Below are 254424 nucleotides of genomic sequence, written 5' to 3' on the forward strand. Positions count from 1 at the left end.
GGGGACAGTCAATGGTATCAATGCCTTCATCCTCCAGGAACTGCCTGCACACTCTCGCCACATGTGGCCGGCCATTGTTGTGCACCAGGGGGAACCCAGGGGCCTCTGCACCAGTACAGGGTCAGACAATGGGTCTGAAGATTCATCCCGATACCTAAGAGCAGTGAGGGTGCCGTTGTCTTGCCCATACAGGTCTGTGCGTCCCTCCAAGGGTATGTCTCCCCAGACCATCACTGACCCACCACCAAATCGGTCATGCTGAATGATAATGCAGGCAGCATAACGTTCTCCACATGTCCAGACCCTTTCACGTCTGTCACATGTGCTCAGGGTGAACCTGCTCTCATTTGTGAAAAGCACAGGGCGCCAATGGCGGACCTGCCAATTTTGTATTCTATGGCAAATGGCAATTGAGCTCCACAGTGCTGGGCAGTGAGCACAGATCCCTCCAGAGGCTAACGGGCCCCTTAGGCCATCCTCATGAAGTCTGTTTCTGACAGTGTGGTTCACAGAAATTGACACCAGCGGCCTGCTGGAGGTCATTTTGTAGGGCTCCTACTGTTTCTCCTTGCACAAAGGAGCTGGTTCTGCTGCTGGGTAAAGGTCTTCTACCACACTGCCCAGCTCTCTTAGAGCAACTGCCTGTCTCCAGGAATCTCCTTTTGAAACTGCGCTGGGAGACACAGAGGTCCTGGCAATGGAACGTATTGGTGTGCCATTCTGGAAGAGTTGGACTACCTGTGCAACTTTTGTAGGCTCCAGGTACTGGCTTATGCTACCAGTAGTGACACTGACCCTAGCCAAATGCGAAAATTATCAGTTGCCACCACCTGTAAAACCATTCCTGTTTTGGGGGTCGTCTCATTGTTGCCCCTCTAGTGCACCTGTTGTGCACCAGAGCCTCCTCCCAATCCTTTTCTTTTCCGAGGATGAGCTCTTGCTCTCACTCAAAGCAAAATAAAGGGCTACCACTTTCATTATACCAGCCTGGAGGGTCTTCAATTCTTTCAACCCTTATCAATTTACATTACATTTACATTTATTTATTTAGCAGACACTTTTCATCCAAAGTGACTTACATGTCAATTGTAGGCTATTACAAGGGACTTCCGGAACCACTTGGTGTTAAGTGCCTTGCTCAAGAGCACAACGGTGGGAGCTGGGAATTGAACCCACAACTTTTCAGTCTACTGCTGCTAGCCCAGCTCCTTAACCAATACACTACCTTCTTTGTCTTCAGGACTGGCTAAAACTGACAGGTCAGCATCATTCTGTCTGCAGTACTGTATCTGACCAAGATATCTGCATGTCGACAAAGATTTTTTTTTTTTGTCCGGTAATTAACACCACCCACATTTGCATTCTCAATGTGTTTAAAACCTGTATTCAAGTTTATCCACAGTTGAAAGAATCACTAAAAATCTCAGTTAAATAGAATATTTCTCTGTAGGGAACCATTTTCATTTGAGAGGAAAAGAAACATTAGTTTATATTAACGTTTTTAATGGAATTCTCAAGTGTGATGCACATCTGATTTTGATGAACTCAAGCATAATACAAGACGAAAAGGTTGACCTAAAATAAATAAAACATTGTTTATGTAAATGGAACACAGAGTCTGTAAATGTCATCAAGTTTAAGTTACAATATCATGTTCAGCCCAAGACAAACTATACAAAACTGTATAATATAAATATATAAATCTGCTAAAACACATACCAATTACTGGACCTTTATCAAGTTATTTTTCATACATTCAAACTCCCTTTAATCCAAACCTCAACATGATTAATAACCATTTTTGGTGCATGTATGGAGTCAGGCCTAGTTATGACACAGACATGGTCTAGTCTTGCTCTAGTCATGGTCTAGTCACGCTCTATCAATGTGTATATGGTGAAACATTGAAGATTACATAGAATACACATTTTATGTACTCTATGTAAACAGAAACAATCACATTACCAGAGTCAACATGCAGATTATCAGATACTGAGTCATTACAAAAGGTCCCAGATGCAAATTACTGACTTGTTACAAGCAATGTAATGCCAGAAACAGTGAGTAATACACAGTATTATTGTAGAACAAAAACATACTCAATGTCATTAAAAACACACATTTGTAATGGCCTTTGACTCGGTGGCCTTTGACACGGTGTAACTAGCCGCTTTATTGTCACTGCCTTTGTATTAGAGGTAGGAGAAAGTTCACTTTTTGCTCTCAGCACTGCATAACAATTCAACCATTCTGGACCATTTTTTTGGAGGGAGGTCATATTGATTTGAAGAATCCCTTGACCTGAAAAAAAAAAATCTGTCAGTATACAACAGGGGTGGCTAACCAGACCAGCATGAAGAGGCAAAAATAAATTCCACACCACTCAAAAGAGCCGCACAACAAAAAAGATGCCAACACTACAACAGCAACAGTGACTTATAGACCTACGCCTAATGAGACACAGGGTTACAGTTTAAATAGCTCTTCTCCTTTTCATTTAAAGTGAGACACTTAGCAGATGCTACAAATATTCATTTTCAGGAATGAGTAGCAAGCAACAAAAATATCTGAGACACATCACAAACTCCCTCTAACTGAATGACATTAGCATGAGCAATGCTTCAATTTACGACTGATATGATGCCAATGTAACCCGTGTTCCGTTAATTTTTGAATGTCCTGTGTTCCTCGATTTGTGCTTAGCTTTAGGCTACGTTTTCCTGATTGTAACAGTAGCAGCCGCGAGCCGCACAAGAGGAGGCAAAGAGCTGCCACAGTTGAAAGACCCCTTCAGACAATCATCTCAAACGACACAGATGAGGAAACAAATCATACGAATTTTAAAATGCTAATCGTATGAATAATAAAATGCTAATGACTAATAATGGAATTAAATGTGTGTGTGTGTGTGTGTGTGTGTGTGTGTTCGCACCTGTGTGATAAGCATTTCCTGGACTTTTGGGTCCTTCTCAAACTCCACCCCTGCATCAAGCACCAACACAGGAAGCTGCTTCAGCTTCTCTGAATGAAGCCTGAAAAACAACACAACAGAACAGAACATTGTGACTTTGCAGAAGAACATATTTAGTATTCTAACTGTCAAAAAGGAAGAAAACCTCTGGCCTTCCTCTGTACACACAGTACTGAGGGCTGTCCTATTAGGTGAGTCCAACCCACTCACTAACTCAGGGTTATCAAGGAAAATCTAGATTGATAAACTCTGATTGCCCAATGTAGTACTATGACTTGGTTTCACCTAACTTGTGTTTGTGCATGTTCCCCAGTGGATGCTGCGGTTATGACAATAGTTTGCATACTAGCAAAATGCATTATGGTCATTCATGGATTTAAATAAACACCATAACACCAAAAAAGGCCAGTGACGTTTGATGGCAGTGCATTGACATCAACGAAGTTGATAAGTTTTCCTGTTGTAGGCTAGGCTATATGATCTATTTAGTCAGTTTTGTCTATATTTCACACTCTCATACAACAATGTATCTATGGTCTCATCTGACAGCGTTCCAATGGTGATATGTGTGTAGTCGATCACACCAATTACCCTAGGGATTCCTAAGGCAAATGTGGAGCGGTATAGGCTTACCCCATACAAAAAATGGCTGGAACTGTATAGGCGTTGCCTATGCATATCAGACTGAGTATTTTTATGTTGTGAATTACCTGTGATTGGATTAAAAACGTTTTTATCTTTTGAATGCTCAAATGACCAGGGAAAACAACGAATACATCCAAAACTTCAATGAGAACCTTGTATCACCTTATGAACTGAAAAGCACTTTGTGTTCTTGCGTAGCTGTGAGTGGATCATTGCAGCCAGTGGCACTGGGGGTATGTGCCCCTAGCAGTGGCAAAGAAATTAAATTCTCGAGAATTCTCAGATAGTATAGTATATATACTCTTTTGATCCCGTGAGGGAAATTTGGTCTCTGCATTTATCCCACTCTGTGAATTAGTGAAACACACTCAGCACACAGTGAACACACAGGGCCAGATGTACGTACATTTGCGAACGTAGCGTTATCAGCTCCATGGACACACCGCAGATTGCGAACGCTGTCAGATCCAAGTTTCCGTCGTATTTATCATTCGTCCAATCCTTAGTGTAAACTGCGCCTTTCTCTGCCCTTCTCCGCCCATAAACGCAATTTACGAACATCCACAACTGAATGGCAGCGCCTACAAGCGCAGTTGAATGAAGTTAACTGATGACAACATTAAAAAGAATCAAATGTTTAGCGATCATGAACTAATACCATACATGATAAGATGTCAACAAGCAGGGAGATAATGAAGATCAGTAGTTCTACTCAAACTACTTGTGCACGTAGGCTATGGAAGATTGGTCAAATCTAGCAAGTAGGAAAGTTTAAGTGAATGACGTGAAAGTGAAAGTAAGACATGCGAAAGGCCAACGAAAGTTAAGGTTGCTTTTGGTAGTACAAATACTTTCACCACAAAAACTGGTGTTCTAAATAACGATTCTGTTGTCTTTGAAAGGTTCTCTTATTGACGCATTGAACTGCAATGTGGATTAACACCTGCTTTTACAAGGCGGAAGTATTTAGGCGCAGAATAGACGTGCGCTTTCAGGAGCAGTCTTTGTACATACCGCGGAATACATAACTAGGCGCTCTTTACTCTTCCCCTCCCATCTTTTTACGCTAAAATCCCACTTTCCCCTGGATCCTCCCATGAATGCATATGCATGACATGACAATCGCAATCTGCCACTTTCAGCTCCCGCGACAGGCAGTTTGCACTTTTACATCATTGTGGCCTGTTTGTACATACCTCGCAATGATTTTACACGCACATTGCGAAACAAATACGCCTGAAATGGGCGCAAAAGCGTTAGTACATCTGGCCCACAGTGAGGTGAAGTACACACTAATCCCGACGCAGTGAGCTGCCTGCTACAACAGGCGCTCGGGGAGCAGTGAGGGGTTGGGTGCCTTGCTCAAGGGCACTTCAGCCGTACCTACTGGTCGGGGTTACAAGTCCGAAGCGCTAACCAGTAGGCCACGGCTGCCCCCAAGATTACAATTGATATCCTTCATTGAGAACACCATTGGGATAAGCTAAAGGATTTTGATGAAGTCCAAAACACCCTCGCCTTGCTGAGTGGGCCTGTTATAATCTAATCATCAATGTCAATTAGGTCTGTAAGACTGTGGTCAAAAGTGTAATTATATATCATTAATAATCTGCTAGATTGATAATCTGATAATCTGCTAGAGCTTTTAAACAAGCTGTGTAAATCGCCATGATGGCATACATCTGGTAAACCTTTTTGTATTATTGAATTAATCAGGAAGTTACATACGACGTCACAAATTTTATCCAAAAGTTACCTGGAAAAGGCAGTTACCTTGCTTCGTACAACAGCCCTATGACTCTGTAAATGGGAACCATAGTGGCTCAGACCAGATTGGACAGCAGGTTTTAAGTAAGTTTCAGTGTGCACACATGAAACATGTTTCATTGGTGTTGTGTTTCATTTCTGTGCACACAAAACTTAACAAAACAAAAGAAACTAATGCAAATCTAGAGGGCTGAACTACCTATCAGGTTTTACCCTGGTTTTTCAGTAATACAAAGGAGGTTCTCTTTTAATCTCTGGAGCAGGTTATGCTCAATAAAGAGACCAAAACATAAAGCATAATTTCCAAGGAAAACAGTGTCTTCTTAAAACTACATGCTTAGAAGATCCGGTGGCCCACTGTGTGGAGATTGTGGGAGGGTGTCTTTAGAAGACAGGAAAGACACAGCCCATGGCCAACTTTCTCCTCTGACTTTGAATTGCAACACTGTAGTGCTCTCAGCCTGAACTACCAATTTAAATTCCTATTTTTTTAAGTAATTTGTCGTTTGTTTTTCTGTTGTGAAATAGACCTCTCTTATTCGCGATTAGCCATCTGGTTTCAACAAAATCTAACACTGTACCTTTTAAGTGAACACGCTCACAACCAGCTCAGGAAAACCTGGGTTGACTTGCAACTGCAGTTGTTATGTTTTGTTCAACTAGCTAATGAGAAGAATAATGAACTTGCTTCATAGTACAGGCCCCAGTTGTGCATGTACAATGAATAACATACGCAAAGACACACTATAAGCACGCACATACTCACACAGTAGTCTTGTCTATTAGCCAGCTCTCATGCTGCGAGTGGAGTTTCTGTAAGTAGTCCAGCTTGACCCCTTTTTCCTCCTCTCTCCCCCTCATCCCTAACCGTGTCATACAGGTCTGGAACAGACAAAGCACACATTAGTAGGTGCACACGTGGATGTGTTTCAGTATGTAGTAGTGTTTCCAGTTACACACCAACAAGTCTTTGTGTATTTCCGTAGTATGTGTGTTCCTGTGTGTTTTGAACGCACCTCTGGTGGAGCTCTGAGGTAGATGATGCCCTCTAGCTGTACAAGCCTGCCAAACTGCTCTAAAAGGAAAGAGTGCCAGTCCTGGTAAACCGCCCACTCTGTAGCATTGATGCAGCCCAACTGGAACATGGTGAGCGCAAAAATGTACCTGCCGGGATACAGACCCACAAGTACACACAAAGTTACGTCCACTCAATACCATCCGACATAACTTAGATGTAAAGTGTGCCTATAAAAAGGATTTGCTGCAACAAGCTAAGTGCAATAGACACTCACAGACATACACAGACCTTAAAGGCATCCTAATGCAAGTTTTTTTTTAATATAACAGTTTAAAAGCCATTTTGATGGTAAATTAACCTGAAATAGCAAGAATGGTACGCTTTCCCAGCGATACAGTCTACAGAGAACCAATTTAATTAATTAACAGCAGAAATCTGCTTTCACTTTTGACTGTTTTCATTGAAAATGATTTTATTAAATTAAATTGACCAAGATTCCATTTATAAAAGCAAAAAAGGGGAAAATATCCAACGGGGTGAATACTTTTTATAGGCTCTTCACAGTGGCGTGTCCAGGGGGAAGGTGCTTAAGGAGTGAAGAATATCATACAAATTACATATAAAGACTACTCTTCACATAAAATATAATTTGGGTGTGTGCAATCTACATGAGTTTTTTTTAAATTATTATTTGGACATGGTTCAGCCCTTTAAACAAAGACAATTTCAGAGCCTGAATTATCAGCCATTTTGAAAGATGTCATAGGCCTTAGGGACACTTATTAGCAAAGCCTACTAGAGTAAGCATGATAAGATACAAATAATTTGTTTGAACAAATAAGATAACAAATAAACTTGCTGAGACACCTTTTAAGGCTAACATTATACAAACTAGATGTACCAAACTAGATGTACCGTCTCTCCGCAAAAATAAATCACATGTCAATTTGTCTCCATCTCCTACGCTTGCAATTTTTGTGTATTAAAATTAGTGTGTGCATGTGTGCATTTGCTTTTGTGTAGGTGTGCTTCTCTGTGTGTGCGTTTTCACTTGTGAGTGTGTGAGTTAATGGGGTGTGTGTGTGTTCGTGTGTGTGTCTGCATGCCTGCATGTGTGTGTGTGCTTTATGTGTCTGTGTGTGTATGTATGTGTGTGCCTGTTTGCCTGCATGTGTGTGTTTGTGTGCATGTTTGCCTGTGTGTGTGTGTGTGTGTATGCATGTGTGTGCCTGTTTGCCTGCATGTGTGTGCTTTTATGTGTGTGTGTGTGCACATGTGCCTGTTTGCCTGCATGTGTGTGTTTTTATGTGTGTGTGCGCGTGTGTGTCAGCGTGTGTGGGTGTGTTTGTGCATGCATGCGTGTACATGTTTGTGTTTATGTGTGTGTGCGTGGCGTGTGCTTATGTACGGGCCTGTGTGTATGTGTGTGTGAGAGTCTGTGCGTGTGTGTCCTTATGTACGGGCCTGTGTGTATGTGTGTGTGTGAGAGTCTGTGCATTAGAGTGCGGATCGGGCCGCAAATTTCTGTCCGAACCCGGCCCGCGTCCGACAGAGTTGCGTCCGAACCCGACAGGCATTTTCATTTTTATGTCCGAACCCGACGCAGATGATGCCTCAGTTATTCCCATGCTAGTGATTAAACGTTCACGTTTGTGGATAGCCTGTCCTTTTAGCCCATTAACAACACAACACAACAAATTGTCTACAGAATCAGATGAGCGTGCACGCACGCAGGTCACACACAGCGCACATTAACACAAGAGGCCCAAGCAAGCATAGAAATAGAATTCTTGTCTTACCATTGACGAAAAGTCGTGAAATGAACTGCTACAGTTTTTGAAACTACAGTGCCTCTGTCACTAATATGCAGCATTAATTGGTGCAACTCGAGGAAATACTCATCCAGTTGAACGAGACGACCTTAGCCTACCGGTAGCCCATGTCTTTACCACAGTATGCAACGCAAATAATCTTAAAATCTCCTGATAGGCTAACAACTTTTTTTTAACGTCACCTAAGACTGTGCTGCATGCCTGAAATGCGTTGTCACGATAAACAAATCTTGCACACAGGAAGAAAGCTATTAGGTCTTTTTTACATTTTACTTTATTCTCAAAAAACAAACGTTTGCATCATGTAAAGCAGACCTGTTGGTTACCCAACATAATAAGGAATTTTAAATGTAAAGCTTCCAATGCATATCGCCCCCATGTGTCCGAACCCGGACCGAACCCGACAATTTCTAAATATTTGTCCGGTAGCCACACTCTACTGTGCAAATTGAAATAAATGCGAATTTATGATAAGCCTGTCAGTTCGACTGGCGACCCACAGTTGGATAGTAGGTCCCCCGAACAGTCTGCATTGCTACACTGAGGGCTTCTCTGTCTGCTGATGTTTTGCTCAAAGGTCCAGGCGGTCCACATATAGCCTTCATGCCATTTCAGCTGAAAACACTTTTCATTTGTTAGCCTATTATAAACGTATCTTTATTAGTGTCAACATTACAGTATTTAGGCTATGTTAATCTCAAGCCACTCTAAGAAATGGCCGTAGGTCTACTTTTAGAGTAAAGCACAGCAAAATCTATTCAAATTGCAGTCCGAGGGCTAGTCCGAGGGATATTGTCCATAAAACGTTGTTAAACTTAGCCTATAGGCTAGGATACATAATCACATATTTGGAGATTTGAAGTGGGCTCATATGCTTCCATAACGTATTGATGTAAGAAAGAGAAAATGTGGTAAGGCCAGCCTATGGCATTTCTCATATCTCGCAGATAATTGGTTGTCCTGTTTTGCCGATGGTTATAACGCATAATAGTTTGAGCAACAATAGCAATAGCTTGTCACTAATAACGACACAAATAGACTAATGAATGTTCATTTAATGAAGTTTCAACATTGTGCAGTGTTCCTACATGTATTCATGTTCCAACACAAGCCTACATGTATCCATCATGTTCCAACAGAATAAGTACATGTTGCAACAATTCTGGGCACATGTTGGATACGTGTAAGTTCATGTAGGCTGCTTATAAAAAGGAAATTATTCTGATACATGTAAGTAAGGCGGGTGGTATGACGTTCGGCTGGTCGTTCGGTTGGTTGATCAGATGGACGGTCGGAAGGTTTTAGGCACGATTCCCGCGCCATAGTGTGTATGTGTGTGTGAGAGTCTGTGCGCGTGTGTCTGTGTGCTTATGTACGGGCCTGTGTGTATGTGTGTTTGAGAGTCTGTGCGTGTGTCTGTGTGTGTGCATGTGTACGTATGCCTGCATGTCTATTGTGTGTATGTGTATTGAGTCATTCTGTGTCAAATTAGACAAAATCCAGGAAAATGGTTGCAGCACCGACTCCGATTTTTCTTAAAGTTTGTCTGCACAATGTTTAGGTTCCATAACTAAAACCTGCAAAATATTTTTGTTCAATTCTATTGTTTTCATAGACTTTTTGCCCTTGATTGTTTACACTCTCTAAAAGGCCTTATTTTGGAGGCCATGTTTGGACATTCATATCTTAAAACGTATTATCCCTAGCCTCAACAAACTTTGTAGAATGGAAGACAAACATGTTCTCAATACGATTCAATCATTAAAAGTTTGTACCACAGTCTCATTGGTTTTATAAAAGTCCCTAGTTTCAGAAAAAAAACATGCAACAAAAAGTAATATTGAGGGTCTCAAAATATTGTGACTCGCATTGACAGACTTCATTGATGTCAGAGACTTCATTCTCTGTATTATATGTCAGTGTACCATGAGTTTGAAGCTGTTATTTTAAGGTAATAGAACTGCATTGGGTTGCTTTAAGTCCATATTCTGTGGCTCTCACTAGATTCGGTGGTTAGTCTGTGCCACTTGACAAGTTCAGTTGTGACTTCTTGAGTACATCTCTAATACAGTAGGAAGGCTTTAACAGGCAGGTCAGCATACTTGATCTGTTGACTGTTTGCAGATTTAGGGCATTTCTCATAGGCAGAGAAAAGAAGTTGCACTCAAACACTGCCCACTTTATCAACAGAGTCAGTGCAGTGATGAAGGAACAGATTAAATAGACAGATATACAAGGTCAAAGTGATTCCATGCTCCCTTTAAGAGTAGCCTATTTTTTTAGTATTTTCAAAATACAAAATTACAGTATTTTATTTTGATACATGGCGTGGCTACTGTAGTTGTACAGTTGTAGTTTAATTTCATACACTTAAAATTAGGGTATTTTATATTTTATTTGAAAATAAATGTTCATGTATTTCTGCCCATCCCTGTTTACTCCTATGTTTTGATGTTCAAGGATTTCAATGACACCACATACACAACATCATAAACACCTCAAGAATCACCATAACCAAATTATGCTTTTTACACTACATATTTTGAACCAAACATGAAAACACTGAAACAGTGTATTGAATTGCACTGTATCGGCCCACATCAATACACAGATTATGAGCCAATGGGGCCCAGGGCACAGACGTGAAAAGGCGGTACACAGGTTGAGCTAAATAGGGCCCCATATCACTGACAGCGTAACCTCTTCCACTGTAGGAACTGTAGGAGCCCAGTACCAAAAAAAACTGCATTGGATACCTCTAATGTGTATACAGAGCGTGGTAATTCTATGAGCAAAACAAAACACAGTCACACATGAAAGTTGGTGCTGACCGGTCACTGTAAACGGAGCGCTCATACACCTGCACAGGTGTGTCTGAGGAGTGCAGCAGCTGTGCAGGGGGTGGCTGTAGCTGAGTGCGCAGGCGGCTCAGGAGGCTGAACGTCTGGAATGTGTAGGACCAACGTGGTGTGTCCGCATACATCATGTCCAGCAGGTTACTCGCTGAAGTCTGCTTGGACAAACAGGGGAGGCAAGACTCAAAGATCAATCAGGGTTTTTTTCAGGGACCTTCAGATCACACTTACAAAAGAGCAAACTAAAGACTAAGCAATTGTAGTTATCTAAAGATGATAGTCGCAAACTCTTCCTTTGGAAAATGCATAGAAAAAGTCCATTACAACTAGCCTGGGAATAGCCTACCCATACGAACCTTTGGCAAATTTGGGATTTGCTCTGCAGGTTCGTCTGGCCAAGAATTCATCAACAACTGGGTTTAAAACCTTTGTTTACAAGACTGCTGCACTTTCGAAATGAGAGTTTAATCACTGCTAATTACGCCCCTGCTGGAAGTCGTATGTCAATGAACCTCTGCAAGACCCACTCTCAATCTCAATTGAGAAGGGTCTGGTGTCAACGAGGCTACAGTACAACAGCACTGCACACTAACAGAGTAAAGAAGCAGATTCACCACACAACAAGCCAGGGTTAAAAAAGGAGGAGAAATTCAGCAGAGGAACAGCTTTAATGACAGAGGTGTTTAAGTCACGGTGAGGGAGAGGGCAGGCACCCTATGGGAGCTTGGAACATATCATATAATAATAATAATAATAATAATAATAATTTCAATTTATATAGCCCCTTTCAAGATACCCAAGGTCGCTTTACAATGAGGGGGGGGGTAAGGGGTCCTCACTAGTAACCACCACCAATGTGTAGCACCCACCTGGGTGATGCACGGCAGCCATTATGCGCCAGAACGCTCACCACACACCAGCTTGAGGTGGAGAGTGAGGGAGTGAATGAGCCAATTACAGTGGGGGATGATTAGGGGGCCAGATTGAATGAGCCAGATTGGGAATTTAGCCAGGACACCGGGGAACCCCCTACTCTTTACGATAAGTGCCATGGGATCTTTAATGACCACAGTGAGTCAGGACCTCGGTTTAACGTCTCATCCGAAGGATAACATAATAAGATCTTTGCAACTAAGCCACTTCCCATTGTAACAAAAAGCATCCATGTGTGTTTCCACAGTGTTGCTGCATTTAATCAAACATTTCAAAATGTTCAAGGAGTTCAGGTCATATTGTGCAATTTGACACTTAGGCATAAAAAAAAAAAAAGGTTTGGTTCCTGTTGGTTGTCAGTTGAGGCCATGGGTCGGTAGGGAATTTTTTTTTCTTTTTTTTTTCCCAGTGGCAGTAAGGGATAGGTAGAAAATCAGTCCCTCCAGGATTTCACGAGGTTCTTTGAGACTGTTTCGACCTAAAATGCCTGGATGGAAGTTGCAGTGTTTTTAGCTGTTTCTTGTGGAGAAATTGCAGGAGGAAGTGAAAATTGCAAAAATAGTTGCGATTTTTTTTTTCTTTTTAATTTAGGGCAATTGACCAAAATCACACTGATAATCTTGATGCTTATTAAAAAAGGATAATCAAAGGTAAACAGTAAGGATTACAGAAAATCAAAGTAGGCCTACTTTATTTGTGAAAATGCTTTGACTGAGGTAATTCACAAAGCAGTATAACCTTTCGTAGAACTGTCCAAAAAAGACAGTCACCTAAAGAGATGGCATCATGTCATATGTTTCAATACATTCATATATTTTGTAATTCATATTAGGTTCATATCTTTTTAATAATTCATAGTCTGTGGCCTGCATAATTACTAATAGCCAAGTAAGTATCTAGTAATTTCATATTGATGTAAACTATTTGACTACACTTCTGTTTAATGTCATTACATTGGTGGTGTACGTCTAATTGACTGCCTGCCCCTTTAAGGACGTGAGAGTAGCCTAATTACATTTCTGAGTGGATTGGAAGGCTTGCATCTCACTGTGTTCGGCTACGAGTGTAAATCACTTTTTGCATAGTGCATTACGATATGTGGATGCAATTGGGAATGTCTTCTAGGTCATTAGTTAAAATAAATGTTAAAAAAAACAACTCGAATGAAATCATTCTTGGATCATAGAGGTACTGTAAATGTCTTGCAATTTTATTAATTTCTATGATTTTGGTAGCACTACTCAAACTAAGCCCACAAGCTAGCAAACATGACATAAGCTAAAATGACATATCCAGGTAAACGTTTGCCAATGGGTTGCATAGCCTACTCAAATGTCAGTAAACCAAGTAGGCCTTAATTAACTTACTTTCATAGCCTAGGTAGGTTAGCAACAGCAGGTTGAGAGATGCAAGTAAGCAGATCATTAACGTTAGCCTTCTATTTATTGTCATCAAAACTGCAGAGGAACGAACACGTTAGGGCAGTCTTTGGTGTCATATGCAGAAGGTGCAGAAGTAAGTGTGCCATCTGGCTCAATATTCTGCGCAAGGGACTGTTGTGGTAGGTGAAATTTCACGGTGAAACTACGATGATTGGTCAAATTTGCGAAAAAGTTGCGGTGATTGGACAAAATTGCGAGTGCCTTGGTAAGTGACGAAAACAATCGTCTTCGTGAACAGCTGTGCATAGGCTACTTTGTAAAAGAGAGAATACGCTCATCCCTATACATAACGCAAGGGGTAATTAATGTAATTATAGTTCGCCTTTTATTTGTGGATTTATTTAATGTAGCCTAGACTATTTAGTGTTATTTCTTCCCCAAGCTCATAAAATAAATTTGGGTCGCACATAAATTGACAGGGTCGGTCGGAAACAGGTGTTGCACCAAATTCTGTGACCTGTCGAATTTTGTGACTCTAGAGGGCGCTGTTTTATTGGAGTCTATGAATGTACTGAGCTGTACTGAGCGGTACTGACACACTGATGAGGCAATTCTGTTATTTGTATAATTCTTCTAATAAACTTTGTACATTTTTGAAACATGGAACATTGTCTGGGTGTGGGTGTATTACTCCACAGGCCTGCATGTGTATCTTCCTCTCTATACTATCTCTATAGAGTACAGCTAAAGCCTACCCCACCACTCAAGCGAAGAGGTGGACTTCAGCTGGACAGGTCACATATGTTGATAAGCCTACTGTCAAATTATGTTTGACAGTAGCCCACTATATTTACTATTACCCCACTATAACTCTGCAGAAATGGACTGATGTTGTACATTGTCATTGACATCAGCAAACACTTTATTTACATTATTGACAAACTCCTTGTCATTGTCCGTTAATTTACTTTTTGGCACCTCAAACTGATAAACAAACTTAAGGAGGCAGTTAGTGACCTCCACAGCATTTTTTTCTGCAGTTACAGTGACATAATTTGACAGTAGCCTATCAAAATATGTAATCTGTCCTGCTGAAGTCCATCTGTTCACAGGAGTGGTGAGGGGTAGGCTTTAGCTCTACTCTATAATAATACACCCACACCCAGTCAATGTTCCATGTTTCAAAAATGTACAAAGTTTATTAGAAGAATTATACACATAACAGAATTGCCAGTTATGTGCCAGAATTGTCAGTGTGTCAGTACAGCTCAGTACATTCATAGACTCTAATAAAACAGCGCCCTCTAGAGTCACAAAATTCGACAGGTCACAGCATTTGGTGCAACACCTGAACCCAAGAATTTTTTTTTTATGCCTTGTAAACATGCACTGTTTATGTACAACTGCATTTTAAACTAAACTTAGCCTAAACGTTTGGCAGAAATCATATGGCTCACCTGTGACGTGCCCTCAACATTCTGCCATTTGCTGACTGGTTCAGGGATCACCTCCCAGTCCTGGCCTGCCTTTTGTAGAAGCCGTGCAAACGTGGATTTCCCCACTGCTTTAGAAAAAATCAGTCACAAGTACTAAATGGGTGTACCGGTAAAAATGTGGCACTTACAATTTCACAAGATGACGTTGCGCTGTCAATATACAATATACTTATACAATCACATAAGAGCAGGAAGTAGAACTTTATTTACCAATGTTTCCCTCTATGGACACACGCTTGATCCGGCTACCCACGTCCATTTGGCCGACGCTAGGCTCACGGATGGGCGAAGTCGAGAGGCAACGCTTGGTTGCCCTTGTTGCCATTGTTGCGTTATCAAACTGCGAGTAGGTTAGAGGCCAGCGTCTACAATTTCCCAACAAAATGTAATACAGATAACGATGAGAGCGCATGTGTTTCAGATATCTCTGCGTGGAGAGAGCGGTGAACATGACCAACACTGAACAGTTGCCGAATGACTTGAGTTGATACGTTCAGGAAATAAAAGCTAATTGCTACTGCCTATCCCATCTGACAGGACAGCAGTCATCTTAAAGAGCAGTCTGTGGAGAGTAGGCATAGTAAAAGCATAATTCCGTGAGTTTATTTCGTCAGTCAGCCTACTCCTTTATGCCTCTACTGCTGTTCAAATTACTATCATAACATATCGAATCCAACACATGTGTGACTTACATTAATGTTTCCGGGGGAAATCCTCGCTAATTCAAAGTAAAAGTTCTAGGTGCAGAAAGTGGACAAAGATGTGTTTTCGTTGGACACGTGTCAGCTACTGCCATCAGAGGCAATGGCATGAGAAATTCTCCAACTGTAGAAATTTTGGGCAACAAATTGACACTTTAATTTTTGAGAGAGAATCAAAAGAATAATGTCTTTTACTTTTTTACAACTTCATTAATTCTTAAGATTTATGCTTTGTATACTTATAGTAGACTACTTGTTCATACAGTCTTTGACTTGTTTACTTTCATTATTGATCGCCGACACTGTACTCACATTATTATAACAAATTACAGGCGATGTTCCATCTTGCTGGCAATAGGCCTAAAGCATTGACTAGGCTTAATGTAGGCTTTAGTTTTTACAACAGTTTACCAGAGAATTAGGGATCTTTTAGTAGGGGGGCCTGTGTCTAATTTGGGGGCTTGTGGGATTCGCATGTTAATTTTTGGAGAGTATTATATCTTTGTTCTAGGGGTTCTTAAGAGTAAAAAAAAACATGTCTCCATTTTTTTTGAAGGACCCAAATCAAAGGTCAAATTCAGAATAGGTCAAATTTGGTGTTTTGTCCATAAACCTCACATTGCTGGTATTATAGCATAGGGTTTGGTGCCAAAAAGCAAAGATATTCTACAAGGTAGTGTGCAAAAGTGGGCCACATAAACAATTTTTTAGGCTGATGATTGATCTCTTTAACAAAAAATTGTGCCTAAAATTCTCAAAATTGTCCGCTTAAAAAAATAATACTTCAATATCAATACTATCAATTCATGGCTATTAGTGTGCTTGAGTGTAGGCCTAGCCTGCTCTGCCAGAACTTGTCTACACCCATTCAGAGCATTAAGTGCAGAGATCTCTGTTGAATCAAGTTTAATAGACTTTTACATAGCTAGTACCAGCTGAAGTCTGTAAGGCCTTCTGTAGCCTATGTAAGAGTGAAGAAAAGAAAGGGTAAAGGATCAGATAGACAGACAGGTGTGTGTTTGTGTGTGTGTGTAAGAGAAAGAGAGACACTACCAGCATGGACAGATTATGAACTTTCAGGCCCCTGGGCCCAGATGTATTAAGCCCCCCCCCCCCCCCCCCCCTAATTGTTGCAGGGGACATTTAAAAAATATATATTTTATGTGATTTCCTGTATTCTGGTGCATTTTGGGGATGGCCAATACTTTAATTCAACCAGATTCATAGCCTATGTGTTGATATGATGTGTTGATATTGAGGCAATGATTCCATGCAATGGCTTGGGCCCCTGACTCCTTGGGCCCGGTAGGCCCGTGTAGTAATCCATCCCTGACCAGTGACAGTTGGCTGATGATAGCTGGCAGTGATAGAATTTAGAATATCGAATAACTTGAAGCACATAGTGCTCTGTTCTTCATGGTTGGTGATATTAGTGACCTTCTAGCCTTCTACATTTGAGCAAGCACATTTTCATAGTTCATGGTGGCACAGTCTAGTTAGGTTATATTCTGAGGTGTGTCTTTCTGTTAGTCAGGTGATGGCACACATATTCTAAAAGAAACAGATTTTGGGCTATGTATCCAGTGGCAGATATGTGTGGACTGGTGAATGACCCATCACTAGAGACATATGCCAAATGTTTTGTTTTTGTCCATGAGAGAGTATGGCGATGGGGATCACAGATCAGCTAACGATTACATTGTTACAGTGCAGTTATTTTACAACAGAACAAAGCAGTTTGGCACAGGAACTGCTACAAATCCACCTGTAACAGTGAGCATCTACAGCATGCTAAGATTCGCTACTAGAAATCATGTGAAGCAGGCAGGACTCAGTGTCTTCAGAAAAGACGTGGTAGACCATCTTCTGAACCTGCAGCAACACCTGCAACTGCATCAAGTCCATCTAGAGGGACTTTGTACACTGGTTCAGCAGCAGCTGCTGCCAGCATAGATAAGTGCTTCTTCTGTCAGAAGCAGACAAAAGAGCATCTTCATGAGGTGTCCTCTTTCAATGCAGGCAACCAACTAAGAACTATAAGTAATATTTTGAAGTCGATGACTTTTAACAGGTAGCCAGTGTAAAGATGCCAGGATGGGGGAAATATGTTCATATTTTTTGTGTGTGTGAGCAGCTGCATTTTGAATAAGCCGTAAGCTCTTTAGACAGGTATTATTACAGCCAGCATAATAGCATTGCAATAGCATTGCAATAGTCTATCCAGTCTATCCTTGAGATGACAAAACATTAATTTCTCGGCATCTGGTAAGGATAAGGACTTCCTTATCTTTGAAATGTTCCTTAAATGGTAAAATTAAGTTTTGGTGATCTGTTTTATGTGATTACTTAGTGCTAGGTCCTAGTCGATTATAACTCCCAGGTTTTTAACACTTGTGGATGAGGTCAGTGGAAGATCACTATATGTAGCCTGTGATGTGGATAGGATATCCCTCATCTTTTTAGAACCTAAAACCATGACTTCTCTTTTATCTGAGTTCAAAAGCAGGAAATTATTCATCATCCATGTCTTTATATCTCTTATACATGTGTCAAGTTTGGCTAATGGGGTTAATTCATCAGGTTTTATGGAGAGGTATAGTTAAGCATCATCTGCTAAACAACAGGGGCCCCAGTACTGAGTCTTAAGAAGGTGAGTACAAATAGGGTTTAGTAGACTAGTTGTGGATTTTGATGAGGAAATTGTGGAGGTGAGATCTAATGTTTTGTATACAGTATGTAAATGAATTAAATGTTGTTTGAGGTCTCATCTATGATTCTGTGATTTTGCTATCTTTCAGCAATGGAGTATGTGTATTTGGTGAAACTGATTGGTTATTGATCTTATCTCTAATAGTTTGACATACAATCATACTGTTGAAAATAAGAAAATAACTGTTTTGTGAACTTTATTCAATATAGCTAGTGATTTAGGTGAAATTTATGGTGTTAATTATAGTGAAATATACAATTTAACAAAAATAGGGTTAAAACAGGTCAATCAGGAGACATTGTTTTTCTCCATGTTCAATGACCTCTAAAGACAGTCCAACCACTCTCCAAAAATTAACATTTCAATCCCACAGAAACCACATAAGCCCCCTGACTATTTGTGTTTACTGTTCATTTTAACTATTGTATTTAATATTCTTTGTAAGTCGCTTTGGATTTCCATAAACATAAGCATAATAACTCTGAGTATGGTGAGCAGGCAAATATCCACATCTAGACTCTGACCGGGTGTTTTTCATATCACAGCAGTAGATTATTAACAATCCAATAACCACAAAACATGTAAAGGATTTGATCTGACTTTATTTAAAATTACACTATGCCACAAATGACAAAAAACCTATATCACAATCATATCAGTCAATATATGGTCTCTTTAAGGCACGGTTTTAGTTCAGGTCACAGACCATGAAGTCACTTTCCGCCAGGATGCAAGTGAGCAACAGACTCAGAAATTGACGCTTTCAATAATTGTTTTACCATCAGTGTTCAACCCTTACGGCCTATTCCTTCCCTATGGCTGATTGTGGGCACCAGGATAGCATAGATAATCTAAGGCAAAAAGCATTCAAGTGTCTGTTAGCTCATTTGGACTTAAAAAAATTACTTCTCACCAGTCTGGCTTCAAGGTGAACACGGAGCACCAAATTCAGCAATAAAACATAAGGCACATTAAGTGACCTTAGATGCCAACTGGTAGTTCCCATGAAAGCGGACTCTTACTAGAGGACTCATGGTGTCTTGACTCTTGACGCCTCGTTAGTCATCTTGCAGAATGACCAATTCACTTTTGCTTAAGTTCAAGGTTTATGTGCTATTCCAGGCACAAAAAAAGCAACAACAAAAAAAAACTCTTTTAGGGATAAGACAGTCTTAGATAACAGTATACACAACAGACTGGCTTTAACAGTATGGATGAATACTATTTCAGAATTATTGCATTGAGAGAGCTGAGGTAAGATGAGAGGAATGAAAACCATGAAGTGATTGGAAGGACACTCTGAGTCTGTAATGATGACATTGATGCTCGGGCCAGTCTGCAGGTTTCAACCACCCTACAGGCTGCAGCACACTTGATCTGAGTATCTAGAATCCATCTGACAGTGGTAAAAGATCTCAGAATAAAACAGAGACAGACTTCTAAACAATGCCTACAATGCCGAAGTCGAAGGTGACTTAATTGTAAGTGCATTTAGGTCCCTTATAATACCGTGCCACAGCCCTGCGCTATGAACAGGTCATGATCAATTCTAACGCTGAAAAACACAAATAAAATGTGAATGCTGATATTTTCATTGTGTGCCAGCACGAATAAAAAGCATTAAAATAATAAAACGGCATCATGTGGACCCTTTGCACAAATTGATTGAAATGACAAAGAACAATGTCACATTTAAAAATACTTAAAATATAAACCTAAAACACTTTCATGATAACAAATAACCATTTTAAACACAACTGTCTTGCCAAAACTTCCTCTAAACTTTAAATTAAAAGCTATGAAACTACTCCTACACTCTACATGCTTTTAACATTTTCCCCATTTCTTAGAGAACAAACTTTACAAAACAAGGTAATCAGTGACATTTTACAGGTGTGCAATTAAAAAGCAAGATCTAATAACAAGGCCTCAAGCTGCAGCATTAAACGCAATCAATCTATCAAAAACAATGCATCAATTATGTAAGTATATATAGGTAAGTGTGGATAAAACTGAGTGAAGTAAAAATAATGATAAAACACTGGTGTGAGGCTTTCATTCTAAGATTCACATTAGGTCCCAATTTCATGATTCACTGATCATCTCAGGATATAGAAACCTTGAGACTGTGACTAACTCAGACTTACTAAGAGAGAGAGAGAGAGAGAGAGAGAGAGAGAGAGAGAGAGAGAGAGAGAGAGAGAGAGAGAGAGAGAAAGCAAGCAAGAAAGAAAGAAATGACAAAGATTAGAGACTAAGGAGATGGGTACACCTGGAAGAGATTCTGTTCCATTCTGGAGAACACTGAAAATGTAATATCTGATTTTTCTTCTGGTATCTTATCTGTCTTTGGTGCACAGCTTCTCAATGAGATCCTGCAGCGGAGCCAACTCCCTGCGGTCTATCAGGGTGAACTCCTGCAAAACACATAAACACGTACAAACTTAGCCGCTAAACAAACATATAAAAGAGTCTGTTTTCTTTGCATTTCTAATATATGTTTTTTTCTTTCCTGTTCAGTGCAATTCAGGTTGTGCTGTTGTAAAAATTATGTTTTATGTTGTTGTACCCTGCCATGTCAACTTAATCTGAATCTCTCTGATGCTGTGCATCTTAGGTATTGCTAACTTGTACTAACACAAGGGAGATACTGTAATGTGTATGGTCTTGCCCTCACCTGCACAAAGAAGATGAAGTGCTTGAAGGAGGTGTTCAGGTGAGCCTCCTCCTGTAGCTGCATGACGGAGTCAAAGTGCTGGTGATAGATATGGGCATACACGCGGAACAAGCGCTTCAGGATGGTCTTTGCCACCGACATGAAGTTCTTGGGGAATGGAACACCTACAGGGTGGCGACAACAGACAACAGGCTGAGACTGGAACAGCGCACAATGGAATGAAAATCAAGATTATTTTGGGCTATGGGTCCCAGACAGGTGGGCTAGGGGTTGCAGAACTATTCTAAATAGGAGTGTCTGGTCCAAATTTTACTTAAAATGTTGAACTATCTTATGTGGAACTTGGGTTCAAAATGTTTATAATTATAGTTTTTTTTTTTTTATCTGATCTCTAAGTCTATGGGTATATACCAGGGGTGTCCAAACTACGGCCCGCCGAGCATTTATTAGTTTATCATAGATCCGGCCCGCCACGCACTTTAATCTGGCCTGCCGAGCATTTAATTAGGTTATCATAGGTCTCTCGCTATTTTTTTCAAGCGATAGATGACGTTGTGAGTAACTTCAGGCTACTGCAAACTGCTTTACACTCTTCTTAGAGAGTGATTACAATGGCAATGTCAAAACAGCTTGTTACATCGAGATACCTAGTTATCTCCTTTGCAGCAGATCTAACTACGTTATGCTACTCCATTTAATTGGGAACGCATTTGAGCGTGCATGCACGAGATGGAGAGGGCGGCAGGTTCCAGCTGGCTTGTCATTGTTGGCTTGTCTACTTTTTAAATAAGAAACTTTTAAAACGAAATTGCGATGGCAACAGTAGTTCCCACTACTGACCACTTATAAACTGTGAGAGGGCACGAGCCATAGGCAAAGCACTAGGCCTAGCCATAGGCTATTTGAGTGGAGCTGGCAAAAGAATCTTAAAGTGACAGTGCACCATTTATAAATGAATCAAACAACATCAAAGGAACAGTATTTCTTTAGAAATTAATTTTCTACAACAAATACATTATTTATTTATATATATATATATATATATATATATATATATATATATATATATATATATATATATATATATATATACACATATACATACATATACACACACACACACACACGTTGCCCGCCGGCCAATTTTCAAAACCCAATGTGGCCCTTGAGCCAAAAAGTTGTGGACACCCCTGGTATATACTATAACATTTCTCAGAAATTAATTTGCTTACTTTAAATTCTATACATTTGGGCCAACATAATGACTTGAAAAGGGGTCTTTGTAGGTCCAGTTGAGAATCATTGGACTGACATATGGGCTACCAGAAGAGAAAGTTAGCTAGCTTTATGACAGAGAAACTTCAGTTTATCACATTTTCATGTGACCGAAAGGATCCCTCCAATGCAACCAAAAAAATCTTACTGTACAAATCTCTGTAACAGTGACTAGTGCACTACTGTTGACTACAGGAAATACTGAACAAAATGTTACACTTGCTTTGCTTCCCAAAAGGAGAACAAAATCCAACTTATTATTATGGCACAGCTTTTAAAGTCATAACTCCATGTTTTTTGATCCAGTGCCATTATTGGCTTCAACAGTTTCACTTCCTTCTAGCAATAGGCCTCGTTACACTTTGTTTTAAGACCACCTGTTGTTATGATAGCTTGTGAAATAAAACTGAATGAGTTATTTATTTTATACTAACCTCAGGATGGAGCAATAGAGAATCACTGTTTTAGGAGACCTTCATTTGAATTAGTCTGCTTTTGCATTACAGTTCCGTGGCTGAATCTCTCTTGTTTGAATGTTGCATAAAGGTCCCTTTAGGATGAGAGACCATTAAAAAAAACCACAAACAGGTACTGACCAATCTTCGAAGGGAAGAGGGTCTCATCATCCAGCTGGTCTTGCACCCACGTCATCAGGTAATCAATGTATTTAGGAGCTGAACACTTAATCGGCTTCTTAATGTTGGTTCCATCAGCCCAGTGGTATTCATATCTGAGAGAGAATGTGATTTCTGTAAATTACACTGCTGTGCATTACATTATATTGCCAAACTTTATGGGTATTATGCTGGGTCACACACGGAGAGAAATGACAACACACTCCAGATTTGTCAGTACAACCGAAATTATATGTTTGTCTCACCTTGGTCCAGCGGACATAACTGAGCAGCTAGTCTCAGTGCAGAACTCAGTGATGGTGCCATACAACATGTTAATCTGGTTAAAGAAGTCCACCGCTGCAACAATGCACAAATATGTATGCTATATTACAAGTCAGGCCAACAGTCATGGACACACAAGGACATGCTGTAGTGATGTCCACAGGCTGCTAGCCCAATATCAATGCATAGACACAGGCAAAAGACAAATTCTGATCACACACACACACACACACACTCACTATTGACAGCAATCCACTCGTTGAGGTCCTCTCCCTCAGGAAGCATGACAGCCTGTCGTAAGTTGCCACTCCCAAGCGTGGCCTCAGCATGTTTCAGAAGTTCATACTGATGTGAGCCTTCTGGGATGTTCTTCTTTGGTTTAAAAGTCTTTGATGAGCGACTGCCACTGAAACCACAAAAGATTAGATTGATTACAAAGTAATTACCATTTCTTTTCTGTATTATGTAACTGAATGTATTCCATCAAATAAGTGCATACATTTTAAGCAAATGAGTGCATACTCTTCCATATTAGGTCTTTATTTATCAATATTATCAATATTTTTGCAGAAAAGTGTTTACTCAATCTAGAGCTATATGGTAGCTATATGGCCAGTGATGTAGGAGACATCTTCATACCAATTTTTTTTGGATAATGCTCCCTGTGCAATGCAAAAAAGAGAAACGCTTCGCAAATATCAATTATATTTAACATCAGTGCATATGGCAGGATGTGTCAGTGTATAGATGTCAATAATGCTGTTGGCGTTTTGGTGTGAGACTCACGCATAGATTTGCTCATTTTGATAATTTACAGGCCTGCATTCTGTTGAACACCCCTTTATTTAGAATGCGCAAATTAAAAGCATGATGTAATTCAACATTTGTTATCCAAACAGCCAGTTACCTAACAAAAGCAACACAAACAGGAAACACCACAACAAGCCATACTCTCTCATCTAGAAGCCAACGCGGTCAATTTTGCTTGTGGACTAGAAAAGTGGTTTATTGTACGATAAATATAGAAGTTGTTGTGCACCTCTTGGAGATTAGGAGAACTCAATTAAGGAAGAGGTTGAAGCTGTGTTCAGTGCATTTCCGTTCATTGTAGGCAGACGACTTCGAAAATACGGAAACAGTCGACTGCAGCAAGGGTTGGCCCATCCGCAGCAGCACAACAGCTGCTGCGCTAATGTTAGCTTGCAATTACAGATTTTGCTCTGCGAATGGTTTCATGCTGCAATTTAGCAAGTAGGCTAGTTAGCTGATAACATTACACTACGAATGCGCTAAATATAGAAGTTCAACATAATATCCACTAATAAAGTGATAAAACCATGCGGCAATGTTTTACTGTAATACATCAACTTATTATAAGATATCTTCCGCTAACGAGCTTGGTAAACTAGCCATTACAATTAACACAAACATTAACATTAGAAAACATGCTAACAGACTAGCTAGCGAGTTAGCAGGAACACTTACAATAAGAAGCTCATCTTGATACACTTCGATTAGAAAAGGTGAGAGAACAGGAAAACAGGTCAAGCCGACGCAACCGTGACTGACGAAAAGTATCTTTAAGACGGCAGTGCTCAACCAAAGTAATGACTTCCAAATGATCAAAAGATAGCTACAATTGTACGAAGTTTCGAAACTTCTCTTGCTGATGACAAATGTGACGGTAGACTCACGACAAGAGGAAACGTATGGAGTTCAGTGTGATTGGCACTTCACCAGCAATCACGACCAATCAGAATGCAGTAAACGCAACTCAGTGTTTACCGAGTTTTAATTGGCTTCTAACAACACTCGTCACGCCCCTGATTGCTCATCTCATAGACTATATATCTCATCTGGCTTGCTCTTCACCAGCGATACAATGTTTTTTCTTTTTTAAAATAATATTATTATTGACCATGTGGTAGCCTAAAAACAAGTTTGGAGTTGTAGATCTAGTCTGGGTGTTAATATTGGATCAATAGGCCTATATCCAACATATATGGTGACATGTGTGGGCTTAATCTCTTCACTGAAACACTTTTCAGTAGTGAAATACAAATAGCCAGTTACGCATTTTGGAAAACTATTGCTGCTTGCAGATGTTTAATCATTCATGTCATGTTACAAAATGCAGATATACTGGTAGTATTGTTTTCAAAACGGTTCCTTCAACTAATATTCCTTGGCCTACATTTTCTATACAGGGCCTTTTCTCAAAAACATTAATATTGGGTATTCACAACACCACAGACCTGGTGACAAAATTTTAACAGAAAGTAAGACTATTTCTTAAGAAAAGTGAAGAGATGTGTCATGCAAATCAAAATCGTCATTAGATTTTATAAATGTGCAATCAAGAACATCCTCGCCAGTTCCATCACAGTTTGGTTTGCAGTTGTACATCACACAAGGGTGGCGAGAGCAACCCAAACCATCACTGTACAGTGCTGGAGAACATCTACAAGATGTCATCAGGAGGACCTGCAGAACATTGCTATCCAAAGCATTTTTTTAAAGAATATCTTTAAAATAATAGTTTAACATCATTTTTGTAAGGTATAGCCTATATTAAATTCCTTGTACTGTTGGGGATATCTATTTGTAACACATAAGGGTGTGTGCCTAATACTTAACAACAGCAGATGATACACAAGGAATGAGCAATGTTCCTATATAATTCCCATTGATCTTTGGAATCATTTCTTTATGGAGAATTTAAAAAGCTGATGATACACAAGGCAACTTAATAAGCAATTATGCTGAACAATGTTCCTGTAGGCTATAATTCCATGAGTAGGCCATGATTCCAGAGAATAATGAAGTGGTAGAAGCACAGATCTAAGTATAAGTATACTCTTTTGATCCCGTGAGGGAAATTTGGTCTCTGCATTTATCCCAATCCGTGAATTTGTGAAACACATACAGCACACAGTGAAAACACAGTGAGGTGAAGCACAACCCAGAGCAGTGAGCTGCCTGCTACAGCGGCGCTTGGGGAGCAGTGAGGGGTTAGGTGCCTTGCTCAAGGGCACTTCAGCCGTGGATGTGGGCATGGGAGAGCAGTGTTCAAACACTTCCCCCGCCCACATTTGTCCTACTGGTCGGGGATCAAACCGGCAACCCTTCGGTTACAAGCCCGAAGCCCTAACCAGTAGTCCATGGCTGCCCCACTCTGAATGAGAGTAGGCTATGGGCAGGTGTCGAATCAGTGGCTGTTCCCGATGGCTGATCTTTCTATGAAAATAGATCATCAGAAAACTGAGTAACTAAACATATTGACAAGGAAGGAATATAGGACTACCTAATTGAGGACATACAAGTGGTAAAAGATGATAGGCTCTGAGATTATAGACCATGGTTTATTTTTTGTTTGGCAGTATTATTTCATTTAGGTCTAGGAATCTGCATTTTATTGTCAAATAGCCTACCATATGTACATAATAAATAGGCATATAGTAGCAAAGTAACCTAATTTATTTCAAAGAATTTGCAATGCAACCCACAATTTTAATGGAATTTGAATGAAAGAGTTTTGTTGAATAAACTCATCCTAATGAATTTTCCTAAATATTTTGTTTATGTCGCCTTAATTGTGAATTTCAAAAAATAGCAATATGAAAATTGAATTGGGGCTGTTTGGACTGGTTTTAGGCTAGGCCTACTTAATCTTCAAATAGGCCAACCCAAAATGCAGTTTGACAATGGCCAGGGGGGTATTCCAAGTACTGGTTTAGTGATAAACCTGGGTAACTCAGTAAATTATATGACGCACAAATAGTTTCAGATTACAATCAGAGAATGTCTAATAAGGGCTACAATGAACAGTGAATGCTGATTATTTCTGTAAACTGCTTCAGTAGAGGGCAGGGCAGCATTGCACCACGCACTCATGAAGAGCGGAGCCGTACACTTTTGAACGCTGTTTGAGTGTCTGGTGCACGTGCCTCTGAGGGAATCTAAAGGGTTGATTACAGTTTGTTTTACTTCGATAACGTTACCTAAACCAGTCCGGATAAGTGTTCGTCATTTCACCATCTGATTCACTCGCTCTCCCTCTCAAGAAAACCCAGGTCGCTGAATTTTTACTTGGACTTTTGCGCTGACGTTGCTGTTCCGGGTTAAAACTAGACGTCGTTGTATGTTGAGCGGTGGTTGGAAATTCATGCGGTAAGATTCCACTATGTATGTCTAAATACAGAGTTATCGCTATTATTTCCAAAATGCTAACGTTAGCCAAGTAGTTTTTTATAAGTAATTGTCTACTCTCTTCATGTAATTTCTTTTACGACTCGTAACGTTAACGTTAGCCAACAACAAACAACGACTTGTTGAATGACAGGACCATTTACTAGCACTAGTTAGACAAACATCGCTAGCATCGCTGTCTAAGTTAACATTCTAGACATTCTCTGGTAGAAGGTTAACATCAAATAAATTTAGACTAAGTTAACGTAGCAGTCCAGTTTGTGTGTTTGTGTTCATTCGACTTGAAAGTAACGATAACGTAAACTTAAACGTAACGTTAAAGCTATGTTGACAAAACAGCCAGTTATCTCTCTTGCTTCAAGAAGCCCTAGCCTAAGTTATATTTATGTTAACGTGAACGTTATGTTTGCGCTCTCATTTGTCACATTCTAAACGTAAAGTAACGTTAGCCTACGTTCATAGCAGGTTCATTTTAGCGTTAAACAATCAGAACAGTTAGCTGCTACTTAAATGGCATTGGATGGAACTTAGACTTGTAATATTGTTTGCCATTGATTCCCATAGATAATATCAAGTGACTACTGAGGACTCCTTACTTGACATCATTTCTGGAGGAAAGCCTCAAGCTACTTCAGTCGAAAGCGGTCACGAGTTAAGTCATATTGAGCGGATTTTCAACTGGGGGCGCCACGTGAGTACCCTCAGAGCGTACCCTACACGAGCTTGGATCAGACTCTGCTGTGCCAGTGAACTCACAACCTAATTCTTGCGAAAAGTCGGGCGAAGTCTGGGTGTTCTACGTGACTAGTGCCTACTGAGTCCTTGCCATGTTATTATTGATGGTCAGACTGAAGTGGGAAGGTTTTAGTAGTATGGTGAACGATTTTCTTGTATGCATTTCAAGATTCTGTGATCTGGTGCATATTCTACAGACTCACTGAATGTTTAAGACGTTATCTTGACTTATCCTTGCAGTATCCTTGCAGTAGCACAATATGTCATCAAATACATATTTTTTGCTTTGTGCCCCTGGTTTCATTTGAACCATGCAGGTAGTACAACCCCTGGCAAAAATTATGGAATCACCACTCTTGGAGGATGTTCATTCAGCTGTTTTATTGTTTAGAAAAAAGACAAATCACAGATGTGCCTCAAAAATATTTTATGTATAACAGATTAACATTCTGCTTTGTGAAACAGCTCCAAAAAATATGAAATCACTCAATCCTGAGGAAAAAAAATATTGAATCACAAACCTAAAACATCATAAGTAGCCTACTTTGTTGTACCTCTTCTGGCTTTCATTATTGTTTGAATTCTCTGAAGCATAGTCTTCACTAATGTAGTGTTCTTCATCAATCAGATTTTAACTTTGTCAAAGAGCAGTTGACGGATCAGCTTTGCTAGTCTGAGTGTCATATGTACAATGTAGAAATCTAGGGTGGGGGTGCAGGGTGGGTTGGCAGTGGTAGTGGTGAGATGATTGACTTCACTTTAGGTGTTGTATATTTTTGTTGGGCAGCTTGGAGCAGGTGTGACCTCAGCATGTGGGAGGAGCAGCAGCGTGGGATCCGGGTCACGCAGGCCGAGCTTCTCTGCAAGGATGGCTGCGGTTTCTACGGCAACTCTGCCTGGCAGGGCTACTGCTCTAAGTGCTGGCGGGAGAAGACCCGCAAACCTGAAGTGGACGGAAGACAGGATCATGGGTAAGAGAGGCAACCAAGCAGGATACAAGCTCCGAGGCTGTGTCTCGACTTTTCAACAAACACATACACACAGTATTATGGTGATCAACTTAGTTTTCACTAATAGATGATTGACAGAAAGTTTTCCTGCCTTCAAATTACTAATTTATGCATGTGTACAGAAACAAACTAAGTTGATCACCATAATACTGTGTGTGTGTGTCAGCTCCCAAAGCATTTCAGGCTCTCCTATCACATTCTCCAAGTTTGAGGATAAGAAAAGTGCAGAGGCCAGCCGACGGACCAGCACCATGAAGAGGCTCTTCTGGGGGACTCCGTCTCCTCCCAAACGCCCAGGTGATCTCGCACTCCTTTTCTGATGTTCTCTACAGTTGGCATTTTGCTGTAAACAACCTCAATAAGAAACACAAGACAGGATCTCCTGTGGTCATAAAGGAGGAAATGTAGAATACTCTAAGTAAGTGTGTACTCAAACCCTCACACCCTTTGAAATTCGACATTGGGACAGCCCTAAGCCCTTACCAATTTCTGTGAGTCCGGACGTTGGGGTTGGCCCATTATAATCTGTAAGTGTTCACACAGCACGTGGAAGAGTAACAATATATGACAACTCGCTGGCCTCTGGCCTAGTGCTGACGGCTAAATCACAGCAGTGGATATGTCCCTTACCAACCCCACCATCACTCATACCATATTTCTTAAACATATAAATTAGGGTCTTACAAAGATTATACACATACTTAAATAATTTATCCCACAACAGTCAGATGGTTGACATTTGACCTTTTGACCTGCAGAGGGGTCAGAGGGCCAGCTGGAGGCGCTGCAGGGCTTTGAGACTCTGGAGCCTGGAGATTTCACCAGCTTCCTGAAGCTGCTGCGGAGCCCCTCTTCCCAGCGTCTACAGTCCAGATGCTCTGCCTTCCTCAACACGATGGAGGCCTACCATGTAAGACCGCCATTCTTCATTGATCTGGGGGGTATTCAAGAAAGGAGGTTTAACAAACTCTTTCAATCTACACAGAGTTCACTCCGATTTCAGCATGTGCCCGATGACTTTGAAAAGCCATCATCAATGGAGCTCAGAAATGACAAGTCACCATGGCAACTAGTTAGAAAACTTACCCCACTTCCGATGTCAATCCATTAAAAAACTTATCCCTATGAGCACAGAGTGCACATTTTTGAAGTAAAATGCAACACATTAGTAGAATTAGGTTAAACTGGTGTTTGCACGTCATCAGAAAATTATTAAAATTGTTTGTTGAGTGCTATATTTCCTGACCACTGACTTAAAAATGACCTAAAAACCTTAATAGCTTATAATCTAAGTGGGAAAAAGTGGTGACGGGCTGCTTGGCAACTGAATAAAATCTAGGCTATTTTAATTTAAAATTGATAACATTAGATTAAGGTTGATATTGGGGATCTCAAAATCCTCCCTGGGCATAGCCCTGCCAAGGCTATGAAAATGAATTCGCCCTTGCGTCAGACTGATAGAGGTGACAACCCTTGTGTTCAACAGCTCAGTAGGAAGGAGGAGATATGGAGAAACACTGGTTTGTTAAAGAAAACCTGCTAGGGAGCTCGAGTTATGTTTCTTACTGGAATGGGAAAACCCGGAGTTTGCCCTCAACTCAGGATTATCAAACTCAGATTTTTAACAAAACCTGCTTTCTTGAATAGGCCCCTGTTCTCCTACGTTTGCATCTATCTGACATTGAGGTTGTTTAACAGTATCAGTACTATATACTTCTTTAATACTCTGTTTGTTGTTGTGCAGGACTTGCACGTGGAGAAACAGTCAGACCTGGTTCAGGAGTTTTATCAGAACATCACTCTTCACTTCAGCAGTGGGTGTCATTACTCTCAGTAAACTGTATGAGTGCATCTACTCCTGGAGAATAGTCTGTGTGAGATTTCCAGAAGATAAATACATGGTGTTGTTTACATTATCTCTATGTCTCCTGATGACTATTAGGGAGGAGGTTATTAATATCTTGATTGTTTTGTCTGTGCATGTTAGGTTTTGCAGAACACAGATGTATCAAAGTGTGTCTGTGTGTGTGTCTGACAGGTCTGTCTGAAGCACAGATAGCTCATGTGATGGAGCACATGGAGAAGCTGATCATGACACGACTACATAAATGGGTCTTCTGCCATGACAGCAGTGATGATGAGCAGAGAGACCTGGCACTACAGAGAAGGATAAAGTAAGCTCCTTTGTAATCAGTCATATTATGCACAGCCAAGTCCTCATAAACACATGTGCATTCCCACACTTGTTTATGCTCATTGTTATATGTTCCCTGATATGTCCCAGGGACATCCTTGTTGTGTAGGTTCCATAGCTCTTTAATGTTGAATTGGCGTCAACTTGTTTAGCTTTGAATACCCTATCTTTACCAACCAGTGTTAGTTTGGAAATACTTATGAACTTTTGGCAAATTTGGGATTTGCTCTGCAGGTCTGTCTGGCCAAGAGGCCATTGGAGCCCATTTCCAATGTCCCTAAAACATGGTCACGCAAATACAATTGCTAATCCGGCATGGATCTGTATTTCTTTGGAATTGAGTAAACAACTGCATTTAAAACATTTGTTTACATGTTTGCTACACTTTTGAAACAATTTGGTAAGAATTGAATGTACCAATTTAAGTTTAATTTTACTGCTAGTTACGCCCCTGCTGAAAGTTGTAAGTAAATGAACCCTTTCCAGACACACTCCTAATTGTACAATTGGGAAGGTCTGGGTGTTCCCAGGCTAAAGCTATGTCCAACCCGTATACAAACTCTGATCCTGACAGGTCGCTGAATTGGGTAACCCCTCAGATGCTGCGCGTTCCATTCCCTGATGAAGGCCCTGATGTCAGTGACCCTTACCTGCATGCCATTACAGGTGTGTAGTTCTGGTTACAGCCTCACCTCGATCATTCCTGATAAGTCCTCATCAGTCAGCACCCTGTTAATTTATTGACTGATTTAGTGATTGATTGAATTAAATACTATATTTTTATCTGTATTGATGGGTTGTAGTTGGATGTACTACATCTGCATTGTGCGTGGTTTTCCTGCAACCAGAATGAATTAATACTCAGGACTTATATGTTTGTCTGTGGTGTATGTCTGTAGCCATCATTGAAATGGATGCCAAGCGTGCGCCTCAGGACAAGCTCACCTGTGTCTCCAGATGCTCCCAGAATGTCTTCCAGGTGCTGGCCTCGTCCAGCAGCAAGCCAGCATGCGCAGACGACTTCCTGTCGGCCTTGATCTATGTAGTGCTGAGTGCCAACCCGCCGCGGCTGCACTCCAACATGCAGTACATCATCCGCTTCGGCCTGCCTCACAGCATCAGGAGTGGCGAGACAGGCTACTACTTCACCAATCTGGTGAGGGCGTCACATGCCGATGTATACACTACTGTTCAAAAGTTTGGAATCACAGACAAATGTACTTTTTCCTGAAAGTGAATCCCAGTTTCTCAGTCTACAGTATTAATGTTGTTGAATGACTATTCCTGGAATATATGGGGCTGTAGCCTATGCACATTTTGGGAAATGCTTTTAGCAAATGCTTTCCAAAATTGCAACTACAATGCCAAAGGTCACCAAGCACTTAAACAAACCCTTGGCAGTATACTCACACATTCACTTGCCTCCTCTGTTTCAGTCGTGCTCAGTGGCCTTCATAGAGAAGCTGGATGCAGCGGCATTGAACCTGAGCCCAGAGGAATTCCAGCACTTTATGCAGGGTCGCCAACAACACGCCCGCAACTACGCTGCCATACCAGCCGTCTGCAGCGAGGCCCCCCAGCCGCCAGGAGACAACAGCGGGGCCCAGCAACGGGGGCAGGAGGTCCGGGCCCGGCTGGAGGAGCTGAAGGGCCGGCAGGAGCACGTGCAGCAGGGGGCGCTCTCCCTTCAGGAGCAGCTGCAGCGCTGGGTGCGGGACGTCCACCTGCAGCTGGACCGGGTCTGCACGGCGCAGCGGGATGACCTCACGGCTACCGAAGTGCTCGCTGACGATGACGCCGAGGAAAAGGACATCCCAGGCTATCGAGAGGTGCTGGTATTTCAGGAGGAGGGGGCAGATGACGCATGCAGAAAGGAGACTGACTGTTGAAATGAGAAGTAGGGGGTGTGTTTAGAGAAAGGGGTGAAATCTCTCAACCCTAGTTTGGACAGGACAGATGGATATGGCCTGAGACAGAGGTTTGACTTTTTTTTTTCCCCTGTAGGATGGTCCAGAACAGGTGTCTTGAGATACTTTACAGACAGATAATTATGAAGTGATGGTACACTCGGAGACAAACAGAAACCACTCTCTTCAGTCAGGTGTAAGTTGTAGCCTTTGTTTTTCAGCCTGTGCCATTGTGCATCAGACCATACTGTTTACGTTCTCCAAATTATGGTTATTTTTCAGTCAGTCAGTGGAGATAATTTCTTGTAGACATATTTTCCCACTACTACGCACACGATGAGAAGGATGACTGAGCTTTCTCGCACTTTAAGTCTGTTTAAAAAAAAAACTTCACTTCACCTGTTGACATTCCTGGTCTATGCTGCGGTGGAAGCTATTATCCCAAGATGTATGCCTTACAATAATTTTGAATTTAATTTTGAATTCCTATTGTTTATAAATAACCTTGATAGGCCATTGTTCTGTATAATATGTATACCAAAACATTATTTTTAGGGAGACTATTTAAAGTATTTAAGCAAAGGTTTACATGTTGATTTGCTGGTGATTGTCATTGCCTCACCCTGGTAGGTTCCCTTCTTGTAAAGGCACTAACTTAACATATTAGTTTTTACAGGTTTACATATTTTAAATCAAGGAATGGAAGATCAACACATGGGGTCGGAAATGTGAATGTGAATAATGTTATAAGTGAATAAAATGAAATTGTCAAATCTTTTTGTGTGTGTGTGGTATTTCAGATCACACCAAAATATGTTTGTTTCAATGTGTGCGTATTTGCTTTTATTGAAAATCTGTAAAACTGATAAATCCTTAAAATAACACAGCAGTAGTAGTTCTAACCATATACATAGTTCTAACGCTGACAGGTCACGTGTTTAGCGACAACGAATTTGTCCCCTTACACTTGCCGTACTCTGCATCAGTCGCCAGTCGACATGAAGATGACTGAGGAAAACAAGAAGTCCACAATAACAATGGAGGTCGTCCAGAACCTCATTAAAAAGAAAGATGAAATCGAGGAACAAATTAAAGCATACTACGATGTTCTTGAAGACGTGAGTTGGTTGTAAAGTTTACACCTTTACCTTGTTTCGTTAGTGACGTTACTTCTGCTAACGTTAGCTGGCAAGCAAGCATGGCTAATCGTAACGTAATCAGTATTGCGAACTGCTTCCATTTCAACTCCTATTGCGTTAGACAGACAGTGATTCTTATTCCCTCATAATATTTACAGTATTAATAGTTGGGTTAACTTAAGTGGAGTATCAAAGGCGGCGAAGTATAAGTAACAACAGCGTTAACAACCGCCTATACGTCTAAGCATTGATGACAAGTCTGCAGTTTTACAGACGGGGTCCACTCCGAAAAATCAATCTGGTACTGTAGATAGTTAACTTGATTGGTTTTTATGGTTAGACACTGAAATGTACTCGTTTTTCCTCAGCAGGGAGGCGTCGGCATGGAGGGTTCTTTGGTTGACGTGGAGGGGTACCCGAGGGCAGATTTGGATTTGTACCAGGTCAGAACAGCCAGGCACAGCATTTCATGTAAGTGTTGTTCATTCCAGATAGCGCTTATCTGGACTTTCTTATGAGGAGACACAGCACTCAAAAAAATCCTCCATAGAAATGCATGGGGTTAGTTTGTAACGCCAATATGGCAGTGGTCTACACCAGAGAATGTCTAATAAGGGGAGAACTGCCACTTTCGGAAAACTTCCGGTTTCTGAACTGGTTGCAGTTCCTTTTGTGGTTCCACATGAGGGCGCTCGTCCACGAGTGCAGAATGCATGGAGGTCTATGGAGCTATACCCCTCAAAATCCACTTTTCTCGGGAAATATTTTTTTTCAAGTAATTTGAATATTGTATTCGAAAGGGGAGGCAAAGAAAATACACTTGGTGGAGTATTATATTTTTTAAAGTCACTTAATTGTTCTAAAAAGCCTTTCAAACGTGTCAATGATGTCACTCATTAGCACAATGCTAGCGTGTTATGGGCAACAATGACCCAAACTGTAAGAAATCAAAAGGACATAAGTACTCGTTCATTCAACTTTTGACCTATAACCCATGTTGAAGTTATACAAACTACAATCAAATCTGAGATGTGTCAACGACAATCAGGTGAAAGACACAAATTTAGCCGTCTAGCTCCATTGACTCCCATTCATTCTGCACTCATGGCAATCGCCCCCAGTGGAAATCTGGTGGAAATACGGAGTGGCCAGGCTCTCCGTAGACGGGCTCTGTCTACACCGCCTCTTCAACGGTAAAAAAAAGTCGACATGTGATTACATTTTGCCAATCTTGTGGTGTGTTGTGAATTAGTGTTGTCATAATACCAAAATTATGACTTCGATACAATACCTGCCATAAATATCACGATGCTCGATACTGAAACGATATTACGGCGAAATCCTAAGATATCTGGAAAAGAAAGGACTCATACCTCCTCCAAGTGTATCGAGTCATTTGTGTTGAATTCGGTGCAATTTTGTAGTGTGCAGGTCAATTCTGGGTTCTAAACTAACTACATTATTATTTTTATAGTCAGTAAAATAGTAGGCCTACTTTGTGTGATTAAGTCCTTTATTTTTTGTTATAGTTCATTTACATTGTGTTGTGTTTTGCCAATAAAGTAGCTTTAAATAGCCAAACTAGGCTAGATCAAGGTCAGTGTTGAAATTACTGCATGCAAATCACTGAATGCTATGCAGAGGGGCCTAATCTTTAGGCCATCTGATGTACAGTATAGGCTTCCCTAGGCCTTCCCGTGTTCATGGGATTTCTTTGACAGTTGCAAAGGGAAAAATGTGAGGATAGTCTTCTTTGCGCCCAGTGTACAAGTACAACGTTCCAACCACTCAGGTCTTCGTCAGATAGGCCTACCATTACCTGTTGCAATATGTCTGTGTGCATTCCTACATTAGCCTACGTCTATTTCTTTGATAACATGATTTGCTACCACGTAACAATAAGCCGCTATTATTATTACAGTGCATGAAAATGCACTGTACTGTTCTTCCTAGGCTTCTTATTATTATTCCGCTTACCACTTTTTCCATACGCAATTTCTTTTGAACAGTTTAACTTAGAAACTTCATTCAAACTTTGTAACGTAGGTCTTCAAACAGATCGGGTTGCTATGTCTTTTCAACTTTGAAACTTTTATACTTTTTAAACTATTAAAGAAAAACTTTAAAAATCCCCATAGACTTAAAGGCTGTGTTGCAGGGTTCATTTTCCAACGAATTTGCACAATTTGCTTGTTGATAATAAACATTTAAACTGTTATCCATTGTATTTGATGTTGTTGGGTATCACAAAACGGAATATAATACGAAAAAGCAGGTAATATTTCACAGCATTTGAAGTGATTCTCCTTTCCCCCACAATGCATTGCATTACGTCACCTTGGGGAGACTACAGACCAAAGCCCACCTTGTGACCCTTGAGAATAACGAGAGAGGAGTAGAGAGACGAGTAAGGTATTGTTCAGCAGTAGATAGCGCAGATTATAGATAGCCTAGATATGTATATAGACAGATAGATAGCTAGATAGATCATGTCATTATGCTGGTCACAGGGGAGCTCCTCGACCAGCGGCCAAAATGCACTCGCTTCCCTAGTTACTGCAACTCTCCACCACAGTTTCCATCGGGACGGCACAGCCCACACAAGCACCTGCAAAACTGCGACTTGCCCATATTATCTCCCTCTTTGGTAAGCCGTACCCTGACGATGTCAATGGCAATCAATCACGAGCAGTAGTTATCGAAAATATTCATGCTGAAGACACGACTAGCCTAATCGGCGGCGGCTAGAAGCTAAGTAACTGGGGTGGCTCACAGGTGGGACTAAAAAGTTAGCCCAGCTAGCTATCATGATGCTTCATATTCTGATCTTCTGACTAAGTTTGCCCGGTAGCCTACTTATCTGAACTAACGACATGATCACTATCACTAGATATAAAGAACATGTTGACTTTCATTCGGTGCTGTTCACTGACAGTAACAAAAAAAGTGTCGTAATGTTATAAGCATAATACATTGAACTGAATAGGTGCATTATAGCCTCATAACGAGGCCTCTCAAATTCAGAAAATTGCATTAAACTAAAATCGGAAGACATTGTTATCTTTGTTAGACCATAGGGTCGTTGTCATATAAATGCTGTGACGAAATTCGAAGTGTAAATATACAAACTTTATGTTGAAAGTGTAACCGCGATGTCCATTGAAATGCATTGAAATGAATGAAGCGCAGATCAAGTAGTCCCCAAAGTGACGTCATCACCGAATTGCGTACAAAAAACCCGCTAATGCTAAAAACAACAAAAACTGGCATTTAACACCATTTGGAGACATTTTTAAAATGATATACATATATTGAGTGCTTTATGTACCCATTAATCAACAGTGGTGTTTAACCTGCAACACAGGCTTTAACATTGCCGATTATGACATCATAATACGGCCATTAAGCAATTAGAATCCTATGGCAGGTGTTCAGGCCACCTGCAGCCTCAGGCTTTAAGCATACAATCTGGGTCAATTAAGACTACACATCCCATTCAACTGTTTCCTCTGCCCAAAACTGTTTCAAAATAAAAGTCCTCACTACAATAATCCACTGTTAAACAATGTAACCCATTAAACTACTGAACTTTTTACATTCAACTTTTAAATGGTCTACTTTTAAACTATCATTAAACTATCTATCTATTAAACTAGCTGTCTATCAACAACTTTTAAACTATCTACATTCAACTTTTAAACTTTTAAACTATATACATTCAACTTTTAAACAGTCTACTTTTAAACTATTATTAAACTATCTATTAAACTAGCTGTCTATCAACAACTTTTAACTTGTCATCAACTATGTCAACACTTGTTATCAACTATGACTCCTACCCACTGTAGCTAGTTAGCATGGTTAGCATGGTTAGCATTGCTAGCATTGTTAGCATTTTTAGCAAAACTGATAAAAATTATTAGCTAGGTTAGCTAAGTCACATGGTTAGCATAGTTAGCATGTTAGCACGGTTAACATGCTAGTTAGCATAGTTAGCATAACAACTAAAAATGATTAGCTAGGTTAGCTAAGTCACATGGTTAGCATCGTTAGCATTGTTAACATGTTAATTAGCATAGTTAGCATAATGACTAAAAATGATTAGCTAGGTTAGCTAAGTCACATGGTTAGCATAGTTAGCATGCTAGTTAGCATAGTTAGCATAACTACTAAAATGATAAGCTAGGTTAGCTAAGTCACATGGTTAACATAGTTAGCATGTTAGCATTGCTAACATAGTTAACATGTTTAACAAAACTGCTACAAAACATTAGTTAAGTTAGCTAAGTAGCATGGTTAGCATAGTTACTATTGTTAGCATGTTTACAAAACTGCTAGAAAACATTAGCTAAGTTAGCTAAGTAACATGGTTAGCATGTTAGCATTGCTAGCACTGCTATAAAACATTACCTAAGTAGCATGGTTAGCATAGTTAAAAATCTTAGCATAACTGCTAGCAAACATTAGAGCCATTCCAACTTTCAGTTATCGTCAAATATCTACCTATACACAGCCATTAAACTATTTGAATATCAACATTCATTAAACTTCCAGTCTGTCAACAACTTTTAAACTATTTATCTTCAACTTTTAAACGGTCTACTTTTAAACTATCTATTAAACTAGCTGTCTATCAACAACTTTTAAACTATCTACATTCAGCTTTTAAACAGTCTACTTTTAAACTATCAACTTTTATTAAGCTATGCAACCACCATGTCTATCCTAGCATCACCGTAGTAACCATCTCTATTATCTGTTTTAACTATACATGATATTTTACATCACAACTTTAGCATTTTCATGCACTGGTAATTCCTTGGAATTGCATTTCTAGTTAGGACTCAACACGCTTTGGTGGTATTATATGCTGTGGGCTTTAATTAGCGCATTTCGGGTATCCTATATCTGGGCAATACTTATTGAACAAATTGCAGTCTACATGCCATGACAAATATTACCAGTAGTACTGACCGAACATGAAATAGATTGTTTACAAGTTATGGTAATGTTATTCTGGCGTGAACATTGCGCTTTCATCACGTTAGCACCCTATGATTACAGCTCGTTATGTCTCGTCAAAATGATTACAGCTCGTTATGTCTCCTCAAAATTCATTGATGAAGGAAGGTTCGCTTTATCCCAGAGAACCATACTCGTTTCACTTAGGCTAGACTAAAACAGAAGAGAAGAACTTGCCACTAACCATGTAGTCGTGTTTTCTATAGCATATTCGTTAACCTGTCGTTCTTTGAACAAAAATGTTGGGATATGTCTGCGAGGTGTTTAGCCAAGTTCCATGCGTAGCCTACTGCTTTTAAATGACTTTGAAACATATTTCACAAACGGGCCTCTGTGTACCTGATGGCTTGCCTTCACTATTCGCGATGTATCCGAAATAGTTGCAGATTTCACTTCACCTTTTGTTTTATCCACAAGGCCGAGGACGGTCGGCAAAGAACTACTGTATGTTGATGTTGGCTGCGCACTCACTCACTCACTCAGAGCTGCCTGCTTGACACGCCCACTTGCCTAGATGCGTGCAAGGAGCAGTGAGAACAGCAGTTCACGCAGACACAGAACGTTAATTTGAATAAAGTATCGATTCTAAAAACGTCGAAAATCGTATTGTTTTTTGCGTGAAGGCATCGTGATACCTTTTTAGTATCGATACACCGTGCAACACTATTGTGAATACATCGTGCCAATCATGTGTTGCCGCTGAAGCAAGGTTGGTGTCGTGAATCCTTGCGCACGCGCCTTTCTTCCCGAATAGACGCCCGAAAAGGGCCCAAAAAGCGTTGCAATGTGGCCGCCGAGTATAAGTATATATACTCTTTTGATCCCGTGAGGGAAATTTGGTCTCTGCATTTATCCCAATCCGTGAAATAGTGAAACACACTCTGCACACAGTGAACACACAGTGAGGTGAAGCACACACTAATCCCGGCGCAGTGAGCTGCCTGCAACAACAGCGGCGCTCGGGGAGCAGTGAAGGGTTAGGTGCCTTGCTCAAGGACACTTCAGCCGTGCCTACTGGTCGGGGTTCGAACCGGCAACCTTCTGGTAACAAGTCCTAAGCGCTAACCAGTAGGCCACGGCTGCTCCACAATGAGTGGATGGACTTGCCTAAAATAACTTTATCACTTAGTTGAAGGGTTTTCTTGAGTAGGCTGTACATGTCCAGCAGAGGCAGACATCCCGGGTTCAGAAAGGAAAAGTCCTGCCAAATGTTTGATCCAACCATTAAAGCTGCAGTTGGCAATATTTTTTTTCATCATATTCACTGAAACCGACACAATGCTCTGACAGAACAACATAAATCAGCCGGTTTTAGAAAAAAACCTGCACTTCTACCTCCACCTAGAGCCTGTTATTTGTTTTGCAAAAATCCACAGCTCCCGGTTCTTTTGGTCCAATCAGAGCAGGGCTGTGTAAGATCTGACTGTCAATCACAGTTGGGTAGTGGGGAGGGGACATGAGGGGTAGTGGGGGAGGGACATGAGAGTTGTAAACATTCAACATTTTGGCTAAGTCCCCTCAATCTGTCAGACTTGCCAACTGCAGCTTTAAGTAAACCAGCTGATCCAATTAGCAGCCAGGTAGGTTAGCTAAATAGTGAATCATCTACGTTAAGTGTGCAGACAGAAGGAATACATGGCAGGACTTTTACTTTCTGAACCTCTGGTGCATCTATGGATAAATACTATTTAAATATGTGCAGAATTAATGTTGGCATTGTTTTCCTGACATTGCCTGGATGGCAGTATATGTTGCTCAAAACCTGTACATCATTCAGAGTTTATTGTGCTTTGCCAAATGTGCAAGATGCCCATGCTGTAGGCACTAATGCTCCTCCACACAGTCATAGATGTTGGGTTTCGAACTAAGCACTAAAACAAGTTGGATAGGTTGGATACTTGGATAGGCCCTCTCCTCTTTAGCCCTCACAATTATTGGCACCCCTGCTTGTAATACCTTCTTAAGCCTCCCTTTCCCAATAAAACAGCTTGTAATATTCTCCTATGACACCCCATAAAGTTGGAGAATACAAAGCAAGGGATTTAAGACCGTTCGTCTTTACAAAATCTTCCCAGGTCGTCCAGATTCCTAGGTCCACACTTCTGCATTCTCCTCTTTCACTCACCCCACTCTTTTCCTATGGAGTTTAGATCAGGGGACTGAGGTGGCAATGGCCAAAGCTTGATTTTGTGTTCAGCACACCATGTTTGTTTTGATTTGGACATTTGTTTTGGTTCATTGTCCTGATGAATGATCCAATCAAGATCAACTTTTAGTGTCTTGGCAGAGATTGATTTCCTTTTCCATAATAGCACAGCCCCTCCACCATAGTTCTCATTAGGCATGGGGTTCTTTTCAGTATAGCCATTCTTCTATGTGCTCCAAACACACCTAAAGTGTTCCTAACCAAAGAGCGCAATTTTAATTTCATCTGACAATAGTATAAGTATACAGTACTCTTTTGATCCCATGAAGGAAATTTGGTCTCTGCATTTATCCCAATCCGTGAATTAGTGAAACACTCAGTTAGGTGAAGCACACACTAATCCTGACTCAGTGAGCTGCCTGCTACAGCGGCGCTCGGGGAGCAGTGAGGGCTTAGGTGCCTTGCTCAAGGGCACTTCAGCCGTTTCTACTGGTCAGGGTTTGAACCGGCAACCCTCTGGTCACAAGTCCGAAAGCCCTAATCAGTAGGCCACGACTGCCCCATAACAATTAAGTAATACATATCCATGGAACCTCCACTTTCTTATTAGGCATGGGATTCTTTTCTTTTCAGTATAGTCATTCTTCTATTTATGCCAAACACACCTAACGTATTTCTAGTCAAAGAGCGCAATTTTCATTTCATCTGACAATAGACCACACTTCCAGACAAAGTCACTGTACCATTCAGTAACTCCTGCTGTTTACATTGGTAATTAAATGACTGGACAGGCTTTTACCTAACCTGACTCTCGCCAGATGAATTTCGTTCCGCCTAGCTCCACTCATCCATCTGGGACCAATCCATTGGAGTGTTGCTTCAGAAGGCTGGGCCTAATCAAAAAATGCTTGCATATGATTGAATAAGCCACTTGTCCGTCATCTATTGACGTGCTACTTCAACCACTCACATCAAAGCCAATCCGTGACTCTGATAACAGTCTCACAGTCGCTTCTACACTATGTCACATCTATGAAACTGCCGCCCTTCATCCTGATTGGCTGTACCATAAAATCGGGTGCAGAAATCACTCTCAATGGAAGACGTCCCAGATGGATGTGAGTGAAGCTAGGCGGAGCTAACCGGAACGAAATTCATCTGGCGAGAGTCAGGTTAGCTTTTACCTGGCATGCCCTCTAAATAATTTATTAGCTGTGAGGTCACTTTTGAAGATTTTTTTGGGGACTTGGTGACCCCAAGATGATACCTTTGTCCATAACTCTCCAACACTGGTTCTTTCGGAATTTTTTGCCTGTCTTACCATCCTCCATACTGTACGTGGGGGCAAGATAACCATTTCCAGATGATTAGAGCCTTTTAATCATTGTTTTAACTAAATATAGGCATTTCAACAAAGTACCTAGTTGTCATAGACATTCTCTGACTTACAAATGTCAAAACACTTTCTTTTTATTTAAATTTAGTGTATTCCCGTCCGATGTTGAAAAATTACTAGAGGATGTAGCCTCTGTGTGACTTTATTTTCAAAATAAAGTCAAGAACTACTTCTGAAAGTTCACAGACACTCTGATAAATTGAAATTAGATAGGAAAATGCTTCTGTTAGGTTTTTTATATAAGATTTTTCAGGGGTGCAAATAATTGTGAGCAACGTGTTTTAGTTAAAAATATTTATTTCTTTATAAGATTTTCCTTTTTCTCAAAATAAATGTCCTTCCCTTCAAGGTTGGATTTGTTCCATTCTGAGTTTACAATAAATCACCAAAAGATTATTTTTTATACCGGTTTTTAGTCAACTTTAGCAGAGGTGCCAATAATTCTGGAGGGTACTGTAAGAAGGTGGTGTTTTCTGTGTCATGTTTCAATACAATTTTAGCTACAATTTTGGTTGCAGTTTTTGGATTGAGTATCAAACTGTGCACATAGACAATGGTTATCAGAGGTTTCCTGAGCCCATACAATGACAGGTCTGGTGTTGATGCAGTGCCATCTGAGGTCCAAAAGACCACTGCCATCCAATTTGTTTTTCAGTTTTTTCCCTTGTTTGCAAATATTTCTCTGGATTCTCTGAATGTTTTAATAATATTATGTCCTGTAGATAGTGAATTTCCCAAAAACTTCACAATTTCATGTGAAGTTTTTGGGAAATTCACGGGTTTACACAGTGTGATGAATACCCCTACATCTTTACTTCTAAGAGACCTTGCCTCTCTGGGACGCTCTTTTTCAAACCCAATTGTGTTGTCAGTTACCCTAATTAGTTGTGAAACATTCTTCCTTTTGTTTTCTTTATCATTACACAAGTTTTCTAGCATTTTGTTACCCCCGTCCCAACTTTTTTTAAAACATGTATTTTCCATGAAATAGTAAATTTTTAAATTTTCATTTCGTTTTGTGTCTGTGTTCTTTTTGCAACTAAATATGAGTTTAAAAGATTTGCAGATTATTACATTCTCTTTTTATTCACATTTTACACAACGTCCCAACTTTTTCTGTTTTACGGTTGTAAATATGGGATGGGATGGGATTACATGTTTGTAACAGGAAACATTTAACATTGGCTCACTTGTAGAGATGCCACTCAATGAAATGACCTTTGACTGCTACATGAGTGGATTTGCTAGCCCCCAGAGGATGTATGGTTTCTACAACCTAAAAGATAGTAAATGTAGATGCACCGCACCTATGTGTTCAGGTCTGCAGAACGACCACAAGGATCTGATGCTGGAGATTGAGGCTGCCTTGCACCAGCTGCATGCGCACGAGCGTGCAAAGCGGCAGCATGACCAGCAGGAGGCGCAGGAGGAGGCCATGGAGCAGGAGAGGACACTGCCTCCGGCTTTCGCACAAGTCGACCATGTAACGCAAGGCTCACCAGCCAGCCAAGCTGTGAGTCTCAGGCCAACACACAAACTGTGTGTAAAGAGTTATTTACATGGTCAACACAGAGAGTATACAACAGTCTCACTTTTTTTTGTAGTTTGAAGGAGCTATGTGACATTCTGTGGGATTTTATCTTGAATGCAGCCATGCAGCACTGTGGGTAATTCAGCAGCCATACATGGTACAACGTACAACAAGACCGCTGGCCCAATGCTAGCTGGTTTTCATGTTAATTTTCAGTGGACCTGAACAAGAGAGCATAAGGCATTTTTGACATTATATCAAAATGGTTGTTTCTTCATTATGCTGCTATTTTAGTGTGTCCTAAAAGTGGAAATAAGGAAAGTACTATAGTTTGATTGAGATCAGCATCTGAATGTTTTCAATCAATAATCAAGTACAAACTTTTGCAGGGATTACGAGTTGGAGATGAAATCATTGAGTTCGGCTCAGTCAACCCAGGAAACTTCCAGAATCTCCAGAACATTGCCTCGGTGGTACAGCACAGCGAGGGGGTAAGGCAATCTCAAAGTGCACATGATGGGATGTTTGCTGTGATGCTAGTAAAACATCATCATATAGGCTTAGATGGGAATAAGCTTATCAAAATGTGCACATATGAGCTTAGGTTTGCCCTGGCCATGACTTTCACATATAAGGCCACCTTGGCTACCACTATCCCTAAACACTAGCTGTTACAGCTGCCACACTGTTGGAAGAAAGAATGCTGGTGTATGGCAGGCTTGTGCAAAATTCCAGAATTGAATTGAAACTGGCTCTTAAATTCCAATTCAATTCTTGAATTTCACTTGCATTTCAATTGAGGTAGCAAACAGGAAGCAGAATTACAATTCGAATTGTGCACAACTCTGGTGTATGGAATGTGAAAATCCAGCGTTTACCTCAGAATAAAGGATTGAGTGTCGTGTGCTCTGCATATATTTCAGAAGTCCCTTAGTGTTGCTGTGGTCAGAGATGGACAGCGGGTCCAGATAAGCCTGGTACCCCAGCGTTGGTCGGGACGAGGACTTCTGGGGTGAGAATTTCTCTCTCGTTCTCTCTCTCCCCCAGCCCCCAAAACACACACACAAACAAAGCACTTGAAATACTCATGTTAATTAATGGTCCACACATCTGATAGTCACCCCCCCAATAGCCTCTCAGTCCCTCTGTCCCTTTCCATATTCCTCTTCCTGTGCCCACAGATGCAACATTCAGCCACTTCGTAGATGACACAAAGGAGTCACAAGGTGATGGAGACCTGAAACCTGGCAACTTCAACAACCTCAGTTCAGTTGCATCACTGTGTACATATTTTCTTTCTTTTCAAGTCTTTCTGAAAAATATTGTTACTCCATTTGCCCAATATGGGTTTGCTGGCAACTGTCAAGTATAACAAATAACAAGGACTAAATTGCAGCTTTTGTAATAATGTAAAGATTGGTGAATTGGTGATTAAAGGTTTTTCATTCACATTGCAGACATTTGTTTCCTTTCTATGAGAAACTCTTAGCCATGTGTGCTCTGCCCAGGCCTCAGGTAATCAGAAGTATATATTACAACCCCCTCTCCAAAAAACACTGTAAAATGTGAATGAAAACAGAATGGAATGATTTACTGACCCCCACCCCCTGTCAAGGTATGCACTTTCATTGTCACCCCAGGGCCGCGAACCGTACCTTAATAAATTAGTCTTAGCTAATGGCGATTGTCTGCCTGATCCTGAGCTAATAACAGAATGGGTAGAGATGTATTGGCCCGCCATATACTGTACGACTATCTGGGTGACAAGCCCAGTGTGTATACACGTGAAACGTCAGGGGCCCTTGTAGCCTAAATCATTCCATTCTGTTTTCATTCACATTTTACAGTGTTTTTTGGAGAGGGGGTTGTAATATATATTGGTTATGGTACAGTATGTTTCCATTATGTGACAGCCTACAAAACAGCAGACTAAATTATAAGTGTGATATGTAATGTAGGCTACTCGGCCTATCCTGTTTCTTTTAGGATAGGCTAAGTTTTAACTTAGCTGGTCATTCTTCATTCATTCTGGATCCAAGCTGTTATACAGTTATGTGCAAAATAGGATCCAAGTCAGGATCCAAGCTGTTATACAGTTATGTGCAAAATAATAGCAGTGTGTTTAAAACAACAGAGAAAAAGTTCCATGTTCCTAATACCATTTATTTCCATACATACAAAGGCACTAGGAGCAACACGCATTCAATTCCAAATGGAAAAAATGAACATTTTTTTTTTTATGACAATGAAGAAAAAGAATATAAGGTTGTTCAAATAACAGGATCTGCATTTTCATTTACAAACTGGAATATTTACTGTATAAACTGAATTTAGTTGTATAACCATTATTTCTGATCACTGCTTTACATCTGTGTGGCATAGAGTCAACTAACATTTGACACCTGCAAACAGAAATTGCAGCCCATGCTGACTGGACTACATTCCACAGATCTTCTTCATTCTTGGGTTTTGCATCAAAAATGTATGGAGGTCACTCCATAAATTCTCAATCAGATTGAAGTCCGGGGATTGCGCTGGCCACTTCATGACATCAATTTTGTTGGTCTGCAACCAGCATGTTGCCCGCTTGCTGGTGTGTTTTGGGTCGGTGTCCTGCTGAAAGCCCCATATTAAGGGCATTTCTTCCTCAGCATAAGGGCCCGTCCACACGGAGACGCTTTTTAGGTTAAACGCAGAGGTTTTGCTTCGTCTTGGCCGAGCGTCCAAACGAATCCTGTAAACGCACTGCCCGAAACCGCACTTTTCTGAAACCTGGTCCCAGAGTGGAGAAATCTGAAACCGTAGCCCGTTTGAATTCGTTTAGACAGCGAAACCGCACATCCTGCTTGCGTATCGATGATGTCATCACCTCAGCTGCCCTGGACTCAATACTAGTTTTCATACATGACATTACTGTTATGTCTCCACGACATGGTTTTATGAGATGTCAGTGTTTTATATGGTGCCTTTATTTTGATATGACCGCTGCTGGTTTCCAGTATCGTTTCCTGTTCGTTGATACTAGTGAAAGTAAACAGCTGAACATGCCGCGGCTCTCCCAATTCTTTTAGTGTTTTGCACACACACTACATTGGCGACGAGGATGGGATTTGCACTCCCACCACCTACACCTTTCCTGGCATTACCGGGCGAGCCTCCGGTACCGTGGATCCGTTGGCTGGAGTCGTTTGAAACTTATCTCGCAGCTCTCGGCCTGGAGGAGGCTAGTGACCCGCGACGGAGAGCACTTCTCGTGCATTGTCTCGGTACCGAGGGACAGCGCCTTTTTAGAACCCTGGGACAAGGGAAAAAGTATAAGGAGGCTACTAAACTACTCGAAGCACACTTTGCTGCTCCACAGACTGTCATTCTCCGCCGAATTGTCTTCCGGCAGCGCAAGCAAAAAGTGGGTGAGTCAGTTCAGCATTATGTAGCCGACCTCCGCAGTTTAGCTGTTTTCTGCAAGTTCGGTGATATGGAGGAAGAAATGATAAGGGACCAGCTTGCAGAGCATGCAACCCACCCCAAAATTCGCGAGAAGCTCATCATTGTCACCGGATGATCTGACTCTTAAAGCGCTGGAAATAGCCTTGCAAATAGAAAAAGCTACCGAGCTGACATCACAGCTAGCTTCCCGCGCACCTCCTCAGCCCGCCTTAACTCAGCATGTAGGATCCTGAGTGCTCACCTAGCCCCGCATCATCAGACACGGACACAGTGATAAATTACACAGCCCGCACACGTAGCCAGCCACGTCGCAGCTGTGGCAACTGTGGCTACTCTTCTCACATGAGCAGAGCCCCAACATGCCCTGCCAGAGGACAAGCATGCCAGCGCTGTGGGAAAGACAACCACTTTGCCAAAGTCTGTCGTTCTGCACCGGCTGGGGTCGGCCCACGGTCAGCCCCAACACCAATACACTCAGTCAGCTCTGCCCGTGTGTCCTTCAAGACGTGCACGGTGGAATTAGATGGGGTCTGTGTACCGTTGCTGCTGGATACCGGAGTGGCTATATCTCTTCTCAACTGGACCACAGTCAAGCGCTTCCTGCCCCACGTCATGCTGCAGACACCTTCGGCTGTTCTCCATGGATATGGCAATGCACAGATCGACTTAGTGGGCTCCCTCAGCTGTTCAGTGCGACACGGCAACAAATCCATGGCTTCCTTCACCTTTCAGGTGGCGCGGCATGGAGCTAACCTCATGGGCTTGGACCTCATCACCAGCTTGGGCTTCACGTTCATGGACAGCTGTGGGGCTAAGATTCTCCAGGTCAGCACACCATGGGAACAGCGATGGCCAGCACTCTTTTCAGGCCTTGGCTGTATCTCGGCTTTCACCCATCAGCCTCTACTCCACGTGGACATACACCCGGTCATACAGCCTCTCCGCCGCATTCCCCTGGCACTACGAGATGACATCACAGCAGAGCTGACAAAGCTGTTGGACATCGGCACCATCGAGCAAGTCAACGCCTCGCCCTGGATCTCTAACCTGGTCATTGCGAAGAAGAAGTCCGGGGGTTTGCGTGTGTGTGTGTGTGTGGACCTGAGGGCGGTGAACAAGGCCATTGTACCCGACAAGTACCCGCTGCCCACAGCAGAGGAACTGACTTCTCAGTTTTACGGCTCCACAATGTTTTCAAAGCTGGACCTCCGCCAAGGCTACCTGCAGGTACCTCTGCACCCGGACAGTCGTAACCTCACCGCTTTCGTCACACACACAGGCGACTTCTGTTACACGAGGGTCCCTTTTGGCCTATGCTCCGCCCCTAGCTGTTCCCAGAAAATAATGTCCACCATCTTCGCTGGTATCCCAGGGGTGGTGATATTTCTGGACGACATAGTAGTACATGGACCAACACCAGTCATCCATGACCAGCGACTCACACGGGTGCTCGACACACTGGCCTGCCATACTCTCACGCTAAATGGGGAGAAATGTATTTTTTCTGCGTCTGAAGTGGAGTTTGTGGGGTTTCGTCTGAGCTCAGAAGGCCTCAGCCCACTTCATTCTAATGTGGAGGCCATTCAACGGCTGCCCATGCCCTCCAGCCCGGCCCAAATTGCCTCTTTCCTTGGCATGACAGCCTACTACTTGCGCTTTCTTCCCCAGTACTCCTCCACCACCACCCCTCTACGGCAGCTCCTCAAAAAGGACGCCCAATGGGTTTGGACCCCTGCCTGCAATGATGCTGTCATACAGCTGAAGGCCCAGCTCATCGCACCACCAGTACTCGCACACTTCGACCCGTCCAGCCCAATGTTTCTCACCTGTGATGCCTCCAACTACGCAGTGGGGGCTGTGCTGTCTCAGTTCCACAGCGGCACGGAGCGACCTGTTGCGTTCGCCTCCCGAGCCCTCAGTTCTGCAGAACAGAAGTATTCCGTTGGGGAGAGAGAGGCCCCTGGCCTGTGTCTGGGCTTGTGAGCGGTGGCATATGTACGTGTATGGCTGTTCATTCACATTACGGACGGACCACCAAGCACTTACAGCCTTGCTGGCGACGTCTGGTTCTGGGCACAGGCCTCTGCGCATCCACCGATGGTACGAGAGACTTCACCAGTACAATTTCACGCTACAGTTCACACCGGGGCGAGAGAATGTGGTGGCGGACTTACTTTCACGCTCCACGCCACCTTTAGCTGTGGACCCGAATCCAGACAACAGCGACCTGGACCTCATCCAGCTCCTCCACTCCCCTCTGGAGGCGACAGTGTCACTCCAGGAGCTCCAACAGGCCTCTGAACAGGACCCAGTGCTCTCACAACTCCGCACTTTCATCCACTCTGGGTGGCCTCCAGCCTCCAGCCTACCAGAGAGTCTGGCGCCATTCCGCCGCTTTAAAGATGAACTTTTTTGCTGGAACGACCACTGCGTTGCAAGGGGCCATCGCACAGTCGTACCCTCCGCCTTACGGGCACGCGTCCTGTCCATGGCTCACGAAGGCCACCTCGGCATTGTCAAGGTGAAGCAGCGCTGCCGAGAAGTGGTCTGGTGGCCAGGCATAGATGGTGATGTTGAGGCTATGGTGAGAGACTGCACAGCCTGCTTGGTGAGTGGAAAGACTGGCCCCCCACCAGCTCCTCCCCTTCAGCCACTGCCGTGGCCAGCTGGGCCTTGGGAGCACATCCAAATGGACATTTGCGGTGAGCTCCGCGGCGTCCCCCATCACCAACGGTTCCTCATCGTAGCCTATGACCTGTACTCCAAGTGGCCGGAGGCAGTCTCTACCGGGTCGGTCACCACACAGGCGGTCATTGACTTTCTGGAGGTGCTTTTCGCTCGTTGGGGCATGCCCAAGACAGTCACCACAGACAATGGGCCGCAATTCATCTCTGCGGAGTTCACAACTTTTCTGGGTGAGCGGGGAATCAGACACTTACGTACAGCTTTCTATAACCCTCAGGCGAATGGGGGTGTGGAACGCATGAATCAGACGCTGAAGAACGGTATTAGAGCTCACTTAGCAGAGGGATTTCAGTTCTCAGCAGCACTTCTGCGGACCCTGCTGCACTACAGAGCGACTCAACATACCACAACGGACAGCTCACCAGCACTCCTGATGTTAGGGCGTGAGCTACCACTGCCCCTGGATCGCCTGCGTGTTCCTGCTCACCTGTCATCACAGGAGGCCCAGCGGGAACCAGCTGGCCAGCTACGCGACCGGGTCTCAGCACGACAGCAGGCAACTAAACAACGCTTTGACCGGTCCCACAGGGTCAAACACCCAAATTTCACCATTCTGGACTGGGTCAGGGTCCGAAGGCCCACACGGGGCCATAAGCTCCTGTCATTTTGGTCAGCGCCTTACCAGGTGACTGAGCAACTGGGCCCTGCCACCTTTCGCCTTTCAGACGGAACGCGGTGGCATGCACGCCGTCTCCACAAAGTGGCCCCACCTACCGCAACAGACCTGGAGGTCAGCCGAGATCCTGATCCGGACTCTGGAGGCCCAGTTAACCCCGCAGCACGACCAGTCCGTGCCCGCACCAAACCGGGCTACCTTGAGGACTATGTTGCAGATTTTTAATATTACTGCTGTTGACTATGCGTTGCAAGTACCAGCTCATCCAGACTGTTCCAGTTACTGAGTCTGGTGTTTTAAGGCACTTTAGGCCAAGTTCGAAATAGCCTTGTAATGATTAGTTCAAGTTGGACTGTCACAGTAGTCATGCACAAATGGATGGATCCGTTTGGACGCAAATATTCTTGATGCGGTTTCAGGGAAGACGGAGGAAAAAAAGATCGGTTTCGTATGTGTGGACTAGCCCTAAGGCAACATGACCTCTTCCAGTATTTTGAGGTACTGAAATGGGTCCATGGTCCCTGTTATGCGATAAATGGCCCACTCCAAAGTATGAGAAACATCCCCAAACCATTATGCTTGCACCTCCATGTTGTACTGTCTTCACAGTGTACTGTGGCATGTATTCAGTGTTTGGGGGTTGTCTCACAAACTGTCTGTGGCCTTTAGACCCAATAAGAAGAATCTTGCTCTCATCTGTCCATTGGATGCTTCTTTGCCATTCTTGTTATTCTATGATCTATGTGGATGGTAGTATTCCTTTTTCTACCACGTCTTACGGGTTTTCTTTGCCATTTCAATGCATTGGAGATCACCAATTATTTTCTGCACTTATTTGTATGTTTTCCCCTCTTCAATCAACTTTTTGATCCAAGTTCTTTCTCCTTCATCGCAATGTCTAGAACGACCCATTTTACTCTCACTGAGCAAGGGTTAAAACCAGCAGGTACAACATCTGCTGCCATTATTGACACCCATTTCTTCACAAACTGAATGACCTCCCTTAATTGAACTCCACACTGCTATTAATTTGAACACACCCCTTTCATTAAATGAGTCAATTACCCCCAATCAGCAGCATGCATGTCATGTCTGTTAAGTCATGGCCATTGCTCTGCTGCACCTAGTCATGAATTTGTTCCCATGTTGTAACATTATTTCTGCCAAAATCAGTAGGCTACTTAAACATTTTATTTGCCTATTGTCCTTTATAATTTGCTTTAGGCCTACCTTTATCTATCTTTATATTTTAGCCTACATTATTCAAATCACATATTAATTGTCATATGATGGGCACTGCCACCAGTCATAAAGCAAACAGGTGCGCTCTGTAACTCCTTGTGCAACTTTAAACATGAAGATGCGAGGCCCTGCGTTCAGAGGACAACAACTGTCCCTTGGTAGGCCTAGTGTATAGATGATATAAAAACAGCTGGCCATGTATAGTCTACATTCAAATATGACCTTTCTGTTGCGGAGCATCATGAGTGTTAATGTCATTTACCTCTCCTAAACGAGCACTATTGAACATTTTACGGTCTTTACATTAATACACAGGATTAGATGTTAAAATCCCTTGTGCCAAAATCCAAGGTAAAAACACATTCAGAAGCCCCTGCACAACTTTAACTTTAAAAAGCACACCACCCACAAATCCGCCAAACAAATGGTCACAAGCACAATACAAATGGCCCATCCAACAGCAGTATAGTATGCGGCATGTCATTGGGGTTATCAAGTGGGCACCCTCATTCACCGATGTTTCGTTAAGTTAGGCCCACGACACCTCATGAAGGCTTAACAGTGAAACCACCGTCCTGGAGACACTCCCCTCCATGCTGCCACCATATTACCACATTGAAATATCCAGTACCCAAAATACTCTTGACGCATGGTCAAGGTTGGCTAGGTTGGTCCGTCCCGTTGATGTGGACTGAACCATCGCCATAGAAACCCTGGCCAACCAACCATCAACCTAGGCACAGCCCATCACAAACACAAAACAAATTAGCCAGTTAGCTTAGGCCCCATCACAAACACAAAACAATATTAGCCTGATTGGAACACAAAATACTAGATCAGCTGTAAGAATTTTTCAATCACTCTATGGTAGGCCTTCGTTTTGTTTTTTTAGGAATAAGTAAGCTATAGGCCCATGTTCTTTTTACTTTCTTAAGTAGACTAGTTCTCATTAGCAGTTTCATGTCAAACCAGGAATAAGTAAGCTATAGGCCCATGTTCTAGTCTACTTAAGAAAGTAAAAAGTTCTCATTAGCAGTTTCATGTCATCCAGTCTTTAAAAACTACTGCTGATATTGATCATGCATATGATTTAGTGAAGAAAGACATGAGATCGTTGGTCTTGGAATTTTGAAAATTCAGACCTCAAATTACTGGCATTACCACATGGACATGGTCGTACGTCAGGTTGGAACCTGACGTGGAGATAAGCACTGTTGCACGTCAAAGTCGGGGTGCACGAAACTTGGTGGGCATGGAACCATTATTTTTCGTTCTGATCCGTCGTCCCCCACCGGACTGGACCCCCCGAAAGGAGGGTAGGGCAGACACAGTTTTCTGTGAATATCTCGAGAATTGTAGGGCCTAGGAGGACCACTTTTTTTGTATGTTGGTCTTAAAGGGCCATGTCAACCCATCCCATAACCACTCATTTCATGAATTGCGCCACCTAGTTAAAAATGAAAAAGCAAAAATGAGATGTTGTAATCGCAGGTATCTCTGACCTGACTTGGTCAAAACTGCACGAAATTGGAAGTGTAGGATCATTATGACACCCTCTAAATGCACACCAAGTTTTTTAGAATTCTGTTCATGGAGGGCCATACAATAAATTAATTTGTTACTGTGTGTACACCAAGTGGCCTGTAGGTGGCCGGACACATTTTTCTGTGAATATCTCGAGAACCGTAGGGCCTAGGACAGGGATGCAAGGGTGAAATTGGACAGAGGGCCAGATTTTTTTCAAGTGAGACCTCAGGGAGGGTTGCCGGTTTGAACCCCGGCCAGTAGGCACAGCTGAAGTGCCCTTGAGCAAGGCACCTAACCTTTCACTGCTCCCCGAGCGCCGCTGTTGTTGCAGGCAGCTCACTGTGCCGGGATTAGTGTGTGCTTCACCTCACTGGGTGTTCACTGTGTGCTGAGTGTGTTTCACTAATTCACTGATTGGGATAAATGCAGAGACCAAATTTCCCCTCACGGGATCAAAAGAGTATATATACTTATACTTATGTTTACTTACTCACATGTTAGGCTACTTGTATCGTCTACATTTTAACAACATGACAGAAAAACAAACTTTTGATTAAAGAACACAGTGTCATCCATTATCACTTATCATGAACATATCAAAAGCGGTCATGGTAGAACTGTTAATAAATACTTAATTGAACTGTAAAAGATCCATAAGTTGACAGTGTTACTATGAACTATCATAGTGAATTTTACAGTAAAACCATCAAATTACCACAAATAAATTAATGAGAATAGCAGCACTCTTTTTATGGAAGCCTTAGCTATGTAGCTATGACACCATGTGTGCAGGAAGGTCATCTTACTCAATGTAGCTCTAATATTCTCAGGGTCCTTGACTCTATATAGTATAATAGCACCTGCCAAGGTTAGAAAGACTTCAGTAAACCTAAAACACCATGGAGGAATATCACAACAGAACTCTGAACTCACACTATACTGACTTTGCACTCATTCACTCCTCAGCACTCATGACCCCCCCCCCCCCCACACACACACACACACACCTACATGACTTTTAGCACTTTTACATCTCTCTCCCTATGCTACCGACCTTTAATTTATTTTCTCCAACTTTTTCACGTCTCCATAGAACTTTTTATTTATTATTTTTGATATCTCCTCCATCTATCTACCCATGTCTTTGATTGCCTAGCCTTTTTGCCCCCCCCCCCCATCCCCACCCCCATCCCCAACACACACACTTACATAATCACTGTCATCACCTCACATACATACAGCACACTGCTAGCTACAGTAAGCCTCCTCTACATACGTAGGTGGGGGCAGCACACTGCCCCCACCTACCCACACACTCACTACACACACACACACACTACACACACACACACACACAGTCACTGCTCCACTCCCTTCCCGCCCACACACACATCTTCACTGTCATCACTCACATACATCATACATACAGTACTCTGCTTGCAATAGTAAGTCCCTTCACCATACTTGCAGTACACTGCCCCCCCCCCCCCCCCCCTCTCCCCTACCTACACAGCACATTATTTCATCAGGAAGCTTCTCCAACACACATATTGCACACTGCCCTCTCCCCACATACACAGCACACTATCCCATCTTCCCTGTCATCCCCCAACACACACACCAAGACCCCTGGCAGTTGGGTTAGCCCCTTGAGCCGTGGATCTGCCCAAGGTTTCTTCCTTGGTAAGGGAGTTTTTCCTTGCCCCTGTTGCTCTTGGGTGCTCCTTGTTGGTGCCCCCAATCCCAATCCTCCCCCACCTTTCTTATGCAGCCCTTGCCACTTAATCTACTAAACCCCTCTTCTACTGCACTCCCCCCATTAATGCATAAATAGGCTGACACCAGACATAATTTCACTGCATTTCTTACTTCCAGTAACTATATGCATGTGACAATAAACTTCCTTGTATCCTTGTATGTACCATTGCCATTCAGTCAAAATGCAATTCCCTGTGCTACTTTCAGACTGTTCTTTCTTTTTCATATATAAAATAAATCGTTTGGCCTAATTGACACAATACTTTGCAGATTCATCACTTAAACTAGCCTAGAAATCTAAACGCGCCCCTAGCGGCAGCTGCCAGGGCTAGTCTAGCAACTCTCCGTTGGCTTGTGAGCTCCAGAAATCGAAACTAAATCAGGGCATTGAAATCGTGTATAGAGTCGTTTGGTGGGCTTAACATAATGATTGATGTCAGAGTTGCAACGGTTTGGCTTGAATTCCCTGCTACTTGAAAACAAATATCCTATTGCGTCCTATTGCGTGCAGAGGGAATTTGAAAGACAACTGATTATCCCGCCCCTCGGACTGAGCACTGCGAACGGTGAGTGCCCAGACCCTACATTTTAATGTGAGTCTGGCTCGCCAGGCTAACAATAACCCATATCAACATTCAAAAACGTGTTAAAATTGCTGTAGTCTTCTAGCTTCTTTACCAACATTTTCAGTTCCATTTGAGTCACGCTTCATGAATGCTCTCTAGGCACACAACCTCCGTTTAAATATTCATGTCCAATGAGTTTCGAGGTTTGGTCATGCATGCTTGCCTACACAAACATGTTAGCCTAGTTTGACAAATTTACTTGTGCTGCATTACAATGCCCAGCTACCTCTGTTGCCAAAACAGATCATTAAGGCATGCTTTATTGGACATTCTGATATCTTGGAGTATTGTGAAATAATAAAACTTGTTTTATACAATAATGTTGTTATTGTACCATTAGGGAAGCAGGGCATCGATATGGGCAGAGAATGTCTAATTAGGGGTTTGCACGGCGTGTCATCAGATCTGGACATCGCCATATTGGAGATACTCGCCTCATTAGAAAGCATTAGGCACTGAAGTAAATCCCTAACATCGTCAAGGAAAATGGTTAATTATTGCCGTGTTTTAGGTTGTACCAATAGGTCAGACTGAGAAAAACATCTGGTGTAGGTATCGACTTCCAAAAGTTATTAAAAAACCAGGGAGAAGGGACAATAATGCCAGAAGTTATCAGAGGAAGGGGGGCGCTTGTGGTTGAACTTGGTACCGCTGTCTCGCTATCCGGCAAAAGATTCTTTGGACGCCGCCATTGGCATTGGCATTAATGGCATTTCCCCTTGTCCATGAGTCACGTATAACAGGTCACGTCAGTGGCCGTTATCCCTCACATGTCAGAGTAATGACATTCAAAAACGTACCTTTATATTACATTACAATTTATAAAGGAACGAAATGTCAAAAGAATTAAGCAATATGTTAGCTGGATGACACGAATATTAGTAAGGAAAAACAAGATTTTTACCGTAATGTCCAGTGAAATACATATGTTGTGGCGCTATTGCGCGGCACGGCCAGCAGATGACATCATTGCACTACAGCAACCAGGAACCAGCAATAAACCTCGACACTCGAGATTTTAGGGCCGTTGTCAGCCACAACGCACCATCTGAAAATCTGAATTGTGAAGTAGACCTACTCCATAGTCACGTGTGCCTGTTCATTCATTCCATGTCAATAGAACAAACCAAATTAAAATAGGCTAGTAATGCAATACTACATACAATACATATGTATAGATGCATGGATATACTGTATGTGTGTGTGTGTGTGTGTGTGTGTGTGTGTGTATATACACACACACACACACACATTCATACACATATATACAGAGAGAGAGCAATACAGAACAGGTTGTCGGTCTGAACTGAAGTTAGTGCTGCATGTAAACACACACTTGTCACGCTACATTTATATGTGTATGTAATGTATGTGTGTGTGTGTGTGTATATGTGTATATATATATTTATACAGAGAGAGAGAGGGCAATACAGAAGAGTTTTTGCTGTATGTAAACACACTTGTCACGCTACATTTATATAAATGCACAAATAGGCTGACACCAGACATAATTTCACTGCATTTCTTACTTCCAGTAACTATATGCATATGACAATAAACTCCCTTGTATCCATGTAACAGCTGTGCTGCTACAACCTTGTTACTCTTTGATACAGCGGAATAAACCTATTAAGTGTACCAGTTAATTACTTACATGTACATATGACATGTATGTTGTGTATTCGATGTCTTGGAACAGGTCTACTAATTCACTACATCAACTGTGTTGGTACACACTTATTGCTCTTTGATACAGTGGCATAAGTACTAAGTACTTGGGCAATTCCATGGAAAATTATGTTTTTTCTAACATCCATAACGCCAATAAAATGTGATGGTATGGTATGATGTGAATGATTACATGAAATTTGAGCATTTGCTATTTTTGGCTGAAGAATGTACATGAGAAAAAATGCACAAAAAATGAATAGTAACATTCACATCATACAAATGCCAAGGCATTTTACTGGCGTTATGGATTTGACAAAAAGTCAAAGTCAAGTGGAATTGCCCACTTACAATTACATATTATATTACATTACATGTTGTGTCATTGGTGTCTTGGAACATGTCTGCCATTACCCTACATACTGTAGTACATGTATCAACTGTGTTATTTATTACTCTTTTGATACAGTGGAATAAACCCATTCAAATAAAGTGTACCAGTTAAGTACTTACATGTACATATTATATACATCCTGTCAATGATGTCATGCATCCTGTAATTGATGTGTTGAAACGTGTCTGCTGTTACACCATACAGTACATGTGAATTAGTAGACCTGTTCCAAGACATCGAATACACAACATACATGTCATATGTACATGTACAGTAAGTAATTAACTGGTACACTTAATAGGTTTATTCCACTGTATCAAAGAGTAACAAGGTTGTAGAAGCACAGCTGTTACATGTACACTGAAGACAATGAGGCCTTGACTGGAGCTAAGAATGATTTGTATATTAAATCTTTCATGACCAGATTTACCCCATCCAGCAGGTCTCAGGTCAGCTCTTTGCCTCTGATGAAAATATAGGCAAATTGGCAACGTTTTGTAAAAGCACTCAGTATTACAATGTAACAACTATAGCCTATGTAGGTACCCACAAATACATAATGCAAGTACAATGATAGTACAGTACCTGATAGTACATGTTGTTACACAGGTTGTACCACTGTACCTAATTAGGTAGGTACACTGTAACAGCGACACATTAAAATAAAGTGTTGCCGATGAATTTCCCCAGTAGTGGACAATAAAGACTTCTCTTCTAGCCTACACGTCACATGTAGCCTACTAGAAGTGATGTTTCAGCTAGAAGTCATGGTTCATAAATTAACCCTCCAACTTTGCTAATGCACAGAACAAGTGTGCTGAGCTTTGTTTTTGGTTCTTCAAAGTGTTGTAAGTAAGGTGGTGTAAGTAGCCTATAGGCAGGCGGTGAGACAGGTCAAGAAATATGGTGCAGTGAAACACTATACAGTTGATTTTCAGAAGGTGGTTTAGAGTAGTATAAATGAAAAATAAATATGTGCACTGTATTACTGTAAGGGTCCTGTCCGTGCTCCTTTGTTTGTTCCCCATGTGCTTTGTGTTTACCTACCTGTCACCTGTCTTTGTCTCCGCCCCATCTCCTTATTTGGTCTGTGCTTCCTGTCTTGTTAGTTTTCCCTCCGTTTCTGTTTCCACACCTGTTCCCCGTTATTGTCTTGTTGGTCTCGTCCAGTCCTCTGTCTTTCTGTTAGTTTAATATTGGTTTCCACCTGTCTCTTGTTTTACCTTGATCATTGTCCACCTGTTCCCTGTTACCCATTGTGTATGTAAACCCTCTGTCTCCTCTCTGTCCTTGTCGGTTATTAGTCTATGTGGGTTGTGTTCTTGAATAAAGATTCTTGTAGTTCAACGATTCCCTTGCCATACTTTGCCCGTGCAGCCGTGACAATTACCTTATAAGAGCAGAATAAATATGGCTATGAATAACAATGTCAGTTGATATTATTTTATATGTTGGTGACACTACATTAATAAGGAGAATACCAATAATAAACAATAATGTGAATGCAATATCAATGGGAATAAATGCAAATCAACAAATACTATAACATACAAACAATTACTCAGAACAGCCTAAGTGCATGGTGAACAAATATGTCTTTATACCCCTGTTGACAGGTGCATGCAAAAACACAGAAAGCAGACAAGGATGTTGTTTTTATAACACATGTAATAAGCAATGAACATTTGAAGATGTATTGTTTTGTTCTTCTAACATCAATAGTAGTTGTTCAGAGGTTGTAACATAATGATAAATACATGCTGCCTGTCACATTATGAATATATACCCTGTCTTGTCTTGCACATCAGACCCAGCACCGTCTGCCTTGACATCAGGTACCCACCGCCACCCACGTAGGGCGGCCTTAAGGGCTTGAAACGTTACCAATACAAAATTACTTAAATGGTAGCTCTCCGGTGTGCAATTCCATCCTTACCATGGGGATTTTATTGTTTGTAACTGATCTGATTGAATTTGATGGAAAATTACTCTTTTTACATCATAAATGTGCAACCATTCAGAAGCAACGCCAACATTTTCCCTAATGCATACAAAAATGACGCATAGTTTCAAAAACAGTTTTTGTAGAAAACCTGTAATCCCTCATAAAAGTGTGTCTATTTCATGTCACGTCCATAACACTGATGAAATAGATTGTAAATGATGGAATAGAAAGTAGACGGGCTCTGGTGCAAACCCCTAATAAGGGGAGAACCATAGACATAATATACATAGACGCCGCATTGGCTGCTGGAAACGAGAAATGCGGCCGCCATCTTGGACCGGTCATACTCCTCGTTGCGTTGCAGCAGAAGACACAAGATGCCAGTACTGTGCAGCATGTTCCTGCTCAAATCGACGAACCATCGCAAACAGGGCTCGGGGGATTTACTTTTCTCAAGTAAGATTTAACATTACCGTACTAATGGTTGTATTTTGTGAATAGAATATTACCAGAGAGTTGAGAAGGAGCAAGGATCTTTGATATTACTGTATGAGAATCGTAGCCAGCTAGCTAGGCTGTTTACTCAGTGTTCACCTGGCTATGAACTGAGACTTAATAAGTCATATTACACTGACTTAGATTACAACTGACACAAAAAGGCTATTGTAGAAATAAATCATACTAGATTTGGCTGGCGAATTTTACACAAGTGGCACAGACTGTAGCCTATATTATTGGGCAATCGCTAGCTGCTACTTGTAGCCTAAGCGTGTTGGTAGCTTCACTATTTTCTGAATAAAGTAACTTTTCAATAGCTTAACTTCTTTATTTATCAAGTGGCTTAGCCACACAAGCTACACTTTTCTTGTCATGTGTAATTGGCACAATTTAAAGTAGCTTCCTATGTAGAGAACTAGCCTACTGCTGTGTTTGTGTTAATAATACATTTGACTGGGTGGTAGTATTGTGTAGTGTTTTATTCATAGCAGAGTAACTGATAGTTTAGCTCACTACAATGTCTAAGTAGCTTGCCCAACACTGTATTATTCACATGTTATTTACCCTAACAAGAATAAGATGCCTCTCAAATTCCTTTATTCATTTATTTATTTTATATCTCCCCAGAACAACTGCCTTGCTCAAGGAGACTGTGAATGAACTGAATAGTCTCCTCACATCCCTGGAACTGAGGAAGGTGCAGCTCTTCATTGCAGTATTGGAGGGCATCTGCTACACTGTGACTGAATATTTGATTTATGAGCTCCACCTTCATCACCTGCATTCACCACTCTGTGTCCCATTTCCCCATCGTCTGGTTGACTCGGTCCTCTTTTAGGGAGTTTACCCAGTTTCACTATGTACTGCTATCTTATTTGCCCACCTGCTGTCTGAAGCACTTTTTTCTTAGCCAAAGTGTACCCAAGCAATTTTAGCAAGGTGGGAACATATAAAATTACATGCACCAGTTATCGAAATCATAGAACCAACTGCATGACAGTAACCTCTGTCTCACTGAGCCTGTGAAGACACTCCCCGATTCTTTACTGATTGCAATGAACGGGGCTGATCTTAGCAGTTTCTAAAATGTTTCTTAATTCTTATTTATTTAATCTCTTCATTGGGGCTGAAAGCTTTCTGTGAACTGTAAATAACAGATGCTGGTGATGAACCCATTGACACTGTACAAGTGACAAGTCACCTTTTTGTCTTGAATTGATGAAGTTACACTTACTATGCCAAACCAATGTCTGTTTTTTAAGGATCAGAAACAAACCTACAAACTTGCACTTTACAATATTTATGGAACTTGTCTAACAAATGCTGTTGATATTGAACCCAGTTACTCCATTTCCTTTACTTATGCCACACCAATGTCTGTTCATCAAACTTTATTTTTGATGGCACTGAACTGAAAATGTTAATGGATTTTTTCTGTCAATTTAACCCATTAAAACTTGTATCAAACCAGTTTCTGTCTATGCTGTCAAACATGGATTAGTTATGTTCCCAGTGTTTATATTGGATGTCATCACTTTATAATATATCATATATGAGAATATTCTATTACTATTAAGCCCACTATGAATATTAAAATACACACAACCATGTTTCCTGTATACAGCTTTTCTACTGGAAGGTTTACAACTTATTCTGTCAATTTACCCAAGTTTGTCACTAAACCACATAGGCCTACTTGGAATACCCCTCAGATGTCTGAATGGCACTGATCTCACTTAAATGTTTATAGAACCTTTCTGTGAATAATGCTGTTGATGGAACTTTTCTGTCAACTGTGAACTATATTTAACTCATTAAACTTGTATCAAACTAGTTTTGTCTATGCTGTCAAACATGGATTATGTCCCCAGTTTTGATATCGGACGTCAGGTCACTTTATATCATATATCAGAATATTCTATTACTGTTAAACCCACTATGAATATTAAAATACGCTAAATCATGTGTCCTATATCATAGCTACATGTATGACCTTTGCAGCAAAAAAAACCGAGTGAGAATCTGTTCGGTATTCAGTGAGATATGATTAATTAAGTGCGCTGACAGCTCATCTCACAGGCCAAACAGATTACACTGAGTGGAGTGGATGACCGGTCCAAGATGGCGGCTCCAAATCTCGTCAGCGCTAGTAAGGAGTAGCCGTCGATGCGGCGTCTATGTATATTATGTCTATGGGGAGAACTGCCACTCTCGGAAAACTTCCGGTTTCTGAACTGGTTGCAGTTCCTTCTGTGGTTCCACATGAGGGCGCTCGTCCACGTCTGCAGAATGCATGGAGGTCTATGGAGCTGTACCCCTCAAAATCCACTTTTCTCGGGATATAATTTTTTTTTCAAGTAATTTGAGTATTGTATTCGAAAGGGGAGGCAAAGAAAATACACTTGGTTGAGTATTATTTTTTAAAGTCACTTAATTGTTCTTAAAAGCCTTTCAAATGTGTCAATGACGTCAAAAAGACATAAGTACTCGTTCATTCAACTTTTGACCTATAACCCATGTTGAAGTTATACAAACTACAATCAAATCTGAGATTTGTCAACGACAATCAGGTGAAAGAGACAATTTTAGCCGTCTAGCTCCATTGACTCCCATTCATTCTGCACTCATGGCGATCGCCCCCAGTGGAACTCTGGTGGAACTGCATCCAAAATTCAGTACAATGGGACAATGAGACAGGGGTCAAAGTGCTTTTGGCCATTTTTGAAGCCAAATGTCAGAATACCACTGTGGTGTGTGGGAACAATGTCCATTTGCTACAAACACATGCCTACAAACACGTCATCAATGGGAAACAGCTCTATATTATGGGCTGCTACATTCAGACCCAGCACCGTCCGCCTTGACATCAGGTACCCACCGCCACCCACGTAGGGCGGCCTTAAGGGCTTGAAACTTTACCAATAAAAAATTACTTAAATGGTAGCTCTCCGGTGTGCAATTCCATCCTTACCATGGGGAAAAAAAGTTCTGCACACACATAGAACTGTTGTTAAAATGTCTATATTTTATTTTTTGTAACTGATCTGATTGAATTTAATGGAAAATTACTCTTTTTACATCATAAATGTGCAACCATTCAGAAGCAACGCCAACATTTTCCCTAATGCATACAAAAATGACGCATAGTTTGAAAAACAGTTTTTGTAGAAAACCTGTAATCCCTCATAAAAGTGTGTCTATTTCATGTCACGTCCATGACACTGATGAAATACCATGTATTCTTAGGATGTAGTAAATGATGAAATTTAAGGATTTGTCAGTATTCAGAGGACAGAGGTTACATTCAAAGTTATGGAAATGAATTCACTGATTCTAAGTTTGTCCATGCTAGGGGGTTTTGTTTAGCCTACCATATGATTCCATGACGCTGGAACTGCCCTTTGTTAAAAAAACAAATATTGGCTTAACCAATAATATTAGTAGTTTTTAGGCCTAGGTTTAACCAATCTGTTTTTAGAGTACATGAATGAACAGCCTATGGACCCTTTCAAGAGAGTTCCATTATCAGCATCATAGTTGGCCCCACAAGACTTCCTTTTTAACATTCCATATGTTATCTTAATGCAGAGGAAGTAGATTGGGGCCCAAATAGAACGTTCAAGCATTGTTTTTGTTTTTATTGTTGAAAGGGTCCATAATCTACTTCAGATCCTGATGATTTTACAAGTTCACCCTGTTTTACCCAACAGGTTCAACAAGTTCTCCCGGTATCTTTTACCCAAAACGTATCAGATTCTCTTTCTACATTCGGCAACTCCACCATGCACCTCCACCACGCACGCACACACACGCACACACACGGTCAAAAGTTTGGGGTCACTTAGACCTGTAACGTTAGATATTAAGTCTAATAGGAAATATAAGAAAAATAGAAATAAATATACTGGGCTATAAGAAATGTAAGAAAAATAGAAATAAATATACTGGGCTATAGATTAGGCAGATTACATATGATGAGTCTATAGGTGACAAAAACAATTTGAAGGAAATCGTTTTTGTCAACGCTGTGGAAAAATCTGCAAACATATTCACAGATTACAGTTGATGCTGGCCGTATAGGGCAGGGGGTGGTGGGCCTGCCTCACAGTGTTTTCCTGCTCCTTCCACAGGGCAGGTTGCTGTCCAGCATGAGGGCCCACATGACCCACATTTGAGTAGGGTTCAGCTTGTGCACCAGCAGGATGTCACGAAAAAAACAGGGGTCAAAGTGGTTTAGGCCATTTTTGAAGCCAAATGTCAGAATACCCCTGTGGTGTGTGGGAACAATGTCCATTTGCTGCAAACACATGCCAACAAACACGTCATCAATGGGAAACAGCTCTATATTCTGGGCTGCTACATTCAGACCCAGCACCGTCCGCCTTGACATCAGGTACCCACCGCCACCCACGTAGGGCGGATAGGGCTTATCATTGGGGTACATTTCAACAGGGATAAAGTACTTTGAATCACTATGTCGGATGGGGAAGGAGTGAGGGAGGACGTCTCCAGTGAACAGGTGATTCTCAGGTTTGTAGGCTTTCAGGAACTCAAGCAGGTTCTCTGTGTGCACAAACACGTCATCGTCGCCCTTGAACACAAACTGTGCGCTGCTGCATGAGCCCGAGAACCAGCTGAGGAATCGGACCTCCTTCAGGGTCAGGTTGAAGAAGGAGTCCGCAAAATCCCACTGCATGATGTCCGCGTAGCGACGGCTCTCCCACTCCAGCAGTGGCTGCAGCTTGTAGCTCTCCACCTTGTCATGTGAGCGGCCCATCAGGAAGACGAGCTTCACCCGTCGACCCTGGATGCGACCGGCGTGACCCCAGGTGTCCCGCAGTGCAGCACGACGCTCTACTTGTGTAGCTGTGGACTTGATGGCCAAGAGGAGATAGAGGTCATCCTCGCAAGGAGAAGGGCTCAGTAGGGCTGGAAATGCCCGGCAATGTCTGTAGCGTAGGAATTCCTGGTGTAACTGGGGAAGGTGTGAAGGAATGATTACCGTACTGTCATTGACTGAGCACGTAAAGTTCTCCTGGAAGGGGCCTGGGACTGTAAGTGAGGGATTGTCAATGGGAGGTCTGCTTGACAACACAAAGGGGAGGCTTTGAAAGGGGGAAGCTGGAGAGTCCGGTGTGACGACCCGGTGGTGGTCCTTCTTGAGGATGACAAAGCAGAAGAGGCAAGCCACAGTGCAGAACAAGGGCCAACAGTAGCGGTACTTAAATGTTCTTATATTCATCTTCATTCTGAGAAGCACAGCAGATGGGGAAGCAGGTCAAGCAAATGAAGGGTAATGACAATAAAATGTAAGATTTTACCAATTATTACCAAGTGGTCATCACAACATGATAGGGATTGGTCTTCAACTGAAGGGAACAGCCTAATCACCTAATCTGAAATTGTATTTAAAATCATGTGTGTAGTTTGCCCCGAAGATGTGTATTAAGAATAGAAATAGAAATAGAGGATACATGTATTCATTTAGCATGTGCATTTATCCTAATTTACCGAAAGAGTAATAACATTCAAGCTACTGTGCAGAGCAGAGGAAACCTAGACAGAAATTACTGCACATCCGTCAGCGACCAGATAAGAGTGCGGGTGTCAGTAAAGGTGTCTGGCATTGTAATTTAATCTTAAACAACGCTCATTGGTCCGTGTAACGCTTTGCAGTGCTTTGTTCTATTTGCTCCATCCATCTGATCCAAATAAAAATGTGTTCAATAATCCCATTTTCATTTTTTTTTTAACTGGTCAGCAAATAGATAATTGCTGCTATTTTCTACATTTGTCATTAGTCACACAAGATAAAGAAAAAAACAAACTGGATTGAAAACAAAAGTGGTCCGTGTAATGCTTTGCAGTGCTTTGTTCTATTTGCTGCATCTGATCCAAATAAAAAATGTGTTCAATAATCCAATTTTCAATCGGGGGGGGGGGATACATATTGGCGCGCGGTGTTGGTAATCACATTTAATCAGCGGATGTAGAGATAGAGGGCTATCAAACACAGTTCAGCTTGCATCAAGGTGCCAAGCGATTGATAATGTCAGCTCGAGATCAGAACCGTATGCAGAGGGAGACATTGCTGCGTCCTGACACTTATGAGTAGGCCTACATGTTCTAGCCTATGTTCTGGGAGGCTTTGAAGACCTATATGAGCATTACCAATGGACTTGAGCCCTAGCCTACAGGCCAATGTAGGCTATTTGCTGTTGAAATTAATAAATGGATAAACTGATAAATTAGGCTCACTGTTGTGTCTTCGTTTAGCCTAATGAAACATAGTCTAGCGTAAAGCGTTAAATAAGCAAAAATGCCATGTCAAACAGTGCTTGGGGTTAAGTTATGTTTAACGTGCCTTCTCTCAAAATGTTTTAGTTATCAATCTCTAAAGTAATGTCAAAATCACAAACAACTTCAGGCGGCGCTCTCTTCCACCATCTAGCCTGGCCCAGCTAGATGGTGTTCTCCCCCCGGTGCTCGTGGTTCAGTCCAACCACAAGGGCAAAAAAGGGAAATTAGAAAATTGACGCATCATTTTAATTTTTAACTTCTGAACAGAAAACCGTAACTGTGCTCAATTGAAAATCAAAATAAGCAACAATAACCCATTTACTATGCTGTCCTAAAGAATGGATAACGGATTTTTAAGCCTATTTTTATATTTTTTCATGTAAATTCTGCAAATAGAACATAGCACTGCAAAGCGTTACACGGACCCTCATTATCCATCCATGTGCGATGTCTACTATTAAAGACGTTAAATGAAAATATAGGCTACTACTGGACGTAGACTTACCCTACGTTCTTGAACGCAGCATGACTGCACTTCACCACTAGACTATATGAGCAAACCGCATACGATCGATTTGACAGGACTCGCAGAAGTCCGCAGAAGTCACCCTGCTTTGATGCGCGTTTTGTCTATTTACATAAGTGTTCATTGGGCTAGCCTATGGTTGTGCGAAAAAAGTATTGTTTGCTGTTGAACTTGAGCTTCGCCTCTTCTATGTTTACTGACAAAGCCATAAAGTATGGCCCATAATACAGCATACTTCAATGATTGTGTGAATTGATCTGTATCTATCCTTTGCCATTCAGACCTCCGGAAAGTTCCCAGATATTTTGAAACACCTGTTAGCAATCTCTGATGGCGGAATATTCAATGGCTACCCGACAACATCTCAGTGCAAATTCCAAAATTGTTCGTCTATTTATTTCCACGGTTCAACACACGAGACGACTGAACACCCAGGTGTTAATATCACTATGTGTACATTCGCCTATAATACTAGAACATAGTTTGGCTGCAATAGCTTTATTAATTTCTGCCAGTTAGTGCATTTTCCCTGTGTATAAGTTAAAGACTACATGCATTACTGTGTTTGACACTGAGAGTATAGCCTATCTGAGACGGTGGTATGGTTCAAATGAGTTACGTTGTGACATTTAGAATGGCACTCAGACTAAATCGCTTAGTCTATTTTTTGTAGGCCTATTGTGAAGTTGAAATGAAATATTGACTATTGCAATCAATAATATGTTGAAGTTAATTAAAATGAATCAATTTCTAAATAAAATCTCTGTCTGTTGTGTGCGTGTGTCAAGTTATACCCTGTAGGCCTACCGTGCGCATACTGCGCAAAAGCGCCACTCGCGCCTAGGCTATTTAATTGTATCGCCTTATAGGCTATGCGCGGGATGTGAACTGATGGAATATCGGAATCATGAACAAGTACAAGGTGTGGTTATTTGTGAAGGGTGTGAGAATGTAGGCTACGTAAAGATCGGGAATTATTAACAGGCATACCAAGAATAATGTCAAAGAGAGCAGAGGGAGTGGGGGTCTTCAATGAGGCCTATACATTTATCAGTTTGTGGGTAATGCACAGAGTAAGTGCTTGACATTTTCCACATGTTTGTGTAGGCTACCTCAAAGTATTTGATTATGTTGGATGACATTTTGTTGTTATTAATGACGAGACGGAGGCATGTGGCAAGCATAGTGGCTACGCGCTCCGAACGTTCGCCTACCCCCTTGAGACTCACGGAAAGGGCTCGATAGTGTAGCCTACTCAAACCCGCACGCCCTTTGAAATGCAACACTGGGACAGCCCTAACCCCTTACGAATTTTAGCGAGAACGCTATGTTGTATTATAGGCTAATGCACACATATATCAACACCTGGGTGTTCTCGTCGTCTCGTATTGAACGGTGGAAAATTAATACACGAACAATTTTGGAATTTGCACTGAGATGTTGTCGAGTAGCCATTGAATATTCCGCCATCAGAGATTACCAACAAGTGTTTCAAAATATCTGGGAACTTTCCGGAGCTCTGAATGGCAGGGGACAGATCAGTTCACACAATCATTGGCTGCATTATGGGCCATAATTTATGGCCTTGTCAATTTAACATAGAAGAGGTGAAGCGCAAGTTCAACAGCAAACAGGACTTTTCAGCACGTATCAAACCATGTAGGCTAGCCCAATGAACGCCTATGTAAATAGACAAAACACTCACACGTATCAAAGCAATCGTTGTTTAAGAAGAGTGAAAAGCAGTTTGTAGTAAAGCTTCTCTGGCTAAATTGTGGTGCCCCTTCTGTCCCTTGGTGCCGTGCGCACAGTGCGAGATGCGCGTGGTAGCGGCGGTACTGGACACCTTGTTCCAGGTGCGTTTACAGTAGCCTACTATTAACAAGTTAAAGATGAGCTGGAATGGGAATGGAAAACCGGGAATGGAGCTGTCCCTGACGTGACAAATCAAAATCACCCAAAATACGGGATGTCCCGTAATTCGGGACGGTTGGCAACCTTAGTTACGTTGTCGTTCTTTTCTTTCAACTTGAAGGCATTCAGGGCTACAGCCTCTTTCCCACTGCGCAGTGCGCACCCACGAGGTCCAGTCGCTCGCAGTCCTCACAAGAAACTAAACTACATAATCTATCACAAAGTGAACCAACTGATCTATTAGGCTAGTTTTTAATGACTGTCAGTCGTCAATGTCGCCTACAGAAATTCTATTTAACTATATAAATGAAACAAGACCGCTTACCAGCACTAATAATTTCCAGTGGTTGGCTGTTGCGGACGGACTATAAAACTGCTCACCCGGCAATAGCCTTTTCCGATTCCAATTTCGCTGCACTTCCACCGTACGAAGCTTTGTCCCTGTGATTTTGTATATGGCTTGCAGGGCGGTCGTGATGTCCCTCTCTACGACAGACTACGTCACACACGTTCACGTGGGACATGCGTGTTTAAATATGATGAGGCATATCACAGTCAAACAGTGTTCCGAAATCATAACAGATGCTAGGTTATCCCTTGTGTTTGTTACTCTCATTTGTATTTACCCTCCTGCTTGGTTTATTATAGTCTTAACATTGTAAGGAGAGGTACTGAATGACGCAAACAAGTTACCAAATGCAAACAATTATGAAGTGATACAAGGTTTTTATTGTTTCAAGGTGGTGCTTCCTGGTACTTGTCATAGTGTGACAACTGAACCCGAAAAGTGCAAATATGGTTCATAGGTTTGTGTTTGCACAGTTGTTTTTTTAATTACTACATAAACAAGATGATTGCCTATGTGTGTTAAGACATAGCACGGATGGCAGGTCTTAATTAACATGAGCTGAAGCAATTATCCACCTACTGTATGCTGTTTCGTATACTGCGTATACACTCACACATCTGTGATATGAAAAGGAATATTTATGGACTGTGGAGTTATTTGATGTGGTCTGAAATGTATCATGCGCTGTGATGTGTTGTGTAGTGTTGGGCATCATGTGTGGTGTTGTGTTGTGTGCATGTGGCCTGCGCCATGGATTGCCACTTCTCCAAGAGGAGGCTTATTTCCACTGTCAGAGGCTGCACTGGGGTAGGCGTGCGATCATCCACAGAAGGCTCTGCATCTCCGTCCTTATGAGCCTTCCCTTTCCCTACAGAACACACACACACACACACACACGAGGGCAACACCTGACATTGTTAGATGAGTGCCTAAAACACACTTAATGATTACAATAATGTTCATGAAATTTAAGCAAATAATATACAATTCAGAATGCTGTAAGTTATATTCGGTTTTTCAGAGTGTCAGTTGCAGAGCCTTTAGAGCACACACCAGGGGTGCCATCACTTGTGTGAATGAAGTATTGCCAAATTTCTTGCCAAGCCCAATGTGTTGTATTTATTATATTGGAGACAATTAATTTGGAATGGGTCATGCAGGAAGCCTAACTATTTTTTTTGTGATTGCCTTTATTACATTGTAACACTACAATCTTATATACCATACAGTAGCCTATACATATTATAAATGTAATCAATCCCAAAAACATCCCAACCACACAGTCCAGAGCCAGCCCAAGCTTTGATGGGGCCCTAAACGGAATTTGATTTGGGGGCCCCCTACCACCTCATCGCCACCAGTAATATTAAATATTGTCAATGCTTAATCATTCACATCATTGCTGATATATATTTGTGTGTGTGTGTGTATGAGCTCTGGAATAAATTATGAGACCCTGTACATTGTACATCCTACCGTTGCCGAGTGACATTGGAATGTAGCCTAGAAATCTAGATGCACCCTAGCGGCAGCAAATGTAATTTGCAGCCAGGGTAGTCTAGCAACTCTCCGTTGGCTAACAAGCTGGAAAAATTAAACTTGGATCAGGAGCATAGAAGCATGAATGAAAGATTTCACTTTGAGGTTTCTTGTAGACTATTTGGAATGTATGTCAGGGGTTCTGATATAGAATGACTACACAAAATATGTAATGATTACACAAAAATGTCTATTTTTGCTTTTTCTTTGTTGGTCCAATTGGTGTGTATAAGATGGACTGTACATCTGCACAACTACTATTGGATAAAACAACATGAATGTTCAATTTCTAGGGATTCCTGTGAATATTTGAATATTTCAATACCCAATATGCTGCATCTACTTATTGCTAAGGGATCAGCTGACCAGGGCGGCATCTTGCCGAGGGCGGCATCAATTGTGATCGCAAGAAAAATAAATAAATAAAACTCGGAGGATTGTTAAGCCTTCATTTGTGCTAATCGGTTTTCTATCGCTCATTTGCATGTTAATCATATGTCACCGTATGGGGAGTGGGCTACTTTTCAGGCGCCCGTGCTTGCTGCTGAGAAGGTCTCACACACAGAAATATGGGTTCACATATAGACCCTTTTAAGAGAGTTCCATTATCAGCATCATAGTTGGCCCCACATGACTTCCTTTTTAACATTCCATATGTTATCTTAATGCAGAGGAAGTAGATTGGGGCCCAAATAGAATGTTCAAGCATTGTTTTTGTTTTTATTGTTGAAAGGGTCTATATAACATGTGGGTGTTTGAGGGCGTTTTTGGGAGGTGACTAGGTACGCCATGCTGTTGGAGGTGCAAACAAACGCTGCATCGCCATCGAGATCACATAGTAATTTCCTGAATTCATTTATTTGCGCAACAGCCCACATTCTGCATTCTACCTGCATAGGCTATTTGCTATGATGTTTACCGCTGTTAGACCAACAATTAGTCGCGATTTCCATTTTTTTCGTGCAGTGGATTAGGCTAGCTCTTTTCATGGACAGTTACAGGAATCTTCATTCGTTGTTTTAAATATCATTGCTTCTGGCCTACCCACAAGTGGTTCAGTGTGTCAGTTTCACCTGCGCAGATTCACACACATTCACTGTAGGCTACCCCCTAATTGTATGCCTCTATATTTGAGGACACCAAATTAAGAAATATATATCTTGATCTGGGAAAGTTTTAGTTTCTTTTTTTTTCGGTCCGCGGTTCCATTACCATTCAATTGTGCCGCAAATTAACAGACAGAAGCACGGCAGGGCATGCCCCCAATGAAAATGAATGAATGGAACACCGAACCTCGTTTCTCTTGCGTCAGTCACTGACAGTAAAATGCGTCGTGGCCGGGAAAACACTGTTCACCAAGTCATGATGATAAGCTATTGGCCCTGTGCAGCAGCAGTTTCTGATGTTTAGGCTACTGAGTGTAATCTTAGATGAGGTCATGTATGAAAACTAGTATTGCCAGGCAATACTACAATGAAATGTAGTGTTGCTGTGGCAAAACTGTAGAGCATCTTTTCACTTTCACTGTACTAGACTGAATTTACAAACATATCCATGGGGCTGTATCCTGCCAGATGAATCACATGGTGAGTTGTCTTGTCAAATCAAAATCAACATATATTTGCATTAGGGTTTTCACCTTTGGCATCTCCTTGTTTGCCTTTCTTCTCCTCTTTTCTCTTCTCTTCTTTTCCCTTCTTTCCTTGTTCCTATAAGAAAGAAGGATATAATTGGCATATTGACCTCGCTCAATCACCTGCCAACATACTAATGAGAAGGGTGGGACATGTTTTATATGAACAGAACTCTAAGTTGATTGCCAATAATACTAACAAACCTAAAATATTGTTAAGTACCATCAACACTATTTTAAACCCTCCTGCTTCTGTTTCCAATATCTCTCCCACCACTGAAAACTGTGATAAACCCTCACTGATAAAACTCACCCAGCTGCCTTCTGCAGTTGCAACCAGTGTCACCCACCCAGCTATTTGAAGTGGCCACTCAGATGTTTTACCTTCAGACCTGTTTAAGGAAGTCTTTCACATAATTTGCCCTGTTGTTTTGGCCATTCCTGCACTTTGGAAAGTCTGTTTAACTGCCTTAATGACATAAAGAGTCGAATGGCTACAAATGTCTTACAATTAAATGAAAAGAAAACAGATAATTATTTTTGTTCCACTCAGCTCTGTTGTTAAGCTAAAAAATGCACTAATAATCTCCCTATAGAAATTAAGTCCTGTCCCACTATCAGTAGCTTTAAATCAAATTTAAAGACCCATCTATTTTCCTTGGCCTTTAATGTCCATTAAATATCCCCTTGTTTGTTTATTTATCGTATTTCATATATCGTATCTCTTTTCAGCATTATACTGCCATCTTTTTTTTATTTTTTGGGGCTTTTTTATGCCTTCATTGCGGATAGGATAGTGTAGAATGACAGGAAGCGAGTGGGAGAGAGAGTCGGGGTGGGATCCGGAAAGGACCACGGGGCGGGAATCGAACCCGGGTCGCCGGCGTACGGTGCAGGTCATTTATATTTTGTTTTATTATTCTTTTTATTGTATTTTATTTCTGTGAGCACCTTAGGTCAATTGCATTACGTTTAAGTGTGCTATAAATATAATGTAACTTGTGTTATAAATAAATGTAACTTGACTTGACTTGACTGATGTCATGTATTCACAATCCAGTCCAGAGCCTATTCAGCTTTTCTTGCTATGCAAGTTTCAGTATGTTCTTATTCCCACAGTGTGCTAAACAAACAACAAAACACACAAAAATGCTTGCACTGTACACACAAGAACAGAATTCAATCAGTTCACAGTCACTGGTTGGGACTGGCACTAAGAGACACTAGAGCTGTGAACTGACAGACAACCCGACGGAGCCAGAGAATGCTTTTGTTCAAGAATCACACCTTGAGCAGCAGGTATGTAGGTGGGTGAGTTTAAGGTGGAAGGGCGAAACCTTTTTCGCAGAATCGGAGACATTGAGATGCATGCAAGAAGATGGTATGTATGGTATGTATGGTATGGACCCTTTCAAGAGAGTTCCATTATCAGCATCATAGTTGGCCCCACAAGGCTTCCGTTTTAACATTCCATATGTTATCTTAACGCAGAGAAAGTAGATTGGGGCCCAAATAGAACGTTCAAGCATTGTTTTTGTTTTTATTGTTGAAAGGGTCCATTGATTACTCTTTGTTTGTTTTACGTCTAAATGGAAAGAATAGTGTTACAGGCCCTCACCTGCTGCTGCTGCTGCTGTGTCTTACAGGTTGCCTCTAGGACCCCAAGATCACACAACAGGTGGACACTGTCCTGACCCAAGACCAGGTTTTGGAGGTCCAGGTGGGTGGAGCCCAGAGACCGGTAAACTGGGGGCTCCTGCACGAGCTCCAATAAAGACTCCTTCTTTTTTTTCTTCTTCTTGTCCTTGGCAGACAACAGAATGAACACAGAAGATTCATTACTTTGAGCCTCGAGTAGATTTTCATCTGTGACACAGGGAGGCAATACATGCAAACACTAAAAGGGATTCACAATAAATCACAGGCATATCACTATCATGATTACCTGTTGGGATAGTCACGCACACAGTATTCAATTTGACTCTGTATTCCTATTCCAAGTCGCTTAAAGTACTAAGCTTAAAGACAACAAATGACAACTAGAACTACTTCTATAAAGACATGACGTGCTGTACTGGTGAATCATCATTGCAGCTCCATCTCTCTGTTCTACAAAACATCAGACTGTCATTCTTAGTGACACCAAGTGCACTTCCAAGGAGTCAACATTTTAACCTGTATGTGTTGCTTTGGAAAATGTTAGATGTTAGTTGTAGAAAAATAAAACCCTTCTTGCCCACATGACTTTCAGAACTCTCTCTTTGTGTGTGTGTGTGTGTGTGTGTGTGTGTGTGTGTGTGTGTGTGTGTGTGTGTGTGTGTGTGTGTGTATGTATGTGTGTGCGCGTATGTATGTGTGTGCGCGTGAGTGACTAAGTGAATTAGCCTAGAACAACCTAGGGTTTATTTGGATGATAACGAGTGTAAACATTTGTTGGGAACCAAAACAACGTTAATTGGAGTAGTTTTGAGTAAAGAATTTGCATTTACAACAAAATAGCATATAGTGATAGCCTTGGAGGCACGGTCGCAACGTAAATTGCTAGGCTACTTTAAGCCACTGACAGGGCTTAAAATATTATTACACTTCTGTGATACTGTGGACAGGGTTCCTACTCCCTACAGACAAACAAAGTAATTTTACCTTTGTAAGTCTACAGAGAAGGTAAGGACTGTTTCTGCAGTCAGTGCATTAGCTAAATTCTTCTTCCGGTCTCTGCCATTCTTCTTTTGGTCAATTACCGAATGCAGCACAAGCTACTTAGCCTGGAAACCAACCCAAATGTATTTTGCTCCCAAAATTTAAGGGTGGGAAATTCGGTCTGGAGTCGCTCTATTGAGAAGTCTATGCCTAAATAAGATGTGTTTGGGCCAATCAAAACGTTTGGGCAGGCTTTACACAATGATGGACAGATGAACAACAGTGAAGCAGTCATCTATGTCACCTGAGCGTGCTTGAGTTCATTTTACCAAAATCGCTGTTGCCTTAGAAGCGAGTAGATTAGATTCCGCAATCACATCTATCTCGACTTGTGCAGACATTCTACTCACAAGATGGTGGAAACCGGAATAATAGTCATTAGTCATAATAGTCATTTTCAATATCCTTTCTTTACATGTACAAAGAAAAGAATACTTCAGATTGTCTGCAAAGACCCTCTCCATAGTAGCACAGATATGTAATGATTTTTTGAGCCTAGTTAATGGCTTAAAAGAGTGATTTACAGAGGGTCTCCGTTAAAAATTGACACTTCATTCACGATAATGGTGATTCACGCAGCTGGGTGACATGTAAGTACAACTGCAGCCGCTTGGGGGCAGCATAGTCCGCTGTGGCGTTCAACGGTCGAACTGGACGGCGCATTCGACAGCAAGGGCTGTGATTGGCCGAGTTTTCAGTGCGTTTCTCTGTTTTTAGCAGCCCCTGCAACATGCTAATCCACTGTAGCCTAAGCTTTGTACATAATGTTAAACATAGTTTTGGATTCAGTGGCAAGATTTCTTGATTGTATAGTGCCTGTCTCTCAGTAATGTTTTAAAATGAGAGCTTCGTCAGCTGGCAGTAGGCTACTTTGTCGGTAGTCATGAGAAGTTAGATTGGATGTGGTACAGACAGCAGGGCTAGTAGAAATAGGGCTCTAAAGAACTACAAAGTCACCCGCAATATGATGCGAACTTCTGGGTACTGCAGATTACCCGCGATAGGAACTGTTTGACCAGAATACTTTATTATAGGCCTATATTGTAGTAATCTATTACTAAACCACAACATCTTAGGTGTTGGTATACATCTTAGGTGTTTTCCTGTTAATTTGTTATGTGGGTAATATGAAAAAAGGAAAGTAAACCTCCTTAAATATGTTCATCCAGTATTTACTGAAAGGTGCATAATTTGAGGTGCTTGCCATCCAGTGACAAATTAGATGGGTAAATTTACCCCCTTCATAAACTTTTGTTTTACTCAAAGATTTTTACATTTACAGTAGGACTTTATCTCTGACCACTTTCAAGCCATGGCCTTTTGAAATTTTGATATAAAAATCCAATGGTGTTGGCAATGGCTTTCTTAACCCTGATGCCTAGTTTGCCAGGTTTAAAAAAGTTATGAGAGGAAATATTTTTATTTGGTGTGAAACACACACACATACCTGTTTTTATGTTTTTCATTTATTTTATAATTTGTATTAATATTTATTTTATCATTATTTTATTTATAAGCTAAGGTTGCTAGCACAGGTGTCTAAAACTAGATAAAAACACTTGCACTTTCTGTTTGCAGTTTTGTGTGGTATTTGAAAAAAAGAACATTGCATTTCAGAAATAGCCGGCCCTCCAATCAGATGACGTTGGCAGAATTGGCCCCCAGCTCATTTGAGTTTGAGACCCCTGATTTACAGTATGCCTAGACACGTGTAGAGACTGTGCAGAATACAATGTGTGAATGATGCTCAATGATTTGTACTTTGATTTGACTTGATTTGACTTAGCCCCAAAGACTATGCTATATGCTATTTAATTGTAAATGCATATTCCGGTCTTAAAAATTTCAAAATTGCATAGATTAACGTCATTTTGGTCCTCAGTGAGAGTTTACACCACAGTTTTTAATTTGTAAAGGATATGTCACAGAGGTGTACATTTGTAGGCTAAAAATCTAATTAACAGAGGAAATAAATGTACATATGCGTACATTTATTTGTTGAAACATTAGGAATTGAAACAATACAATGTCTACAAAACCAGTAACTGTAGGAATGAACTGTGGACACAGGAGAACACACCTGTCACCTTGGTCTTGTCAACATTATGGTATTATCAGATACATACAGTTAGCCTACATAATTTTTTTGTTGAGTTTTTAAAAAAATTTTTTTAACTAGACGGGGTACGTTTGTTGGACTTGTTAGATTGTTGCATTGTCACTGTTTGGGTTCATGAGGGACTGGGCTGGTCAATAGGTAAAAGGTTTGTTTCACAGTTCATTGCATAAATGAGGTAGTTCATATGGTGGGCTAATTAATGACCTCTTTTGCTGATCCTTTTTTGTCCGTTGCTGATTTGGTCCCCGGTGTTTCAGAGGAGGATGCTGGCCAAGAAGTGATCTGCAGAGAAAACACGAAGATAATAAACAGGTAGATAATAACAAACGTCACAACGAAAAGGTAACAAATAAATGTAAAGAGAAATATCATGTGTCGTTTCTTGTGTTGGCAAGTAGCTGGATAATAAGCGGGATATTGTATAAAACACCAGTTATTATCGGGAAAATAAGTCCCTTCAGGGCAAAGCAAAACCCCTCTGCTGCACGTCGGGGTCTGGTCCGCCCTGTTGGGACTTATTTTCCTGATAATGACCGGCATTCTATATCCCTTACATAACACATACAGTTAAGAACAAAATTGTTCATACCCCTGACAAATATTGATTTAAAGTTGATTTTCTCTTGACTGATATGTTTATTCTGACTGAAAATGACACTGCGACATGGCAAAAGGTTGTAAGACAATGTGGTAGAAACATGGAATCAAACAAATCATCGTTTATATCTTTTTTAGTATTTTTTATGAAAAATGTCAAGTCCAAAATTATTCATACCCTTTTTAAATAATCAATGGAAACATCTTTATTTGCATTAACAACTCTCAAAATTGTTCTTATAATATCTACCAAGCCTCTCCATGTGTCCACAATGATTCTAGACCACACCTTTTTAACAGCAATCCGGGTTTTCAGTCAGGAATGATTATTTGCCATCACTCTGGCCTTGTGCTCACTTTTTTGACGGATTGAGGTCTGGACTCTGGCTCTGCCACTCTAAAATGTTGATATTGTTCTCAGTTAACCATTTCTTGCCTTGTTTGGCTGTATGTTTTGGATCATTGTGTGGTTTAATGGTCAAATGCCGCTTATTGTGGCAGGTCTCTCGGCACACTGCCTGATCTTTTCCTCCAGAATCTTAATGTAGCCTCTTGTTTTAGTGTTACCGTTTACTCTGAGAAAGTCACCAGAGGGGTATTTCACAAAGGCAGAATTAAGACATCCAAGATAAGTGATAAAGCGAAGTTTGACATAGCGTTGTCTGGTCATCCTAGCTCAACTCGTTTCACTAATGCCAATCCAGGATGAGTAGGACCGACTATGTCAAGCCAGGTGTAAGTAATTCAGGATGTGTGCGCGTTCTCGTTTCTGCTCCAAAGTGCCCACGGTTGGAATAAAAAAAGACATGGAAAATAGCGTCATTCACACAAAGTGAACCACCGCTTTTGATATACTGTAGACTAACAATGAAGTAAAGTTGCTGCTAAAAAGGTGCGGTTTTGCTAAAGTTGCTGCTAAAAAGGTGCGGACATGCCATTTTTCACAAAAATTTAAAAAATGACAAAAATACTTTCTTTTTTGATTCAATGTGTTGTTGGGCATGTTCTCTGAGTCAGAAGTATTTGATCAGGACACTCCTGTAGACTTTGAGCTCCATTTCCTCATACTCCTCACATCCTCGCTGCATCTGCTTTGATGTTTAAAGCCACACATTCTTCCGGCTGTAATATTTTTACTACTACTTTAATTACGCTTACTGGTGTTGCTCCAACTGTTTTATTGCTTAATGTTGCTACCATTGTTTCCCCCAACGTCACCCCCACTGGTCAGTGATTACTTTGCCATCCTGAAATGACAATTGTGGATAGGAATAATGTTGGCTATCTGAAATTTAAGGCCAATTACACATAAATTGCAAAAGTCACAATACTGAAAATAACAAACCATGAACAGCAAAAAACACCTAATAAGAATAATAAAGTGGATATTGTAAATAACAATTGTGGATAAGAAGACTGGCGTGTTAACTTTGACTTTAAATCATGGATATTGGCAAAACACATCCAGTCGATCTATTAAATGTTTTTTATTGTTTTTTTTTTTTTTAAACTACAGTATCCTTCACATTTATTGCCACCACTGGTAAAGATGAGTAAAAACAGGCACTGAAAAATCATCTAAAATAACTCTGCCACCAAATAGTGGCTAGCGACCGACACTAAAAGCCTTTGTGTCATATATTTCTCAAGCCATTCATAACAGCTACAATTTTTACATTATACTATTTGCAATTGATCCGTGCAAACTTAAAATATAAATCAGGACTGACATTGATAAGGTGGGTGCACAACAACTATCACATAATTTACATGGCCAATAGTCTGCACCGCAAAGCAGATGAAGCTGTTGATCATGGCACAGTATAGACAGACAAAGGACCAATTCATCTGGCAGAGTGTCGCTAGATTCCAGCGCAAGGCTGATGTAGCTCTAATGCAGTGGTTCTCAAAGTGTGGGGCGGGCCCCACTAGTGTGGAATAGAGACATGACAGGTGGGGCACGATGAACAGGAGGACATTTGTATTTTGTGCCTGTCGTTATTAATGCCTTTCTTTTTTGACAAGGATGATCATAGTTTCAAAACAAAATAGCCACACACAAACATAGGAGTCATAAAAAGACCATAGACATATAAAAAGACCAAGACATATAAAAAGACCAACATATGAATTAAAACATCAGACCCAGAGGACGTAGAAGGGAAATGTAACATGGAACCAACGTTTTTAACGTTACAATTTTGCCAGGGTGATGGGGTCAGGTGGAGCTGCACCTCCAAAGTGGGGAATGACAGAAAAAGTTTGAGAACAGGTGGAGCTGCACCTCCAAAGTGGGGAATGACAGAAAAAGTTTGAGAACCACTGGTCTAATGGAACCACATTTGGCCAATTTAAGCTTTGAGTTTTAAGTTTTATTTCTTATTCACCTCGCTTCTAATAGTTTAATTCCTTATCATTTTATTGTTGCTATGGCGACACACTTTAGTGCAGTGGCTTCTCTAGCCCCCAGTGTTAAACCTAGTAAGAGGGTTTTTGCGGTATGCGACAGTGTCAGTGTCTCAGATTATCAGAGTGTATAAGAGAGAATACGATACAGTGCAGTGGGACTTCTGGATAGGAGAATCGACTTTCACTTAGAGCTACGCTTGGCAGGCTACAGTTGCTAAGGGCATCAGAATGGCGCAACAAAATAACATTACAGCGGTGCAAAGGCAAGAGGAGGAGGTGGTGTGATAGGAAGCAGAAGAGGGGCATCAAGCGTCGCACCTTGATAAAGTATTCCATTTTGTTAGTCCCTGCATATTGTCCTGTGCTCAAGTCTAAAAAACCAAGGCAAAAGACCATCACTGTGTGGCCTACTGATGCTTCAGGACTGCATTAGATGCACTGATTGCCAGATGTTCAGAGAGGCAACAACAAGCGAGGGAGTTGTGGACCTGGAAGAGCATGCGTCAACAGTAACCAGCTACATCAGCAAATGCAGGGAGGATATCACTGTCACCAGAACAAATATCATTCATCACAACCAGAAATCCTGGCTGAATGCAGAGGTCCGTTTACTACTGAAAGCACGGAACACAGCATTCAGATCAGGAGATGGGACCACACTCGGGGCAATGAGAAGGGAACTGGTGGCAGGAATTAAGAGTTATGCTCTCAAAAAGAAGAGGTATGCTCTCAAAATCCAGGGTCATTTTTCCTCCAATGACCCTAGAAATATGTGCATCAAAAGCATCTCGGGTTATAACAACAAGAACACTGACCCGTCCCTACCTGATGTCCTAAATACCTTCTACGCTCATTTTGAAGAATCACAGCCCCTTCCCACAGCCAGACTCAGACTATGAGTCGCCCTTTACAGTGACGGCAACAGAGGTGAGAAGGTCCCTGTTGAAGATTAACACCCGAAAAGCTGCGGGACCAGACAAGATCCCTGGCAGGGCCTTGAAGGACTGCGCTCACCAGCTAACAGAGTTACTGACAGACATTCTTAACATCTCACTCTTTCAGGAAGCTGCACCAACATGTCTTAAGACCTCTACTATCATCCCAGTCCCTAGGAGCTCCACAGTGTCATGCCTGAATGACTATAGTCCAGTGGCTCTGACTCCCATAAGCTTTGAGAGGCTGGTAATGGCTGAGATAAAGAGGACGATTAATGTAACTGTGGACCCCCTTCAGCAGAGGTGTGGACTCGAGTCACATGACTTGGACTCAAGTCATGATTTTGATGACTTCACACTTGACAAAATTAGAAATTACTTGTAACTCGACTTCCATGCTATTGACTTGAGACTTGACTCGAACTTTGCCCCTTTGACTTGTAATGACTTGTAAAATTATTTGTATTTTATAAAAACAACAATTTTCTGCCCATACAAACAGCAGTCTCAAATTCATTGTTAAAGTTACACCTGCAATGCAACGTTATTTACATGGAATGCACCAAGGTGGACATCTCAGGTTCAGAAAGTAAACCTCCTGTCCTGCCAAGTATTTGATCCAACCATTTAGTAAACCAGCTCATCCTAATTAGCAGCCAGGTATATCAGATAGTTAGTGTAGTGATATCAACTGTGTAAAGTGCACAGGTAGAAAGAATCAGAGGTGGGACAAAGTCACTGTTTGGCAAGTCTCAAGTCTTAACGCTGAAGTCCAAGTCAAGTCCCAAGTCAAGACAGAGATGTTCCAAGCAAGTCTAAGTCAAGTATTACCAAGGCCAAGTCAAGTCCAAGTCCTTATTTTTTCGAGTCCTAAACAAGTCACTATCGTATTACCGCATATTAATATGTCATCAATCATGCTTTCTATATATCATTCTTATCAATATATTGTAGCGATCTCACCCTCAGACAAGATTCAGCTTTGGCCAGGACGGCCATTTATTGGAACAGGCAGACTCAAACACAATCAGACATACTAGGACAGGGCAACACATGGGTAGTCTCAGCCGCACAATAAGGGTTTACCACACACATCAACACAAGGATAAACACATGAGGTACAACTAAAGAGACTAACACGCTAACAAATACACAACATGCTAAACGTAACTACAACCATTATAACCGACATTACACATTCTAGCATTCACTCGCACTGCATTCTGGGAGACACTCATTCAACGCTAAACATGAACATCCACCGACGCTACAATATCATACATGACATATTGAAGTGTTTTAAAACACTTATAAGCACAAGCCCAAAGACAAACAAAGTATCCTTTGTTCTCTTACTGAGGAAAAGTAAGAGTGAATACAGGATTTTTGATTCTAATGAGTTCACTAACTGGTAATAGAGCTGCACAGTCCCGCCCACAGCCAAAATGCGGTTAGGTGCCGGATGTAAGATTCCCATTCATTTGTCCCATTGACGTTTGGAAAAATCCGTATCTAAAGAGTTTTACAGCATGTCTTAGGCTAACCAGCTACGGTATAACTCATAAGCATACAACATATCATTTCGAGTGAAAAAACGAAGAGAAAATCCAAAACAAGTCAAAGAAGACTGTGTACATATTTTCATTTCCGAGCGAAGGAACTACTCATCCCATAAACCACCGCGCCTCACTGAATAATATAGGCAAAATCGGCGCGATTTATTTTGCCATTTCCAACCGGCGACAGTACGCGAACCCTTTCCTCCAAACAGTGATTTTTATATAGTGATTGTGCAGTTAATAGCAGTTATTTCAGGAGTATTCGTGTAAATAATAGTGTTTTGATATTGAATTTTATATTTATCATCGTGTATTTTATATCGTGTGTGTGTGAAAGCGGTTAACGTTAACGGCAGTGCTTCGTAACGTTACCTGACTCATCCTATGCTGTCATCACTGCTCAGTCGGGCTGATGCATGGACTGGTGCATGGTATGCTCTTGGACCACCATATTCAGTTTATTAATTTGCCGTGAATTATTACACAAAATGTTCATTAAATGCACGAAGTATTCCTAGGTTAATGATTGATATGAATCATACAGTATGAAGGCTACAGTAGCCTAGCTAATGTTAATTAGCACTGCTAGCAGCATTAACGTTACCAACCTCCCTGCTTAACTCACCACAACTTTGTAGGTCTTGTCCCTCATGCTGGCCCTTACAAAACCCACAAACTGACTCTCGGACACACAACAGTCAACAATGTGACCCGATTTAAAGTGGCTTTCACCCCTTTGGACACTCACTAAGACATAATATATTTCATACCTGTGTTGCAGCATGTAGGCTAATGTTAGCTGCATTATGTAATGACATACAATGTCGGAAATGCTAAAGGTTAGCCTGTCGGCTACCTGAAAAGTTTGAGTGTTTAAACTAACATTTACAGTGGTCTATTTGATAGTGTATTGGCCCTGACTAAGTTCGTGTGATGTATAAACCCCAATCCTTGTTGATACAAGTACCAATATTCGTCAAGAAAGTTTTTAATCACATTAAGATTTTCGCCATAGGCAGTAAAAGACTCCGCCATCTTTGTCAATATTTTTCGTTGAGAAAGTTTCAAACTATGACCATAACGGCCTTCCACCAATCAGAGGCATCACTGTGGGATTGTGGGATTGTTCAGGATTGTGGGTAATGAAGTACTTATCCAAGAGATCGCGAATAAAAGGCATTTATCTCAAAACAAGGTTAGTGCCCCATGAACTCTTGGTGTCTATAGGAGCATATACAATCGCTTAGTACAGCCGTAGCTGGTTTTAAGTCTACCACGTGCAGTTAAGTTTTTATGGCTTATACCGCAATTGTCAATGGAGAAATTGCATTGAATTTTTACATCCGGCATCGGCTGTGGGCGGGACTGTGCAGCTCTATACTATGTCCCGCCCTTTAATGTTAATGAAGCAACTTTAAAGGAACACACCCACTTTTTGGGACTTTAGCTCATTCACCGTGTTTCCCGGAGTTCGATAAGTCGAACGTGCGATAAGTCGAACGCCTTTCTCATCTCTGTGCATGTAGTTAGGCTACTCGGTCTGACGCACCCACCGCTAGTCTAGCTTATCACAAGTGCCCCGAAGTGGCTGGCTTCATTAGCCTACACCTCCCAATAGTGACAAAAGAATTCCAACATTTCCTATTTACATGCTGTGATTTGTATTTACAATGTGTACAAATAACAATGTCATATGAGACACAGCCCTTTTGTAAGCACATAGGCTACTTGGTTGGAACTATGTTTTCATTTAGGGAAATCAATGCTCCTTGGGGTTTGAAGAAGTAGACCTAACACCGGAGCTTTTCAGGTGCTGCTTGCAAATCACTTCGCCCAAGTAGCTGTGCTTCGCCAGAATGTGAACATAGTAGCCTACCAAGTAGGTAGTAGCCTACCAAGTATGTGGTATGAAATTGGGTTATTCTCCCCTAGAGTTAGATGAGCAAAAGCATTTTTGTCTCCTTGCATGCATTGTCTTAGTCTGAATGACTATGAATGAATATGAACGCAAGTGTAAATCATCCCGTAGCTTGTTTAGATGAGCCACAAGCTTGCTCTCGTGTTCTAGGCAAGCGCCCAGCACTACTGAGACAGCTGCTGCCCTGGTGGCGTCCATGTTCTTTTCCACAAAGATGAACTGGAACGCTAAAGTGCTACATCACGTTTGCGCATAACAGTAGTGTGAGCCAAATGGATAGAGAGCAACACGAGAGCTTTTCAGGTGTTTCAAATAGCTGCTTCGCCGGAATGTGAACATAGTACCAAGTGGTATGGAATTGAGTTAGCCTATTCACCGTCTCCCCTAGAGATACGATTAGATAATTGAGCAAAAGCATTTTTGTCTCCTTACATGCATTGTCTTAGCTTAGTGAATGGATTCTCTCTTAGTAAAAGTGAGTCAATGAAAAAATCCCTAATTACTTGTGGCCTGGTATTCACAACGAATACAAATGGCAATGCAGATTAAGACAAGGCGATTTAGGCAGATATATTGACTTGAGATTACAGCATATTGGGGCGAAGCACTTCTGACCTTTTGGTACCTACTTGGGTGCAGAGATATCACGCAACACATGAGTAGGCTACCTTGTCTCACTCGCCACAGCACAGACAATCTCTACTCTTTAAAAACAGCCCCTACAAGATGCTTGGCGATTCTGACCTTTTGACGATCGAAACTATCTCAACAACAGAGATATGAAACTGCCCCAACTGGTCCCTGACAAGTCAAGAACTAGGACTACAGTGCATTCCCCTCCAAGATGCCTGGAGCATTGTGCTCAATGTCCCCAATTATGTTGTTGGCTGCACTGCATTCTAAACCATTCTAAGCTGTTACACACCCCATAGCTGTTTTGTCATTCAAAATGTTATGTGGGCTATTAGTCCGTGAGCCAGAGGGGTTGGTCGTTACCGAAAAAGTGGCAAAGGTTACCATACCTTTTCTGAAAGCCTGGAATCAATGATGTATGATGGCCATCTGACAAGAGTAGCTGTTTTGAGTTATCACACATAATGTAAACTAAGGTTGAGAAAATAATGTGTATAAATCAAGCAGTACACTGACATAGCTGAACATCTATATTGGACATATTGTTTTGTTATGTTTGGTATCATTTTAAAGGGGAGACTCTGAGCTTTCATTTAAATCCTTTTGTGAACATTTTGGATAAGTACAGCCAACCCTGGAGCTCTTCAAACTTTTAATCACACACATTTTCCTGCCATTTCCGCCTAAGTCATCTTTTGTCTTTTAATCCTGTGGCACCAGGGAGCATCAGAGAAACAAAATCCAAACACTGAAATACTGGCATAACCCTAAGGATTCAGAAAATGTATCATTTACCATATTATCTGATTTGGAGGGGGTGATTTTCAGTCTTATATCAGACATGGCGTTTGAGAAAATAATGCGTATAAATTAAGCAGTGACACTGACATAGCTGAAAATGTAAAAACGGTATAACAAATAATAGAGATGCACCGATTGCAATTTTTGGGCCGGTTCCGATTTCCGATTTTTCATAGAGTTTCACCCGCCGATACCGATTTTAGCCGATTCCGATTTCATTTCTTCTAACCATTTTACATCACACACAAATAGCTATTTTCTATCTTTTCTTTAATAGAACATGTTAATATAGAAATGTATAATTAACTTATCAATAATGAAATGGCTGTTAAAAAAATGGAACCCGTGATTAGACAGATTCTTCTTCAAGTCTAACTTCAGCTGCAGTATCAAACTATAATGCCAGTGTAATTATAATGCCATATGCTATTATGCCAACTGCAGTGTGGGAACATTCATTTCACACAGACTACTAATATAAATGCACTGTTATGGAACATCCATTTTTTTTCTTCTCACATCCAATATCTACGGAGCCCTCCGGGTGACATGGGGAAAAAAAACATGGGTTAAAAAAAAAAAAAAATAAATAAATAAAAAAAAAGTCATGGGGAAAAAAACATGAAGAAGAAACAAAAAAAACGATGTACTTTTGCGGGATCTCGCAAAACTTTTTTCCTACTTTTGGAACTCGATGGGCTTCCTACTTGACCCCAATAGGCCCACAAACCACTACCCCCAGATGGCAATCATATCATGATACTATGATTGCTCTATCACTGTTGCGTTTTGTGGGTTTTCTGGACACATTACAGTAGGCCTATGACACGGGAGGGGGGGGAGACACCTGCGTGCACACGCACACACACACACGCACACACACACACACGCACACACACACACGCGCACGCATGCACGCACGCACGCACGCACACACACGCGCGCGCGCGCGCGCACACACACACACACACACGCGCACACACAGGCGCGTAGCAAGCGTGGGGGATGTGGGTGTTATAACGTACACAATTTTGCTGGAACACGATTCTATCCCCCACACTTTTTGTCAGATTAAATTGAAAGTAAAATATGGAAATAAACGCTCCCGTAAAGAGTTGGAACCGTATCTATAACTCACACACAGAGACACAAATAGGTCTGTTGATTTGATTGAACGGTCATCCAGCCAATCACATCAATTTAGGTGAAGAACCAGAGCCGCTCTGATCAAATTCAAAGTGTGCGTCTTTCAAGGCTATGCTGCTGCTTGGGTCTGCATTGTAACGTCTGCAGTGAGCAGATTTCAGATAGAATTGAAATGATAATTGTTACCGCATTATGCTAATTTAGTAAACCAAAATTCACTGTCTGACTGACAGTTTTTGTCACAATGCAGGGAGTCAAAGTGAAAGCGGGGTGCATGCACCAAGGCACCTGTTTCTGCAGGAAAACCTTTGGCTACTGTTCTCAGAGCATTATGCTTTCTTTGCCTATGATCTGCAGCTTTTCTCAAACTATGGGCCTCCTCAACAATTAACCTACTACTGCTCCACGTAGCCGCGAAATTAAGTTATGCCCGGCGCTTCACACGTCTGCTCATTTGCAGCATACTCAGTCCCGGCGGCATGGGGGGGCTTTGGGGGGCCGGGCCCGTCCTGGAAGTCATCTGTGCCCGCCCTGGACGAGCTTGGCTGCACCAACCAACCCCACTTCCCCAATCCCATAGATTGATTTTGAACATTAATTAAATGTAGGCCTATATTATAGGTTTGTCAATATAGCAAGTAGCAAATAAAACTTGTAAAATCTGTATTAGGCCTATTCCGTAGCTTATTAATCAGGAACATAAGGTAAGCCCAGCTATCTCCTTAATGGAAAGGACGTTTTAGTGGCGCAGTTTAGGTTAGCCTACTTCACTTCTGCACTAACCCCTGTCATCCGATGACAAATGGGCATTTCTCAGATTTCGGGCCTATTTGGGTTACTGAAATTCTGAAAAATAAAATTCAAACTTTTACTAATTGGTATGCAACAAGTTATCAGTCATTTTGATAGGAGTAACCTTGTGAGCTTGGTTGAGACCACAATATAAGGGAATTTATGTTTTTTTGTCATTTTTCAGGTAAATGTCATCACCATCACATTATCTAATATGTACATTTTAAAGATGAAATGGTCAATCAATGATCAATCAATGATAAATTATGGTTTCACATGAAGTCTATTTTATCTTGAACTTATTAGAATTGTTGATTTTTACTTACAATATGAATTATAGTCGTTTAAGTATCTTATTTTTTTATTTTTTCACTCGACCCTGGCTTGGAATTTCATTTATTTGAAATAAATGCCATACATCATATCTGTTTTCATCCAGTGGCAATTTAGACTGTCCAACATTGTCAAAAATATCCAATTAATGTAATTTATTGTAATTTATACATATTCTATTGGAAAAAATATGCATGGTGATGGTGATGACATTGCAGTTCTGGTAATGACATTTGTTGCAGTGATGACAAATCACTGATCGTAATCTATTGCAATTAAATGTTTATAATTTAGAAACCCAAGTTGAACTGACTTTGTGAAAAAAAAAAAACTTATTTCTTTTAAAAATAGTACTTTAAATGTATCTGCAAAAATGTCATCACCAACACAGTCGTCATTACCACTACATTTCAAGCTATAATGTGCTGGTAATGACTGTGTTGGTGATGACATTTATACCGAAAAACTACCCGAAGAAGCAAAAATGATCACCATGCAAGTGTAGCTAGCTTTCTACATGTAATGTACATCATTTAAACTATTAAAGTCATTTTAAAATTTCAGGAATATTCAAAAATACAGAAATACAATGTGTATGGTAATGACACATAATAAGTGTACATGCCCAAAACGAGGGATAAAGAGTAGATTTTCTTATGTTTCTGGACATCAAGGCATCAATCTTTCTGCTTGACACCCATGTATTCCACTGTGATATTAGGTGACCATGGTTTCATGGTTTGATGAAAAAACAGTAGCAAAGTGCCTTTATGTAGAGTGTGCTGGTAATGATGGCTAAACCATGGGACAGGTAAACATTAAGCAAAATAAAACAGGAAATGCATATATATGCATAATGCGTGCATGCAGTTCATTAGTTCAGGTAACATTTAATTCATATGCATGATTTTTTAAATTAATTTTTGATAAATAATGTTTGAGATATGGCACAATATGTGAAAACTCTGGTTGCAGACAACACCAAAACACTGATATTGTACCATAAAACACCAATAAAATGTGTCTAAATCATGAGTAGGAGCAACCATTAAAAAAGTCTAGGCTTGTTTTTCTTTATACTAATTAGTGATGCTAAACATTATTAGATTTAATGTGTTTTTAATAGAATTACACCCTGTGGACAGAAATAGGCCCCAATTCTGGGAAATACCCAAATATGGCTTATCGGCTGGCAGGTAGTCTCATATCGTAATTAGTAGAAGTAGGCCTAGTTTCTGGGTTTGTTTGATTGCGTTAGCCTTTACTGTTTTTTCTTCTGACCTAGTCGGAGAACATAGGGGAGCTTGTTACCGCTCCAGGGCCGAAGTTATCTGTAACGTCGGGGCTAACTCCCTAACCCTCTATCTGAAAGTGGTTAGCAAATGAACGAGGATTTTGGTTTTATCTGCAAATTTATTTTTGCATTACTTTGAATATGACTCGCTCCAGTCTCAACAGCACGTCTACTTTTTCCACACGCATCTCAGTTCTAACACACATCCCCTCTCGCTTTCTCTCTCTCCATCCCTGCGCACGGGGCTCTCTTAAAGGAGCTGCACCATTTTACAACAATTGCATCTACATTTTCAGTTTAAGCTTAAACTATCGTGATCAATTTAAGTTCCCGTGCCCCCCCTGGAAAGGTGTAATGCCCATAAGTGAATTTGTGTCTGCCGCTGGGTCTGAGCATACTTATTCATTTGGTGTCATCAACTATATAGAAATAGCCCAGTCAGCACACATAGGCCTACAGTACGTCTCCAAGACGCTTGGAAAGGATCAGCTCAATTACATCGCGTTCCATTTAGAACGTCTTATTTGATCTGATCTTACAAACGGCGGCATCAAGACACATTTGAGTTCTAGGCTACATCGGAGATAGAACGCTTATGATCGCTCATGCAATGTGTGCGTCCCTGCAGCAAGTGAAACTGGAGGTAACGTGGGCTAGAAGCAACAATAGTTTAATCAACAACGTGGCTTCCTGTAACGATCAATGGAAAAATGCATAGAAACTGCTAATCATAATCTTTAAATTGACATTAATTAAGCTGGCTATATGCAATTTATTTATATTCCCTTTGCATATGTTTGGGTAGACTTCAAACGTTTTTGAATTTGAGCTTACAGTTCTGTGTCCTTTACATTTATTTAATAGGTATTAGTGATACCTCGAAATTAGGCTGCTGTCTGTTAGGCAATTTATTGTAACCTGCTAACCCATATGCACAAAACATAATTTCTGAAATGATTTCTTGATTTATAACATGAGATATGTCTCCATGTAGGGTAGTGTCAAATATTGACGTGATAGCAGGTAGCATGTAGGCCTACATGTCACATGAGCCACACATATGACGGGCGCTGCTTCTTCTGTCCCTCCCGAACTGCATTAAAATGGTGTTTTTAGCAATCAGAATTTCCTTTTTTTTTCGGGGGAGAAACTCCCGGACACCAATATAGTCCGCACCCCTCTTAGAAAATACTTACAACGTCCCTGTAGGGAGTTATTTATAATTTGGCCAGAGTGTTTCATTTTCCTATCCCACAACCCCCACACTTTTAAAAAGCTTGATACGCCTCTGACACACACACACAACATACAGGAACATCACAATGCAACTAAGCTCGGCGCTACAATTATGATCAAAGGCCTATGCAATTATTGACAGAATTTAACGGACCTTTGTTCCTCCCGGTTCGCTCGTTCGGCCCTCTGATATGATTGCTATCTGGCGGTAGTGGTTTGTGGGCCTATTGGAGTCAAGTAGGAAGCCCAGCAAGTTCCAAAAGTAGAAAAAAAGTACATCGTTTTTTTAGTTTAATCAACAACGTGGCTTCCTGTAACGATCAATGGAAAAATGCATAGAAACTGCTAATCATAATCTTTAAATTGACATTAATTAAGCTGGCTATATGCAATTTATTTATATTCCCTTTGCATATGTTTGGGTAGACTTCAAACGTTTTTGAATTTGAGCTTACAGTTCTGTGTCCTTTACATTTATTTAATAGGTATTAGTGATACCTCGAAATTAGGCTGCTGTCTGTTAGGCAATTTATTGTAACCTGCTAACCCATATGCACAAAACATAATTTCTGAAATGATTTCTTGATTTATAACATGAGATATGTCTCCATGTAGGGTAGTGTCAAATATTGACGTGATAGCAGGTAGCATGTAGGCCTACATGTCACATGAGCCACACATATGACGGGCGCTGCTTCTTCTGTCCCTCCCGAACTGCATTAAAATGGTGTTTTTAGCAATCAGAATTTCCTTTTTTTTTCGGGGGAGAAACTCCCGGACACCAATATAGTCCGCACCCCTCTTAGAAAATACTTACAACGTCCCTGTAGGGAGTTATTTATAATTTGGCCAGAGTGTTTCATTTTCCTATCCCACAACCCCCACACTTTTAAAAAGCTTGATACGCCTCTGACACACACACACAACATACAGGAACATCACAATGCAACTAAGCTCGGCGCTACAATTATGATCAAAGGCCTATGCAATTATTGACAGAATTTAACGGACCTTTGTTCCTCCCGGTTCGCTCGTTCGGCCCTCTGATATGATTGCTATCTGGCGGTAGTGGTTTGTGGGCCTATTGGAGTCAAGTAGGAAGCCCAGCAAGTTCCAAAAGTAGAAAAAAAGTAGGCCTACATCGTTTTTTTTTTCTTCTTCGTGTTTTTTTCCCACATGACTTTTTTTTTTTTTTTTTTTTAACCCATGTTTTTTTCCCCCCATGTCACCCGGGGGGCTCCGTAAATATCCAACTAAAGATATAAGAACAATTTTCATGATACATTTGAACATGCTACCATTGAACATATTTTCATATGCATTGATTCATTTATGGGAGTAGGCTATCACGCAAACACAGGAGAGGAGAAGTGCTAATAGCGATTAGGTGCTCCACCATATATAAAAACAGTGCACGTCTGTTTGCAAACTTTTGTTTGCCTTTCTAATAGACTATCGTTTGTTCACTTTCACGACATATCCACTTCTCAATTTGCTAGGCATAGCCCTAGTCTACGTGCAGTAAATAGTTCTAGTATTTTTTTAAGTGGAGTACATGTAGAACTACTACTGGCTAGGGCTACTGTGTCGCTGCTTGTTGACATGTTATTATCGTGTGTAGCCTATGATCGCTAAACTTTGATTCTTTTTAATGTCGCAATCGGTTATCTCCGTTCAGCTGCGCTTGTGGTTCAGCTGTGGGCACGCAATTAGCGGCAGGGATGGGCGGTGATGAGCGTTTACGTAGCCTATGAAGTGACAGCTTAGTAAATTCCACGCAATATGGCAAAGCACAGCGTTCGCTGCATAGGAAAACTCAATAGCCCTACGTCCAGGCCTGAGTGTTGGCCTGGTTGCTAGCTTCTTCAAACTTTACAAACTCAGCTGGGTTGCAGCAGGCGAGTGCATTTGACCGGCATAAAATCGGCATGTCTCAGACTGACCGGCCGGTCGCCGGTCATGGCCAATCACGTGAAAATCGGCCAATTCCGGTCACCAGCCGATCTCTCGGTGCATCTCTAACAAATAACAAATGAGACATGGATTCTTATGTTTTAAGGTGTGGTAAACCCAATTAGGACATTGCCATTACTGTAAAAGTTCAAGGTCATGACCTTTAGGCATGGTCAATGACATTTTAGCACAGATTGCATCATTCAAGGCCAGGGACAATATTGACAAGCTGGAAGAGACACTGACAGGCCGTGGAACATCCCATAGGGTCAATGGTATAGCAGTGCAGCCTCGGATGTTCGGTCCTGAACTGCCTAGACCAGCTTGTGATGTGCCCAAGAGCAAACAGAGAACTGTCTCTGTATCTTTGCCAGCTCTGCCAGTGTATGCTGTGGGAACTAGGTGTGGTCCTCCAACTAGATGTTGGTCAAGGTCAAGACAGATATCTGTGCTGATGCTTTGAAGAAGAACTTCTTATGGTTGCTATGCAGACTGCACTCTGCCACAAATCAAAGCGTTCCTAGCTGGACAGGTTACAACATCTTAGCATCAAACTCTGTGGATGTTATTCCCAGTGTTGTCAGCTATCTGCCAACCATCAATGCCCCAGCCACCCAGATGGCAACTGTACATGAGATCATCTTTTGTCTTTTAATCCTGTGGCACCAGGGAGCATCAGAGAAACAAAATCCAAACACTGAAATCAGGGCCGGCCCGAGGCATAAGCGAACTAAGCGGCTGCTTGGGGCCCCCTGGGTTTCTTTCTCTTTTTTTACATAATAAATAACATAAACAAGTGACATCAATGAATGAATAAATGAAACAATTAATAATTCAAAACAAGAAAATTCTGATTTCATGATCAATATGTCTGCCTACCTCTACTGTGTCTGCCAGCCTTTGAGTCACGCGCATAAACTAGACACCTCGGGTGCATAGACAATTCGTGCAGACACTGCATCAAGTTCAAAAATCGGAAGAGATGGTAATGTTAAGAAAAGTCACAAAAAAGGACGTATCCCTCTGGTGCCGAAAACAGAAAGAAGAAAATGACAGAGGAGGAGAAAACGAGCAAGATACAGGTATGTTTGCATGATTATTTACAGTATGTTTTGTGCTTGAGGTAGCTAGCTAGCTGTCATGATCTAATATAAGCCATCACCAGAGCTAAATCGCTGCCATCAACAGAGAAATGTCTCCCATTAATATATATTTATCTAGGTGTATTTCAGATGTCAAGGATATTGGGATTGTTTTGGATGTTCAATCAAGCATGTACCCTAGCCATAGGTGGGCTTATGTTGTAAATTAAAGCTAGCTAGCTGACTGAAGTGGACATTAGCACTACAGTAGCTACATGAAAACGAGCTGAAGGCAAATTTACCACAGAGGGATTGTTTCTGATTTCGCACCTGAAAGTGTTGATAGTTTATTACTGTTCTATAATATGTGACATAGTGGTAAGTCTGATAGCAACAGCAGGCTAAGCCCAGGCTCCCAGTCCCAACCCACTGACTAGCGCGACTCTGGGCATCGGTAACGTTCCAGCTTCATAGGCAAAGATGGAACAATACGTGCGCTCTGCTCTAAGATCTTTGGAGAGAGATGGTAGTGTTTGAGAAAATATACCATGTTGGGTGGGGAGACTTCTGTGATGGAAATAAACTTACATTTGATTAAGATAGTGGCAAGTGATGTAGCGGTGCTACCCTAATATTTAGGCTGCAGTAGATCACCATGTTAAGCGTTACTTTTGATTATGCCTCATTTGCCAATAGAATATGAATTGTTACATGTGGAATTGCTTGTTGATGAGTGTAAGTAATGATAGCAAAATAAACTCATTCTGCTCGATCAAATATGCACTTATGCAATATTTTAGAGCGGAGCCCCAAAACATTTTTGGCATGTCAGCAAGGATGGATTACTGAATGAGCCTACCGAGTCCTTATGCATCTGTGTCCAGGGGGACAGTAGTTCATAATCAGTCACTGTATTAATACATAACCTCACTGTATTAATTTATAATATGACATTATATTGTGAAGTTGTCAATTATCGCCAAGCACAGGTGACTCTGCGTTGTGGGAGGGGGCCCCCAAATCAAATTCTGCTTAGGGCCCCCAAAAGGCTCGGGCCGGCACTGACTGAAATACTGGCATGACCCTAAGGATTCAGAAAATGTATCATTTACCCATATCATCTGATTTGGAGGGGGTGATTTTCAGTCTTATATCAGACATGGCGTTTGAGAAAATAATGTGTAACAAATGAGACATGGATTCCTATGTTTTAAGGTGTGGTAAGCCCAATTATGACATTGCAGAATGGAGAGGACTTAGAGGAGGTCACACAGTGCACAACTGACTACCTGAACTTCTGCATGGACATTGTTGTTCCCACCAGAACTGTACGCTGCTTTCCCAACAACAAGCCTTGGATAACCAGCAATGTCAAGACCCTTCTTAACAGGAAAAAGATGGCGTTCAGAGAGGGGGACATGGCAGAGCTGAGGCGCGTGCAAGGGGAACTCAAATTCAAGCTGAAGGAAGCTAAGGAGGATTACAGAAAGAAGGTGGAACAGAAGCTGCAGGAAAACAACTTGAAGGAGACATGGGACTGCATGAAGGTTATCACTGGCCTGAAGAAGAACAGCAGCTCTGTGGAGGGGGACCTGGACAGGGCGAACCAGTTGAAACACTTCTACAACAGGTTTGACTGCCCTGCTCCAGCTTCAATGGCGGTGGTCTGTCCACCATCCCCCGGCCCCAACCCTCACACCCCCTCAATACCAGTGCAACACTCACCTCCATCATCACAGGCTATCGTACCCCCACCATCACTGGATTTTGCACCCCTCCCCTACATGGCGATCACGAACAATGAGGTGACAACGACCTCAGTCAACAGCCATCAGACACACAGATCCCAGATGCACCCCTCCCCCTCCCCTCCCCTTACACCCCTCACCATTACAACAGATCAAGTGACAGTCCAACTTAAGAAATTGCGCAGCAATAAAGCAGCGGGGCCTGACAGACTGTGTCCAAGGCTACTTAAGGCCTGTGCTGCTGAACTGGGGGAGCCACTGAAGCACATCTTCAACTTGAGCCTACGCCTTGGACAAGTTCCAACACTGTGGAAGACATCATGTCTTACCCCTGTCCCTAAGAAGCCACACCCTAGTGAGCTTAATGACTACAGACCTGTCGCTCTTACATCACATGTGATGAAGACAATGGAGCGATTGGTCTTAGGCATGCTCAGACCCCAGGTACGCCATGCACTAGACCTGTTACAGTTTGCATACCAGGAGAAAGTGGGCGTGGGCGATGCCATCACTTATCTTCTACACAGGACACATTCCCACCTAGACAAGGGGAAAAGTGCTGTGAGAATCATGTTCTTTGATTTCTCAAGTGCTTTTAACACCATCCAGCCCCTCAGATTGGGAGACAAGCTCTTGCAGATGGGTGTGGACGCTCACCTGGTAACCTGGATTACAGATTACCTGACTGAGCAACCACAGTTCGTCAGACTGAAGAACTGTCTCTCTGACACTGCACTGTAACAAGATTCTGTGATTTTCACAGCATCACTGCTGTTTTTGAGGAAAATGTGTACTGTATTTGTGAATACAGTATGTTGCTGTAGTTTCGCTATGAATTATGGTCAAAAATGGTCAAACTACAGTAATAAAAATTTGCTGCGAATCATAACACAGTAATAAATCTGACTCCTCCCTCACTTGTCAGCTTTTTGAAAATTTTGAAAAAACATGGCGGAAAATCAGTTGGGGTTTTCTGTTTTCTTTTTGCACATAAATACAAAGTTAAGCTCCCAGATAGCAAGGTGACATTGATATTATGTTGATTTTCCATCCAAATCATCATTTTGAAAAGATATTGAAAAGTCATGGATTTATGGTTTACTGGGAAATTTTGACGTGGTGATTGAAACGTGCACCGCGCGACGACGTTTGAACTGTCCGGCGGCGGGAGATCATTTTTGAGCAACAGTTCAGTCAGTCAGACCAACGGTGTTCAGCACTCTGTCAAGTTCGCAGCTCCACCTTAATGGTAAGTAAGCATTTATTTATGTAACGTTAATGTTTCATTGTGAAATTGTACTACATTAAATTCGGGCATGTGTACAGTCTATGTACGTTGTACTGTCTAACTTACAAACTCATCCATGGTTGTTGGATCAACTAAGTAAGTAACGTTAGGCTAGCTATCATTGTTGCTGTGAAGGTGGCATTAACGTTAACGTTTTGGCAGTCTCGTTTATATTAGGCCTACCTTAGTTCTCAGTAAGTTACAGTTTATTATATTCATATAATTTATATAAAACATTCGCTAGTAGTGCTAGGCCTAGTATGTTACTGTCACAATGTTAGGCTGAAGATGATGTGCTGCTGGTTAACGTTAACGTGGAGGTTTAGCTCTAGCTGCTACCAGCTAACTTATGTAACGTTAACTCATCGTAATCAGTACATATATCTATGTGTTGCTGCAAGCAAACATAATCAATGAGCTCACCCAGCTGGCTAACGTTAGCAGCTAAATATACCTTGCGAAACTGAGTTATGCTAACACCATCTTCAGCCTGGCATTTTGACAGTAAACTCAAAAAACATACAGTATATAAATGATTATTCTAAAGTTTCACTTGTAAGTAGCCTTCAGTTTCAGTTGAAAATTGTTATCTAACACTGTTTATCTTTTTTTCTTCTATTTCTGCTAGGTGCTGCTTCACTCTGCTACTGGTGGTGGATCAGGCTGACTGCAACCGTTGGTCTAACGTTAGGATGCAGCACACGAGAATTTCTAAAAGGAAAAAAAGTGAATAAATGTACTTGCTTTTCAAACTGATAACAAGTTGTCAATGGTTATTTATGCAAGTTTGTGTAGCCTAAACCATACCTAGGCCTAGTGAAATTTATCCTGGCTATAGATAAAGCAGGATATGAATTTCCCAAAATTACTGTATATAATATTACAGTACTGGTATTACTACTGTACTAAGTTACAGTATGATCCATAAGTACTGTGATTAAAAATACGGTAGACAATTCAATACTGTATACATTACAGCACTGGTAGTACTACTGTAGTTTGCATTTACAGTATCAGGCATAGGTACTGTGATTTCATATACAGTAGGTGTACTGTAGAGTGAAATACAGCAACTTGCTGGTTATTTGCTGCCAGCAAGTTGCTGTAAATTTTACGTTAAACTTTTTACAGTGTGTGATCTGCAGCACCGGAGCGCCACAACTGTGCTCTCTTCAGTCCTGTTCACCCTGTACACATCTGACTTCTGCTACAACACCGAGTCATGCCACATGCAGAAGTTTTCTGATGATACTGCAATTGTGGGGTGTATCAGGAACGGGCAGGAGGAGTACAGGAGCCTGGTGGAGGACTTTGTGCAATGGTGCAAACTCAATCATCTTCAACTTAACACTTCAAAGACCAAGGAAATGGTGGTGGATTTCCGCAGGTCTAAGCCCACTCTGCTACCAGTCCACATTGATGGGGTCAATGTGGAGGTGGTTAGCACCTACAAGTATCTGGGTCTCCACCTGGACAATAAACTGGACTGGTCAGCCAACACTGATGCACTCTACAAGAAAGGGCAGAGCAGGCTGTACTTCCTGAGGAGGCTGCGGTCCTTCAATGTGTGCAGTAAGCTCCTCAGGATGTTCTACCAGTCTGTTGTTGCCAGCGTCCTCGTCTATGCAGTAGTGTGTTGGGGAGGAAGCACAAGGAAGAAGGACGCGGGGTGAATTGACAGGCTGGTAAGGAAAGCTGGCTCTGTAGTGGGAGCTGAACTGGAGTGCATCACTTCACTATCAGACAAAAGGACCCTGAACAAACGGATCAACATCTTGGACAATGAGTGTCACCCACTCCACAGCACTATTGTTAAGCAGAAGAGCCTGATCAGCTGGAGACTTCGCTCACTGCCTTGCACAACGGACAGACTGAAAAAGTCATTTGTCCCCAGGGCCATTGAACTGTTCAATGCCTCACTTAAGGGAAGAGGAGAGATAGACTTCTCTGCATAGTCTGTCTGCCTCTTCACCCCCTCCATGTTAGGTACTGTCTGTCCACTAGCCACTTGTACCACTGTCTTTATGCCTCACTGTTTGCGTGCTATATTAGCACATATGCATAACCCCCCCCCCCCTCCATGCCACAGCCGAACAGTGGCCACACTTATACATTTTCTTAAATAGTTAAATATATAGATATATAGACTTTACTTTACTTTTGCATTGTTGCACTGTTGGACTTACTCATTTGCACTATCACCATTGCACTACCACCATGACACTCATTCACACAGAGCACCTTAGAGCACCTTACCATACCTTACTATGCACAGAGAATCACAGGCTCAGTCCCTGCCTCAGTCATTGCAAGCGCCTCTGATTGATTAATCACCACTATGTGGATACTGTTTTCAGAATTTATTTAGATTAAGTGTTAGTTAGTATAATTTGTATTTTTGTCATTTGTATTTTAGTATATTTTTATATATTGTATTAAGTGTTAGTTAGTATAATTTGTATTTTAGTATATTTAGCATATTCCTTATCTTCTACTGTCCTTATTGCTTAGTTGTGTTTTTATATTATATACTTTAATTACTCTTTCTGCTGTTAAAGAATGTGTTTGTGTTGTATGTATGCTGCTGAGACCTTGAATTTCCCCTGGGGATCAATAAAGTATCTATCTATCTATCTATCTTGCCATTACTGTAAAAGGTCAAGGTTATGACCTTTAGGCATGGTCAATGACATTTTATGACATTTTCGCACAGATTGCATCATTCAAGGCCACGACACTAATCAAACTCTTCGTCGGAATCCTCATCAGAGTAATAGGATTGTTTCTCATCAGCAAAGTCATCCTTCTGGTTTTTGCATGGCATAGGTCAGTGCAGGCCAAGTTGTTGGGTTGTTCTCAAGGCATCTTCTCCAGATAGCACCTTGATAGTTAGCTCTGAGACAGTGCTTTCTGAGAGAATCTGAGCATGGAGGTAACTGCCAGGATTCTATGCCTTTCTTTGCACAAAAAAGTGCATACCTCATTTCATTGATGTTGGTGATTCTGGACTTGGAGCTGTACATTAACTCCTGTAAGGCTGCATACAACTCAGGTGTCATTGTCCAGTCTGCCCCAACCCTCTGAAAGGTCTCACAGAAGTTTTCATTCTTCTGAAGAAGTTTTAGGGCTGACACTTTATCACAACCTGCAAATGCACTTACAGTGTCGCAGCCTGTGTGTGCGTGTAAACTAGGCAAAGCCTGACACAACTGTGAACCCAGACCACAAGCGAGTTGTGAGATGTTTATGTAACTGGTGCGATTCTTTGTCCCTGTCTTCAGGAACAGGTCACATGTGAGTGCGTCACTGGTAGCCAGGCTTATCACCAAGACATCAGTGTCATCAGACAAAAGGATGACAGATTTGTGACCAGTCCTTGAAGCATGGCAAGCATGGATTAGTATACGGGTGGCAGTCTCTTCCTGAGTGGACGACAGGAAGAGAGGCGGGCATTTCGATGCTATGTCCAGCCCACCACAGGAGATTGCAAATCAATCTGATCAAAAGCAGCAATAGCAGAGACACCACATTATGTCAATCTATAAATTCACGAAGTCTCCAGTCATTCAATGCCTGCTAGAGTTGACTGTAGCTTGGAATGCAATCAGTTGCCATAATAGGCTATCATAAAATCCAGCGAAAAAACAAAGCATGAACTCATGAGCGTCTGTCTGCCCTATATGTATATCCTCTGATTGTAATGCTTACAGATATCTAGGCGATATTTGTAACATTTGTTTTGTATTTGGCCTGTTATAAAATCATGTAGACCTATTGAACAATTTAAACACATTAGGAACCGCAAAGTTGGAGACATGCATAAAGACATTGCTGCAAATTTAAAACCGGATTACTCTGAAAAGGCTAACTGTACAGGGGCATGCTTTACACCTTTGTGTTCGGTAAGGTTTGCTGTTTATTCTGATATATGGTTTGTCATGTGTTGAGGTAAAGTTTGCGAAGTATTCCACCAAGATGAATGGGTAAGGAGACGGGCGCAAAAAATATGATTAGATTAAAGTTACTTTTCTTGCTAATCATTTACCACAACAACTAACCACTAACATTGTTTAAAAGCTGAGAAAAAGCTCTTTTGTGTGATACATGTGATGTCTGTGATGAATAGGCTACTTCGCAAGTAGTTCAGCAAATTTGGGTGAGACAGAATACCTTTACAGAGCAGCAGCTCTGGCCATATCGGCTCTGGCTCACATGATGTACTGCTTTAAATGCATTATCGCTTCACTACCCAACACGCGAACAAGAAAGAAAAAAAAAAGAAACCAATGTGCTTATGTCGCGATTTCCGATAGGCCCAGGCCTAGAGAAAAGACAGCTATGGTAACCTAACAATTAGGATTTGCTTTGCCTACACTGCTGTTTGGTTGTCCCAAACTTTGAGACGATCCATACTCGCATTAACTGAATCTTATCAACCCGAACTGCGATGTTCCAAACAGAGTGACAGGATGCAATGCCTAATAATCTCACTGCCTTCGGCATAACTGCTACAGTGCGCCTAGGCCTACTGTTAAACACCTGAAAAATATTAAGCTGCTGTTTTCTTTTCATGACGAGCACTAGGCCTACGCTTAAATGATATATGACTGAATGGAACGTTGCGTTTTTAAGCACCAGAACTGCTTATCACGTTGTGTGACAAAGTTTACACCAATCATCATCTTCTAATGTATCCTTATGTTGAGATGTCCATTCTCTTTGTCCTAGGCTATCATTTGTGCGCGAAGCATGTTTCAATTAAGACAATACACAAGCTATTTTTTATTGTTGTAATATTGAATGATGTCATGAATAAATTGTACGCACAGTGCGTACAGGATTACGGCTGGCGGTGCCACTGACCAAGGCCACAGTAGCCTGTGAACCTCTGATTTTCAAAGGGGAATCACGGTGAACGCAAGGGACAACTCTTCTCTTCAATTTCGCTTCCAAATTACTTTTTATTGTCTGAAGACATCTATCGCAAATGCAAGCTAACTAAAGTGCAGTCGGTTCTCCCGCCATGGTTTTTGAAATCACACACCTGCTGTATCTGAAGCCCCACGCATGCATAATAAGGCCTATGACTATCACTCTACACGCCCCCTGTTGCACGTCACAATTTAATTTACTATAGCTGATCCTGCCTCCTGGCTCCCTAAAATGCCGCATCATGTGAACAGATCAGCAGGCCGGCAAATTTTCATCTCGCTTTCAGACACAAAAAGACGACAAAAAGACGTCTCCTCTTCCCGCAAATTTAGCGGGATCTCTGTGTTAAAAGGCCTAATGTCAACACGGGTGCTGTGACTTGCTTCAGCTAGCACAGTGGCCAAGGCATAGTCTGCAATATCAGCAAATGTCTTACCATCACCGTTCAGCTTCTGAACAAGTGTCATGCTATCTATTACGCAGGTGGAATTTAATGGCAATGATTCAGCAACACATGGGAACTTGAGCAGTTGCTTGGCAAGTGAGGATTTGTAAGTCTTCCTCACATTGCCATCTGGTGAAGCAAGAGCCCACGGAAGTGGTCCAAGGGGATGAGATAACACCTCCTTCAGGTTGAGCTGTCTACTCTGTGCAATCAGTACCATCTGGGCAAATATTCGATTATCAGCTTTGAGGATAACTTCTTTATTCCCAGTTTTGCATGTCTTTGCTTTTCCCTGCATTGAGGATAACGTTTTCAGTTTCATCTTGGAGAGTGGTGCATGGAACTGCTTTGCAGGAGGATTACTCTCAACACGCTCAGCAGAGAAGGTTCTGTAGGCATTCTTGCCAATGGTGTGTGAATTCAGAAGGTCTTCAGCAACATCTGCTGATGCTGTACTTCTAGTAGACAGAGAAACAAGGGACTCACCACCTGCAAATGGATTTATCCAACTAGAATCCAACAGATACACAGTGCTTGTAATGTGTTCTTCGTCTTTGCCAATTCTGCTTTGTCCAAGGTCCTTGTGAGAACAGTCACTTTGTTGGAGTCCCAGGGAGCTTTTCAATATAGACAGGTAAGTGCTTTTGTACTCAGCAGTAAGGTAATATCTTGAGACAGCTGCTGGGTTCAAGCTGAACCCTTTTGTGCCTCCAGCTGTCTGAGTGTCCCGATTGACAGTTTCCTTCAGGGTCTGGTCAATCGGGAACCCTGCCAAATCGTCCCCTTAGAATAATAAGGTTCTATCTGACATTTTTGTCAAAATTGAGTTATTGACATTCTTATTCTGTGACACCTTAAGAAGATGAGGTGAGGTGTTTCTTGTAGTTGTATGCATTTTTGGACATTATATCTGAAGAGGTTTGTTCCACTTATCAGTATAACTCTATGGAACTCTAAGACTTTGAAGCTCAATATCTCAGAACATAGATAGAACCCTATGGGGACAAAATGTGTTTGTTGCACTCAGCTGGGCCGAAAAGCCACCTTCACAGAGAAACATGTACAGATCTGGTTTCTCATGTTCAATATGGCTCATCTCTGAGTAGTAAGCAGTGAGTGACCTTGCATAATTCAGATTAAGTATAAGTACATATACTCTTTTGATCCCGTGAGGGAAATTTGGTCTCTGCATTTATCCCAATCCGTGAATTAGTGATCACACTCAGCACACAGTGAACACACAGTGCCTGCTCACTCGGGGAGCAGTGAGGGGTTTGGTGCCTTGCTCAAGGGCACTTCAGCCTACTGGTCGGGGTTCGAACCGGCAACCCTCCAGTTACAAGTCTGAAGCGATAACCAGTAGGCCACAGCTGCCCTACGGCTTATCATAGGCAAAGGTCCAGGGGATGATTGATCGAATGCTAGCCATGTGCAATGCCCAGTTTCCTTCACGTTCCCTCACAAGGTTTAGTACAACCTCCACCATGTCAATATATGACATCCAGAAGCTGGCCAGTGGACCTTGCTGAGACCTGAGATGCTGCAGGAATTCACAGAAGTACTGATGGACCTTTCTGAAGACTATACGGTCAAGTGATTCTTCTACAGTGGTTGATGATATACCCTCAGAAAAGACACTCAAGTCTAGGGGCAGGATATCTAGGAGATCGTGGGCATCAGGATGGTTCTCTGTGAGCCACTGGGAAAACTAATTCCAGACTAGCCTCAGGAGGGCTTCATACTATACATGATTTTGTACAGCTCCCTCAGCCACAGCTCCAGATTCAATGCATATGTCCCTTAGGCCTGCAGCCTGAAAGCGCTTCCCAATCATACCCAAGAACATACAGTACAGATGGTGTGAAAGACTCCAAGTCTTGGCACAATGTTGGGAAACCTGTCTCTATGTGCCCACATAATTCCTGTAACTTTACAGTAGAGAGCCTGATCAAAGGCAACTGACATGTTGCTGATGTGTAAGGAAGTCATGATTTTTTTTTTTACTTTGAAGGAGAATCTCATGAACAGTTACCATCTGGGTGGCTGGGGCATTGATGGTTGGCAGATAGCTGACAACACTGGGAATAACATCCACAGAGTTTGATGCTAAGATGTTGTAACCTGTCCAGCTAGGAACGCTTTGATTTGTGGCAGAGTGCAGTCTGCATAGCAACCATAAGAAGTTCATCTTCAAAGCATCAGCACAGATATCTGTCTTGACCTCAACATAGGATCTAGTTGGAGGACCACACCTAGTTCCCACAGCATACACTGGCAGAGCTGGCAAAGATAGAGACAGTTCTCTGTTTGCTCTTGGGCACATCACAAGCTGGTCTAGGCAGTTCAGGACCGAACATCCGAGGCTGCACTGCTATACCATTGACCCTATGGGATGTTCCACGGCCTGTCAGTGTCTCTTTGGGGCAGCCGTGGCCCACTGGTTAGCACTCTGGACTTGTAACCGGAGGGTTGCCGGTTCGAGCCCCGACCAGTGGGCTGCGGCTGAAGTGCCCTTGAGCAAGGCACCTAACCCCTCACTGCTCCCCGAGCGCCGCCATTGTAGCAGGCAGCTCACTGCGCCGGGATTAGTGTGTGCTTCACCTCACTGTGTGTTCACTGTGTGCTGTTTGTGTTTCACTAATTCACTGATTGGGTTAAATGCAGAGACCAAATTTCCCTCACAGGATCAAAAAAGTATATATACTTATACTATATAAATACTTCCAGCTTGTCAATATTGTCCCTGGCCTTGAATGATGCAATCTGTGCTAAAATGTCATTGACCATGCCTAAAGGTCATGACCTTGAACTTTTACAGTAATGGCAATGTCATAATTGGGTTTACCACACCTTAAAACATAAGAATCCATGTCTCATTTGTTATTTGTTATACCGTTTTTAGATTTTCAGCTATGTCAGTGTCACTGCTTAATTTATATACATTATTTTCTCAAACGCCATGTCTGATATAAGACTGAAAATCACCTCCTCCAAATCAGATTATATTGGTAAATGATACATTTTCTGAATCCTTAGGGTTATGCCAGTATTTCAGTGTTTGGATTTTGTTTCTCTGATGCTCCCTGGTGCCACAGGATTAAAAGACAAAAGATGACTTAGGCGGAAATGGCAGGAAAATGTGTGTGATTAAAAGTTTGAAGAGCTCCAGGGTTAGCTGTACTTATCCAAAATGTTCACAAAAGGATTTAAAATGTAGGCCTAGCGTTGCGACTGGAGCACAGTAGGCTATCACAGACCAGAAGAGTAGGCTAGTCCACATGTGACTGGAGCGCTGTACACAGCAGAAAAGTAGGCCTAGTCTACAGAGCCTAGCCTACTGTTTAACAATAAGTCAGTGTATCTGTGTACCACAGATGTGATGCTTACAGATACATGTGTCTGTGTATGATATCTGTGTATCTGTATCACAGCCTTAACATAGGGGTTGCACTGCATTCATATATTGATATTGGTATTCTCTCTACTAGATACACCGGCTCATTGAATCAATGACCAATGAATATGATCAAAAGGTTGCCACTGCTCTGTTAGTCTGTGCTGGAAAAATGCATGGCATGACTACAATTAGAGCGAGACAACTCTTGCAAGATCTAGAGGAACGACTGGACAAATGGGAGGCCTGCAAATCAGTTGCAGAGGTCTTTGTCTCCCAGAGGCTTGATCACCGCATAGAGAACCTGGAGGCTAGGGTTAAAGTTTTGACCGAGCAGATACAAGTAGCTTTCAGAAGATGGACTCCAGAAAGAGTTGGTGATCTAGAGAATGAGAGGAGCTTTCTGCAGGAGTCATTAGAGAATGTGAAAAAACTTAAAGTGAGTAGCCTACTTCTTCAGGGATATTGAAAGTGGAATAATCAGCACCTTTTCATAATGATGCCAATTGAGTGTAATTTATTGACATTCACTACAGCTTACATTTTTTATGAGTGTGTTTAAAATTATGTTGATGCAAGATAAATTACCTGTTGTGGTATTAAGCATTTGTACTATTTTCCATGTACAGGCAGCTGAGACACCGAACACCAGACAGTGTTTGAAACAAGCTGTGAAAAGGAAGGCAGACCAGATTGCTGAAGAGGAACGCATTAAGAAGAGGACACAAGGTCCGGGTCACAAACCCATGATGGATGAGGAGGATGAGCAGTGGTTGGCTAAGTGTATAGGTAAGTAAATTACATGCATTTGTTTTTATCCTAATAAATGTAAACCTTTGTCATTATACTGTTTTATAGTAAAGTATGGCTATTGAAAACTATTAATCGAAGTGACTTGGTGTCCAGGATTTTTGTATTCTCTGCTATTTTCAGAGGACAAAACTACAGTTCATGGTCGTCGGCATGAAAGCGTACTTTACACCCATCATAGAGGATAGTCCCTGTATGCATGAGCCATGCATGTTTGGTTTGAGTACTGAAAGAATGTGTGTTCATTTAAATTGTTGGTGTAAGCCACTATTTTTCATTAGCTATGTAATGTTTAATTCTTTACAGCTAGATATGATGGTATATTGTTTTAATGTTTTCTTCAGAAGGGTTTAGGACACTGGTGCTCAAAGAAACCTCCGAAAACTGAGGAAAGAGATAATGAATGCACTCACCATCAGAGGAAACATGTTTCTCTTGCCAAAGAACATCTGTTTGGAATTGAGGCTGGGGAATGGAGAAAGTTTGCTGTGGCCATCAGCATGGACGACAAGGCTTACCTTCGCCCTGGAACCTCAGGTTTGTTGCCAGGTTGAAATGGTATTATTAATCTGCATCATTGTAAATGTGATCCCCGTGTAAGTGAATAACACAACTATTCATATTTTCAGAGGGATTTCATGGGTCAAGGAGACAATCAGTTCTCCAACCCACAGATGATCAGATTGCAAAAAGGCTACCAGTTCACGACTTCCCAGAGCCTTCCATGTACATCACACCCTCTGCTTTCCGTGTGCTCAAAAAAGAACCTTCTCAGTTGGAGGCCTCTACCTTGGTATCTTCAGATGATTCCAGTATGGCAGTAGTCCATCCAAAGGCCTACATCGGAACCCATGGGACAACTTGGGCCTCCAATTATATGCGTCTCAGGAGAGAGTGTCCTGATGATTTTGAGGTTCCTGGGACAACTGTCCATAAGGATGTGAGAAAGCTCTTCTGTCGGACCAGAGATGCAACAAAGTACTTCCTTGACACCGCAATGGAAGCTGATGTAAAGTGCGTTACAGAACGACCAGACTGCCCTTTCCGCTCATACACCAACCTGCAATTGAAGTCCTTCAAACAGCAACTAGAACAAGGCACACAGGACTGGTTTTAAGTGAAAGACTGTCTGTCTGCTGCTTATATTGCATTAGGGAGTGAGGTCATTAGTCAGGTGTCTGTTGTAGTGACTGCAGTTGAGAATGCTGTAGTGACCCTGGCTTCCAGTTCAAAAAAGAATGCATGGGACTGCTACAAGCCGTTAATAAAGTCGTGCCAAGATTTACTGAAACACATGGATATCACCCCAATGCCAATGGTTTGTCCCCAGATCATAGAGCTGACAGATGCTGGACCTGGAGTTGGTGTTTTCAAATTTTGAGGTACGTTTTTCAGTCAACAGAGGAAAGAAAGATTGATTTAATATGTTTTCTCTGTCTGTAAAAATGAACAATACAAATATTGACAGTGCGACAATGGAAATGTCTATGGCAAGCCGATTGAGCATTTATTTAGATATCTTGATATCAGGCATAATTGTCATGTACATGTAAGCCATTTTTGTCAACTAGATAGATAGAATAGAATAGATTAGATAGAATAGATTATCGAATTGATGCGATCTTCGATAAAATATATATTTTATTTTTATATATTTATATTTTTACCGGATTGATGCGATCTCCGGGAGTAGAATAGATTATCGAATTAATGCGATCTTCGATAAAATATATTTTTATTTTTATATATTTATATTTTTACCGGATTGATGCAATCTCCGGGAGTAGAATAGATTTATCGAATTGATGCGATCTTCGATAAGAATTTTTTTCATTTTTATATATTTGTATTTTTACCGGATTGATGCGATCTCCGAGAGTAGAATAGATTATCGAATTGATGCGATCTTCGATAAAATGTATTTTTATTTGTATATATTTATATTTTTACCGGATTGATGCGATCTCCGGGAGTAGAATAGATTTATCGAATTGATGCGATCTTCGATAAGAATTTTTCATTTTTATATATTTGTATTTTTACCGGATTGATGCGATCTCCGAGAGTAGAATAGATTATCGAATTGATGCGATCTTCGATAAAATATATTTTTTTAGATTTATATTTTTACTGGATTGATGCGATCTCCGGGAGTAGAATAGATTTATCGAATAGATGCGATCTTCGATAAGAATTTTTTTTCATTTTTTATATATTTGTATTTTTACCGGATTGATGCGATCTCCGAGAGTAGAATAGATTTATCAAATTGATGAATAAAGTGTGACCCTAAATATTTCCCGTGTGAAAGACTAGTAGATTACGGATCTTACATTTTGTAATAATATGAGGATGAATGAGACGCCCGTCCATTATTTGTATGATTTAGCAAATAAGTAGTGAGAACTGATGAAAAGAATTGAATGTTGAGATGAATGAATGTGTTAGGGTACCCGCGTGAATGAAATTATGAATGTGTGAGGGGAAAAAAGGAACTTTGACTCAATGACGGATGACTGAGATACATTAGCGCTGACCCTGTTGCTTCTAGCAATGGCCCTGATTCAAACTGAGCACATACTGTAGAAGCAATGGAGGAAGGGCTTGACTTTGACTTGATTTATGACCTTCCTGAATTGGAAGGGAGCAGAGCGGGAGCGGGCACAAGAGCAAGAAGTGCAGATTGCAGTGGCGGCTCAGACTGAGTGTTTTGATGTGTTTGCTCAATGCATGAGGAGTTGCCGCGGCCCGATCTTGCCACAGGGGCCAGGGATCTGGGGGGAAATGGATCAAGATGTAGCCAATGCATTCTGGGTGATTGGGAAAAGAACACACTCTAAAAAATAATACGCTGGCTCAACTTAAAAAATTGAGGTAACAATTTGCATGGATCTTTTTGGGCGGTTTCGGCTCGGGCCGTTTTTGAGTGAATATTGTGAGACTTATATGGTTGGAACAACTGAATTATATTGTATGATCAAATTAATGTGGTTGAGTTGGTTCAACTTAATTAAGATTTTAGAGGACAAATCAGGTCTCGCAGTGTTTGCTCGGAGAGAGGCTTGAGTTGAAATGACTTAAAAAAATTAAGGTAACAATTTGCATGAATCTTTTTAAGTTATAGTAACTTACTTCACTTCTGTCTGAATAAAAGCACACAGCAATTTAAATTTTCTGAAAGCATTGTTTATTTTTAAAGCAATGGCAACTGGTCCAGTTGTGCAGTGAATGAATGTAGAGATCCGTCTGAATTCGTCATTTATCTGTATAAAAGAAAGACACAATGTTAGAAAATTTACCTCAAGACAAACAACAAAATGAACAAAATCTACAACGTGGTTTGCAGGGATTGACACAGAATATTTCTCAAACTTCAAAAATAAATAAATGTTGGCCTACCTATTATGTTCAGGTTAAGCTAAGAATGTCAAATGGCCCACAAGCCTTCAGAAATAGTGACAATGTTAGGTGTAACTAGGACGACCAAATATGATCCTCAAACACGTGCAGTGTTAGAACTAGCAATGCTAAAATGTTAAGTCCTGAATACAGCTGCCACGGTGAAGTTTGAAGACACCAGACAGCTAAATTTACCTTTACTAACTCCAAATTATCAAAGGGCAGGTTGCAGGTAACTTTGAAGACGCCAGCTACCAAAGTCATCTTTTCAAATGGTTTAATTACCGTGCAAGCAGCAGCTAGCTTGGAAGACACGATATACAGTAGCTACTGTCTGTAGATAGCTAGGTAAAATCCATCTTTTCAAATAATCAAATTAGCAAAAGGGCAAGCTGTAGCGTTAATTTCATTTGTAGTGTCACGTGACAAAGATTTTGATGCACTAGTGCCGTTGTTTGATAGCTGTTGCTTTTAAAACAAACAAACAAAAAAACAAAAATAGTAGGCTAGACTACTTTGCACGTACCTTTGATGTTCGATGCAGGCTACAGGATCCTGTGCCATAATTTCTGTTACTTCTCAGGCGTGGTCTGGAAGGGTCTGAACATTCAGTCGTGCTTTATAAGTTTGGCCACGAAATCCATATATTAATAAGTTGAGACAGCTTTCTTTCTTTTTCAGTATGACAAATTCCTTCAAATAAGTTGTCAACTCACCTATACATGTACAAGTAGCAAACTTAATTTTTTATGTCGAAAATGTTCTTCATTTTAAGTTTTATCTACTAACCTCATGAATCATTTTTTAGAGTGTAGTTGTGTATTGTGCCGATTCGATCTGTTTTGCTATTGCCACAGACCACTGTGTTGTGTGTAATTATATTCTGGTCTTACATTTTTGTACATTGATAACACATGAATACTGGCATTTGACCCTTGTAAGGTGTTCGGGTCTACTGGACCCAAGTGTAGTGGTTGTGGGTGTCGTATGACGTGGCTGTGTCCTCCTCCTGGCTGGGCCTGCTGTGTGGGTGGGTGTCTGTGTCAGTGTGTGTGCTTGAGTGTGGGTGTCTGGGTGTGGAAATGTTGTCTTTCTGTACCTACTATTCCCACACAAGGTTACAAAAATTGTTGCGTTTTAAGCATTTTTACCTGTTCTGATGACAGATAAATGAAGAACAAAAAAGAATATAGAAGAACAAGGAGATGCAATTTTGTGAGAACAAGGATTGTTTTTCTTTGGGAACGCATGCCACGGTCAGTATAATTTAGGGCTGAGTGGTGCGGGTCATTTGGAGGCTCTCAGACACATCTGAGATCACTGGGTGGAGGGCCATGTTTAGTAAAACACAGCAGAAAGATATCTTAGGCGGAAAACCCCACAGAACAGAATTCATGAGTCGAATGCCACTGGACAGATGGAAAACCCTCAGAACAGAACAAAATGAGTCAGTTACATTCGGACAGATAGAAACCCCACAGAACAGAATTCATGAGCTGAATGCCACTGGACAGCTGGTGACATTCGGACAGATAGAAACCCCTCTGAACAGACATATAATTCACAAGCCACCCGACAGGTAGGAAATCTTCATAAAACAAAGTTAAAAACGTGTGAGTCTGTAGATTTTTAGTCCTCGAAGAACAGGCAAAGATGAATTGAGTCAGGTTATTGAATAACAGCAAAAAAGAAAAAAATGATGATGAAAATAATGATGACAGGAAAAATCCTAATAATCATAAAACTACCTAACGGAATGTATCAATTAATAATGTAATAAAGATTTAGAGACGGGAACCAGTTCCAGCTCGCTAATGAATTTTCATAGCTTATTGAACTTGTATGAACATATGCACAACTAACACATTTCAAGTTTCTATGCAGAACTCTCGATGATGATACAGGGGAGCCAGTCGCCACAGCTAAAGGCGCCAAGACAGCAGCAGGAGGGGGCCAGACAACAAGCATTAATCAATGAGCTACTAGGTGACAGCCCGCCCTCTGATCCCACACATGTACAAGACCACTGCCCCTAAGGGAACAGCCACGTGGCACATCAGGAAATGCGCCCATGTGCACACAATAGGAATACACATGCATCCACGTGGGCTACGCCATGGATAAAAACTACACCTACAACCTAGTGGTGTGATGTGGTACTGCCATAAGGGAACTATAAACTAAACTGGATTACAGGAAGACACACAACAACCTTTCAGGATGACAAATGAAGAACTCCTTTTTTGAACTCACAATTACGTATTGGATTTTGCTATGTTGGAGTTAAACTGGAATTATTGTACATCTTATCATCATCAGCCAGCAAACACAAGAAAACTTTACTGATGGAAACATCACGGGATCATATGACCACACATCTCAAAACTGGAGTTTAGGATTCAAAGACTATTTGTTGTACAACAGCAAGTGTGCATCGCCAGTAGTATACTGTATGCTTGGAAGTGAGCACACACAGAAGCTACCAAAAATGATATCAGAACAATGCAGTCCAGTGGGAAGGGTCATAAAAATGTATCCTGAACGTCAAGCAATAATCGAAAACATAAATCATAAATGGGTTCTCCGGACTCAAAAAGATGCTACACCATGGCCCAAGGAAGGAACTTTTGATAGTCGTATGCTGGTTCAAATGGAAGAGAAACTTAAGAATTACAAGAAAAATGAGCAAGGAAGGATAGACAACGGAAAAGGAGGCTTGAGCTGGATACACTAAGGCTATTCGCTGCAACAGCCAATGCCAACTGCAAGGATAAGGACATAAGAAAGGACAAGGAACAGGAATTGGAATTGGAAGGACAACATCTGACAAAAGAAAAAACACCCGGAGCCCCCAGGGTGGAGGAGATGAGACCCCCTCATTATGCGAAAGTTGAGAAATTGTATAACAGTCTCCCTGAGGCACCACACACTTCTAAACACAATAAACAAACGGATGGACAATTTCTAAGTCTTGCAGGAATCATTCTAGATGGAACAGAGGAAGAGTTGGCAGAGGAAATAGTCAGAATTAGGAGAAGAGGACGGGAAGAAGCCCGAGTGACTCACCGACGGCCACCCCGGCGCCGTGCGTTTTCACCCCCACTGTCATCTTCATCATCACCTTCACCGCCCCGTAATGTTTCCCACACCAGAACACGACGAACAGGAAGAACATCTGACCCGGATGAAGTGGAAAGACACCGCATAAGATGCATGGAAAATTTCAGAAAAGCCATGAGAGCAGCAGAAGCTAATGCCGCAGAACACATTGCAATAAAAGGGGCCTCTGACCCACGACAAACAAGAAGAGCATCTGACATGGATGAAGTGGAAAGAGACCGCATAAGATACATGGAAAATTTCAGAAAAGCCATGAGAGGAGCAGAGACTAACGCTGCAGCATATATCGAAATGAAGGGGGCCTCCGACACAAAAGAGTTCCAAGACACAACTGAAAACCAACAGCCAACAGTAGCCAGGTCTCACTCTGAGCCAACACTCTTTCCACCAATGCCCCCACCACCAACACCTCAGGAGACAAAGGGGGGAGCCAGGCCTAAAACACAGCAGCTATGTGAACAGTCTGACCAAGGACATACAAGGAGTGCTTTCAGCTGGGCAACCACCACCTGTCCACGGTCCAACTCACAGGCATCTCTAGAGAAGCACCTGTTGCACGCTGCACACCAACCAGTTTCAAGGAGAAGCTCTCTCTCACCCTGCAGGGAACAGGGAGATATGCGGATGACACCCAAGGCCCTGTCGCACCTAGGAAGGAAGCCTCTTTATCCCCCAAAGTCTGTAGAACTCCCACTGAATTGGGTGAACAAGAATTCTGGAGAGAAAGACGAGAAGAAGAATCTAGAATTATAAAGAGAATACACACACTAAGAGAAACAGAGGAAACCACTGACCGGAAGGCTTTGGCGGAACTGCTGCTGAACTGGATAAACACCGAATTAGCACTCACCTGGCAGGAGGTGGGTGAACACATATCTGAAGAGTTTATTGCCCGCAGAGCAGCATACAACCCCATCCTAATGAATTATCGGAATTACATACTGGAACTGATGGAAGAAAACGACAGCCGCCCACAGCACACAATGAGAATAGTGGAGGGCACACTGACAGGAGTGGATGAACTAGGAGAAGTCTGTCTGAAAATAGAGGGAGAACCAGCATTTCAAGCTGACCCCAGCAGAGTACATGAACATGAATTCAAGGCAGAGGAAGAATATGAAATTGAGGCTGAAGAAGATGAGGAACTGGAAGAAAACCACATGGATCAACAAGGACTTACTGCCAACGAGCTACTGAAGCCCATACTCAGACAACTCATTAAAATCAAGTGTCCTGACTGTGAAGGATGGTTCAAGGGCGAAACCGGACTGCGAGTTCACCAAAGGGCATGCAAAGGACGACTACTGGCAGGTGCCACACTGGAATGCCCACTTATAGTCCCACCCGGCATGGTGAAAGCAGGCCTATGGGGAATTCATCGAGTAAAGAGAGGAGTAGAAAAAGGACTCAGCGAAATCCAAAGAGGAGTGCGAAGGGGATTAAGTGAAATAGAAGGGGGAGTAAGAAAGAGCCTGGATGAAACAAAAAAAAATAATTAAAGAAGGTGGAAAAGGCAGAAAAAGAACGACAAAAGATTAAGGCACAGAAGAAGGAGGACGAAGAAGATAATTCAGACACAGAAGAACAGAGCAGGATCATGGCTCCCCTGATAATAAAAAATCAACAGGCCTACTACCAACCATGGTCTCACTCAGATGTCAGTGGATTAATGGCAAGATTACCTGTGCTTCATGATGGCGCAGGCCTGTATATAGGAGAGCTCGAAAGAGAAATGACCGGAAAAACTCTAGCCTTAGGAGACATCAAATACATTTTGAGCATGTCCTTGGGAAAACACGAAACCACAACTGTGCTAGAAAGGGAGCACCTTGGATACATTATGGATGATAATGCTATGGATGGAGTACCATTTGATGGATACCGGACACGGATATGGAGAGCTCTGAGAGTTGCTTATCCTAATCAGTGCAGCCCCACAGCAGTATGGATTGACAATTTACAAGAGAGTGAGAACCCAGCTGCCTTTGTGGAAAAAGCAGCACAGAAATGGCGATGTAAAATGGAGCACGACCCTGAAGTGTCCCATGCCGGCCAATCACAATTCAGACGAGCAATCCTTGATGCGCTACCTCGACCTGTAAAACTACAATTGGAGAATGACTGGCGGCTTGCAGTGATGACCAAGGACGAGTTTAGACAAGCAGTGGCCCACTTTGTGAATCAGTATAGACAATCAGAAGAGAAGAAAAATCAACAAGATCAGTATGCTCAGCGAAAGCTCGTAGATGTTCAAATACAGGAGGCAACAAGATACTAAAACTTTTAGCAGACAAAGACTTATATACCAAGGGAAGAAGGGCATAGCACCAGAACATACAGAGTCTATTCCCAGAGTTCCACAACCTGCTACTAAAACTAATGATGTAATTTTTTTGGGATTAATTGGATACAGGAGTGACTGAGTGGAGTGATACAAGCAAATAATTGCTCCCCTGCATGCTATGATTTCAAGACCGGATCTGACAATTTGAGAAACCCACTCACATGGACAGTGGACGACATAGAGGCCATTCCCAAGGCAAGAGAGATGAATACAGCCCCTCGTGAAGGCGGGCAACATGTCATATTACTGGGTGGATCCACTCAGTGCCCTATGCCATGCCTTTCTTCTCATCTGGGGGGTGCAAATGGTGTTCCTAGTGGATTGATAAGCCTCGAAGGGGGGATTATGTGGCAGATTTTTTTTGAAGATGTCATGTGTTGCCAGGCAGCAGCCAAGAGATATATGTAGTAAAGTTCATGAAGAGTTCATGTGCAGCCAGGTGGCCAGGCAGAAGCTGGGGGAGGATGTCATGCATGTGCGCGAACGTGACACAGGCCTACTGGGGATTATTTAATAATTTTTGTGGCAGCTTGGTGAGCTCATCCACCAACATAATTTATTGAGTGTATACTGATTGGCTACAAGGGGGTCTGCCATTTACATAGGGGGCAGACACCCGGCCAGGGTTGGCCATACGAAAAAAGGAGGTGTTTTGATAACATACAAAAACTTTCCCCAAGAGGAAAATCCTCAGAACGTGCGCACCTTCTCCCCAAGGCCTGGGTCATGGAGTCTCCGCTGCAGAGGACATCCATCATTCGCAACTCCTGCCTGGCGACTGTCTCTGTGCATATTTCAGAGCTGTACCCAGGAGGACTTGTGAATAAAAGGCCACAAGCGGCCACTTCTCATCTCAGACCGTTCTCCGCTGGTGTGTTGTTCGCCCAGGTTGATAGCATTTGGTTTTAAGATTTCATGAACCCCAGTCTGACATGTTTGGTAGCTGCATAAATTGTGTTAAATAAAGATTACTGTTTATACATCTGTGCTACTTTTTCTGTAGAGTATTTCTCTAGTCACAACAGTCCGACCTCACATTCTAGGCTTATTACAATATTATAGGGAATATGATTCCTGGTGCCATTACATTCAAATAGGCTATCCTTTCGGTCCCGGTGTTTATTTGTGAAATTGTGCCAACGACAGCCTTTTCAGGCATTTGAGAAGGAAGGAGTGGTAGCATGCAAGCTCCCAATTGACGATCGTCTGAGAAATGGAGTTTTGGATAATGTGCAGCTTCGGCAGCTTGCTACATAATGCTAAAATGACTGAGGAAGCCTAGTGACGAGTCCATAGCAACCCATGTGTTTAATTTGTTATTACCCAGTGTGCTTTGTTGAATGGTCTCAATGTTTTATTGTTTTATTTCATGCGAATACTAGTTTACCAGAGGAGTAACTTGGTATTTGAAGTAATGCAGTAATCAGGGATGGATTACTGAATGGGCCCAAGGGCTCAGGGGGCCCTGAAGTTCAAGCATCTGTTTTGATGAATGAAAACATGTTCTATCATAGTAGCTCGTTCTTCCTCCTCCTCCTCCTCCTCCACCTTGCATACGCACTCATCCTCATCCTCTCACAGTTTCTTCTATCCATTTTCTAGCTTTCTCATTCCCACCTTTAATAACCTGTTTGCTCTCTGAACTAGCTAATATTGGTTGTGTCATGCTATCTTTATTGCTTATTGTTATATGTCTTAGAGACCTTTATGGTTTCAAAGTTTTTTTAAATTAGCTTTGCCAAGGAAGTTAGGTTTACATTATCAGTCAAAATCAGCAGATTTTGAGTCTGGAATATTTGTTGGTCAAGGTCTTGCCCATATCCCTGCTTTGATGAAGCTTTCTGCTGGGAGATTCTGTGCCCCTTGTTTTATTTTTTTCTTACTCTCAAAAAAATGTACATTGTACATTGGATAGTAGATTAGCAACATTACCTTCTGGTCACATCTTTGCAGCGTCGCAGCAATGTTGTACAGAGTTGTTATCATTTGGTACCGCAAGTAATGTGGCAGTGACATGCCCTTATTGTGTGTTGCCTGTGCAGGTTAGCGTTAGACTATCTCGTGTTGCATCCTACTTTCATTTTCATTGTGAGATAGTATGCTGACTAAGTAATTAGCCACATGTGGAAAGTTTTTCCGGCTGAAGTTGATCATTCCCCTGATAATCCTGTGCAGGCTTATCAGAAGCCTTAGCGATCAGTGAGTGTTCTTTTTGGAGAACATGATGTCCTAATCAAATGTTAAAAATTAACAGCAATATGAGCTGGATACGGAGATGACCCAAAGTAACCCAAAGTTGCTCTGTAGTCAGAGTAGTCCCTGGTAATAGAATTGAAATATGTAAGTCACTGGATGAAAAGTGACTGCTACATGTTCTAACTTTGTGAGGTGGGCAGGGGAGGCCCTTTTCATGTCTGTGCCCAGGGGCCCAATGGCTCATAATCCGTCCATGGCAGTAATGCATGAAATGTGCACAGTTTCTATGCTTATTGTGTTTCCACAACATGTCTAGTGAGCAATCTACTGAAATGGCCACCATCTTGGTGTAGTGTGATGTGTAAGATAAGAAAGCAGACGTTTTCCGTGATCAGTATCGATGTTCAAACAATGTACTCCTTGACAGTGTCGTAGCCGCGTAGCCTAACTTTCATAAATGATCCTGGAGGGTCATACGAACATTTTATAACTATAAGGGAGGGTCACGTAACTTTCGTGCAGAACCTTTAAATTCCCCGAATTTAATTAGCCTAACGAACAGTCTCTAAAGGAATTCACCCTTCGCTAAGCCACACCCGAAAACCGCCACAGGCCAATCGTGGATTAGCAACCCATCACTAGGCACAGGAGGTCTGACAAGCTTTTCGAGTTTTGCCATGTTAACCTGTGGAGACTGAAGGCCTGTGGGTCATGAAGGGCTCTTGTTTGGATGTGTGGTGCCCTAACCCACGTAAAGACACAGTAAAATAACATGTTACACTATAGAAACAAAATATAATTGGGAACACATATTGTTCTAACTGTAAAAAATGGCATATTGCATGATATTCCATAACCGCGAGATACACGCTTCACGATAACGGCAAGAAGTTGTTAACAGACGTTCACCAAGATGTATAGCCAATCTATTAAAAATAACACCTATTTGAAGTACCATTCATGATATGTTGTCAAATATTGAAGTTGTGGGAAGTACATAGCTTAAATGCTATGTTTCTTTCGTCCCCCATGCCTGTTCCATTCATTCTGGCCAGGAGAGTCGAATGAAACAAAAAACGCACATTCGACTTCTGCTTAAATAACTCATGAACGGTTTTGTTCAGAGATGAAATTCCAACTGTATTTGACAGAGGACAGATGTAGGTTGCTAGTGACAAAATATTAGCTTTCAGTGTGGTACGATGTCTTTGTAAATTACATTTCATTGAAAAGTCCCGGTTCTCCCCCTATGTAATAGACGTGCAGGGTGCTAAAGCTTGTCAGGCATAGCAACAGTAACTAAGGAGGGCAGGACTTAGCGAAGGGTGAATTGTGTACAGTAGGCTACTTTGTTCACCTCTGCTATTGGTTTTACCAAGAATATTTGGCAGTATTTTTAAACTACAAAAATACACACCTTTAAAGTATTTTGATACAATTTTTTTGGTATTTTGAGCCATCCTCCTTCTAACCTCTGTGCGTGAGACCTTCTCAGCAGCAACACGCTCCAGTACAGAATATGCGGCCCCCACTGACGTGCAAATGAGCGATAGAAAACTGCAAATGAAAGCTACGACCCCCCGCAAGCGCTCATATCACGCATATCAGGATCCGCCACCATAGTTATTTCTGAATCCTTATGCACTGCATATGCACTGCACTCCAAACTATTATTTCCAAACTATATGTTACTCCTGTCCAAGTAGCCAACAGATAGCCTACATGTTATGCCGTAGTTTGATAGTTTATATACTGAATGGATTATGGATAAATATGCCCGCAGGAGTATACAATAACAAGGCATTAACAAACATCTTCATGTCATCAAGGCCATAGCCTAAGATACTCAATACCAGGTGAATAGACATTTATTTACCTTCACATTTCTTGATATTTATGTTGCAAAACACAACGCTGATATGGGTGTAAGCTTGAAATGCCATCAGTCATTGATGATGATGTATTGATAGTTTCGGTTAGCTCCGTGAAGCAAATTAAATTGTTTAGGCTATATCGAACCCATCGAACCACATCAAAGGGATCAGAGGATCCATCACAATATCACATGATCCAAGTTAGATGACAAATGGTAGCATGTTCAGTAAATTTCATCCCTTCTCACAATAGATAAGAGACCTGCATTCCATGTAAAATAACGTTGCAATGCAGTTGTTACATTACATTACATTACATTTGGCTGACGCTTTTTTAACCAAAGCGACTAACAACATGGTAAACAGTAAGTTTTAGAACAATTCTCACAATTTTAGGACAGTTTAAAAAAAAAAACACATTAGAGTACAGTAAGAATAAGTGCGTCGGTGAGTGCTGTATTTTAACAGTTCCCAGATAGCAGTAGACTCCGGACAGACTCCGCCTTCAAACTGGCAAATCCGTGTAACTGTCACCTCTGTTTTACTGTCGTGATGGAGACATTGACCCGGATCAGACACCAGGGGGCGGGAAGCACAGTCACAACTGATACGGCCAGCCGTCGTGAAACAGAAGCGCGAATTTTTAGTTCTACGAGTTCAACTCATAGACAGTAAAAGAAACTTCAACTGCCTTACTGCTGCCAGAGCTGAGTTAGACATTAACGGAAGCGGTTGGTGAACACTAGAGCTAGTGAAAAGAAGAGTTCGTTTGATTTGTTTCAGGTAAGTCTATTTGCTTCAAGTATATTAGAATGAAATACATTATTTTTGCTTTCATATAATGTGAATGGCTCCTTTTGACGTTTACTTTAAACTGGTCTTGGACAATTAGCTAACGTTAGCTTTTGGGGTAAACAAGGGTTAATGAAATGTTCATTTTATCCATGTAGCAGCTACAAATTAATTTAGGAACGCTTTTTATCCGAAGCGACTTAATTTGGTCAATTTACTTGTTACTTCAGGGCTAGTCTCCCTTAGAGCAACTTAGGCTGAGATTTTAACCCGCAATTTCCAGGCTAGCATGCTAGCCTGATTCCTTAACCGCTGCCGCATCCTCTGTAAGCCAGAAAATAATTGAGATGTGTTCTATGTAGTGAGATACGTGTTTGTATGTTAAAATAATGATTTTATACAGTTAGGCGTGTATCCAAGTATCAAATGAATCATGCCTTCTCCCTCCGCCCCCGTCTCTTCAGCCCCAGGACCGAGGCGTTCAAGTGGCGTGACTGGCGTGCCCTGTCTGCAATCCTCCCTTTCAGTAAGGTAAGTGTTAAAGGCCGTGTTGCAGGGTTCATTTTCCAACGAATTTGCACAATTTGCTTGTTGATAATAAACATTTAAACTGTTATCCATTGCATTTGATGTTGTTGGGTATCACAAAACGGAATATAATACGAAAAAGCAGGTAATATTTCACAGCATTTGAAGTGATTCTCCTTTCCCCCACAATGCATTGCATTACGTCACCTTGGGGAGACTACAGACCAAAGCCCACCTTGAGACCCTTGAGAATAACGAGAGAGGAGTAAAGAGAGACGAGTAAGGTATTGTTCAGCAGTAGATAGCGCAGATTATAGATAAATATATAGGCTATAGATAGCCTAGATATGTATATAGACAGATAGATAGCTAGATAGATCATGTCATTATGCTGGTCACAGGGGAGCTCCTCGACCAGCGGCCAAAATGCACTCGCTTCCCTAGTTACTGCAGCTCTCCACCAGTTTCCATCGGGACGGCACAGCCCACACAAGCACCTGCAAAACTGCGACTTGCCCATATTATCTCCCTCTTTGGTAAGCCGTACCCTGACGATGTCAATGGCAATCAATCACGAGCAGTAGTTATCGAAAATATTCATGCTGAAGACACGACCAGCCTAATTGGCGGCGGCTAGAAGCTAAGTAACTGGGGTGGCTCACAGGTGGGACTAAAAAGTTAGCCCAGCTAGCTATCATGATGCTTCATATTCTGATCTTCTGACTAAGTTTGCCCAGTAGCCTACTTATCTGAACTAACGACATGATCACTATCACTAGATATAAAGAACATGTTGACTTTCATTCGGTGCTGTTCACTGACAGTAACAAAAAAAGTGTCGTAATGTTATAAGCATAATACATTGAACTGAATAGGTGCATTATAGCCTCATAACGAGGCCTCTCAAATTCAGAAAATTGCATTAAACTAAAATCGGAAGACATTGTTATCTTTGTTAGACCATAGGGTCGTTGTCATATAAATGCTGTAACGAAATTCGAAGTGTAAATATACAAACTTTATGTTGAAAGTGTAACCGCGACCGTTTCCCATAGGAATGAATGTAAAACATATACCCTCCAAAACGAGACCTCCCGAAATTCTGAAAAAATACTAAATTGATATCAGGCACCGTTATTACCATTGGTAGATCATAGGGTAGCTGTGATATAAATGCTGTGACGAAATTCGAAGTGTAAATATACAAACTTTATGTTGAAAGTGTAACCGCGATGTCCATTGAAATGCATTGAAATGAATGAAGCACAGATCAAGTAGTCCCCAAAGTGACGTCATCACCGAATTGCGTACAAAAAACCCGCTAATGCTAAAAACAACAAAAACTGGCATTTAACACCATTTGGAGACATTTTTAAAATGATATACATATATTGAGTGCTTTATGTACCCATTAATCAACAGTGGTGTTTAACCTGCAACACAGGCTTTAAGTCTTGTAGCACTGTTTAGCCTATGTTTCTGACATTTAAAACTCAAAAACGAAAATATATTACATAAAGGTGTTATCAGGGATTAAACTTCTCGTTTGTACGACGGACAATCGTCATTTGGAAATTCGAATCCCCGGTGGTGCACTCGTAATCAAAGATAACGGTCTCTCTAAAAGCTGAATGTGGAACGCTGGATACGTGCTTCATGGCTTCACTCTAGAATCTTTCGCCCTCAGCGTACGCCATCTTGACTACATAGCGGGAGGGAGCATTTTCAAACTTGTGGTAATCGTGGTTGAGAAAACTGAAGCAGCAGCAATGGATAACACAATTTACAGAGTTACAATATAGTTATAACACAAACAGTGACCGATTCTTTGTAGTGCTGCAGCGATTGGTCGACTTATTCGACGTAATCCACCATGAAAATTTACAGAGTCGTATAGACCGGTTTCAGGTCCCTAACAATGGAACGAATTGGGATGTTGGCGAGTTATCTATGTTGTGAGATACGTGTTTGTATGTTAAAATAATGATTTTATACTGTTAGACGGGTATCTAAGTATCGAATGAATCATGTCTTCTTCCTCCTCCCCCGTCTCTTCAGCCCCAGGACCGAGGCGTTCAGGTGGCGTGAATTCGGCGTGCCCTGTCTGCAATCCTGCATTTCAGTAAGGTAAGTGTAAGTCTTGTAACACTGTTTAGCCTATGTTTCTGACATTTAAAACTAAAAAACCAAAATATATTACATAAAGGTGTTATCAGTAGGGCTGTAACGATATACGATTCGGACCCGAAATCGCGACATTCATATCCACGATACTGTGTCGCGGTGTGAAAAGGCAGAATCGCAACACACCCTTTCTAGTGCACTTTGCAGCTTATGCGGCCGCAAAAGCAACCCACATCTCCCGCTTTACTTATCGGTAGCCTACGTTGTCCAAAAACAAATAAATAAATAATAATTTCACACCTCTCCTTGCTTTCATTGTAGACTATGTGTGCAATTTTACCAAACAGTATAAAAGTAAACCCCCTCTCCTTGCCCCGCTCTCTCTCGCGCTCCCTCCCTCCCTCTCCTGCTCAATGAACATGCGCGACTTAAATAAAACATTCACAATCGTGAAAACAAGGACGCATAGAAGACTACTAGCTAAATTACTATTAAATCCGCTTAGCATCATTAGCTATCATTGCTGCACATATTTGTTTAAAACTCTTGCATTGAAGTTGACTGATCATCTCAATACCAACGTTTCCCAAAAGGGCCTGTCCCAAGGAGAACAAGTATTATCTTGAAACTTAAACACATGGGGAAACTGAACAGTCTAATCAGTAGACTTATGATAGGCTAAGCTAGGCAACTATGCTACTTTGTTTACAACATTTCCAGGCTTCAACCAGACAGCTGAATTGTGTGTAATAATAAATAGTAGGCCTAGGCTATAGGCTAATCTGCATAAAGTGTGCTGTCATAAATATCAGTCATTCAGAAAAATATAAAGGATATAAAATAAAAGATCTTCTGGTGTTATAAGGGAGGCTATTAAAATGTTATTTAATAAAATGTCTAGACCCCCCCCCCCCCCCCCCCCCCAAAAAAAAAAAAAAAAAACGGAACGAATTGGGATGTTGGCGAGCTATCTATGTTGTGAGATACCTGTTTATATGTTAAAATAATGATTTTATACTGTTAGACGGGTATCTAAGTATCGAATGAATCATGCCTTCTCCCTCCTCCCCTGTCTCTTCAGCCCCAGGACCGAGGCGTTGAGGTGGCGTGACTTCGGCGTGCCCTGTCTGCAATCCTGCCTTTCAGTAAGGTAAGTGTAAGTCTTGTAGCACTGTTTAGCCTATGTTTCTGACATTTAAAACTCAAAAACCAAAATATATTACAAGGTGTTATCAGGATTAAAATTCTCGTTCGTATGACGGACAATCGTCATTTGGAAATTCGAGTCCCCGGTGGTGCACTCATAATCAAAGATAACTGTCTCTCTAAAAGCTGAATGTGGAACGCTGTTTTTTTTTTTTTTTGCTTAAATTGTTTGAACAGGGATAGAAATAGACATTCCACTTTGTCTTCTAATTTGTACCCTCCATTTTCACATTTTTCAAATGTTCTTGTTCCAAGACTAAGACTTGTCATCTTTCTCAAACAAGATTTTTACATTTCCAATCTAGTGGAAGCATTACACACTGCATCACAAATCATTCATTCTCAAATTCAACTCAAATCATTAACTATCTTGATAATGCTGAGTAATGTAATTTTTGTACAGGAAGCATTAGCCAAGGATTGTCATGTGTGCTGATTGCCTTTCTTGTCTTAACAGGGGCAGTAAGGACAAGATCCACCAACCACCCAGTGCATGCGTGCATATGTGTGTGTAATAAATTGAGAGGGAAAGTGTGTGTGATAAATGAAATTTAATAAAGTAAGTAAAATTTTGAATTTGTGCTTCTTTTCTGAAATACATTAGTACAAGGTTTTGATTTTTAGATAATTTATTCCAAGATGTTGATCATTTAACACTCAATATACATGATTAAACTACTGGCTACTGAGTTCAACTAGGGGTATTGGATGTTACTGTTTAAAAAGCTTTATTAGTAATCCTTTATACATTTGACAATCTTAACTTTTTAAAGCTTGAAATTCTGAACAAATACTGTAACTCCTTGATTTGTTAGTGACATTGACTATATAGTACAAATGGGTGCCAGACGTAAAATGAGCTGGCCCGCATTTGGCCCAAATAAGGGCCGCAATCGCCACTATCGAATACTCATCTGGCCCAGATCATTATGATAAAGTGCACATTTGGCCCAAATAAGGGCCGCAATCGCCACTATCAAACACTCATCTGGTCCGGATCTGGCCCAGATCATTATGATAAAGTGCACATTTGGCCCAAATAAGGGCCGCAATCGCCACTATCGAACACTTATCTGGTCCGGATCTGGCCCAGATCATGACGATAATTTGCACATTTGGCCCAGATCCGCCAAATAAAAAACACATCTGGTTCAGAGCCGTCCCAGAGCTGGGCCAGATCATGAAAACTGATGCGGAACAGTATTGGCCCGTTGTGCCAAAAGACACCGGCCCGGGTCCGTTTTGCGGATCCGGCCCAGATCATCCGGGCCAAATACATTTTGCTATCTGGGTTACTTGTCAGTTTAACGGCTGGTGAGTGCTAGGATCAGTAAGACTTGTTGTAAGTGTTGCTATGAGAGTAGATGTTCTCTAAAGAGCTGGGTCTTCAGGAGTTTTTTGAAAGTGGAAAAGGATGTCCCTGCCCTTGTAGGAACTGGCAGTGTGTTCCACCAACGAGGAACAACAGATGAGAAAAGTTTGGATTGGCTTGAGCGTACCGGTGGTAGAGCTAGACGTCGTTCGTCAGAGGAGCGCAGCGGTCTGGAGGTAGTGTAAGTCTGTATGAGGGCATTCAAGTAGGTAACGTTGTAACGTTAATGATGAACTTGAGGCTGCTGAAGTTGGTATGGGCAGAAAATAGTTGTTTTTATAAAACACAAATAATTTTACCCATGCCGCAAGTCAAGTCATTACAATTCAAAGGGGCAAAGTCAGAGTCGAGTCTCGAGTCAATAGCATGGAAGTCCAAGTCGAGTTACAAGTCATTTCTAATTTTGTCATGTGACTCGAGTCCACACCTCTGGAAAGAATATATGGCAGGACTTTCTCTTATCTAGTGTGAGAAAGGAAAAGGGACTATCATCACTGAACATGCTCCCGCTTGTCGTCTGACTAGTGGATCCTAGGATAAGCCTTAGGATAAGCCTAAACAATTTAATTTGCTCCACGGAGCTAATTGAAACTAATATAGAATCATCATCATTTAAAACATTTAAAAAACAGTATTTTGTCATTTGTATTTTATTTTGTTGAAGAAAATGGCTTTGTATTTTGTATCAAAATACTTTAAAAGGTGTGTATTTTTGTAGTTTAAAAATACTGCCAAATATTTTTGGTAAAAACTCCAATAGGTTCTACAAGTGAAAGTTGCAAAGTCAAAATGTTAATTGTACAGAAGTACTTGCTTTTAAAAATATATAAGTATTTAAAAATCAAAAGTACAATTATTTTTCCTTTTAATGTAATATTTTGTATACACGATAATAAGATGTAAATCCTTTTGGTTGGTCTCTTGCATTGTGTATTCATTCACACAAGTGCATTCACACTGATTATTATGACAACAAAGTGCGCTGCAAGTACAAGGATGGTGCACTCATAATGGTAAAAAAAGTATCTATTGTAAAAGGGGGGGGGGGGGGGGGGCATTTACGTCCAGTTTTGAAGACCAATAGCCTACTTGCATAACATTTTAAATGACAAAACAGCTTTGGGGTGTGTAACAGCTTAAAAGGACTTGGTAAGACTCGACTTGAACTTGGTTGGGACATCTCTGTCTTGACTTGGGACATCTCTGTCTTGACTTGACTTGACTTGACTTGACTCGGACTGGGGGGGGGGGGGGGGTGTTGCTTTGTTTAATCAACTGGGACCTGAGTACTATATTTCGCTTATACATGAAAATGTAGGAATGCTAATAAATCTTCTTGAATCTTGATTTTGCCACCTCTTGTCACACTGTCACCACACTGTTATTCTTTTAACCAGTATCATTGTGTATTGTGTATCATTTCTTGCTCTGTGATTTGTGCATCAAGCACAGAATGAGGTTTCTGTACCTACTGCTTCCTGGAGCAGCTGGCCTTACCTTCTCCTCCTCCACGCTCAACCATAGGCCTTGCAGGAGGAAGTTCTTCAGGGTGGACAGATCTCTGATCCGGTGTGTGTCTGAGTGCTTCAGATCCATGGCCTCTGCCCACGAATGGGCAATGCTGCTGTACTTCATCACTGGCAACGCTACGAGAAGGGGACAAATGGATTAGGTGAGGGAGAGAGAGAGAGGAGAACAATGACTATAATCAGAGAGGTCACCAAGGTTTACTGATTTGTTTATACTGAGCAACAAAGCCTCATGTTGAATTAATGAGGTGTAGACCAAGAAGGATCAAACCCTGGACAAGAACCACGGTGTTGCAAGCTACTGGTGCAGCAAAATGACAAAATGACTTTAATCAGGTATTTGGCGCCTCCATGTGGCTAAATGTTGTTCCAAAACTAGAGTAACTCCACAGTTATTGCAATGCAGTCTTGAGTGAGAGTTTGGGTCTGTGTGGAAGGTGTGCGTATTTGTTTATGTGTGTGTGTGTGCATGCCTGTGTGTGTGGGGGGTGGGGGGTCGGGGTTCTCACAATCATCTGATTCATCTCTAGTGCCGGACATCAAAAGAGCATCTGAGCTGACGGCTGTCTCAGTGATATCCATCCCTTGATGCATCTCTTCCCCCTGAGAGCTGTTGACAGCTTCTTGGTCCTTTGAGGCTAAGTCCAAAACTGAGCCTTGTTTCTAAATACATAATAAAAACAGTCAGAAATGTAATTAATATTACTCTTCACAAAATTAATACATTACAACGGCACAACTATTCTTCTCCATATGGCAACAAGTTCATTCTTTTTTTGGAATATACTCTGACAGCAGGTGGCTCAAGGTACATGGGCAAAATATCATAAGTATTATCAAACAGAATGTAGCAGCTACAAAACATTACGGCAGGAAGTGGCTTTTCAAGTCTCTCTCTTTCTCTTTCTCTCTCTCTTTCACACACACACACACACACACACACACACACAAACGCACGTCGTAAACACATTATGTATAAATTGTATAAATGTATTTGTTTCTTGAATAACTCTCAGAGCATCATTGCTATGCTGCTCTCAAATTCTAGATTTAGTGCCATACAATACCAGTCACCCCTGCGGAAACACTGGTATAAGTGTCTTTTATAAGTGCAGTTATTTTCTTAAATGTATGTTATGTGTCATGTCTGCATTGTTTGTGGCTTCTGAATGGTCCCCTGAGTCTAGCAATAAAGTTGAGTATGATATGTATGCTTAATGGTTGTTTCTGTGTGGTGAGTTGAGAGACCTGGTCTGTGAGGAACTGATAGGTGACAAGGTAGCTGTAGCTGACCAAAGGGAAGTCAGCAGAGCCGCTGGTCTGAGGTCCAGGAGGCTGAGGAACACCTCGAATCATTCCAAAAGACACTTTCACAACAGCCTCATCTAACACCAGATCTGAGGACAGGAAGTGAGGACATGTCAAGGACACACACACACACACACACACACACACACACACACACACACACAAACAAACACACGCACAGCATTTTGTAAGACCAAAAACAATGACTGAGCATGTGGACACCTAAACAGATGAACAAACAAGACAGGCCAAAAGCTACGTGGACAGACAGACCAACACACAGACAACCTCTGAGTGTTGCCAGCCCTCTGAAGCGATGGTGGTCTTGAGGGCCAATACGAGTGCCATCCAGATACAAGAGGCGAGGCAGCCGGTCAATCACGAGACCTGGGTAAGCCGGGCTTAGCGCCAGTGGGTTTCCCTCCAGAACAAGTGTCCGCAGGCACGGCAAGGTTGACACGGCCTCCAGCATGGCACCAAGCCTGTCAAACCCACACCAGCTCAGGTCAAGCGATACCAACTGAGGCCTAGAGGGGACACAGGGTCATAGTTGGCATCAATGCCAGAGCAGAACCAGAGGTGCAGAACCACTGGCAGAAAACCATTTGTTTAATTTTCTTTTTAGAATTTCCTCTCAAATGATCTAGCAGTGACATACAGAACATGTTACTGCTACAGTGATGACCTAGGAACTTCTTATCATATGATCTTTTAAACAGGACTGTTTAATCTGTAACCTCTGTCTTTAACTTTAACTGTAATTTCAAATTGTGTTGTTGCCATATATAAACTGAACATTTTCCCACTGCCATTGTAATCTAGCCTGACGAGCCAGACCCACATCAAGATACACTGGCTGCAAATTACATTTGCTGCCGCTAGAGTGCATCTAGATTTCTAGGCTAATTGTAATCTATTTTATGGTGGTAACTACATTTTGCATCCAAATGGTTGTAATATGTACTGGTATTCATTTTGTGGAAGGCATCAAAATAATAACTGAAAGGCCTGAGAGTAAAATTTCTGCAGTCATCTAGTGGATAACACTGACCAGAAAGAGCTGGAAATGTACTGTAGGTCTTCAGTGGAGCCCAAAGGATTTCTACCCAGACCAAGGTGCTGTAGGCAAGGCAGATGGTGTTCACGTACTCCCCTAAGGCTGGAGATCTCATTAGCATACAGCTCTAGCACCTTCAGCAGAAAGATTCAAATAGAGCACAAATAAGGGTAGGGATTGGTTCAAAGGACAAAATATCTTTACTTTATCCCATGTTTGCATAATGTAAACTTCAGAACAGTGGCATACACATAAACTTGCATGTTGTGTACAGTATGTGTGTACGTCTGATTGAGTGTGTGTGCTTGCTTCACCTGAAGTGTCATGGGAAAATGTTTCAGTGGGATGTTAGATATGCAGTTGACACTAAGCACCAGCTGTTCCAGTTTGCTGAAATGCAGCAGCCCTTCATCTATGAGTGAAACCTGCCAAACACACACACACACACACACACAAAATGACCTTGATCATATTCCAGTCATACTGAAACTGACTGTGAATATTTTTCATGTGACATGGACATGACACAGACATTTGAACTTCACACCTATCCTGAAACCAACTTGTTATACCAATAAATATTTCATGAAGTCTATTATAATGTGATGTGTTTTGAGACTAGCTTCATCAATCAGAGTTGTTGCTCCATTGTTTTCACAGTACTTTGAGTTGACAAGGGCTAGTAGACTACTGCCATAGTTTTCTCAGCCAGAGGGACTACAGCAATGATGGTGGTCTTTCCCTGATGCGGTCATGACATGGTGAAATTCACTACAGTGATGTTATGAGCGGAATGATTGATCACATCAGACCATCAGATAAAAGGGGGAGGGCAAAAAACTATGATGACGACTGAGAGTGGGTGGTTTCCACCAAGCTCCCTCCTACTAGTCATTTTGCTGGTTAACAGCCTCTTTCTAGCAATACTACTTCATAGAAAATGCGCTCATGTTCAACTCAGAGCTTTGAAAGTAAGGGTTACATAATGTGGATAAAGCACATTTTGACTAGGTAGCACATAACACTACATAACACACCCAACATAGCACATTTTGACTATATGTAGCACATAACACTACATAACCACCCTACACAGCACATTTTGACTATATGTAGCATATAACACTACATAGCACATTTTGACTGTATTAAACATATCTATTAGAAAGCTCTGTGCTGTGTGCACTACCAAGTGGGAGTGTATATTAAACAATGAAAATCATGCATCAGTTAAAGAAAAACTTGTCAATATACTTCTTAATGCTCCATTTTACAAAGGGAATTAACTGAGATGGAAAATCCGTAATGTTATCACCTTCTTCTGTGAGTAGTTTGGCAGTTAAGAGCTTAGATAGGATCTAGCACACATAGGTTTATCCTGTGCGGAAACTGTGTGTTGTAGGTGTGACTCTCTGCAGCGGTGATGTGTGAGAGGCCAAGAGGAAAATGAAACGGCACGGAAAAGGCAGATGGGAGTGAAGATTTAAGTGTTGATCTAATTCAATGTTTTTTTTTTTCCCAATGTCTTTTATGTGGCCCTCAATGCGAAACGTGTATCTGTCTTCAAGATTGGGGAAACTTCTGGCATTTCCCCACCACCCATACCACAATTTGAACCAACTGAACAGCATATGAAATCATAAATTTAGTCAGTTTTCACTCACCCTTTGACCTACCACACGTATGGACGTGAGATAGGTATACACAAAGCCGTCACTCAGACACTCAGATGTCCGCACAGACAGCTCCCTAAGAGCTGATACTTGGTCACTCCATGATCCCTCATGCTTCCATGGTGACCGTGAGCAGGTAAGAAGGTCGATTAGCGAGCCCAGTTCCTCTGTGTTGGCCTCTTTGTCAGAAGTCTCATGCATGTTATCTGTCCGCTGTCACACACACAAACAAAACAACACATCCAACTCAAATACTACCAATACAGGGTAGCGAGATAGATTATCCCCAGTGTGATAGGGACCCCAACCTATCCCCTCCACTTTTGAGAAGAAAAAAAAAGTTTTCAAACATCAAACATGACGATCGTCAGTAAGAACATTACAAAATTCCATTATACAAAGTTAATCTTCAACGACAAGGGTCAAATCCAATCAGAGAGCATTTAGGTTTTCCATTGGTTGAACGCCAGGACAATTTTAATTGGACAGCACGTTTGTGTGAGTCAGGCCAAATGGATATCAATGCATGTCCATATTACTAACCAAGGGGAAACACGGCGGAAGCACATAAATCTCCTAATGCTGAGCCAGGAATGCAAGGTGTGCTCCATATGAGTTCAAAGTTAAGAGCCAAGCATAGCTAAATTCCATATGCAGTATTGTACAACAGATGAAGGAATCACATAGAATTGAATCGATACGGTCACGATACTTTGGCCATGATAAAGATAATATCATGATCAGGGCTCCGAACCGGTTCAAGGAACGAAAACGAAAACCGAAAACGAACGGAATTTTACTAGGAGCGTGAGCGGAAACGGAAACGAAAACAAAATGGTCTTCAACTGTTCCGGAACAGAAACGTTATTCTGAAATCCACAAAACCGGTTAATAACGTTTTTTTTTTCGTTCTCTATATATTTTATTAAATTTCACAAAAGCATATCCTATGTCAGGGAGACTATTTCCGGTTGTGCGAAAAACAAGCCCGCCTATGCGTAATAGCCTATTTTGCCTGTCCACGCCTTGTCGTTTTAAAGTCGGGATTTGAAATGTTTGCGCAATTATAGCCTATTCTATGTAGAAGAGTTAAACGGGAAATTTGAGACAGGCCTTGTCAGCAACAGACAGGTTCATTTATAAACAGGGTTGGAATTATAGCGCAAGCCTTTGAAGATCTCCATATGGATAAAACTTAGGCTACAACCAGGTAAGGAGTTTAGCACGTATCCAGAAATATTTTTGATAAGAAATTATTTATAGGCATAGGTTAGGCCTACAGTAAGTCTGTAGGCTATGGGATAGATAGCCCATCTGAATGTTTTTGAATGCCTCCGTAGCTATGCCCAAAAATGTATTATTTTTGGGCATAGCTACGGTATAGGCTAAATCAAGGGGAAATAATGAGTACGTCTATTCTAAGGTAAAGTCCACAAAAATAGACTTGATAGGCCCGCCAAACACTGCCTGAACTTTAAGAACGAACGATATTTTGCGTTCCGAACCGGTTCAGGACCGATATGTTGGTGGCGGAACGCATGCAAGAACGAAAATGTTAAACATAGGCCTACCTGAACCATTCGGAACGGAACGTTTGAAAAATAATTTCGTTTTTCAAGCCCTGATCATGATACAGTGATTATGCAATACTCAATATATTGCAAAAGATTAATCTGATACATCACAAAATCTGAAGAAAAAAAGGAAGAAAAAGGCAAAAAGCTGGAATTAAGTATTTATTCACTGCATTTCACAACTGAATTAAGTATTTATTCACTGCATTTCACAACTGAATTAAGTATTTATTCACTGCATTTCACAACTGAATTAAGTATTTATTCACTGCATTTCACAACTGAATTGAAACTGTGTACAAAGTGCACAAGAGTTTTAGCTTAATGCCTCTAAAAAATATACAAATAATTTTATAGTGTGTAGAGGATTACCCTCATTAATTTGAAAAGTGCCACAACGAGGATGCATGAAGTAGTGACTCTTGTATGTCAAATTGATGGATGGATGGATGAGTCGGTTGAGAATATTAGAGTTGTAGAATTCAATATTTTACTAAAAATATTGATATTTGAAACCAGCGTCGATAACATACTGCAAAAATAAATGATAGAATATGCTGTATCTATATTTTGCCCCATCCCTACTGTACAATGTTTGGGTCCACCCTTGGCTATGGACACAAAACTAAGCTAGTCTTGTGCTAGCTTGCCAAAATATTTTATATGAACAATACAACTTTTTTTGAATGTCATAGTAAGTTACCACAACTTTCATTAAAAGGAAATTCTAGCTGAGGTGATGTTCAGGTGATGTAAAGTAACCTAACAATGAAATGACAAAACAACAAAAGTAATAGTTTGATCATGGCCTATGTTGTCCAGTGCTGATTATATAGCCTAGCCTAGTCCTGTGTTGACATGTCCATACATGGCTTTTTTAAAATAAAATAAAAAGTCAATATTCCATTATGACATCTAGTCTGTTAAACCATTAGCCCAAATTGTGCAAAACACCCCAAAATTAGCTGGGTAAGCTAATAAGTTTCCATACATTAACATGCACCTGTATCAGCTCCACGTTCAAGCTTGGTCAAATCTGAAACACGTATAAACTAATAGACCACGCAACTCATGAGTGACGGCTTCTACACACAGTTGCATTCGGTCAACGCATGCCAATGGGTGTTCCCGACAGTAGCTATGCAAATGACTTGAAGTATAACCGTAATTTGATTGGTTGGTGCTGTCCGTCGATTGGCTTGATTGGCCGGTGTCGTCTTTCGGTGCAGCAACAGCTGAACTTCTCAACGCGAGCGACGGGAGAAACGTGACGCAACGGACCCACAATTCAGTTCGGCAACGGATGACGTGAGCCCGTGTTAAGTGAATGGGATGCGTCTCCAGCACTGCAACGCACGCAGCTGTGTGTAAAAACCGCGGGTCTCCAGAAATTAACAGAAAAGAAAAAACTGTCGAAAATAGGCAAAGATTTTGATTTACGATAAAGGTTAATTCACATGGCCTGGTTGAACTTGAATCCCTGTTGAAGACTGTTAAACACACAACATACTCATTAACATGCACTTGCCATTTTTCTATTTGTTAAAAGTATTCTGTTACAAATATTTATTTTTATTAGGCTACAAGGTCATTTGGTTAATTTTCTAGGCCTATGCCAGGCCTATTCATCTAGACGCCCGCGTGACAGATCCTGTCTGTTCCAATTTTTCTGTGGCCTGCAAGCTGCCTTTAAATCTGGCTGCCATGTATTAGACAAGTGCTATTTTTGAGATATGTGCATCCTATAGGCATTTTTTAGTAAAAGTTGGTTTCTGTGTCATCACTGCTCAAATTCTGATTTGAACACAACTTTGCAGTTCTCTAAACACAAGTCATTATTCACCACTTTAGTTGAGGGGCAACAGACATGATGATGTACCCATCGCACCTAATGCTTTAGTTGATGTTGTTCATACATAAGGTCAACATGAATGAGAGTATCTGAACTCATAACCAAGGGTCCATTTTGGGCCCAGTTCTCTTCACCATCTATATTAATGATATTGTCTCTTCCTTAAATGGTTGTCAAGTCCACCTTTATGCTGATGACACTATTTTGTATTGTATTGCTGACTCTGTTCAACTTGCCATTGATAATCTTTAGCTTTAATTTAATGTTCTTCAAGAAGCTCTCATTAATCTTACTAAATGAAAAGAAAACTAACTATATGCTATTTACTAGAGCAAGGAACATTGAGGTTAATGGTTTGCAAATAACTACTGTAAATGGTTCCAGCATTGATAGAGTTTCTAAGTACAAATATCTTGGTATATGGCTGGATGACAATTACAACATTTAATTACCATATAGCCATCCTAGTAAAAAAAACTGAGACAAAAAATTGGTTTCTTCTACAGAAACAAAGCCAACCTCCCTATGGAATGTAGGAAACAAGTTGTTGAAGCAGTTTTTAATGTCAGTTTTAGACTATGGTGATGTGATTTATAGAAATGCTACTGCTTGCTCACTTAAAGACCTGGACTCAGTGTACCACTCTGCCCTGAGGATCATTACTGGTGATGGCTATAGCACTCATCATTGTGTCCTCTATGGTAAAGTGGGTTGGTCATCTTTGACTGAAAGGAGACATAACCATTGGTATCTCTTTATTTACAAAGGTATGGTTGGAAAATTACCAGGTTATATTTCAAACATGCTTGTCTGGAATTCTGGTCCCTATCAGACCAGATCAAATGACTGTTTGATGCTTAAGGTTCCTCGTATCCACACTGAGTTAGGAAAGTCGGCCTTTTGTTATGGTGCCCCTACTTCCTGGAATAATCTCCAATGTAACATAAAAATGAACTCTCTACTTTCCTATAATCAATTCAAATCTGTAATCACAAACCTTCCTATGTCAAATTGTGACTACCCTCAATGAACCTCTGAGAATAAATAAAGATTGAATGAATAACCATTGTGTTAGTAAAATGATTGAATGTCCTGTGAGTTAATAACTAGATGAATAACTATTAGGGCTGTCAAAATAACTGATTAATTTCAATTAATTAATTTGAGAAAAAAAAACTGATTAAAAAAATTAGTGCAGATTAATCGATTCCGTATGACCTTTGACCCAGAGCCGTTCTAGTCATTAAAAATTAGACTGTAAAATGAAGGAGAGAAGAAAACGTGCTGCCTGGATCACTGATTGGAACATTTACTTTTAAAGGGACACCAACGGGCAACGTTTTCGTGTTAATTACTCATCTTCGTAAGTCAGTATATGGTTAAATGACTCATTACAGGGCGAATGAAGACTTTCTCGCCCGCCCCTACTGCCTGTAGGAAGAATATCCCGCTTGCAAGTTCAGTGTATCGTACCCGGCGACCGAAGCAGTTTCAGTTTCCATCCTGCATCCACAGCACAGAGGGAGGCTAACGAAACGCTAGCGATTGTTGCAAACGTGTGTATAATGGCAGAGCCGGTGAAGAAGCAGCGAAAACCCTTGATGGAAGATGCAAAGAAAAGGAAAAAAAGCTTCAGACCGAGCGAGGGGGAGTTTCATAGAGAAAAAGCATCAGGCTTGCCCGGTGTCCCTTTAAAAAACGGCCTGATGGTGTTGATAAAAATAAAGTGTTGAAAATAAAGTCCTCTGCAGCAAGGAATTTGCATATCACCAGAGTTCATCAACTCTATAGTCGCACATCAATGCAAAGAAAAAAGTGTTGACATTGAGGGGAGTGTTAATTTATTTTTATTGTGTCCCCTAGGTTATATCTGTGGCCTGAAATGCCTTGTATGTGAAAAAAAAAACTTCTTCCCAAAGCACTTTATTTCAAATTTATTTCATATATTAGCATAGCATATTAGGTCATATCATAGATTATTATGGCCATTATTTGAACAGTGAAAATATTAATACATTTTTTTTTTTAATCGATTGACAGCCCTAATAACTATATAATAACTATGCTTCAAGAGGCTGGTCCTGGTGCACCTCAAGACCAATTACCACCCTCACTGGACCCCTACCAATTCGCCTACCGTCAGAACAGGAGCACAGAGGATGGAATCTCTACGGCACCCCGGCGCCCTGTCCCTCCTATAAATATGGTTAAAGTCTGTAAAGTTTATTAAATCACAATAAAGAGAACAAAAATTTCAGGATGTAGTCAGTATGTCAGAATGATGCTTCAGAAATGAAGAAAAGTGTATATCACTTCAGAAAGTGTATATCCATTTAAAAAATCCATTCATTATCCAAACTCATTTACATGACATGCGGTGTGACTAATCGTTGATGCTTCTTGCTGACCTCTAATTCTAGGGAGAGACGGTGAATAACCTAATTTTATAAAACGGTGGCATGTTCCTTTAAGTAGACACACATCACACTCCTCAACCACAAACAGCCCCCTTCGTTTCTTGGTACTGTTTGTACCTGTTAGTTATCAAGAAATGCAACAAACACACATGCGCACACACACACACACCACCTCTCTTTCACACTCACACACACACACACACACACTTCACCTCAACCGAAGTGTGATTCTTTGTGGGTTTGATGGATGTGTGAAGGATTGCCAAAGTGGCTCTGGCCAAAAAACTCAAACACATGCTTCAGCATTAACTGTGTAGGAGTCCGGTCTGAATGCTATAGTAGCATCATCCACAATTAGTTGTGATGACTTTGTACCCAAGATTGTATTTTATCGGTGAGCTAATTATGATAAATTAAACTTTCAGGTTACATCGCAAACACGGTTTCCTGTGTTTGGTTAATATTATTATAGCCTAACATTTACTAGCTGACTAACAAAGGGAGCTTACCACTAGTTTAACACTTCAACCGAGTCATGCCACATCCAGAAGTTCTCTGATGATACTGCAATTGTGGGGTGTATCAGGGACGAACAAGAGGAGGAGTACAGAAGCCTGGTGGAGGACTTTGTGCAATGGTGCAAACTCACCCACCTTCAACTCAACACTTTAAAGACAAAGGAGATGGTGGTGGATTTCCGCAGGTCAAACCCCGCTCTGCTACCAGTCTCCATTGATGGGGTCAATGTGGAGGTGGTAAACACCTACAAGTATCTGGGCTTACAACTGGACAATAAACTGGACTGGTCAGCCAATACTGAAGCACTCTACAAGAAAGGGCAGAGCAGGCTGTACTTCCTGAGGAGGCTGCGGTCCTTCAATGTCTGCAATAAGCTCCTCAGGATGTTTTACCAGTCTGTTGTTGCCAGCATCCTCTTCTATGCTGTGGTATGCTGGGGAGGATGCTGGGTGACTAGATAGGCTGGTAAGGAAAGCTGGCTCTGTCATGGGAGCCGAACTGGAATGCATTACTTCAATATCAGACAAGGATACAAGGAAGTTTATTGTCACATGCATATAGTTACTGGATGTAAGAAATGCAGTGAAATTATGTCTGGTGTCAGCCTATTTGTGCATTTATGGGGGGGGGGGAGGGTTTCTTCCTTACTAAGGAAGAAACCTTGGGCAGATCCACGGCTCAAGGGGCTAACCCAACTGCCAGGGGTCTTGGTGTGTGTTGGGGGGATGACAAGGGAGATGGGATAGTGTGTTGTGTATGTGGGGAGAGGGCAGTGTGCAATATGTCATGAGACAATGTGCTGTGTATTGGGGGGGGGGGGGGGGCAGTGTGCTGTAAGTATGGTGAAGTGAGTATGGTGACTTACTACTGCAAGCAGAGTACTGTATGTATGATGTATGTGAGTGATGACAGTGAAGATGTGTGTGTGGGCGGGAGGGGAGTGGAGCAGTGCCTGTGTGTGTTTGTGTGTGTGTGTAGTGTGTGTGTGGGTAGGTGAGGGCAGTGTGCTGTAAGTATGTAGAGGATATGTGTTGGAGAAGATCCTAAAGACAATGTGCTGTGTATGTGTGTGGGGGTGGGGGGGGGGGGGGGGGGGGCAGTGTGCAGCAAGTATGTAGAGGAGGCTTACTGTAGCAGTGTGCTGTATGTATGTAAGGTGATGACAGTGATGATGTAAGTGTGTGTGTTTTTGTGTGTGTGTTGGGGATGGGGGTGGGGGGCAGAAAGGCTAGGCAATCAAGGACATGGGTAGATAGATGGAGGAGAAATCAAAAATAATAAATAAAAAGTTCTATGGAGATGTGCAAAAGTTGGAGAAAGTCAGATGTGTGTGTGTGTGTTTTGACATGTGATGAAATAAAAAAATAAACAAAAGGACCCTGAACAAACTGATCAGCATCTTGGACAATGAATGTCATCCACTCCACAGCACTATTGTAAAGCAGAAGAGCCTGATCAGCTATAATAATAATAATAATAAAGCTTTATTTGTATAGCACCTTTCATACACAGAATGCAGCTCAAAGTGCTTTACATTTGAAGCATGTAACACAATAATAGTCAGTCAGTCATTATCAATCACTTTTCTTTGCTGTTTATGTTATACTCAGCAACATATCAAAAATATAGAAAATGACGTCATAAGACTGGCAGCCTTAACCCTCTTACCCCCCACAAGCACGCCATATGGCAACTGTGGCAAGGAAAAACTCCCATATTCCAGGAAGAAACCTTGAGCAGAACCTGACTTAATAGGGGGAGCCCATCTGCTTCTGGCTGGCTGCGCCCTCCAATAGTAGCAGATGTAGAATAATCTGAAAATGTAGTCTACAGGATAAGATGAGTTAACTAAAAGCTTTCCTGTACAGGTATGTTTTCAGATCTTTTTTAAAAATATTTACTGAACTCGCCTGCTTGATGTACAGAGGCAGGGTGTTCCATAGTTTGGGGGCATAATAGATAAACGCAGCTTCTCCACTTTGTTTGTGGAGCACTTTGGGTACGATTAAAAGATTAGAATTGGATGATCTAAGTTTCCTTTGTGGTTGATAAGATATTAAAAGCTCAGAGATATATGAAGGTGCTATGCCATTCAGAGCTTTGTAAGTAATTAACATAACCTTAAAATCAATTCTATAGGAAATAGGGAGCCAGTGCAGTTCAGCCAACACAGGGGTGATGTGTTCTCTCTTCTTAGTCTTAGTTAAAAGTCTAGCCGCAGAGTTCTGTATGAGTGCCAATTTCTTTAGATGTTTTTTGGGAAGACCAGTGAAAAGTGCATTGCAGTAGTCTAACCTGCTAGTGATAAAGGCGTGAATTAGTTTTTCTGCATCTTGTTGAGTTAAAAAGGGCCGCACTTTGGCAATGTTTCTCAAGTGGAAATAGGCTGTCTGAGTAACTTTACTGATATGGGGCTTAAAACTTAACTCTGCATCTAAGATGACACCGAGGCTTGGAGACTTCGCTCACTGTCATGCACAACTGACAGACTGAGGAAGTCATTTGTCCCCAGGGCCATTGAACTGTTCAATGCTTCACTTAAGGGTAGAGGAGAGATAGACTTCTCTGCATAGTCTGTTTACCTGCTATATTAGCACATTTGCACAACCCCTCCCTACCTCCTGGACTTGACCAATGGCTGTAACCCTTTTACCTCAACCTATTCTTGCACTGACATAGTTTTGTTATATTATGTTGTCTACATTATACATTATTCTCTTATATGTCCATATTACTAGCCTCACCCTTTCAACTGTATATTGCATCTTGCTTGTGTCTGTTGAGGGGTCAACGACCATGGCACCCTTGACAGGAACAAGGAAGCGATCATCCTCAGCTGCACTCTGAATTACAGGCTCAGTCCCTGCCCTGTAATGCTTGATCGTCCTTAAGCACACTATGTTGATATTTGATTTAGTTTGTATTTAGTATTTTAGTATCATGTTTATGTTTTTATATATGTAGGCCTATATTACTTTTTCTGCTGTAAGTGCATGTTGTGTGTGATGTCTGTATGCTACTGAGACCTTGAATTTCCCCTTGGGGATCAATAAAGTCTCTATCTATCTATCGATCTATCTATCTATCTATCTATCTATCTATCTATCTATCTATCTATCTATCAGTGGCTAATAGTCAACGCCGTGTCTCAGTGGCATAAATGTATCGCGCACCAAATTAACCTCAATTGTATTGTTTCTGGGGCTCACTCTGGTCTTGTCGAGGATGTTTTCTGGCATAATCAGTAGGAGGGATGTTGTCTTGACGCTTCAGAAATCGGTGTATATCCATTTAAAGAAACATTGATTATCCAAACTTGTTTACTCGTGTGACTAATCTTTGATGCTTCTGCCGCAAGAAGATTGGTCACTGATACCATAATGTAGCGCAATATGGATAAACTGTGTTGCGCAGGCCGGATTCAACAATATGAAACTAACAATATGAAACTATACACCATTGTAAAAGGACATCTATCTATAAAGCAAGAAGTGTCTGTGTGTCCGGATGTCTGTGGCACGCATATCTCGCTGACCGTTTGTCAGACTGATTTCAAACTTGGCAGGTGTCTTGCTAGGGCATGAGTAAGTGCAGTGCCAAATTTGACGTTGTTTGAATAAGAAATGCAAAATATATCGTTAAATATATCGGTAAAAGAAGCACATTGGCTTTCGCCGCTAGCCTCTCCCCCTCCCACACAGCACTGTACTGTAAGCTACCAGTGAGGATAGAAGCAGGGCTTTGGCAGAACTGGATCAGTGTAGGTTACACGGGTAAAAACGTAACATGTCTGATCTCAACAATAAAGTGAACTCTGCGGATTTTGCAACAACACGACAAGACACACAGGTATGCAGTGGCTCTTCAAAATGACGTAAAAAATGATGTGCAATAAACGGACACTTCGAATAGCCCAGGCTACTTTGGACTGTCTTTAAACTTTGAATAAGCAAACGACATTTCCAACTGCAAGGGCTTCTTAAATTGAAACGAGCGATAATGGTCCCGAATTAACGAACGTCTCAGAATGCCACACATGCAAGGCATAACCAGCGACAAGCAACGAGTGGCAGACAGAGTGTGATGTCACTTATATGAATAGCCCAGGCTACTTTGGACTGTCTTTAGACTTTGAATAAGCAAACGACAGTTCCAACTGCAAGGTCCTAAATTGAAATGAGCGATGATGGTCCCGAATTAAAGAACGTCTCAGAATGCCACACATGCAAAGCATAACCAGCGACAAGCAACGAGTGGCAGACAGAGTGTGATGTCACTTATAGGCCACCAGAGACTGATTTTGAGTCACACCGTTGCAAATTTTATATGATGCATCATTCCACAAAAAGGTTTGTTTTCTCTATCATCAAGTTATTCAATAGGCTAAGCATATAGCCTTGACTCAAAACAGCTGTTAGGATTATGTAATTTTGATTTGTAAAAAATGTCACATGCAGCCATGCTGAAATTCTGCTCACTTCACATTTATTATATTATTATATTATCTGTAGGCCTATTCATTATTGAATGCTTAGGCCTACCTGGAATTATGTTTTTCCCTATCCTATTTTCAAAGCAGGCCTACCTGCAGGCATGTAATTGGGCTACAGGAATAGCATGTTTGAATGGGCACTGCACTAGTAAGGTTAATTTAGAATTGTTTAAGAACGCTATGCTATTTAAAGGTGGATAAAAGCAATTTATAAGTGGATAAACACAATTTAGAGGTGCGTAAACGCTATTTCTGCAATTCAGGAGGTGCGTAAACGCCGTTTATGTGCGTTTAGCCTCCACTACATCCCTGAAGAGCTCATTGTGGACTTCAGGAAGTCAAAACCTAGCACACATCAACGGGACTGAGGAGCATGTCACCAGCTTCAAGTTTCTGGGTGTCTACATCTCTGTGGACCTCTCTTGGACCCTCAACACTTCTACCCTGATCAAGAGGGCTCACCAGCGTCTCTTCTTCCTGAGGAGACTAAAGAAGGTCCACTGTCTCATCAGATCCTGGTGAACTTTTACCGCTGCACCACTGAGAGCATCCTCACCAACTCTGTCAGAGTATGGTTTGTAGGGGTGGGCGATATATATCGTCTGCGATAATATCGTGATTGTTGTTTTAACGATGTGCAAATTGACATTATCGAGTATTTAAATTACTTATGGGGAAAAACACTCGAAATCACGCATTGAAGACTCATACATTCCCAGGATGTATGCAGGAGAAGCCCCTGGCTGCAGCAGAGCAAGTGTCACGTGATCACTAGTGGGTCACAACCTAAAACGTTGTCCCATGCACGCTTAATGTTTATTTTGTGCAGCGAGAGTAGCCTACTTGGGATTTTATGCGGCTACTTCTGTTCAAGTAGCATTGATGAGACAGTCACGTTTTTTCCTACACGGTATTATATGGAGAGAAAACATTAGCCTTTGAGTCAGTTGTAAACAAAGAACTATTCTCATGTAACTCTTTTGTAAATGGACTGAAGTTCGCTTTAAATATCTACGTTTACCGATTATGCTAACCGTTAGCATCTCTATGGGATTTCTCATATACATTAGCCATAAGCTAACACATTAGTTTCTATTCTGTAACTTGGAATGCTAGCCTACATGATTGCTCTTAAACAAAACATAGAAGAAAATAACTGAGATGTACTCTGTTGGTCTGCTTAGTTTTACAGTGAATCCTATGTAAAGGTTTGAAAGGAACTTTAGCTTCAGACTTTCTCTTGGGAAACTGTTAGGCCTATTCATCTTCTCTAATGTAGCTGAGACCATGTCATTGCCACACACACAAGTGGGGGCAGAATTGGAAATGTGTCAGAGTGACAATGCATTGGTTGATTTGGTTAAAAAGTCACAGGTTAGGTTATTGGTTATTATTGTAATGATGCTATTCATAAATAATGAGCTGTAAAGTAACTCGGACTTTAACAAAAACTATTTTTTAAAGGATATCGACTAATTATCGTTAAAATCACAAAAAATATCGAGATATTATTTTTTGTCCATATCGCCCACCCCTAATGGTATGGCAAATGCTCTGCCTCTGACCAGAAACACTGCAGAGGGTGGTGAAAACTCTTCAACGCATCACTGGTTCCTCACACCCCTCCATCGACATCACATTGCACCTTCCTGCTTTTTTGCACTTCTGGTTAGATGCAAACTGCATTTTGTTGTCTCTGTACTTGTACTCTGCACAATGACAATGAAGTTGAATCTAATCTAAAATAACCTAATCAAATGAAACGTGTGACTGCTGGCCATATTCCCCATTAGGAATCAAGGATATGATGCTAGCTTGTTAGTTAATGGTTGATCGTGATTGGTTCAAAGGAACTCCAATGATTTTAAACTTCAAACAAGTGTCCACCCACCAGGAAGAAGATGTTTGCCAATGAAGCCAGGTCAGACACTTTGCCAAAGAGGAGCGTAAACATAGCCAAGAGTATGGTTCACGAGGCTAGTGACAGTAAGGCTAATTAGCATAATAATAGTTCTTTTTGCATTTTTTTTTTTTTCCATTTTATTTACTGCCCGCGGGAGATTTCTGTGATGCACACAAGTGAACAATATTAAAGGGGTGGTTCAGGATTTTGGACATAGGACCTCATTTCCAAGTTAGCAAGTGTGATATTTATCAGTGGAAACCGTTTTCAAAAAGTATAATTCCACCGCTGCTAAGAAACTAGTCCCTCAAAATGTAATGCGATCATTGAAATGCAAGAATAGAATGATAGAAATAAAACTATCAACACAGACATTTACATCAAAAATGTGTTGAAAACGGTCTCCACTGATAAATATCACACTTGCTAACTTGGAAATGAGGTCCTATGTCCAAAATCCTGAACCTTTAATTTATTTACATGATATAATGATTTCTGCCCGAAGAAAGTGCCCCAAATCGCCATTTTGTTTATGCTAGATGGTCAAAAGCTCAAAATTCTGTTTGGGAACAGTAGTTGGATTCAGCAAGTTAATTATGATAAAAAGAAAATGCCACACCATAGCCACGAATAGCCCTGGCCTACGCAAAAAAAGGTTACGCCAGAGCCCGCCTACGGATTCCCCATTAGACATTCTCTGGTTACGCCTAGACACCTAGGTAACCTGTGGGGTATACTACGAATCTCGATTAGTGGGTTAGCGAGGTATGTTGCGCTCAAAGCCCGGGTATGCTGTGACATGAAAGTGGATCTGTTTTAGTGTCGCTATATCACCATGGTATCTTATGCTGTCAACCAAACCTGGGGGGTATTCCATCAACCTCGCTAAAGGCCAAACCTGGCTTATTTCGATAAGTCTCGCTAATTTTAGTGAGAATTCCATTCCATTAACGAGGTTAACGTGAATCCCATCTTGGTAACCATGGGAATTTATGCCACAGAACTAACCTGCTTCGTAGCAGGTTAACTTTCAAGATAAATTAAGCTGTGTTGCAAAAAAAAAAACAATCAGTCGGAAAACGAGTCCAAAAAGATGGTTCCGTCAACCTGTGCTCTCGTCACCTGTAGCCTACAACTTCAAAAATAGAAGTAGGCCTATAGAAATGTTTTTTTTCCGACAGTGCACCAAGCATGGATTTACACATTCACTATTCACTATTCGCTCCAAAGAATGTATGAAGATTATACGATTAAAAATGTTTTAACTTCACATGCATGTGGTTCTAGGAATCGTGCTACTCTGCGTCACTTACGTTCAGTGGTGGTGTAACGTGCAGCGAGACTGTCACGGTTCAGACAGACGACCAGAGGACCACAATTGCGTCACACCAGAAAGTTTATTAAACTTAAGGGAAAAGTCCTGGGGGGGGAACACAGACACAACAGGGCGGATGAAACAAGGCAGAAGTACAGTTCAAGGGAAATCCAAATTCGTAGTAGCAAGGCAGAAAGCAGGTCTGGTTTTCTGGGGCAGAAGAGTATCCAAGATTCAGGCAGGTCCGGGGTCACAAAACAAGAGTGAGCCAGAAGCGCGAGCAAACAGGTTCCGGGTGTGAGCTTTGCAGACGATCTGACAAAGGAGAGCTGAAAGACAGGGCTTTAAATACTGGGAGAGGTTAGTGGGTAATGCAGCGCAGCTGGCAGAGTAATTAGAGCAGAGCAGAGCAGGGACAGGTGGAGCTAGTTAGGCTGAGTAGAGAGAGTGGGGAGCAGAGTGGAAGATAATGGAAACCAATTAAGGTGGTAACCCGGTGGAGTGAGAGGGCTCATGACAGAACCCCCCCCCCAAGGGACGGCCCCAGAAGTCCCAAGAGCAACACCACGCCGGGCGGGAGGAGGGGAGCCGGAGGAGGGCTAGAACTCCTCCGAACGGTCCGAGTGAACGTCCTCATCCTCGGAGGAAGCCGGAGGGTCGTGGTCGGGAGATGGGACAGGTCCCGAGACAGGGTCAGGCACAGGACAGGAAGCCGAGCGGGCAGGACGGTCAGGGACCCCTCTGGGGCGGCCCCTACGGATTGCAGGTTGATCAGGATGCCGTTGGTGGAAGGCGGTGATGAGAGTCCGATCCACAATCCGACTAGCCGGGACCCAGGTCCTTTCCTCAGGTCCATAGCCCTCCCAGTCAATGAGGTACTGGAGACCCCTACCCCTCCGTCTGGACCGAAGCAGGCGGCGGACGGTGTAAACCAGACCACCATCGACGAGCCGTGGAGGAGGAGGAGAAGGCGCAGCAGGGACCAGCGGACTCTCATGAATGGGCTTAATCTTAGACACATGGAAAGTGGGGTGCACCCTCATGGAATTAGGCAGTTGGAGCCGGACAGCAGTTGGGCTAATCACTCTTACAATAGGGAATGGGCCAAGGAACCGAGGTGCCAGCTTTTGCGACTCCACCCTGAGTGGCAGGTTCTTCGATGACAACCACACCCTTTGACCAACATGGTAGGTGGGAGCAGGAATTCTCCGACGGTTGGCCCCGGTAGTGTAGCTGGCAACGGATCTGAGGAGTGTGGCTCGGGCCTGTGACCAGGTGCGGCGACATCGACGGGCAAAAGCAAGTGCAGATGGGCAAGTAACCTCCCCTTCCTGGCTGGCAAATAGAGGAGGCTGGTATCCATAAACACATTGGAAGGGGGACATACCGATGGCAGAGCAGGTCAGAGAATTGTGTGCGTACTCCACCCATGTCAATTGCTGCGACCAGGAGTGGGGGTTGCGTGAGGTCATGCATCGCAGTGCCTTCTCGAGCTCCTGATTTGCCCGCTCTGACTGCCCATTGGATTGGGGATGGAATCCGGAAGTCAGACTGACTGTGGCTCCCAGCAGGTGACAGAACTCCTTCCAAAAGGCGGAGGAGAATTGTGGGCCACGGTCAGAAACTACATCCCTTGGCAGTCCGTGGATCCGGAAGACGTGTTCCAGGACCACCTGGGCGGTCTCCTTGGCGGTTGGGAGCTTGGGGAGGGGAACGAAGTGTGCCATCTTGCTGAATCGGTCAACTATGGTCAGAATGACGGTCATGCCACTTGAAGGGGGCAGCCCCGTGACAAAGTCAAGGGCGATGTGAGACCAGGGACGTCTGGGCACAGGCAGGGGCTGCAGCAATCCGGCTGGGGGCTGGCAGGACGACTTGTGTTGGTTGCAGATGGGGCAGGCTTGGACGAATTCCCGTACATCCCTTCTCAGAGAGGGCCACCAGAACCTCTGGGCGAGCAGGTTGTAAGTGCGGGTGGAGCCAGGGTGACAAGCTAGGCGGGAGTCATGTCCCCACTGAATGACCTGGGACCTCAGGTTTTCGGGGACAAACAGGCGGTCAGCTGGGCAAGCGCTGGGACCTGGCTGGTTACGGAGAGCTTCCAGCACCTGTTCCTCAACAGCCCAGGTCAGAGCTGCTACGATGCAGGGACTTGGCAGAATCGACACCGGATCCTTGGAGGGGGTGTCATCCTTCTGGAATTGACGGGAGAGGGCGTCTGGCTTGGTGTTGCGTGATCCAGGCCGGTATGACAGAGTGAAATTAAACCTGGTGAAGAACAGGGCCCAGCGGGACTGCCTGGAGTTCAACCGTTTGGCCGTGCGGATGTACTCCAAGTTCTTATGATCGGTCCAAACGAGAAATGGAATGGTGGACCCCTCCAGCCAGTGACGCCACTCCTCCAAGGCAAGCTTCACAGCCAGCAGCTCTCGGTTCCCTATGTCGTAATTGCACTCAGAGGGGGACAACCGACGTGAGAAAAAGGCACAGGGATGTAGCTTCCTATCCTCCGCAGCCCACTGAGAAATCACAGCACCAACTCCCACATCCGAGGCGTCCACCTCCACAATGAATTGCCGGTCCACATCAGGCATCTGGAGGATGGGAGCGGAGGTGAACCTTACCTTGAGGGTACTGAAGGCTTTGTCGGCTGCTGGGGTCCAGGTGAAGGGTTGCTTGGTGCTGGTTAGAGCAGTGAGAGGGGCAGCAATGGTACTGTAGTTCCGGATAAACTTTCTATAGAAGTTAGCAAACCCCAGAAACTGTTGCAGCTTCTTTCTGTTCTCCGGAACTGGCCATGAAGTGACTGCTGATATTTTGGCAGGATCCATTTGGATACTTCCCTCTGCCACTATGTACCCCAGGAAGGCCACTGTCTTGACGTGAAACTCACATTTCTCTGCCTTGGCGTAGAGGGAATTCTCCAGGAGACGATGAAGGACTTGCTGGACATGGCGGGTGTGTTCAGACAGGTTTCTGGAGTAGATTAAGATGTCATCCAGGTAAACGAAGACAAACTTGTTTAACATGTCCCGCAGCACATCATTCACTAGAGCCTGGAACACAGCAGGAGCATTGGTGAGGCCAAAAGGCATAACCAGATACTCGTAGTGGCCTGTTGGTGTATTGAATGCGGTTTTCCATTCATCTCCCTCCCGGATCCGCACTAGGTGGTAAGCGTTTCTGAGATCCAACTTGGTAAAAACAGTGGCTCCCTGGAGCAACTCAAAGGCAGAGGTGAGCAGAGGCAGAGGGTAACGGTTTTTCACTGTGATGTCGTTGAGTCCCCTGTAGTCGATGCAGGGGCGAAGAGATCCGTCCTTCTTCCCCACAAAGAAGAAGCCAGCACCAGCAGGAGATGAAGATGGACGGATTAATCCTGCGGACAGAGAGTCGTTGATGTAGTCCTCCATGGACTTTCTTTCAGGAGCAGACAACGAATAAAGACGGCCCTTTGGAGGGGCTGTTCCAGGGAGGAGGTCGATGGCACAGTCGTACGGTCGGTGAGGGGGCAGAGATGTGGCTCTTGCTTTGTTAAACACTTCTCTGAGACCATGGTAGCATTCTGGGACATTGGAGAGGTCAGGAGCGGAGTTAGTGGGTACTGGCCGAGGGGGTAGTGCGGCAGCAAGCAGGCAGGTTCGGTGGCAGTCCTCCCCCCACTCCCTGATCACCCCGGTCACCCAGTCGAGCTGAGGGTTGTGCCGGCGGAGCCATGGGTAACCCAGGATGAGGGGTTGGCCTGGAGAGGGGAGCAGGTGAAACTGGATAGTTTCTTGATGGTTTCCGGACAGACCCATCGAGACCGGGGCTGTGACATGAGTGACCGATCCGAGTAAGTGTCCGTCCAGTGCCCGGGCAGGAATAGGAGGTGTCAAACGGTGGTTCTCCAGTCCCAGTTGGCGTGCCAGTTTGATGTCCATTATGTTGGCTTCGGCGCCAGAATCCACCAGAGCAGCCAGGGTGTGAGTTGAGTCAGAGAGGCGGAGGTGAACTTGCAGCAGGGGTTTGCGGTCGGAGGACTGGATGGTCATTGAGCTCAACCGGACTCCCCCTATGCCCGGTGAGCTTCGGCTTTTAAAAGGGCAGGTTACCACACGATGTCCATCACCTCCACAATAGAGGCAGAGGTTTGAGGTGAAGCGGCGCTGGCGCTCTGCAGGAGTGAGAGAGGCTCGCCCAATCTCCATGGGCTCAGACTGGTCAAGCTGACTTGGGTGAGTGGCAGTAGATGACAGGAGCCCCGTCGGATCTCTCCGAATGCCGGTAGTTGGTGGACCTTGGCGCCCCCTCTCACGACGACGGGTTTGTATCCTTCTGTCGATCCGGACAGTCAGTGCGATGGCTTCATCAAGAGTGGAAGGCAGTTCATGGGAGACCAACTCGTCCTTGATATAGTCGGCCAAGCTATGGAAGAACGCGTCCACCAACGATGGTGTGTTCCAAGAACTTCGTCTTGCCAGGGTTCGGAAGTCGATGGAATGGTCTGCGACTGTACGTCTGCCTTGTCGAATACTGAACAGTTCACGAGACGCCTCTGCGGTTGGTGAATCCAGGTCAAACACCTTCAGCATCTCCTCAGCAAACAGGTTGAAGGTTGCACATGCGGGGGTTTGACGTTCGAACTCTGCTGTTCCCCAGAGTCGAGCTCGGCCCGTCAGGTGAGTGATGGCATACCCAACTTTAGCCCCTTCCGTGGCGAAGGTCCTTGGCTGCAAGGAGAACTGAAGTCGGCAGCTAGTCAGGAATGGCCGGACCTGGGTTGAATCGCCGTTGAACCGCTCGGGGTCTCCAATCTTGGGTTCCGGAGCAGCGGCTGCAATGACCGGGGCAGGTAACTCAGGGGCAGGGCTGGTGGGCAGACTGCCTGGAACTGGGCCGGTGGGCGGAGTGGCTGGGGTAAGGTTGGGGAGGAGTTGGATGATCATGGCGAGTTGCTGCTGGTGCTGCTGGAACTGCTGATGCTGTTGGTGGCCGACCTGAAGCAGGGAGGTGATGTCGCCGCTCATGCGGGCTAGCCCTCTCTCAGTGTGTTCCAGGCGTTGCATGGCGGTGGGTTGCTCAGGTTCGTCGGTTTCCATGTCGGGGGAAGTGTGCGCTGAGTCCATGATGGTCAGATCGTACTGTCACGGTTCAGACAGACGACCAGAGGACCACAATTGCGTCACACCAGAAAGTTTATTAAACTTAAGGGAAAAGTCCTGGGGGGGGAACACAGACACAACAGGGCGGATGAAACAAGGCAGAAGTACAGTTCAAGGGAAATCCAAATTCGTAGTAGCAAGGCAGAAAGCAGGTCTGGTTTTCTGGGGCAGAAGAGTATCCAAGATTCAGGCAGGTCCGGGGTCACAAAACAAGAGTGAGCCAGAAGCGCGAGCAAACAGGTTCCGGGTGTGAGCTTTGCAGACGATCTGACAAAGGAGAGCTGAAAGACAGGGCTTTAAATACTGGGAGAGGTTAGTGGGTAATGCAGCGCAGCTGGCAGAGTAATTAGAGCAGAGCAGAGCAGGGACAGGTGGAGCTAGTTAGGCTGAGTAGAGAGAGTGGGGAGCAGAGTGGAAGATAATGGAAACCAATTAAGGTGGTAACCCGGTGGAGTGAGAGGGCTCATGACAGAGACGGCATAGGAAAGGATTTACATTCTTGCGTGTTCGCAGGTTCGCTTCCCATACGAAGTATTAATGCTACATTGTTTATCACCTTGATGATTTTTTTTCACCTTGACATTTATAGTTATAATTTTTGATGAAAGACATATGTCTACTCATCTTCCCCTGGGGATCAATAAAGTATCTATCTATCTATCTATCTATCTATCTACTGCTGATAAAGGGTCATGCACATTTGGTAGGCTGTTCAGTGACAGCTTTGCCAGTGGGCTATATTAGGCTATATCTAATGCAAGCCAAAGGATCATTATTCTGTAGCCCAGGCAGCTAATAATTAAAACTGCTTCATGTGTCGACGATTGTTCATGAATGTCAAATCAACTGTGTGCTACACAGATATAGGCATAACTTGAATCGAAAGCCATTGCATTTCAGATCATTTTATTTCAAACACTTTGGGACTTATGGAGACAATAGGCTATTATGTTGATACTAATTTATTTTATGACCACCTACACCTAGACAATAATTTGGAGTGAACTCTTTTAATATAAGAACGTAGGCTATAGATAGTTTTGAATGCCAAAGTTCTTTTTGAGTTTATTTATTCATTCACTCGTTTTATTCACATTATTGACTGTTGTGTGTCCGAGAGTCAGTTTGTGGGTTTTGTAAGGGCCAGCATGAGGGACAAGACCTACAAAGTTGTGGGGAGTTAAGCAGGGACGTTGGTAACGATAATAAATGCTTCTAGCAGTGCTAGTTAACATTAGCTAGGCTACTGTAGCCTTCATACTGTATTATTCATATCAATCATTAACCTAGGAATACTTCTTCGTTCATTTAATGAACATTTTGTGTAATAATTCACGGCAAATTAATAAACTGAATATGGTGGTCCAAGAGCAGACCATGCACCAGTCCATGCATCAGCCCGACTGAGCAGTGATGACAGCATAGGATGAGTCAGGTAACGTCGAAGCACTGCCGTTAAAGGGACACCAGGCAACGTTTTCGTGTTAATTAATCATCTTCGTAAGTCGGTATATGGTTAAATAACTCATTACGGGGCGAATGAAGGCTCTCTCGCCCGCCCCTATTGCCTGTAGGAAGAATATCCCACTTGCAAGTTCGGTGTATCCTACCCGCCGACCGAAGCAGGATCAGTTTACAGCACAGAGGCAGGCTAACGAAACGCTAGAGATTGTTGCAAACGTGTGTATAATGGCAGAGCCTGCGAAGAAGCAGCGAAAACCCTTGACAGAAGACGCAAAGAAAAGGAAAAGAGCTTCAGACCGAGCGAGGGGGAGTTTCGTAGAGAAAAAGCATCAGGCTTGCCTGGTGTCCCTTTAACGTTAACCACTTTCACACACACACGATATAAAATACACAATGATAAATATAAAATTCAATATCAAAACACTATTATTTACACGATTACTCCTGAAATAACTGCTATTAACTGCACATTCACTATATAAAAATCACTGTTTGGAGGAAAGGGTTTGCGTGCTGTCGCCGGTTGGAAATGGTTTAAATGGCAAAATAATTTGCGCCGATTTTGCCTATATTATTCAGTGAGGCGCGGTGGTTTATGGAATGAGTAGTTCCTTCGCTCGGAAATGAAAATATGTACACAGTCTTGTACCTTTTGGTCTCTGCATTTAACCCAATCGGAATTAGTGAAACACAAACAGCACACAGTGAACACACAGTGAGGTGAAGCACACACTAATCCACTTTTGTTTATACTCAAAGATTGTTACATTTACAGTAGGTTCTCTGACCAATTTCAAGCCATGGCCTTTTGAAATTTTGATATGCCAGGTTTAAATAAGTTACGAGAGGAAAATATTTTTATTTGGTGTGAAACACACACATACCTGTTTTTATGCTTTTTTGTTTCTTTTCATAATTTGTATTTATATTTATTTTATCATTATTTTATAGCACAGGTGTCTAAAATAGATAAAAAGACTTGCACTTTCTGTTTGCAGTTTTGTATTTGAAAATACAGTATTTGAAAAAAAAAAAACATTGCATTTTAGGAAATAACCATTCTTTTTTGTATTATTCTTTAACACTGACGCGGCCCTCCAATCAGATGACGTTGGCAGAAGTGGCCGCCAGCTCATTTGAGTTTGAGACCCCTGGTCTATATCAAAAGCGGTTGTTCACTTTGTGTGAATGACGCTATTTTCCGCGTCTTTTTTATTCCAACCGTGGGCACTTTGGAGCAGAAACGAGAACGCGCACACATCCTGAATTACATACACCTGGCTTGACATAGTCGCTCCTACTCATCCTGGATTGGCATTAGTGAAACGAGTTGAGCTAGGATGACCAGACAAAGCTATGTCAAACCTCGCTTTATCACTTATCTTGGATGTCTTAATTCTGCCTTTGTGAAATACCCCTCTGGTCTGAGCTGAAAGCCTAGTTTGACCAATATATCACATAACTGCTATCGTAGTATCACTTAACATATACCCCTGAGTCAAGGCTTTATCAAGCCTCGATAGACTATGTCTACATAGCCTAGATATGTCTAACATGCTTCGTAGTATACCCCACTGATCACTACTACACTTCTCGTGTGAGCACAAGAAAAACATTTTGTGTGCATAAGAGACGATTCGCAGGCTTAACAAACAAATTGTGCAAAACAACCTGCTATTTGTTAGTTTTCAGGGCTTACGGGCTCATATATCGATAGTTGTTGCAATGACACCGAGTTAAACATAGGCTAGGCTACTCTCGAAACTACAGTTGCTAGCCTGGGCTATCGCAGTTTAGGCATGCCACCACCACACCTGCCCAAAGATTTAACAGCAAAACTCTTACTGATCTCCACACCGCCAATCAGTCACTCTCAACAATTCTTACCCAGCTCCCTTTGCCGCAGGGAAAATCCCTCAGGCACAAACTCTTCATTTCATTCTCAATGACTGTAGATAAGGCACAGGTGGGTTTCATTGTCACTGTTCACAAATGGGTAAGAAAAGAAGACGAAGAGAGAGCAGACACCGGAGAGGGTTCTTTCCAGTGGGGTTGCCCACTCGCGAATTTTTTTACCCTGCAAAAAAGATTTTTGCTGCCCACTCCGTTCGCCCATCAGTCACTTCCTAGGTTACATTCTCCTGGGTTGCCAAGCAACAGATGTACACAAGGCCTACACAGCAGAGGGTTGAACCAGAGCCATATTATAAAGGTAGCCTTTATGGCTCTGGGTTGAACCAAAGATTCTATAGTTAACTAACCGTCTCTGGTTGAACACTTTATAGATCAGCGGGTTGAGTAGGCTAATCAAGAATCTTCTTCTTCTTCTTCTTTAGTTTTTTTTTCAGATTGCACCGTTAAATCAAGGATCTTTAGCCTACCTAATAATAAATGACTGAGAATAAGAGGAAGAAATCTGCATTTTGTCTGGTCCTCCTCTAAGATAATTAACATTTTAGAAATGTCCAGTTATTTTAATGCTCAATTTTGTCAATTTTGTCACTGAAAGTTTAAAGTCATAAGACTACAGCCTATAAAATAAATAAATAATAAATAATAAGGGATAATGGCTGCCGAGGTGTCCCATTAGCCTATACGGAATTAATGGATGAGGCGGAGGCAAAGAACTTTGTAATATATGATGAAGATCCTGTGAGATCAAAATGTTGCCTTGTTAGAGATAAATAAAGTATATTGTTGAAGTCCACACAGTGTGCAGACCTTCTCCTTCTATATCTCTGACACATTTTGTCTGGCACCTGTAAATATTTTTTTGATGCGCACACCACTTCTCCACAAATATGACTGAGGGGCCTAATTATACATCACATACAGTAACATAACCCTTGTTGATTAAAGGGCCTATCACATTACACGCAGTATGCGCTATGAAATGCATTATTGTCAATGGCTTTTGCGCGCAAGACCTGGTCTGCTGCTTGCGCTGCTCATTTTGCCGCTTTGCCGCTCTTGTGCGTGCGATTGAATTTTGACTGCGGCGTGCTGTAAGTCATTGTTATTTTGCGATAAGCCCAGTGGCAAGCAAAACAAAAATCTTTGGGACGTTACCTCAACCAAGAGCAACCTAGCGGCGAGCGCAGCGCATACCGTGTACAATGTGATAGGCCCTTCAGGGGCCTTATTCAGATATCAGGGGTGGAGAACACAGTATCTTCATGCAGAGGTTTGGGTTTAGGTCCGTTCAGTAATCCATCCCTGAACACATAGGCCTACACAAACAGTGACTTTGTAAAGAGAATTAGCCTAATTAAATAGATACGGTAACTAGATGAGTCTTAATACACCTCTTGAAGAGCCTGAAACTATTGCTAGAACGAAGAGCAATAAGTAAATCATTCCACCAACATGGAATCACAGTGATAAAGTGCCTTGAGCCAACTGTGTTGATGGAAGGCCGACACAACAGACGTTCATCAGAGGACTGCAGTGGACAAGAGGGGACATAGAGCTGGATCATGGCATTAGGAAAGCAAGGGGGAGGTTCAGTAAGTATACAGTAGACCAGAGTGAGGGATATGGATTTAATTCTGGCTGCTAAATGAAGCCATTGAAGCCAGCTGAAAACACACTACGCACCCCAACCCATGGCCTAAAGAATCCAAAGAGGGTCTAACGAAATAGTCGATGTGTGCTTTATCTTTCCATCACCTTAATGACTTCCTAACACTGTATGATATAAAATACAGGTGATATATTTGAGCAGGTAGGCTACCAAATTTAAGACAGCGTGGCACAAAAACTGAAGTAAACAATAACAACTGAACAATTTTGTCTCTCAATATAAGCACTATGAGATCTGTAGAAAGAAAAACAAAACCATGAGCACAATCATTATGACCGCTTCGCTAGCTTCGCTAGCGGCGGTCATAATGATTGTGCTCATGGTTTTGTTTTTCTGGTTTTGTGAGATCTGTAGAAAGAAAAACAAAACCATGAGCACTGTAGAAGATTCTGGTTTTGTGAGATCTGTAGAAAGAAAAACAAAACCATGAGCACAATCATTATGACCGCCGCTAGCGAAGCTAGCGAAGCGGTCATATAGGGATTGTCAAAGTTTTTTTTTTTTCCCCGTCATCTACTTCCTGAATTTTTGGTCAACGATACCCGGGACACCGAACCACCGGGACACATGAAATTTGGTGGGTATGTAGCCCCACTAGACTTTTACGGAAAAATTTCGTTTCGTCCCCGGGGTCCACTCCCCCCCGTGCTGGGCCCCCCGAACCGTGGCACCGAGGATGAAGAATCTTTTATGGTATGTTGGTCTCAAGGGCCCACATCAATCTGGCCCATAATCACTCATTTGTGATTTGCACCCCCCCGGTAAAAAATGAAAATGCAATATTATTCTGCTTTAATCGCCCCTATCTTCAGTTAAGATGTTCAGAACTGCACCAAATTTTATTTGTATGATTGACCTAGCATTCTCTGGGGGTATGCCAAGTTTCGTAGAATTTCATCCATGGGGGGGTCTTAAAAAAAATAGATTATGTGTACATTTAGTGACTGTACACTCATTGGCCTGTAGATGGCGGTGCACACATATACACATGCACACACACACAGGCACCCACATACTATCGGTATTAGAACGGCCGATACATAATTACAAATTCAGTAGGATTAAAAAAAAGCCAAAATATATATTCATCATCATCATCATGGCTGCATCGTTGCAGTGAGACGTAATTTTGTTGGAAGTTAAACGTGGGTTGGAATAACAATGGACGCTTCCTACAAGGACTATAGTTTACCGCAGAGAACGTCTAATAAGGATAGGATGATGTTCACATGAAATGTAATTCCCATTTCTTCTTGAAGCCAAAATAAATCTGAGGATGTTTATCGGACATGCTTGGTTTTTACTGCAGGTACGTTAATCTTATAATATCAATAAGGACCTAGGTAATGTTACCGTTAGCGTTGGTTGAGTGATGATGGAGGCCAATTTGATTGATTGCATTTGTAGAAAACTATACATGCGGTTATACCAAGCAAATTGATAGCAGCACTGTAATTGTATCTTTCGACTGTCATTTGTTGCATGTGCTACAAAAATCATTCTGTGCAATGGAAGATTTACCAACGTTACACCGGTCTGATACAGTTTTGCCTATACATGCGTGAGACTGATACGCCTGTTTATTTTGTTTTAAGTGCGTGCAGGGTGTGAGAGGGGAATCGATGTGCTTTGATTCCAGCTTGGTAGTTGTAGTCTGTGAAATTAAAAAGCACGTGTGTGTGAAGTATCCAAACAATGACACCTTCATTTCATTATGGCTGCTTTAGCAACACACCTTAAGCTACTGTGTAGTGGGTCCCATTTAGAAGTGGCTACTTCATTCGCGCTTTCCTTGACTCATGGAGCTGCGTGAATTTTATTACAACTTTTCGCCACGATATGGCAGTTTAAGTCCGCTTGATACTGTAAGGCGTTAGCCATTGGTTTCTAAAGGAGATTTTATTTGTGTCGCCAGCATAGCCTATTGACAATTTATGTTGTAAATAGGCCTACCTTATAAGCCTACCTGTAGCTTAGGGAAGCTAACAGCTTTCTATTAGGATCTAGTGTGTTAGTTACAGTTTTGTCATAACTCCCTGATGCATTTAGAATAGCCAGAGCGTGAACAATATCGGGTGCCTATGGACTAGGCTTGGTGAACCCAGCCTGATCTGCCCGCTATTTATTTTTTGATTTCTTAAAAGATTGAGGTTGGTCTGGTGAAAGCCAGACTAGCCATGGACCTCAGTTACACAATGCAAGGGAACATGAATCAGCCTATATTTGCACGAACAATAACGGACAACAGCTCTTCAACTTTGGCCCGTTAAAATGTGTATGAACAGTCTAGCGACGCATTTCATCAAGGCCCATTTGGACATGTCAGTTATTTGCACCACTAGATGTAAAACAGCATTTCGTTTCAGACTACTGTTACTTAATTTGTGCATTAACAATAACGTTTCAGACTACTGTTACTTAATTTGTGCATTGACAATAAAGTATTACATGAACTAAAGATGACTAAAATCTTATGTAGAAGAAGAAACATTCACAAAAAATCCATCCATCCAAAAATGACCTTTGTTTTTGATAGCTGTTGAAAACGGCAGATGTTTTTGTTTATAAATAAATAAATAACATTATGCTGATACCTTTTGCTTTTCCCAAATACAATGTAGCCTACAGGTGTAAGTGACCTTTCATCAATCCAGTTGCAATGGATGAACTGTGATGAACTGCCCTACTTGTGATTGTTTAGAGATGTTAAAGGTTTTATAACAATGCTACTACATCTTCTTTGGCTATTCTACAATCTATTCACCTTTTCAGCACCAGTAGGCTACTCTCTGTGCAGCCGCACACACACACTCAGGCATGCCAAACAAGCATACACAAAAGTTTCAAGAGTGGGGGATGGAGTAAAATATGGAGACAAATTGAAGTGTGATTTATTTTCGCGGAACGGATGTACAGGACTGAGCGGCGGTCATATTTTGTACCGCTATGCGGTACATCTCGTTTTTATAGATTTTTGAGAATCACTTCAAATCACTTCAACCTCATTTTTCCAACCTCACAGTGGGTATGCCCCATGTCTTATCTTCCAACAAACTTCAGGGACAATTACTCATGGGGCAGCACAGGGCATAAGGAGGTTATGCATTTTTTTCTGTGGAAAGGGGACCTCCAATTTCATATGCCAACTGATGAGTATTTCTCTCATACGTCATATATTTTTCAACATGGCATTTCCTTTCTTTTTGTGTGGTTAAATTTCATGATTTGATTGATAAGTTATTATCATAACATGTGCCACTGTATCCAGATAAATACAAGAAAAATGCACAGCTACTCACACATTGTTGAAGCTGTCAATCTTACGAGCTATACTCCAGATTTCACAACGTCATGGCGCAGACATCAGGTAATGTAAATCTAACAGCACGAAGGCTATCTCCTATTACCTTTGCCCAGGTGGTAATGTTCACGTTTGCTTGTTGATTTGGTTACACATGGAAGGACTACACAAAAAACTACCACTATTACTATTTTCATGGAACTTGGTGGAGCAGTGTAGCATGTGTCAAGGAAGAATCCATTCAGGTTTGGAGCAGATCCAGTTCTAGTAATTTCGTTTTACTTCCTTTAACATGGCGGGATAGAGTATTTGGCCTTGATGGAGGTCTGTGCTCTCTGTGTGCCCTTCCATATACTTCACACATAGAGAGAGAGTGAGAGAGAGAGAAAGCAGGAGAGAGAGAAAGAGAGCAGTAGAGAGAGAGAAAGAAAGCGAGAGAGAGCACATTGCTAAACATCATGGGAAATAAGTTACATTTCTGTGAGAGGCACACATTTGATGGCATGATAACGTGAATCTCTGCTTTCTTCCACAGCTTGGTTGTACCTTTCAGTGGCCATTTCCCTCCTCAGCGGCTGCTTCACAGCACCTACCTTTCAATTCACAACACCTTTCTCTCAATATAAAGGGGATGAAACTCCATTGATTTTTTTGAAAATTGAAACCAACTCAACGTTGAAAACATATGTAAGATCTCTCAACTGATGTGCTATGAATTGCTTATGTAAATATTTATACTAAGGATTTACATCTCCTGTTTTAAAGGGAGGTTGAGTTTCAACCATTTGCCCTCATGTTATCTCTTTCAGATTCAAGAGAATTCCAAGCTTGCTAAAATCTCCACAGATGTCTGTAAGCCTGGCTCTGGCTCCTGGCATCACTGCCTGGCTCCTGGCATCACTGCCTGTACCTTTGATGCAAAACTAGGCCAAATTGAAGAGCACACGAGAAGAACATATGGCTCAGATGGAAACATAGCCATGAAAATGAAGGATCTGCGAGGAGAACTGCAGTCAGTGTTTCAGTGCACCCACCTCCAGACACTGGTGCCCACAGTACCTACTGGTCATTATAATTTAAAGAGGATGGGTCTGTGTGTGCTCAGTCAGATGGTAAAGTGGCTAGAAAAGTGCTTTTGAAGGTCTGACGTGCTTCTGCCTGGACTGAATCCTAACTTACTTAAGTATTTAACTTACTTAAGTATTTATATATTCATTATTCATTCATTCATCCATGCAACTATTTATTTATTTATTTATCAATTCATTCATGTGTGTATTTGAGTGTAACTATGTATTTATTCACTTATTTATTAATTAATTAATTAATTTATGTATTTGAGTGTATTTCCTCTGTAACTGCACACTAATAAACTTTGGTTTCAGCATGATAAAAGACTTTGTTATAGTGGGTGTTATAGTTATAGTCTTCCTTGAGAATAAAATAAACTCTTGACAGGTTATGGTGAAGGAGAGGGAGATTGCGTGTAAGATTGAAGGATGCAAGCCAAGGCCTGCTGCTTTATCACGCTACTTCATCTCATGCTTCTATGCTCTACACTCAAAGCAACTGATAATCAAATCACTCATCAACATCCTACATCCTGCACAGTGTGTGTGTGTGTGTGTGTGGGGGGGGGGGGGTCGCAATCCTAAACCATAGTTCAACAAGTTGCAGATGTTTTAATGTTTTGTGTTTTGTGATTTTATTTGGCTCTCACTCCAAAATAAACAAGTAATGACTGGGACCAAACCACAAAAATACATAGTCCTCATGTACTACTAGGCTCCATTTCTCTCTGTGTCTCTCTCATTCAACAAGAGTACAAGGCACATTCCATCCAACTGTCTCTCATCTATCCCTTTAAACCATTCATTCATCCATTAAACTATCTACTTATACACATCCATTGAACTATTTGTCTATCAACATTCAAGTCAAGTCAAGTCACTTTTATTTATATAGCACATTTTTGTATGCACAGAGGGCAACAACAGGGTCCAGTTTTAAAATGGTCTTCCTCCCACCTGAAAGATAGACAATTCTCGGTTGTTTTAGGAAACTGCTGTACATACTTCTCAATCTTTCAAAAAAAAGATTGACCTCAATCTTTCAAAAATACAACATTCACTGCTACGCAGATGACTCAGCTTTACTTGTTAAACTGTTTAGATGATATCAAATCCTGGATGGCAAACAATTCTCCAACTCAATGACAGTAAAACTGAAGTGATTTTATTTGGCTCCCCCAGCATCGTTAACAGCTCAATTGGTGCACAAGGCCTCCTGTCTGCAAATTTGCACAATGTAGTTATTAAACATCTTGGTGTCCTAGTTGACAGCTCTCTGAATTTTAATAAACAAGTGAAGCACAGCTTTTATCATCTAAGAACTAAAGCTAAACTGAAACCTTTTTTATTTCACAAAGATCTGGAACCATTGTTTCACTTTTATCACATCCCGCCTTGATTATTGTAACTCCCTATACTGTACATTGGTCTGACCCAGAATTGATTCAAAATGCGGCAGCTAGACTTTTAACAGGAACAAAAAAGGGAGCATATTACACCTGTCCTGGCTCACCTGCATTGGCTTCCAGACAAATACAGAATTGATTTTAAAACCTTACTTTTTGTTTTTACAGCTCTTAGTGGATTTGCCCCTTCTTGCATCACAGTCCTTTTAACTCCCTTAACACAGTCGTTTTAACTCTCAGGTCACTCAGAATATCATCTCAGCAACTCCTCACAGTCCCATGCACATATTAAAAAAAAAAAAAAAAAAAAAAAATTTGTAAGGATTATTATTATTAGGGCCCGAGCACCGAAGGGCGCAAGGCCCTATTGTTTTTGTAAGGATTATTAGGGCCCGAGCACCGACGGTGCGCGAGGCCGTCGGTGCTCGGGCCCGGGACGGCCTTGCCCACCGAGAGGTGCGAAGCCCTATTGTTTTTTGAAGGATTATTATTATTATTATTATTATTTATTATTATTATTATTATTATTATTTGTTCACCTTTTTGCTATTTTTGAGGTGGTTAACATGGATGAAAAGTCTTGGAATTTGGCACACACATCTGGTATCACAATGGCTACACAGGCGTCAAGGCTTGGCCCCGGGCGTGGCCCAGGGACTCAGTAGCGCCCCCTTAGGTGATTGATCCAGTGGTTGGCACATACTTTCAGCTAGATACACCAAATTTGGTAGGTGTGTGTATCTCCCCAAGATGAACAACTTTCATATGTACAATGCATTAGCCACGCCCAACAGGAAGTGAGGTATTTGGGATTTTGTGCAGACTAAAATGTGACGATCGGTGAAAAAGCATGAAATTTGGCACACACGTCAAGAGGTACCGTGAATACACAGGGGAAAAGCCTTGGCACTGGGCTTGGTCCAGGAACTCCATAGCGCCCCCTTATGTCACTGTGACTTGTGGTTGGCATATAGTTTTAGATACACACACCAAATTTGGTGGGTTTGTGTAACTCACAAAAACAATCAACTTTTGTATTAACATGCCATTAGCCACGCCCACAGGAAGTGAGGTAATTGGGATGTTGTGCATTGTGGACATGACCAATTTTAACATACTCCTCCTAGACAGTTGATCCGATTCATGTGAAAGTCGGTATACATGATACATGATGCCAATATGCTTCTGATTCTAAATTGTGAAGCTTTTTTGATATGTTGTAATTTGACAAAATGGCGAAACTATGAATTTTAATACCCTTCCACATAAACAATAAATGTGTCTTAATTCACCATGCATGGCTTGAAATGTTTTACATTTCACAGGTCTTTGAATACCATGGGATTGATGATATTCACATGCCCATTATGCATATTTGGCATAGCGCCACCACCTGGCAACAGAAAGAATGGCAATTACACTGATGTCACATGATCAATTTTAACATACTCCTCCTAGACGGTGAAATTTGGCTAACATTATGCCAAGATGTTGCTGATGTTAAATTGCGAAGGGATTTTTGATATGTTGTAATATGTCATGATTTTAATATCTCACCATATAAACAGGAAATTTGTCATAAAGTCACAGTGCATTGAATGAATGGTCTGAAACTTCTCAGGTTAATAGATATTATGATTATGATGATATTCAGAGACCCAATGGGCCTGCCTGGCATAGTGCCACCACCTGGCCAAGTAGGGAAATGTTCCAGAAATGGACAATGCCTTAAGTGATTGATCTGAAACTTTATAAAATATTGGATATCATTATTGTGATGATATTCAAACATAATTCACATGCCTAGCATAGCGCCACCATCTGGCCAAACAGGAAATGTGCCAGAAATGCTCTATGCTTTGAATGAATGGTCTGAAACTTCTCAGGTTAATAGATATTATAATTATGATGATATCCAGAGACCCTATGGGCCTGCCTGGCATAGCGCCACCACCTGTCCAAGCAGGAAAATGTGCCAGAAATTGGTAATGCCTATATTGGTTGATCTGAAACTTTGCAAAATATTGGATATTATTATTGTGATGATATTCACATGTGTAATTCAAATGCCTAATATGGCACCACCATCTGACCAAAAAGTGTATCAGAAATGTTCTTTGCTTAAAATGAATAATCTGAAATTTCTCAGGTTAATTTATTACATTACATTACATTACATTACATTACATTACATTTGGCTGACGCTTTTTTAGCCAAAGCGACTAACAACATGGTAAACAATTTTAGGACAATTTAAAAAACAGAGTACAGTAAAAATAAGTGCATCAGTGAGTGCTGTTTTTAACCCTTTAGGCGCCAGAGGTTTTTTTCCGAAACGATCAATTTTGACATCTTCATTTCAAAAGGCTATATCTTAAAAGTGATAAGAGATAGAGACTTTCTGTAAATTAGAGAAATATTAAGGATGACCCAAAGTTTATGTAGAGATTAAATGTTTATATCTAATTTGCATATTATGATGTCATATGGTGGCGGCCATCTTGGATTATAGAATTTTCATGAAAAGTCGCATGTTTGAATGATAAAATGCACCACTTCTTCCCCCCCAAAATGTCCCTCACCTTCTGTATGCTATATTGCACAATACTGAATGCTCAGGTAAATAGTAAGTAGTGAACAAACTGTGTAAATCATTACTAATAAATGGCAGAAACAAACCAAATGCATGTAGCGGTAGACTGGCCTTTTGCTGTAGAGATTTTCCATTTACTACATACAGTAGGCACTCTGATTCCATGTATGGGGCACATATATATTATTCAGATGACACACAAACACAAGTAGACAAGACCTGTTTAGTTCAAAAGCTCATTTGCCACGGCAAGGCACAGATCAGGAGTGAGATGACGAGACAAGACAAGAGACAATGTTAGTATTTTTTTTCTTTTTGTTGTTTTTGTTGATGTTTTTTTGTTTTTTTCTTAGCTGACAAAGACACACACATCACAAGGACATGAACACACAAAAAGGAACACATAGTGAATGTCCTAAATGATCAGGGAAATAGATAGCAAATCAACAGTGTAAATCATTACTAATAAATGGCTGACATTTTTTTTTTATGTAGCAGGTCTTTTGCTGTAGAGATAATGACTCCCTATCCCTATCCATACAGGGCCGGCATTCCCATCATCTTGTGATAGACTATGCATGACCTAATGTGTGTGTGTGGGAGAGGGAGAGAGCGTGTCACCACCTCCACCATGCGAGCAGCATGGCCAGATCTGCCTCGCGCGCGCCGAGTGGAGAGAATTTGCGCAGCTCGGACTAGGCCTACTGTCATTCTCATTGCGACTCCCCACACTGCCACTACGTTCCCCCCTAACTGTCCTATGAGCACTTCGACCTCGTCTAACATACCCAGTGGCATTAGACAAAGGCTCCACCACGTTACCGTCGCCGCGATTGTGGAGAGGCACACGTTCAGAAGACAGAAGCTAGCGCTATGGATATTAGGCTACCTCCAGCCTCGTTCGCCACACCACTAACACCCTGCTAACTTCCCGATGAACACCCCGAACCCGTGAAACATTATTCCCACCAGTGACATTGGGCAAACGATTCAACGTTTGTGCTTGGTGTAAGCTAAACTATGGAGTAAACTCTCACTTTGTCCAGCTGCATCATTGCAAGGCAGGGACGCATCTGAAGCCTCACTAAACGAATCACCGTCATTTTCTGAAGGCAGATATTCCCCTTCAGAATCAGGGTCCGCGAATAGAAGACCCAACACTTCATTTCAGGTAAACTTTTTTGATGCCATTAGACGATAATCTAATGCAAATACTCGCTGACGTTGACAATATCGCTCTGATAAAGTAGCTCACACGCACACTAGCTCCGGTATTGCACGCACTGATTCACTGCAGCTGTAGCGCGAAAGTTTTGTTTAAAGCATGACTTTTTTTCGACTCAGGGATGACGTATGACATGTCTGCCATCTAGTGGAGTGGAGGTCGAACGAAATATGACACCCTATTTGACTAAATCGGCCGTTTTATTCAGTACCGCATCTTGTCGACTGTGGCGCCTAGAGGGTTAACAGTTCCGTGTCAGTTTAAGACGGCTGGTGGGTGCTAGGATCAGCAAGACTTGTTGTAAGTGTTGCTATGAGAGGAGATGTTCTCTAAAGAACTGGGTCTTCAGAAGTTTTTTGAAAATGGAGAGGGATGTCCCTGCCCTTGTAGGAACTGGCAGTGTGTTCCACCAACGAGGAACAACAGATGAGAAAAGTTTGGATTGGCCTGAGTGTACTGGTGGTAGAGCTAGACGACGTTCGTCTGAGGAGCGCAGCGGTCTGGAGGTAGCGTATGTCTGTATGAGGGCATTCAAGGAGGTGGGAGCAGAACCAGAGACTACTTTGTAGGCAAGCGTTAGAGCCTTGAATTTGATGCGGGCTGCCACTGAGAGAGCCTTGAATTTGATGCGGGCTGCGAACTGTCTCTCTGACACTGTGATCTGCAGCACCGGAGCGCCACAGGGAACTGTGCTCTCTCCAGTCCTGTTCACCCTGTACACACCTGACTTCTGCTACAACACCGAGTCATGCCACATGCAGAAGTTTTCTGATGATACTGCAATTGTGGGGTGTATCAGGAACAGGCAGGAGGAGGAGTACAAGAGCCTGGTGGAGGACTTTGTGCAATGGTGCAAACTCAATCATCTTCAACTTAACAATTCAAAGACCAAGGAGATGGTGGTGGATTTCCGCAGGTCTAAGCCCACTCTGCTACCAGTCCACATTGATGGGGTCAATGTGGAGGTGGTTAGCACCTACAAGTATCTGGGTCTCCACCTGGACAATAAACTGGACTGGTCAGCCAACACTGATGCACTCTACAAGAAAGGGCAGAGCAGGCTGTACTTCCTGAGGAGGCTGCGGTCCTTCAATGTGTGCAGTAAGCTCCTCAGGATGTTCTACCAGTCTGTTGTTGCCAGCGTCCTCTTCTATGCAGTAGTATCCTGGGGTGGAAGCACAAGGAAGAAGGATGTGGGGCGAATTGACAGGCTGGTAAGGAAAGCTGGCTCTGTAGTGGGAGCTGAACTGGAGTGTATCACTTCACTATCTGACAAAAGGACCCTGAACAAACTGATCAACATCTTGGACAATGAGTGTCACCCACTCCACAGCACTATTGTTAAACAGAAGAGCCTGATCAGCTGGAGACTTCGCTCACTGCCTTGCACAACTGACAGACTGAGGAAGTCATTTGTCCCCAGGGCCATTGAACTGTTCAATGCCTCACTTAAGGGAAGAGGAGAGATAGACTTCTCTGCATAGTCTGTCTGCCTCTTCATCCCCTCCATGTTTGGTACTGTCTGTCCACTAGCCACTTGTACCACTGTCTTTATGCCTCACTGTTTGCGTGCTATATTAGCACATTAGCACATATGCATAACCCCCCCCTCCATGCCACAGCCAAACTGTGGCCACACTTATACATTTTCTTAAATAGTTAAATATATAGATATATAGACTTTACTTTACTTTATTTCTGCATTGTTGTACTGTTGACTTACTCATTTGCACTATCACCATGACCACTATCACCATTGCACTACCACCATGACACTCATTCACACAGAGCACCTTAGAGCACCTTACCATACCTTACTATGCACAGAGAATCACAGGCTCAGTCCCTGCCTCACTCATTGCAAGCGCCTCTGATTTATTAATCACCACTATGTGGATACTGTTTTTAGAATTGATTTAGATTAAGTGTTAGTATAATTTGTAATTTTGTTATTTGTATTTTAGTATATTTTTATATATTGTATTAAGTGTTAGTATAATTTGTATTTAGTATATTTAGCATATCCTTTATCTTCTACTGTCCTTACTGCTTAGTTGTGTTTTTATATTATATACTTTAATTACTCTTCTGCTGTTAAAGAATGTGTTTGTCTTGTATGTATGCTACTGAGACCTTGAATTTCCCCTGGGGATCAATAAAGTATCTATCTATCTATCTATAGGTAGCCAGTGTAGCTGGATGAGCAGCGGGGTAACATGTGCCCTTTTGGGTTGGTTGTAGACCAGGCGTGCCGCCGCGTTCTGGATCATCTGAAGTGGTTTCACTGCGCAGGCTGGGAGACCTGTCAGGAGGGCGTTGCAGTAGTCGAGTCGTGAGATGACTATTGCCTGAACCAGAAGTTGGGTAGCATCTTGAGTCAAGTAGGTCCTGATTTTCCGTATGTTGTAGAGTGCAAAACGGCATGACCGGGCGACTGAGGCAACATGATCTGAGAAATTTAGTTGGTTGTCGAGAACAACTCCTAGATTTCTTGCAGTCCTGGTAGGTGAAACAGACAGGGAGTCAAATTTGATGTTGATGTCGTGGTGTATGGTAGGTTTAGCTGGGAGGAGCAGCAGTTCAGTCTTTGAGAGGTTCAGCTGGAGGTGGTGTGCCTTCATCCATGTAGCTATGTCTGAGAGGCAATCCGAGATCCGTGTTGAAACCGTGGGGTCATCAGGTGGAAAGGACAGATATAGCTGTGTGTCGTCTGCATAGCAGTGGTATGAGAAGCCATGCGAACGGATAGTCTGTCCCAAGGAGGTGGTGTAGATAGCAAAGAGAAGGGGGCCCAGCACTGAGCCCTGGGGGACCCCTGTGGTGAGATGGTGAGGTTCAGATAGCTGACCAAGCCATGATACGTTAAACGAGCGTCCTGTGAGGTAGGATTCAAACCAGGAGAGAGCAGAACCGGAGATTCCCATGTTAACAAGTATAGCGAGAAGGATGCGGTGATTAACCGTGTCAAAGGCAGCCGATAAGTCAAGCAGAATGAGTACTGATGACCGAGCGGTCGCCCTGGCTTCTTTTAAGGCTTCTGTTACAGACAGCAGAGCCGTTTCGGTAGAGTGGCCGCTTTTGAACCCAGACTGAGGCCATCCTTAAAAATATTTTCGTTTGCCGTAACCCGACCGACCCTGTCAATTTAGAACCGACCCAAATATTTTTTTTTTTCCCCTTTTAGTCCGACCGACTTGCCGGTTGTAAACTTGCGTTAATACCGACCGATTGTTTTTTTTACTCTAAACAACCAATACAAATGCAATAAAATAATATTTCTTTTAGTAGGCCAAGTATTAAGTATAAATCAAGTATAAGTATCAAGTATAAATTGCCTACATGCAAACGTGGCTCACTTAAAAAAAAACCTGTGGCGTCATCTCTACACCATTGGTTTTGCGCATGTCACACTATGGCCTACGTTTCGTTTCATTCACACAAACTGATAACGCTTTTACTTGGCACGAAGTTCTGGAAGAACTGTGGCCAGATCTTTTCTCATTCCTTCTCCCCCTAGTCTAGCGGTGACCGTGTCGGAGTATTGAAATTGGTTGTGGTCTATTCAGCATTTCTCAAAAAACATGGGTCCGCAACATGGAGACTGCTGGTCCGCGGAGTCGTGGAGTGAAATTAGGCCCGGTGCTTCATCTGATAATTTGCTGCGCAGTTGATCAAGAAACCGCGGATCGACGAAAAAAGAAAACAAACGTTTCTGCTATCGATGTCATTAAACATGGAGCCCTACAATTAAGTGGTGGTATGAGCATTCATTCAATGCGCGTCTGCGCGAGAGAAACTGAAACTAATCGATAACGTTGGTATCAAAGCTCCGCTTCAACCTGTTGGAAGGCTATTTATTTAACGAAACTTAATAGAACGACGTTGGTTTTTGGAACTTCCTTAGAAACAGAGCAGAGAGTGTATAGGCTAATACACTGTATAGCATTGAGTATTGTATAGTCAAATTTCAATATAACGTGGCCAAGAGCTATTGTAGCCTTCTTTCTGGGTACATGTAGATGAGCCCTATGACCCAAAAGTCTGCCATGACCGGGCCTCAGGTCAAAGAAGTTTGAGAAAGGCTGGTCTATATAACCTGCATCAGAATGAGGTTTGCAATGGTGCGCCTGAATAGCCTGGGTGTTCCCATGCTGCCATGCGCGCGATTTGATTCACGCTGCTAAGGCAGCCTGGAGACCATGGAGCAAATTTTCGCCTGAGATAGGGAACCAATCACAGAACAGGTGGGAAAGCAAGACGATGATGAGCTATGCACAGACGCATTTGATAGACATCCGTGGCACCCAATAAACGGATCTGGGCATTTTTTTCAAATACGAGAAAATGAACGTTTGGTTCCCAGACCACGTCTCATTGAGAAGTGGTGGCGCTAGCCAGGCTAGCGCCTGAAGGCACGGGTTGAAGACCCAGTCAGTTACGTCACGATATGCACATTGGTGTAAATTCATTCCTACGTAATCACCATGACCAAAATTGAACTTTTTTTTTTACTTTGAATCTTGAAAAAAAAAAATATTGACCTACCTACCGACCCATTTTTTATTTTTTTTGGCTGTTACTGCAAACAAAAATATTTTTAAGGATGGCCTGATTTAGATCCAGAAGGTTGTTCTGTGAAAGGAAGTCAGAGACCTGTTTGGAGACTACTCGTTCAATGCCTTTGGATAGGAAAGGCAGGAGTGAGACAGGGCGGTAGTTCTCGTCTTGAGTAGGGTTGAGAGAAGCTTTCTTAAGTAACGGTGTTACCCGGGCCATTTTGAACGCTGTTGGAAATGTGCCTGAGGTTAGTGAGGCATTGATCTCATGTGTGATAGCTGGTGCGATGGTCGGGCTGATGGACTGAAGTAGGCTCGTAGGTATAGGGTCCAGCGAGCATGTGGTAGGACGGCTGCATGTCAGGAGTCTAGATACTTCACTCTCGGAGAGAGGCGTGAATGCTGAAAAAGATGTTCCAGTAGTCCCTAGAGGTTGTAGGAGTGCGGTATCTGAGTTAGATGCGTTGAGTGGGCATGTAGAGAATTGACTGCTGATTGCCGCCACTTTGTTTGTAAAAAATGAGGCGAGGGTATCTGCAGTAAGGCAGGATGGAGGAGGAGCCAGCTGAGGGTTGAGTAGCGATTTGAAGGTTGAGAAAAGTTTTCGAGTCTCTGTAGCGCTGTTGATTTTGTCATTGTAGAAAGCCATCTTAGCAGCAGTGATGCTGGATGAGAAGGAGGTCAGGAGTGTCTGGTAGTTTTTGAGGTCATCAGTTAGTTTGGATTTGTGCCATTTCCTCTCCGTGGCTCTGAGTTTGGTGCGCTGCGATTGGAGGGTATCATTTAGCCATGGATGAGAGTGTTTGGATCGAGCTGGCCTTGTGGTAAGAGGGCACAGCTCGTCTAGACACGAGCTCAGTGTGGAGCAGAGCGAGTCTGTGGCCTCATTAACCTCCAGAGAGGAGAAGGTGTTGAGTGGAGGTAGACCGGAGGCAACCACAGAGGAAAAGTGCGTTGGAGACAGGTTCCGGATGTTGCAGCAGAACGTGACCATCGGCTGAGGAGCCGGAGGCTGTTCTGTCAGGCTGACGTTGAACTGGATGAAGAAGTGGTCAGAAAGATGGAGAGGCGTCACCATGAGGGTGTAATTTATATTAGGATTATGATGACACACAATGGGCCTGCCTTGCATTGCGCCCCCACCTTGCCAAGCAAGTAAATGTGCCAGAAATTAACATGCAAAAACAAATAGCACACATATCAAATACATACATTTTACAAATGCACCACGTCGGTGCTTTGTTGGATTCTGAAATGTCACGGGTTGCGGCCCGCAGGTGCTCGGGCCCGCCATTGCCGCTTGCGGCTATATTTATTTTTAGTTCACCTTTTTGCTATTTTTGAGGTGGTCCTCATGGATGAAAAGTCTTGGAATTTGGCACACTCATCTGGTATAACAATGGCTACACAGGAATAAAGGCTTGGCCATGGGCGTGGCCCAGGGACTCAGTAGCGCCCCCTTAGGTGATTGATCCAGTGGTTGGCACATACTTTCAGCTAGACACACCAAATTTGGTAGGTGTGTGTATCTCCCCAAGATGAACAACTTTCGTATGTACAATGCATTAGCCACGCCCAACAGGAAGTGAGGTATTTTGGATTTTGTGCGGACTAAAATGTGATGATTTGTGATGCCAAAAGAGGTGCTTCCCATTGGTAAAAACGTGTGAAATTTGGCACACACATCAAAAGGTACCGTGAATACACAGGGGAAAAGCCTTGACACTGGGCTTGGCCGAGGAACTCCATACGCCCCCTTATGTCACTGTGACTTGTGATTGGCATATAGTTTTAGATACACACACCAAATTTGGTGGGTGTATGTAACTCCCAAAAACAAACAACTTTTGTATTAACATGCCATTAGCCACACCCACAGGAAGTGAGGTAATTGAGATTTTGTGCATTGTGGACATGATCAATTTTAACATACTCCTCCTAGACGGTTAATCTGATTCATGTCAAAGTTGGTATACATAACGCCAAGATGTTTCTGATTCTAAATTGTGAAGCTTTTTTTGATATGTTGTAATTTGACGAAATTATTAATTTTAATACCGTTCCACATAAACAATAAATGTGTCATAATTCACCATGCATGGCTTGACATGTTTTAAATTTCACAGGTCATTGAATACCATGTTAATGATAATATTCACATGCCCATAATGCATGTTTGGCATAGCGCCACCAACTGGCAACAGAAAGAATGACAATTATACTGATGGCACATGATCAATTTGAACATACTTCTCCTTTTGAGACGGTTTGTCCTTTGACGGTTTGTCAAATTCATGTGAAATTTGACAAACATTATGCCAAGATGTTGCTGATGTTAAATTGTGAAGGGATTTTTTATATGTTGTAATATATTATGGTTTCAATATCTCACCATATAAACAGGAAATGTGTCATAAAGTCACAGTGCATTGAATGAATGGTCTGAATTTTCTCAGGTTAATAGATATTATGATTATGATGACATCCAGACACCAAATGGGCCTGTCTGGCATAGCGCCAAGCAGGAAATGTGCCAGAAATTGGCAATGCCTTTATTGATTGATCTGAAACTTTACAAAATATTGGATATCATTATTGTGATGATATTCACATGTGTAATTCATATGCCTAGCATAGCGCCACCATCTGGCCAATCAGGAAATGTGCCAAAAATGTTCAATGCTTTGACTGATTGATCTGAAATTTTACACAAAATTTGATATCATGATGATGATATTCATATGTCTTATTAACATGCCTTGCCTAGCGCCACCAATTGGCAAGAGAAGGAATGTGTTTTTTCCACGTCTGTTGGATATCACAATCAGATGCATCAGATTAATCAGATTAGGTGTATATGACATCTAAACACCCAATATGCCTGTCTGGCACATCGCCAACAGCTGGCCAAAGTCAGAATAGTTTTTGGAATTTATTTACAAAATGTTAATTAAATATCATCTACAAAATGTAAAAAATATCATCGCCACCAAAATCATCAAAAAATATCATCGCCACCATCTGGCCAACCAAAAAGTGCATCAGAAATGTTCTTTGCTTAAAATGAATAGTCTGAAATTTCTCAGGTTAATATATATTATGATTATGATGACACCCCATGGGCCTGCCTTGCATTGCGCCCCCACCTGGCCAAGCAAGTATATGTGCCAGAAAATTGAATACAAAAACAAATAGCACGCACATTAATTTGTACATTTCACAAACGTACCGCGTCAGTGCTTTGTTGGATTCCGAAATGTCACGGGTTGCGGGCCCGCCATTGCCGCTTGCGGCTATATTTATTTATTGTCCTTGATCTTAGTATTATGTCATTTTGGCCTTTTTTAGTGGCCCCCTTTTGTGTATTTATTTGCCTATTTATTTATTTATTAATTTATTCTATGCTTTATCTTATGATTACCCTAGCAATCGGCATAGCAACCACTTTATTTGGCATAGCAACCACCATATGTACCCTAGCAACACCAAAGCAACCAAAGCAACAATCTTAATTACCCTAACAACAACCTAGCAACCACCACTATCATGTCAACCGAGCAACCACCATAGCAACCAACATAACAACCGCTTTATTTGGCATAGCAGCCACCATATATGCCCTGGCAACACCCTAGCAACCATCTTAATTACCCTAGCACCACCCTAGCAACCTTGTCAACCTACCTACCACCATAAGGCCTTTTCACACAGAGATCACGCTAAAGTTGCGGGAAGAGGAGACGTCTTTTTGCCGTCTTTTTGTGTCTGAGAAAATTTGCTGGCCTGCTGATCTGTTCACATGATGTGGCATTTTGGGGAGCGAGGAGGCAGGATCAGCTATAGCAAATTAAAATGTGACGTGCAACAGGGGGCGTGTAGAGTGATAGTCGTAGGCCTTACTTATGCGTGCGTGGGCCTTCAGATACAGCAGGTGTGTGATTTCAAAAACCATGGCGGGAGAACCGACTGCACTTTGGTTAGCTTGCATTTGCTTTGCTGTTGCTTAGAATGTTAGATTCTTGCAATAGATGTCTTAATTTGGAAGGGAAATTGAAGAGAAGAGTTGCCCCCTGCATTGCGTCACCACAGGAGATTTATTTGCAATCTCCTGTGGTGGGCTGGACATCGAAATGCCCGCCCAGATTCCCCTTTCCGCCTTGACCCATTCACACTGGTGCCGGAACGAAAAAACTCGGCAAAATGTCTAGGGGGCTTGGTAGTAAATTTGGCGAGACACTTTGTCCCGCCGTTCCGCCTCTGTCTATGTGAAAGGGACAGTCGTTCCGCGATTCTGGTACATAAAATCGCGGCGATTTTGGCAGTGTGAAAAGGCCTGTAGTAACCAACATGATTATCCTAGCAATTAGCCTATCAACCACCATGTCTACCTTAGAAACAGCATTATAACTATCTCTCCATTATATGTTTCAACTCCGTATGATTTTTTACATTAGCATTTAGCATTTTCCTGCACTGGTAATTCATTGGAATTGCATTTCTAGTTATTTCAGTCATCTTTTGTTCTTGGGTAATGATCTGTAGATCTATACATTTGTATTCATTTATTGGTTTTCACTTTTAAATAATTTAACAGTATTTATTTCTTAAGAATAACAAATGAGACATATATTGCATATTGTGTGAGTATTCCATTGCTGTTATAATCCAGGTCAAGGCGGAATGCCCTAAACATCACATCCATGGGTACACTCCCAGGTCAGTCATTGGTGTAACTTGTGCAGCTTTAATAAAAGACATAACTATGTGGTGTATCTCCATCCTCTCCTGTCCACTTCAATGCTATCCCCTGTTGATTTCATACATTCATGACCCATTTAAGACCAACATTACACATTCCTCCAGTATGGCTAATTTGTATACATGGATGTCATACAAGGTCAGTGATTACTGTCTGCAGAATATGCCAGATAATTTGTTTTTCCATGTTGGAGAATATTTAAAAGTAAACAGGCAATGCTGGCTTGAGTGACAATTAAAAGTGAATCACGCTTAAACATACTAATACAAGAGGGCCAGATTCCTTCATACAGTGGTTATAATGAGTAATGTGAAGAACATGATATGTGATAGTGAATGTACTAGCCCTGATGTGTGAATAGCCCTGAATCTCATTAAAACTGCATTGAGAGGGAGCTACGGTGTGCAGACATTTTCATATGCTTGTTTTACAATGCAGTCATCTGTCATTTTCTGTCTTATGGCATCTCAAAGACCTTTAGTAGAACATCTTTATCTTGTCAACTAGAAGTCCTAGTCTCATGAAAGAACTGTCTCCTCCTGTCTCACACTTGTACCATTGAAATGTAGCTGGACTTGTCACATCCAACTGATCTAACTAAGAGGCCCAATTAAGTGCAGCCTGCTTCTAATATCACACATTAAGTCTAATGGAATACAAACTCTTTATTACAGTATTCAATAAATGAGTAAATAGTGATGAAAGCATGGGTAGTGGTAATGTGGGTTAGTGTCTATGTCCGTTTCCTACTACATTTCTCTAGCTAACATTTCTTACAGCCTTTATTATTTAGTTTCTTTCACATCCATTTCACTGCTAGCCTTTGACCTACACAGAGGTGCTACAGACAGAGAGGAGATCCCCTGATGGCTCCTGAGGGATGACCCTGCAGCTGCCACTGGGACAGGTGTGCCAGGCAGTGAGGCCTACAGATTACACCACATGCTTCCTGTGTCATGACACCTCAAAGACCACAGGATGTACCAGGACAGCCTGATAAAGAAATTAAAATAAAAACGAGAATGGTGCTATAAAACTTGTAGGCCCATGTCACATTTGTGATGACATCCTCCTCTTTTGAGGTATTTTTCAGATCATCAGTGTGTTTGTCCTTGAATAAAGATAGTTATAGATAAATTAAGGGTGGTTTCTCATAAAATGGGGAAATGTGTGAATTTGAGTGCTAATACTGCAGGGCATCACATTTATTTTTTCTAAACACTATGCCCTGGTTTTAAACTCATAATACCCCAATTATGATTAATATTATATATAATACAATTATTTACTTATTATTGATGTTTTATCCTATTTTATATTTTTATTACCTTTTATATTGATATTTCTATTCTTATTTTCTTTTTTTATTGTACAAGATGCCTGTCTTGTTTTTTTATGATCATTATTATCATTTCTGTTTGTTTATTTTGTCTTGGGTACTATACTGTATACTTTTCCTTTTGTTTCTTATATTGAGTTAAGTTTGTGTTTGGTAGTTTGTCCTTTTTTTATTACTATTTTATCATTATTACTATTACTATTACTATTACTACCATTATTATTACAGTGCATGAAAATGCACTGTACTGTTCTTCCTAGGCTTCTTATTCTTCTTCTAACGCATTTAATGCAGCTTCAACCGTTTAACGTAGAAACTTTATTCAAACTATGTTATGTAGGTCTTACTTAGGACATGTGTGCTTTGTACTTTGTACTCATCTTTGTAACATTTATACTTTTTAAACTATTAATTAAAAACTTTTTCAAATACTGTATTTTCAAATACAAAACTGCAAACAAAAAGTGCAAGCCTTTTTTTTATCTATTTTAGACACCTGTGCTATAAAATAATGATAAAATAAATATAAATACAAATTATGAAAAGAAACAAAAAAGCATAAAAACAGGTATGTGTGTGTTTCACACCAAATAAAAATATTTTCCTCTCATAACTTATTTAAACCTGGCATATCAAAATTTCAAAAGGCCATGGCTTGAAATTGGTCAGAGAACCTACTGTAAATGTAACAATCTTTGAGTATAAACAAAAGTTTATAAAGTGGGTAAATTTACCCATCTAATTTGCCACTGGATGGTAAGCACCTTAAATTATGCACCTTTCAGTAAATACTGGATGTTGAACTGTTTGAGCAGGTTTACTTTCTTTTTGTCATATTACCCAAATAACAAATTAACAGGAAAACAGTAGGCCTAAGATGTAACAATAGTAAACTATTACTAGCCTGTTTCACAAACCGTTATTATGGTCAAATCAGTTCCTATCGCGGGTGACTTTGTAGTTCTTCAGAGCTGTCTGTACCACGTCCATTACGGACACTATCATCACGATTACCACTGCCACCTCGAGCTATTTTGGGCAAAGGGTCGAAATAAGCATGGTATGCTTAGTGGACACCGTCGTACGCAAAGATGCACCTCCATTCACAGACGCACCGTGACTATCACTGTCAATAGACGATCGATCATAATATAATCTCCAAAAGGCAGATATTCTCCTTCAGAATCAGAATCAGAATAGGTGAATAGCATAGCCTACCCAAGACTTCATCACACGTGAACGCTTTTTCAACATTTGGTGTAAGCTTATTTCTGCTTCAATTTGTGCAAAACTATGGCCTGCATCGCTTCCGCGTCATTACAAACAAATGCACGTCTTCATGTTTCTCGCGTGTAGGTGTAACCCAGGTTTACAAACTAACCTATAAGATCAATAATAATAAACATCAAAACAGTGTTTAGTTTATTGATTTATATTTTATTGAAACTAAGAAAGAAATGACAACAGAAAATATGCATTGCAGATATTTGATTAAGAAGTGAATAAAAATGAACTCTATAGCTTTAAAATAGTATAGCTTTAATGACTAGGAAAATGTTAGAGCTCCCTCTACAGGACGTAGTGAGAGAAAACAGGGAATCGAAACTTAGAATTCGTCAGTCCAGAAAAGAAAGAGAACGAAGACGGAGGGAAAAAGAAGCGCTGAGAAAACGATAGATTGAGAATGATAGAGTGAGAACATTAAAATAAACCAATTGCGACTAAACGAACTGGTTAAAGTCGGTTTAGGTCAAGATTTAAAATATTATACTTTCAGATACCGTTTGTGTGAAACGAAACGTGCTGTTTAAAGCTACAGCCTTTTATGTTTTTTGTCTAATTGAGTGCTAGCTCCAGAGTATAGCCTGCATCGTCATTGACTAGCAGCATATGTGTTTTGAGATTTTTCTTTTGAATTTCATCAGTTATTACAACGTCAGTTTTCAGAAAAGACTTTATTGAAGATTTGCCTTTCTCAGTTTGATTGAACGACACGAACTTTTATTGCTTTGAACTGAATGCTTCGTCTGACATGGACAACACATGTAACGACAACGACAAGATGGCGAGCCTACCCAACGAGACAAGATGGATTCTACTACACACAGAGGATTAGCCCGACTGGAAGCGTAACGTTAACTAACTTTCTCTTTTTTCCAGTTTCTCCATTTCTACAATAAGTAATACTTTTCAGTTCCTTGGATAAGACAGAAAAAGACTTTGATAGAAAACCGAACCTAACGAACTGAGAATTGACTGCTACTTGAAAAAAGATTGCTTTGTAAATGTGAACTTGCTTGTATTTCTGTTACTGATGTTGAATTGCTCCACATGTTCTATGTGGATTTTAATGTGCATTTTGATTTGAGGGTTTGAACTGAGGTTTAAATAATTCCAATAACTTGAATTTAAAACTAAACTTAAATAGAGAATTTAGCTTACAGTAAAAGATTAAATTAAATTAGTTTTTCTACAATTTGGGAAATTAAAAGACAAATAGTTTTCTTTAAATAGGAATGAAACTAGAAACAAATAGGAAGTAAATAGAAATTCAACAGTCTTAAAGTGAACTTGTGCTACTGATTGAAAAGTTAACTGAAACAGAAAGGTTTTTGATTTGTGAACGATTATCTCCCGAGCTTTTGTACCTATGTATATAATTTTCATTTAACTAAAATTCTAAACTTGCTTTAACCGTGTGTGCTTGTGTTTTACTCTCTCCTGAAAAATACCTTAGATCTTCTGATGGCCAAGATTTGAAGTTAGTCTATTGTGTGACAATCAGTTGCACATTTAATATAAACAAGTGTTACATAGGCACTGTATGTAATACACTTTCCTGAAAACTGTGTGCAGCGATTTTGGGCTTGAATCAAGCTCTGGATGTCTAGCAACTAGTGGAGGAGAGTACAAATGAGATTTGTTACCATACTTGGTTCTATCGTCTATTTTAATCAGTGTCGTTGTTTGTCGCAATTAAAAATACCCTCAAGGGCAGAATTCCATTATTATTATAAAGTCCTCACTACAATAATTCACTGTCAAACAATTTAACCCTTTAAACTACTTAACTTTTTAACTGTTTAGCCATTGTAACTTGTCACTTGTCATCAACTATGACTCCTACCCACTGTAGCTAGTTAGCATTGTTAGCATAGTTAACATTTTTAGCAAAACTGCTAGAAAACATTAGCTAAGTAGCATTGTTAGCATAGTTAACATTGTTACCATAGTTAGCATTTTTAACAAAACTGCTAGAAAACATTAGCTAAGTGGCATGGTTAGCATAGTTAGCATTTTCAGCAAAACTGTTAGAAAATATAAGCTAAGTTAGCTAAGTAGCATTGTTAGCATAGTTAACATTGTTACCATAGTTAACATTTTTAGCAAAACTGCTAGAAAACATTAGCTAAGTTAACTAAGTAGCATGGCTAGCATAGTTAAAAGTGTTAGCATTTTTAGCAAAACTGTTAGAAAACATTATCTAAGTTAGCTAAGTAACATGGTTAGCATAGTTAAAATTGTTAGCATAACTGCTAGTGTTGGGGGTCCAGAGGGGAAATGTTTTGTGTGTTTCTGTGGTAACATTTTAATTCTTATGATTAATATTGTCAATTAAAAGTTTGTATGTTTTAGTATTTGCACACTTATGACATAGCACACAGTGCACACATTCAGTCTGCTGTCAGGGAAAATGTCTTGGAGAGTATCTCCAGGCCTGTAAATGGCACCCTGGGAGGGAGGGACGGGGATGGGGGCAGGTACCGTATAGCTGGCAGAGAAGAAGGAATTTTGAATGCCAGTGTGCAACACCTGAACCTTGCCTTGTCCGTTCTCTTTGTATTTTAAGGTATGTGTCATTTTATTCTTAATGTTGTGCATTGTGCTGCAAAATTAATGAAAAAACGATGAGATGAGACCTTTAACGACTCCGGCAAGAAAAAATATTGTCCCTAGGTTTACAGAAACACCTATTCATATTAATACGTAGCCTATGGAGTGCTGCCGACCACTGTTCATTACATGGCCCAGAATGCCTTGCATGTCTTTACAACAAAACAACCCAGTAAAACCTAAATGCCCGTAAACATATGCATTTGCATACTTGTAACATTTTTAATAATACTCTCCCATCATGATATGTAACAATAATGAACAATTTTATTTGAATACTGTCAATGTGAAAACAACTCTATTATGTAAGCTATATATAGCTACTGTTCTCCTTGCTATTTCAGTTCATAAGTCCATACTATCCCATGGCAGAGCAAGGATTTCATGATTGGGCAAGGTTGCCTGGTGACATTGTGTCTGCTCTCTGAGACATTGTGCATACATGGAAGGCATTGTGATAGAAGGTTAATGGTGAAAAGGTGAATGGTGTGAGTTACCAAATACCCGTGGGTGGTTTGCCAAATGATGGAAACTTTTGGAATATTTCTTTTTTTTTTTTTGCCTATGCACCCTCACACTGGAGTCCCCAGTTCATATACAAAATTTGGTATCGATATGTGACCGTGTTCCTGAGATATGGACGACTTCCTGTTTCGGAGCTTCGCCGCCGATTTCGTTTGGCTGTGACGGGCAAACGCTTTCGAAAATCAAAAATCCTTCCACTAACATTTGTGAGGCTTGGTCCAAGGATAATGTACGTCAAGTTTCGTGGCGTTCGGACCAAATTTGTGACCTGTGAAAATTTAGTTTCGCTTTCTGTTCAATCCAATATGGCGGACGAACGGCACGCCCACCTGACGTCATCTTCGCGACCAACTTACACCGGTACTGACCGGACGTTTTAAAGTTGGAACGGTGTCTCTGTCTCAAAGGGCCTAGGCGCTAGGGCTGACAAAAAATTAGGGAGACGGGAAAAATAATAATAAAACTTAAGAAGAACAATAAGTGTGCTGCTTTGCAAGCACACTTAATTAAAAGACAATAGAAGCTGACCAGACCTGATGAAGGCCTAATCCTCATCCTCCCTTTCTATTGCATATTCAAACTGGGTTGGACCTAGAGGTCACTCCTTCTTTTGTTTGTAACATAAAGTTAGTAGACTGTTTCTGTATAGTGAGAGAAGTCAGAGAATACTGAGAATCTAGTGAATCCATGATTGGGTGAAACAAACATGTACTTCTCTCCCTTGAGGGCCACTGGCCTGGATCCTGATCTTGCATCGTCCTGATTGAGTCTTAAGAGAAATATGGTAGTAAAAATATACTATCAGAGTAGAGAACGAGGAAATAAATAGCCTAGAAATCTAGACGCACCCTAGCGGCAGCAAATTAATTTGCTCAGCCTTTACGTCTAGTATCAAACCATAGGGATTTCTAATGGCTGATGCCGTGGACTTCATCCAATCACAGCGCTTTATTTTGTTAGAGTCTTATGGCGGGCTTAACAGGATAACGACAGTCCTGCGACGGTGAACAACAAGGAAGGTGGCTATGGCGAACGAAGAGCGGTTGTTTGAATCGGCGTTGGCGTCAACTTTGGAGGAGTTGGACTTGTGCTTTTCTTTGAAAGTTGAGCAACACAATGCACTTCAGTCATTCCTTTCGAAGAAGGATGTATTTGCCGTTTTGCCGACCGGATACGGATAGGGTCGTAGCGCTGGCCTATTGCATGCCTAGGCAGTTTGAAAGACAATTCTCTGCCCGCCCCTTGGATTAAGCGAGGTGAATGGTTTGATTCCAGACTATACATTTCAATGATATAGGATGGCCTGCCAGGCTAGGAAATAAAGACATTGGGACTTAAATTGGGACTAGGTTGATATTATATCTACTTAACTACTGTAGCCAGAGCCATATAAAGGTACCTTTATATGGCTCTGACTGTAACTAGCTAACGTTAGCAATAACTATGCTAGCTAGGCTAGCTAACGAGGAAACTATACAAATATATTTGTCCATTTGGCATGTTTTCCTACTCGACATTATAAAAGAAGTAGTGAGACAGTCGTAAATCGCGGGCTGTTAGCCCAGTGGACGCAACGAATCCAATAGGAGGCACTGGCGCAATGCTACCCAGCAACAGCTCAGTAATGGCGCCCGCTTACTTCCAGTAGTTTCGCCGGATTCATGTATAGGCAGAGAATGTCTACGGCTCTGGTATAGGGTCTGGCTTGGTAGGTCCCGCCAAGGGAGCGTTCCGCTGAGCAGCCCGGAACGAGCAGACGTCCACCAGGGTCTCTTTGGTAGAGGAGTAGCGGCAAAGATTGTTAAGGCGGAGCAAGATACTTCGTCGTAGTTCATGTCTATGGGCGCGAAATGAGGATTGAATCCTGTCTGCATAAAGAGGCGTGTCGATGACGTATTGACGAGCGTAAGTTGCAACTGGCCAACAGCAGCGGCATAAATAACCGGCGCACACCTAATATAAGGTTGATTTTCTCCAGACTGGATTGCTCAAAAATGCTAAAAATGTACCTGAAATGTTCAGAAGGGTTTGAGGATCATGAAAATGTGCCCGAAATTCACATTCCTAACTCTATAGAACCAAGACCTTAGCATATGTGGTGAAATTCTGAGCTATGCCCATAGACTTCAATGTAGCAGTCGCTGCCTCTGCTCTGCATAAAGGGGGATTTTGACCCCCCCCCCCCCCTCGTGCGATTCGGGTTCCCGGAAGTGGCTCCTGATGAAATATCTTGCTCCGCCTTAACAATCTTTGGTAGCGCGCCACAGTCTTTGGCCCAGGAAGTAGCAGATAGCGAACGGAGCGAAATAGTCTTTAGAGGAAGTAGCAGATAGCGAGCGGAGCAAAATAGTCCTTATAGCAGAAGCAAATATTCCTTGTAGCAGTAGCAGATAGCAAGCGGAGCAACAGTCTTTGTCGGAGGAGGTAGCAGATAACAAACGGAGCAAAAGCTGAGAAAGTAGGCTAGCAGATAGCCGCGGAGCAAAGGCCCAGACTTTGGCCACGGAGACCAGAACCCAGTATGACCGTAAGGCACTTACTAAATCCCACGTCCCCTTGCTTCACTGCCGGTGACACTAAAAGCCTCGAACAGCACCCACCCCGAGTGCCAGTCACAAACAGTCTCCCCGGGTGCTCCTGTCCGCACGTAATCGCTTAAAGGAGAATTCCGGTGTGATATTGACCTAAAGTGTATCGAAACATGATACCGAGTGTGAACGTATGTCTCATAGCCCATCTCGGCTTGTCCCCTGCACTCCAAAATCTGGCGCTAGTTAGCCGATGCTACCAACATCTTCTTAAATAGTGGTGCTTCGGCATCGGGCTAGCCATGCAAATAAATCACTGTTTTACACCCATTTACGAGGCTCAATGTATCTCCACACTTCATTGGTAGACTTCCTAGGGCCCTGACATTTAAAACGAGACATTGAGAACTTTGAAAAAGCACTGGTAGTTTACTTACAAGACGATTTATACAGACAGTATCTTCACGAAGTTTAGCGTTTGCAGCCATCTTGAATTTAGTCACGATAAGTCGAGCAACGAGTAAGAATGAACAGCTATGATAAGGGATCAGATTCCAAAAATAATTCAGTGGAAATGCATGGATTCCAGTTGCTGCTACTGGAAGAAACTGGAATCCATGCATTTCCACTGAATTATTTTTGGAATCTGATCCCTTATCATACCTGTTCATTCTTACTCGTTGCTCGACTTATCGTGACTAAATTCAAGATGGCTGCAAACGTTAAACTTCGTGAAGATACTGTCTGTATAAATCGTCTTGTAAGTAAACTACCAGTGCTTTTTCAAAGTTCTCAATGTCTCGTTTTAAATGTCAGGGCCCTAGGAAGTCTACCAATGAAGTGTGGAGATACATTGAGCCTCGTAAATGGGTGTAAAACAGTGATTTATTTGCATGGCTAGCCCGATGCTGAAGCACCACTACTGAAAAAGTTGTTGGTAGCATCGGCTAACTAGCGCCAGATTTTGGAGTGCAGGGGACAAGTCGAGATGGGCTATGAGACATACGTTCACACTCGGTATCATGTTTCAATACACTTTAGGTCAATATCACACCGGAATTCTCCTTTAACATAGACATGTTGAAATAACCGTTCTGAAGGTCTGGAGTGGGGCAAGAGTTATTATTTCAGATTTTTTTATAAAGTTTATACTTTTTGAGAAATAGGGGATTAAAAATGTTAAAAAGCTCAATTTTCCCCCTTAGACTTCAAAGGCTGTGATGTCATAATGGCCTAAAGGCAGCTGCGCTTGTTAAGCTCCCAGAGTAGTTCCCGGGCTAATTAGAACACTGACACAGGTGTCACCTGTGAAATCAACTGTCTCAGCTTCTAATGCATACAATCTGGTGCTCCCTAAAACTACACATCCTGTTTAAGTGTTTCCCGTGTGTCAAAATAAAAGTCACAGCCATATCTCATGCTTTGCGCATTATATCTCCAGAACGGTTTGACGCATGTGCTTCAAATTTGGTACAAGTGTTTGTATGACTCAAAGATGAAGTGAGTTGATGTTGGAGGTCAAAGGTCAATGGTCAAGTCAATGAACACTCCGAGTGCGATATCTCAAGAATGCCTTGACATACATGCCTGAAATTTGGTATGAGTATTTGTATGGATTCAAAGATGAAGTGAATTGATGTTGGAGGTCAAAGGTCAAATGTCAAGGTGAAAAACACCTTGAGTGTTATATCTCAAGAACGGAATTTCAGGAATTTCCCCACCAACTTTAGCAGCTTTCCATCCACTATTGTAATTCCTTTGGCATTACATTCTAGTTATTATTACAGTGCATGAAAATGCACTGTACTGTTCTTCCTAGGCAACTTCAACAACTTATTATTATTATTCCGCTTACCACTTTTTCGGTACGCAATTTCTCTTGAACAGTTTAACTTAGAAACTTCATTCAAACTTTGTAACGTAGGTCTTCAAACAGATCGGGTTGGTATGACTTTTCCATTTTGAAACTTTTATACTTTTTAAACTATTAAAGAAAAACTTTTTTAAAATCCCCATAGACTTAACATTGCCGATTGTGACATCATAATACGGCCGTTAAGCAATTAGAATCCTATGGCAGGTGTTCAGGCCACCTGGATCAACTGCCAGTCTCAGGCTTTAAGCATACAAACTGGCCCTATTAAGACTACACATCCTGTTCAACTGCTTCCTCTGCCAAAAACTGTTTCAAAACTAGATGTACTGCATAGCGATACAAAATATGACCGCCGCTCAGTCCTGTACATCCGTTCCGCGAAAATAAATCACACTTCAATTTGTCTCCATATTTTACTCCATCCCCCACTCTTGAAACTTTTGTGTATGCTTGTTTGGCATGCCTGAGTGTGTGTGTGCGGCTGCACAGAAAGTAGCCTACTGGTGCTGAAAAGGTGAATAGATTGTAGAATAGCCAAAGAAGATGTAGCATTGTTATAAAACCTTTAAAATCTCTAAACAATCACAAGTAGGGCAGTTCATCACAGTTCATCCATTGCAACTGGATTGATGAAAGGTCACTTACACCTGTAGGCTACATTGTATTTGGGAAAAGCAAAAGGTATCAGCATAATGTTATTTATTTATTTATTTTTTATGTATTTATAAACAAAAACACTGCTATAAAACATTAGCTAAGTAACATGGTTAGCATAGTTAAAAATCTTAGCATAACTGCTAGCAAACATTAGAGCCATTCCAACTTTCAGTTATCGTCAAATATCTACCTATACACAGCCATTAAACTATTTGAATATCAACTTTCATTAAACTGCTAGAAAACGTTAGCTAAGTTAGCTAAGTAACATGGTTAGCATGTTAGCATCGCTAACACTGCTATAAAACATTAGCTAAGTAACATGGTTAGCATAGTTAAAAATCTTAGCATAACTGCTAGCAAACATTAGAGCCATTCCAACTTTCAGTTATCGTCAAATATCTACCTATACACAGCCATTAAACTATTTGAATATCAACATTCATTAAACTTCCAGTCTGTCAACAACTTTTAAACTATTTACCTTCAACTTTTAAACAGTCTACTTTTAAACTATCTATTAAACTAGCTGCCTATCAACAACTTTAAAACAATCTACTGTCTATCAACAACTTTTAAACTATCTACATTCAGCTTTTAAACAGTCTACTTTTAAACTATCAACTTTTATTAAGCTATGCAACCACCATGTCTATCCTAGCATCACCGTAGTAACCATCTCTGTATTATCTGTTTTAACTATACATGATATTTTACATCACAACTTTAGCATTTTCATGCACTGGTAATTCCTTGGAATTGCATTTCTAGTTATTATTATTGTTTTAATATCAACAGTTTTATATCAGACTTGTAAAAATGCCTTGAACATGAAATTAAATTGATACATTTCGAAATGTATACAATTATCTCTCAGTCAGAAGGTGTAGGCCTAGTTTTCACACATTCACCCACACATTCACTCCTTTCCCTCATTTTGAATCATTGTTAATAGATCGGTCACTTGTAGGTCACACAACAGCATGTCTATTAACTGGAATCACTGGTAATGACGTAGGTAATGACGCACACTTCCCAAGTTGTCAAATCATTCTGCAAGTTGTATTAGCCTACTGTATGTATGTGTGTGTGTGTGTGTAGGCTATATACAGCTCTGGAAAAAATGAAATGACCACTGCATATTTTTCTGGTGTCATCCTACGGTTGCTGAGTGACTTTTGAGTTTATATACATATATACACTGCCGTTCAAAAGTTTGGGGCCACTTACAAATTTCCATTCCACTCCATTATAGACAGAATCCATGCTGAGATCAGTTGCATTGTTTTTTTTCATCAGGGCCGCAGTTTTCAGATTACATTATGTGCTAACATAATTGCAAAAGGGTTCTCCAATGTTTTCTCAGCTTTTAAAATGATGTCAGATTAGTAAACAGAATGTGCCTTTGAATGGTTGCTGATAATGGGCAATGTAGATATTGCATTAAAGATCAGCCATTGCTATCTACAACAGTCATTTACAGATGAAAACAAGGACATTTCTAAGTGACACCAAACGTTTGAACGGTAGTGTATATACATACACATATATATACAGTATATAGTGTTGCAGACAGAAACCATCGCTTGTTTCTGTTTGCAGGTTTCCTGCTATTTTAACGGGGTGTCTTATTTGATGGATCTGCAGCCGTGGATGTGGAATCTGACGCGGAGATTGTCAGATCAATAGAAGAGATAAGAAATGTAAGTCAAGCCATTCTTATAACAAAATACTCTCCTAAACTGTTCATTTAAACTGACACCAATGTGTGTGTTGGGGATGTTTCTGGGTTATCTAGGCTATGCAACTTTACATAAAGGCCTGTAGGCCTTCTTATACCAAAAGCCCAAAGGGAACACTCTTACCTCTCTACTCTGACATGCATGACCTGGGAAAATACACCACAGAGTGTCATATGAAACGCATCACCAATTACTTCCTCCAAATATACAACATGCAATGTAGCAGAGATTTGTTGGGTCTGGAGAATCCTACAGAGATCTATCAGCAGAAATGTCTGACTTGGAGAGTGCTGTTGTTCCATAAGCCTAGGAACCCCCACCAATAACTCAGAGTTATTAAATAAAAAATAAAAAAAACAAAGAGGGCTATATGTAACACTGTTCCTTATTTTTGTTGGAAGAAGACTGTTTATTATTTTATTTATACTGTTATTCAATATGGAAATGAGAAATTCTTTATTCAAAATTGTCTGCCAAGGTTTAATTGATCTCTTCATTATGATGCATGCTTTATGCTTACAGTTTAGAATACTTGTTTTCCTGGTATCACTCTGCTCGTATGTGTGTGTGTGTGTCCTTCACTTGCAAAGCACACACTTTCAGTTTTTCACATTTCTCTACAGCTTCTCAGGATGCTCTCTGGCAGCTTGTCCAGAGTGCTACAGCATTGCTTGTGGTATGAATTGATAGGACAGGTGTGTGCCACTATCAAAACATTTTGTGTGTGGAGTGTGTAAGTTCTTTGCATGCCAAAAATATTGAACTGTAGCATATTACAGATTCCCTGTCATTGTCACATTTTAAGCCTGAAGTTTCAAGATATAATGATGACAAGCACGTACTCATGAACAGGATGAGAGAGAGTGTGTGTGTGTGTGTGTGTGTGTGTGTGTTAACCAAAGCAATGTGGTGTCACCGTGAGGTAAAAGGAGTGGAGATAGAGAGAAGTGATACTAGCAACTAGGCCACAGAGAAACATCCTGTGTGGTACCTCTGTTCAGAACAACTTAACACAGTATGAAGCTCTGGCATATATTACAGAATTCATGACTTGAACCATGTTCAGGCATACTTGACATCTTGTAAGTTAATTGGTGTCATACGGTAAAAGTCTATGTTTGCATCTGCACCACCATAAAATTGTTCAAAACAGCAGAGAAGTAATTAACAACACAAAATAATGTGCATTGAAAAAGCAGACCACTGTGCAATCCTGAAAGCAACAGCATCAAAAACCCAAACACCACCTTGCATATGTTTACGTATATTCTTTCTGTTTCCCTCCGCCCCTGAGATATTCTTGGAATATGATACAGATTGCATATTAGCAAGCATATGCATTTAAGTTCTATGATTGACTAAGGTGTGACCTGGGGACTTTTTGAGCAGGTCTGTGATCCTGTGCTGATAAGGCAACACAGCAGCAGTGTCAAGATTCTTCGTAATGATTACTCAAAACATAAGTATGATACTCACTGATAAATCTTGCTGTTCAACCCAACAACAGTCATTAGTCTCACTGCTCAGCTTGGCAGACTGCAGAGATTTTCCGAGCCATGCGTACTTCAGGTAATGTAATGTTTCTTTTTTTAGTATACTGTATAATTAGGACTGAAATAATGCATGGACTGAAATCAGGATTTAAGAGTGTTAAGCATGTTGAAGTGTATCAGCAAAAACATAGTTTAATACTTTCCTGGTGATCTGTTTCATGAAAACTTATTACCATGATTTGCACTGCTTAAAACAACATTATATGCAGCAATGTGCCACTTTTTAGGAATGTGTGTGTGTATAACATTCCTAAAAAGTGGCACATTGCTGCATAATGTTGTTTTAAGCAGTGCAAATCATGTTTTGCAATATTCACCAGTTTGTAATATTCACCTATGACACCCCATAAAGTTGGAAAATACAAAGCAAGAGATTTAAGACCCTTCGTCTTTACAAAATCTCCCGAGATGGTCCAGATTCCTAGGTCCACACTTGTGCATTCTCCTCTTTGACTCACCCCACTGTTTCTATGGAGTTTACATTAGGGGACTGAGATGGCAATGGCCGAAGCTTGATTTTGTGTTCAGAAAACCATATTTGTTTTGATCTGGACGATTGTTTTGGTTCATTGACCTGATGAATGATCCAATCAGGATCAACTTTTAGTGTCTTGTCAGAGATTGACAGATTTCCTTTGAAAATGTTCAGGTTTTTCTTGTTGTTCAGGATACCATGCACCTTAATTAGATTCCCAAGGCCATTGGGAATAAAAACAGCCCCACAATAGCACAACGCCTCCACCATAATTCTCATTAAGCATGAGATGCCAAACACACCTAACGTGTTTCTAGTCAAAGAGCGCAATTTTCATTTCATCTGACAATAGATCACACTTCCAGACAAAGTCACTGTACCATTTAGTAACTCCTACCGTTTACATTGGTAATCTCTTGTCTTTCTGATGTTTGAGAAATGACTAGAGGATTTAGCCTCTGTGTCACGTTATTTTAGTGAAAAAGTACTACTTCTGAACTACTTCTGAAAGTTCACAGACACTCTGATTAACTTAAATAAGTTGAAATTAGATAGGAAAATGCTTCTGTTAGGTTTTGTATATAAGATTTTCTAGGGGTGCCAATGATTGTGATTGGTACTGTGTACTGTGTATATATATATATATATTAATAAATACATATATATATATATATATATATATATATATATATATATATATATATATATATATGCAAATATTGATTTAATGTTGATTTTCTCTTCACCAGTATGAAAATGACACTGTCACAAGGCTAAATGATTGAAAGACCGGGGGGCTTAGCCCCCAGGGTTGTAGGTAATGCACACCTTAAAGGAGAATTCCGGTGTGATATTGACCTAAAGTGTATTGAAACATGATACCGAGTGTGAACGTATATCTCATAGCCCATCTCGGCTTGTCCCCTGCACTCCAAAATCTGGCGCTAGTTAGCCGATGCTACCAACAGCTTTTTCAATAGTGGTGCTTCGGCATCGGGCTAGCCATGCAAATAAATCACTGTTTTACACCCATTTACGAGGCTCAATGTATCTCCACACTTCATTGGTAGACTTCCGAGGGCCCTGACATTTAAAACGAGACATTGAGAACTTTGAAAAAGCACTGGTAGTTTACTTACAAGACGATTTATACAGACAGTATCTTCATGAAGTTTAGCGTTTGCAGCCATCTTGAATTTAGTCACGATAAGTCGAGCAACGAGTAAGAATGAACAGGTATGATAAGGGATCAGATTCCAAAAATAATTCAGTGGAAATGCATGGATTCCAGTTGCTGCTACTGGAAGAAACTGGAATCCATGCATTTCCACTGAATTATTTTTAATTCAGATTTTGGAGTGCAGGGCACAAGCCGAGATGGGCTATGAGACATACGTTCACACTCGGTATCATGTTTCAATACACTTTAGGTCAATATCACACCGGAATTCTCCTTTAAAAGGGCTTCAATGAATTGGTAGGTGGGCTACCCTTTGAGGCCTAGGCTATTTTCAATGTAATTTGACTATTAAGTTTATTCTAAGGGCCATCTGTTATACTAGGCTATATAGTTTTCAAGACAATATAGGCTACCCATATCTGGGAAAGTACTGTATGATGTGATCATGCTTGTAATAATAATATACAAAATACTAAAAGATTTCTATAGTTATTTTTGTCAGGTGAGAGACCAGGAGTGAGCACCTGGCCGCAGAGGCCTACTTTTTAGGCCTTGTTTTTTTGTAGTGTCTGGACTGTTTTTTCCATACTGTTTTTTTTGTATTGATAAATACACATTAATGTTACGTTTCGTTGTCTGCCCGTCCCTCACAACTCAAAAACGTTGTTATATCCCACAAGCCCTAGACCGGGATATAACAAAAAGCTGACACACCATTTCATTTTTCATTTCATATTTATTATACAGGAAAATATTAAAAGTAACAAAGCTACAGTTTAAAACGGGCCTGACTCCGTAAAAAAATGATTTCCAGCAGGTTCCTGTTTTGCAGCACATATAACAAGTAACAGGGACAGGGCACATCACACATCATATTTACATACAACACAAAGCAAACATATAGACATTAGATACAGACAGTGATGGATAGAGGTCAGTGTTTACAAGTGTATGTATTGAGGAGTAGCAGTTTATAGTTTTTTTTTAAATTGTGTGCTGGATTGTAATTCTCTGATGTGTTGTTGAGGAATGCCATTCCAGACTCTGGTAGCAGTATGTATGAAGGACCTCTGGCCAAAGCCATTGTTGTATGAGGGCACTGGGTGGAGGGCCGTGGAAACTGACCTAGTGATACGCACTTGAGGCATGTTATGTGTTGATAAGAGAGAGATGAGTGTTCGTGAAGTGCTGTGTTGGAGTTGAAAATAAAAAGAAATAGCATGACTGTAGATAAAATTTTGAAAGGACAGAGCATGTGATTGAGTGAGCGCAGTGCAGTGGTGTGTCCATTTGGGAAGATTACTGTGGATTTTCAAAGCTCGGTAATATAACCGTGCGATGGGTTCAGTAACTTTCTTTGTGGTGAGGGACCATATTGGTAGACAGTATGAGATGGTTGAGAATATAATGTATGTAAGGTGTATGTAATACTTATATGATGTGGTCATGACAAGAGTTTGATGTGAAAAGATTACAGGACTGGTGATGGATAGATGCTTTCTGGGTGAGTGGAAATACATGCATTCAGTTTTTTTTAACATTGATGGTTAAGTGATTGTCATTCAACCACTTATGTAAAAATTGAAGGTCAGATGACAGTTTGGAGTTTATCATATCAGAGTTGGGGTCAGATAGAAAGAGCACAGTGTCATCAGCATACATTAGGCATTTAGAGTATTTACACACAGCTGGGAGATCATTAATATATAGAAGAAAGAGTAAAGACCCCAGAATGCTTCCCTGTGGGACACCCATACCACATCCCAAGGGTTGAGATATTGCATGGTCAATTTTTAACGGTTAGATTTAAAAATGCATGTGTGCACAAAGTGACCCCCCCCTTCCCCCCAACAAAAAAGGTGAGATGTTCTCAGGAAGTGAAACCTGACTAGAAGAGAACACTGACAAGACTTGCATAATAATCCTCTCTTGATCTTGACTGGATGTAAATGTTGCAGAATACCATGGAATTCTAAAGGCAGATTACGCACTGACTCATTGTAAGGGCCATCTATAGTTAGGGCTATGCTATATCGTTTTCAAGACAGTGGCTACCCATATCTGCGAAAGTATGATGTGATCATACTTGATATGTTATGTCAAGGAAAAATACTTTGTGTCTCATGATTGTTACATTTATGTCACCTGAAGCATGATGGTAGAAATATCTATTCAAAAGCACAGTTGATCTGTGCATGCTATGATCAACTTTTGATTCTTTGATATGGAAACCAAGTTAATTATTTTGGGCTATAACATTAGAATTTCAGCTCAAACTTGGATACCATGTAGAGATTTGCTGCAATTTCAAAACTCTGGAACGGCTTCGCCTATACTGTATAGAAGAATGCTTCATATTGTCGTGTCCGGTATACTGTAGGTCTGCTGGTTAATCTGATGGTTTGCTCTGTGACATCTGTGCCACTCTTTGTGACATCTGTGTGATTTATGTAAGAGTAGGCTAGCCTACTCCGTGAGCGAGCAATTCAACAGAGAATAATGAATATGAATTTGGATGCATATTATCCTATTTTTAGGCCCAAAAAGGCCTAACAACATCCCTGATCCCGGTTATGTTGAAGTAGGTCTAATCCGAAAGAAACCGGGATACTGTTCCATATATAGCCTACACCTTTATCCCGATTTCTCAGGCAAACGCGCGATTGCATTAGCCTAGGCTATAAACCGGGATAATGTGCTAATTGCTAATTAAAAGTGCTAATAGAACTTTATTGTTGGTAACCGGAATACTTAGCCTGGCTAGCGCCACCACTTCTCAATGAGACGTGGTCTGGGAACCAAACGTTCATTTTCTTGTATTTGAAAAAAATGCCCAGATCCGTTTATTGGGTGCCACAGATGTCTATCAAATGTGTCTGTGCATAGCTCATCATCGTCTTGCTTTCCCCCCTGTTCTGTGATTGGTTCCCTATCTCAGGCGAAAATTTGCTCCATGGTCTCCAGGCTGCCTTAGCAGCGTGAATCAAATCGCGCGCAAGGCAGCATGGGAACACCCAGGCTACGGAATACTAGTATTTATCATGTATACAGGAATATTAACCCTAGAACCCGATTGACGCAAAGTGCATCAAAAAACACACCCTTTCTTCTCATTGCTCCAGAACTGTTCAACGCAGCGAGATGACGGAGCAGAGGTGAGGCTTTCCAACGAGAATACGGACCTGTCTGTAGGCCTACGATCAAGTATGAAGACAAAAAAATATGAAATTAAATCAAATTGCATCATATTTACTGTCTATACTTCTCTGCGTTCACCTGCGCACCCATTACTCTCGTTCGAATTACTCGCATGGCAAGCATATCAGATGAAAGAGGAGACAGGGCTATTGGTACCAAGTATATCGATCCTTCTGAGTAGTAGAGGTCCTGGATAAGATTTGTATAAACTGGTAATGTATGAGGATATCTATCTATAAAGGGGAAAAAAAGTCACATTCACCTGTAGTGTGATAATAGTGTCACCTTTGTGGTCATTTTCTAGCCTGATGTAGTCATACTCAATTCTAGTCAGAATATGAGTCTGATACTGCTCCATTGGGATGTAATTATGGGGCGTGTTTCAACCGATACAGGGAGGGAATGCCTCTGCACTCAATTGGATAGACCTAACCAATCAGAGCAACAAAATAGCTTACCGTGAGGTGTAGGAAGAGAACACACGAACCATCCTTCTCCTATATCCCCTCTGTTTTTAAAAATAATTCTGTTGAACAGTGATATGTTGCAAACATGTTAAACAGCTGGGAAAGGCTGTCGCAAATCCCTCGAACAGGTGGTCAATCAGAGATTTCAAATGAATGAGGGAACATGTCGCAATGCAACAGCGCTGTTTTCCCTTGATAAAAGTGAAACCACAAGTTTTCCCACATCTCAACTTTGGCCAAAGTTTTCAGAATTAATCGTTTTCAGTGATACAACATCATTAAATAATATGAATTTTCCATATGGGGTCTTAAAAGCCATGTATCCTTCTAGCCACAGCGTTTTTGTTTCAAACATAAGCCTAATCTAAGCGTGCTCAGATGATGTGATAGACCAGGCGCTGTTGCTCACCTGTCCATCATCGTAAAGCCTGATTTGATTGGTCCGCCCGATATAGGGCAAGCATACTTCCACCACAATGGAGCAATGCCAGACCGAACTTCCCGACCTCAAATGTTGTGGGCGGGACAAAGTTCGGAATGGCACCCAGGCTAGTCATTTTCAGGACTTTCGAAAATAATAAATTCATATAGCTCGACTTACCCCACGTTTTTGTGTGTTGCAGTGGCTAAGCATTTTCATAATCCAACGCCATCATGTGTTTCTCCATGGCAAAGCATGTTCATAATCCGGTTTTGAGATCCTAGCAAATTCCTGCATGGCATCCAATTCAAGGCTCACATTGCATCCCAATTTGTTCGACAAAGAAACACCTTTTTGCCTTTACTTTGTTCATGGCAATGCAGAAAAAGTTGTTGTATCACACAGAATCTAACACGCAAACTCGTGTCATCAGGTCAGATTAGTTCATGGAGCGCAGAAAGATAATTTTTCATCACTAAATAAAAAATGCCATTTATTTCTGTAAGGTGCACACCACATATGTAAATTGCTCAGCCCCAAAGTCCCCCTCCACCATTCTTATATGACCAGGATAAATGCTTCTAACGAAAGGTAGTGAAAATGCCCTAAAACAGTCTAGGGTTCTAAGGGTTAATAACCGGGTTTCTCTGTGTTCATGTAAACACCATATCCTGAGTACGATAAAATCGGGATAAGCCTCATAACCGGGATACTGAAGTGCATGTAAACATAGTCATAGTGGTAGAAACAAAAAAGGAGCGTTTTCATCTTTTTTAAGATGACATGGCATGTCCAAAATTATTCATACCCTTTTTAAATTATCAGTGGAAACATCTTTATTTGCATCTTTCAAAATGGTTCTTAATACCTACCAAGCCTCTCCATGTCTCCACAATGTGATTCTAGACCGCACCTTTTTAACAGCAATCCGGGTTTTGAGGCAGGAATGATTCTTTGCCATCACTCTGGCCTTATGCTCACTTTTTTGACGGATTGAGGTCTGGACTCTGGCTGGGCCACTCTAAAATGTTGATATTGTTCTCTGTTAACCATTTCTTCTCTCTATATATAGACATATATATGGCTGACACTGACAGCATTTAGAGTAGAGTAATGCATCAGAGGGCAATGACAGCCACAGCCATATCAGAGCTGTTGTATACACTACTCATCAGCTGCACCACATATATCATCAGCCCACACAGTTTAAAGTAACATCCTGTTAACAAAGGCAGACATGACCTTTTTCCTCTCTAACCATAGTGTTCTCCACCAACCCCTCTTTGCAGGTTGGCTGCTGTGTGCTTTGGTCGGTGGGCTGATGTGGGATGCTGTGTGGTGCAAGAACATCTGCAATAGTACTTGTCCCAACTGTTCACTGGCAGTGAACATTTCCCCTAAGTTGCCTGAAGACCATAATAAAACACTCCAGAGGCTGCTTAGTTCCATCCATGAACTGTATAATCAATATGTAAGTTATGCTTACCAAGATAACTACAAATGAACGCGCAAGTAATAGATATAATAATCACATAACTGCTGAATGGGTTTGGTGTATAAGCATCCTAGGAAACTAGATAGGGGCATGCTTGAAATAGAGAATATACTTAAAAAAAGGATGTGTGCTGCTCCTTGCCTTGCCCTTATGACAAAAGTGCTGAAGCACATCATTGCATTAATTAATATGAATATTTACAGACATTGTAGAGGATATTTTCGGTCCTCCGACATGATCATCTGTTTTCAGATATTGAAATTTGGTTTCACTTTCATTAAGATTGTGAGATAGGGGTGAGGGCCTGTACTTGCCTGATTGCCCTTATTCAGTTTTAACTTTAAGGTTGAACAATACCAGCTAGTTGGATATTAGTTTTTTGGATTGTTATTCCCTGCTCTCATTCCTTAGCTGTTGGTCATTGGTCAGGAGTGTGATATTTATAGGTTGTGATTACTCTGACAATGATTAGGATGTTTGAATATAATGATATCAAAGCAGGAGCACATACAACGTGTAACTGTTGGTATTGTTACTTATAAATGTCTTCCAATTTGAAGGAAAAGAATGTGGCAAAGAAGAAATGTGAAAATCCCCTTTACCAGAAGCCCCTAAGTGAGGTGTGCCTCCCTGCTTACTCTAACGGTTGTGCCGATAGCAGTAACAACTCTGCTTGTGCCATTGACCAGGCTCTGAAGCTGGCTGAAGACTGGATGTGCGATGAAGGGCGCGACACATTGGTGTGCTGTATGAAGAAGAGAAGGTTTCTCTTCGAAAAATATGTTATACGTAACTCAACTTGTTCCCATATTAATTTGAATTCTACTCATGCCAATGGAGCTTACCAAAAGAAGTGCATTGGGCTGAAAATCCTGGCCACACTAAAATTATGGCTGTACGAGTATGTGTATGGACAAGAACCACCTGAATTCCCACGCATCTCTTACAATTCTGTCCTTTGAGAGGCTGCTATGCTTCATAAGTAATTTGCATGAGCCATGTTCACTTATAGGCTATAAATGTTCATGACTGTCTGACATTATTACTCAATTAAACATGTAAATCAATATACTGTATAGCATAAAGGATTGACATGTTAATAAAGGTTAAAATGTGAGAAAAATGTGTCTGTTAAATAAGCTTGTTATATAAAAATATTACTGTTTTGACTATTTCATCCTTGGAGGAAGAAATGTTAAATTTACGGAAATATTGAGTTTAATAAGCAGCAGTAGTAGTAGTTATAGTAGTAGTAGTAGTGGTTATTATAGTAGTAGTAGTAGTAGTAGTGGTTATAGTAGTAGTAGTAGTAGTAGTGGTTATAGTAGTAATTATAGTGGTTATAGTAGTAGTAGTAGTGGTAATAGTAGTAGTGGTTATAGTAGAAGTAGTAGTAGTGGTTATAGTAATAGTAGAAGTAGTAGTAGTGGTTATAGTAATAGTAGAAGTAGTAGTAGTGGTGGTTATAGTAATAGTAGAAGTAGTAGTAGTGGTTATAGTAATAGTAGTAGTGGTTATAGTAGAAGTAGTAGTAGTGGTTATAGTAGTAGTAGTGGTAATAGTAGTAGTAGTGGTTATAGTAATAGTAGAAGTAGTAGTAGTGGTTATAGTAATAGTAGAAGTAGTAGTAGTGGTGGTTATACAGTAGTAGTAATAGTGGTAGTGGTTATAGTAGTAGTGGTAGTATTGGTTATAGTAATAGTAGAAGTAGTAGTGGTTATAGTAATAGTAGTATTGGTTATAGTAGTAGTGGTTGTGGTTATAGTAATAGTAGTAGTGGTAATAGTAGTGGTTATAGTAATAGTAGTAGTGGTAATAGTAATAGTAGTGGTTATAGTAGTAATTATAGTGGTTGTAGTAATGGTAGAAGTAGTAGTAGAAATGATCAGTCTAAGGAGATGTATAATGTGTTATGCATAAGCAAGGGTGGTGTTGTACATGTAGAATGTGTATCAAAAGGACAGACCAAAGCTGTCTTAACAAGGATCTGAAATCCAGCATCATGCAAAAAATCTTACTTGTGATTTTGTGATCACTTACATCTTCATACCTCAACTACAAGATAAATCAACTCTTACATAAAAGTAGTGTCCACTCCCCAGACGCCACTTCCCAGATATCCAATTCCCAAAAGCAAGATGAATATGCTTGCAATTGTTTCTGCTATTCTGAGAGAGAAAGATGTAGGGAGCACACACTAATCCCGGCGCAGTGAGCTGCCTGCATCAACAGCGGCGCTCGGGGAGCAGTGAGGGGTTAGGTGCCTTGCTCAAGGGCACTTCAGCCGTGCCTACTGGTCGGGGTTCGAACCGGCAACCCTCCGGTTACAGGTCCGAAGTGCTAACCAGTAGGCCACGGCTGCCCCCAATATATAGTCCTCGGGTAGAGGACGTATCAGATATTAAACTGATAAGAACAGATACTACACTTGATCTTAGCCAAAAGGCCGAGAAGCGATGAAGAAGATGAGAAGATGATGTGCTAATTGGCAACCAACATGATGAGGTTTAATATAGCTGGAATGACTGAACTAGGTAGATGAGGTTTAATATAGCTGGAATGACTGAACTGGGTAGATGAGGTTTAATATAGCTGGAATGACTGAACTAGGTAGATGAGGTTTAATATGTTGGAATGACTGAACAGTTAAATAGGTGGATAGTTTAAAAGGTTAAATTATTTGCTAGGTAGATGAGGTTTAATATTGTTGGAATGACTGGACAGTTAAATAGGTGCATAGTTTAAATGGTTAAATTATTTGCTAGGTAAATGACGTTTAATATAGTTGGAATGACTGAACTAGGTAGATGAGGTTTAATATAGTTGGAATGACTGAACAAGGTGGATAGTTTAAAAGGTTAAATTATTTACTAGGTAGATGAGGTTTAATATAGTTGGAATGACTGTTTTTAATAAATAAAGTTATAATATACAATATATATTTACAATATATACAATTTTATATAAAATAATAAAGTATACAAGTTACAAAGATGAAAAATACAAAGCCCAGATGTCCTAAGTAAGACCTACGTAACATAGTTTGAATGAATTTTCATGCACTATAATAATAATAAATATGGCTGCAAGCAGTAATGAATGGGATCCAAGCAAGTCTGAACATTGCATTTATGAGTCACGGTGGCAACAGCAGGCCCAAGAAGTTTTGAGTACATCCTGCAATGTTTGGGAAATTAACCTGCGTCTCCCATGTTGTAAGCTACATTGCTAACTGCTGTAGCAGCTAGCCTTGCACAGGACAGTTTACCCGACAGGTCATAGCAGATTGGAGCAGCAGGGAAGAGTGCAGAACCAAGGAGATGCTGGTTTTAAGATATGGTGTGACTTACTGGTCTCTCTGTTTTGTCACGTTTTACATACTACTTCACAGATTTAGCATCTTCTGGATTGAAAATGAATTTGTTAACCATTGCACGCCAGAGGACACTCTAGCACAAATGAATAGGCTAGGCTACTATGGGGTTACAGGGAGTGTGGCTATTTGAGTGATATTAACGTGCTTGGCAATAAATGGGGTCCATAAATATTGCAGCAGTTTATAAAGATTGATCACAGGTACCAAAACTCAAGCTTTATATCAGAAGATATATTAGCAATACAGTAATTAATCTCTGCGCAGAGAGGTCTAATAAACATTAGGCAATCAGGATACAGAGACAAAGTCTGTGCACCCAAGAGACAATCAGTTGTTTCTCACACACACATTTGTAACCGACTTTAACCAGTCAGTTACATGATTTATAAATAAACAGTCTTTCTATGGCTAGAAGTGATGCAGAGGAGGCGAAGAGTTGATTTGTCAGCATTTATTCCTGGTCCCTTTCCAGACTTCCAAAACGTGAGAGACAAATAAAAATACATAGATACCGTAAGCTACATAATGTAAGCTATATACTGTTCAGTACATTTTGTTTAATACAGTGTGAAATAAACAGCCTACAATAGTAGCCATGCACTTGACTTTGATCGTATAGTATAGGTTACAATATACAAAACATGAAATAAACCATACAGTAATAAGAAGAGACATGACAAATCTTAGTTTTATAAATTTTCTAACGGTGTGTTTCCACACACCGAAATTTCGTGTCACTCTCATTGAGGTTGAATGGAGACGAAATTCGCCCTGGTTGGGCTAAATGAGCGAATCGCCGAGGCAGGCGAAAGAACGTTGGCGAAAGTTTAACTTTATTTAAATGAGGACCATTGGAGAACCGCGGGGGCCTCACCAAGCAGTGGTCCACCTCCTCGTGGTCCTCACACTCGTCCAAGAGAGGAGGTGAGTGCACAGGATGCAAACACGCATCGACAGACAGACGCACACATACACGCACGCACGCACAATACGAGAATAATCACACATGCACATATCAGCTCTCAACCACTATTTGGAATGTGTCTTATGTAGGTATGTTTAGAGTCATTGTGTGTGTGTGTGTGTGTGTGCGTAAGTAAATGTGTGTTTGTGTGTGTGTCCTTACTTTCCCTGTCAGATGCTTTAACAGCTATTTTTAGCAACAACACTGACATCACTAGAGATAGCTTTCACGCCCCACAATTCATCTCATCACCAGAATGTACACACACACACACACTCTCTCTCCCTCTCTGCCTCTGTCTCTCATACACACACATTCCTTCACACTTCCTTTGCTTTGCTGCTGTCTTTGGTCTCTAAGGGTCTCACATAAGTGGTCACCCACCCACACATGTGCAGACACACACACAGGGACACAGAGAGAGAGAGAGAGAGAGACACACACACACACGCACACACAGAAACACACATGCTTGCAGCTCAGAAATAGACAGGAGCTGTTAGAGACACATATGAGGTTGTGTTGTTTTCTGTCTATGTAGTCTTAGTCACTATATTGTGCATGCATGCCTGTGTACGTTCAGACATCAGATGAAAAGAAGTCAGACTAAAAGATCTCAGATAAAAAGTTATCAGAGTCAGGTTTTCAGATAAAAAGGAGTCAGAAGAAGCGGAGTCAGACGAAAAGTTCTCAGATGAAAAGTTATCAGAGTCAAGTTTCAGGAAAACAGCTATCTGTTAACTGGTACAACAAGCAAACTTATTTGTGATATAATAGGCTACAAAATAGTTTCTGAAAGCTTCTGACAGCGTCCCCCCCCCCGAAAAAAAGCCACTCACACCAGCCACTAGGCTATAGATATATAAAATGATTAAAATGTAATCATATTTCATAACATAATCTGATTTTAATATGTACAGATATGTAGGCTATATTTAACATTTAACATTTATTTTCTATTTGGTCTGTTATGAAATCATGCATTGACCCATTTAAGCACAGCTCAGTTTTAAGAAACTTAAATACATGCATGCTTAGCATTTTGTGAAAAGAAATCATTAAGGCTACATTGACAAACTCTTAACCGTGAGCTGCCTGTATATTCTTGCTTAAAGCCGAAAGACCATGTTGAATTTTGCTACAATTTATTTCAAAACCGGATTACTCTGGAACAGCTACACGGGAATACATTACACCTTTGTGTTCGGTAAGGTCTGCTGTTTATTCTGATATATGGTTTGGCATGTGTTGCATGAAGAGTGTTCCACCGAGACAAATGGATGTGGAGATGGGCGCAGAGAATAATTATTCAATCTCTTGAAGTTATTTTTTCGCGAACTGTTTATCACAGCAAATAGTGGCTAGCTAGCACCGTTTAAAAGCTGAGAAAAGGCTCTTTCATGTGACACATGTGTGATGAGTAGCCTAGCCCAGTGGTTTTCAAAGTGGGGGGCCGTGAGGGGGTGCTAGGGGGGCCCCAGCTAGTTGGAAGGAAAAATAAAAGCAACAAATAAATACATTTGAAAATGTTTAAATATACCTATTACTATGAGGGTTGTTATACAAATGCCATTATAATAATTTGTCGCATATCTGAACATTATTTTCCATGATAATGACTGGGAATAATAGCAGAGTGATAGCTCTCATATAGCAGAAAGCCCCAAATGTAATTTTTACACACTGTATGCTCCATCACAAAGTGCTTGTGGCTAAAATAATTATTAAGATTAGCTTAATGTATTTTTAAATTTGCCGTAGTATTGTCGATGGGTTTAATAACACATCAAGGGGGTCCTTGGCCAGAACCTAGTGGTATTTGGGGGGCCTTGTCGTGGAAAAGTTTGGGAACCCCTGGCCTAGCCTACTTCTCGAGGAGTTCAACAGAGAAGAATGGGTGAATTTGGACGCACTTCATATGCCAAAGTGAAGCTGAAGCGCTACGCAATGCTGCGCAAGAGACTGCGGCTCACTGGTAGTTATTAGGTAACTTCAAATCAGCGCGATTTACCCTTATAGGCTACTGCACATAGACCTCTCCAGAATAAGTCCCGCCTCCGTAACTTCCGTATCCATCCAACTTCCGGGCGTCGATTGTCTATGGGAAATAACATTGCGTTTTGAAATATCATACCGGTAAAACATCTGTAGGTAGCGAAGTAGAAAAAAATGGTGGGCAGATTGGCCTACACACCTCTGCCATCTGGTTTCCACTGGATTTTTTGATTGTTGGCGCCGATCATACGATCTTTACGATCTTTCAAAACATGATAAGCATGAAAGCATGATAAAACATGAAAACATGATCAGATAAGTACTAATGCATGTAGTACACTTGTGCGTTTAGGTTTAGTTATCACCATCTGTTAAATCAAACTTTTCCCAAAGCCAGTTGGAAGGAGAGTTATACGACGTCCTTGGCATTTATAAAATTGACAAGACAAGCCTCTTGTTCCTGCTTTAATTGCGTGATGCCCTCGAGAGTTGAGACAACTTCGCGGATAGCTTCTAGTAGGGGTGTGAATCTCTCATGTAAAAGACTATACGATTCACATCTAGATACATGGGCACAATTCGATACAAGAAAAGATACATGTTCATAAAAAACGATTCAGTACGATTCAATGCGATGCAATTCGATGCAGTTCAAGAATGAAAAGCATTCTGAAAGATTTTTTATCATTTGCTCAAGGTGCACATTAATTTTATATTATTAGTTATCATGGTCATGGTTGTCAATTAGGCAAAAAAAATGTGTGAATATGATTATCTAAACTGAAGTTTGCTTCATATACTGTATTGAAATGAAAAAAGAATAGTCTACATTTCAGTCAAACACAGCAGCCAAATACAACATTTTTTTTATAGACTTTATAGTTATATCTGATTGTTTTCATGGAGCTGTAGCCTTGTTGAGGTTAGACAATGCCGAAATAAAATAAAACAGTGCTTAAAACACTCTTGACCTTTTCTCATATAGCCTACAAGAATAAAATAGGCCATATCAATGAACTCTCTGGGTTTATTTTGTTCCAACGGTAGACCTAATGCAGAAACCTATAATGCCACAAGTCTGAGTGAATATGAACTAAATAATTGGCTAATAATTTGTGCATCGTTTTAACAAGGGCCAAATTATTATTTAACATTAAGGAGTCCCTTCATCAAACGTAAGGATATACTCTAGCAGCGGTCCTCAACCACCGGGCCGTAGGGACATTCCTAACCGGGACGTAGCCTAAGAGTTTAAAAAAAATGCATGCAAACTAAATAAACTCAATTTAATTCGCAATAATGTCACATTCGCAATAATACCCACTGACGATGGTGAGCCAGAATCCTCAAAGAAAAAGAGGGTCATTCAATACGAAATATGACGAGTCATATTAAATATGAACATATTAAATATGACGAGTCATATAAGTATGGTTTCGCAGAGACCGGTGACTGGCATGCACCAAGTCCTTCATGTGTGGTATTTGGCGATAGTTGTCAAACGAAGCAATGAAACCATCAAAGTGGTTCGACATCTAGAGTCCAATCATCCTACACTTAAAGACAACCCCCTTGAGTTCTTTGAGCGTAAGAAACGCGAGCAAGAAGGACAAAAAACTATAGCGTAAAACCACATCGGTGAACGTGGCTGCGCTAAAAGCCTCATAGTGGCTAGTCGGATTGCTAAATCTAAGAAGCCCTTTACTATTGGGGAAGAGTTAATTCTGCCTGTTGGTAAAGGCATGTGCAATGAACTCCTTGGGGAGGCTGCAGCTAAAAAAAATAGCTCAGGTACCGCTTTCTGCAAGCACTGTCCATAGGCGAATTGATGATATGTCAGAGGATATTGAGGCACAGTTGTTAGAGGGTGAATGGGTCACCGTGGTACGCTATCCAAGTTGGTTAGTTGCAGGTCACTGGCCAGAGTGTTTGAGTTGCGAGAGCCGCTGCAGAGATTTCTTACAGAAAAAAAGTCACCGTTAGCTGCATATTTTAGTGATGAGGGCTGGGTGTCAAAACTCGCTTACCTGTGTGACATTCGGGTTGCTTAATGACCTCAACCTGTCACTGCAGGGGAGAATGACGACTGTCTTTAAACTGGCAGATACAGTCGCTGCATGCGAAGCTTGATTTGTGGGTACGAGTGGATCGGGGTGTATTTGATATGTTCCAAACAGTAGGGGGGGTTTTGGGAGAGACTGAGGCAGGGCCCTTTCTCTCGCAGCTGGTGCGCGATCACCTTGTTGCGCTTTCAAATGAGTTTGAGCGTTACTTCCCATTCTCCAAAGATCCACGGCAAACCAATGAGTGGGTGGGTCCGCAACCCATTTGTCAATATCCCGAATAGTCCTAACTTGTCAGCGCAGGAGGAAGAGCAGTTGATCGAAATTGCAAATGACGGTGGTCTTAAGAGTGTGTAGGCTATGAGGAAACCTCTCTGGCGGGTTTTTGGATGAAAACCAAAGCAGAATATCCCGAGAATTTCCCACCACGTATCTATGCGAGGCCAGGTTTTCGGCAATGACTGCAAAGACCAAATTGCGCAATCGACTGGACATTTCAAACACACTGAGGGTGTCACTGTCTTCCATCACCCCCAGATGGAACCTTCTTGTTGCAGGGAAACAAGTGCTCCCACTGATTATATTCGTAATGCACGTTTAGTTTCCATGTTACCATATTTTGTTAAGCATGTTAACACATGATAGATGTAGCTTCAAGTTGTTCAATTTTCATAGTTCATATTGTTCAATTTTCACTTCTTCAAGTTCACGTTTTTCACATTTTTAAGAGTTCGTTACCTTCCCTGTTCATACATTACTGGAGCTAGTTCTTTTCAAGTAGCCTAATGCATGCATGCACAACACGGACCCCCCCCCCCCCCCCCCCCACCGGTCCGTGAAAAAAAAATGGGGATCAAACCGGTCCATGGTACGTAAAAGGTTGGGGACCCCTGCTCTACATGTATCGTTGCTGTTTAGTGTTTAATTTCGCGCTGGATTTTGAAAAACAAAAGAGTAAAAACTGTAAAACAAACGACCGAGTGCGAGTTGTCACGTGCTTAAGTTGCAGTAGATGTATGGGTAATGAGGTCATTTGACAACTTTGGGCAATGAATGTAGCCAAAAACGAACTGCATTACCCACAATTCCGTGCCAAGTATAGTTTCAAAACCGGACGTGGGATGAACGCGCTGCTTGGAACGTAAATAAGAGTCTGAGCGAGCAGAAAAGGTTGTGAACCGATTCGTAACAAGTAAATCGATATAACGACCGGTTCATTTCAGTTTTATTCCGATACGGGGCTTCACGTATCGATGAAGCCGTATCTTACACGTTAAAAACAGATACCGATACGTATCAGTTAATCTTTACACCCCTAGCTTCTAGCGTCTCTTCCTCCGTCGCCATTGTTGTTATGCTGTTGAACTACAAGCTTTGCTGGACTACAAGCAACTCGGCAGGCAAGTTCCGCGTCATCACTCAACTGTTCGCTGAATGGCTCGGCTACACACAAGCCGTATAATGTGGGTTGGGCCAGACTACGTGCGAGACCTAAATCAAATTTAGGGCGGAAGAGGGAGGGGAAGTGAAAACCAGCGCCCCAAGTGGTTGCGTTCCTATCAAAGAGCAGCTCCAATGTTAAGTCCCATAGACCTATTTTTTTTTTAAATACTGTGAAGCCAAATCAGCGATCTTATCCACCAAAAATATTTTTCAGTGTCTATACAGTAATAATCTTCTAACTGTGAAAATATCAGACCATATTTTGCCTTATTTAAAAAAAATCGAAATTGCTCCTTTTGTTTCATAAACGAACTACAAAAAAGCCACGTGACTTTACCCTTCGACCTTACTCACGGTAGCATGGTTTGTTTATTAGCCTGGTTAGCATTGCCACTTAACACTTACTGCCAGCTCTTCATGTGAGTAGAAGCACAACACCAGTTATCCAGACATAAAGGTTATCACCACGCGGTTTACATCACCTTCCGTTATAACAAAAATATGTAAGCCAGTTAAGCAAATTGCTGTATTGATCAGTTAGAGATTAAGCGCCCAAACCTGTGACGTCACATGCAACTGTAGTTTGTTATCACCATGTTACGACAAAAACTCAAAACAATTCAACTGATCCTAAAAATAAGGTATGACCACTTGAAGCAATAGAGGTGACCCCAGTGCCTAACATATGGAAGGCATTAAATTAAGATCCCAATGTGCACCGAGATATATTTTTTCTAAAAAAAATCCCATCCCCTCCGCTAAACTCTAGGAACGCAACCACTAGATGGCGATGAGATTACTTTCCCTCCCTAGTACGTACAGGATGGTATGTAGGATGGTAACAACCAGGCTATACCAAAGATTGTTAAGGCGGAGCAAGATATTTCATCAGGAGCCACTTCCGGGAACCCAGATCGCACAAGGGGGGGTCATAATCCCCTTTTATGCAAAGCAAAGGCAGCGACTACTCCATTGAAGTCTATGGGCATAGCTCAGAATTTTACCACATATGCTTGGTTCTATAGAGTTAGGAATGTGAATTTCGGGCACGTTTTCATGATCCGCAAACCCTTCTGAACATGTCAGGTACATTTTTAGCATTTTTGAGCATTCCAGTCTGGAGAAAATCGACTTTATATCAGGTGTGCGCCGGTTATTTCTGCCGCTGCTGTTGGCCGGTTGCAACGTACGTCATCGACACGCCTCTTTATGCAGACAGGATTCAATCCCCATTTCGCACCCATAGACATGAACTACGACGAAGTATCTTGCTCCGCCTTAACAATCTTTGGCTACACAAAGCCAAGATCCTTCAAAAGAAGAGTCCCATTGCTCCCAGGGACTACTCTGCTACAGTTACTGAGTTGAATTATTCCAAGGGAGGGGCACTGCATGTGAGCTGATCATGTCACTTCTGAGTCCACCATCACTGGTCATGCAAAATGACCCAGTGTAGTTGCATTGATCTGACTTGAGCTGTCCTAATTGTGTAGTGCCATTAGCCACCACACGGGTGTTGAATCGCTGTCCAAGGGGAAACACCAATTCCGTTACAAGTTGCACACGGTCTCCAGGGGACCAGGCCAACACATTTATGTCGGCCGAGCATCCCTGTCCTACACTTTTCAGAGGTTGGGAGTCAAAGCTTGTGTTCCAGTAATTCCGATTGTATTCAGGATGAATGGCCAGTGCTATCAAACAGCGCTTCTTACCATCACTCACATCTTGGATTCGGAGGGGGTTGCCTTGGGTCGAGTGTGGCATGTGGGGGAACACACATAGCAGCTGGTCTTGTTCACAGCTTTCGCCTTATAGACCCTTTCAAGAGAGTTCCATTATCAGCATCATAGTTGGCCCCACAAGACTTCCGTTTTAACATTCCATATGTTATCTTAATGTAGAGGAAGTAGATTGGGGCCCAAATAGAACATTCAAGCATTGTTTTTGTTTTTATTGATGAAAGGGTCTATATCTAGCGTATCTCCACCATAAATTCAGTTCATGCATTTATGTTTAGATGTTTAGGGTCCTCTCGTAGGTCCAGAGCTGAAAAATTGGCCTCTCACAGAGCCCTTTCACAGAGGCACACAGCTCTTGACCTCTTAAACAGGTGCAATTCACTCCTCCGCACAGAAGAGCTACTGTTGTTACAAAACAGATGCGACCCAGGTGTTAATTTAGCAAAATGTGAAAAAAAAAAAAGTCAAGTCAAATTTATCTCATCCATAAGAATGTAAATTACAGTGCTTACGCCCACCGTCATGCTCACATTAAACAAAAATAATAATAAAATAAATAAACAAGATAAAAATAACCCTACAAGATAATAAGTTAACATTAAATACACACATATACAACTAGAAAAGCTCTACAAATGTACGTTTAAAGTGCTTATTGTGCTGCCTAACCGCTTGTGGTATAAAAGAGAGAGCATACCGCTTAGTGCGTGTCACCGGTGGTCTTAACCAACCACTGCACTTCATACCCTTGTTATCCAAACAAGCATGGAGAGGGTGACAAGAGTCCTGCAATTTTCTCCAGGCGGTAATTGTAATCGTCCAGCTACAGTATTTTTCCTGCCCTTTTGTTCAGTTTATCAATCCTATTCTTCTCAGTAGACCCTGCATTTCCACCCCACCCCACAACAGTAACTCCACACACTACATATAACAAGACATATCAGAATTAACATTAAAGGGACACCAGGCAAGCCTGATGCTTTTTCTCTACGAAACTCCCCCTCGCTCGGTCTGAAGCTCTTTTCCTTTTCTTTGCGTCTTCCGTCAAGGGTTTTCGCTGCTTCTTCGCCGGCTCTGCCATTATACACACGTTTGCAACAATCTCTAGCGTTTCGTTAGCCTGCCTCTGTGCTGTAAACTGATCCTGCTTCGGTCGGCGGGTAGGATACACCGAACTTGCAAGTGGGATATTCTTTCTACAGGCAGTAGGGGCGGGCGAGAGAGCCTTCATTCGCCCCGTAATGAGTCATTTAACCATATACTGACTTACGAAGATGATTAATTAACACGAAAACGTTGCCTGGTGTCCCTTTAAAAGACTGCAATATTTCATCCAGCAGTGATGAAATATGATCAATCCATGTCAGCTTATTAAAAACAACACTCTGGTATATGTGTTCGCTCTTTCTACAGTTGCCCCTTTAATTTCCATTTCCATCTTGACATTGAGCTCCAGAAAGTGACTGCCACAATATTCAACAAAGGCTTTTATCTCTTTTCTATAGCGGCTATTATCATTGTCTTCAATTAGACCTATGGGGTATCGTCTGCAAATTTCACTTCTTGGCAACTTGAGTGTTGTGGGCAGTAATCTTCTGTGTAAATATAGCAAATAAGAAAGGTGATAGAACTGTGCCTTGGGGAGAACCTGTATTTGTGGTGATTTTTCCTGACTTTATGCTTGAGTTCTACTTGACAGATTGGGTTCTGTTCTCTAAAAAAATTAAAATAAATAAACTGAAAACCCTTCGTACCTTCATGTTTATGAGCTTTTCAACCATGATATGTGGTTGAATAGTTTTAAAAGCTGAACTATAAAATTTTGCTGTAACGCCCACTAGTGTCCAGGTACATACGGTCCAGTTTAAAAACAATAGCATCTTCTGCCCCCCTTCCTTTCTGGTGTGCAAAACTGTTAGGGATCAAGATATTTCTCCACATGTGGCTTTAAGTTATTTAAAACTATTTTTTTACACACTTTCATGACGACCGAGGTGAGGGCACCGGTCTTAGGTCATTCATACACTCCACTGCTTTCTTTTTATAGCGGTATGATACAGGATTCCTTCCATAAATCAGGCAAAACATTAGCAGAAAAACAATAATTAAACAAAGTAGAGAAGCTACTGGCTTTGGTGGCTTTCAACTTTCTAAACATATTATACACCTCATGCTCATTAGTCTGTAGAGTATATTCTCCTTCTGGGGTGCTGGTTAACTGCTCTCTAAGACTAATTCTTTCATTAGAAAAGTCAATTTTATCAAATCTATTGTAAAAGCTATTTAACTAATTTGTTTATTCCATAGAGATGTTTAGTTGGTGCCTTTCAGCCTTGCCTTTGCCTACATATCCACTCATTAGCTTCATACCTTCCCACACCTTCATGTCATTGTCTTTTTTTCTACTTTTTTCGGTTTTCTACTTCACATTTACACCTATATTTATTAATTTCCTTTCTAAGTTCTTTATGGACCATTTTCGATGACCCTTTGTCCCCCCTAGCTCTCTTTTCCCTTATTAACCTTCAAGTCTCATTATTTATCCAGGGTTTACAATTTGCATACAGCTCGACCCTTTTCTGTGGAAAACCACATCAGTACAAAATTTAGTAACCCTTTACTTGACGGGTGAGTTCATAACACATTCATAGCAGCTGTCATAAACTGCCCATAAAGCATTCATGACTCAACACTCATACCAAACCTTTCATGAATGTGGAAGACAGAACGATGACAACTTGTCAAAATAAAAGTCCAACAATCGCAAAGCAGCATTGTTGTTTTTGTTTCAAACCTCTTGCCTGATCACGTCACATCTGAGTCAATGGGCTATTCCAGTAACCTGACTCTCACCAGATGAATTTCGTTCAGACTAGTTCCACTCATCCATCTGGGATCAATCCATTGGAGAGGTGTTTCAGAAGGCTGGGCCTTATCAAAAATCCATGCATATGATTTGGATACGTCACATCTATGAAACTCCCGCCCTGCGTCCTGATTGGCTCTACCATAAAATCTGGTGCCGAAATCACTCTCAATGGAAGCGATCCCAGATGGATGTGAGTGGAGCTAGGCGGAGCTAGTGTTACATCCTGCCTACTAGGCTATGTAATCAGAGAGGGAAGACCACGCGGATCTTGCCGTATAAAAATATGTATTTATTTAAGTTAAAGGGGTCATAGAATGCAAAACCGAGTTTACCTTGTCATAGATGAATAACGATAGTTCAGTGGGTGAAATGGAGATACAGAGAAGTTCAAAACCCCATCCACACCTCCTTTCTGTGCAAATCTCACAATTCGAAACTCCCGCCATAAAACGGGCGAATCCAAAAGAAGCTGAGAGTTTACGCAAACTCTGAAGTGGTGCCTTATTTGGCTCTGGCCTGTACATTTGTCACGCCCCAAAATTTACATACAGACCAGCCCACTGGTTCGCTGGCCCAAGAACATGAATGGAGGTCGTGAAGATGTCAGACACTAGTTTAGCTAGCCTACTGTTGGGTTTACTTCTACAAGAATTACAAAGCAGGCAGTTTCTCTATCGAAAATGAGCCAGAGAGGTAAATGCAGTGTTCCAGGCTGCACGGAGAAAGGGGAAGTTTGTCACAGTCTTCCCAAGGATCCGAAGACTCGGCAGGCATGGATAATGTTTGTCTATCAGAAGATCCCTGCAAAGTTCGACGCTCAGCTGTTCATTTGCTCTAAACATTTTACCGAAGACAGCTTTCAAAATCTTGGACAGTTTAAAGCAGAATTTGCCAAACTTCTTTTACTGAAACGAGGGGCTGTTCCGACCGTAAGGTCATCACAACCGCAAGCTGTAAGTATTATTTTGTCGCTAAGCAGTTGATTGCAATGCTAGCATATCGTGTATAGCAACATACATGTACACGTAGAATGTGTTACGATTCAGTTTGTTAGCAATGGGGGTAACATTATTTCATTTCCCTGACTGTATTTCATTCGAATAAATAACATGTTGACATGTAAATCTACACTTTACGATGCACGTTTGTCCAGGTCTTCGTCAGGTTATTTTGTTATTCTATTCCAGCAAGATAGCTAAAGCTGAGTAGAATCACGATAGTTTGGTTGCTAGAAGCTAGCACTAAGCTGTAATGTTACCCACCTAAGTCGATCCTGTTACCACTTTTAGAAGTGGAAACTAGGAGTAACGTTAACATTATCGTGTAAAATGATTTCAGAGCACATCACAAGAACAACAAGAACAACCACGAACAAAAGTTGCAGCATGCCAAACAGATCCTCCTTGTGTGGCATCTCGCGGGACGCAGCTTTCTTTTACTACATTGAGACCTCACCAACGAAGCAAAGGTAAACGTTCTAATTATTCTTATGTTATCATGAATATTATCAGACGTGTTATGGTGTTTGTGTGTTCCAAACATGTGTAGCATTATTACTGGGTAGCATTTAGTAGAGCAGTGTTGCCCAATTACTTACCTTGATGACTGAGTACATTAGTGAGCCATTCACAACAAATTAAAGAAGTATGCATAGTATACATAATAGACCTATTCATACTATTCATCTCACTGAATGACCTGCATTTACTTTTGTGGGGAAGGCTGGTGAAAGTTATTTGTTCAACCAGTATGAATGGGTCTATATACAAAAGATATGACTGATTAGTAAATTGTATGTTGTATCACAGCAGTACATTGTCCTTCGGCACTGAGCAATCCATATGACACCCCACTAAATAGTCTCCCCCTCCCCCTTTGAAGGCATACAGGCAACGCCGCAATGCCAAAGTGTGGCAGTAGGCACAACGGCTCCTTCAGTCTCTGGGCCATTCTCTTCAACTCCTTTGAAGGGTCAGAGGCCAGCAAAGAGACCTCGCCTTGAATTTGAGGAGGAGGTGGAAGATGTTTCCTCTGCATGCACTGATCCTCAAGATTCCACATACGATCCTGCACAGTCTGCTACAATGGAGACAGAATCATCTCAGCTTTTGTAAGTAAAGTTACAACTCTCACAATGCAGCAGTGCTATTTATATGCATTGTGACTGTTGTCAGACAGTACAATTGTTTTTTGACAGATTTTTGACTGAGATGGACAATGTTGTTTTTTCTTTATTATCTTTTGTAGTACATCACCAGTGACTTCATATGGCGATGCAAAATACATTGTTTTTGAGCAATGCCTCTTCAGCCTGTTCGAGATCTGCCCTGTGTGCAGAAGAACCTGTACATTCCTGCCACGCAGAAGAGGGTCCTTCCTAGTCCAACTAACGTAACTAATTAACAACGTAGGTTAAGTAAAGTCAGTATAAATGATAGGTTGGGAAATAAAAGTGTATGCGATATGAGAATTGAGGTGTTGTGCGTAAAGAAACAAATAGCCAAAATGGTGCGGGAGAGGAGGATAAGCGGCGGCCTCCACAACCAGGTCTGACGAGATCTTAAAGCTCACGATCCAGGAAGTAATCACACGCGTCGCGCCACACCTGTGCCACACCTGTGCTTGGCCCACCTGTAGAGGAGACGTAAGACAGGGGAAAAAAGCAACAAAGAGGAGGAGCCCGGCAGGTCCGTGACACTAGGCGGAACGGAATTCATCTGGCGAGAGTCAGGTTACTACTATTCCAGTGCCAAAAAGACAGAACATGGTCAAGCAAATAAATTTTGTTTCATAAAAATGTATTTGTTTTATGATGTAACCTTTGCAGATGATTTCTCATCTTTCTCATCTACTGGGAATGTCCAACCGTTCCAGGTTATACAAACACGGGTCAGCTGAATGTAGGCTAGTTTAAATTTGCCTCCAATATTTCATAAAGGATACCATTAATTTAACCTCCAGCCTCCTGGTTTTATTTTTATGCTCATTGAGCTCCATGCAAATCAAACCAGCTAATAGGCTAATTGAAATAAAACCATGCCTATCTCTTGGTATAGTGAAGGGTATGTGATGATGTGGGACTATTTTAATTCTAAAGGCCAAGGGAACTTCATCAGGATGCATAGTATCCTGGACCCATGAAATAACTGACCTTTAAAAATAAAAATTTGCCTGCCTCTTTGGGAATTTAACATAGGGGTGCCAATACTTATGACCCCTGTATTTTAAAGGAACCGTATGGAGGATTGTGGCCAAAACTGGTACTGCAATCACTTTCAAATTACTCTAGAGCGGTGTATCCCCTCCCCCTCCCCCCCGAGTCGAGGTTGCCAGCTAGGCTTAGTGTTGCCAATTTAGCGACTTTTGGCCGTCTCTGGCGACTGAAAAGTATATCTAGCGACTGACAACAAATCTGGCGACTTTTTCGTGTGTCTGGCGACTTTTGTTTTCTCTATGCGTTATCCTTCGGTTTGCCGAGGCTGACTGCAGCAGCAGCTTAAAGCGTGAGAAAAATCTTCTCGCAAAGATGCCAAACTCTGTTTCGTTGTTGAAACGTCAGAAAATCTCCCCTCTCATGCCTGTTTCGTTGTGAATTACATCGCGAATTTGCCCAAAGCGTTGCCCCATGATTATAAAAGGAATGACTGACCTATATAGTATCAGCCCATTTTATTAAGAGTTAGTAGATGTTCTATAGATCTAAGCTCAGATCTAAGATCTAAGCTGCTGCACCTTCATTGGAAGGTGCAGCAACTTCGGCTGAAATTACAAGAGAGTCAACGAGACGAGAGCAATGACATGATGACAGGGAAACAGGGACACGCTTGCCAGCATCGTTCAACAATTGAACAAAGGAAGTAGGCTAGCCTACAACTTCATTCACAAGCAAAGCAGTGAATGTTAGAAAAACCTATAGCATTCGTTTAGGCTATGTAGGCCTAGCTTCAATGTTGTCAATGCAAGTTGATGCAGGACTGTCGGCTGAGTAAAAAAAAAAAATTCTATCGCTCTGTCCGAGTGACATTTAAGCCTATATTATGTAGCCTAAATATATCCAAAATATAGCCATTGCCGTAAGGGTACATTGCGTGTAGGCTACCCTATGGTCACATTATAATCAGACTTCAAGCAGTGCAAAGCAGATGCAGCAGTGAATAGGTTGGAAATGACTGCTTTTCAGCCACCTGATGCTAGTGTAGTCTAGATAGGCTACAGAAAGTAAAGTGTAGCCTATCAATAAATATACAAGTATATTAAATCAAATATATTTAAACTAGGCTCTTAAAGCTGCCTATATGAGTAGGAGAAAAGCAAACAGGAGTAAAAGGGAATCGAAGGGCCATTAATGTTTTTTTTTTTGGGGGGGGGGTACGACGTGCTGATGACGTGCAAATTAGCGCGTGACGTCATCTAGCGACATTTAGCGACTTTTGGAGCTGGCTTTAGCTACTTTTTATTCGGAATAGTTGGCAACACTGGCTAGGCTGCAGGATCTAGCAGGAACGTAAGCTACAAGGAGCTTCAAATGGCAAGTGACAGGACTCGTCACAGTAAGTTTTTTCCCTGTTAATTATGTTTATGCTTCATGAGAGATGTTTTGCAAAGTAATTATGTATTGCAAAAAATGACTAATGACGATTAGCCAAATATAATCGTAAAGATGTACTGTAATACCACATTTCAGTCGGAACATAGATTGTTTTCATACACTGCTAAAATGACTTAGCTTCTAGCTAGTGGTGTGATATAAAGCTTTTCATGAACGCATTTAGCACGGGCGACCATGGAAAATCTTGTCTATATGTACGGAAGCATGGGGCTTTTAGCCTATACCTACAAGCATGGTAGAATATAGCATTCAAAAGTCGAGGGTCATTCCATGGCAATGAAATGTACACGTCCATAACGCTAAAATATGTGATGTGAAAGATTACGTGACATTCTACTATTTTTGGCTGCATTAAAAACAAGTACAAAACGTTCCAAGTGGGCCAAATAATTCACATCATAGGCTACAATGTGCTTTTCATTGGTGTTATGGACGTTACAAAAAGTTATTTTACCGTGGAATTGTGCCTAGTCCTTCCAAACCAACACTAACTTACTGCATAGCTCAAAATGTAGAGAATGTTTATTTGGAGTTAGCACTTGTACTGCTCTCACTTGTTTCAGCCTGATGCAGACCTCAGTTATGAGGTGCCCGCTGTCCTAAGTGACTCTGATGAGAGCTGGCAAGGTGAGCGGAGGCGCAGACCAAGGAAAAGAAGAGTGAAAGGGAGAGGGACAAGAGAAGATCGTGCAGGTCTTGGTCCAGGAGACACAGAGCAGAGAGGAGAGAATCTAGAAGGAGGAGATGGACCAGGTGGCAGAGGCCAGGGAGCTGGAAGAGAGAGTGCAGATGTTCCAGGTGGAAGAGGAGAGTGTGCAGGCCCTGCATCAGGTGACAGAGGCCAGAGAGGTGGAAGAGGTCAGAGAGGTGCGAGAGGAGGAGATAATGCTGGAATTGGCGACAGAGGAAGGAGAGGGAGAGGTAGAGATGCAGAGGAAGAGAACAGAGTGCAGATGATCCAAAATGACCGAAGGGTACAGAAAGAGGTTTGTGTTACCAGAGTATGCTAAACATTTGATAGACTGCAGTAACATTATGGCTTGTAATAAGATCATCATTTGTAAATGCCAAACTTTCTTTTATGGTTTGTTTACTTAGGCACTCATTCAGGGCATGAGTGAAGTAAGACTACGAGCACTAGCAACTCAGGTCTTCTCCCGGAACCCTGGATTAGTTTTTGATGCACTTCCTTCATTGGACAGCACAACCCCACCTAACGCTGCTCTTCCACGGTGCACCTGTGGGAACTGCAGGGAAATGGCCACAGATGCTGAAAGGAAATGCCAGGGGCCTGAAAACTGCATCAGCAAATTGGCACATTTTGATCTGTATTGTCAGGGTCTTCAGTAGGGCTGTCACTTTTGTGAAAAAATCCTGTTTGATTCTTGAGACATAATTGTTAATTGAATCAATTGTAAAATCGATTTTTCATGTCTAAACACGTTTCAATTTTCAACGCCAAATATAGGCCAATCCACAAACAACTAACAGGCATTAGGACAAACGTAAAGGGGGCGCTTGAAGACGCACAATGGCGTGAAGTTTCGTGCACAATGACAAACAGGAGTGCAACATTCTCGAAAAACAATAAGCAGAGTGGACTGCCATAACATTGGTGAAAAACATTACTGCAGGCTTCAACGTGGCTGCGTTTACAATTAGAAATGTCAAACAAATGTTGCCTACGTAGAACTCACGACTGCACAGTTTGCATACCGCTTTGTCCTTCTCCACAGTTTGCATGCCGCTTTGTCCTTCTCCAAACCCCGAAGTGGTTCCATATCGAACTCCTCAAGTTATTAGGGCCTATCAGTCGTATCTCTCATGCCGCACAGGTTGATCGCGTTTTCCTCAATTTTTTGGCAAAACACCAGCAGCACAGCAGCCGATTGAAACAGCTGTTTCCGGTGCGTGAAATTGGTGGGAATTTTCTTTTTAGCTTTCGCAATGATTACTGCACTTCGGAATTCTTTGTTATTTTTCTGCTTGTTTGTGAGTTTTGTTACATCTATCTTTTTCATTTGTTCAATTCGTTTAAAATTAATAGTGAACATATTTGGTTAAAATCGATTCCCTATTTTAGTTTTCGAAACTTGTGTTGGTTGGTCCAATCGATTGTGCAATCAATTTTCGAACGTAAAGTGACAGCCCTAGTCTTCAGTCTGGAATGCTGATACTGAGGAGAGCAAAATAAAAACTGAAGTTAGTTTATTTCAAACTTGGATATGTTATGCATGACATCTGACTTGGTGTGTGGCATGTAGCCGAAGGTGCAAAATAAATAAATTGGCATTCAACCTACCAAGACCTCTCCTGACTTGGGTGTGCAGGAGTTCCTCAATGGTTGGTGCCGGCACAGGGGGAAGTAGGCCGTACCTTCGGGGGTCATCAGGTCGTAGTGTCCTCTGTCTGGGCATCCCCTTACCAGCTAATCTCTTTTGAAGGATCATAGCTTGCAGTTCTGAGATGTAGCCATACGTCTTGGATGCCTTCAGAGTGTAAAGCATATACCTGCGAGCATTCTTTTTGTACAGCCTCCTGTACCTGAAATAGAAACAGAAAGGTGAGGGAAGAAGACATTTACATTCCAAGGCCCATGTTTTATACTGTTCCAATGGTGTTGTAATATGGTATAATTGTTCAAAACATTAGCATAGAAATGAACAAGTGACTTACTGTTTGCTTCCATCAGATTTGCACAACTCTGGGCGGTCCTTGTGGTAATTGTAGTCTATTGCTGCAAGGAGCATCCTGGCCTCAAAGACAGGAGGGCTAAATGTTGTGCGCTTGCTAGTGTACATTAAAATATGGTTCTGGAAGGACTCCAGATCAACAGTAGACCTGTGGGGGGTGGGTGAGAAGAGACATTTTGTGGGATTTTGAAAATTACTTTCTAGCTACAGTAAATTACTTTCTAGCTACAGTAAATTACCTAAAGTGTAGGTATTTGTGGACCTCATTAAGCTACCGCTTGTTTCGAACGATGCTCTTCAGAGCCTCGTGTGCCATGGAGCCTCGCTCAAGCCACTGTTGAGCTCCACCAGATTCCAAGTCTGCATGCTGGCAGCCTCCTCTTATTTGGAAAAATAACATGTACAATTAGTATAGTAATTCCCCCTCCCCTCCAAAAAAGTTGTTCTAATTCTACAAGTAACACACAATTTCAGTGCCAACTTACTCATTAGTGCGGAGATCTGGACATGGGCATCAGTGCAGACCTCCACTAGTTTGACTTCATTCAAAAGAGTGTCCACTGTCCGCACAAATGCCTCTCTCTCCATGATCACAGAATTTCGCCCAGTCTCCCTTTTGTCCACAGTGATGACGGAGAGGATTTCCCTGGATTCGTTCTCCATGGCAGTGTATGTACAGTACTGGGCGCAATGTCCAGGGCTGTCCATTCTTCCATCCGCTATTCAATTTGTAAACAAGAATCATGGATTTTCACAGAACATCAAATTGACATATCAACATACTACTCTAGCTTAAATTAATAAAACATGTACAGTACATTACCTACTATCACCACATCTCTGTCTTTTAGGCGATGTATTGCCTCAGCCCTCCTCTCCTCCCAAAACTCCTTTACAGTGTCTATACCGTACGTGTCCTGAATTGTGAAAAAGGAACTACGGTCCACCATCCCCATGTTCATGAACTGAAACAGAAGCGAGACTTTGGCGTAGTTGCTTCCTGAAAGTAGAATGTTGCTTGCCAACATGAAGTCCCCTGCCAGCATCCCGTACCTCACAGTGGGCTGTGAGCTCCATCTCCATACAGTGTGGCCAACAGGGCAGGTCTGACAATAATTGGAACAATTGCTTCCACTAAGTGGAACTACAACTCTAGAAGCTTAATTGAGTTTCACAAAACCACTGTCAACGTATGACCATTGCCTCCAACACTAACCGACACTTATTTGCAATGTAGTATGATTATAACACCTACCCATTCCATGATGCTTGCAGTACCCCTGCGCGTAAAGGAAACTTCAAATGGAGGGCGACACCGACACTCCACTTGGCTGACGTCACATGTGTATGGGCATCTTTGGACTGGAAGCACAAGGAATGTTGCAAGCTGCTTCAAACAGTCCTCATAAGTGATGGAGGCCCGTTTCCCGATTAGGTCATCTTCAGTCATGACGCACAGTGTATCAGGAAAGTCAGGTTGTTGAAGTGGAGGTAAGGTGACTGATGGAGGCTCTACATCCCGGATGTCATGTACTGTCTCACTGGCATCTATCACAGGCAGATTGTCAAGGCATGGTGGTGCCTGCAATGCTCCACCCAACCTAAAGACATGAAAGATATATTTCCCAATTACAGATAGAAAGCCAATCAGATAAACAAAATAAAAATGGCAAATACAGAGAGGGGGTTATCTTTGAGGTACTACAGGGGCCAGGAATTCTCTAAAGCACTAACATATTTTATCTTTATGTGTTTACGTATTTCATTGAATGAATGTCTGAGGGTGTATTGTGAATAATCTGTGAGGATCCAATGGTAACATACCGAATACAAATACGAGGGACATAGTCCTCACCTTCACTGTCATCTGCTTCAATCTCCTCATCATTACTGTCACCCCAATTAATTCTGGTAAATTTGATAGAAAATGATATTGGTTAATTAATACACAGCAGAACATCTTGTTACACAATATACAGTCAAACCCAGTGGAACTTACACACTGTTCATTAGGTCATTTATCTCCTGCTCTTTCATGAGCTGGGTTTCAGCATCCTGGATGCTCATGTTCTGTAGACTAAAAGAAAACAATTCACCGGTCACAATAGATTTTTTTTTTTTTTTTTTTTAAACGAGTACATGTTCAACATAATTTCTTATCATTAGGCATATTAGGAAGCTTGAGAGGCTTTATCTACCTTTCCTCCAGAACCTCAGAGGCATCCATGGTGCGCTCATCCTCTTCCAGTCTTTCCTCAATAGGCGGCAGGTCCTCTCTGTAAATGGTGTAGTTGTTTTAGACCAAAAATGTTTCCAATTATGCAATGGAAATTAAAACAATGTGGTACTGACTACTGACTGATTTGAAAGTGTTTCAGACGATGCACATCCAATACTGGAAAGTGATGGTGCAGTCAGTGGCGGACCTGGACACTTTGAGGCCCAAGGCAAAGGATTCCGAGGCCCCTCCGAGACCCCCCCCCCCATGACGGTATATTGGGTGCAAAAGTGGTGAGCACATTTAACTGCAGATTTTGCATGTGCACACTAAAGTCATAAATGTGTAACAGTAAAGTTGAAGTTGTACATATTTTTTTATATCTTGTTAACACAAAATAGGGGCTACGGGTTCACAAATCCTTTTTACAGGTACACAAATCCTGTGAGTCACAACTTTCAAGAGTCATGGACACTTTTGCTCCAATCGTTGCAGCGCAGTTGGTGCGAAACACATTTGCACATCCGTGTTTCATAATCTGAGAACATGCACAACATTCGTGCATTTGTAAACCCAAATGTGAACTAATGCATTCGAAGTTGTGCATCTGTGAAATAATTTCTCATTAATAAAATTCTACAGATCGCTTTGATTTTCTTGCACGACTACAAGTCAATTGATACACGTGCTCGAATCTGCTTCTACGAGTGACGATACTTTTGCTCCTGGATAGGTGATATAATAGGAGCAAAAAGATTTGTATGTGTGCACGTCGAGCGAATCGATCGAGAAAACAAGGCGGCCGGATCTGGATCGCGCTCAGACTACCATTGCCTGCTCGGATGTGCAAATGTGTTTCGCACCAACTGCGCTGCAACGATTGGAGCAAAAGTGTCCATGACTCTTGAAAGTTGTGACTCACAGGATTTGTGTACCTGTAAAAAGCCCCCCCCCAAAGAGACAGACATCAGTTTTGGGGGGGTCAGATAACTTTTCTGATATTGTGAAAAAATATCATTACAGTTACAATACAAGTCAACTCCTATTATCACTGTAGAAACATTTTAATGTAAAGCGATTTCAGACACCCCTATTGTGGATCGTACCATTTTTAACCACCGATGCGCTAGAAGCAACTGAGCAAGTGTCAACATTGAATGACAAAACGCTAGGTAAATTCTTCCAGTAGGCTATATTCGGTTTGCTGCTGATGTGCATGGGTAAATGTAAGTTGCTAGCTGATGTCTAGCTTTTTGAAAATGTGTTATTTTACAACCTTCATTTATAAACATGTTTTGTTGGCTACTGGCTACTTACTTACCCACTAGTAAAGTGGACCTTGGTTAGGTTAGTTAGCAAGTTAATTCTCTATTTAAATAAAGCTTTACATTGTGGTGAGGTAAAATTGATTGTCATTTCCAAGGAGATGAACTCCATAGCCTACGTGTCCATTCTCATTTTATCTTAAATAAATTATTGTGCCCTTTTGAAATTAGTTTGGCACAGATCCTGTGTTTCTATACCGATATGCACAAGACGGTCTGATGTAGCTAAGCCTACATAGCCTGAGTGAAACCTGTGGAAACATAAAAAGACCCAAGTAGCCTAGGCTAAATAAGTGCTAGTATTTGAATTTGTTTTTAATTGGTTGGTATTGTTTTTTACATTCTATTATTTCATATTTTTAGTTTGATAAATGTAGTTTACCCTGGCTACTATCTTAATGAAACTAGGATTTGATTTTATTCAAAGAGACACTATGAGGAAAAGGAAAGGGCACAGAGACATCAGGCACTTTTTTGGTGCTAAAAGAGTAAGCAGGAAATATTAACACTAAGATCTACAAACAATTACATTAAAAGTGTAGGTGCAGTTAGGTTTATACACTGTTCATGTGTTAAGGAAAGGGGTGCCCAGCAGACGGGAGAGGCACAGGATGAAAGCTGTGAGCAGGCCGCAGGGAGACGACACTATGAGGTCAGAGTTGATCAAAACAGTTCTCTTTTGGATATACAGTATAAGAAAGATTAAATATTCTGTAGTCTACTGATTATCAGTTTGTCGCATGTATGTGTGTTACACAACACATGTTGCACTTGGTGATCACGGTGGGGATTGATATGGTAATGGCCATGATGGTCATAGAAGAAGTGAATGAGCAGGCCTACCCCCCAATTATGGTGGGGTAATTCGCACTCTGGTTCCAACTCTTTACGGGAGCGTTTATTTCCAAATTTTACTTTCATTTTAATCTGTCAAAAAGTGTGGGGGATAGAATCGTGTTCCAGAAAAAGTGTGTACTTTATCACCCAAAGCTTCTGCTACTGAAATGGTGTCTGTAGCAGCACCAAAAGCACCAGTGCGGACTTCGGCAGTGACAATGATCTTGTCCCTCACGTCTGTTTCACTTAGATCAACATCATAATCATCATCATCATCAGTAGAAGAATATGTAGGCTAGTACAAGTTGCCGGTGGTGGTGCATCAGTACCACAGCTGCTGCAGCTAGCATTAGCTACACCACCCAGCTCAGCAGATGTTGCAGATGTCGATGCATCACTGTCCAAATTACTTTCTTCTGTGGAAGAATTCTTCGACTGGAAGAAGTTGGTTAATTTAGGCAATTTCTTTCTAAATTCTTCCTCCTCCCTTTTTCTTTTTCGTTTATCACTTCCACTCTGGAAACGTTCCATGGCTGCTGTCAATCGCTCAACTCCACACCTCACCAAGACCTCGTTCAGACTAGAAGCTAGCTAGTTGCTGCTTTGGTGACAGGAAGCGGACCTGCAGTCATTTGATTTTATGATGAGTTTATGAGCAATCATGAGGCAAAATATTTTTTTCAATCTTTATTATGGATTAGAATATATTGTTTGGATGCGGTGATCATTTATTAAAAAAAAAAAAAAAAAAACGATATGGGGATGACGAGGCCCCCTGGTGGCCGAGGCCCCAGGCAATTGTCCGCCCCTGGGTGCAGTCAGGTGTTGCTTCTTCCACGGTCTCTTACTGGGGGTTGAGGTGCTGGGGCCATAATAGCTGAAGAGACGTTTTTGTCTTAAGTAGGCTAACAAATAACCAACACATTTGCCACAGCGAGTATAACGCGGGGGAAATTACGCCATGTCGGCGTTCAATATCACCAATGGCTATCACAGGGTTGTTTTCAGTCCCATCAGAAAAGATTGAGACTAACTAAACTAGATGTACCGCAGAGCGGTACAAAATATGACCGCCGCCCAGTCCAGCACATTTTTTCCACAAAAATAAATCACGCTGAAAGGCCTATATGATTCTAACTGTCTCACTAAATTGCATTATCCACACTCAATTCTCACTGGTATCTGCTAGACAACAAGTACCAAAACATGATTAGTTCATAGATTTCACATGTAAAATTCATTTTATACAGCCCCACCCCCATCTTGCCTGTTCATAATTCTGAGAAATTCTTGAATTGTGTGCATGTGCTTCGCTGCGCGGCGGTCATAATAACATCAGCAATGGGCATGCAGGTCAACTTGCAGCATGTGTAGTCCACAGTATACGCGAAGAACGAATGAGGAATAATTTTTACCGAGGCTGTCTCAATTAACTTACGTTTCACATTGCCATAATGGGCGTGCTAATGTTGTTTTTCTCAGTGTCTCAGCATAATGGCAGAGAAACGGGCTCTGATAATGCATTGCTAGCTGCTAATGTTAGCAATGAGGACTCGCCGTTTTTATTTCCAGGGTTTCCCGCAGCACTTTGCAGTCAAGGCGGCCGCCTTGGCAAAACCACCCTGCCGCCTTAACTACGTCGTCAAAAAAACGTGACCAACGCCAATCTCCCTTCTCCGCAGAACGCATTAAAAAATAAGAAGAAACGTGTCATGAATCGAAAAATAATCAGATTTTATAATCTTTACATATGTGATATGCCTCCGAATCAGAGCTAGTGAGCGGTGCAAATATCTCGCTCCTTGTTCTCAAGAATCAGTCAAATCGCGAATAGAGGGAGAGCAGCTTCACAGAAGAGAACTTCTGACGGCAAATTTGAGGAAAAGTTGGTAAACCACCCTTCTTACCTAATTTGAGGGTGCTGATTCTGAATATTTTGTTTACCAAGCTCAATTCTGAGTTCTAAGCAGCATAATCAGCATTTTAGCTTATTTTTCCCTAAATTGGGTTGATTTCAAAAGTAATCACTAAAACCAAATACAAGTGTTCTCTAAATACATGTTTGAGCATTAAAGAAGCCATACTATAGTTTATTAACATATTTAATGGAAACATGATTACAGTTAACATGTAACTCGGAAATTCTAATCAAAACACAACCATATTTTTATTGCTAGTGAGTCGTGGTGTTTTATGCATTTCATCACAATAACAAGTTGCACAGATAACCTTCAACTCAGAATATATCCTACAGTACACAAGAACTTAGATAGTGGGAATAAGCCTAATGCATCTAGCGTCAGCTACAACCGACAAGTAAAAAACATTTTACTTCTAGTAACACATTTGGTATGTGCTTGCCTCCATACTAGAGCTTGATAATGTGCTCTTCTAATATGCCATTGAGCAGCATCACTGGTTTAAGGTAGAGCCTCCGATCCTCGACATCTATAAAACAGAGTGGCTCTGGCATAGTGTTGTCACAATACCAAAATTATGACTTCAATACAATACCTGCCTATATCTTAATACTCGATACTGAAACAATATCCAAATCCTAAAATATCTGGAAAAGAAAGGACGCAGGCCTCCTCCAAGTGTATTGAGTCATTTGTGTTGAATTTGGTGCACTTTTGGTCAATTCTGGGTTTTAAACTTCTAAACTTCCTACACAATTATTATTTTTGTAGTCAGTAAAATAGTAGTTTGTGTGTGATTAAGTCATTTATTGTTTGTTATAGCTCATTTATATTGTGTGGTATTTGGCAATAAATGACCTTTAAATAGCCAAAGTAGGCAAGGTCAAGGTCAGTGTTCAAATTACTGCATGCAAATCACTTAATGCTATGCAGAAGAGCCTAATCTTTAGGCCATCTGATGTAGGCCTTCCCGTGTTTATGGAATTTTATGACAGTTGCAAAGGGAAAAAAGTTAATATAGTCTTCTTTGCTCCCAGTGTAATTTAATAAGTATGTTTCAACCACTCAGGTCTCAATCAGATGGGCCTACACCATTATCTGTTGCAATATCTGTGTGCATTCCTACATTAGGTCTTTCTTTGATAGTTAACATCATTTGCTACCACATAACAAATACCAAATAACAATACAAAAGTTTCTTACAAACTTTCCTGCATACTTCTTAAATGTGCTGCAGTCAGATGGGTGTCCTAAAGACGTAACTAGATCTTGAGCATCTATTGAATGAGCAGTTTTTGCAGTGATCACTACTGGACATTCCACATTGCTAGACAGCACTTGAGTGAGGATAGACTTATTTCCACTTCACAAATAACCATTGCTATCTGTAATAGCTACAGTGCAGGGACATTAATCAGTTCATAGCTGAGGATTTGTCCTAGGTCCACTTCCCTTTCAGCATCAAATGCAGGAGATTTCTCCCCCTGGAAATTTTGAAATTCTGGCTGCTAAACATACCATTTCAATGCAGTTTGGAAGGGACAGAAATACCTTAACAGAGCAAGCAGCAACCCTCATCTATCTGAGGACTAAGCTAAAGTATCTATTTTGTAAGTTAATGTAAAACAGATAGGTTGGTGAAAGAACTGTAAGCTCAAATTCAGCTCATTAAAGTGTAAGCTCATTAAAGCATGTTTAGACACACACATTTACACTTAGGCGTACTACACATGATTTTAAAAACAGCACCATTGCAGTTGTTATGATTTGATTGATATGTGACCTAAGAACAATCTTACATTAAAAAAGTTGCTGAGGTCTGACTTTGTGGTGCTCAGAAATTGAATTAGTTTAATCTTAATTCATGTGATGAAGGACTTTGAACGAAGTTTGACAGGTTTCAGTGCTGAGTAACACTAAATATTTGAATATTTTACTACTAGTAATATATTTTTCATTACCATTATGGCAAGCAATAGGCTAGGCCTACCTCATTTGTAAGTTGCTACCTGCAAATCATGAGCAAGTGACCTGATAACCTAAGTTATGAGCACATGAGAGAGACTATTATACTTTCTTGCCCTCTACATCACGGTCATAGCGATCCTATTTATATAAAACAACTTTAGGCCTCCTTTTAAAAGGCTAGGCCTATCCCTTTTCACTACATGGATTAGCCACATAAGTGAAGAGAACAAGTGGAGATTGAGAAACATCCAACGCAATGCCTTGGTAGGCCTAATGTTATTAGGTTGGATTTTGTAGCCTAGTCACTGCAAATTTAACATCCTTGTTTCTATTAAACTGGAAACAATTGAACCAGGAGACTTTGCCAAATATTTGTAATATGTGTAAGAGTAGCCTAGGTACGTTACACTGACACCATGTAGGCTAAAGTTAATGTAATGCTCTGAATTCGCGGCCAACATCAAATCCATAGTTCTAACTATTTGATCGCCAAGTCAAAATTTCCTGGTCAACCACAAATAATTTCACTACTTTTTATTGCTTAGCTAGACTACTTACCACTTCAACACCATTGACTGTATCTGTTTAAACTGTAACTGTAACAGTTCAACTGTTCAAGCTCAATGCGCGTGTGAGTTGTTACAGGAACATACATAGACACCAATTTTAGGAAAAGGGCTAATGTTGACCGGTCTTCAGCTATTTTGGGACGGTTTATTCCACATCCAGAAGAATGCATTTGAGTCGTTATAGGCTCTGGCTTATTATGGAGCATAATAGGAACCAAGTTATGATCAAAAAAAGGGAGGAAAAATCCGAGGGGGCACGTGCCCCCTTCATTTCAATGAGCATGACGCCACTGGTCAGGTGTGATGAAATGCGTTCATATTCCACTTTTTATGTCATAAACGTTGCAGGCCTATGGAAAGTCAAGTCATATAGTCAAGTCATATTTATTTATATAGCACACTTAAACGCAATGTTATTGACCCAAGGTGCTCAAAAATAAAAAAAAAACAGTAATAAAAACAAAAAATAAAGACATAAATGACAAAAAAAATAAAATAAATGAAAATACAAAATAATAATAATAATAATAATAATAAACAGATTATGATTATAGATAAAAATAAACATATGGTTACTGAAACTACTACTACTATAGGCCTAGAGAAAGATGTACAGTAAAGTTAGATGCCAGTTAATATAATGCAGAAAAGAAATAGAAATAAGATGAAATAAATAAAAAATAAAATAAAAATAAACAACCAAACAAGGGGAGAAATTAACATTATAGGCCAAAGAAAATAGATGGGTCTTTAAATTTGATTTAAAACTACTGATGGTGGGAGAGGACTTAATTTCTATAGGGAGATTGTTCCAGAGTCTAGGGGCAGCAACAGAAAAAGCTCTATCACCTTTAGTTTTAAGGGTTGCCTTTGGGACTGATAGGAGAAGTTGTGAGGAAGACCTCAGTGGCCTAGAAGGACAGTAGGGACTTAAAAGGTCACAGATATACTGGTGCCATTCCATTTAGGGCTTTGAAAACAAAAAGTAAAACTTTAAAATGAATTCTGTAATTGACAGGTAACCAATGGAGTTGGGCCAGCACAGGACTCATGTGCATATGTTTCTTTGTTCCAGTAAGAAGCCTAGCTGCTGCATTTTGGACTAATTGAAGTCTAGCAAGGGTAGATTGGTTCAGACCTAAATACAGAGAGTTACAATAGTCCAGCCTAGATGTAACAAAAACATGGATTACAGTTTCTAAGTCAGTATATGAGAGCCAGGGCTTTAATTTAGCTATTTGTCTAGCTGACTTAACTGACTTAACAGACTTTTGGTACATCTTTAGAGAATCTCTAAAAATGTCATAAGAGACTTGGAGTTTGTCTTTTTTCCATTTTCGCTCATTTCTCCTACACACTTGTCTAAGAGAATGGGTAGAATCATTAAACCAGGGAGTGGAGTTGGTTTTTAACCGTTTTAGTTTTAAAGGTGCAACACAGTCTAGAGTAGCGGAACAGGAAGTGTTGAAGAGATTAACTAATTCTTCCGTATCAGAGCATAATCAGCAAAATCATAGAGTGGTCAGAGATACCAATATCAACAATTTCTAAATTATACACAGAGAAGCCAGAGGAAAGTATAAGGTCTAGAGTGTGGCCTTTCTGATGTGTTGGTGCCATCACTGATTGAGTGAGGTCAAAAGAGTCCACTATGCATAAAAACTCATGAACCAAAGGTTTTGATGGGCAACAGATGTGAATGTTGAAATCCCCAAGAATCAATAATTTGTCAGAATGAGTGGCCATGACTGATAAAAGGTCAGAGAATTCCTGAATAAATTTAGAACCAATTTTAGGTGGTCTGTACACTAATGCACAGAGGACAGGGGGATTAGCATGCGTTTTAAAAAGTTGAACCTCAAAAGTAGAGTAAACATCAGTTGGTATAATTCTACAATTAAAACAGTCTTTAAACACAGTTACTAGACCACCTCCACGACCAGTAGACCTTGGGGAATTGAAGAAGCTGCACTTAGGAGGGCAAAGTTCACCGAAAGGCATTACATCACCGTTGTTAAGCCAAGTCTCCGTGATGAAAAGAAAGTCCAGTGGACTTAGTGGTAGGGTTGTCCAATGATCAAGTTGTTGCTTCAATTTGTGTTTTAATTTATGCAACGCACCGATGCTGGGTTCGTCCGTTTGGCGCAAGTTTAAAATATAGCCGACTGCGTGATTTGTCATTTTCGTTCTTTTGGCAATTAATCCCGACTGATCCCTTTAGTTAACGTTGCCAAGCTTGTTTGTTGTTGCACTATCAGTGTTGCAGTCTTTTAAAATAAATGTTCTGAGTGAAATATATTGCCGTTGCTCTTAGTTCTTTGGGACCGGGGAGCTAAATTGACCTGACCGAATTTGACCGGAGAAGCGGCCGAGTAAACAGCCACCTGCTCTCAGCACAGTGTTGACGCGCAAGACTGACAATAGACGGGCCTAGGCCCGTCCAGGCCCATCCGTGCCTACGCGTATGCTTTCTAAATTATTTAGCTAACTCCATCCCCATCAACGAACTTAGACTATATGGCCAATATCTTTGAAATTTAACGGTCTTGGTTTTATTAGTGGGCATGCCTCAGACCTGTGGTGTGAGCGGTATGGGAGCGGAACAGAGCGGCCACTCCGGCCTCTAAATTAAAAAGCGCTCCGCGCTCAAATTCCATCCATATTACACAAAACTATAAAATGATCTAAACTTCATTCACTCTCGGTGTATAGATCAGGACAGACTTGCGGAACAGGCTGCAGGTAAACAGTCTGATAGCCTGCATGAAGATAAGCATTAATGGTCCAATAGTAAAACAGTGCAATTACCAAAGGGCCCTTGAAATGATCTTTTTAAAGCCAAGGAGGATGGCTTGTAACAATGCTAGTTGTCAGCTCTGCCATAAGTAGTGACTGATCACATTTAGTTGTTTTGCACTTTCTTTTGCACTTGTTCTATAGTTTGTAATAGTCTTTGTTAAAATTGCACAAATATTTTGAAATATTTGTATACTGTTGTGTTGTATAGTTTGTTTGGTGTTGTTACTTTGTTCTTTGTTAACTTTTATTTTGAGAAGCTGGGTATTTATTTAAAATTGTAGTGTTTAATAAATAATTGTTAAATATACAGAGTCTGTAGTGTATTGCACAAACAAGACGCCAATACCCACACCCCCCCACCGACGGCAACCGATACAAGAACACCCCCCCCCCCCCCCCCCCCCCTGCTCGGATGGCAACCGATACCAGACCCCCCCCCCCCCGAGACCTACGACCTACCACTTTGACTAAGACATTTCCTGCGGGAAACCCTGCTACTGTTGTCAGTGATATAAGTATTTGACATGAACATGATTTCTTAATGTCTAGTGACATATTAGGGCCATTTTATGATTAATTGAAATACATTTCTTACATACGGGACCTTTAAGGAAGAACATTTATTTATTTATGATACATTATTCATTCACAAAGAAAATTGGTGTCCTTAAAGGTTGGATATTTCCTCATTTTTTACTTAAGGCATTAAGATCCATTTCCAAAAGATGATTTTATATTCCTGTTTTTAGTCAACTTTAGCAGAGGTGTCAATAATTCTTGAGGGTACTGTACCTTAAAACAACCAGCGGATGGCGGGCAGGTGTGGTTTTGAAAATTGGTCAAAAAACATTGGTGCGGATGGATGGCGGATGAATGATAAGTTTTGTAATGCAGTTAGCCCATCCGCGCATCTCTAGCGTGTGTTTATATGTGTTTGCATGTGTGTGTGTACGTGTGTTTATGTGTGTGTGCGCGTGTGTGTTTATAGATAGATAGATAGATAGATACTTTATTGATCCCTAAGGGGAAAATCAAGATATATGTGTGTGCGTGTGTGTGTTTATGTGAGTGTGTATCGGTGTGTGTGTTTGGCTTGATGGTGTTTTAAGCCCCCACCGTCAACTTCAAGCCAGCACTGTGACCGTTGACTTCAGTACGAAGTACACAAATCCCGTACTTGAGTGAAAGTGGAGATACATGTGGTCAAATGTTACTCTAGTAAAAGTAAAAGTCCTCCTTTACATTTCCACTTGAGTGGAAGTACAAAAGTACTTGCCTTCAAATGTACTTAAGTATAAAAAGTAAAAGTCCTGAAATGTATTATGACTAATGTTGCATTTACTATTGTTGAAATGATTCGGCACAGCCATAGGCATTTATTGAGCCTTTCTCCTTCATTCAAGGACAAAATCAGCTAATAATTGTTGTATGTAGAAAGAACTAAAAACAAACAAATGTGATATCTTATCTTAGATACTTCAAAGTAACCACATCTTTCTTTGTTGAATGCTTTACACTTTCGGACCAAATCAAGATGTTCCCTTTTGTGTTTGATAGTGTCAGATATTCATATCATTATTATCATCAATATTGTGAAAAGGGGTCAACAAGGAACAGTAAATGTGGATATGACAATAATATAGGTTAGGCAACACCATTTAAAGCCTAGCTCGCTTAATAGAAAATATACAAGTACGTATTTGGACAGTCTTTTTTCCAAAAGGAACTTCAACTGTATTTCATTACATTACATTACATTACATTACATTTGGCTGATGCATTTTTTGCCAAAGCGACTAACAACATGGTAAACAGTTTAAGTTTTAGAGCAATTCTCAACAATTTTAGGACAATTTAAAAAACATTAGAGTACAGTAAGAATAAGTGCATCAGTGAGTGCTGTTTTTAACAGTTGCGTGTCAGTTCAAGACGGCTGGTGAGTGCTAGGATCAGTAAGACTTGTTGTAAGTGTTGCTATGAGAGGAGATGTTCTCTAAAGAGCTGGGTCTTCAGGAGTTTTTTGAAAATGGAGAAGGATGTCCCTGCCCTTGTAGGAACTGGCAGTGTGTTCCACCAACGAGGAACAACAGATGAGGAAAGTTTGGATTGGCTTGAGCGTACCGGTGGTAGAGCTAGACGTCGTTCGTCTGAGGAGCGCAGCGGTCTGGAGGTAGCGTATGTCTGTATGAGGGCATTCAAGTAGGTGGGAGCGGAACCGGAGACTACTTTGTAGGCAAGCGTTAGAGCCTTGAATTTGATGCGGGCCGCCGGACCATAGGTAGCCAGTGTAGCTGGATGAGCAGCGGGGTAACATGTGCCCTTTTGGGTTGGTTGTAGACCAGGCGCGCCGCCGCGTTCTGGATCATCTGAAGTGGTTTCACTGCGCAGGCTGGGAGACCTGTCAGGAGGGCATTGCAGTAGTCGAGTCGTGAGATGACTATTGCCTGAACCAGAAGTTGGGTAGCATCTTGAGTCAAGTAAGTCCTGATTTTCTGTATGTTGTAGAGTGCGAAACGGCATGACCGGGCGACTGAAGCAACATGATCTGAGAAGTTTAGTTGGTTGTCGAGAACAACTCCTAGATTTCTTGCAGTCCTGGTAGGTGAAACAGACAGGGAGTCAAATTTGATGTTGATGTCGTGGTGTATGGTAGGTTTAGCTGGGAGGACCAGCAGTTCAGTCTTTGAGAGGTTCAGCTGGAGGTGGTGTGCCTTCATCCATGTAGCTATGTCTGAGAGGCAATCCGAGATCCGTGCTGAAACCAAGGGGTCATCAGGTGGAAAGGACAGATAGAGCTGTGTGTCGTCTGCATAGCAGTGGTATGAGAAGCCATGCGAACGGATAATCTGTCCCAAGGAGGTGGTGTAGATAGCAAAGAGAAGGGGGCCCAGCACTGAGCCCTGGGGGACCCCTGTGGTGAGATGGTGAGGTGCAGATAGCTGACCAAGCCATGATACGTTAAACGAGCGTCCTGTGAGGTAGGATTCAAACCAGGAGAGAGCAGAACCGGAGATTCCCATGTTAGCGAGTATAGAGAGATGGATGCGGTGATTAACCGTGTCAAAGGCAGCCGATAAGTCAAGCAGAATGAGTACTGATGACCGAGCGGTTGCCCTGGCTTCTTTTAAGGCTTCTGTTACAGACAGCAGAGCCGTTTCGGTAGAGTGGCCGCTTTTGAACCCAGACTGATTTGGATCCAGAAGGTTGTTCTGTGAAAGGAAGTCAGAGACCTGTTTGGAGACTGCTCGTTCAATGCCTTTGGATAGGAAAGGCAGGAGTGAGACAGGGCGGTAGTTCTCGACTTGAGCAGGGTTGAGAGAAGCTTTCTTAAGTAACGGTGTTACCCGGGCCATTTTGAACGCTGTTGGAAATGTGCCGGAGGTTAGCGAGGCATTCATCACATGTGTGATAGCTGGAGCGATGGTCGGGCTGATGGACTGAAGTAGGCTTGTAGGTATAGGGTCCAGCGAGCATGTGGTAGGACGGCTGCATGTCAGCAGTCTAGATACTTCACTCTCGGAGAGAGGCGTGAATGCTGAAAAAGATGTTCCAGCAGTCCCTAGAGGTTGTAGGAGTGCGGTATCGGAGTCAGATGCGTTGAGTGGGCATGTAGAGAACTGACTGCTGATTGCCGCCACTTTGTTTGTAAAAAATGAGGCGAGGGTATCTGCAGTAAGGCTGGATGGAGGAGGAGGCAGCTGAGGGTTGAGTAGCGATTTGAAGGTTGAGAAAAGTTTTCGAGTGTCTGTAGCGCTGTTGATTTTGTCATTGTAGAAAGCCGTCTTAGCAGCAGTGATGCTGGCTGAGAAGGAGGTCAGGAGTGTCTGGTAGTTTTTGAGGTCATCAGTTAGTTTGAATTTGTGCCATTTCCTCTCCGCGGCTCTGAGTTTGGTGCGCTGCGATCGGAGGGTATCATTTAGCCATGGATGAGAGTGTTTGGATCGAGCTGGCCTTGTGGTAAGAGGGCACAGCTCGTCTAGACACGAGGTCAGTGTGGAGCAGAGCGAGTCTGTGGCCTCATTAACCTCCAGAGAGGAGAAGGTGTTGAGTGGAGGTAGACCGGAGGCAACCACAGAGGAGAAGTGCGTTGGAGACAGGTTCCGGATGTTGCGGCGGAACGTGACCATCGGCTGAGGAGCCGGAGGCTGTTCTGTCAGGCTGACGTTGAACTGGATGAAGAAGTGGTCAGAAAGATGGAGAGGCGTCACCATGAGGGTGTCTGTGCTGCAGTTCCGAGTGAAGATCAAGTCAAGCTCTTTGCCAGCTTTGTGAGTCGGTGGGCTTTGAACCAGTTTGAGGTCAAAGGAGTGGATCAGGGCCAAAAAGTCCGCTGAGCCTGGGGCATCTAAGTGGATGTTCATATCACCGAGAACAAGAAGCGGACAGTCATGCTCAGGGATGGAGGACAGCAGAGTGTCAAGTTCATCCATATCAGACACACACAAAATGTAGTGGAGTAAAAAGTAAGATCTTTGGCCTCGAAATGTACTGGAGTAAAAGTAAAAAGTTTAACAAAATTGAAATACTAAAGTACAGATACATGAAAAAGGGACTTAAGTACAGTAATTGAGTAAATGTACTCAAGTAATGTCCACCACTGAGCCTAACACACTTGCACACACACATGCGCACACCCACCCACCCACCCACCCACATGCACACACATAAAAACATACAAGCATGCAGGCAAGCAGGCGCACAGGTACGACCTAATTATCCCCACATACACATTGACAAGCGAACACACTCAGAAACACACATATACACAAAAATAAACACCCACTAATTTACATACACAAAAGTTGCAAGAGTAGGGGCTGGAGAAGATGGAGACAAATTGACAAGTGTGATTTTTTTTTTCGCGGAGAGAATGTGCAGGACTGAGCGGTGGTCATATTTTTGTACCGCTTTGCGCTACATCTAGTTATAAACTTATTCTAGAGCATGTATTTTGGCATAGCAAATGCTTACTTGCCTTTTTTTTATCTGTTTATCAGGCACACCACAGGAAAGCACACCCGTACATAAGCTAATGCTGCTGAGTCAGTTTAGGCGGGGGAAAACTACTCACCAATTTATAAGAACAAAGATATAATCTCTCAGAGAAAACTTGATCTTGAACTAGAACTTGAATAGGCTAAAAGTACACAGAGTGTTTTTTTCCACAGCAGGTCAAGTAGACACACACACTACACATACAGGGGAGGACGCAGCCCCCCACACAAAAAGGAACACACACGAGGGAGAACTAAAAGGGAAACTTGTCACAATAAAGACGCTAACTTTACACTTATAACTTAGGAGATATAAAGACATAAACCCCAAATGTTCACCCCCGTATCCCAGCATGCCCTGCGTGGGAGAACGCTAACAAAGGTCTTGTGCGCCGACGTTACACAATGTTAGGTGGTCACTATTAATGTTTGTGTGTTTTGTGAAAACTCTATGTCATAACTAAAAGAAATTAGTTGATTGTACTATTTAAGTGAAATATACAGTGCACTGATCATGTTAAGCAGAGACAACGATAAATGTTATGTTTTTGCAAGGCAGAGGAGGGGTCTAATAAAAATTCTGCCCATCAACCGTTCCTCCTGCTTCTCAGTCCACACAGAGACATGAATGACTCCATGCATCGTGCTGCTGTGACAAATAGGCTACTACATCAAATGGTGGGTGAACTTTCTGATGAACTTGTTGAAAAATTTAAATTCTGATGAAATAACCGAAAATTATCTTCAGTTTGACCAATAGTTAGCTAAATGTTTGTTTACCTGGGAAAACTAAGGTAACATTAGCTTCGTTGTTAGCATGCTAGTAGTCTTTCGGACAGTTAGCTCATGGTAGCTACCTTCCAATGGGTGTGTATGGCAGATTATAACAATATCACATATGTTCTCGTGTAAATATACCTGTCTTGGTGCTACTTAGTTTAATTCAGACTTTATCATTGAAATTGGTGTTTCTGTCTGTAGACAGTCTTAGCTAACCATCATAGATATATATACTGACAGTATATATATCTATGGCTAACCATAGCAGCACATGTTGGTTAGCTTTTGGCTAATGTTAGCCGATGTCCATTCATTTATGTGTTGCATTCATAGGTGATATAGCAAACTTTTATTTCAACTGAGTAAATGAACATGAACTAAAATTTGTTTTCTTGTGTTCTTTTTTATAGGTTCTTCATCTTTTTTTTATAGGTTCTTCATCTACAGTGGATGTGGAATATGTAGAGTGGAGTTTATGTGGATGTGGAGTTTAAATGTTGTTTGTTCATGATTTATCAATAATAAAAGGCATTCCTATACATTGTGATGAATTTCTCTTCAATTTTTAATAAAACAGTTAAATTAATACAGTAGCCTAATCTTAAAATAAAAAAACAACAGGCCTTTCTACAGAACTTCATATTTTATGAACTACAGAGTTCATATTTTAATGAGTTTTTTTAACATGCATTTTAACCTAGTTATTTTATACAACTGCAACTTCTTAAACAATAAGTTAAGTGAACTAAAGATTTTTAGTAAAGACTACTAATGTAAGCTTAATTTGTCTACAGCATCAACATAAGGTTGTTAGTTGACACAACTAAACCTGTTTAGTTTTATGTTTTGTAAAAACTAGAATGGTTTAAGGCAATCGGTTTCCACGCAATTTTCTAGTAATGACAACTAGTTCGGGTTTAGAGTGTGGTTTCAATTCTTATGGATCTGTAAAGTCATCCAGAGATGAGAAGCTGGGAAAAAAGTGGTAGTTTGGTTGAGAGGGATCTTTGATTATTCTGGAAGCACAGTTTAAGGTTTTAAGTTGTATTACTATTCATGCATATTCATGTGTGAGAGGATTGATTGTATTGAAGGTCGAACTGAAGTCGATGAACAAGATATTTCAGATATTTCATCCAAGATATTAAGATATTCCATTTCTCCAAAACAACGGTTAAATTAAAAAGGGTATATTGTAGCGTACATATACTTGTGTGCTTCCGTGACTAACATTTAATGTACTTCCCCAATGTTAATTCTGTGATTTATGTTTAAATTTTGTAATGAATTTGTACCTCATTTTTTGTGGTAGTGTTAGCATGTAATTCTGTTCGGTATTTCTCATTTGGATTCTGTGGGCCCTACTTAGACAATCTACAACGTCTGAAGTGTATTTAAGCAAATTTAAGGCGTGGCCAGTCCATTTTTGCTAGTTTAACAGCAGAATAACAGATCAGATGCCAGGGCTGTTCTTAGGTTTCTTAATTAAGCATGGGTGTATTTTGGGTATAACATCTATTAAAACAATAAGTGCCATCTACCATTCCAATTAAGAGTGAATAGCAGAATCTGTTTGCATACGCGACCATCTATGCAACAGGATTCCTCTAAAGCTTGCTTTGCTAAAGTAGTGTGTGTGTGTGTGTGTGTGTGTGTGTGTGTGTGTGTGTGTGACAAGCAGAGTATCAGTATACACACATCTGCACTCGCTTAGTATTTGTATTATAGTATTTCACAGTATTGATTGACAAGGTGTTACAATCAAAACAGCCTTAAAAAAGCAACACTGAATTAAAATCCTACGGACATTCTTCCAAGTACACCAGCACAGTCTTTGCATTGTGTTGCCAGGTACTCGCTAAGGTCTTGCCACTACTAAGATGTTAAGAACAAGAGAACACTAAGAACATTAACTTGTTTGGTGACCAGGGGGGTATTCCAAGTACGTGGTTTAATGACAAACCTCAGTTAACTCAGAGTAAGCGGTAAACCTCCTACAACAAGACCCCTATGGTTTTGTAAGGAGAATGAAGCCATACAGCTCTTCTATTAGGAGGTTTACCCCTAATAGAAGAGTCTGCCTTAATAATTATTCTACCTTGTCTTTTATTACTTTTTTACTACTTTTGCCTTTGTTTTTGCTTACTAATTATTCTTTATTTTTAAATGATTTTACCTTGTGTTTTATGTTTTCTTTTTATTATGATCTTTACCTTTTAACTATTCTTTGACTATATTGCCCTTCTATGCTTTTATTTGTTATTATTGTTTGGTTTTGTTTATGTAAAGCACATTGAATGACCTCTGTGTATGAAATGCGCTATATAAATAAACTTGACTTGACATGACTTGACATTGTAATTATTCAACAAACTACAAAGAGCATTCAGGTAGCGGTCACAAAGGTAATCTAATACTTTGCAAAACATATCCAAACAACAGATGAGAAGAAATAAACTTACATGGTCACAAACGCAACAAGGTTGATAATTAATTACCCTACTTGCAGGTGGAGAGGGGGGTGTGTCTCACTTCTTGGAGAGGTAGAATGATACTATTACTAAATGGAAGAATGATACTACTACTAAACATCAACATGTCACAAGCAAATAACGGTTAATAAAAAAAGAAATAATGGTGCACAAATGTTTATTTTGCCTGCACAGTCATGCCCAAACAAAGCACAAACGATTCTAACCATTTTCTAGTCATTTGGGTGTTAATGGGGTGCTGATGATGTCACTCGCCAGCAAATAACGTTTAATAACATAATAAACAATGATGCGCACATGTTTGTAGATTTGTACACAAACAAAGCACAAATGATCCAAACCTCCCAACAATCCTAGAGCAATTTAAAACAATTTAAAAGGTAGAGTACAATAATTACAGAAAAGTGCATTAGTGGGTAAGTGCAATTTTTATACAGTTAAGTGTATAAAGCTCTAAACTTAGCTCGCATGCCAGTTTAAAGGTACACACAAGTCGCGCCAGCAAATGTCATCAGAACACGACACAGTAAACAGTACACAACTCCTCAACAGATAAAGCGCAGGCTGTGACTACAACAATACCATTCAAGTGAACACATGGAATCATCCACTGCCGAACTGAATTGTGGGTTGGTTGAGTCACGTTTCTCCTGTCGCCCCGTCGAAAAGTTAAACATTTGCTGCACCGACAGAGAGCAACGGAAGGCAACAGCCAATCAAATTACGGTTATAGGCCTACTTCAAGGCATTTGCATAGTAGGCCACACACCCCCGACCGTCAGGAACACCCACTGGCATGCGATGACAGAACGCACCTGTGTGTAAGTGTAGCAGTGTTGAATATGCTCCCCTGAATTGCCCCATTCATGGTCATCGTTCTTACAAGTTCTGTGTGCACTTTTGTGCATTTTCCCACACCTCTGGGGTACAGTAGAGGCAGAAATAGCTTCCCACAGGAGCCCTTAAGTTTTGAAGTAGCCCCATCCTCTGCCTCTTTTGTAACTGGCACATGGCAGAGGTAGGTGGTGTCTTATTAAAATGTGCTATGTATTTTGTTTTATGATTTTGTGTTTGCCTTTCTTCTGTCATGCATCTATAGTGTGCAGTGTTTCCCACAGAATTTGATTGAATTTGTGGCGGGGGGGGGGGGGGGGGGGGGGTGTTAAGATTGTCTTGTCACTTTAAGACGTTCTGATGTGTGGATGCAATTCATAATGTTTTCTGTAGTTAGTTAAAATAAAGGTTAATACTTCTCTTTACTATTCTAACATTACCTTTGAGATACTGCTTGATTGCATAACTTAGTTTAGTCTCCTCGGTGTACTAAGTTATGTTGTAGATAGATAGATAGATACTTTATTGATCCCCATGGGGAAATTCAATTGTGATAAGACCTTAGCAGAGTTAACTTTAATGCAGCAGTTTTTAACAAATTTGCACAGAATTTTCACGTTGCTAAGCGGATTTAATAGCAATTTCGCCCATCATCTTCTATGCAATGCTTCTATGTGGCAACAACAATCCTTCAACAATTGTTAATGTTTTGTTAAATGCACATGCAGAGGAGGGGCAGCGGGCTTGTTACGAGAGAGAGCGGGGCGGGGCAAGGAAAGGCTGTGTGCATAAAAAGTGCAGCTCAATGAAAGAAATTTATCTTATCTTTAATTTAAATAGTACAACATAAAAGATTAATGTGTGGCGGTCGGTTTTGATTTCGTGGCGCCCCACCACAGATTAGTCAATGTATGGGAAACACTGGTGTGAGAACTGTAAGAAATGAATCCTGCCGAATTGTATGAGTGATATCATTTCTCCAACCAAGATAAAGTTCTGATGTTCTGATGGCAGGCCAGATGGTTTGGCGCCAGGTGAGGTGTGAAACACCAACGATAATAGAATGGGTTTTGGGGGTAAGCCATTGAAAACCATCCCAGCCAAAGGTGTGAGATTAACTCATTATCATATAGCCTACATAGGACAAAAGGCTATCTGGGTAGAAGCCAGATTAATTTGCATTTGAGACCAATATATAATGACTTGAATTAGTAACTTTTAGTAGTTCAGGCAGACAGGACGAAGTAGTTGACCCAGACAGGACGAAAGAGAGAGAACTACAGAGAATATGCAAAGGGAACTCTTGTGAACCTTTCTACCATTTTACACTGGAATAAACCACTTTGCTGTATCAATCTGAAGAAGAGAAAACCTTTCCTATTTTTTCTTACAGAACCATCATACTGTGTTATGCACTTTATGCATGAGATGTGTTTTAATGTATCCCGACGGTGCACACTAAAATATGTTTAAATGTTTTCTCACGCTGCAGCCAGTTAGCATGTTGCAGGTGTAGTAGGCTAGTTAGCGTGCTGCTAGCTGAGCTATGGCATGTGATATGGTTATGCTTCGATACTTTGATTATATGTTGGGTTTACCTGACGGGTTTACATGGTCTGTTTGGCAGGAGTCTGCACCTGGCTCGCTCCATGCCTGATTATTTTCTTTCTTTTCTGATATATCAGATTATTTTGTTCAAATATCTACACACATGGCTACTGCAAAAATGTAAGGCTCATTTATCAAATGTTATTTTGAACTATATTAAAAAATCATCTTTGTTTTAGAATTTTTGAATGAAAGGGGCGGAAATTGGTGCTTTTACGATACATTTGTTGACAAGTTTCCAGGAAGTTTCCAGCAAGTTTCCTCCCTGGAGTTATCGTGTCACTCTGCAAACGTCACCTGGTTCGTTGGTCAGATTGGTGAATGACTATCCAATTGAGTCATTTGAACTATGCCTGTTGATCACGCCTCTTGTGCAGTATAAAATACATAGCAGACTCCCCAGACCAATGTTCAATCTTAAAAGATTGAGCTTGGTCTGGTGATAGCGAGACTAGTAGCATGCCACATTGTGACCAACTTAAGTGTTAGATCCAACTTTTCTATTTTACGATCCCCTCTGGACATGTGGGAGCCAAAATGGTCAACATGGGTTGTAAACCCAATTTCTTTGTTTGTGCCGCCAATTTTATGTCACCATGAGATGATACCTTTGACCCCATGACCTTGAGTACCTCATAGCTGATGTTCATTCTCACTACAGGACAGTATTAAAACCACTTAATGAATTTGACATGAGGATTTATGCAAGGGATAACATCCAGGATAACACGCAAATACCTCCCCGATGCAAAAAGAGTTTTCTCCACCAAGTTAATTAATTCTGAATATCAGGACACCTTACAGGATGTTATTCTGTTTGTCCCCCATGTTGCCAGTCATGTATATAGGCAATTAGGCATGCATTTATAGCACAAAAAGGGAAATGCAGTTCAGTTTAAAAAGAGGCTGACCTGAAATTTGTTGTACTACATTCTTTGGTTACGGAAATGATGGTGGGTAGTTTGCTATGTTACAGTTGATTCCACAGTAGTGAAGTCTGCTTCATGCAAGTTCAATCATTGTTTACATTGATATGGGACACTGATTAGATTTTTTTTACCAGATCTACTTCAATGTACCCAATGTACAGAATCAATAGCTCTCTGCCAGCCAATCAGAAAATAGTATTCAATACATTTTCAATAAAATCTAAAATTCTTTTAAAGGTTGGTATACCAAGATTATTGTGTGGGTATTTTTGTATTTTCAAATTACGTAGTATCTCCTGATTCTGTAATTGGTTAGTGAACTTAGATTCCTGATTGGCAAGTCTAACCTGAGCATCGCCATTGGCTATTCAACAGGAAGTGCCAGAACAGTCTCAAAAGTACTTGTACTTGCAGAAAATTTACGAATTGCGAGCGGCAGAGATTCGTGGCAGAATAGCTTCGTAATTGAAAGACAGCAACTGTGGAAGGTTTAGTGCCTGTGGAATATATTTGTAAGTGAAGGACATATGAGTAATACTTAAAATAGTTTGTGTTATTTTTATGTTAAATCACAAATCATTTTTACAGTTACAAATCCTGATACACACACACACAATACATATGAAACAATTCTCATCCCTAAGGTGGTGCAAAAGTCTGTGCACCTGTAGAAAAGATTTGTAACTGTACGACAGCTTTTTGTGCATAGAATATTGATTTGTAATTGTAGAAAATATTTGTAATGATAAAATATTTTTAACTGTAGGATGATTTGTAGCTGTAAAACCGATCAGTACCTGTAGAATAGATTTGTAAGTGTAGGGCATATTTGTAATATTGACAATTACTTGTACAGGTCATTTTTACAGTTACAAATCATTTCTACAGTTTCAAAACGTGATATACACGTACAAAACATTTGAGTCTAATATTCTTCCATACTTTCACACATCTCATTTAGGTGTAGTATAATTTAGATTTTCTCATAAATGTATCTCACATATTAAAAAAAGATGCTTTATCCCACACAAGCTTTTCTGAGCAGTAATTCCATATTCAATTACCAAAGCAAAAATAGTTTTTCCAAAAATGATCAGGGGATTGATTTCAAACGATATGGTACCTGACATCAAAGAATAATTTAAAAACATGTATTCACATGATACTATGAATATTGGGTTTCTATCTATCCTATAAATCTACTGAAGTGAAAAAGACCACAATGATTATTCAGAAAAATTGTGAGTGGGCAGCACATGAATTCTTCCAAGACTAAAACTAAGGAACCTGAAAGGAAATTCCGAAACATGTTTGAGCTTCCTGCTTCTGGTAAAATTATTAATCATGGCTTGTACACGTAATTACCGGAGGAAACCTTCAGATAATATCACATTTTCTCCAACAAATGCCTTTATATAGGGCCATGAACATCCTAACTATAATCATCATCATCCAAGCCACTGTCTGTCCTCCATATGGCTGCCTACCGCAACAACATTTGGACTCTTGGTAAGTACTCTGTTTGAGAAAGGATGGCCCTTGGCAAACCATTTGCTATTAGGCTTAATCTGTAAGATCACTGTAGTTGCGGAAGTATCAGTGTTAGAGGCAGAAGTGTCTTTTTACAGTTGCCGAGTGTGTTACACAAGTGGAAACAAAACTGTGCCATATGTGTGCTATAAGCTGAGAGACATTCCTGGAATTTGAACAGGTGAACTGGTTTTGTGACTGAAAAATGGGACTGGGTGTAAAATGTGGCGGTGGTAGTGTAGTGGTTAAGGAGCTGGGCTAGTGTGCAGTAGCCTGAAACTTTGGTCAAGAAGTGTCTGCTAAATGTAATGTAATAATACTGTTGATCTACTTTGTTACTAACCTGATGTGTTCTGCGATTGCAGTCCTGTTCCTGATGGGGCTTCAAACCCTTCTCATAATGACAACACCTGTTCCTCAGAACATGAAAGAGGAGCGAGACAGTTTAAGGAATGAGGCAAAAAAGTTACTCAAGTACATGGTAAGAAATCTCTCAAAATGTTTAGTGCTTGCTGCGAAACAAACCTGTAAAGCAAGGATGTATGGCTGATGGTTGGTTGCCATCAAAGTCAAAGACGTCAGACACAAAATTTATGTAAAAGAAGTATCAAAGAGGTGGTCAAAGAACCATTCTTCAGGGGGTTCTTCTATATAAATCAAAATGTTTTTATTCAAAATTTGACCATCAATTATTATTTTAATAATTAAATAATTACCAAAATTTAACTCAAAATGCAACTCAGCCTTTGCAGACTAAATCTCTAAAAACTACTGCTGAAAACTCTGCAGTAGTGCCGCAAAGTGAAATACTCTTACCCAACCTCATCACTGATCAGTGACTTGACTTTTCCTTCTAGGACAAACATAATGAGAGTCTACCTCACCCCAGAAAGCCCGAGCTCCAAGGTCTCAAAGTGCCCGTTAACGGTTCTAGCCTGACCTGTGAAGTCCTAGGCAAAATTTACTGTTTGACCACATTAAATATGACGGAGCTGGATTTTGGTCATTACCTGAATGTTGGCTTGAGGAGGCTGCATCAACGCACACAATTCCTAATGAGGAAGATTCCAGACTGCAAGTACTCCGTCAATAAAAAATTCATCAAGCAACTGATTGAAGTGCACAATGTGCTACGACTCTACGACCTGTGGATGGACACCAAAATTCCCTTTACCTGCCACATGGGCACAGTGAGCCACTGAGTTGCTGAAGTTTGGCGGTGATTTATCATTATTATTTACACCTTATTTATATATTTATTAAAGTTTACCTTCATCTCCATCGTGGCTGTCCATGGGTGAATTCATTTTTTTCTGTTAAATAAATGACAACCATGAAGCAACCACAGCTGTTTGGATGTACCATCGATTAAGGGGGCGATCAGACAGGAGGTGGATTATCAGGATTATCCAGACCAAACGTGACTATTTTGCTACATACTATTCCTATTTATGTACCAGCATGCAAAATTTGAGCCTTCTACATGGTTTAGTTCTTGCGCTGTGGGCTTGTGAACTTTGACAAAAAAAAGAGGCCGAACAAAATCGACACCCCCCTCCCCCTGTAAAACTGGCTGTATCTTGGAAAGTATTGATCTTACATAAGAGTAATTTTACAGTGTGTCTCCTGGGTAACATAGGTACACCTGGTAATTTTTTCAGAATTTTTTGAGACCTAAGTGCGTGGGCCCTGGTTGAATTGACGTGGAATGACCCTATACTTACTTACTTAGACTATCAGTGATGTGGGCAGGGCTATGTGTAGCAGCGTGTAGTGCCCACTATCCAGGCTGCAGCTGGTGTGTACTTGCTGAAAGCCTTGCAGAGGCTATGTTACATAAACAACCTTACAAAAATAATAACTTTTTAATACTCTCACCCGGGGAAGTTCAAAACTGGCTACACACCACATTGTTTAACGTCAACCTCTATTCAGGAAAAAACCTTCCACAAAAATGATTGTACTTCAGCATGAGATTAAACTTATCTTAAGGTCATGAAAAGAAGCCTGGCTATTATTAGATTTTTAAACATTTTTTTAAACAAAGATAAATTTGTTTGGCTCAAATGGGGTCCAGCTTATTTGGTGTGAAGCTGGCCAAGACTACCACAGTGAACGCATAGTCCTAACAGTAAAGCACTATGATTGAATGTTTTGATATGGGGCTACATGAGTGCAAAGAGTGCTGGGGAGATAGGCCTAACATATTTAGACAGGACTAGGGATATACCAACATACTAGCCGACCAATTCACTCCATGTCTCCTGAAGCTGGCAACAAAGGAATATTCTAGCACTTCAAAGCTCTGTCCAAGTGCCTGAGTTTATGTTGGCAGACTTGAATCCAATAGAACACCTAAGGTATTTTAAAGAGAAAGATAGAGCAACCCTCCAGCAGAGACCAGCTGTCTCTGAAGAATGGCAAATCTCTCCGGAAATGCATGCAAGGCATCTTATATGAGAAGGAGGTCAATCTCAGTCATAAAAAGTGTACCAACATTGACATACTGACAATGACAACTTAGAAATAGTTCAATTACTTAAATATGCAATTTCCAATATTTTGACATTTAAGTAACTGCACAGGGGTGTACACACACACAATACTGAATCTGCTTTATTTACACTGAGGCTTCATCACTTCGGTTGTGCATTATTTTCTGCTACTCAAATGCTGGGTCATCATCCATTATCCCTTAGGAACGTTGTGAAGTTGACAGATGTATGTTAGAATCAGTCAGTAGCAGAATTAGTATTTCTTCTTAACATCATTTAATTACGGAATTACTAAACTTATAGTCTGGGAAAAATGGTAATAAGTCACACTTTTTTTCATAGTTTGGCTGCGACTTATAGTCAGGTGCAACTTATTTCAAAATATATATAATTTAACATGTTGTTAAATGTTAATTCCTGCTGACTAACAGGACCAAGGAGTAAACATTACCGTCTACAGTCGCGAGAGGGCGCTCTAGGCTTGTGACTCGCTGGTTTCTGTTAATTTAGCCTATTCAGCCTCCCAACACCAAAACTAGACTGCATTTCCGGCGGGAACTGCGAAAGTGTGCTTGCCCTGGTCCGGTCACCAACGTGAGCAGACAGTGACATACGCTATGCTGAACCTGGCTTGATCCAAGCATTCTAACAGTGCCTTTCAGTGTTGGAGCAGTGGCAATACCTCAAAAGCTCTATTCAACTATTGCCTTGCGGGTTGAATGCGATTCGTTGGATTTTGCCTTTGGCCTGCCTTCGAATTTAGCTTCTATGACTGAGATCAAATCAATAAAATAAAATGACAGCAGTGATTGGCTGCAAAAAATAAATAATGTCACGCGTCTTGCGCCTCTCAAACTGGGCTATCAGGTAACCTACAGAGGAATTGAAATTATGAAATATGACCAAGGCATTAAAAAGCTGCTTGTTTGTCAGGATACTTTTTCACTGATTTATTTTTTAAAAAATATGAGCTATGAGTGTGAATGTTATATATTCCATCCCACAAATGATGTTTTACTGGTTTATTTGATAAATAATCTATATGGATTTGCTCTATAAAGACCTTATGTCTGTTTGGGATTGTTTTGTGAGCCTGGGGTTGTTTTGAGAGCCTATTGATGTAGCTCAGAATAAAGGAATACTTCATATTACTCTAAACCACCGTCTGTAAATCAACTGTATACTACTGTCTACATTGCACTATATTTCTTGACCTGTCTCTGTATGTTTCATCACCGTTCTATACTTTGCCTCACATTGCAACACAGCTCAGATCTTTGGTTGCTATGAAGGCCAGTCGTTCTAAATGGATGGTTGCTATGGCCAAAGGCCAGTTCTATCTCTGCCGTTGTCAAGCGGGCATATCGTAGAATTCTGATTAACCTTATCTTATTTAAAACATCTCTATTTTACTTAGCCCACTTCCATACAGTGGGTCCCATTAAGAAGTGGCCACTTCCTGCACGCTTACCGTGATTCACACAGCAGCATTATTAAATTAATCTGTCACCATACGCCTATGCGTACTTTTGCAAAGAAAACATTTTAATTTGATTCACATGAAACGTTACATTTCATGTACATATTGACAATGAGTAGGCTAGTTTTGGTTGTTGGTGGTGTTATTGCATCCCTTAGTTATGCCTGCAATGCAAGTTCCCTTAAGCTGTCACAGACGTAGGTGCTACTGTACTTTTAGGGCTAAAGTACGACGGAGTATTAGGGCCACACATGAAGAAAAAAAATATTTTTGCCATGGCGAGATTAAACTCGACATGTTGACTTTAAAGTCAGCATGTCGACATTAAACTCGACATTTCGAGAATAAAGTTGAAATATAATATCTACTTTAATCTCGACGTGTCGACTTTCAGATAGATTGCGTCTTGTCTGTTAACTACTCATTGCCGTCATCGTGAAGTGCTGTATCTCGCGGTTGGAAATACCATGCACTATGCCGTTTAGTATATAGCTAGAATAATACATGTATCCAATGATATGTTTCTATACAAAATGCTATTTCACTCAGTTTTACGTGGGTAAGGCCACCGCACATTCAAATAACTGCCCTTCATGAACCACTCTAGGTTAACAAATTTCTCTAAAACTGCTTTTCCATGTCTCACCTGCAATAAACATAGGAGGCTATAAACACAGGTATAGCCTAAGCATATATACTATTTTGATCCCGTGAGGGAATATGTGTGCATGTATACTCTATTTATGCACTGTGTGTGCATATGTGCGCATGTAGGCTACTAGTACATGGGGTGGTCGGGAGGAGGACAGCTTCATTCGTCCCTAGACATTCAATAGGCTGTTTTGCATCCATCACAAACAAGCAATGTGAAATTCTAGGATTGGGGAGAGCGCCTAGTATGCCTAGTCTAGTGCATAAGCATGAAGTTGAACCTTTAGATGAAAAACACTCTTTAATAATAGGCCTACAATAAATAAAAAAACCCGCTAATGACGTTTAGGCTACTTTTGACCATCGCATTTATCGCCTGTAACTCCGTGATAAGGACCTACAGGAAAGTATTTGGCTGAGCAACGGAGGTTAATGTTTTATTCACATGATATAGGCCTATATCTAATCATTGTTGCAGTCGAAGAAAACTGGAATGTTTAATTCGTCCTCCCTTTCAATCGTCCCGAGCGGTCCTTCTCTCTCCAAACTTTATTCTCAAAATGTCGACACGTCGAGATTAAAGTCGACATGATATTTCAACTTTATTCTCGAAATGTCGAGTTTAATGTCGACATGGCGAGTTTAATCTCGTCATGGCAAAAAGTCGTACTAAAGTGCTTCGTGAATTACTGTTAGTAAAAAAAATAGCAGTCCTAAAGTTACACGTGACGAAGTTACGAGTGCAAGCATCTCATATCAAATGACCATGGCATTACGCTAAACAACATACATCCCAATTAGCAACATACATCTCCTCCCTATAGCCACACAAGAAATGAATGATACTAAATCTCTGCTTAGCATGCTTCTCCGCTTAGCATTCTAATAACAGAAGGGGCACATTTATGTTGACCACTACAACATGACTCATTATGTCTGTAACGTTAACTGTATAAAACACTTACTTTCATAAAAGGACGCACACCATCCAGCACATGGAAACCGATATTTTAGGTTCTTGGCCACAAACTGAAAACGTGTCTCTCTGAAGCCCTGTTCTAGAATCTTTGCTCTGAAGGCTGTGTTGCTAGGCGACATCAAATAAACGAAATGATAGTCTTTCAGTATTAAATGTGTAGAACTAGTTCTACGTGTGATTCCGAATGGATGTGTGTGGTTTGCAAGAATAAACAAGAAATAACATTTCCAACAATTTCCCATGATAAATTACATAATATTTGCACCTTCCTTACTTGTGAATCTCACACCGTATTTCAAGTAGGCTACACTAGTGAAATGTAATACAACGTTGCCACCTAGCGTTCAGATAGGTAGGCTATTTAACATTAACGTGACATTGCTTGTTTATTCTTTCGTCAACTCCATGCTTTTAGGAAAACAATCTTTTTATCATAGTTCCCTCTTCAACGAGCGATTACCAGCTCGTTTTTGTAACAGAGATAGCTGTTTATTGTTTCTAGGTTTACAGAAACACCTATTCATATTAATACAGGAAATCAAGTTAACGCTGCCGACAACTGTTTGTCCATTACATGGCCCAGAATGCCTTGCATGTCTTTACAACAAAACAACCCAGTAAAACCTAATTTCCCGTAAACATATGAATTTGCATACTTGTAACATTTTTAATAATACTCTCCCATTATGACATTTAACAATAAGGAAAAATTTAATTTGAATACCGTCAATGTGAAAACAACTCTATTATGTAAGCTATATATAGCTACTGTTCTTCTTGCTATCTCAGTTCGTAAGTCCATACTATCCCATGGCAAGGCAAGGATTTCATGATTGGGTAAGGTTGTCCGGAGACATTGTGGCTACACGGAAATATTGGGCATACTTGAAAGGCATTGATAGAAGGTGAATGGTGGGAGTTACCAAATACCTGTGGGTGGGTTGCGAAATGATGGAAACTTTTGGAATGTTTCTTTTTTTTTTTTTTAGCTTATGCACCCTCACACTGGAGTCCCCAGTTCATATACAAAATTTGGTATCGATGTGTGACAGTGTTCCTGTGATATGGACGACTTCCTGTTTCGGAGCTTCGCCGCCGATTTCGTTTGGCTGTGACGGGCAAACGCTTTCGAAAATCAAAAATCCTTCTAGTAACTTTTGTGAGGCTTGGTCCAATGATGATGTACGTCAAGTTTCGTGGCGTTCGGACCAAATTTGTGACCTGTGAAAATTTAGTTTCGCTTTCTATTCAATCCAATATGGCGGACGAACGACACGCCCACTTGACGTCATCTTCTCGAGCAAGTTACACCGGTCAGAGAATGTCTAATAAGGGGAGAACTGCCACTCTCGGAAAACTTCCGGTTTCTGAACTGGTTGCAGTTCCTTCTGTGGTTCCACATGAGGGCACTCGTCCACGAGTGCAGAATGCATGGAGGTCTATGGAGCTGTACCCCTTAAAATCCACTTTTCTCGGGATATAATTTTTTTTCAAGTAATTTGAATATTGTATTCGAAAGGGGAGGCAAAGGAAATACACTTGGTGGAGTATTATATTTTTTAAAGTCACTTAATTGTTCTAAAAAGCCTTTCAAACATGTCAATGATGTCACTCATTAGCACAATGCTAGCGTGTTATGGGCAACAACGACCCAAACTGTAAGAAATCAAAAGGACATAAGTACTCGTTCATTCAACTTTTGACCTATAACCCATGTTGAAGTTATACAAACTACAATCAAATCTGAGATTTGTCAACGACAATCAGGTCAAAGAGATAAATTTAGCCGTCTAGCTCCATTGACTCCCATTCATTCTGCACTCATGGCGATCGCCCCCAGTGGAAATCTGGTGGAACTGCAACCAAAATTCGGTACAATGGGACTTAATACGGAGTGGCCAGGCTCTCGGTAGACGGGCTCTGCACCGGTACTGCCCGGACGTTTTAAAGTTGGAACGGTGTCTCTGTCTCAAAGGGCCTAGGCACAGGAGCTGGAAAAAAATTAGGGAGACGGGGATAATAATAATATTAATAAGAAAACTTAAGAAGAACAATAAGTGTGCTGCTTTGCAAGCACACTTAATAACAGCTAGCATTTCGCTAACCGCCAGCGTCTAGCTAACAAATGACACAGCAAAGGACAACGGCAGTTCAAACGAGGGTAAGCAAACAAACGTCTTTATTGTCTTCATGTCTTCATTAATAGCCTATTCCACGTCTGGCAGAAAGAAGACAACAAACTGTGCAACCAGGAACTGTCATTTTAATGTCCTTGTGACCAAGCTAACCAATATCAAATGGACTAAATTGTGTGGCTGAATAACTGTTAGGTTAACATACCTGCATTCAGCCTGTTGTTCTGTATAGATGAATAGCGTGCCTTTCCAAATTAAATGTCTGTTCTTGGTCTGGGATTTTGTGAAATAAATGTATAAATAAATGCGAGTCTAGTACCTACGACTTATATATCTCTCCTAGTTACTCTCCATTGGCTTCCTATAGTAGGCTAGCCAGAATTAAATTTAAATCTTTTACTTTGGCCTATTAGGACATTGACTGGATCTGTTAGTTATTTTAATTCAATAATCAAGACGTACATACCCAACCACTCACTGCGGTCTTCTGATGAGCGTCTGTTGTGTCGACCAGTCATAAACACTAGTGTTTAACCCAAAAAGCGCCTCCGTGTGGACGGGGCCTAGATCTAATTCAAGACTCTTTTCCTCAGTGGTTCCAGGTTGGTGGCATGAGTTGCAGTGCTCTCCGTTCCTGTGATAGTTTTGGGTCGAGGGGTCTGAAGACATTCCTGTTCAACATGCACTTAGTTTTTTAAGCGCTTCTTATGCGTTATGGTTTGTATAATATTGTTTTATTTCCATTAGGCTGTTGATTAATTACAGTGCATGAAAATGCATGAAAATATGTTCTTCCTAGGCTTCTTCTTATTCTTCTGTTTCTTCTTCTAACGCAGTTAATGCAGCTTCAACCGTTTAACGTAGAAACTTCATTCAAACTATGTTACGTAGGTCTTACTAAGGACATGTGGGCTTTGTATTTTTTATCTTTGTAACTTTTATACTTTTTAAACTATCAATTAAAAACTATTCAAAATTTCCCCATAGACTTAACATGGGCTGATGACATCATAATAGAGCACTTAAGCAATTAGAATCCTAGGCCAGGTGTTCCGGCCACCTGCATCAACTGTCAGTTTCTCAGGCTTTAAGCATACAGTCTCATTCTCTTAATAAGACTACACATCTTGTTCAACTGTTTCCTCTGTCCACAACATAATTTAACCATTTAAACTATCCACCTATCTAACTGTTCAGTCATTCCAACTATATTAAACCTCATTTACCTAGCAAATCATTTAACCATTTAAACTATCTACCTATTTAACTGTTCAGTCATTCCAACTATATTAAACCTCATCTAGGCCTACCTCACAAATAATTTAACCTTTTAAATTATCCACCTATTTAACTGTTCAGTCATTCCAACTATATTAAACCTCATCTACCTAGTTCAGTCATTCCAACTATATTAAACCTCATCTACCTAGCAAATGATTTAACCTTTTAAACTATTCACCTATTTAACTGTTCAGTCATTCCAACTATATTAAACCTCATCTACCTAGTTCAGTCATTCCAACTATATTAAACCTCATCTACCTAGCAAATGATTTAACCTTTTAAACTATCCACCAATTTAACTGTTCAGGCATTCCAACTACATTAAACCTCACCTACCTCGCAAATAATTAACCATTTAAACCAGTGTTTTTCAACCTATTCAGTTTTGACACTTAAAATGTCCCACGGCACACTAACATCCTGTGTGAAGAAAAAATAAACATACCATAGCCTAAAATTTAAAATAATACACAGATATGGCTTTATTATGGCTTCTATGCAAGACCTGCTCAATAAAACAAGCGCCCTCTGTTTCATTTGTAGGTGACTATATCTATAATTTAATTGTTGTTATGAACTGGATATGTGATGATTCTGTGAATACTGGATATGGGGGCCTAGTTGTACAATGCCTGCATACCACAAATAGTGCAATCATACAATCAATGAGGGCATGTGGTTATAAATTCTTTGATGCAACAGTTGCTTTTCTGGACCAGTGAGTGACATTTGGGTAATTTTCTGCGGCACACCTGATGATCCCTCACGGCACACTAGTGTGCCCCGGCACAGTGGTTGAAAAACACTGATTTAAACTATCCACCTATTTAACTGTTTAGTCATTCCAACTATTAAACCTCATCTACCTAGCAACCAATATAGCAACCACGTCAAATACCCTAGTAACAGCCTAGAAACCACCTCAAGTACCCTAGCAACCATGTCAAATACCCTAGCAACAGCCTAGCAACCACTTATACAGTTACAACATAGCAACCAACATAGCAACCAATGAGTTTAACCTAGCAACCAGCATAGCAACCACCACAACTGACCTAGCAACAGCCTAGCAACCACCTCAAGTACCCTAGCAACAGCATAGCAAACATGTCAAATACCCTAGCAACATTCTAGCAACCACTTCCACAGTTACAACCAAGCAACCAATATAGCAACCAATGACTTTAACCTAGCAACCAGCATAGTAACCATCACAACTAACCTAGCGACAGCCTAGCAACCACCTCAAGTACCATAGCAACAGCCTAGTAACCATGTCAAATACCCTAGCAACAGCCTAGCAACCACTTCCACAGTTACAACCTAGCAACCAATATAGCAACCAATGAGTTTAACCTAGCAACCAGCATAGCAACCACCACAACTGACCTAGCAACAGCCTAGCAACCACCTCAAGTACCCTAGCAACAGACTAGCAACCATGTCAAATACCCTAGCAACAGCCTAGCAACCACTTATACAGTTACAACATAGCAACCAACATAGCAACCAATGAGTTTAACCTAGCAACCAGCATAGCAACCACCACAACTGACCTAGCAACAGCCTAGCAACCACCTCAAGTACCCTAGCAACAGCATAGCAACCATGTCAAATACCCTAGCAACATTCTAGCAACCACTTCCACAGTTACAACCAAGCAACCAATATAGCAACCAATGACTTTAACCTAGCAACCAGCATAGCAACCATCACAACTAACCTAGCGACAGCCTAGCAACCACCTCAAGTACCATAGCAACAGCCTAGTAACCATGTCAAATACCCTAGCAACAGCCTAGCAACCACTTCCACAGTTACAACCTAGCAACCAATATAGCAACCAATGAGTTTAACCTAGCAACCAGCATAGCAACCACCACAAGTACCCTAGCAACAGCATAACAACCACCATAACTACCCTAGCAACAGCCTAGCAATCATGTCAAATACCCTAGCAACAGCCTAGCAACCACCACAACTTCAACCTAGCAACCACCATAGCAACCAAAAGGATTACCGAAGCAACCAGCATAGCAACCACTTAATTTGGCATAATAACCAACATATGTCTTCCGGAGAGGTCACACCCAACACCTGCCACTGACCATCGACGGTGCTGTGGTGGAGAGAGCGAGCAGCACCAAATTCCTGGGGGTGCACATCAGTGAAGACCTCTCCTGGACCACCAACACTGCATCACTGGCGAAGAGAGCTCAGCGCCGCCTGTACTTCCTGCGGAAACTCAGGCGAGCAAGTGCTCCACCAGCCATCATGACCACATTCTACCGAGGCACCATCGAGAGCATCCTCTCCAGCTGTATCGCTGTGTGGGGCGGAAGCTGCACTGAATACAACAGGAAAGCCCTGCAGCGCATAGTGAACACAGCTGGAAGGATTATTGGTGCTTCACTCCCCTCCCTGAAGGACATTTACACCACCCACCTCACCCGCAAGGCGACCAAAATTGTGAGTGATGCAAGTCACCCCGCTCACAATCT

The 254424-nt window shown here is 41.3% G+C and overlaps 7 protein-coding genes, 1 long non-coding RNA gene and 1 pseudogene across 14 annotated transcripts; 3 read left to right on the forward strand and 6 right to left on the reverse strand.

Moving 5' to 3' along the window:
- Window positions 1-2125: 2125 nt before the first annotated feature.
- Window positions 2126-15616, reverse strand: dguok (deoxyguanosine kinase). Of its 2 annotated transcripts, none has more exons than XM_042100785.1 (7): window positions 15110-15616; window positions 14861-14967; window positions 11065-11243; window positions 6400-6547; window positions 6150-6265; window positions 2933-3032; window positions 2126-2301 (listed from the first exon to the last, which is right to left on the reverse strand). In XM_042100785.1, the coding sequence occupies exons 1-7, from the start codon at window positions 15348-15350 to the stop codon at window positions 2275-2277; spliced, it is 918 nt and encodes a 305-aa protein (XP_041956719.1). In that variant the 5' UTR covers window positions 15351-15616; the 3' UTR covers window positions 2126-2274. The 2 variants fall into 2 exon arrangements, with proteins under 2 accessions (XP_041956719.1, XP_041956720.1); XM_042100786.1 differs by having other exon boundaries at window positions 14861-14964; window positions 15110-15615.
- A 3276-nt stretch (window positions 15617-18892) lies between these two features.
- On the reverse strand, window positions 18893-24865 carry LOC121715271 (MOB kinase activator 1A). Its single transcript, XM_042100789.1, has 6 exons — window positions 24647-24865; window positions 23401-23567; window positions 23143-23236; window positions 22859-22992; window positions 20988-21151; window positions 18893-20727 (listed from the first exon to the last, which is right to left on the reverse strand). Exons 1-6 carry the CDS (start codon window positions 24658-24660, stop codon window positions 20650-20652), a joined length of 651 nt encoding a protein of 216 aa, XP_041956723.1. The 5' UTR covers window positions 24661-24865; the 3' UTR covers window positions 18893-20649.
- A 2020-nt stretch (window positions 24866-26885) lies between these two features.
- Window positions 26886-33352, forward strand: LOC121715259 (rab5 GDP/GTP exchange factor-like). 3 transcript variants are annotated; one of them, XM_042100770.1, is made up of 10 exons: window positions 26886-27331; window positions 27935-28022; window positions 28893-29076; window positions 29282-29412; window positions 29874-30025; window positions 30860-30929; window positions 31154-31289; window positions 31884-31975; window positions 32209-32465; window positions 32746-33352. In XM_042100770.1, exons 3-10 carry the CDS (start codon window positions 28916-28918, stop codon window positions 33196-33198), a joined length of 1452 nt encoding a protein of 483 aa, XP_041956704.1. In that variant the 5' UTR covers window positions 26886-27331; window positions 27935-28022; window positions 28893-28915; the 3' UTR covers window positions 33199-33352. The 3 variants fall into 3 exon arrangements, with proteins under 3 accessions (XP_041956704.1, XP_041956702.1, XP_041956703.1); XM_042100768.1 differs by having other exon boundaries at window positions 26887-27331; window positions 27935-28061; XM_042100769.1 differs by lacking the exon at window positions 27935-28022 and having other exon boundaries at window positions 26887-27331.
- An 810-nt stretch (window positions 33353-34162) lies between these two features.
- psmd9 (proteasome 26S subunit, non-ATPase 9) lies at window positions 34163-45908 on the forward strand. Of its 2 annotated transcripts, none has more exons than XM_042100791.1 (6): window positions 34163-34334; window positions 34724-34826; window positions 44239-44432; window positions 44840-44941; window positions 45374-45462; window positions 45632-45908. In XM_042100791.1, exons 1-6 carry the CDS (start codon window positions 34215-34217, stop codon window positions 45657-45659), a joined length of 636 nt encoding a protein of 211 aa, XP_041956725.1. In that variant the 5' UTR covers window positions 34163-34214; the 3' UTR covers window positions 45660-45908. The 2 variants fall into 2 exon arrangements, with proteins under 2 accessions (XP_041956725.1, XP_041956726.1); XM_042100792.1 differs by having other exon boundaries at window positions 34727-34826.
- A 17607-nt stretch (window positions 45909-63515) lies between these two features.
- LOC121715248 (N-acetyllactosaminide beta-1,3-N-acetylglucosaminyltransferase 4-like) lies at window positions 63516-70211 on the reverse strand. Of its 2 annotated transcripts, XM_042100734.1 has the most exons (3): window positions 69982-70211; window positions 65324-66165; window positions 63516-63800 (listed from the first exon to the last, which is right to left on the reverse strand). In XM_042100734.1, the coding sequence occupies exons 2-3, from the start codon at window positions 66162-66164 to the stop codon at window positions 63691-63693; spliced, it is 951 nt and encodes a 316-aa protein (XP_041956668.1). In that variant the 5' UTR covers window position 66165; window positions 69982-70211; the 3' UTR covers window positions 63516-63690. The 2 variants fall into 2 exon arrangements, with proteins under 2 accessions (XP_041956668.1, XP_041956667.1); XM_042100733.1 differs by lacking the exon at window positions 63516-63800 and having other exon boundaries at window positions 64574-66165; window positions 69982-70165.
- Window positions 70212-70365: 154 nt separating this feature from the next.
- Window positions 70366-154639, reverse strand: LOC121715247 (leucine-rich repeat-containing protein 43-like). Of its 2 annotated transcripts, none has more exons than XM_042100731.1 (12): window positions 154391-154639; window positions 131815-132036; window positions 130465-130575; window positions 130145-130284; window positions 129382-129620; window positions 129034-129182; window positions 128295-128448; window positions 127754-127902; window positions 78201-78278; window positions 74796-74981; window positions 73184-73253; window positions 70366-70873 (listed from the first exon to the last, which is right to left on the reverse strand). In XM_042100731.1, the coding sequence occupies exons 1-12, from the start codon at window positions 154478-154480 to the stop codon at window positions 70683-70685; spliced, it is 1779 nt and encodes a 592-aa protein (XP_041956665.1). In that variant the 5' UTR covers window positions 154481-154639; the 3' UTR covers window positions 70366-70682. The 2 variants fall into 2 exon arrangements, with proteins under 2 accessions (XP_041956665.1, XP_041956666.1); XM_042100732.1 differs by lacking the exon at window positions 154391-154639 and adding an exon at window positions 132367-132545.
- A 44042-nt stretch (window positions 154640-198681) lies between these two features.
- Window positions 198682-198804, reverse strand: LOC121716195 (annotated as a pseudogene).
- A 13869-nt stretch (window positions 198805-212673) lies between these two features.
- Window positions 212674-220509, reverse strand: LOC121715632. The gene is made up of 11 exons (XM_042101501.1): window positions 220457-220509; window positions 220296-220373; window positions 220097-220174; window positions 219922-220005; window positions 219353-219698; window positions 218921-219203; window positions 218583-218816; window positions 218337-218477; window positions 218081-218245; window positions 217707-217948; window positions 212674-213426 (listed from the first exon to the last, which is right to left on the reverse strand). The coding sequence occupies exons 2-8, from the start codon at window positions 220322-220324 to the stop codon at window positions 218395-218397; spliced, it is 1137 nt and encodes a 378-aa protein (XP_041957435.1). The 5' UTR covers window positions 220325-220373; window positions 220457-220509; the 3' UTR covers window positions 212674-213426; window positions 217707-217948; window positions 218081-218245; window positions 218337-218394.
- Window positions 220510-235138: 14629 nt separating this feature from the next.
- Window positions 235139-236045, forward strand: LOC121715633. The gene is made up of 2 exons (XR_006033657.1): window positions 235139-235404; window positions 235917-236045. It is a non-coding gene; the product is annotated as an uncharacterized LOC121715633 (long non-coding RNA).
- The last annotated feature ends 18379 nt before the right edge of the window (window positions 236046-254424 follow it).

This window comes from Alosa sapidissima, chromosome 8 (assembly GCF_018492685.1).
Source record: "Alosa sapidissima isolate fAloSap1 chromosome 8, fAloSap1.pri, whole genome shotgun sequence".
Taxonomy (NCBI): Eukaryota; Metazoa; Chordata; class Actinopteri; order Clupeiformes; family Clupeidae; genus Alosa; species Alosa sapidissima.

Excerpts from the sequence above, each read along its gene's own strand:
- dguok (XM_042100785.1), bottom strand. The coding sequence starts at position 15,350 with ATGTTCACCGCTCTCTCCACGCAGAGATATCTGAAACACATGCGCTCT. Across the intron at positions 6,266-6,399 it reads ACCTCAGAGCTCCACCAGAG|ACCTGTATGACACGGTTAGG; the intron begins GTGCGTTCAAAA and ends TGTCTGTTCCAG. Across the intron at positions 3,033-6,149 it reads CTAATAGACAAGACTACTGT|GCTTCATTCAGAGAAGCTGA; the intron begins GTGAGTATGTGC and ends GTTGTTTTTCAG.
- LOC121715271 (XM_042100789.1), bottom strand. Across the intron at positions 21,152-22,858 it reads CCTCTTCCCTTCGAAGATTG|GTGTTCCATTCCCCAAGAAC; the intron begins GTCAGTACCTGT and ends GCCACCCTGTAG. Across the intron at positions 20,728-20,987 it reads ACTTCATCTTCTTTGTGCAG|GAGTTCACCCTGATAGACCG; the intron begins GTGAGGGCAAGA and ends TGTGTTTTGCAG.
- LOC121715259 (XM_042100770.1), top strand. The coding sequence starts at position 28,916 with ATGTGGGAGGAGCAGCAGCGTGGGATCCGGGTCACGCAGGCCGAGCTT. Across the intron at positions 30,930-31,153 it reads CATCACTCTTCACTTCAGCA|GTCTGTCTGAAGCACAGATA; the intron begins GTGGGTGTCATT and ends TGTGTCTGACAG. Across the intron at positions 31,290-31,883 it reads GCACTACAGAGAAGGATAAA|GTCGCTGAATTGGGTAACCC; the intron begins GTAAGCTCCTTT and ends TGATCCTGACAG.
- psmd9 (XM_042100791.1), top strand. The coding sequence starts at position 34,215 with ATGAAGATGACTGAGGAAAACAAGAAGTCCACAATAACAATGGAGGTC. Across the intron at positions 34,335-34,723 it reads ACTACGATGTTCTTGAAGAC|CAGGGAGGCGTCGGCATGGA; the intron begins GTGAGTTGGTTG and ends GTTTTTCCTCAG. Across the intron at positions 45,463-45,631 it reads TCGGGACGAGGACTTCTGGG|ATGCAACATTCAGCCACTTC; the intron begins GTGAGAATTTCT and ends CTGTGCCCACAG.
- LOC121715248 (XM_042100733.1), bottom strand. The coding sequence starts at position 66,164 with ATGAAGATGAATATAAGAACATTTAAGTACCGCTACTGTTGGCCCTTG.
- LOC121715247 (XM_042100731.1), bottom strand. The coding sequence starts at position 154,480 with ATGAAACCCACCTGTGCCTTATCTACAGTCATTGAGAATGAAATGAAG. Across the intron at positions 130,285-130,464 it reads ATTTTCCCATGACACTTCAG|GTGCTAGAGCTGTATGCTAA; the intron begins GTGAAGCAAGCA and ends TTTCTGCTGAAG. Across the intron at positions 128,449-129,033 it reads ATCAGTTCCTCACAGACCAG|AAACAAGGCTCAGTTTTGGA; the intron begins GTCTCTCAACTC and ends TTATGTATTTAG.
- LOC121715632 (XM_042101501.1), bottom strand. The coding sequence starts at position 220,324 with ATGGATGCCTCTGAGGTTCTGGAGGAAAG. Across the intron at positions 220,175-220,295 it reads TCTGAGGTTCTGGAGGAAAG|TCTACAGAACATGAGCATCC; the intron begins GTAGATAAAGCC and ends GTTTTCTTTTAG. Across the intron at positions 219,699-219,921 it reads GTCCCTCGTATTTGTATTCG|GTTGGGTGGAGCATTGCAGG; the intron begins GTATGTTACCAT and ends TCATGTCTTTAG.